The sequence below is a fragment of the Lynx rufus genome, unplaced genomic scaffold (genome assembly GCF_022079265.1).
Source record: "Lynx rufus isolate CCGP_SWC_20201006 ecotype Redwood Valley unplaced genomic scaffold, mLynRuf1.p SCAF_2, whole genome shotgun sequence".
NCBI lineage: Eukaryota > Metazoa > Chordata > Mammalia > Carnivora > Felidae > Lynx > Lynx rufus.
Genome location: NW_025814834.1, coordinates 26,675,148 through 26,926,611, shown reverse-complemented (window position 1 = coordinate 26,926,611; position 251,464 = coordinate 26,675,148). Strand labels below are relative to the sequence as shown.

The window sequence follows — 251,464 nt, the reverse complement described above, 5'->3', positions numbered from 1 at the left end:
ATTGACCCTTTGGCTATTTAGTAGCATGTCGTTTAGTTTCCACATATTTGTGGTTTTTCTAGTTTTTGTGATTGATTTCTAGTTTCACACTGTTGTGGTTGGAAAAGATACATGATATCATTTGTCTTCTTAAATTTATTAAGACTCGTTTGTGGCCTAACATCATTATTCTGGAGGATGTTCCATGTGCACTTGAAAAGGGTTTGTATCTTGTTATTTTGGGATGGAATGTTTTATAAAAATATATGTTAAGTACATCCTATGTAATATGTCATTCAAAGACACTGTTTGATTTCTAAATTTTTTTAAATGTTCATTCATTTTTGAGAGACAGAGAAAGAGTGCAAGCGGGGGAGAGGCAGAGAGAGAGAGGGAGACACAGAATCCGAAGCAGGCTCCAGGCTCTAGGCTCTGAGCTGTCAGCACAGAGCCTGAAGCAGGGCTCCAACCCACAGACCACGAGATCATGACCTGAGCTGAGGTCGGCTGCTTAACTGACTGAGCCATCCAGGCACCCCTCCTTATTGATTTCTTATCTGGATGACCTACCTATTGATGTAAGTGGGGTGTTTAAGTCCCCTATTACTATTGTATTACTACCAATTCCTCCCTTTATGTCTATTAATATTTGCATTAAAAGTGCTCCAATGTTGGGTTCATAGATATTTACAATTGCTACATCCTACTGTTGGATTGATCCCCTTATCATTATGGAATGCCCTTTTTGTCTCTTGTTACAGTCTTTGTTTTAAAGTCTATTTTGTCTAAGTATTGCCACCCTGGCTTTTTTCTTTTCTCTTCTTTTCTTTTTTGTTCCTTCTATTTGCATGGTGTATCTTTTTCCATCCTTGCACTTTCAGTCTATATGTGTCTTTGGGTCTGAAGTCAGTCTCTTACAGACAGCAGATAGATGGGTCTTGCCTTTTATCTACTTTGCCCTATGTCTTTTGATTGGAGCATTTAGAACATTTACATTTAGCTAATTATTGATAGGTATGTATTGATAGGCAATAATTATTGACATTTTCTTCATTGTTTTCTGGTTGCTTTTATAGTTCTTCTCTGTTCCTTTTTCTTCTCTTGCTCTCTTTTCTTATTTTCTTTATAAATAAAAATTATCCAGTGACAATCAACTAAACAGGAAATCTTTGAAACTACATTATGCCATTCTCTATGTCAAGTCATGGTTCATACAAAGGCATCATGTAGCAAGTGACATCTAATGTCAAGCAAAGGTCAACCAATAGTTTCTAAAAATCAATAGTGTGTTTGGAAATTATTAAGTAAATTGGATGAACGATTTGTACTGCAACACACATCACTTGACAAAGCCATTTTGTAATTTGTATTTTTTTAGAGAATAAAAGCAGTTTTTCTAATGTATGTATTAACTTACCAGATCATCCTTGCTTCCAGCACTGTGCAGCTTTCTTAAAGGCTGTTTTTCTTTCTCTGTTATGACACCAATACCTGAATTAAATTTATTGCTTTTATTACAACCATAGCATGTCACTTAAATTTTCCTTATGAAACAAGGATCTGCAATCCATAGCACAAACTAGGAGAATTCCTGATCAGGCCTTGGAAATAGAATGCACACTTCAGATTGTCATCTTTGATATGTAATATTAGTTAACAGAAATATGTTGATTTTCATTGGCATCAGAAAATTAAGACCCAGATAGATACCAAGAGGACTTCTCAGCCCTTTTTCTGCTTCAACTGTAGAAAAATCAGAAGCACTCATTATATGGGCACCAACGTACCGATATTTTGTCTTTTCCTGTGTAACCATTGTGTTGAACAAGCATGACTCCCATGAATTGTGATCAAAACGTGAGTTTATTTTTGTCTCTCACAGTTTCTTTCAACATTATGCAGTGGAAGAAATCTCCCTGCCTCAAGCTGAAGACTTGGGCAGACGTGTGACTTGTTAGTCACTCTCAGATAATAAAATTCTTCTGGTTATAAAAGGAATCTCAATTCTAAAAAAGGGTCTCAATTCTGAGATTAAAATGTCCAGCTTACGGAACAGTCAAAACTCTGAAGCTGATGGTGTAAGATCTATACTCTTCCCCAGTATGGATTTACCTTGGGCTACAAGCATGCATTGAGAGTAGGGGATAGTCCTACACAGATGCTGTTTCTGCTTCCTCTTGGTATAAAACAGAGAGTAGGAGAAGTAAGGGAATGTGCTTTAAGCCATGTTCCTCCCTTTCAGTCAGCATCCTGTGGTATACTTCCAACTTCTTTCTGTTGAGGCTTGTCTCCTATTCAGGCAATCTTCTAGGATGGGACATAAGCTGACTTAGCTGACTTTCTCCAGCTGCCTCCCTTCTATGGCCCTCATCTGGCCCTTTTGTATTCCCTCCCCTGCTGCTGTAGGAACAGAGGTGGTTTCCAACTCAGCCGCACCAGAACCATGAGCTCTCCTCTAGACACTAGATCTCTCCAGCATATAGAACTCCAATGTCTCCCAACATCAGGGGACACATTTCAATCTCTCCAAGTATTTGAACACTCTTTTTATTAAAGCCTCGGTTAGAAGGCAGCACCTCCCCATGGCTGTCCTAAAAGGAAATGTGACTCACAGACAGCATGGCATCTCTGTCCAAAGAAATGCCCTCATGAATCTCCTCTCACCAAATCCCTCCCTGTGTCCCCTTTTTTTGCGTTCTTAGTCTGACAGGAACACAGTTCTGGAGATCATTTCCTTTATAAATCTGTACATAAGAAAGGGCAGTTTTTCACTCACTTTTGAGTCCCGATGTCAATCAGGCTAGCCCCTTGGTAGTCTCTCAAGCCAAAGGAATCTAATTCTAACATTGTGTTTTCTTTTCTACACTTTTTGCTAGAGTAATCTCATAATATCTTACCTTTTTAAATAGAAAATGAATAAATGGTACAAACACTTAGTGTACATATTCATCTGGTCCAGTGCCCTCAAGGAATCAGAGAGTCAAGTGATGGGGGCAGATCATGAACAATGAACCACAGTCCAGGATAAACAGTGAATAGTGGTCGTAATGCAAGTTCACAAAGAACCTATGGGAGAAGGCGGGGGGAGAGAGTGCATTAAGAATAGAGAATGGAACCAGATTTCAAAAGCAGACACATAAAGGCATGCGTGAAGGATACATTCTGATACTATGAAATCACTTGGTGTATCTGGAGGATAGGTGAGTCAGAAAAAATGAACTCCTCTCCCCCCCCAACAAAACGACAAAAAAACTTGGAGACAGATTTGGGATCTTCCACTCAGAAGTTTGGATTCTATTGTGAAAGCTATAAGCAACCGTTACAGGGTTTTGAAGGGATGAGAAATGACACGATCACGTCTGAATTTTAGAAGAGTAATTTTGACCACAGTGAAGAAGCTGGACTGTAGAGAAGAGACTAGAGCTGGGGAAACCACAGAGAGGTGACAGAGTCTGAGTCAGGAGAGTGGTAGTGAAGATTGGGAGGAGGGAAGATATTTACAGCACTTTTGAAATAAATGGCACAGAACTTGGAGACCATGGGACATGAGTTAGTTAACAGAGAAGGAGAAATACATTTGAGTTTTAAAACTTAGGTATTAAAGAAGGTATACAGGTAGAGAAAATGAGGTAGTGAAGTATACAGGTAGAGAAAATGAGATGTCAGTGGGATGTCCAAGAGGCAATCTCAGAAAATTGTTAATTCATGTCTGGATCTTAGAAGTAGAATCATGACCAAAGATGGATACGAGTATTTCCTCAGATTCTAGATGAGCTCAAGCCTGGGAGGATGAGGGGAATAAATAAGGGGTGTGGCTTGCCCCAGTCATCTCCAACCCAACAATATAAACCAATAATAAACAGTGCTCTTGCCATTCATCCCAGAATATGGGTCTCTCTGATTTCAGACATTATCCCTTAGAGTTGATCTAGTCACCAATGCATGTAATGTTAGTAACCACACCAGGCCCATGACTTGCCTGTTACAGATCTCTGAAGATGTTGTTGGTTTTAGGGGAAGTTAAAGGAGCTGAGTTTTAAAACATCATCTGAATCAGGAGAACGCAGGCCACAGAAATCCTTCCTTACCTTGGTGTAGTTATTTTGTATCAACTCTTCCTATGTCTTCATCAGTGCTGATTCTTAAATGATTTATCGCCTTTCTGTTTCGTCATATGTGAGGAAGGGTCCTTTATTTCTGATTTTTATGTTCTTGACATGTATACAGTAGAAGTCTTGACTCCATTTCTTCTGGTTAGGGAAAAAACATCAAGTCCTCTAGGAATAACATTCTTAAAATCAGTCAGCAAGGGTCAGGACCAAGTTATTAATTTTGCCGTGTTATAATAATATTTGACATTTGTTCTTTCCTCATTTTCCAAGGATACTAATCTGAAACAGAGCTTTGAAAAATTCCTAACATGTAAATGAAGTCATTAGTCCTAGAGAATGGATGCATTCATGCAGACTAGGCTCACAAAAGGGAGTTTAAAAAGCCCAAAATTACACTTGTGTAATTCCTATATTTAAGGGGCAAACAGAGAAAAAAAGTGATCATAAAAACTGAAGACCAGCCATTTGAGGGATGGTACTAAGAGAAAATGTCACAGAAGCCCCAGGAGTGGATGTTTCATAGTGTTAAAATTTGCAAAGAGTCTGCCAAATGTGAGAAATGAGAAGCCATTGAATTTTAAAATAGATCATTTGGTGACTTTGCAAAACAATGGTAGATGCTGAAGATAGAACAGGCTTCTTGGGCTGTACTTCTTCATTTCACTTATATATGACCTGGGGCAAATTACATAACTGAGCCATTGGCAAAAAAGGGCAATCTAAAATGAATTTTCCCATGCATAGCTTGCAGAACTTCAAATATAAATGTTTTCCTCTTGAAATGCCTTTCATCCAGGGTACACAACGTTTGTCAACATTATCAATGGTGGAAAGGCTTTTCTCTGTACTGAATCAATGGCTATTCTTGAAAGCCACTTTCTATTTCCATTATTTCCCAAGCACCTACATTTGCTATTTTGCTGGCACATAGCTGCTAAATCTGACGTTGACTTCTAAATGAATATCAGCAGATTTATTTGCTTGTATAATAAAAAGAACGAATAAAATTTTTCAAAAGAATGAACAGGCTTTGGTTATGTATGTGAAGCAACTCAAAGAATATCAGGGGTTAAAAGAAAGTGATTGATACCTGTTTCATTACTGATTCATTTGTTGGTCTTAAATCTTTTAACCAACCCTTCTAGCCACGAGAATGAAAATAATAGTTCTTACTTATGTCCTTGTGTTTTAGCCAATGAGATTTGCAGAGTAATTTCTGAATCTCAGGTGAAAATTATTAAGTTTTCTCATTTACACATTATGAGAGTAATGGATAATGAGTTCATGAATTTAAAACCCTCTGCCTTCAGGGCCAGTCTGGAAAACCACAGATTAATTTTGGTTACATAATTTATTGTGATTTCTTCTCTAGATAGACTTGAATGCATTATACAATCATGCAATCACTTGTACATATTTGCCTTTGAGTTCTATTTTGATCTGATTCCAGTTTTTACACACATATGCATGTGGGCACACTTAATATTCTACATTTTATGATGTGCCTATTCTAAAATTAAGTTAGTTTTTAATTTCCTGGTAAATGAGAAGTGTTTCTGACAATTCCAGAATGAAAGGGGAACTAAATTTGCAGGTTAATTCTGACAGCAGGCTTGTTTTTCCCAGCTATATTGCCTGGGTTTTCGTTCCTGATGCCAGAGGAACAATGGCGCTTGATTAGAGAAGCATATTCAGAGCAACGTAACTTATTGCAAAGCAAAAAAATCCCCAAGAGGAAATGGGGCATTTACTTATGCCTTAGAAGGAAATTTTTCACCAATAAAAAAAATGAAATCCTATTAAACATTAAAGCATAAATAGGAGACTTCAATTCTTTTTTAGAACATGGATTAAATATAAGAGAGCAAGAAGAATACTTTTTTCTGAACCTCAAATCCACACCCAGTGTCATGCCCTTTTTATTTTTTTTAATGTTTATTTACAAGTGCGGGAGGGGCAGAGAGAGAGAGAGAGAGAGAGAGAATCCCAAGGAGGCTCCACACAGCACAGGGTGGAGGTGGGGGGGTGTGCAGATAGAAGGGAAGGGAGGGGAGGGGAGTCTCAACCCACAAACTGAGATCAACCTGAGCAGAAATCGAGTCAGACACTGAACTGATTAAGGTACCCAGGCACCCCAGTCACTCCCTTTTTATAGCAAAATTCTCACCAATCTTCTCTAGAGACATTAAAGTTTCATAGAATCAATTTCATACATTTGAGAGAAAGACCTTAGGCTGTAACATCCGTGAAAGATGTAAATACTGAAAGAAGTCTGTTTGGCTTGTTTCCGATGAAAATATGCTAGAAAAATAGAGATTAAAATTACCAAGTGTGGCATAGCACAAATCACGGAGCAAGATGAAACACCTTTGGTGTCTCAAAAATGTTTCAATCACAGGATGCCATTATTCTCTGTACAAGATACTTGACCAAGGCTGTTTTCTGGTGTTTGAACCAATGGCTGGCTCAGCTATTTCTGGTACCCCAGCCATGACACTTACAAGAGGAACCCATAGCAACCATTCCTCTATTGGTGGAATTTTTTTTTTAACTTGCTAGGCTGTAGTGCTAACACTACCGGAAAGGAAATTTCCAGCATCATTCTTTATGAAGAATTGAATCTTTTTCTTGCAAACATATTTTCTTCAGCAAATATCATTAGGCAGGCTGGGTAATGCCTCTAGATGTAAAGGGTGCTTGTTTATAAATGGAAGGACTATACAGTTTATAGCAAGGCTCAGAGAATGATTGCTATGTGTGTGAGAAGTCAGTCTTTGTCTTTAGTATGGTTTCCTTGAAAAAGACAAACTAGTGATCTCTAAATTAGTAGTTACCAACTGTTGACAACCGGTGTTAAGAAGCAGAATTAAGGGACACCTGAGTGGCTCAGTTGGTTAAGCATCCAACTTCAGTTCACATGATGATCTCATAGTTCGTGGGTTTGAGCCCTGCATTGGGATCTATGCTGACAGCTGGAGCTTGGAGCCTGCTTCAGATTCTGTGTCTCTGCCCCACTCCTGCTCATGCTGTCTCCTTCTCTCTCTCTCAAAAATAAACATTTTAAAAAAAATTTTAAAAGAATTAAATTACGTAGTCATTGCTTAGTATTATCAGCCATCAGTACCAATTGTGGTACTCGTTTCTTATTACGTATTTAAGGGAATCAAAGTAGATTGCTTTTCCAATATGTCTTATGTGCTTGGATACATGGTTTCTTTTAATCTTTATAATAACTTTTTTTTTAAGTAGGCCTGATGCCCAGTGCGGAACCCAATGTGGGGCTCAACCTCACAACCCTGAGATCAAGCCCTGAGCTAGTATCAAGAGCCAGATGCTTAACTGACTGAGCCATCCAGACATCTCTCTTCATAATAATTCTTAGATAAACAACATTTTGTCCATTTTATTTTAAGGAAATGGAGACTCATAGGGCTAACTAACTTGTTTCACATGTCAATCAATGGTTGAGCAATGGATTCCATGGATCTATCTGATTGGAAAACCTATAGTTTTCCCACTAAATTATGCTGTATCCCAGGAAAGACATCAGTTATTTACATTTAAAAAAAACATGTTAGGGGCGCCTGGGTGGTTCAGTTGGTTAAACATCTGACTTTAGCTCAGGTCATGATCTCACAGTCTGTGGGTTCAAGCCCCGTGTCAGGCTCTGTGCTGACAGCTCAGAGCCTGAAGCCTACTTAGGATTCTGTGTCTCCCTTTCTCTCTGCTCCTCCCCTGCTCACACTCTATCTCTTGCTCAAAAAATAAACATTAAAAAAAATAATAAAAATATATTAAAGTTTACTTATGATTTTTATTAAAATAAAACCTCCAACCCAAGGCTGAAAGGAAGGTGTGTCATAGAATACAAGGAACATGAGCTTTCTAATCCTGCCCTTAGTGCTTTCTGGATATGTAACTTTGAGAAATTTACTTAATTTTTCTCTGCCTGAGAATACTTATAAAACAGACACATTTGTAGGCTCATTAAAATGTGATTAAATTAAAATTAGTGAATAGCTCATAGAGTTGTTGGGATTTTTAAATGAGATAAATGTGTAAGGTTGTCAGAGTACTTGATACTCAGTAAATGCTAAATTTTCAGTTCTATTTTTCGTATCTTTAAGAATGTTTAATGAAATATCCCAGCATAATTTTACCAAAAGAACATAGTGTTCTTGTGTACCATGCCATTCTCCCCTAAACATGTAATTTGAACATTTTTTTAATAAATGTAGGTGTGGATTATCTTTTTAAATGACTTTGTTACATTCCTTTTGGTGGATATACTGTACCTTACCAAAGCAATTAGACACTTGGTCTGTTTGCAGATTTTCATCATTATATATGATTCTGCTTGCCCACATCTTTGCACACACCTCTAATTATTTCCTTCCCAAAATTTCTATCAGTGGAATTGAGCTAAATATATAAGGGCTTTTTATACATGTAACCACACTGCCTCCCAAAACTGAAGGCTACTTTTTATTGCCACCATAGAGGAGTATTTCACCACTTCAATTTTTTATCCTTGCTAATGAGTTATGCACACATTTAGTTCTTTAATTTAAATGCTTTGATAATAAAGAAAATAGTGTCTGATCAATTAATTTCTTTTTTTTAATTTTTTATGTTTATTTCTGAGACACACAGAGAGAGAGAGAGAGAGAGAGAGCCCGCGCGCGAGCATGAGTGGGGGAGGGGCAGAGAGAGAGGGAGACACAGAATCAGAAGCAGGCTCCAGGCTCTGAGCTGTCAGCACAGAGCCCGACGCGGGGCTTGAACTCACGAGCTGTGAGATCATGACCTGAGCTGAAGTTGGACACTCAACCGACTGAGCCACCCAGGCACCCCATGATCAATTAATTTCAAGAAAACACGTTAAAAGCAATCAGTAGTTTAGATCAGGGATTTGTGAACTTGTTCGGTAACAATCTCAGGTTTAGTGTAACTATTTTAGGTTTTACAAGCCTTACCTTCCCTGTTGACTCAACTCCACTTAGAATGTGAGAGCAACCACTGACAACATGTACACAAATGAGTGTGGCTTGTTCCAATAAAACTTTGTTCATGGACACTGAAATGTGAATTTCATATAATACTTGCATGTCTCATATTTTTATTCGTTTTATTTTTTATTTAAAATATAAAAACTGTTATTAGCCTACACAGACAAAGGAGCTGATTTGGCCTAGGCTAGTTTGTCAACTGCAATTTGGGTAGACGTAATGTGTTTTCACGTGAGTCAGGCTTCCTAATTTTCATCTAACAAAGGCACAGGGGGAGATGGCAGCTAGAGGGGCCAGTCATTGGAGAAACCGGGGCCCTTTTTAGTCTTAAGTAAAGACTTGTATCCTTTCACAATACTAGATGGCTTCAAATCATGCTTTAGAATTTACTACTAGTATGGACTTAAACAATTTATTCTCTCTGAATCTCAGCTTTCCCTTGCCTATAACAAAATTGGAATCATCCATATGATGCCCTTCATTCATGTGAAAGCAGTTAAGTAACAGCCAACATTCTTCAGTTCTGGAAAATTCACAGGTGAGGTAGGGTATCAATGTATTGGATACATGAGTTAAAAAGGACAATCAAGCTGATATTTATTCATAAGCAGTGACCTTGCATTGCCCACCTCACAGTAATTAACCTGACATTCTGGTACACTGAAATATTCTTTTGCATTTGGTGTTTTTAGATTTACAGAGCATTTTCGACCTTTATTTAATCTTTAAAATAATCCTGTGGGGTATATAGTCTTGCTACATTTTATAGGGAGAAAACTAATATGAAGTAATTTTCCAAGTTAAAGAGTTATAAGTTGAACACAGAAAAGTCTTTTTTTTTTTTCATGTTTGTTTATTTTGAGAGGGAGAGTGAGCTGAGGAGGGGCATGGAGAGAGAGAAAGCAAGAATCCAAGTAGGGGAGGGAAGGAGGGAGGGAGAGAGAGAGAGAGAGAGAATGAGAATGTGCTGTCAGCACAGAGCCCTACAAGGGGGCTTGATCTCACTAATACTGCGATCATGATCTAAGCTGAAACCAAGAGTCAGACACTTAACTGACTGAACCACCCAGACACCCCCACGGACAAGACTTCTAACTGCAAAACCAGGCTTTTTCACCTCCACCCAGATGGAGCCTCTTATATTTGAAAAGACTAGGTGGCTGCCTTTTCTGCTGTCCCCTTATCCTGGACTTATCACTTAACTGCCTCACTCTCCAATTCAAAGTGAGTCTGAGCTCCACCCCCCAGAATCCCTGCTGTCATAGTTCCGGTTAGAACATGTCTTTTCTCCTCTTGACTCTATCACCATTTACTGAGCCAGTAGGCACACTATGACTCAAAGGCAGCTAAACCCTAGGCCAAGTGACAGAGAGGAGCAGGTGCACAGAGCGTAGCCGAGACACTAACACAGGAGCTCCAGCCTGATCTCCTGCTGTGGATCCTCTTCATACCCTTGCACACCCTACTTTCATGTCAGCGAGACTGAAGCACAACTTCTATGTTTGTGAGATTTCCCTCCTGATAGTATCCTCCTTTCTTTAAGCTCGTCTGAATAGGTCTGTTTCTTCTGACCAAATAAGCCCAAAACAAGGCATACTGCTGGATCCACGAAACACTTTTTCTTGCCTTCCTACAGTATGTAAAGACCTATGTAGACCTATAGGATTTGGGGGAGAAACATAAAAATAATATATTCATATATATGATTGTGAAAATAATAAAGGAAACTAGCATGTAATAGTCAAGATGACATGAGAAGCTACATATTGATGTAATATTGAGCACATTTTAAAAATATAATTAAAGTAGGCAAACCACTTTGAATTATTTCTCATGGGAAGTAAAGAACGTTAATTACTACTAACCCTGACATTTGTTTTGGATGAGGACTATTCTATGATCAGATGTTGATAAAAGGCTTGCAGGTAGAATATAGTAGATTGTGTTTCCTTTTATGGCATTTGTTTCTGCTTTTGCTGGTGAGAAAACTGTATTTTCTTGATTAATCCTACTTATGTGACAGTTGGAGTTGTTTACTTCTGTTTTTCAATCTTTTGTGTAGTCTCTCTCTATACTCAAAAAAGTGCTGTCATCTTGTGCCTTTAACGTATTCAGTTGTCCCCATTGGCTTGAGCTACTTACCTGCTTTTTCTACTGTACACATATCTATTTTGTGCACTATAGTCACCTGCAGACCTTCACAAAAAATATTCATAAGCTTCCTATTCCCCAAAGATTCTGATTTAAGTGATCAAAGATGGGAACTAGATATTAATGTCTTTTTGGGTTTCTCTGATAAGTTTTTTTCTTTTTCCTTTTAGAGAGAGAAAGAGGGTGCATGACCTAGGGAGGAGGAGCAGAGTGACAGAGAAAAAGTGAATCTTAAGTAGGCTCCATACTCAGTGTGAAGCCTGACCTGGGCTTGATCCCATGACCCTGGAATCATGACCTGAACAGAAATCAAAAGTTGGATGTTCAACCAACTAAGCCACCCAGTCGCCCCAAGATTTTTCTTTTTAAAGATTTTATTTTTATGTAATCTCCACACCCAAAGTGGGACTCGAACTCATAATCCCAAGATCAAGAGTCACATGCTCTACCAACTGAACCAGCCAGGTGCCCCTCTTTGGTAAGATTCTAATCACCAGGATTGAGAACCATTAGTTTCAGGAAACCTAGCAACCTCTTTTAGAATCCAATTAGTCAACAGTAGGGTTGATAAATGTGTGCTTTATTTCTTAATCAGATAAAAAGATATTGATCCTGATGCACAACACTTTTGGATAAGGAAACAGGAGAAGAGATGATTCTTGATATAACTCAGAAGAACAGCATGAGATGGACTTGGGAAGCCTTGCATGAGCTTGGTTCTATCAACAGAAGTGATTGTGCTGAAAATAAAGAAAAATTAAAGTATTCTATCAATGGTTAGTGCTTGCCTTTTTAAAGGAGAAAACCATGAGCTGTCAGAGTTTGCTGGCATTTTCAATTAAGTTGCAAATGTTTCTGCAGACCAAATCCCCTCCTCTGGAGAGGAAGTGCAGCCCATGGTCATGGTCACGCTGTGAGGTTCCCTGGAAGCAGACTCTCAGATGCAGTTTGGGGCACAAGCAATGAGTGTTACATTCACTATAGAACAGAGGAAGCTCTCTCTGCTGAAGGCAGGTCAGGGTCTGGTTTCTGGTACTGTCACATGACTGACTCACAGATAGAAGCTGCTGCCTTGGGAGAGGACACACACACTGAGGAACAGGAGTGAGGGGTCAAAGCGACACAGCAGGAGGGATGGAGAGCTGCAGCCAAACTATTTCTCCCTGGCTATTTCCTAAGGAGCCCAGCAAGCCATGTCTCCTCTCACACCAGTGCTCATTACTCCCTATTGCAGAGCACACTAATTAAGGTATTTTTGAAATTTCAGCCCATCACACACAAGTCTTTCGTTAGTAAGAAAAAGTCAACAGAATACTCAAGTGCAGATACTGCTTTTCCACATTTTAAAAGGATACACCTTCTGAAAAGAAATCATTTTATTTTTTCTAAATTGGCCCCTGTGCAGAAGTGGTTTGGACTCCTGGAAAACACGCTTCTCACCATTCCTTTAACAAGTGATAGTATAAAAGACGTTTAAAAAAAATTTTTTTTTTGCTACATATCAGGAGGAAAATTAAATTGAAGAGCAGTTTTCTAAGGGACTGCTCAGCATTTCCACCTTAATAAAATAAAGCTCCCTCCATTACAGTATACTATAAAGTGGAAACTTACACATCTTTATCACCTTCATCATATGACAAACAGGGTGCATAATAAGCCGGAGAAGTGAAAATATTTCAAGCCATACCAATGTTAAGTGAAAATGAATACTCGGTGACTCAGCAAATATGGCTTCCAGCACTGTGAGGCTTTCACACTCTTTAAACAGAAAACGTGATTGTTTATAAAGCTAGAAACAAATGACAATAGACTTTAAGATATTGAAGTCTACCGAAGTACAATATGCATCCTTTTTTCATCTTAAACTTGTAGCAGAAAACAGCTTTCATACTCCTAAAACAGAGATGTCAGACAATTGACCAGAATCAGAGGGCTGAGCTGGCACGAATTTCTTTGGTAAAACCATTGAAATTAAAGTTAAAACCGAGATCTGACCTATTAAGGGAATGTGTGAGGATTTCAAATAAATGAATCCCAAAGTGATGTCCAGAGCTGTGTCCATCCCTATTGTCTGCAAGCATCAGTGAGCCACTCCGTATAACTTTACCCTGTGCTTCAGGGACATGCTGAAGCTCTAAGAAGATGCCAAGTGGAAAAGAAAAGTGTAAATGTAAACGTTGTAGCCATCTTCTCCACATAACTGCAAGGTTTATAGAACATCGACTAAGAATAACCAGAAGCATTGTTTGTCCATCTTCCTCAGGGTCACTCCATGAAGGAGCACCATGGATTTGCACCAGCAAGACAAAATGAAAAAGAAGACTAAGCTTCACAAGAGTTTGTGTGAAAGACTAAAAGGCTATGTTATCATGTCAAAAGAGTAAGACTCGTGATCACGTAGAATAGGCCCTGTGCCAAGAGCTTTACCTATATTGTAGTTATTCTAAAATAGGTCCACAAGTTCTTTGACACTTCTCCCATTAAGAGGTGGGATCTATGTCACTTCCTTTCAGTAATCAAGGAAACGTTGTGACTTAATAAACCACAAAAGTGTTGCTACACGAGGCCAGATCAGAAAAAGCTATGCAGCTTCCACTGGTCCTCTTGGGATGTTCTCTCTGGGTGAACTGAGCTGTAAAAAGTCCAGCCATCTTGAGACTATCACTCAGAAGAGGTCAGTGGATAGCCCAAGCTGAGCAACCAGATGTCAGCCAGCCTCAACTGTCAACCATGTAGGCAAGTCACCTTGGACACACCGAGCATTCAAGTCCTCACATAATTACAGTCCCAACCCACAACTAACTGTAACTGCATGAGAGACTCTAAAGGAGAATTACCCAGCAGAGACCTCCCAATTCCCCGACTCACAAATCATGAGCACAATAAATGGTTGTTTCATGCCACTGAGATTTGGACTATTCATTTGTTATGTAACAGTTATGACCAGAAAATAAATGGACTTACTGGATCCTCACAACCTTACAAAATAGCTACTCTTATTTTCTTCATTTTTATAAACAATGAAGATATTGACTCTCAGAGACATTAAGTGGCATTTTCAATGTTACATGACTTGTGAGCAGCAGTACTGGTACTTGAGCCCAGGTAGTCAAAAAAAGGTAGACCCTTTCTCTAAAGGGTCTTGAAGTGGGGTGTCATCACATCTGAACTTCTCGTGTGCCATTTCAAATCCTCTTAGCCTCATCTGTTTCTGGAACCAGTGACCACTTGCTCTTGCTTCAGTCTCTCCTGTAGAGCGACCTTACCAAGTTCACCTTGCCTAATACTCCTGCTACATATACTACTAGTGACCCAGGAATCACTGTTGGTACTAAGGCACAAGATAATGTAGGACCATCACTGAGCCCATACATATGTGTCAGGAAAGTGCAGACAAACTGACACTCCACAGAGCCAACGCAACCTCCAGATAAACTCTTCTCCCTTCCCTGTGTAGACATACTTTCCTGAGAAGCAGTTATTCTGAGAAGCAGGTTCTCAGAGGACCACCTCCAAATCAAGCAATCTATTGCATTTGATACAAAGTAGTAGTCAGCTTGGTAATATGCCATCCTATTAGCTCTGTCTCCTCCACCTTATGTATTTTTAGTTCACTTCTACCCACTTGGACTGCACTCCCTAGTAGGAAGAAACACATAAGCCATGGTTTCAAGCCCAGCTTCCTGTGAAGCTCAGGTCAAGACAATAACCGAAAATATTTTCACTAAATGATTAAGCCTAGGTATGCATAAAATATATAGCACTGTTTTGCATATTTTAAACACTTAAATGGTATTATATCATGAGATCATTCTGCAAATTGTTTTGTTCACTCAACATTATATTTTGGAAATTTTCCCATGTTGATACATAAAGCTATAAATCATACATGTTAAATGCTGTATTTTATTTCCTTGTATGCATGTATCTTAGATAATTTATGCATTCTCTCGTATATGGACGTGCATAGGATGCTTAGAATTCACTGCTAAAATGTTGGTGTTATGAGTAATGTTTTTATCTTTTTATGCACATATGGGATAAATCCTCCAGGGTCTACTTAGGGGATTGTTGGATTGAAGTGTGCACATATTTCAGTTTTTTTTACTAGATATTGCCAAAGTTGTCTTCAAAATTATAGAAGTCTTACATATTCTTGACAGAACTTGGTATTATCAGACTTTTTTTAAAGACAATTTTTTAGAAAAGTTTTGTGTTCACAGCAAAATTGAGAGGAAGGCACAGAGGTTTCTCCTATATCTCCTGCCCTCACACACACATGCCCTCACACTGCCCCACAGTGACACCTCCATCAGACTGGTACATTTGTTACAATCAGTGAACCTACACTGACCTATCATAATCACCTAAAATCTATATTTTACCTAGGGTCCCCTCTTGGTGTTGTGCATTATATAGATTGAACAAATGTGTGATAACATATATTGATTTATAGTATATTACAGAGTATTTTCACTGCCCTAAAAACCCTCTGTTCTCACCTATCATCTCTCGCCCCTCGTCAATACCAGGTAGCCACTGATCTTACTGTCCCCATAGTTTTGCCATTTCCAGAATGTTATATAGTTAGTCGGAATTATAGAGTACATAGCCTTTTCAGACTGGCTTCTTTCACTCTGAAATATGCATGTAAATTCTCTCCATGTATTTTCATGGCTTGATAGCTTGTTTCTTTTTATTGCTGAATAATATTCCATTGTCTAGATGTACCACAGTTTAATTATTCATTCAGCTATTGAAAATGTCTTGGTTGCTTCCAGGCTTTGGAAATTAAGAACAAAGCTGCTGTTACTATACACATAAACATAAATTTTCAATTCATTTGGGCACATGCCAGAAAGTACGATTGCTGAATCATATTGTAAGAGTATGTTACCATACTCTAAGAGTAGTTTTGTAAGAAACTGCCAATTTATCTTTCAAAGTAGTTGTACTATTTTTCATTCCCACCAGCAAAGAATGAGAGTTCCTCTAGCTCCACACCCTCATCAACATTTTGTGTTGTCGATGTTCCAAATTTTGGCCATTCTGATAGGTATATAGTGATATTTCACTGTTATTTTAATTTGCATTTTCATGATGCCAAAGTAGAGCATCTTTTTTATTAAGTTTTTAAGTTTAATTCCAGTGTAGTTAACATAGAGTGTATTATTAGTTTCAGGTGTACAATATAGTGATTCAACAATTCTATACATTACTCAGTGCTCATCATGATAAGTGTATTTTTTCAAGTTTATTTATTTATTTTGAGAGAGAGAGAGAGAGAGAGACTGCAAGCAGTGGGGGAGGGGGGGGTGTGTGGAGAGAGATAATCCCAAGTAGGCTCCATGCTATCAGCGCAGATCCTGATGTGGGGCTCCATCCCACAAACCATGGGATTATGACCTGAGCCAAAATTGAGTCGAATACTTAACCAGCTAAGCCACCAGGCACCCCATTAAGTGTACTCTTTAATCCCTGTCACCTGTTTTACCCATCCTCCCCCTTCCTTCTGATAACCATTAGTTTGTTCTCCATAGTTAAGAGTCTGTTTCTTGGTTTGTCTCTCTTTTTTCCTTTGCTCATTTGTTTCTTAAATTCCACATGTGATTGCAATCATATGGTATTTTTTCTCTGACTTATTTCACTTAGCATTATACTCTCTAGCTCCATCCATGTCATAGCAAATAGCAAGATTTCCTTCTTTTCTGTGGTTCACTATACTCTATTATATGTCTATACCACGTCTTCTTTATCCCTTCATCTGTTGATGGACACTCGGGCTGCTTCCATAATTTAGCTATTTTAAATAATGCTGCAATAACCATAGGGGTGCATGTATCCCTTTGAATTAGTATCTCTTGTTTTGGGGGTAAATATCCAGTCATGCAATTACTGGATCATAAGGTAGTTCTATTGTTAACTTTTTGAGGAAATTCCATACTGTTTTTAAAGTGGAGCATCTTTTAATATGTTTATTTGCCATCTGTCTATCTTCTTTGGTGAGGTGTCTCTGAAGTTCTTTGGCCTGTTTTTTTTATTAATTGAGTTTATGTTTTCTTTTTTTTGAGTTTCAAGAGTTCTTTGTAATGCTTTGGATAGTCCTTTATCAAATACGTCTTTTGCGAATATATTTTCCCAGTCTGTGGCTCATCCTCTCATTCTCTGGCCATTGTCATTTACAGAGCAATTTTTAATTTTATTGAAGTCTAGGTTTTCCCTATTATCTTCTAAGAGTTTTATGCTTTTGCATTTTACATTCAGGTCTATGATCCATTTTGAGTTAATTTTTTCTTAGTTTTTTAAATGTGTATTCATATTTTGAGAGAGAATGTGCACAACTGGGGGAGGAACAGATAGAGAAGAAGACAAAGAATCTGAAGCAGGCTCTAGGCTCTGAGGTGTCAGCACAGAGCCCAATGCGGGGCTCAAACCCATGAACTGTGGGATCATGATCTGAGCCAAAGTCAGATGCTTAACCAACAGAGCCACCCAGGCATCCCTGAGTTAATTTTTGTGAATGGAATGAGGTCAGGGCTAGATTTGTATGTGTGTGTGTGTGTGTGTGTGTGTGTGTGTGTGTGTGAGTGCGCATATCTAATTGCGCTAGCACCATTTGTTGAAAAGACAATCTAGGGGTGCCTGGGTGGCTCAGTCGGTTAAGTGTCTGACTTCAGCTCAGGTCATGATCTCGTAGTTCATGACTTCAAGCCCTGTGTCAGGCTCTGTGCTGACAGCTCAGAGCCTGGATCCCACTTCAGATTCTGTGTCTCCCTCTCCCTCTGCCGTTCCTATGCTCATGCTCATGCTCTGTCTCTCAATAATAATAAAGGTTAAAAAAATTTTTTAAAAACACAATCTTTGCTCCATCTTATTGCCTTTGTCCTTTTGACAAAGATCAGTGACTAAAAATCTGTGGGTCTATTTCTAGGCTGTCTATTCTTTCCATTAATCTATTTGTCTATTTTCTCACCACTACCACATTGTCCTATATCATATTTCTAAATTAAGTTGTAAATTGGATAGTGTCAATCCTCTAATTTTGTTCTTCTTCAGTATTGTATTGGCTATTCTGGGTCATTTGCCTCTCCATACAAACTTTAGAATATGTTTGGTAACATCCATAAAATAACTTGCTGAGATTTCGATTGGGTTGGCATTGACTCCATAAATCAAGTTGGGAAAAACTGTCATCTTGATAGTATTGAGTCTTTCTATTCATGAACATATAGTATCTCCCTATTTATTTAGTTCTTTGATTTCATCCATCAGAATTTTATAGTTTTCTTCATACAGATGTTGTGCATGTATATTTCTTAGATTCATACCTAAATATTTCATTTTAGGGGGTGCTAATATAATTTGTGTTGTGTTTTTCATTTTGAATTCCTCTTGTCTGTTGCTGGTATATAGGAAAGCAATTGACTTTTGTGTATTAATCTTGCATCCTGAAACTTGCAATAATCACTTATTAGTTTCAGCGGGACTTATTTTGTAGTTTTTGAATTTTTCTCCACAGATGATCAGATCATCTGTGAGCAAAGCTTTATTACTTTCTTCTCAGCCTATATACCTTTTATTTCCTTTTATTCCTTATTGCATTAAATTTATCAGAATTTTAAAGCTTTTTTTAAAGTTTATAGTTTGGAGAAGTATTAAATTTTTTATTTACATTTTCCCATATTATTGATGAGATTTAAGCATAATCTCATTTTTCAAATTTTTTTGTCTTGGTTTATTGATTTTTAAGTAAACTTAATAATATATTCTGGATTCTAATTTTTTGTTTATAGAGTGCATTCCAAATATCTTTTCCCATTCTAGGATGTATATTCTTATTTTTATAGACCTTTCATTGCAGAAACTATTTAATATATTTGAGTTATCTATATTTCCTTATTAATTTTAACTTTTTAAGTCTTTCTCAAGTAAGACTCAAAGTGTTTATAAAACATCAGGAGATAAAAACTATTTCTTTTTCAAAAAATTAAATTTTGCTTTTTACATTTTAGATTTAGGTCTTTAACTCATCTTGAATAATTTATTTGTTGGTAGGGTTCAGGTAAGAATCTCAATTTACCTTTCTCCAAATAGAAACAACACATTCTTCTGTGTCACATGTTATATATTCACATTTCATTTTTTGGACTTTTTATTTTGTTCTACTAGTTAATTTTTCCATCTCTATGTTATTATAGATCACGCTGCCTTAATTACTATATAGTCTTATAATTCCTCAACCATTTCCTTCTTGGCTATCTTTGACTCATTATTCTTCCATATAGACTTTAGGAACAGTTTTTTAAGATTATGAAAAATCCTAAAAAAACATTGGATTTAAAGAATAGCAATATTTCTTTATGAAAATGAGTCTTCCTACCTAAGAACATGGTATTTTTATAAGGTTTTATGCCTCTAAACAATTTAGTGTATTTTTTTCCACAAAAACATTAAATATTTTTGTTACATTTATTCCTGGATATCTTATAGATTCTTTTTGCTATTCTGTAGGCTGAGCAGACAAACCTTAAAGTAAGTAAACATGATATTCAGAAAATGATAGGTTTTATGAAGTAAAAAATAGAATTATAGTAGAACATTTCTGAAACAGTATAGGGAGGATTACTTTAGGCAGGTTAATAAACAGTCTTATCAGAGGAGGTTATATTTGAACTGAGGCCTGAATAGTGAAAAGGTGCCAGCCTTGTCCAGATGTGGAAGAAAACCAAAAGTTCAAGGTACTTGAAAGGCCAGTCTGTCCAGAGCAAAGTGGAGAAGGAAGAGTTTTGAAACACAGTCAGATCATGAAGACCCTTGCAAACCTGAGCACGAAGCCTAAATGAGCATGGACTGTGAGATTTGGAGCTTTGTTCTACTCACTGAGAGACCGGTAAGCCTTGCCCTCCTTAGAGAGATCAGCTATTTGGGCTAAGGATGCCCAAGACACATTGAGTATACCCATTCCTGCATAATGGGAGTGACCTTAAAGTAAGCGTGGCCTTTCTCCTAAAACTGCAAAACTACTGCATCAATGTATTTGCCATATGCTTCTTACTGACAGACAGAAGATAACAGCAACCATTGTTCACATTTAAATTCTAATGGGTTGCCATAGATTAATGGTGGACTCTTGTCAAAAACTGTTTTTATAATTACTATGAGTGCTTTTATTATTACTAGCTCTCATGTACTTACATAGCCTTCTAGATTCTGCTTACTGAAGCAGTCTTTTCCAAGACCCAGAGTTCTCTGTTCAACCTATCTGCCAAGAATGTTTATTTATATATTTATCTGGCAATTCAACATCTGGCCACTATCAAAATTCACTCTTCCATTTAAAAGACAATAACCTTCAAAACTACATCTGTCTGTATCTTTTTGCAATTTCCTTTCACGTGCTTTGTAAGTCCAACAGCCAGTCTCTCTCCTGCCCAAGGCCATTCCATCATTGGCACCATCTTTGGGAAAGCTCCATTCCAATTCATTCTTGCACAGTGAGATTATAATATAATGCAGTGATTACCATGGACCTGGTTTATTAACTGTGATGGTGTAATTGACTGGATTACCCAGTTCTTAGCTTCCCTCCAACAGTGTTCATCTGAATTGAGAAAGAAATGCATGGCAGAAGGCAATGTAGATGAAAGCATTTAAGGAGGACAGGTTTTTTCCCAAAAACCAAAAATTATTTGGAGGTTTTCGATAGGCATACGAGAAGTAAACCATCATGGTAATTTTTATGTGATTCTGAAAACTGCTCTTGAAAGTACTTATTATAGATTTCTTCCACCCCTAGATGACTCAATGCCTTAAGGGCATTTGGGATTGGAAAGGACCGTTAGCTCTTCTTCATCTTCTGTCATCAACAGGGTAATTCTTGCATATGTCCTTGAGCAGTTCTCACCAACATGACTCATAGCATTTTTCCCAAACTCTCACAACTATACAACACTCAGTATTATGCTAAAAAGTTAAGGCAGAACTTTGAAGCTGACTTCACTGTTTCTTTCATTACTTACTGTGTAACTTCAGGCAGGTTATATAACCTTTCTGTGTCTCAGGTTTCTCTTCTTAAAATGTTTATAGTGAGTTTGTGTGTGTGTGTGTGTGCGTGTGTGTGTGTGTGCGTTTGCAACAATTGATTGATACATTTAAAATAGACCTTGACATATTGCAAGTATTCAATGTATGTTATCTGCTATTAATATCTTTCTGAAAAATGTCATTATTCCTCCTCCATCAAATATCACTCTTAAAAAGTGACCATACTGATTACTTCACAGTTTACATAGGCCATCAAGGCTGAACTCTGTCCTATGCTTATCCTTCTTTTTCTGCTGAGTTAGCCTTTACCATTCTTCCTTTTTATCTCCCATCTTAGGAATTATTCCTCCACCAAAGAGTGATTAATCCTTCTGTGTGTCAGATATAACATCCTCCAGAACCTTGTTAACTTTTATCCCCTCTCTCAAATAGCCTCAACATTTTCTTCTTCCATGACTTTTCATTCTGGCCCATAAATATGTTCAAGTATCTTATTTTTAACAAACTCTGTAGTATAGCCCTTTTGGAAGATAGTTTGGCAGTTCTTACAAAGCTAATCATAGTCTTAAAATACAATCCAGCAACTGCATTCCTAGGTATTCAACCAGACGAGTTTAAAACTTACATCCACACCAAAAAGTGCACATGAAATATTTGTAGCATATTTATTCATAATGGACCAAAATTGAAAGCAACTTAGATGTCCTTCAGTATATGAATGAATAAACCAACTATGGTACATCTATACAATGAAATATTGATCAGCAATAAAAAGAAATGAGTTATCAAGTCACAAAAAGACATGGAGGAGACTTAAACACATATTACCAAGTGAAGAAGCCAACCTAAAAAGGCTATGTACTATATGATTTCAACTATATGACATTCTGGAAAAGGCAGAACTATGGAGACAATAAAAATATTAGTGGCTTCCAGGGATTAAGGAGGGAATAATGGGTAAAGCACAGAGGATTTTTAGGACATGAAACTATTCTTATAACACATAACGATGGATACATGACATTATTTGGCAAAATATGTACAACTGTACAACAGATATAGTGAGCTTTAAACTATAGATTTAGTTAATAATAACATATCAATACTGGATCATCAGTAATAATAAATGTACCACACAAATGCAAGCTGTTAATAATAGAAGAAACTGGACTGGAAGAGAGGATACATGAGAACTGTCTGTATTTTTGGTGTAATTTTTTCTGTAAACTTAAAACTGCTTTAAGAAATAAAGTTTATTAATAATTTTTAAAACTTTAGGCTTTCTGTAAATCTTTTCACAGCAACACCTAGATTAGTTTTTGATCGAGTAACTGGGAGAGGGTACATATATACACCAAAGGGTGGGAATCTTGGGGACCCTCTTAGAACTCTGCCTATCCTAGTATCCTATCCTATGCTGTCAACTTGTGGCAATACACTAAAGTTCATGTTCCCTAGACTTGTAAATTGGGCTCCTTTTCTCTTTTTTCTCTTTCCATATATTTCCCTGACTTACTTTAACTACTTCTGTGGTTTCGACTACTTTTTATACAGTGTAAACCACAAAAAATTGATCTGTCCTACCTAGTTAACTCTTCTGAACCCCATACTCATACTTCTAGCTGCCTCTTCATGATAGCGATTGGAATTTCCAATAGAGACTTAAGGAAAACTCATTAATGCTCCTATACACATACCTAAAATAAGAACATAATTCTCCCTGTCAACTTTTTCTTTGAATGAGATCATCATTTACTCAGTTGCTCAAAACAGAAAATTTAGATTTGCTAGATATTTATTGAAGGCTTAGTACAGATTAGGGAATCTCTTAAATTCTTTACAAGTATTAACATTTAATCCTCACAACATCTCTATGGGAAGGGTACTATTATTTGGAAACCTTGGCCAAGAACCTTTCCCAGGGTATTATATCTAGGACAAGCTAGTACTAGAGAGAAAACTGTCTGGCTCGTGATCTAAGCTCTTAACTACTGTTCTATTTTTTTCCCCCAATTCCTGCTTGGTTATTGAATCTGACTAATTATACCTTTGCAGTATCATTCAAAAGTATCTCCTTATTTCTAGCTCTGCTATCATGGCCTTGGTTCAGCATCCCATGAAGTACTTCTCTAATCTCCAGACTGGGGTTCCCATCTGCACCTCCCATTTATTTTAAATGACCTCTACATTCCAGGCATATCGATCACACTTAAATGGAAGCAAAATTTTTACTGCCCTACTTAAAGTCTTTCTTATCTAAACTTTGTAGCTTGCCATACAAAACCTTTCTCCATCCGATTTCTGCTCATATTTTCTGCCTTGTCCCTTTGTTTATAAGTGAATCTGTGTCATGTCTCCCAGGGTACCCTCTTCTTTATATGTCTATATTCCTTTCAATGCTGTGAGGGCCTTATGAGCAGGAATCCACATAGCATGATACTTGGCATATAAAATAAATTCAATAAATATACACTGAACAAGCTGTATTTAGAATCTATCTTTCCTTGTTTCAAAATTCCTATTAAAAGATTACTTCAAGATATTAAATGTATACTTTAATTTTGTGACTGAAAATACCAATATATACCATATAATTCTCTCTATATGGAATAAAGGCTCATGTAGTTAATTACATTGGAAATATTTCTAACTATTGAGATCAGGTCCTGGGGTCTAAGTCTCTATTTCATGCATTACACCAATATTTTGTTCAAAGATGTGTGCAACCATATTTGTTTGTTTGCAGGTAGCTGGGCCCACAGCAATGATTTTCTACTCCAACTGCTTCATTTCACCCCACCCCCATTTGTTTTGCTGCTAGATAAAACATCTGACAGTAATCCATCTATTAACTATATAGACATCTGACTATAACAACTGAAGGAAAATGGCAGCTATCAACGGGATGAACAGGATCACCCAAGTACACTAATGGACTGTAATAAACAGCATTTCCCAATAGCATGATTCAAATGTTCTTTCTCAAGTTACAATTAACTGATACAACTGCCTAGTTTGGGGATATTCCTGCTTTAGCAAAATGAGCAAGGTTAATTTCCTGTGGTTACCATTTTAAAATAATTTCTCACATCAGAAAACTTTCAAGCTTTCCCGGTCTTGCCAAGCTTAATCCCTTCCTTGTTTACACTCCTAATAATTTTCATGTGCTCTTTCTGCTAAAACCCAAGGGTGGACTCCTGACCTCCTTGCTTGAGGTGCGAATGATGCCAGTGTTAGTGACTGTTCTGCGGTTTCCGAAAGCTCCTCCTCCCCAGACCGTGACAATTCTTTGGATGCTGAGGTTGGGAAGCAGGACAGGGGACACTCCTGGGGTGCAGCTCGGAGGGAAGGAAGCCGAATCCTGGGGCTTGAAGAGGCGCGAGGGGATCAGCGTGCAATGCGGAGCGTGGATCTTTTGGACCATCCCGCTGCCGTTCAACCTGTCCCCTGCTCTGCTCTCCCGCCGGGCTGTCCGGCGCGGGCCGCTGTCCACAGTGGGTGGTACTGAAAGCAAGGAGCGGGCGCGGGGGCGGCGAGGCGGACAGCTCCTCCGAGCGCCCCCCTCCTCGCTCCGCGGCTCCTCCAGCCCTCCCCTCCTCCCGCAGCCATGTTCCACGCGCGGGGAGGGGTGGGGGAAGGAGAGAGGGACGGGGGATCAGGGCGGAGAGAGCCGGCTCTGCCTCGGGGAAGGAGGGGATGAGAGTTGGGGAGAGCAGCGGGAGGAGGAGGAGGAGGAGGCGGCGGCTAGCGAGGAGCCAGCGCTGGGTCCTGCAGTAGGACTCCCAGGAGCCACCATCATGGTGAAGAGGAAGAGCTCCGAAGGCCAGGAGCAGGACAGCGGCCGCGGCATCCCCCTGCCCATCCAGACCTTCCTGTGGCGGCAAACCAGGTGAGGGGCGCAGAGGGCGCGCCGCGGGCCGCCCTGGGCTGGGGGCGCTCCTGGGGCCGCCTGGGTCACCGCCACTGCCACTGCTGCCACTGCTGCTGAGGCCGCGCCACAGCCTGCAGCTCCCTCTCTGGGGCTGGAAAGCAAGCCCTCAGCACCTGCTTAAAAACACGCATTTTAAAAATATTTCCGTGAAGTTTGGCGGCAAGCAGATTGGCAGTTGAATAAATATATACATTATTTAGAGGGTGGGAGGGCAGAAAGCCTAGGAAGAGGGGGCGGGGAACTAGGGAAGATAATTATGACTGGTTGTGCTCTTGCGTCCAATTGCCCCTCCATCTCCTGCTGTAATTCCAGGCCGGTGACCTGTTGTTTTTCCAGCTCCTGTTTGGCGAATATCTGCTGTGCCCACTTGTTAACCATTTTTGCTCGGATTCAGCCAATGTAGTCTTCCTGGTTCAAGACCCTGAGAAGGAGGATATTTTATAATTTTATTTTTTCCTGGAAAGACCTGAAACCTAGTCCAATAAACAGGAAACAAGATTTCCATTATTATTGTTAGTAGTAGTAGTATTATTATTATCAGTATTATTATTTTGGAAATGTACCAGATAACAAATTAGATTCTGGAAATCATAGCCCACAAACTGTGTTCATTTTTAGTTTTTAATATAATTATATACATGAGTAATACACCACTCCTGACCATTGGCAATTTAGAATCTGGTTAGGTAGAAGTCTTCAGAATAAGAGTGGATACAGAAAATGTGGAGAGCCACATCTCTTTCATATATGTAATTACACATGTAAAAGCAAATGTCGTCAGCTGTTCAACACCTGCTCATTAACAGGCTATAGGGAGGCATGAGATTTGAGTTTCATAGAACCATGTTTTATTCGTTGAAAAAAAATGTCATAAAGATGCTAATCATTTTTACTTATAACAAATATCTCTATTAATTTTTCAGTGCATTTTTGAGGCCTAAACTGGGGAAACAATATGAAGCCTCATGTGTGGTATGTGATATTCACCATTTAATGATTATTTCCATATTCTGTGTGGCAATTTCAACCCAAAGAAAGGCATTAAATTGTACTGACTATATAGATTCACTCACTATATTAATTCACTCAGTAAATATTATTGAGGACCTACTATGTGCTAGGCATAGTTCCACATGATGGGACAGAACAATAATCAAAACACAGAGTTTGCATTCTGGTGGGAGGAAGTCAAGCCACTGACAAATAAGTAAAATACATAATAAGCCCAGATAGTGATAAGCACTATGAGGAAAAATTAAGTAAGAAAGCAGACTGGAGGCAATGGCAGCAGGGGGAGGAGGTGGATTCCATGTTTAGAGCAGTGGATAGGTAAGGTCACCTGCTAATGTGACTCTTAGACAAAGATGTGAAAAAAGGGGGGGGAGGAATGAGTAAGGAGAGAACAGAGGGGAACAGTACATCTAAAGGACCTTAGCCCAGAGTGGGTAGGGGTAGAGGAGGAGAAGAAAATGTGGAGAGATTACAGAAAACCAGGTGGCGAAGGGCCTTGCAGGGCAAGTATAAGAAGTCCAATCCTTAACAAAATAGAGACTGTTCTAGTGGAAGCTAATGAGATGAGTACCTAGGAACTACTCAAACAAAGTAATGTGCAATTCTGAAACTTTATGTCTTGTATGTTTGGTGTAAGTCTGAAAATAGATAATGTAAAATAATTATGAAAGTAATGCTACCAGTATTTATACTCTATAGAGTGCACTTGTCCTGAGATTCTAAGGGAATCCCGTATCTCTGAAATTTCCCACTTCACAAATTGAAAACAAAAGCCATGAAATCATGAAGCAAAAATCAAGTGAACTTTTCACGGGTTTCATTAAAATCTGGAGCTCAAATAAAGGTCTTCACATTTCATATATTAAAACCTAAAAGTGGAAACCTACCCATTTGGACATTGCCCTGAATATTTGCCAATGACTACATAGATGACTACATAGTAAGGAGTTCTGAAATGTGTTAGGGATTTTAAAATGATGAAATCCAGGGTGCTGAGTGGCTCTGTTGGTTAAGCATTCGGCTCTTGATTTCGACTCAGGTCACGATCTCACAGTTCATGAGATCAAGCCCCGCATCAGGCTCTGTGCTGATGGTGTGGAGCCTGCTTGGGGTTCTCTCTCTCCCCCTCTCTCTCTGCCCCTCCCTTACTCCCACTCTCTATCTCTCTCAAAAATAAATAAAAAAACATTTTTTTAAAATGATGAAAGTCAACTAGAGAGTTAAAAATACAGGTACACACACTCAAGTAGGAATTTGTTTTGTTGTATCACCTGCCCTTCAAAGTTGCCACAAGGATATTTTTAAAATATAAATTTCTAATAAGGACCTTTTAATGAAATTTGTTGTTGTACTTAGCTCAAGGTAGAGTAATTTGACACTTAAAAAACCTCTGGGCCTTCCATAGATCACGTTTACAATTATACTAGCTTAAAATAATCCTAACTTTTCCCTGTTCTTGGCAAAGATATGTCTGACATTTTTAATATAGTCATGATATAAAATAACTAAGTCACGTAAATAAATAAAAGTATAAAAAACGATGTTCAGGGTTGAAAAAATAATAAAAAACTCATATTAGTAACATTTAAGAAGAAAGTAACATTAAGTACCCAGAGTGCTCTGCTATTATAAAATACAACTCCTGCTATTATAAAATACAACTCATCCTCTAAAATGTTTTCAACAAGACTGCGTAAATTCTTTATAATCTTTTGATTCCCAACATACTCACCCTTTACTTAATGAATACTTAGATACCTCAGGGCTGAAGAATTTAAAAGCATTTGGATCTGTCTTTATTTAGTTGTTTTTTTTTTTTAAGAAAAGACAGTATCTCTCCTTTTACTCCTTATTTTCCTTTTTTGAGTCAAAAAGTAATTAGGTTTCTTTGAAGAATCTCTCCATTAAGCTGTGTCTTTTTCTCTGGCATCCTAATAATATCAATAATACAGCTTGAATACTTGGAACTTGTATTATGATCACTCTAGAGCACACCTCCACAATTTTCTTGATCACTTGTGGCATGAAGCAGCAATCACGTTCAGTTCATACAAGTCGAATATTTATTAAATTTATTTTAATATTTGGTAGCTCTACTTTCCTTAACGTCTTATAGTGATGTCCTCCTCATCCAAACAACAAGCACAACAGAAACTGAGTAGGTCACATTTATTCTGGGATGCTTCACTTTCCGGAAGTATCCCTGGACAAGACAGAAGATTTAATAAATGAGCAAAACTTATGGCATGTTTCCCTTCTTTTTCTTCTCTCCCTCCCTTTCTTTGTTTATTCAACAGATATATTAAGTATTTTTACGATGACAGGCATTAGGTTAGGAATGTCTTGTGCCAGGTTGTCGCTAGGGACATGGAATAATTCAGGGGCCCCAAAATCAGATTTCTTGAAAGAACTGTAACTTTGTTAGCGCTTGTTGAAAATTGACATAAATTCTGCCCTCAAAACACTTTCAGAAAAGACATTTTACTTTGTTCTGCAGTTGTCACAGACCCTTTGGATGCCTCAGCAGCATTTTATAAAATATTACTTCTAAGAATTTCATGAGTTAAATGTGTTGTTGCGCTTTTTTTTTAAGAGGAAGCTTATTTTGGTGGAAAGAAAAATCATTTAATAATTCAAGTCATGTATTTTAAATCAAAAACCTAAAATGGGTAAAAAGAAATTCTCACGGAACCATTATATGTCAACATATACTATGAAATGCTGTGTGAGTGCACCCTCAAATATCTCATCCACTGATTTGCATCTTGTAGTACCTTGGTGTCCATTTTCTCACCAATCAGGATCTCCAATTCCTTATTTTACATGTTTTTTTCTTCTTGTTTGGTATCTACAGTCCTTCGAACGAGTGTTGGTAGAGAATAAACTGCATGGCCTTTCTCCAGCCCTCTCTGAAGCCATCCAGAGCATTTCCAGATGGGAGCTGGTACAAGCTGCTTTGCCTCACGTCCTCCACTGCACTGCAACCCTGCTTTCGAACAGGAACAAGTTAGGTTGGTTCTTCTGCATTGCTTCTTCATGGCCTCTGACGATCTACACTCATGGTAACAACATTTACTGGGCACCTACTATTTTCCCAGGCCCTGTACACACGTGATCTCATTAAATCCTCACAAAAGCCCCCTCCCATTGATACCACCGTGATCTCCATCTTACCAACAAAGAAACTGTCACCCTTGTCTTAAAATTTTTAATTATTTTCCAATATATGTGAATATATTTTCCTTTTAAACATTAGAAGATTATAGGGAAGCTAAAGACTATCACCCATCCAAGACGAGTTCCAATCAGATTTGTCTCCTTTACCCTCTCAACTCCCAAAGTGACCCCTTGCACTTTGCAGTACTGAGTGTATGTGCATGCGTGTGCGTAAAATTTCTTCCTCTTTTTTAGATTATTTTACAGATTGCTTTTCTAACATGGTAATATGTCCTAACATCCACCCCATGTTTGCATACATTCTCTACATGCTCTTTTCCATCCAGTTCTTTGCCCTAATTTGGGTTTCTGCTCAAATGTTACCTTTATAGAGGCATTTCTTGATCACACTGTCTAAAGTAGAGTAATCGTTATCTTCAGACCCTTCAGACCTGATGTTCTTAACCACTATGCTGCCTATTTGGGAAGATTTTATATATATATATATATATATATATATATATATATATATATATATATATATAAAACTGAAGACGTGTGATATTCCTATGACAGTATATTATTCTGTAGGGATTTTAACCAGTTAGGAAGCCCCAAAACAAGAATAAACCCTTCCAGCAGTGGTTGTAAGAGGTACAGAGAAATGCCAGTGTCTCCCAGGAAATCAAGCCACAGAGCAAAGCAAGGATGTTCTTCCCAGACCCAAAGTGGATATCAATTGTTCTGGTGGCAGAGTTGGTCTTAACTCGGCTCTGTGGTTGTCCCCGTGCAGGCCACCAGGATAAACTCGGTGTTGCTGAAACAAAGCTCCTTCACACCCTGCACTGGATGCTCCTGGAGGCCCCCCAGGACTGCAACAGTGAGCGGTTTGGGGGCACAGACCATGGCTCCAGCTGGGGTGGCAGCAGCAGTGCTTTCATCCACCAGGTAGAAAACCAGGGTTCCCCCGGGCAGCCTTGCCAAAGCAGCTCCAATGATGAAGAAGAGAACAACCGAAGGAAGATCTTCCAGAACTCCATGGCTACTGTGGAGCTCTTTGTGTTTCTGTTTGCTCCTCTGGTACACAGGATCAAGGTAAGCAGGGGCTAGTATGAGGCTGAGGGTGGATAGATGTGAGGTGGGCTTCAGATGATGCTTCCATATTTCCATATTTGGTTGACCAGATCCTGATATGATCTCCTAGCAAGCCAAGACATGGAGAGCTTTATTTTTATATCAAACCACTGGACATTATTTCAAAAACACAATTCTTTGCATATCATTTATCTACTTAAAAATCTTCAGTGGTTCTCCTTCTGTCCCAAGATAATGTCCAAATATTAAACATGGCATATCAAGTCAAGCATGATCCACAGCTTCAGTTTCTTTTTTAATTTGTCGTTTGCTAGTCCCTACTGGTATCATCATGACCCAGCTCTGGGAGCCATTCCCTGAATATGCCCTTGCTGTTCACTCTGCTCTCTTTCCTTCCTCTGTTCTTCTCATGATTCCTCAAAGCTTAACTTCAGTGTTATCATTTCCATGAAGTTGTTCCTCTGAAACTCCCCATGTAGACTTAGTCACTATCTCCTTTGTATTTCTCTACAGCACCTTATAGCTATCTCTATTATAATGCAGATCTAGAGCAGAAGTTTTAAGTGTTTTATATACCGTGGATTTTTTGACAGTGTGATACAAGGTGAGAATTGCTTTTCAAAATATTTCTTAAAGCATAAAATACAAAACATAGGATTACATGGAAACCAATTGTATTAAAATACAATTATATACAAGTATCCCTTGGATCTGAAAAAGATTATCATTTGAAATTACTGTGCCACCACTCTCTAGCTGTGTGATCTTGGTGATATTACTTAACGTCTCAGATCCTCCATTGCACACAGTTGTGGATATCTCTAACACAAGGTGAATATATGTGAAGACACAGTACGTTTCCAACACATGGAGAGAAATCAAGATCTATTTGTTATTTCTGTGGATGAATAAATTCCATCTGAGGGCTATGTTAAGAGTTAGGAAGAAAATAACATACTCAAATGTTCTTTAATAGAATATTAGGATCCTGATGAATGGGTGTTCCAAGTTGTGTGTGTGTGTGTGTGTGTGTGTGTGTGTGTGTGTGTGTATGTGTGTATGTGTATGTATATGTAGGTGATTGTGAGACCACTAACAATCACTATAAGGAGAATGAACTAGTGAGTCTTCACTCATTTTAGTTTTAGTTAAAATTCACTTTCACTTGACTCTGTCCAATTGCTGCTAGGAATAGAACTGAAATTACCTGTAACTTCCCAAACTGCTTTACGTGCACTGGCCACATTTCCCATGAAACATACTAAAAATTTTAAATGTTGTAAAATCAAATTGCTGCTTTAAAAACTTTGGCTTTCCATTTTAAAAAGTCTTTTATGATGGATACATTTACTAAAAAGCATTACTGTAATTGAGACCATCCCCTGGCCTATGGGGCCTGCAGGTCTAGGCCCCTGCCCACCTTCTCAGCCTCATCTCCCTCCATATCAATAGCCTTTTTCTCATTCACTAACCTCTGAGCTCACTTGAGGCTCACCCTCAAACTCATTCTTGCTTTCAAGTCCGGCACTGGTTTTTCCTTCTGTTGGAAACATTTACCCTCCCCCTCATCCCCTAAATTTTCATATGGCCGTGACCTTCTTATCAATTCACTCACAACTCACATGTCATCACTTCAAAACGAATTTTCCTGGCTACCTTAGTGTCATTAGCACATGACTGTACTTTTTTTTCCCTCTTAGTACTTATCAGTACCTGAAATCATTTTCTGTGGTTGTTTTCATGTTTCTTGCCCATCACCCTCCTAGAACAGAGTTCTTGAGCAAAGGGACACTGCCCATCCAGGTCACACTGTATTTCCAGTGTCTAAAAATGAGGTACCCAATAAATATTTAACAACTGACTCACTGAGTAGACCCAACTTATTATCAGAATGTGCAAGTGTAGAAGTGACAGGAGTGGCTGTGATGTTATCTGAAGACAAGGCTGAGAGTCCAAGTCCAAGCCTGCACTTGAATCCAGTGCTTGTTGCTTCCTACTGTACGACTTTGAGCAATCGGCTTCTTGAAGACTCCGTTTTCCCGAGTAAGAATAGTTTTATGGGGCCTCGTGATTAAACCTACGACAGTGCTCCACATTACACACGAAAAGGCATTAACACATGGTTAGTTGCTTTTAGTGCTCAGCGTTTTCTTGCCATTAGTATTTTGTATTATTAGTAGGAAGGGAGCCAGATCCTCTTTCAGGGGAGACTTCCGGATAGTTTCTGACTCAAAACCCTCAAGTTTTACTTATGGCCTGGGTATTTATAAGAAAGTAATTGGAGCATTTATAAGGGAATAAGATGAGGCATATAAAACACTGTACAGCGATTAAATCGTAATAAACAATTATTATGAGCTGTCATTACTAGCATATTATTATTTCATCATTTTATTATTGCTATGAAGGTAATATTATTCCAGATGCTATAGGGAATAAAAAATATTAATAAGTCAATAAATTCTCCATAAGGCCTTTTCCTTCTGAGTGAGGTGTTTGCTTTTTAAAACATATTTAGGAAATCTACAGGCCCTGGATCAGGGTTTCCCAGCCTTGGCATTGTTAGCATTTGGTTCCAGGTAATTCTTTCTTGTAAGACATCATCCTGTGCAGTGTAGGATATCAGTAGCATTTCTGGCCCCTAGTCACCAGATGCCAGTAGCACCTCCTCCCTCTGAGTTGCGGCAGCCACAAATGACTCCTTACATTGCCAAATGTCCCCAGTGGGTGCGCAGGGGGTGAGAATTGCCCCTGATTGAAAATCACTACGTTAGGTCTTTCATTTCCCTGCTGGTTATCAGACCCTGTCTGTCCCTACTTTCCTAGCCATTGTGCACCCATGTGAACTGCTCCTCACCAGCACCATTAATGTCCCTTTTCCCTATCCTTCCTTTGCATTTGCCCTTCAAAATTCCAACCCCAGGTCATGACTAAAATCCACTTTTTCTATCCCTGCCCCCAGATACCTGCATGCTCCTCTGGGGGAAAACCACACAACCATCCAGACTGGTGTTTCTACAAAGTTGTAGTCCCCAACCCCTGTGTACTGCCCCACGTGTCAGTCCTTTTCTTGACTTTACTCCCTCAAGTAGCCAGTCAGCACTTATACAGAAAGTGTTGTAGGTTAAGGCTGTTATAGGACATGGTGCTGCAGGAAGTGGAGGAGGCTGAAATCCAATTGAGGTCACTTTCTAACTGGATTCACAGTTTTCTGGCTTGTCTCATAAAATCCAACTTCAACACTAAAGCAATCTATGTAGATCTGACCAAGTCACTGACATGCTTAAAATAATTTGTTAATTTCTTATCCTACAGCCAGTGAAACTCTAGCTCTTTAGTCTGGTAACTGGGCCCTCCATGACCTGCCTCTATACTTCTGTCTATGAGCTCCAACTGTTTGGAGTCTCCCCAAGAACATAACATGCTTTTTTTCCAGGCCTATTCTCATCCTGGTCCTACACCCTAGAATGTTCTCATGCCCTTCTCTTCTGCCTAGAAAACTCCTACATATCCTTCACAATTTCGGGGGCACCTGGGTGGCGCAGTCGGTTAAGCGCCCGACTTCAGCCAGGTCACGATCTCGCGGTCCGTGAGTTCGAGCCCCGCGTCAGGCTCTGGGCTGATGGCTCGGAGCCTGGAGCCTGTTTCCGATTCTGTGTCTCCCTCTCTCTCTGCCCCTCCCCCGTTCATGCTCTGTCTCTCTCTGTCCCAAAAATAAATAAAAAATGTTAAAAAATAAAATAAAAAAAAGAAATACAACTTTCTTTAAAAAAAAAAAAGATCCATCCCTCTCTTCCTCTATCATTATAATATGCTACACAGATTTTTATTGTTATTTTTAATTTATTATCACTATTTCTTTATGTGTCAATCTCTCCCATTAGAATCTCAACGGTTTGAGGGTGGAGAGTTATCACTGTACTCTGAATAGCTAACATAGTATCGCAATTTTGTAAGTATCTAATCAACATTTATTGAGTGCATTAATTCATTAATTAGCAAATAAATCTAATATAAATGACTCATCCTTTTGTAAGACAGTGTATAATCAACTCAATGCACATTTTTCTATTATTGTAATTAAGTTTTTATTTAATTCCAGTATGGTTACCATACACTGTTACATAGGTTTCGGGTATACAATATAGTGATTCAACAATTCCATACATCACTCAATACTCATCACAACAAGTGCACTCCTTAATCCCCATCACCTATTTCACCTCTTCCCCCACCCACATTCCCTCTGGTAACCATCAGTTTGTTCTCTACAGTTAAGAGTCGGTTTCTTGGTTTATCTCTCTCTCTCTCTTTTTTTTTCCTTTGCTCATTTGTTTTGTTTCTTAAATTCCACATATGTGTGAAATCATAGGGAATTTGTCTTTCTCTTACTTATTTCACTTAGCGTTATATTCTCTGGCTCCATCCATGTCATAGCACATGGTAAGATTTTATCCTTTTTTATGGCTGAATAATATTCCACTGTATATATCACATCTTCTTTATCCCTTCATCTATTGATGGACACTTGGGCTGCTTCCATAACCTGGCTATTGTAAATTTGTAAATAATTCTGCAAAAATATAGGGGTGCATGTGTCCCTTTGAATTAGTATTTTGTATTTTTGGGGTAAATACCCAGTAGTACAATTACTGGGTCATAGGGTAGTTCTATTTTTAACTTTTTAAGCAACCTCCATGCGTTTTCCACAGCAGCTGCACCAGTTTGCATATTTACCAATAGTGTAAGAAGGTTCCTTTTCATCCACATCCTCTCCAACACTTATTTCTTGTGCTTTTTATTTTAACCATTCTGGCAAGTGTGAAGTGACATCTCACTGTAGGTTTGATTTGCATTTCCCTGATGATTAGTGATGTTGAGCATCTTTTCATGTGTCTCTTGACCATCTGGATGTCTTTGGAGAAATGTCTGTTTATGTCTTCTGCCTACTTTTTAATTAGATTGCTTATTTTATGGGTGTTGAGTTTAATAAGTTCTTTATATATTTTGGATACTAACCCTTTATTGGATATGTTATTTGCAAATATCTTCTCCCATTCAGTAGGTGGCCTTTTAGTTTGTTGGTTGTTTCCTTCACTGTGTAGAAGCTTTTTATTCTGATGTAGTCCCAATAGTTTGTTTTTGCTTTTATTTCTCTTGCCTCAGGAGACATATCTAGAAAAATGTTGCTATGCCTGATGTCAGAGAAATTGCTGCTTGTGCTCTCTTCTAGGACTTTTAATGTTTCAGATCCTTAATCCGTTTTGGTCATTAATCCATTTTGGGTTTATTTTTGTGTATATGTAAGAAAGTGGTCCAGTTTCATTCCTTTGCGTGTAGCTCTCTAGTTTTCCCAATGCCATTTGTTGAAGAGACTGTCTTATTCTCATTGCATATTCTTTCCTCCTTTGTCAAAGATTAATTGACCATATAATTGTGGGTTTCTTTCTGGGTTTTCTATACTGTTCCATTGATCTGTCTCTATTTTTGTGCCAGTTTGAATGCTATAGCTTTGTAGTATAACTTGAAGCCTGGAATTGCGATGCCTCCAGTTTTGTTTTTTCTTTTTCTTTTTCAATCTTTTCAAGGTTGCTTTGGCTATTCAGTGTCTTCTGTGGTCCCATACAAATTTTAGGACCAATTTTGTTTGTTCCAGTTCTGTGAAAAATGCTATTGATATTTTGCAGAGATTGCATTAAATGTGTAGATTGCTTTGGGTAATATAGGCATTTTAACAATATTTATTCTTCCAATCTGTAAGCATGGAATGTCTTTCCATTTTTTGGTATCATCCTCATTTTATTTCATCAGTGTTTTATAGTTTTCAGGGTACAAGATTTTCACTTCTTTGCTTAAGTTTATTCCTAGATACTTTATTATTTTGGGGGCAATTGTAAATGAGATTATTATCTTAACTTATGTTTCTGTTGCTTCGTTACCAGTATATAGAAATGCAACAGATTTCTGTACATTGATTCTGTGATTTTAATTTATAACTGCCTCAAATATATTACATGAAACCAATAACCTAAAAATTCTGTCAAACATATTATTTTCAGCTAGATTTAATTTTATTAGTGAAAAATGCTGAGTATTTATTACAACTAAGGAATTTAAATGGGACGTCATGATCTGATCATATTCAATTATGCCTCCAATAAATATTTGTTGAGTGCCTACTCTATGATAGGCACTCTTAAGAGTGCTTTATTCAGCAGTGGATAAAACAAAATCCAAGCCCTCAAGGAGGTTTTTATAAAATCTGTATGTGTGAAGTAAACAACTTTAAAATGAAATTTAAGATAAGAATAATTTTTCAATTCGATTTCTCTAAACTACTAGTAAGCATATTTAGAATAGTTTCATGCTATCATGGAACAGGCTTTCAGTGAAAGTAAGAAATGCATCTGAAATGTGGGGATATTGACTCTGCCAGTGTCTATGTCTTCTGGTTTTTCTAAGGACCTTACTAGACTACATGCCCACAGCTGTTTGAATGATACTGTCGTTTCCAGCTATCAACTTTCTGGCCATATGTGCATTCATAGCATTAGATGACCCACTAATGGGGACTCCAGAAGAAAAATTAGAGTCCCAGAATTTATGCATTCAGCCAATTTAAAAGGACTTACAAAGGAACATAGCAACATAAGAGGAGGCCATACATTTTGCAAGTGTTCAAGTCTGAAGACTGATTAGATTTAATTGGTGCTATTTTTGGAATGTAAACTATGCTCCATTAATCAACAAGTATGTATTGACGCTCAAGGAGAAATGTACAGAAGGAAATCTCAATGTGTCTCCATAAATATGCAATCTAGTTGGAAATATATCAGATAAAATAATGACAGTAACTATCAGTGAGTGAATCAATTGAGACAATGTTAAAGACCAGTGTTTCAGTATAAGAGGACTTACCTTCTGCTGTAGTGTCCGCTAGAGTTTTATTTGTGCCAAGATTACTTATGAGGAACATGGAAAAGGATGGAGTTCCAAAGGTATAAAAACCAGGTCAATTGAGATTTAACTTCCTGCATTTCTGGAGACAAATCAGATAAGCTTTGCTCACGTTTAATCCCCTGGTTGCTGGATCTAACACCACACATAATACTGGGTTCCCTTAACTTCAGACCCGCCTGTCAAGCTGCTTATTCAGTATCTCTAGTTGAATGTCTAACAGGTATCTCAAATTTAACATGTCTGAAACTAGGCTCCTGATATCCCCCAACCTGCTATTTCTTCATCTTGCCTATCTTTGTCAAAGCCAAAAATCTTTGACACCTCTTTCTCTCACCTTCCACTTCCAGTCTGTTCTGTAGACTGTATTTTCAAAATGTATCCAGAATCTACCATTCTCATTTTGCCCTCTACCAACACCCTCCTCTAATCATCTTCTACCCTTCCTAAACAGACTCTCTTTCCACCCTTACCCTTTCTCAAACTATTCTTAATAGCCTCAGTAATCGTATCAAACGTACATCCAGTAATGTCATACCACTACTGAGAACCCTCCAGTGGTTCCCCATCTTAGTGACTGCTGAAGCTCTTAGTATGACCTATCAGGCCCTGTATTATTTGGAACTCAATGACTTCTTTGACCTTATTTTCTTTTTCTTCTACTCTTCTGCCATTTACCTGACTCTAGACACAGAGTCTCCTGGCTGTTTCTCAACACACGAGGCATATTTAGGACCTTTGTACTTACTGATTCCTTCTCATGGAATGTTTTTTTCTGAAATTATCTACTTGGCAGTTCCTTCATTCCATTCAGATCCTTTTACTTAAAGCCGCTTTCACAATAAGGGCTTTCCTGGCCATGCTGTCTAAAATATCAACACCTTGCCTGACGCATCCCTTTGCCTGCTTTTCTTCTCTTTTGCACCAGGAGAGCAGGAATTTTTGTATGCATTGTTCACTGTTCTAGCCCAGAACTTAGAATAGTAGCAGGTATGCAGTAGGTGGTCTACAAATATTTGTAGAATGAATGTTGACTGAATTTGGCCAAGTGCTTTACATGCTTTTCCTAATACCTCTATAGGGAGTTCTAGATGCTTTCCCATTGTGGGCACTGCTGTAGTGCCAGAATCCTAGTCTATAGCTCACAGAAGAGGCCTTTCTGTATCAATGTGTGGATTTCATCAACCTTTCTAGCTGAAGTTTCCTTTGACACTGAGCCACGGTGATTCACCATTTCCAGGATCACTTTCCTTTTATTTTATTATTTATGTATTTATTTATTTATTTATTTATTTATTTATTTATTTATTACAATTTCTTCCTACATCTTATCCTTCTAGATCATTGGTCTTCAACCATGGCTACACATGAAAGTCAGCCGAGAACTGAGTGATTCTAATTTAATTGGTCTGGGCAGGGGAGGAAGTGACACCTGGGCCTCCAAAGCTGCCTAGGTGATTATAATATGCAAGCTAGGGTTGCAAATCACTGCCCTAAGTGAATCTCTAGGTCTTGGTTGTGTTCATTAATCTGTGATAACATTCTCTGATTCCATCTCTATGTTTTTTTGAGAGACTGGGTTGTTAATTTATTTTTTTTAAGTTTTTATTTTAATTCCAGTCAGTGGCTGAGTTGTTTAAAATGTAATCTCAGAATGTAATATATTTTTATTTACGTAATATGAGATTGCATTTTAAATGATGTAACAATGAAGCAGAAAATGTGCTCCCTGGAAGAGAGCTTAAGTTGTAGATAGACTGAATGAGTATGAGTTGTAAGGTCTGTGCAACTCAGCAAGTACTTACTGAGCTCCTGTTGTTCACCTAGTTTCTAATACTGTATTAAGCACTGTGATGATGCCGGGTGCTATGGAAGAGGGAGGATATCTGATAGATCCCTGCCCTCAAGGGATTAAAGATTGTTGAGAAACAACATAACAAAACAATATACTAGAAGGGTCTAAATATATGTTCCTGGTTATATGAAATGCAAAAACAAGAGATGGATTGGAGAATTAACAAGTCAAAATAGCCAATATCTGAGAATATTGATTTAAGAGGGAAAGAGAAGGACAATTAAATACTTAAGAGGAATAACAACGATAACCACAAGAGATCTGCCGAGACTCTTAAAATAAACAGGCCTTGATCACTGCTAACACAAAACAGTAATTGTGTTTCATGCTTTGCCCAAAGCTGCATTTTAATTATTAATTTTGCCAAAAGCACACCACTGTGGTTTCCATAGTAATTGTGATGATAACAGGGCTATTGGTTTACCCTAGAAACACTCATCTGAGTGATGAAAGGTCTAGAAGATCAACCCAACGTACCTTGACAATAATCTTGTGAATGATATTAATCATTGCAATGACTGGTCCTTTCAACCAGGTCTTACAAGCCAGTTATTGGACATAGATCTTCTCTTTCCCCAGGAATCGGACCTTACGTTCCGACTGGCCAGTGGGCTTGTTATATGGCAGCCCATGTGGGAGCACAGACAGCCCGAAGTCTCTGGCTTCACAGCACTGGTGAAACCCATCAGGAACATCATTACAGGTTCGTAACTTGGATGCCCAGTGGGATGGTCTTAGCAGACTCCCTCATATGCAGGAGTAAGGGTGATGAAATGATTTGCCCTTAAGGAACCAAGAGGAATGAGGTACCTGAATGGCTCAGTCCGTTAAGCAACTGACTCTAGATTTTGGCTGAGGCAATGATCTCACTGTTCATGAGTTTGAGCCCTGCATCAGGCTCTGGGCTGACAGCATGGAGCCTGCTTAGGATTCCCTCTTTCACTCTCTGTCTGCCCTTCCCCACTTCTCTCCCTCTCTCTCAAAATAAATAAATAAACATAAAACAAAACAAAAGAGCCCAAATGTCTATCAACTGATGAACGGATAAAGAAGATGTAGTGTGTGTGTGTGTGTGTGTGTGGGTGTGTGTGTGTGTAATGGAATATTATTTGGCGATCAAAAAGAATGAAATCTTGCCATTTGCAGCAATGTAGATGGAACTAGAGTGTATTATACTAAGTGAAATAAGTCAGTCAGAGAAAGTCAAATATCATAGGATTTCACTCATATCTGGAATTTAAGATACAAAACAGATGAACATAAGGGAAGGAAAGCAAAACTAATATAAAAACAGAGAAGGAGATAAACCATAAGAAACTCTTAAATACAGAGAACAAACTGAGGGTTGATGATGGGGTGTTGGGTGGGGGGATGGGGTAAAGGAGTGAAGGGCATTAAGGGGGACACTTGTTGGGATGAGCACTGGGTAGTATATGTAAGTGATGAGTCACTTCATTCTATTCCTGAAATTATTATTACACTATATGTTAACCAACTTGGATTTAAATTCTAAGAAAGGGAAAGAAGAAAGAAAGAAAGAAAGAAAGAAAGAAAGAAAGAAAGAAAGAAAGAAAGAAAAGAAAGAAAAGAAAGAAAGAAAAAAGAAAAAAAGAAAGAAAAAAAGAAAGGACAAAAGGAAGGAAGGAAGAAAGAAAGAAAGGAAGGAAGAAAACCAAGAGGAAGAAAATTTCTCTAGAAAGTTATTATGTAAATGCCCTGGGCACAGGGCTCATTTACATATGATGAGAAACTCTAAACCAGGGGCACATGCTACTGAGTTGTGTGGCTTTGGATAAGTCATTTAAACTTCTTATACTTCAGTTTCCTCATGTGTAAAACAAGAGTTAAAATATAATGTTGCTAGAACAGTCAGGGTTGTTATGAAGAATAAGTGAACTAATAATATATAAAATTGCTTAGAAGAATGCCAGGCACATAGTAAGTAAATAAGCTATTATTATTATTATTATATCTTCATAATCATTATAGTAGACAGAGTCATAGATCCTTAACAATCTTACCTTAGTGCTTATTTGCTATCAAAGCATTTCACTACAGGAATTGTCTAATGAAATAATTTTATTGGTGAATTGTAGAAAGAGTAATAAATGATAGCTTGAAAAGTGCCTGGAAAGCTCAGGCTTCACTCCAGATGTACCACTTACTATGTATGTAACCTAACCTCTCTGAGTGTTTCCAGTTCTTTAAAATGGAGATAATAATACCACCTTATATGGCCTCATAGTGTGGAGTAAATAAGAATCCACATAAAGTACCCATTTTATAGTGAGTGCTTTATAAATTCAATCCTTCTATTCCCAACCAAAATTTTGGCATCAATAATAACATTTACAAAGAGATAAATTGTGTGGTAAATATATAGAGGCATGATATATATACGTCATTTGCTTACTTCCAAGGTTTTTCTACAGACAATGGAATATGACACATGTAAAAAAGCTTTGTAAGGGGAAGGAAGCCATAAACAAGTTTTTACATACTTTCCCCCTATCAAGTAACATACCTTTGCAAGGTACATAGTATGTTAAAGGATTTTCTGAACAAAAGATGGTAACATGCTTATAGTGACAAATCATGTTTGCTTATAGTAATTCACACAAAAGATACAATTTTTCATATAGTGAAAGTAGACTAATTCCAGAATTAATATGTGAACAATACATTAACTAGTGAAATAAATTATAAATTCGAGAGTAACAGTCTGTCATAACATTCAAATAGCAAGGACCTAAAGATGTCATAGCCAGAAGTGATCTACTTAGATTCCCTGGATAGAATGAGGTTAATTTCACAAAATTAAAACAATCTGAGAGTGAAGACAGATGTACAATATTAAAAAACTGAAAACAATAGAAATAAGACAAAGGAAAATAAAATACGGTACAGTAAAACAAAACTATTACTGAAAAAGCCATATCATTATGCTGATTAAGGATTTTTTTCGTATTTGTTAAGTCCTATCACTTTCCTTATGAATTAAGAGGTCACTTTACATTTAGGTCACTCTCTCTCTCTCATTAATACATAAACTATCATTTAACAGATGTATTAAAAACTGTTAGGAAATAGTGTCCCTCATGAATCACTGGGGCTGTTCACTCCAACATCCTTTTGCCTTGGGATGTTATTCAAAGTGGGTTCTTTTCCCCTCTGCCTGATGCCCGTGGATGTGAAATGGTGCCCAGCCTCTGAGGTGAGATTAAACCCAGCTCAGACACGTGGCCAGAAGAAAAAGCAACGGCACGTGGGTGGATGACACTCCCTAGGTCTCTTGTTTTGTGACCTTGGTAAATCACTTTCTCGGCATCTGTTTTATTCACAATTCCAATACAGCATGGCCATCGTCACTTCCTACTGTTCCCAATCCTCAGGAAAAATGTAACTGATTTGACTTTTGCCATAAGGGAAGCTTAAGGTGTTCATAAAAGCACAACCTGGAGCCAGACAGCCTAGGCTGGAAACTTCATGTAAAGGCCAGATGATCTTGGGCAAGTTAAACTTCTTGTGCCTTAGTGTCTTTATCTGTAAAATGAATCTAATAATTTACCATATGTTATTATTGGGTTATTGTAAAGGTTAAATGAGTTGAGACAGTAGTTCCCCCCTTATCTGTGGTTTTACTTTCTGCAGTCTCAATTACCCATGGTCCAAAAACAGATGATTCGCTCCTCCTGACAAACCGTCAGAAGGTCAGTAGTAGCCTAACACTATGTCACAATGGCTACATCATTCACCTCACTTCATCTCCTCACGTAGGCATTTTACATCATCATAAGAAGGGTGAATATGGTACAATAAAGTACTTTAAAAGAGAAAGAGACTACATTTACATAACTTTTATGACAGTATATTGTTAGAATTGTTCTATTTTATTGTTAGTGATTGTTGTTAATCTCTTACTCTGTGTAATTTATAAATTAAACTTCATCATAGGTATGCATGTATAGGAAAAAACAGTATATGTAGGGTTCAGTAGTATCTACAGTTTCAGGCATCCACTTGGAAAAGACCCCCTGCAGATAAGAGAGGAGCGCTGTATATGTAAAGTTCTTTAGTTTTTAAAAAATAAAAGAGAAAGAGAGCAGGGAGGGGCAGAGAGAGAGGGAGAGAGAGAATCCCAAGCAGGTTCTGCACCATCAGCACAGAGTCCAGTGCGGGGCTCAACCTCACAAACTATGAGGTTATGATCTGAGCCGAAATCAAGAGTTGGATGCTTAACTGACTGATCCCCCCAGTCACCCTTGTAAAGTGACTTAAAAAGAATGTGGCAGATATTTGGTACCATATAGATGTTAACCATTATTAAATTTAGTATTGCCAACTTTTTAGCACCAATAGCCTTCTGAGTCAGAGTGAATAGATGAAGAAATCTACATTGTTATGATAACCTAGCAATGCTAAGATTTTTTAATTGGTTATTTGATTTCTTTTATAATATGTGCTACTAAATATCTTCTTTCAGAATGACAATGATATGTAAAAATTATTTTTTGAGAAATTATTGAATAAAATGAGCGTATTGTAATCTTATAAAATTTGTGATGATATTTCTTCCATCTTTGCAGCTAAGAGAAGCTCTCCTATCAACAGTCAAAGTCAAACCTGTGAATCACCAAATCAAGACACAAGCCATCAAGAGGTGAGTTTATTGTGATCCTAGGAAGAAATGAGGTGGTCATTCCCTGGATGTGGTGTAGTGTGAAAGATAAGACATGAGTTCTAGAATAATACTACTTGGTTTCAGATCAAGCTCCTACTCCTGAATATAAAACTTTAAGAAGTCTCAACTTTACTATCTGTCAAGTATGGAAAACAATTTTATGCACTTTCCCAGTGTGGGAAGGCTGAAACAAGACAATGCATGACTGGTACTTTATCTTTGTGGCAAGTGTAATCAGCAGTGCTTTATCTCCATGCCTAGTGAATAATCAGTGGTGTTCTATCTCAATGGTTAAAGTGTAATTAGTAGTGCTTTGTCTCAATGGCTAGCATGTGACATTCAATAAATGTTAGTTATCATTATTCATCCCACATAAAGTATCAAAATCTTCTAATATTTTTTAGGCAATCGTAATATAGGTAAGATAATGCTGCAGCAGGTGGGGAGGAGGGGGAAAGTAGAAAGGAGGCATAATGTATAGTCCTATCCCTTAAGTAATATAAAGTTTCATGAAAAATCAAGACGAATCCACATAAAAACAGAATATATGTAATAAAAAAAGACTATAATTCAGTGAACAATTTTCAAGCATTCTTTGGTTTGGAAAAGAAAGAAATGAAGGCCAGGGTGGTTTGAAGCCACATAGCTATGACTACTGCCATTAGCTTAGTGTGGTTTTAGATGACCTGTCTTAATTTCCGGTCCAACATGTGCAAGATACAATTTGCTGCTTTCCATGAACATTGGATCCTCTTTCTAACTGATGCATTACTGTCAGCAGTGTCATCATCCTTTTTAGCCTCAAAACTGGAAATTTTAGAGTCCTATTATAGCTAATGTTTACTGAACTATTGCTAAATATAGACACTGTGATTTATATGCTCTATTTTATCTATTCTAATATATATATATTTATATATATATTATATATATTATATATATATATTACTTTTAACATACTTGAAATCAGATGTGTTTGATGATTGTTGACTTCTTAAAATCTCCCTGCCTGGTGATGGTACTAATATGGTTGTCATTCTTGTACAGCATGAATTTGTCATTTCTGGCATTTAAATTTGTAGAATTGGGATTAGTGGCTTAGAAAAATATGTCAGAGGGAATAGTGGAGCACTCGTTTAAGAAATAACATTTTTGACACAGAGGAAGTTACTCTATAGAAAGACATATATCAAAAACTCTGAGTGGAATTTTTTACAATTTTTAATTAAAAAAATTTTTTAATATAATCTATTGTCAAGTTAGATAACAAAAAAGAGTGTACAGTGTGCTTTTGGTTTTGGGGGTAGATTCCCGTGGTTCATTGTTTACATACGACACCCACTGCTCATCCCAGCAAGTGCCCTCTGCAATGCCCATCACGCATTTTCCCCTCTCCCCCTTGAGTTGAAACTTAGAAATTTCAAGAATACCTACATCAATTTATTTCACTTATATCTTCCTTTTTACATATACACAGAATGGATGTATAATCAAAAGCTACACCTAAATAAGTCTAAGATAGTGCTTGTAATAAGTATATTAGAAAAAGTCCTCACTGGAAAGTGTCCTAGTTTAGCTAACGGAGTTTTTTTTTTTCCTTCTTAATTGCACATAAAAAAATGGTGTATCTTATAACTGCTGACATCTTAGATACAACAAAATATATCTCCTGTTTTGTACTCCTTAGTCCTCTCAATTTGATTTCTTGCTGAGTCACGTCGTTTTATCTTGTAATGTGGCTCAGATGTGCTCTTTATTCTCTACGCCCGCCACTGCCCTCTAAATCCAGGTCCTCAAAACTAGATTGCAGCTGGAACCACCTAATTGGATTTTTCTACCTTTAGCCTCTCCTGCTTCACATAAATACCACTTAATAATGCCTGACTAATCTTCCTAATGCATCATTTATTTATTAACTTATTCCACAGAGGCTTATTATATGCAAGGTGCCATTCTTTCTTTCTTTATATCCTTGTTCCCTAGAAACCTCTAGTGGATTTTTTTTTTTCCGTCACCTCAAGACCAAACTCCTCTCCCTGCTTCTCTGTGCCTTCTACCACCTGGCAGCATTTTTCTTAAGTGACTTTGTTTACACCTTCAGTTATTTAAGCCCTGCTTCCAATATACAGAGCATGCTTCTTTAGCCTCTGGGTCTTTGCTCAGATTGTTTCCTCTAAGTGGAATGTTATCTTTCCTCCTCATTGCCTGTCTACATTTTATCTTTCTTTTAAGGACCAATTAAGGGGCGCCTGGGTGGCGCAGTCGGTTAAGCGTCCGACTTCAGCCAGGTCACGATCTCGCACTCCGTGAGTTCGAGCCCCGCGTCAGGCTCTGGGCTGATGGCTCAGAGCCTGGAGCCTGTTTCCGATTCTGTGTCTCCCTCTCTCTCTGCCCCTCCCCCGTTCATGCTCTGTCTCTCTCTGTCCCAAAAATAAATAAACGTTGAAAAAAAAAATTTTTAAGGACCAATTAAGATTTCAGCTCCCCCATGAACTCCCGTCTAATTATTCTAAATCTGCACTGCCAATATGGTAGCCACTAGGCCCATGTGGCTACTGAATACTTGAAATAAGGCTAGTCTGGGGGCACCTGGGTGGCTCAGTCGGTTAAGAGTCAGACTTCATCTCAGGTCATGATCTCACAGTTGCTGGGTTCGAGCCCCGGATTCGACTCTGTGCTGACAGCTCAGAGCCTGGAGCCTGCTTCAGATTCTGAGTCTCCCTCTCTCTCTGCCCCTCCCCACTCATGCACTCGTGCTCTCTCTCTCTCTCAGAAATAAATAAACATTAAAAAAAGAAATAAGGCTGGTCTGAACTGAGATGTATTGTAAGTATCAAATGTACAACTGAACTTTGACAACTTAGGAGGGAAAAAATGTAAACATCTTGATGATAATTTTTATAGCAATTACATGTTGAAGTGATAATTTGGGGTTACACAGAATATATTGTTAAAATTAATCTCACCTATTTCATTTTCTAATATTTCTAATCTTAGGTGTGTGTCTCATGTTTTGTAGCTTGTATTACATTTCTGTTGGACATGCTACTCTAATCTGTATTCATTTGTCTTAAAATTTAACCATAAGTTCTTGATTTCAAGGCTGAGGTTTATGCAATACTTTTTATCTCTCAAATTGCCTAACATGAGGCACACATAGCATACTCATGCTAAGGGAGTTTTCGATCTAGTTCGGAAGACTTATTTTATGAAATTTTTAGCCGTATTGGTCCCTCTATGCATCATTACTGGACAGTGCTTTCTTATTGTACATATGAAGATGGAAATTATAAGGACTAAAGTACCATGATAAGCTGAGGGTCTTTACACTTGAGTGAAGAATTTCATCTGTAATACCTATGGAAAGATAATGTCATATTTCCTGAGCAGAGTTACATTTATTAGCTAAATGTAATTAAAACAAACTACTCTGTAAGAAAATGACTGAACTTGTGCATAACAAATCAGAAAAAAGATCATCGTATCCAATTGGAAAAATGTATCACATCTTCCTTTAATGAGTGACGGTACTATTCAGTTCATCTCAGTATTGGCATATCTTTGATGAGTTTTTGGTTTATAACTCTTCCCCGGCAGCTACTGGATATAAAAGTTAAAAAGAAAAGAATCAAGGGCAAAATGAAATAACATATATGAAAGTACTCACCTGAATGCTTAAAATGGTATACATTGCTCTCTAGAAGTGTTTCCATTCCCTCTTAAATGAAGGCAAAATCCCTTGGTCTATGACATTGTAGTTAGCTGTGTTACAAAGAAAAATTTTCTATTTTAAAAAACAATGTATGTCATATGATAGCTAATTCTAAAGGATATACCTAAAGAAAAAATAAAAAGAAGAACTAATCTGCTATCTCCCCCTCCCGAAGGGATTCCAGGTGGTCTGTGAAACATTCCAGTCAGATCCCATCTCTCCCAAGGCCACCATTTCAGGCTGCCACCGTGGAAACTCCTTTGATGGAAGCCTGTCCTCCCAAACTTCCCAGGAAAGAGGCCCATCACATTCCAGGTACATGATTGCAATGTTCGGGACAAAAATATTTCCCTGGTCACTCAAAGTTAGATATACATATTTAGCTACTTGCATGGTCTCTGTTCCTTAGAAAGTGTCAGTGCATGATATGTGTATTCTTGGTCATAGTATAATTAGATTAATAATTCCAGAAATGTGCTATGAATGATTCTCATTTAAACAAACTTGGGTGGAAGTGGGCAGACATCTGATAATGAGATGTCTGAATTAGATTATATTTTAAATATTTAAATGCAGAACCTCAAATTATGCTATCAAATACCATGCTGCAGGGATGTGACAAGATCCGCTAATTTAATGTGTAAAAATACTTTATCTGATCCTTGCATTAAAATGGATGCTTTTAAAGTATGCATAGAGAATTGAAAAGGCTGTTCTTTGTAAAGGCTACAACACCACCCTCCTTAGCTTGTGTGTGTGGTAAATTTGCTTAAAAATGCCTTCCCTTGAGACAAACATTAAGCCACTTCTTCCTGTTCCCCATTGAAATGGTGGAAGACTGAATTTATGAGGTTTGCTTTGAACCCAACTAGAAACCACACTTAACTGCCAGGAGTCCCTGAGACTGTGTATCTCTACACTCGAACTTGACGTGTAATTTACTTGCCATAAAATTCACTTATTTGAAGTATACAATTAAATGACTTTTAGCAGATTTATAGAGCTGTGCAGCTACTCCCAGAATTCAATTTCAGAACATTTTTATCACCCAAAAATATCCCTTATACCCATTTCAGTCTCTCCCAGATGATCGCCCTGCTCCAGATAATCACTTAATGTATCTTTTGTCTATATAGTTGAATTTAATGGAATTTTCAAATACATTGAGTTATACCATATATGATCTTCTACATCTGGCTTCTCTCACTTAGCATAATACTGTAGAGGCTTATCTACATTACAGCATGCACAAGTTGTTCCCTCCTTTTTACTGCTAAATAGTATTCTATTGTATGGATATATCACATTTGAGTTATATACCAGTAGATGAATACTTGGGTTGTTTTGACTTTTTGTTTATTATGAATAATGTTGCTATGAACAGTTACATACAAATTTTTGGGCAGGCATATGTTTTCAGTTCTGGTATCCTAAGTAGATACCTATGTGTAAAATGGCTGGGTGGTATGGCAAATTTATGTTTAATTTTTTAAGAAACTGCCAAACTCTTTTCCAAAATGGCTGCACCATTTTATGTTCCCATCCGAAACGCATGAGGGATCATTGTTTCTCTATATCCTTGGCAGCACTGTCTCTTTTACTGTAGCCATCCTAGTGGGTGTAAAGTGAGATCTGATTGTGATTTTAGTTCATATTTTCCCTAATGACTAATTATGTGAAGGTGCTTATTAGCTATTTGAATATCTTTTGTGGTGAAATGTCTGTTCAACCCTCTTGCCCACATGTTAACTGGGTTGTTCATCTCCTTATGATTGAATTGTAGGAGTTTTTTAATATATTCTGGATGAAAGTCCTTTCATCCATGGACTTATCCACAGATATTTCCTTTCAGTTTTATCTTACCTTTTCATTTGGTAATTTTTAAATGATCTACCTCCTTCTGGCACCAGAACCAGGCTACATGGGTATAGCATTTTTTAAAGATTTCTTAGAATTGTTGAAAGCATGAAGTTATATGAATAGAATTGCTTTTTAACCCAAATACTACTATATTGTGCTTTTAAAAAATAATATGCAATGAGTTTATCTTTGTGTCTTTATTTTGGACTTTAAAATAGGCACTTTAAAAGTGTCCTAGTTGAATGATCTTTTGCTGGTTGAGAATATGAATGTGACAGTAACATTAGTTGTGTAAGCAGAGACTGTATTTTTTCATAGGATTTACTGTACTAGGTCATTAGTGATAATGGGTACTTAAAATCATATAATTTTTTTCTTTACTTATTTATTTTTTCTTTTTTTATCAATATATGAAATTTATTGTCAAATTGGTTTCCATACAACACCCAGTGCTCATCCCAAAAGGTGCCCTCCTCAATACCCATCACCCACCCTCCCCTCCCTCCCACCCCCCATCAACCCTCAGTTTGTTCTCAGTTTTTAACAGTCTCTTATGCTTTGGCTCTCTCCCACTCTAACCTCTTTTTTTTTTCCTTCCCCTCCCCCATGGGTTTCTGTTAAGTTTCTCAAGATCCACATAAGAGTGAAAACATATGGTATCTGTCTTTCTCTGTATGGCTTATTTCACTTAGTATCACACTCTCCAGTTCCATCCACGTTGCTACAAAGGGCCATATTTCGTTCTTTCTCATTGCCATATAGTACTCCATTGTGTATATAATACTTATTTATTTTGAGAGAGAGAGTGGGGAGGGACAGAGAGAGAGAGAGAGAGAGAGAGAGAGAGAGAATCCCAAGCAGGGGTTGGGCTCAAACCCATAAACAGTGAGATCATGACCTGAGCAGAAATCATCAGTTGGACACTTAACTGACTGAGCCACCCAGGTGCCCCTAAAATCATACCATTTTTTCTGTGGAAGAGCCCTGTGAAGATAACCAACTCCATCCTGACAACATTTTCACCACCTAAACACTTTCAGCAATGAGGAATTTTGTACTCTTGAATGAAGTTCATTTCATTTTTAGATAGCTCTATTTAGTGTCATGTCCTTCTTATATTTGACCAAAGTTTGCTTTTCTGTAATTTCTGACTATGGTTCTTATATTAGTTTTCTACTGCTGTGTGACAAATTACAACAATTTACTGGCTTAAAACAACTTACATTTATTATTTCACTATTTCTGTATGTCAGAAATATAAACACAATTAAGCTGGGTTCTCTGCTCTCGGGTCTGACCAGGTTAAAACCCAGATGTCAGGATTGAATGTGGTGTCATCACAGGCTCAACCAGGGAAAGATCATATACAAGCTGCCTCAGGTTCTTGGCCAAAGGTTGAGCTTCCTGTTTTCCTGTTGACAATTGTCTGGGGCCTACTCTCAACTTCTAGATGCTGCCCACAGTTCACTGCCATGTGGCCCTCTCCATAGTTACCTTACAACAGGGCAGAGAAATTCTAATTACAGCCTACGACTACAGAAACTTTATAATATAACGTAATCACAGGCGTGACATCTCATCACCTTTCTGATATTCTGTTGGTTATAAGAAAGGCACAGATCTACCTACACTCAGGAGAAGAGGATTATAGAGGGTGTGACAACCATCAGATGGGAATCAGGAGCGGCGCTCCTAAGTGTGTTTACCACAGTCCTTTTAAAGATGTAGAGACCCTTCCCGTATTAATTTTCCACTTATTCAAAAGTCGCTATTATGAATCTCACACACACACACACACACACACACACACACACACACACACACACCCCAAGGCTTCCATTTTATTTGATAACAACAATAACTCACTAACAAAGTTGTCAAGGGCATAATTAAATCAGATTTAGGGAAAAGGTAGTTGCTTTGGTTACAGACTTCATTTTAAGTATACAATATAATGATTCAACAATTCTATACATTTCTCAATGCTCAAGATAAATGTACTCTTAATCCCCTTCACCTATTTCATCCCTCCCCTACCCACCTCCCCTCTGGCAACTACCAGTTATCTGTATTTAAGAGTTGAGGTTTTTTGGTCTTTTTTTTCTTTGTTCATTTGTTTTGTTTCTTAAATTCCAAATATGTGTGAAATGTGAAATCCTATATGGTATTTGTCTTTCTCTGACTTATTTCACTTAGCATTATACCTTCTAGGTCCATTCATGTTGTTCCAAGTGGCAAGATTTCATTATTCTTCATAGCTAATATTCCATTGTATATATATGCCACATCTTCTTTATTCATTCATCCATCTATGGAGGGACACTTGGGCTGCTTCCATATCTTGGCTATTGTAAATAATGCTGCAATAGACATAGGGATGCACGTATCTTTTCAAATTAGTGTTTTCATTTTCTTTGGGTTAAATACCCGATATGGAATTACTGGATCCCTGTAATTCTATTTTTAATTTTTTGAGGAACCTTCATACTGTTTTCCACAATGGCTGTACCAATCTGCATTCCCACCAACAGAGCACAAGGGCTCATTTTTCCCCCACATCCTTGTCAACACTTGTTATTTCTTGTCTTTTTCACTTTAGCCATTCAGACAAATGTAAAGTGATTTCTCATTGTGGTTTTAATTTCCATTTCCCTTATGGTGAGTGATGTTGGGCATCTTTTCATGTGTTTATTAGCTATCTGTATGTCTTCTTTGGAAAATGTGTCTATATAGATACTTTGCTCATTTTTAATCAGATTAGGTTTTGGGGGGTATTGAGTTGTATACATTCTTTATACATTTTGGATATTAACGCTTTATTGTCTATATCATTTGCATATGTCTTCTTCCATTCAGTAGGTTGCCTTTTTGTTTTGCTAATGGTTTCCTTCTCTGTATAAAACCCTTTTACATTGGTGAAGTCCCAACAGTTAAATTTTGCTTTTGCTTTCATTGCCTCAGGAGACATCTTCACAAATGTTGTGATGGCCAGTGTCAGAGAAATTACTGCCTATGTTTTCTTCTAGGAATTTCATGACTTCAGGTCTCACGTTTAGGTTCCTAATCCATTTTGAGATTTTTTTTGTGTATGGTGTAAGGAAGTGGTCCAGTTTCATTCTTTTGCATGTAGATATCAGTTTTCCCTGCAGCATTTTTTAAAGAGACTGTCTTTTCCCCATTGTATATTCTTGCCTTTCATCATAGACTAATTAACCATGTAAGCATGGGTTTATTTCTGAGCTATTTTGTTCTGTTGATCTATTTATTTATTTTTGTGCCACTACCATATTGTTTGTATTACTATAGCTTGGAAGGATATCTTGAAATCTGGGATTGTGATACCCCAGCTTTGTTCTTTTTCATGACTGCTTTGCTAGTTAGGGTCTTTTGTTTTTCCATACAAATTTTAGGATTATTTTTTCTAGTTCTGTGAAAAATGGTGTTAGCATTTTGGTAGATATTGCATTACATTTGTAGATTTGTTTGGGTGATACACGTATTTCAACAGTATTTGTTCTTCCAATCCATATCTTGTAAGTATATGTTAGACATAGGTTGTAGCAGCATCAAAGTTTTGTCCTTAAAGAGCTGACTTCTTTAAAAGTAGACAGATAATGAGGCACCTGGGTGGCTGTCGGTTGAAGTTCTGACTTCGGCTCAGGTCATGATCTCGTGGTCTGTGAGTTCGAGCCCCGTGTCGGGCTCTGTGCTAACAGCGCAGAGCCTGGAGCCTGCTTCGGATTCTGTGTCTCCTTCTCTCTCTGACCCTCCCCCATTCATGCTCTGTCTCTGTCTGTCTCAAAAATAAAGAAACGTAAAAAAAATAAAACTAAAAAAAAATAAAGGTAGACAGATAAAAGAGTAATTGAGTAAAATTACTTGTAGACTTCTTTAAGACTATGAAACAAAAGCAAAGTAAAAGGATGAGAGGTGGGTTCTTTTTCATTGAGACTTGAATGATATAAAAGAGACAATCTCAGGAAGATCTGAGAAGAGCAATGTAGGCAGAAGGAACACATCCAAAGGTTCTGAAATGGTAATAAACTCAGCATGTTTTGGGAACATCAATAAGGTAGTGTGAACAGGCAGTAGCACTGAGCAAGAGGGTACAACGCAGGTCAGAGAGGTTGTGAGGGGTCTGATCACATGGGAGCCAAAAGGCCATGTTAGGAAGTTTGGTTCTGTTCCAGGCGTGATGAAAAAAACACTGGAGTTGTTGGAACAGTGGAGTGACATTAACCAAATTGCATGTTTTAAAGATCATTTCAGAGAGTTAGACTTGGGAGGCAAAAGTGGACCCAGAGACTAGTTAGGGGACTGTTGCAATGGCCCAGGTGAGATAGTATATGCCTTGGTCAAGGTGGTAGTAGTATAGGTGGAAAGGCTGAGATGAGACTGAAACTGGGATTCAGTTACAGGGTAAAGCTGACATGACTGGATTTGGGGAGTGAGAAAAAGAAAGGAGTCAAGCATAACTGAAGATTTTGGCTTGAGCAGTTGCATGAATGGTGATTAAATTTGTGAGATAAGGAAAGCGGATAAAAAGTTTATATAAAAATACTTGAATCTTCTTACTTCCGTGTATCTCCAAGGCCACCACCATCATTCAAGCCACTCATTTCCCTGTGCCTGGAGTACTTCATTAGCCTACTGATTCACCTCCTGTGATTCAATCTTGCCACCATCCAATATAGAACATACAGAGTAAAAATAAAAAAACAAACCATGACACTTCTACTCTTGAATTCTTTTAATGCTACCCATTGCTATCAAGATAAAATTCAAAATCCTTGAGGTACCCCTCAAGCCCTGCGCATCATTTGGCTGCTGTCCAGTTCTCTAGTGTGACATTATACTGCTACCCACACCTCAGTGACTAAACTTCAACCTTTTTTTAGACTTTCAAACTTCCCCTTAGCTCTGAGATTTGGAGTATGTTATTCCATCTGTCTGCATCGTTCTTCCATCTATCTTCACTTAACCAATTCCTCTTCCTTTAAGACTCAATCTAAATATGATTTCTTTACTCCCTAGAGAGGCTTTGGCAGATGTTTAACACTTTCACAGAACTCCATGTTTTCTATTACAGCATGAGTAGCAAACATGATATAAATAGTTGTGTGACAATTTGTCTAATAGTTATCTCCTCCACTAGACTGTAAAATTCACACACAAGAGAAAAGACCAAGTCTCTTCCACTCCTTCCTCTCTTTAGTACCTGGTACACGACCTTCAGTGAAGTGTACTGAATAAGTGAAAGAGCTTAATTTTTATAACATCCATGAAAAGACCTTATTCCTCTTTTAAAGATGAGGAACTGAAGCAAAAAAAGATTAAATGGTTCCCCCAAGGACATACACAGGAATTGGAAAAGCTAAATTTGGGCCCATTCTAACCAACTCCATGGTCCACAATCTTCTCTCTTACCTCATAAAGAGGTAGGTCTAAACCTTTCCATATATTTTCTTTGGCTTCTCTTCCATGACCTTCTAATTTGTCCTTTATTTCTACTAACTCAGAAATTAGTAAATATAGGACCAGATATGTGATTTTCATATGTCTGCATCTTTTATAGACTTACCAAGAAACCCCATTGGAGTTAAACCAGTGTATCAGTTATCTGTTGTTGCACAACAAATTACTCTGAGGTTGAGTGACTTAAAACAGCAAACATATATTATCTCACAGTTTCTGAGGGTTATATATTCAGACCACCAGTTTTGCTGCAGTCTTTTTTGGCTCAGAGTCTCTTATGAGGTTACATTTAAGATGTTGTCTGGGACTGCAGTCATCTGAAGGCATGATTGAATTGGAGGATATGCTTCTAAGATCACTCTGGTGGCTTTTGCCCAGATGCCTCAGATTCAGATGCCCCTCCATAAGGCTGTTCACAATATGGCAGATGACTTGGCACAAAATTAATGGTGTGTGTGTGTGTGTGAGAGAGAGAGAGAGAGAGAGAGAGAGAGAGAGAGAGAGAGCTGGGGGCGGGGGGTGGAGAAAGGTCTTTTATAACTAATTTCAGGAGTAATATACCACTATTTCTGTCATATTCACACAGACCAACAGAACATATTTTAGAAAAAAATTGTACAAAGCATGATCAATGGAGAGATCTTAGAATCTGCTACCATAGTTTGCCTCTGGTCCCTAGTGATTTCCACCTCTTCCACATGCAAAAAAATTTGCTCTCACCAAGATTGCCAAAATCTCATCCAATTACAAGATCAAGTCAAAGTCCAGATCTCATCATCAAAATCAGATCTAGTTGCAAATAAGGTACCTCATGTGTATGATTTAAGCCAATTCCTTAATTATAGTTCTTTTCAATCCATGCATCTGTGAACTAAAGAGATAAGTTATCTGTACCTAAAACACCCAAATACAATGGTGGAATAGGCACATGATAACTGTTGTGAACATGCCTATTCAAAAGGAGAACATAGGAGGCACTGGTCCATAGCAAGTCTGTAATCAAGCTGGACAAATATTGGAAAATTCTTGATTAGATCTCAGTCCTATTCTTGCCCATGGCTCTTAGCTCCACCCTCTGGGCTATTGATTCCATGCTCTAGGTCAACTTTCACTTTTTTAAGAAAGATAGATGTGTTTATAGCTGAGTAGTTTTCTCAGCTTGGTTCCTGCCAGTAAAATTTGGGGGGTATAAAGCCTCTTTTAATTCTATACTGCTTTGGCAGTGTTTTTGTTACATAAAATTCTTTAAAAACTTTGGCAGTCCAAAGTGAATCTTATTGGGCCCCAGTAGAATAGACAAGTCTCTTTAAGGTAATCCTTTCTCTAACTTGGAAAAGGTTGAAAAACAACACCCTTAAGTTTCTTTGAACCCCCCCCCTACTTTTTTACATGTGAATCACACTTTCAAAACCTTGAGTTGGCCTTTTGTCTCATGGAATAATATTCGGAGGCAAGACCTTAGATCATTCTGAAGGCCTAAAAAGATTTTACAGCTTCGCCCTTGACTTTATCTTTAGACCATGTTTTTCCAGAAATGCCCTAGATTAGATGTTTGCTCAGAAGTCATTTCTTAATTTTAGCATTACTTCCCATCTGGAGAGGCTGAACGTTTTCAGAATCATCAAGTCCTCGGTCTTTAGTCTTTAACAGTTCTTCAGTTAGGTCATATCTTTCAATCTTCTATAAGCAGCAAGAAGACATCAGAAGACACCTTCAACACTTTATTTGGAAGTTTTAATTAGATCATCTATGCTCTTAAGCCTGTTTCTTTAACTTTCCACAACACAGCAGGCAGCTTTTGCCACTATATAACAAGGATCCTTCTTCTTCCTCTTTTCAATGTCATGTTCCTTACTTCCCTTTAAGCCCTTAAAGGGCTCCAACAGACTCCTTAAAGTTCAGGATTTCCAGTAGTAATTTGTGCAAGGCAATTTATGCTTTTATTTTTTAACACACTCTTCAAAGCCTTTACAGTCTCTGCTACTGCCTGATCCCAAAACCATTTCCAAAATTTAGGATGTTATCTTGGTATTCAAGTCTGTATTCTCTATCAATTGCTTTATAACAAATTACCCCAATTTCTCAATAGCTTAAAACAAAAAACATTTATCATCTGACATAGTTTCTGAGGGTCATGAATCCAGAAAGAGCTTAGCTAAGGGGTTGCAGCTCAGGGTCTGTCAAGATTTTGCCTAGGGCTGCTGTCATCCAGAAGTTCGACTGGGTTTGAGAGTCTGCTTTCAAGATCACTCAGATGGCTGTTGACTAGAAGCTTCAGTTCTGCAGCATCTGGACCTCTCCATAGGGCTGCTCATGACATGCTAGCTAGCTTCCCTGAAAACAAATTATCGCATAAAGAGAGGGAACAACCAAGATCGGTGCTTCGGTGTCTTTCAACCTAATCTCTAAAGTGACATGCCGTCATTTCTATATGCTGTGGATCATGCCAACACTGGTATAGAGAAGGGACCACAGGAGGGTGTGAATACCAAGAAGGAGGAATCATCGGAGCCTATTTTGGAGGCTGGCTACAACAATGATGATGATAATGTTACCATAATTTTATAGGTAATTATTACAACTATATCTGTACATTTTCTTCATTATTGAGTATTCTCATATTCCTCCTTCACTAATTCTGTTCTACACAATTTCCAAAAAGGTTAAGTGTAAGTAATTTCTTACCTCAAATACTTTGGCCTGACTTTTAAAAATTGTTAAAAACAATATCAGGGTGAAATCTTGAGGTCTTAAAATATCTAGGAGCTTACATTTCTTACATATTTTTTTCAGCCATGGTATGCATTTAGAAATTTGCAAATATAAATAGCATGTGATATTTCTTTGACAAACTGCAAAGTTCAAGGTTTCCTGTTTGTGGAAGAATGTTGTTTTTTCCATGCTCTGAGATTACCACACTCAAGCATCTATATGCATATGCATTTCTTGACGCATACACACAGTCACCCACAGCACACCCACACTCACATATGTGAATTAGACATGAATCAGTGGCACTTTAAAAGAATGAATTAGGTCTTCTCTCTGCCTAACTGCAGTGGCTGGTTACCATGGAAATGATGCATAAGGTAGACCTTTCAGAAAATGCTAATGTTAATATGTCTTTGTTGGAAGAGTTCATGTATTAATCAGAAATGAAGAGAACTTTAATAATAAAGCAATGCAAATAGCTTAGAAACAAAAGCTGTCTGCTCGGATCAAACAAATACAATTCATCATCTCTTTTGCCCTGACCTTGACAGAACAGAACATCACTCTTCCCTGAACTCTGCAATCAGTGAGCAGGTAGCTAGTTTTTTTTTTTTTAAATCAATGTGAGATTTCATCTTCAATTACCATAGGCACAGACTTAATTTCTGCTTTGTTAAATACTGTATACAGTCAAAACTGATTTCTACAATTCTCTGCCTCCACAGATTATTATTTCCAGAGTGTTTTTCTGCCTTGGATGTTCTCTACTAGCATCCCCCAACTCTAATTAATAATAACTTGATTTCCTGAAGCCATAGTTACACGGAATATATATAAAAGAAATTCTTAGCTTTTTGACAGCCTTTTTTGATCATAGTGTATTATTTATTTTATGCATATAAAAGAATTATATGCTAATTATAGAAAAAATTTAAAGGTATAAAAAAAATTTTAAGTAAATATCATCGATGAGCTCATAGCAATATTTAAACACCATTAATTTTTTGTATGTATAATTCTCTTTGTTATTTTTATAGCATTCTCTTTGTTTATTATATAGCATTTAGAATAAAAGTTGTTTTCATACTTTTATAAAATCTTCATTTTTTTCTACAAAATAACTTACAGAACAATAGAATATTAGTTAGTAAGAACATTTCCACCATATCACACAATGATAGCCCCCAAACCATCTTTTTCCAGTTATGTAAGTTTTTCTCTCATGTATTAATTAGATTGCTAATTAAAATGACTTTTACTGGTTGTTTAGTGACAAGACGATTGTCTGATAATGCTGTCATAAGTGAAATTAAACATTTATTGATGATTCTTGCTTTTTATTGACTACTCACTCCAGTATAGCTCACACTTTAAGACAAATAAACTCGTGCTTGAATAACACCTCAAATGAAGGTACTTTGGATTTTAAATATTTGCTACAGAATGTTCCTCATTGTTGTTTCAAATGGAGTCTCTTTAAATGTTAAGCAATTGAGATGTGAATTTACTTAACAAATTTTTATTGCCTTAAAGACTCATTTTCAGTCTCAGATCACAGTCTTGTTGGTGGACTCTTGCTGTCATGCAGTCCATCCTTAGCTGAACTGACATGATTTGTCAGGAAGTAGTTAATGACCATGGGACTCCACGGTATAGTTAATAATTACTTTCATCAAATAAATATTGTAGGTAGAGAAAGACATAAATTTAGTCATCTGGCACCCTTAGGGACAAAACTGTCAACATATCATTCCAGTTAGTGTTTCCATATAGGAATTGTTTTGGATGTTGGCCTATCAGTACAAAAGTCATGCATTGCATGTTTCTCTAGGGCAATTGTCCTCTAAGCTTGTTAAGAGTGTTTAAGAATTGCCTGGAGGGGGGCGCCTGGGTGGCGCAGTCGGTTAAGCGTCCGACTTCAGCCAGGTCACGATCTCGCACTCCGTGAGTTCGAGCCCCGCGTCGGGCTCTGGGCTGATGGCTCGGAGCCTGGAGCCTGCTTCCGATTCTGTGTCTCCCTCTCTCTCTGCCCCTCCCCCGTTCATGCTCTGTCTCTCTCTGTCCCAAAAATAAATAAACGTTGAAAAAAAAAAAAAATTTAAAAAAAAAAAAAAAAAAAGAATTGCCTGGAGATATTATCTAAAATGAAGATTCCTGAGCTCAATCTCCAGCAATTCTGGATTAGTAAATCTGGGGTAGGACCTGGGAATGTGCATTTCTAACAACCTTTCTTCTCCCTATCCACTTGGGATTCTCAGAGAAGTTGTCCACTGACACTTCAGTATATGGAACACTGCTCCAGGAATTTGAAATAATTTTTGGAGCTGCCTAATCTCATTTACAGAGTAGAAACATTTGGGGACAGTGAGGTATGGGGCAAGAAGTAAAGGGTAAAGATAGCTAGTCCAATGGGGGAAAATAATTCTGTTGAACTAGTAATATCTCCCTTAATCACAGCAACCTAGCCAAGGAAACAATAGTTTTCACATGCTTTTATAATAAGCCCAATCATTGTCACAAATGCTTGATGACCTAGAATTACCCAGTTGGTTGCCAGCCAGCCTCATACTTTGTCTTTTCCTTATAAATCCAAGACTATAGCATTGGGGAGAAACTTCTATTCTTCTAGGTATAAAGGACAGGCTGAGAGGAGTGGGCTAATCCATGCTTTTTTAAGAAAGAGAAGTGGAGGTGAGGAGTGGCAGGAAAAACATTGAAAGCCTCTTAAGAAAATGGTAGAAATGAGAATCAAGGTTGTTTCTTTCCCTCAAACTGAGCTTGAGGACGTAATCAGTCCTCCTGTAATCTCATTAAGAAACAAGTGGCACACTGGTTAATTTGAGAAAAGATTACAGCACGAGTTATCTACAAAGGTTGGACAGGATGTAGGGAGGCCACAAGTCCATGCCCATACTCCAGAAAGACAATCGGCTCTGGTCCCAGAGGGGCAACAGAGGGAGCAGTTGTGGAGGGAGTGAGTAACAAGAGCTGTGACCACCAATAGCCTAGGTCAGCCCAACGTCACAGAGCCAGCCCTAGGCTAACCTCTGGGAGGAAGGGGTCTTGGGGAAGATGCCCCCTTGTCAAATTCAGTCAGGAGCCAGAGGTTGGGGACCTGTTGGTAGAGTGTGTACAGATCAAACTTCCAGGACAGGGAGGTAGAGAAGGATGGACAGTGAATGGGGTTGGAAGTAGGGGCTGAAAGCAAATAAAAGTAAAAGATTTCCTGACAGAGATGGGAACCTTGATTTTGAATCTAGCCCACAGGCTTCTTGTGAAAACTTGGCAACTCATAAAATTCTGAGACTCAGTCTTTTTATTAAAATGATTATATAATGAAAAGTTAGATGACAAAAAACTTTGAAAGGACAGACATAACACATCATCTGGGAGATAATGAGACTAATTTATGCAAAAAACATATATACCTATATGTACATATACACATATATACATATTTAACATATATAAGTACAAATATACTTGTACTTATATTTGTTATGTATAAATGTATGATGTTATACATAAGTATATGTGTATATAATATATAATTTATATAAAATGTATTATATATGGTGTATATTTAGATCTACTTATATATAGAGATATGAATAGTGGATTTTTATTTCACGTTGATAAAATCCAAGATCTTAGCTAATGTTCTCTAAAGAAACATGGAGAAAGGAACACAACACCTAAGTGTTCTGTTTTATGTCTTTTCACAAGTGAATACAGTAATTACCATGCAGATAAAATAGAACATTATAAGCACCCTAGCCTGTCACATCATATAACATTTAAATAGTATTTGGTAAATACATGTCAGCATTTATTTGCCCTTCTCCCTTGGCTGACTTTCAGGATGTTCTCTAGTGTTTTACTATAACAGAATTGCTGCCATAAACAGTTGTGTACTGTCTCCTTGTGTACATGGGCAAGAGATTCCCTACGATAAAGTTTCCCTCAGGAATGGAATATCTGGATCTTAGGATAATGACAATTAAAATTTACTAGATATCAACTAATTGCACTCTGTGTTAGCCAGCAGTGATAGTGTTTCTTAGTCACACCCCCCACCAATACTTCCCATCTTCAGGCTTCTGTATTCTCACAAATCTGATGGATTCTGATTGTCACTAAGCCTGTTTCCTTGATTATTAATGAATGGAGTACCTCTCTGTGTTTAGTCTCTCTTTAGGTTTCCTTTTTGGTGAAATTTCCTTCCATACCCTTTGCACATTTGACCTGTGTGTCTTTCTTCCTGATTTGTGAGCATTCTTTATCAGTGAGAATAGTAATTCTTTCCAGACTAGTATGTTGTAATCATCTTTTATACTTTGTAAACTTTCACTTTATTTTTTAATAGAAATTTTAAATGTGAATATAGTCAAACATCAATATTCTTTTAAAGTAGCTTGGGCTGTCATCTTCTTTAGAAATCCTTTCATAGCTTAGGTCATAAATATTTTTTTCTCTTTCTTTTGTTTTGCTTTGTGTCTCAGTCCATGTCAAGTTGGCTTTTTTGTTTGTTTTTACTATGGTGGTATGAAATATGGGTATGTTTTTTTCCACATAAATAATTTTTCCCTCACCATTTCTTAAATAATACTTTTCCTGCAGATTTGTAACTTAATCTCTGTTGAACATCAGATTTGCACATGTGTGAGGGTATGGTTTTGGGCTCTTAATTCTGTTGTATCATTCTGCCTGATTCAGTAACAAAATCTTATTAGTATAGCTCTTTTTATTATTATAGTTTTTTTTATAATTTTTATTATTGACTTTAAGAAACTGATCATAAATTTTATAGGTTTTTCTGCATCCATTGAGAAAATCATATGGATGTGTTCTTCTGTAATCTTTTTAGGTGGTGACTTACTTTACTAGATTTTCTGATAATACACGATCCTTAAATTCCCAGGAAAAAACCAATGTGTACAATGCTGGGTATAGTTTGTTAACATTTTATGTATTTTTTACATCAGTGCTCATAAATGAGCACAGCTTATGATTTTCCTTGCCTATGCTGTACTTGTTTTGTTTCCCAGTACCAAGGTTATCTTGGCCTCATGAGAAGAATGTTTCCTTCTTTTCTGTCTTTGGAACACTTTGTATGAAAGTGGAGATACCTGTTTCCCTAATGATTAATGGAATTTGGCTGAAAACCTTCTGGGCTTGGTGAATTTTTAAAATAAATTTTGTTTCCCACAATTCAGCTTTTAAAGGTTGTGGGTCTATTGAGGTTTTTATTTCTTCTCAAATCAGTTTGGCTGGATAAATGTGTCTATCTAGGTATTCAAATTTTTAATCATAATGTTTATAATGTCTTCCCTTTTTCTAAAATCATCACTATATCTAGGTATGTCTGCATTTTCAGTGATAGTATTTTGATCACACCTTTTACTATATTTCTTGTTTAATTTTTATTAGTTTTGTCAAGGAAATAACATTTGGTTTAGTTAATCCTATCTACCTTTGTTGTATATTTTATTAATACATGCTTCTATCTTATGTTCTTTTTTCCCCCTACTATTCAGGTTTTTATTATTTTTTAATCAGTTTAAACTTTTTAAAATATTTTTTAATGTAGATGCTTGTCTCATTATTTTTATATCCTTTGTCCTGGTAGAAGCATTTAAAGCTCTAAATATTCCTCTAATTCTGCATTAGCTATATCTCACAAGTTTTCATGTATAGAATCATTATTCCATGTAATATATTAAAAATTCTCATAATAACTTTTTATTTGACTCGGGTTATTTCAAAGTGTGTTTTTATTTTTATTTTTAAAAAATTTTTAAATGTTTATTATTTGAGAAAGAGACAGAGAGCAAGCAGGGAAGGGACAGAGAGAGAGGGAGACACAGAATCGTGGAACTCATGAACAGCGAGATCATGACCTGAAGTTGGATGCTTAGCCAACTGAACCCCTATTTTTACATTTAAGTCTTATTCTATCTTGATTTTATTTGGTGAATAAAATATGCCAATTTAAGACATGCTAAGTTATCGTTTTCTGAGTAAGTCAATTATGCCAATATTATTTTTTGACTAATGTATGCTTTGTACTAATGTAATGCATGACCTTTCTGATAGACTAGATTCTTATAAATATTTGAATCTTTTGTAACTCCATATTCTATACCACTGAACTCCTGTCTGTTCCTAAATCAGCACTACTTGGCTAAATATTATTGTTGTAAAACATACATTAGTATCTGACAACTTACACTCTTTATACTTCCTTTTAAATCTTTCTTGATTACACTCAACTTTGTAATCATTCAACCAGTTAAATTTCAGAACAGCTTTATTGATTTATAAAAGATGAATTCCTTTGGAATTTGGTTCAGAATTTATGACACTATGAGTTCTTATATAAGAAATACATATTTGGCCTTAGTCCCTGTTTCTGTCACTGAGCTCCTAAAACCCTTAGAATTTCCTGAATGATAAGAGCAACACAGGTAATATTTGTTGTTAATGAGGTGACAGTTGGACTGCACCTAAGACTGGGGCTGGTTGCCACGAGAACCAACCATGCGATTAGAGGGTTGAAACTTTCAGTTCTGCTCCTGACCTCCACGAAGGGGAGGAGTTTGAATCAGTTGCCAATGGCTAATGATTTAGTCAATTATGTCTTATGTAATGAAGCCTCCAAAAAATGCCCAAAAAGGACAGGGCTCACAGAGTTTCTGGACTGGTGAACACAGAGAGGTGCAGTGCACCCAGAGAGAACATGGATGTCCATGCCCCTTCCCCATACCTTGCCCTAAGCATCTCTTCTGTCTGGCTGTTCCTGAGTTGTATCCTTTTATAATAAATTGATAATCTAGTGAGTAAATGGGTTTCCTGAGTTCTGTGAGCCACTGTAGAAAATTAATTGAATCCAAATAGGGGATCATGGGAACTTCTGATTTAGAACCTGTCAATAAGAGGTATAGGTAACAATCTAGACTTGCAACTGGAATCTGAAGTTCAGGAGTGGGAGATGGGGGAGGGGGGCAGGTCATAGGATCCTCCAGTCTGTGGCCATTTGGTTACAAGCACAGGTGACACCGGGGCTTGTGACTGGTGTTGGAAGTGGAAGAGAGAGCAGTCGTGCAGGACTGAATTCTTAACCTGTGGAATCTGATACTATCTCTAGGTAAATAGGTGTCAGAATTCAGTTGACAGAGAATGGACCCAGTTGGTGTACAGAAAATTGTTTATGGGGTGGAAGCTCCTCCCCACCCCCCCCCATACACATTGAAATTGGGCTTAGAACACAAAAGAGAATTACATTAAACTAATAGATTGTTAGGGGCAGGGATGCAAATCTTTAAAATATTGAGAATTTATCCTAATAAGAACAGTTTGTCTCTGTTTACTAAGGCTTAAAAAAACAAAAAACCCCAGCTGTTCTACAGTATTGTTTGTGGTGGTCTCCAAGTGCCCTCATTTCCTTTATTATCATTGGGTTTTAGTAAGGGGGTGATATTTCAGGCTAAAATGTGATAGAGCTCGTGCAATCTTTCCTAGTTTACCCTGGTAGTGGTCGTTTTTTCAAGTCATATAGAATGATGATCAAATTTATATTGAAAGCTAGATATTTCCTACCTACTACTGATACCAGTTGGTATTAAATTGACATTTCTGTCCACTATATTTTGGAATAGATGTTTATTTTCAGCTTGTTGGGTCAAATTTTCTTTACATTTGAACATACTAAGTTATATTGTCAGTTTTATTCCTCATCATTTTCTCCTCAACCCTTGGCATTTACCTATTTGCTGTGATTTTGGATGGGTTTCTTTTTTTTCTTTCCATTTTCAAAATGTGTTTTGCTTGTATGTACAAAATCCTTTGATTTCTCCATCTCTGTCTTGAGCCCACTTCTAAAATTTATTAATTCATTCAAATAAATGGAGAGAGGCACTAATGAAGTAAACAGTATAATTTCAAGTTATGCTACATACTATGAAGCAAATTAGAACAAGGTAAAGAGGTGAATGGTGGCATAGGGAGGCCACTCTACATAGTGGTTGAAGAAGACCTCTCTGAGGGTATGACATTAGAACCGAGCCCAGGTAAAGCCTAGGCATTGAGGGTAGACATTTCCACATGGAAAAAAACTTTGAAGCCAGCACAAGCTTGATGAATTCAAGAGTAGTAAGAAGGCCAATGTGGCTGAAGCACAGCTACCAGATGTATCAGGATTGGTCCAATCAGAAGAGAGAAACCAAACAGTAATTTGAACAGGGCAAGTTTAATATAGGGAATTATTAAGTATATCAGGATTAGAGTATTGGAGTAGTGAGGGACTGGCTAATAAATAAGGAGAACTCTAAAGAATATAGGAATAGCATATATAATGGAGCAATCACCAGCTTTAGGCATCAGGCTAACACCAAGCAGAGACCTTTTTCTCCTCAGGATTGAGATTCTGACCCTCTTATGGAGGACAAAGTTATGCCTTACTGGATGGCAGAGAAATCACTATGGTACTGCACCAGGGGAACTTGTTGGAAATCTGCCCCCTGGAACTTGTCAGAAATCCAACTTTCTGGGTTTCTAGGGAATGCTGTTCATGGGAAGGTGTGTTAGTAGAGGCATTCTGCTACAGAACTTCTAAAGGGAAGGGCCGTGGTTGCTGTTGGCCGCTGGGTGCTACTGGCTATTGGACACTATAGGAGCCGAGCAAAGGAAAAGGTATGAGTGCTATAGAAGCTTGGTGCTAGAAAAAAATACCCATGCTGCAGGAGTCATGTGCCACTGCAGGAGCTTAGCACTAGACAACCCACAAACATTACAGGAGACTGGTACTGGATAAGCTGTACACACATTGCAGGAATGTGCTGAGAAAGTACACCAGGGCTAGAAAGCAAAATTCTTTCTTCCTGCAGCTGCTTTTCCATTTCCTCTACTGGCAAAGCCAAAGGTCATGCCAGAAATCAATGGGAAAATATTTAAAGGGCCAGATCCATTTTCACAGAGCAAGAAAAAAAGATGAATTTGGAGCAAAGAGGAAGCAAATAAATAATTGGTACAGCAGGGCAATCATGATAATGAGGTTGGATTCATACACACAGACAGATTATGCATGCCATGTTGACTACTATAAGAAATTTGCATTTTATTTTAAGGATGATTTGAAAATCTATTGGAAGGGTTTGAGGAGAGGAGAGGAGGAACTAGAGAAGAAGCAATGAGACTAGTAGGAAGTAATTACAATAAGCCTAATGTAAGATGTTGGTGTCTGTGGAGCTGATGAGAAGTGGTTGGAAGGAGAATCTATGACGCTTTCTGATGGATTGAAAGCTGACATGCAGTTGATGCTCAAAGAGCATTCTAGCTCCCTAGAAAAAGGATGAACTTTAACATAACATATATGGGAACTTAGCTGATTGTAGAAAGCTTCTCTTTATATGACTGCCAACTCAGTTAAATAATTAGTATTGTAGTACCTTATTGTGGTTGAGTTTTAACTCATATTTAGTTTGCTACTTATTAATCAAAATACTGAAGATTAGACTACAAGACACCATTGACATTCAAAACCACTGTGTATGTAGGCAGTTGTCCCGCAACACACCAGACAATGCTACTAATGAAAGTAAAAATAGCCAAGAGCGATGTGTCCTTTCGGGAAGTGCAAAGACTATGAAACTGTCCCCCAGGGCACCAGACCTTGTCTGGGTTTGTATATTTGCACTTTTTAACTGCAATTCATGGTAAGAAATCCATTTTATGTCAAGACTAATGACAATGTGTGAAGTGAAACAAGTTTCGCTAAACATACAAATCCTTATTCTATTTGTTGCATTCTAATAGTTTTTATTCTAGTTAACATTTCAAGAGTAGTCATATACTTTTGAATTAATTTCTTGAACCAATAATGAGCCATAACCTTTAGTTCAAAAATATAGGTCTGGGAAGTTTAGGAAAATTTCTCCTCACTTCTCAGTGGCTACATTTTTTGCTGAAGCTCTTCATGTGTGAGTAGTGCTACACTACACACCCGTGCTAGTTTGTAGCAGGGTACAAAAATTTCCCTTTTGCATCACCTAACTCAGGAAGAAACTGTGCTTGGGGGTTAAGTTTACATTTTAGTTTTAAGGTTCCATTTTGGATTCCAGAATTTCTAAGTTTATAATTTATCATTTATTGTCTACCATTCACTGGACCATCTGTTCCTCAAGACTAAGAAGTTAAACTTACTTATCTTCACATCCCCTAAGATACCTAAGATGATGTATTCTACTGAGTAATTAAATAAACTTACCTTGTAGCGTAACTAAATTGAACACTAAATCATGACTATCGCATGTGTTTAAATTGAATAACAGAATTTCAGAACCTTGAGATTTTTAAAAATTAGTTTTGCTATTTATATGAACATATAGCTTTATAACTTTCAAAATGATTTCAAAATTTTGAAAATTTTGAAAATTTTCTTCATAACATAACTTTTGCTTGTTTAGTACTTTGCAGTTTTCTTGTTTTTTTTTTACATACTATTATCACAATTGATATTAAAATAGCCCAATAAAGTACACAAATATTCCCATTTCTATAAGGGAAAAAAACCCCTGGTAGCATAGTATAATCCTCAATCTGAATCTCATCTCTTTCTATAGACTCTCCTCATTGCCCATCACCCAAATAACTCACCAACTATACCAATTACTTATTCTCCTCCACCTACCCAAAACTCATGATTTTTTTTAGCTCCATACTTTTGTAGGCATTGTCCCCCCTGACTGAAATGCTGATCTACCCTCCTGCCTCATCCTCAACTTTGCCTAGCTAATTCCAACCTATCTTTCAAAACTCTTTCTAACCTCTCTACTTCCAGAAGTATCTAGCAAAAGTGAAATTAGTAAGACTAGTTGGGAGGATATTAGAGCAAACCAGACAAAAGTTAAGTGAATAAATAAGGAAACAAATGAGAAAAGAAGACCTATAAGCCATGTTGTGTCACCCCTTGGAATGTTTGGCTTCCAATATAATCGTCTTCTTTCTGTCCTTGGAAACAGAGCCTCTCTCGTGATACCTCCATGCCAAAGGTCCCGCTATGCCACCTACTTTGACGTTGCTGTTCTTCGCTGCCTACTCCAGCCTCATTGGTCTGAGGAAGGTACTCAGTGGTCTCTGATGTACTATCTACAAAGGCTGCGGCACATGTTGGAAGAGAAGCCAGAAAAGCCCCCAGAACCAGATATTCCTCTCCTGCCCAGACCCAGGAGCAGCTCGATGGTAGCAGCAGCTCCCTCACTAGTGAACACCCACAAAACCCAAGTAAGAGAAACTCAGTCCATTGTCTTTTGAATCACCAATTTTGGCCATAACAGATTCTCTTTTTCTTCCATTCATCCATCTCTTATTTATTCCAGTGCTGACTATTTTGTTGGTGGCTTACTCTAATGAAATTGCCCTTTCCCTTCTTTCACTAGACCCTTTTGCTTCTTTTTAGTATCGAATTTACTGTTCAAAAAAAATGGTATCTAAATGCCTCTTGTACACACTAATCTAGAGTTAAGACTCTGATGATCCAGAATAATGGGAAATTGGGCCTTCCAGCTACCTGAAGTACTAGTTAATAGATAGCTCTCACATATAACTGTTGATTACTGGTATCATGAAATGTGACATTCACGTTATGTGGAACATGGTTTAACTTTTTGCATAGCTCAGAATTTTTCAGCACCTCAATATCATAATTAGAAATATTGCTTTTCAATATATAGTCTTGCTCTTCATTATAGATGTTTGAAAAAAATAAACTGTATGCCGATTTGATGACATCGCCCTGAAAATCACTTTTTGGTAAATAAATGTGTTAATAGCAACTTGAACACTTTTTCTTTCCCTCTTTCTCGCTGATACCATGTATGTTGAATATGTAGAGAAAAAAGGTGTAATTTGCAGTGTGTTCCAGTTGTTTGGTTTACTTAAATATGAATTGGCTATGTCTGAAAAAGTCTACATATTCTGAAAATAAATATGAACAATCTAAGAGTATAAAGGGGGAGATACTCCATTTTAGTAGTAGATGACTCTGCTCAAAGTAAAAATCTCCTTTGGTGAATCATTAAACAGAAAAACTTTTTTTAATAAATAAAAATGAGATACCTGTCTCCTCCCTATTTTCTTAGCTTTCCTGAATCTGGATCCTCATGTCTCACCGTTGAAAACTCCAAACAGAAGTTACAAAATATATGATGTTTCTCCTCAGTAGCAGGATATGGATTCTAAAAGTCTGGACGCACAAGTTAAATACTTCATAGATATCAAAACAGAAGGCTTACCCCTCATAAAAATAAGACATAGAAAATGTCAATTTTCTTGTCAATAAGAAAAGTCTTTAAAGCCCTAAACCCTGATCATGAAGTCTACCTTTATTTTCTGTTAAGGATCTCACCATGAAGTGTAATGAAGAGGAAAAATCTCTTAGCCCTGAGGCATTTTCTAAGGTTTCGTTGACTAATTTACGTAGATCTGCAGTTCCAGATCTTTCTTCAGACCTTGGCATGAACATTTTTAAGAAGGTGAGTCAAATCACTTATGCTCTTTGATATTTCGGTGATTGAAATACAAATCAGCATGACATGAGGTACTTCTGATCATGCTGCAGAATAAGGTGGGCTGGGAACGGAACCTTGAGAAGAGAGGTCAGCCGCCAGTTATAACATGGCTTACAGCATGACCTTGTGTAAGTCCCTCTGTGTTTAGGAATGTGTGCCATTCTAAATGCTACCAAGCTTAATCCTGATGACATGTATAGAGGGCTTTTAGTAGTGTGGTGGTGGAGGTAGTCGTGGTAGCCATGATGGCAACTTAGGTTTCTATGATTCATCTCATTTCATCAAGCATTTTATATAACTGGTTCTCACTTAATCCAATGAGATCCTCATTTATCACATTTTGCACCTAAGAAACTGAGTCTTACTGAAGTTCTTAGAGTGATTTAATCATCCTGCAACATTTATTCTTGAAGTCATCTCCATTTTAAAGACAACAAACAAACCAAACTCTTAATAAAGTAGCAAATCCTTATAGCAGATCACTAGATTTTCTACCTTCACAACTTGTTGTAAGTCATAGCATAGGTTTCCATTCAATAAGCATTTTTTAACCATCCACTAGAATTCTAAAGATGAGAAATTAAAGGACAAGTGTGCACTTGGGAGTTAGCTAATGAGAGTTCAAATTCTCTCTCTGCCACTGTCAACCTGTGTGATACTGTGTATCAGTTTCTTCATTTGAAATTTGGGTATATAATATACTTACCTCAAAAGGTTATGAGGATTAAGTAAGATAATTCACATTAAGGTCCTTACTGTGCCTGACACTTTGTAAGTATTCGATAAATGTTGACTATTCTCAAAAAAGAAAGGAAGGAACCGAGCCTTAGAAATTTTGGTAGTCCATGAAAGCTTGAGTCCAAACTCAAAACTAGGTCTTCAAGCTAAATAGTTCATGCTCTTATGAATCCATCCTTCCACCTCTCTTTTTGTAAGTATATGGAGCTAATGAGATAGAAAATAATATGTATAGAATAATGTATGTGCAGTAGCTTTATTTTCCAATTTTCAAAATAATCAGTTCAATTGTGTTCATGGAAGACAGAACATTTATTATTAACTTATCTATAAGCTCAGAGTGTTGCTAAGCAAGCAGTCATGTCTACTTCATTGCTAATACAATAATAGGCAATGGCTATAGTTTTTCTAAAAAACATTTATCATCAGGGGAATAAGTTTTCAGTACTGACTGCACATGAGAATCTCTGGGGAGCCATTAAAAATTCATGTGCCCAGGCCTGAACTCAAACCAATTAGGTCATAATTGCTGAAGGTTAGACCCAGACATTGGTATATTTTAAATGCTTTCCAAGAATTCTGAGCTCTTATTTATACTGGGTTTTAAAATTGTTTGGTAGGAATAATGGGTTTATACCAATTCATGCTGTGTGTCTTTTTTAACTCTCCTTATGAACAGTGGCACACATTTGAAGTTGTCTGGCCAGAACCGTTGATCTCAATCCTGAAAAATGGAACAGAAAATACTGGCTGATCTAAGTGGTGACTTAGGGATCCTATACTCTACGTCAGTGGTCCTCAAATTTTAGCATGTATCATAATTACCTACAAGGCTTATCAAAACCCACATCACTAGGTCTTATCTTCTATGTTTCTGATGTAGTATGAACCTGAGACCAGTTGATCCTGATGCTGCTGGTCCAGGGAGAAGCCAACCAAGCAGAAAGACCCAAGGGATATGTTGTCTTTTGCCTTGTTTCTTTCACTCTTTCAATGCATTGTGGAAATGTCACCCATCTCTATCAGATGATACTCAGTGACTTTCTGAGTCTCTTCTTCCTGGAACATTCCTGTAATTTACTGTAGATTGTAGAGCCCTTTGGGAAGCAAACTATCACTTTTCCTTTGCCCTGTGCCTAACCCTTAACCTCTCATCCTCATAGTTCAAGAGCCGCAAAGAAGACCGAGAGAGGAAAGGCTCCATCCCATTCCACCACACAGGAAAGAGGAGGCCTCGAAGAATGGGAGTGCCATTCCTGCTTCATGAAGACCACTTGGATGTGTTCCCCACCCGAAGCACATTCTCCTTCGGAAGTTTCCCTGGGCTTGGAGAAGACAGGCGAGGCATTGAAAAAGGAGGCTGGCAAACCACCATTTTAGGTGACCACAAGGACTTTCCAAAGTAGGGCAGAGCTTGAGTGACCTGTTTAGAAATCTGGATCTAGGGCTCCCGGGCAAATCTGCATCTTTCTTGAACAGTTTAGTCAAGAAATGTGGGCCCAGATGCTAGCTTCCTAGTACCAAAGGAATGCAGGTAATTTAATTAAATATGGAAAAACCCTGTATAATTAGGTAATGGCCCTATTTCTTACATACTCTAGATGTGGAAATATGGCCTTAAAGGGTCTTGTGCATTAACTTCATTGTGAATCCAAAGGCAGACTTTAATTTGGATATTAGAAAAGGGAAATGTAAAGAAAAGAAAAAGATTCTTTTTTCTTTCTGAATGGCATATTCAGAAAGCCGGCTCAAAATCAGGAGCCAGAAGCTAGCTGGAACTCCACATATGGTTTCTGACATTTGGCTTAGATTGGGGCTGGTCTTATGACAGGCAGCTTCATGAATCATCTTGACCCTGACTATCCCCAGGACTAGTCTCATTCCTACTATCTGACTGTGCCTCATACACTTCCCAATGTCCCTTTACTCTCACTGCCATCCTTTGGTAAAACAACATCTTGGCAGAGGATCTTCCATTTTCAAACCCTCTTGTGGTGCTCTTGTCCATCTCAGGGAAATTTACCCGGCGGGGCAGTTCGGATGCAGCCACGGAGATGGAGAGCCTGAGTGCCAGGCACTCACACTCCCATCACACCCTGGTGAGTGACCAGCCAGATCACTCCAACAGCCATGGAGAAAACACTGTCAAGGAAGGTGGGTCGGAAGGCGCACCTGCAGGCGGGAGTTCAGGTTCCTTTTCCTGTTTCCTGTTTTTACTCCATGTTTCATTTTCATTGTAATCTGGTTCCTTACACTTTTTGAAAATTTGCATTCATGTATTACATTGCTTGGTAATTTACTAGTGAGCCGTTGTTAGGATTTCCTTAGTAACAAAGCTACTCGATGGCATACTGCAAGCACCATGCGTCTCAGAGGGAAAGCAAGCCATGCATATTTGTTTTCAAAAGGTCATAGACCCACAGGGCTAGAAGAGACTTGGAAGACAATTATATGCATTACTTGGACACCCTGTATGATGTCCCTCTAAAGGACTTGTCCACTTTCAATGTGAAGAAAGTCACTGCCTTTCAGGGCCATCGATTCCTTCCTCAGACAGCTACGATTTTAAATAAGTGCCTTATGTGCTTTGTGTGGAGAAAACATGTGTGTCTGGGTGGAATCTAAAATGGGTTCTTAATCTGTACTCTTAACCTATGAGCATAATTTGAGCTCTCTTTTCCCAGGAGTATATTTCAAGTATTTGATGATACCAGTTAGTTACCACCACAAATATATGTTCTATTACTTTTAAGCAAAAAAAAAAAAAAAAAAAAAGAATCCTTCTTATTTGTTGCTTAAATATGCTAGATAAAACCAAACATTTTACCAGCCACAAACTTGGGTAGAAATACCTCAACTAAACTAGTTTAACTTTATCAGTAGGATCTGCCATTTAATAGTGGGCAAAATCCACCTGTTAAACAAAAGTTAAATTCTAGCCTGAGTCTTAAGGAAGCCAGTTGGAAGTCATATTTTCTATAACCTTCATTCAGATATTACATGGCCTTAACACTTGAGGCAATTCCATGAGAATTGAGAATAGCTTTGAGACTATAAGTCAAATATCTACAAAAGCTTCAGCTGTGATTGTTGTCATGATAATAAAACTGTCTGACATGATAGTGTGGCAAGTTAATATGGGGAAAACTAAGACATTGCTTTCTTTTTATTAGTGCAATCCCAGATCTCCACTATTACAGTTGCAACCTTCAATACCACATTGGCATCATTCAACGTAGGCTATGCAGACTTTTTCAGTGAGCATATGAGGAAGCTCTGCAACCAGGTGCCTATCCCAGAGATGCCACATGAACCCTTGGCATGTGCAAACCTGCCTCGAAGCCTCACAGACTCCTGCATAAACTACAGCTACTTAGAGGACACGGAACATATCGATGGGACCAATAACTTTGTCCACAAGAATGGCATGCTTGATCTTTCTGTAAGAAGAAAGAATTTTTCTTACCAAAGCTTGGAAGATAATGGCTCTTTGATCCAGTTTTTATAAGGCTGGGTAAAATGGGTATATAGATTCTTAGAAATGTTGAATCTTAAAATGAAAAAGCCACCCATATACAAAATTTCACAAATATGTCAACCATCATAGATGTATCTTTCCCCCTTTTTTCCAAGAATTACATTAGGTGTGATCTGATCTCAGAATATTTTTATAATCCAAAAGAATTAGTGAATCCTGAATATGTATATATAAATATACATAAATGTGTGTGTGCTAAGTCCTTTATAAAAAGTTCTCAGTTTATTTTCTTTTATTATATAAGCAACATGATTCCAAACCTCCCACATAGCAAGGGAAAATGAATAGAAGTCCATTAAAAGATTTAAACTTGCATTCTCAGGAATGCCTGTCTTGATTATAGTTATTACCAAATGAAAGGGTTGTTATATTTTACAATTATATTTCACAAAATGTTTTATTTCACATTAGGGAACTGGATCAGCAAATAATTTAAAATATTAAAATCAATGAAAGGACATAATTTAAACATGCAAATATTTTGCATTTAAAATTGAAGTGTAAATAATGATACAATTGTGAATACATAAATGTTCCTCTATTATGGAGATATGGAAATTATTGTTCTTTATCCACTATTGACATAAAGTGAAAGGCAGAGGATTAAAGCACTTTGGTGTAAAAAATCAGTTGAGCAAGTTTCCATTTGGACAAAAAATGTCTGCCCCATTAATCACTGTTTTTCAGTACCCCTATTAACTGTCTATATGATGGCAAGTTTTGGAATACTTAATGTGAGATAATACAGACATTTTTTTCACACAGACATTTTTAATTCTTTGGGTGACTTATACGTTACGTTAAACACGTACACAAGGTCCCAATACAATGTAGATAGGAACATCTGAGAATTAACTGAATTATTTATGCTTAAGTGCTTAGAACAGCCTAAAGGAAATGATTAAACAGAATAAGCAAATCTGTGTACGAAGGTGTAGGTAGCTCATGTAAATTAATCATCCTCTGTTTATCTTTGTCTTCCCCCCAGGTTGTTCTGAAGGCTGTTTATCTTGTCCTTAACCATGACATCAGTTCTCGTATCTGTGATGTGGCACTAAACATTGTGGAATGCTTGCTTCAGCTTGGTGTGGTGCCTTGTGTAGAAAAGAACAGAAAGAAGAGTGAAAACAAGGAAAATGAGGCTATGGAAAAAAGAGCAAGTGAGGGAACTTTCCAGTTCAAAGGAGTATCTGGAAGTTCACCCTGTGGATTCGGGGGCCCTTCGGTTAGTGGAGCTGGAGATGGTGGAGGAGAAGAAGGAGGAGGTGGAGGCGGAAGAGGTGATGGAGGTGATGGAGGTGATGGAGGAGGAGGTGGAGGAGGTGGAGGTGGACCTTATGAGAAGAATGAGAAGAACCAAGAGAAGGTATGTGTTCTGTGTTCTCATGAAATGTTGCCCCTAATTTCTTTCCAGTGCCTGCTTGCCAGCAATTAGTTGACTCAATCACAATTAGTCACTAAAACAAGAAAGTCACTAAAACTAGAAATCTCTTCATTGAGTTTTCACCAGGCATTAGTAGAAACAGTTACACGAAACTGTATTCTAAGTTCAAAAACTGTATTGTCAATTCAAAGACCAATTCAAGCAGTGTTAGAGCTAATTCCCTGGTCATGTCATTTCTGCAAGAGAGTATCTACATTACCATAATTCTCAGTCTGCCACCAACGATTGTCTCTTTCTAGTTTTTCAGGGTCTGACCTAATTGAGCAATGTTTTCTTCTCAGACTACCATAGCAAAATATCACAGATTGGGCAGATTAAACAAAAGAAGTTTACTTCTCATACTTCTGGAGGCTAGGAACTCCAAGATGAAGGTGCTAACAAGGTTTCTGAAGTTTTTTTTCTTGGATTGTAAGTGGTTGCTGTCTTGTTATGTGCTCACATAGCCCCCTTTTACTGTATTCTCTCTCTCTTACACACACACACACACACACACCCCACCCACAGACAGAGAGCGAGAGTGACTCCTCTGTTGTCTCTTTTTATAGGGCACTGATCTTGGGGTGCCTAGATGGTTCAGGCAGTTGAGTGGGCAACTTCATTTCAGCTCAGGTCATGATTCCAGGGTTGTAGGATTGAGCCTTATGTCAGACTCTGTGCTGAGCATGGAGCCTGCTTGGGATTCTCTCTCTCTCTCTCTCTCTCTCTCTCTCTCTCTCTCTCTCTCTCTCTCCCCCGGCCCCTCTCCCCTGCTCAAGTGCTCTCTCTCTCTCTATCAAAAGTTTTTTTTAAATAAAAAAAAATAAGGGCACTTATCAGACCAGGGCCCCACTCTCATGATGTCCACATCTAATCCTAATTACCTCCCGAAGGCCATAATCAAATACCATCCCATTGGGAGACAGGGTTTCAACACATGAATTTGGGGGAAACATAAGCAGTATCATCTTTCCTCATAATGGTGTTTCTTCTCCTGATCTAAGGAACACATTTTGGGGCAGCCAGTTTCCATCATGGTTGAGAAAGAAAGGGAAGAATTTTGTTCAGTTAATTGGTTGGTTTGTTGCTGTTGGTTTGAAAGACTAGCCTTGGTACTCTCATGTTTTACATCTTATGTTTTTAGCTTTCTTATTATTGATTATCCCTGAATTTAATTCCCTTTGCTCTGGCAACACCTCCTTTATGATCTCTGCACTTAATGCCAAGAATTGGTTTTCTCCTTTAATTTGGGTTTTAAATAAGAATTACCATAGCTTAAAATCACATAACTTACACCGATTCCAGTATGAGGTTTTTGTTGGAAAATGCTGTTAACAAATTGAAATCAACAAGACATTTGAATCTCTAACAGGTCACGATGTACATAGCAGGTTGTGTTTACAGGTGTAAGATGACATTGTTCGGAGTTCTACCATCTACACATTATCTAAACTATGAATTGTCCGTTTTTTTTCTTACAGTGTGCCAGGTTTTTATGTCTGAAAAGATGTTGCTGTGCTCCTTCCTCTTTTACAGTTTCTTCTCCATCTCTTTCTAATCCTACTTGGTACATTTTTAATGTGTATTTATCATGTGTGTTTCTGCATCTCATTATCTACTCCTATATTCCCAATATTCTGGGTCTCTGATCCAAATATTCTTTCCCAATATTTGGGTTCCTGAATCATTTCTTTAAGATTTTCTTCTTCTACCCTAATCGTAAATATGTGTTTTCCAATTCTAATAGCATCTTCCAGTACTTAAGGTTCTCAGTTTCTTACCTACTCATACATCACTGAGGACAATCCAAAGATCCTCATATCTTACTTTTACTAAACTTCTATGTTTTACCTATCAATCTAAGCTGGTACTCAAAGAGATAACAGATGGTGTTATGTTCATTACAATATTCAAGGGAAAATAGAAAACAATAAAAGGGAGTTGTGAAATTTTGATAGACTTTTATTAGTAAAGCTTAGATAGTCCAACTAAATTGAAGAAGGCTTTGTTATGTATCCTAAGAATTTCTGAATTTCATTATTAGTATTATATTTTTGTTTTTACTTCTAAAATTATATCCAATTAGTATCTTCATCTGATTTCTTATTATAGACCTGAAATTCTCTTGCCAATTTAAATCTAGTTATTATACTAGATACTAAATAATATAAATATTATTTCGACTTAAGTTATCACTCTTGATTAGATGGGATTTTTTGAAGTTAGATTATGTGGGCTCAAACAGCCACCAAAATATCAATGTTTTGTGGTTATGCAAAATAATATTCTTTATAGTAGAAAGAATTTATAAAATAAAACTTAATTATAGGTCAAGTGCATATATTTGTGATTCACAGAGGTCTGTTCTTCCCCAAATCCCTGTTATTTTTGGTGAAATCAGAATTTATCTAGTCTTGTACCCTAGTAATACCAGAAACATGGGGAATTGATTAATTCAGAAAGGAAGATCTAATTTCTATTTCTATATTTGCTACTAATACTGAGAGCCTGAAATGTATCTGTCCTGATTTCTGCCTATAGCTTGAAACATCTTTCTGAATGTCTGCTATAAGAGGAATCTAAATCCTAAGGACATCTGAAGGTCCAAAGAAAATCAAACCTGAATAGATACTTAAAAAGAGCTTTTGGAGCTAGAGATTTTTTTTAAGGAACATATAGTAATCTAAAAATGTATGTAAACCAATCTTCCAAATCAGGCCCTACCCAGGGTGAACTTTTCTGAGGCCAAGAGGGACTGAAATCCAGTGTAAGCTCTGCTCACTGAGCTCTTCACTCAAGGGCTGTATCTACTAAAAGGGCTCATCTTTTTCTGATTCACTTACCCAGAGGAATGCCTTTTCTAATTTGCACAAAGTTGTCTCAGAGGAAAGCAGTATCCCACACCTACAAATGATAAACATTTCTGTGCTATTATTGTGTGTCTTACATATTTTGACTCATGTTAGCCTCACAGCTGTATGATATAGGTATTATTATGATTCCCATTTTGTAGGGCTCAGAGTGGTTAAGTAGCTGGCCCAAGGTTATGGAGCTAAGATTTGAAGCGAAACTAAAACATTTCTGAATGTCATATATATATATATATATATATATATATATATATATATATATATACATATACATATATATATATATATACATACATATGTATAATATATATATTATGTAAATAAATGTTTACTGATAAGTCCAAGTCTTCCATTTGCAACCACCTGATCTATAGAATTCCCAGGAAACACACTAAGATATAGAGATGTGTGTACGGGAAGTTTCCTGGGATGTCTTCACAGGATCAACATCTATGAAGTGTGAAATAAGCAGGATGAGGTAGAGGGAAAAGCTGAACTGTAATATAGTTGTAACAGAGAACTCAGCCCATCACACAGGAAACTCTCACCAAGGACGGCTCTCCAAAGCTATCTCCAGATGGAGTAAGGGAGCCCACCTTTATACACCCCCATCCACCCACCCACCTTCATTATGCCTTTGACCAGCCATTAGAAGCAGGCTGCTACCAGGAAGAGTTTAAGTGAGGCAACTCTCTTTAGCTAAGAGCAATGTCTGGAGAAGAGCTCAGTGGAGAGCTGTCAGCCATTAACAGGCTCAAAGAATAAATATTCATTCCTGCAGAGGGCATCTCAGTACCACATCCACTACCTGAGCCTGTAGATTGAAAAAGAAGACCAACTGCATAACTTTAGGGAAGGAGAGTCTACCCTACCCAAATTATGGAATATGATGTCTGGATAACTCCACCTCTTTCACATCCTACCCACATTTGAGTACTTTCAACGTGTGACCCCAGCGTTTACATACCAGTCTGATCCACAATCAGAAAAGCCCTTCATAATTTACAGAGCAATGCTTATCCATTATCCATTATTTCCTTTGTTCTGCACAGTAAATTGATGAAATAGAAAGGAAAACTATTAGAAACCTTAGGGCTCTTTGGAAATAATCCACAGAAGTCCATTTTTTCTAGAAGCTATGTGCTCCACTAACAACAGGAATTAAATGGGCAAAAGAGAGGATGATGACAGTTATTATTCACCTCAGGAGGGCTTCCTATTTACCTTTGAAGGAAGAAACAAGCTGAATGTTGACAAATTTTGTATTCTCACTTTGCTTAGGCATGAGTATTACAATATAGTGAACATATTATTTTAGAAAATCCCTTAAAAATGCCAGAAGTTGCCATGTGATCTCAAAGCTCCAGACTTTGATCAGTTCCAGAAATTTAACAAGAATTCTTGCCTGGTGGTACTATCAGAAGCCTACTGAAGAGGGTAGCTTCTGGGAAAATCTTTTTGTCTTTATCACTGATAGTCCCCTTTGTCTCTCTCTAGGTGGTTCTGATAGTCTGCCAAGGATACAGAAAGCATGTTTTCTAATCAAGAGGTCTACATTCATATCCTTTAGCACTAGAGGGTGATCAAAATGCACAGACATTTTCCTTTCTCTTAAATCATATTCTGAATTTTACAAAGATTAACTTGCTTGGTGAGCTCTTGACAATTCTGTCTTTCAAGTTGCACATGCTCACCATAAAACATATAAAATTTGGTTTAATCACAAAATGGAATCTCAGTACCAAAAGGGCTTAGTGAGTAGGTGAACAGACGTCTTTTTTCTTGTTTGTGGGTGCTAGGATGAAAGTACACCTGTAAGCAACCATAGGCTTGCTCTGACCATGCTCATCAAAATAGTGAAGTCTTTGGGATGTGCCTATGGTTGCGGAGAAGGACATCGAGGGCTCTCTGGAGATCGTCTGAGACACCAGGTATTCCGGGAGAATGTAAGAGAATTAAAGTAGATTCCATTTCCTCTCCCTCTTCCCTCTCTCCAATTTAGGAATGAGTCCTTTGACAATGAGGGTCAGTGTTCCCTGAAAAATATTATATTTCACAGGGGTGATTAATGCTGATTTGGATTGGGAAGATTCCCACAACATATCTCAAGACCTCTAAAACCCAGGCCTGGTAAAGCTTAATTGGGAAAACACTTCTGCCTTCTGCCTAGGGCAGGCCAACTCCCAGTTGGTGAAAGGGTGTATCACTGGAAAGTATGAATTAGAGTCTGAAAGACCTGTGCAAAGATAAATACATTCAGCAAGTCTCTGATGGTCTGTGACAAATGACTTTTTAATCATCTGCCTGGGTACTATAGAAACATATTTTATATTAAAGAAAGGGGTCAAAGTTTAGGATTTAGTTTGTTATTCCTATATAGATAGGGAAAATGGCCCTTATTGGGACAAAACAGGACTATAAAAGTAGCCAGTCATGTTCTGGCTGCTTTGTTTCAGAATGAACCTTGACTCCTAAGTATTTAAGATCATGTCCCTTTGAACTGTGTGAAACTTGAAACTCTGCGCTTGGGCTTGCAAAGCATAATGCTGTCATGGAACATGGTCTTATTCCAGCTCATTTTCATTTGCTTCAGCTGATTGCGACTTTTCCCTTGACTCTTGAGCAATAACCCACCTCCATAGCAAGTCCAACATGGGACATTTGCCTCATGCATATGTTTGAATTGAAACCATAAGAAAATACCAGAAGAAAATAAGACTTTTATGTAAATTTGAGTCCAGGAAACCCTTTGGCATATTTTGGCAGAGTTTTAAGATCATGTCAAAATCTAATGCCAGCCCATTTTTTCTTGGTATTAGTTTTTGTCATGAAATGTTCACACAGTATTAGCATGCTGGGTATCTTTCTTAACATGTCATCCACCTATCTATCCATTCATCCATCCTTGTCTGTTTCTTTTATGTTCTATTACGTTGTTTTATGTTAACTTATTATATTATATTCACGGTAATTAACTTCTAAATTATGAAACTTGGCAACTTTGACCAAGATCTAGATTTTGAGGTCCAAAATTTAAAAATCAAAATAATAATTAGTAAGGCAATAGAAAGCTGACATTGCCCCCATCTTTGCACATGCATAAGTGATTTTTAATGTGTGGTTTTTAGTTCTATCGCAGTATGAATAAGTGCCTTCAAGGCTAAAACATTAACACTCCTCATACAGAAGACCAGTTCCATGAAACGAAACACTAAAAAATAGTAAGTGTCATGCTTGACTTGGAGGTATTAAACTGGCTCTGATGCCACAACCTGTCTTTCTAGACTTGAAGAAAATAGGAATAGTTGGATCAGAAGCCGCTTGAGAGACCATTGTTGCTGCTCAGTCTACCATGCTTCCCTCACCGAGACTCCTGAACATTTCCTGTCAGGATGTCTAGACAGTTTTTTACCTGCCTTCTCAGCTTTGCTGACTTACATGGCAAATCTTCCATTATCTTGTAGCCCAGCTTAATACTCATTATAGGGATTATATTTGCCTAATTTTGCTCAGCAAACACATTGTCCAAGATATACAAATCTGAGAAATTATCCCTGGGAAAGTCTAATTAATTCAAGAATCTAGGTCTTTACAAATTTCTAAGGCATTGAATTTTCAGAGGTTGCTTAACTTTTAAGATGTTAAGAATATTTCTTACTTCTACCAGATCAGGGCCTCTATACTTAAAAAAAATTTTTTTTAATATTTATTTATTTCTGAGAGAGAGAGAGACAGAGACAGAGCATGAGCAGGGGAGGGGCAGAGAGAGAGGGAGACACAAAATCCAAAGCAGTCTCCAGGCTCTGAGCTGTCAGACACGGGACTGACACGGGACTCGAACTCATGAACCGTGAGATCATGACCTGAGCGAAAGTCGGACGCTCAACTGACCGAGACACCCAGGTGCCCAAGGGCCTCTATACTTCTTAGAAAGAAAGAGAGAAAGAGAGAGAAAAAGAGAGAAAGAAAGAGAAAAAAAGAAAGAAAGAGAAAATTACTATAATGATATTCATCAAAATGCCTAATAATTCCAGCATGTGTCTTTTAGATTAACCATTCATTGGTTGTCCCAAAATATTGAAAGGGAATTCACTCTGACAGTTTTATATCTCTTGGAGAAGAGATTCTTGAATATTCATTCAAAATCAAAATACTTAAGGTTTTGATTCCTGATTCTTGCTTAAACTTCTCATTGAACTCATTTAGACATTCTAATGGCCTCTAAACAGTACATCTGAAACTATGCTGTCATTGGAGTATTTTGTAGAGAAGACAGGATAATTTGTGCTTCGGGGCTTTCCAACCCAGGATTTTAAAGTGCTTCATATGTGTTGCAATCAAGATCTTCACATATTTTTTATGGGGTAAAAATTAAATACTACTTCATAAGGGAAATATTTTATGTAAATGCTTTGAAAACATAATTTTTCAGCAAGCAGCAGTTATTTTATAAGAAGAAAAAATGAATTTGCCTGAGAACCAGCAAACAGCAATATCTCTGGAATAAAAACACCTAATTTCTCAATATTCTAGGACCTAATAAAGGCAAAATGAAAACAATTACCAGTCCACCTGACTTTGTGATATAGCCAGAGAGATTACCACAAGGTCATACCAAGTTTATTGCTAATTCAGCCTTTTATACTCTTTCTTTCCCTCTCAAATTTTTCCAGAAGCTTTCTCTGGGCCTTGTTTTGTTAAAATAGTGATGTAACTTAAATTTTCTTCTGGGAATCCATTAAGGGCCCATCTTATGTGTTTAAATTCTTAGGGACTGCTTTCTCTAATCTTACTTCCATGATTGTGCCTGGTTGTCCAAAGTTCTCCGTCCTCAATTAAGGTGGTTAACTTGGACAAAGTCCTTGACTTCTGTGAGCCTCAATTTCCTCCACTGTAATATGGGGATACTCATCAAATCACAGAGGTGTGAAAGTCAAATGTTATACAGTTATAAGCAAGAAACATGTTTTAAACAGCAAAGCACCACCCAAATGTGATTTTTCTCTCCATGATAGGACAAGGCTGGGAGGCTTCTAATGACCCTCGATACTATCAGGGCATTCTGTCTGTGGCCTTCTACAGCCAATGGCTGTGACGTTACTTGCTCTAATGGAGAGATTATTCCCGTTCTCTTTGTCAGATGGCAGAATCATTTACTGTATTGTCTGAAATATAGTTGTGAATAGCAGGGTCTAGCCAGTGGTCACTTGGTTGTCATGTCTATAAAGCCAATTTCTGTTTAAATATCAAACTTTCACATTGAAATACAGACACATAAACAAACTAGATGTGCCTTTATTTTATGCCTCCTTCATGCTTGAAGGGTCCTCCCTTCCTGGCCATATATGAGAACACTGGATACCCACTTCATATATCCCTCTCACCCACTCCATTAAATCTACTTAAGTCCAAAATAGCTTAACATGGGAGTGGCACCCTTCCTCCCACTGCACAAAGCTTTGAGGTTTTCTAAACCTGGATAACCAATTCTATAAGCTGCCTAATTTTTATACTTGGAGCATTTTTCATTGAGATCTTAAAATCGTGATCTTGGCAAAAAGACTGAATTCCTCTGGCACCAGCATTAGACGTTAGCCTTGGGTTTTACTTGGAGCAGCCCTTCTAAAAGTAAAGTCCCTCATACTGCTCAGCTTAGTCTCTGCCCCTTCCTTGCTCAGACAAGGGGGGCTTGCAGGGTTGGCTGGCACCAGCCAGCAGGGATGGACAGAAGCCTTTGCCTTCCGCAGGCTTCTGTCTCAGACTAATGGTATCCCCAGCTTAAGCTGGTACCTGTGACTTCTTCACTTTTCTTCCTTCATTACAGGCCCAGAACTGCCTCACTAAGCTATACAAGCTAGATAAGATGCAATTCCGACAAACCATGAGGGACTATGTGAACAAGGACTCTCTCAATAATGTAGTGGACTTCTTGCATGCTTTGCTAGGATTTTGTATGGAGCCAGTCACTGACAGTAAGTAAAGCTGTGCCATGTTCCAGGAGAGATCACTATGAGGTGAAGCAGGTAGTGTTTCTGAGGTACCCTGAATATGTGGGGATAGACTTTAGAGGAAAAGGTGTGTGTGTGTGTGTGTGTGTGTGTGTGTGTGTGTGTGTGTGTGTGTGTGAGAGAGAGAGAGAGAGAGAGAGAGAGAGAGAGTAATAGAGTATAAGCAAGAGAAGCTTGCACATTATCTTTGGTGACACATTTTGGGGGGTTTCTAAGGAGAACTTAACTCAGCAAAGGGCATTTTGTAAAGCTGTGGCGTCCCCACCATTAGCCCCTCAATCCATACACTATCACTCATGGCACTCCTCTCTTTCTCATACAATTTTCTGTTGTATGACCACTGAGGCAAAATCAGGGATCAAGGGAGTATATTCATTAGTTCAACAAATATGAAATGACTACCTAATATGTGCCAGGAAGAGTGCTTGAAAAATTTTTTTTCACAAGATAAAACAGGAAAGAAAAGATATATAGAAACATAGTAGTAACATAATTTTGATATACTCATATACACATATATACTAAAATATTTTAAATAGGCAAATAGATATATAGATAATCCCACATACCATTTTAGAACTTGGTGTTTTGAGAAAACTCCACTGTAGAAACCTGTGGTATAGGGGGACCAGTGAACATCAATTGCACTCATAATAGACCTAACACCTTCAACATCACTTGGGTGTAAACACAGTAATGAAATGAAAGTGATGTATGAAGACTGAGGTGAGTAAAATACACATTTTAATTAGAGCCTGGGAAGAAATAACTTCTTCATGTGGATGTTTATGGTTTATATAATACATGTGTGATAGTTGATTAATTTATAATGAAGATCTATTTGATGAATTTGGAAGCAGTTTCCCTATCTTTATTGCTTGGCGATCACATTTAAAACAATATTGTTCCTCTATAGAGCCCCTAAAACAATGTACATTATCAGAGTTGTTTTAAGCTGAGCACATTACAAATTTTAGAAAATAATTAAATGAGAAGAGAGATTCCTGAGTACAAACTATTTTCTCTTTTTTAAGCCATTTGAGATAGAAACTACAAGCAAGGACTAAGAGATTTCTTTCTATAATGTAAAGTCTAGGGCTAATCCCCGGCCAGTTGGCACAGACAGTGAGAGGTTATAATAAAGTGACAAATCCCCCGTGGGACTCTTGAGAGACAGAAGTAGCTCCCAGTGAATCAGCCAGCCAAACACACAGGTCCCTATCTGATCAGTGTCAGGGCTACATAAATCCTGACCGTACAGTCCACAGATGGTTCACAGTCATTAAGAATCTTCTGGCAAGTCTCCAGAATAGCTAATGTGTCCCCTAAGAAATGTTTCCTGGATATGTTAAAAAGTGGCATAAAGTGCCATGGGAGGGTGATGGCCTCAGTTCACTGGCATTTCACATTTCAGTGAGTTATAAGGAAGTGGCTCTAAGAGAGGTGGTAGGTTTTCCCTCTTGGTATGGCAAGTCTGTGGAGGCAAGAAGCTGCTAGAAGTTCTATGCAGCTCGTGGCAGCACTCAGTGTCCTTGTTATTGCCAGTGCTAGTGTGAATCCCCCTCAGGGCCCTTTCCCACCTTTTCTTCCCCCTGGCCAGCTCATGGGGTTGGCCCCACCTCACTCCACTTCTGAAAGACTGAACAATTTCCACTGGGAAGCCAGCATTCCTCACCACCAAAAAAGCTGAATCAAATAAATTCTCTCTTCAATGAGGGATTCTTATTTTTTAAGTGATCACCTATTTAAAAACTAGGTCTAAACATCTTTCTTAGGGTCAACAGTTGATTCTCCCTTTTTGCTAAGACTTATCAATATAAACATTCCACAACAGGATGGACTATATCATGGTAAAGACTCTGAGGAAGACTGTGAGTTGTTTATCTCCAAGTCTCCAAGGTGTATCTTTAGTCCGTTTCTGAATTTTGTGTAGCCCTTCACTAATTCCTGGGTGCCAAATACTTCGTTACTTCTTTAACCTGTGTAGCTTAATGAAAACATTGCCTTGAATTAGTGCCTTTGCATTCCAGACAAGGCTGGGTTTGGAAATAACTTCACCACGGTGGACAACAAATCCACAGCCCAAAACGTGGAAGGCATCATCGTCAGCGCCATGTTTAAATCTCTTATCACCCGTTGCGCTTCAACTACACATGAATTGCACAGCCCTGAGAATCTGGTGAGAAGTTCACCTCTTCCTCCCACAGGAGTTCTTGGTCTCTGCTCTAAGAAATGTTCTCAGTCATGGCCATGAGATAGACAAGTTAAAGTCTAAAAGTCTTCACCTTAAAGTTAAAAATCTCTATTTTCCCAAAGTGACCAGTAGCTCATGGTGGAGCCTCGATGACACATTTCTCCTCGTTGTTATTCATTATTCTACTTGAAAATTGACGTATCTTCCTCTTCTACCTCATCAGTTCTGTGGTGATTGCTGAGATAGTTGCAAGGTACTTTGAACCCGTAAAAAGAAAGAGGGGCTGGAGCACAGCTTATTAACTCATGAAATATTAAATAATACTACACCAAGCATTTTCTTGAAACCACACTTACTTTAAAAATTAAATATGCTGCTGGAACTAGTTTTGTTTTCTTTTATTGAATTTTTTAGGTACTCCTCATAAATGACTGTGTTAATTAAACCACTGAAGCCGCAAGTACTATGGAGAGAGAAGCAGGTTATAACAAGTTAGTGCTTAATTGTGGTTTGGGGTACAAGAAGTAGATTAAGGCTGATGAATCTGACATGACTAGATGAATTCATTTCTCTCTGGGGAGTAAAGGAACATTTCTCTATCTTACCAATCTGTTACATATTGTGACTTCTATGTAGAAATCAGCCCATTTATACATATTGACACTATCTGCTAATCTACCTAAATCAAGGAAATCATTTTAAGCTATTGAAACTATTCACATCACTTTGGGTAAACAAACTAAAATCCCAAACCTAAGGCAATTTAATTTTGCTGACTGTCAAAGCCACCTCAGCAAAGTTTTTGGAGCTTGAGAAAAACATGGGCCCCATCCATGCATTTAATTTGGTCATGGCAAGAAGTAATTTGACAAGTTGATTATAATATGTGTGAGTACTTGTTATACATTTTAGTTTGCAAAATCATGTATAGAAGAAATAACTGTATTTCTTAACTTTCTTTAAATCATCTTAGTTTTGACTTTGAACTCTCATTTCAGAATGACTGAAAGTTGAACCCCAGTCATTCTTGGGTTTCCTTGCTTCATAGAGTGGTGCAAAGATCCCAAGTCTTTGATAGGACCTAGGACCTGGGGAGCTCCATGGGTCTCAATCATCAATTCATACCTGTTATTTCACATACTGCTCTCTGCTGCATGCTTAGGGCTGGGCATTCTAGTTAATTTAGAACCCTGGTTTTGGGGGTCTTGTCCCTTTTATGGAAGAGCTACCAAAGTATACAGTGAAGGCACAGGGTCTTTCTGACCCTAGAACCAAAAAAACACCCTTTCCATCTTTTCCCCAGTAACTGCTCCTTCTGATGTTTTAAGGGTCATGGGCATGATTGTCCCATTGGGCCTTAGGTTTTTAAACCAAAGCTATCAAGTAAGGGTTTAAGTGATTTTGTTTAGGCTTCTGTGTTCTGCTTTGCCATGAACCTTTCCTAAGGCAAAGAATACAGTAACTACCTTCTTGAAGAGAAAGGAGGAAATGCTGAGTGAAAAGCTTAATATCTCAAGAAAAAGGTCCTGTATATATTTTTCAATATGGATTCATCAATGTACTGGTTTTAATAGCCCTACATCACCTGTAGTTCATAGTCAGGTTCATGTACAAATGAACTTCAACATACACATTTTTTAAATATGTCAAGCAAAATAAATTGTCCTTGAATATCAGGCTCTGTTAGAAGTGTCTAGATGACTTAGCATACTTTATCACAGTGATGTAGAAAAATTGGAGAAGCTGAATAAGGACTGAAATCTCTAGTCTAAACAAATTTCTGATTGCCTTTTTTTTGCAGGCATCTCTTCAGAAGTCCCAATTAAGAGAGAAAATTAAAGCTTGGGAATCCAGTGGTTTAAAGTATAAATTGATGTCTTTCTAATGATACAACCAACTTTCTGAATATGAAACATGGTAACCATCCTTTATCGTACTAAGGATGACAGGCAAAGTTCTTGATAATGTTGCTGTAGGAACAATGGAGAGATAGTGTACCATCGGTTTCATTGTCGTAAATTGTCTTCCTTTTATGATTCCAATGCTGACCTAAGTCTAAGGAATTAGCTTCTCCCACTCTTCCTGTGAAAACCACTTAATCACACGACTTTCCCCAAACCTTCCTTCTTGCATCCAAACAGGGGCTGTATTGTGATATCCGTCAGCTGGTCCAGTTTATCAAAGAGGCTCATGGGAATGTCTTCAGGAGAGTGGCCCTCAGCGCTTTGCTTGACAGTGCTGAGAAGTTGGCACCAGGGAAAAAGCTGGAGGAGAATGAATCTGAATCTAAGACTGCAGGCAGTAAAAGGTTGGAAGCTTGAGCTATATATAAACATTAGTTTTTGCCTTCTGTCACTGGAATGTAATCTTCTGTTGTACTGCCCATGTGGTTCATAGCGTGGTGTATAACTAGTGCAGGCATGGTGGAACTATCTTGAATAAATGGCATCACTGGTGATAGTCCAGCTGCTGCTTTGAAAAGGGAGGTGTTTACTGTCAAATAAACCCTACTTCTATATAAATCAAAGCTCAGTTGATTTCAGGCTTGCATACTCTTGATCTTTAATTCACAGCTCTCACTAATATGGTGAAATGCTATCTGTGTGTTAGTCTTTTCCAAGGAAAATTTACATTTTTGTCCAGAGAGGAAAAGCAATTATTGATACTGTATCCTTCTGTTCAGTAAGTAATATTTTAAACATGGCAGAATAGGAATTGCTGAGCAGCCCTCTGTTGTTTTTCCTTCTAGTATGTATGTTTATTGTATGCCTATTCTATAAAATACGCCACTTACCAAGATTAAAAGAAACTCCTAAATTTACAATCTTGTTTGTAGTTAATGACTCTGTTCACGATGATGGTGGTATACTTAGGCAATAAGGCTCTAGGTCATGAATGAAATGGTAGGATATAAGTTTCATACAATATAGTCTCACGATGACAGGGTTTGAAAGCAATACACATTGCCTATAAGGGAGTGTTCTGCTTTGTGAAGTATATGAGGTATTGAGGAGTGGTGTCCTGCTCTGTTGTGATTGGTGGAATGCACCATTTGCATAGGTCAGAGGCTGGGAGCATTGTGGAGAAAGGCCAGGTGTCCTCTGCCCCTGAGGAATGTCGCAGCTTCATGTCTGGTCGCCCCTCACAGACTCCAGAGCAGTAAGTAGCGTTGATTTTTGTCTCCAGTGCAGTTGGCTGAGCACTTCCTGCTGCAAGAAATCATCTTCTTTGAACTTTGCCTTGCTTCTGACCTTTACTTTTCATTCCCAAAGCCACTAATCTCTACAGACCCAAATCACAAATAACCAGCCTCAGGCCTACAGGAAGCTTCCTTAACTGCATTTCCCTTTCCCAGTCTCTACCCCACTTCTGCTTTTCTTGCACACTCCTGCAGATAAATCATGAAAAATACTGTGCCTGTCAGGTGGGGTGGGGATGTCATCTACTTTCTTGCTTAAAATCACTTATAACTTTTTTAATGTTTATTTATATATTTTTGAGAGAGAGAGAGCATGTGAGAGCAGTGGAGGGGTAGAATGAGAGGGAGAAAGAATCCCAAGTAGGCTCTGTACTGTCAGCACAGAGCCCTACATAGTGCTTGAACCCACAAACCTTGATGTCATGCCTCAGCCGATATCAAGAGTCAGACATTTAACCAAATGCCCGCTTATAACTTTTTTCATTTAAATGTATTAATGACTGTCAATGTGCTCGATGAAGCCTTTCCAAAAATAAGTAAGATAAACTTCTCTTGCGCCCAGATTTAGCTGAAACAAAGACTGTACTTCATTTCACCCTGGTCTTCTCCCAAGACCCATTCCAAAGTTGTCTGAAATCAATCAGTTTATCTCCACTTTTTATAATGGCAAAGTCAAAAGCATCTTAAAATTAGTGCCCCCAGGAAATGTGAGAATTACTGTAGACAGTAATACAACCTAGTTCTATGCAAGACCCATTTGTATTTATTCTTTTGAGAACTATTTACTCACAAATGGTATGATCAATATTTAAAACACAAACATCACTTAAGGTATGCCATTTTACTTCCACAAACTCTGGTTTACTGTGAAATTATTATCCTTCCAAAAATTCTACAGGGTATTCTAGATTTTATGGTATACCTTCTCTATAATCAAGGAAATCACCATCATCAAATAGAACCTTGGTAATTCACAACAAGCAAAGAAAACCTTCAAAGAACAAAAGCCTGCATAGCTCTTGCAGCCCTTCAAAATCTTAGACACTGCCCCTAAATGGCTGGAGGAAAGTAAAGAGAAGTAAGTAAACTCCCTGAGTCTAGGGACCATATGAGTTTTTGCTTACCATTATAACTTCAATGCTTAGACAGGGCTTGGCCCCCCTAGTGAACACTTCATATCTATTTCATAAATAAATGAATGAATGACAGTCAATCAATGAAATGATAGAATTGTCAAATTATCATTAAGCTTTTGTTTCCTTTAACTTCCTTTCTTAAATGTGAGGTTTAAGGAAGTCTTTAAGGACATAGTAAAAATTCAAACATAAGCCCTAAGGGGAAAAATAAAGTAAAAGGCAAAATTCTGTAGCTGAATAGCCATAAGACTAGTTAAAAGTCTTTACATACAGGGTATGAGAAAAAACATCAATAAATAAAAGGAGAAAGAGGGGCACCTGGGTGACTAGCTTAAGCATTGATTTCTGCTCAGGTCATGATCTCATGGTTTGTGAGTTCGAGCCCCATGTCAGGCTCTCTGCTCTCAGCACAAGGCCTGCTTCAGATCCTCTCTCATTCTCTCTCTACACCTCCCCCACTCATGCTTCTCTCTCTCTCTCTCTCTCTCTCTCTCTCCCTCTCTCTCTCTGACTCTTTCTCTCAAAAATAAATAAACATTAAAAAAAAAAAAAAGAAAGGGCTTTTTTCCCTCAAAGTAGCACTAGCAACTATTAAGCTAATATGTTCAATGAGATGATTTAATAAGTAAATTGGATTTTAAAAATAAAACCATCTATCTTCATAGGTGATTTTGTTTTCTAGATTGCAAAATATTCTCTTTCTTCAGTGTTCTGTAAACACTGCCTAATATCTCAGCATTTAGCATGGGTCTGTTCTTTCCTCTTGAATGAAGACACATGTTTTAATATCCTTCCACATAAAAATTTCCATTTGGAGGGATGACATAGAATGTTAAATATAGAGCTTTTCCCTATTCTGAGCGGGCCCAGGAAATGAGCATGCCGAATATCCTCTGTTTAGCACCGGAGCAAAGTAGGTGGGTAATCCCAGCTCCTCCTTTATTCTCTCTCTCTCTCTCTCTCTCTCTCTCTCTCTCTCTCTCTCTCTCTCTCTCTCTCTGTCTCTCTCACCCTTCCCTCCCCTTCCCACCCTTCTCTTCTCCTTCCTCCTTAAAGGTCACACTAACAGAGCATATCACTGCCAATACAATAGCCACCATTGCTTTCTTTCTCCCCTCTTAATCTCTACCAACTTAATGAGTGAAAATAGGGATCTCATTTCAACTGACCCTCCCCTCCCACCCCAATTCCTAGTGAGATTAACCTCTGCATATTATTGGCCACTTGTCTTCTTCCTCTTGTGGAATGCCCTAGTCAAAAATCCCTTTGGAGGTGTCCCCATTTGACTTACTGAGTCAGGCTAATTTTTTTTTTTACTTTTAAACCTCTCTTAGGGGCACCTGGGTGGCTCAGACGGTTAAGCCTCCAACTGCGGCTCAGGTCACCATCTCATAATGGGTTCCAACCCTGCGCCTGGAGCCTGCTTCAAGTTCTGTGTCTCCCTCTCTCTCAGCCCCTCCCCCACTCGCACTCTGTGCCTCTCTCTCAAAAATAAAATAAAACACTGAAAAAAAAAATAAACCTTACTTAAGTTTCCTTGACTTAAGAAAACTTAATAATCGCATGATGGAAATAATTTAGTAAACAGATGTGGGATGATGCACCCCCTGGCTGTGGTTGCACTTCACTTATTCATTTATTGAAATATCTTTGGTTTGTTTAGTGCCAAGAATTTTGCTATACTGGCGTGAGGGTGGTGAATGAGATACAGTACTGTACAAGACTCCGGGAACTTCAAGACAAAGTAAAATATTTAGACATCATAAGTGCTTCTATTATGACTCACACCCGCAGAGGAACACCTGCAATAATATTTGGTCTTCTTATTAAGGTTGAAAAAAATGATTACCTCTATTTGACAGCTGAGACATGACTGTTTTCAAGAAGTGCTCAGAGTCAACTGTGGTCTCACTTTTTCCACTCCCACTCTGACTCATCCTAAATCCCAGCCCACCAAAGATCATGCTGCATGATTTGCCTAAATGTCATTGGCAGGAAGTTGAAAGAAATTTAAGGGAATTTCACATGTGTTGTCAGATGTTTAACTCTATCCTCCGCTTGCTTTCAGCGATGAACAAATGCAAGGGGGCAACCTGGGGCGGAAAGATTTCTGGCGCAAGATGTTCAAATCCCAGAGTGCAGCTAGTGACACCAGCAGCCAATCTGAGCAGGATACTTCAGAATGCACCACTGCCCATTCCGGGACCACCTCTGACCGTCGTGCCCGCTCACGGTCCCGCAGAATTTCCCTCCGGAAGAAGCTTAAACTCCCCATAGGTAAAAGTATGTCTGTATTTATTTATGGATTCTCTTACTCCCTGCCATGTCCTCAAATCAACTCATAATCAAAACAAAGCAATGCATGGTAGGGTAGAGAAAGGGAAAGGCTTCAAGTCACAAGGTTGAGGCTGGCTCATTTATTCATTCGTTCATTCATTTTTTTTTCGGCAGGTATTTCTCAGACCCCTACTATATGCATTTATGATGTACAACCACTATGCTAGGCATCAAGGATTAAATGGTGAACAAAATTAACACAGTGCCCAACTTTGCTGAACTTAAAATCTATTAGGGGTGACAGTCACTAAAGCAGATACAACTAAGTAGTTGCAAACTGTGAATTTTATGAAGGAAATATACATTGTGCTATGAAAGCATGCAACGAGATCTGACCTAAATTGGGAGGAGGAGGCAGAGATCAGAGAAAGCTTCCTGGAGGAAGAGAGATTAAGATCTTCAGAGTACTGGGGGAAGGAAGAAGGAGAGCACTCTAAATGGTAGCAATAGCATTTGTAAAATATTAGGAGGGAGGGAACTAGAAGAACTGAGATGAGAAGAGTGGCTGTATAACTATGACAGAGCAAGAGGGACTAGGGCATGCGGACCCTACGGGTCAGGTTGGCTCTTCATCCTATAGCCCTACCAAGCCTAGGCGGGATGATGAACAAGGGAATACCACAAGCAGGCTAGCTTTTTCTAAAGGATCACTGCTTGGACAACATATTGGCGGGAGCCCAAGTGGTTAAGGGAGAGCAGATAGAAACCTACCTAGTAGTCCAGGTAGAGGTAATGGAAGTTTGGTCACATGGTGACCATGTACAGAGGAGTGGACAGATTTGAGAAACACTTAAGAGGTAAAATCAAGCGTGCCTGGGTGGCTCAGTCGGTTAAGCATCCAACTTCGGTTTAGGTCATGATCTGGGAGTCAAGCCCTGCGTCAGGCCCTGTGCTGACAGCTTACAGCCTGGAGCCTGCTTTGGATTCTGTGTCTCCCTCTCTCTCTCTGCCCCTCCCCCACTCATGCGCTCTCTCTCTCTCTCTCTCTCTCTCTCTCTCTCTCTCTTTCAAAAATAAACATTTTTTTATAAAAAGAGGTAAAATCAATAGGACTTAATAGAGGATGTGAAAGTTGTCAAAGGGAACTGGATGGAATATAGTTTTATTCACCAAAGAGGCCCAACTTCTTTTTGTCCTGGTCTTAGTCATGTAATTTTATGGTCCAACACTGAATATTCAAAGCATGTACAATTTTGAAAACAATTTGTCTTCACTTCAATTTATACCACGCCATGTAACTTTCATTGCTTGCTGAGCACATGCTGACATTTCTTTTTATCTACTTGGGAGAACATGCTATAATGGTCTAACTTTTCAAAAATTATTAAATAGGAAACTGGCTGAAACGGTCCTCCCTCTCAGGCCTGGCAGATGGCGTGGAGGACCTTCTGGACATCAGCTCTGTGGACCGCCTGTCTTTCATCAGGCAAAGCTCCAAGGTAAACAGGACATCACTTATGTAAGAGAGTGTTGGAGTTGTTGATAGAAAAATGTCAGGACTGAGAAATGCTAAACACCTGGACTGGCCAAATAAGAAAGAGTCGAAGACACTGTCTTCAAGCTGAACCAAGTTTGGAAACTTAAATGAGCAATGAAAACTAAGATATCTAAGTAGTAGGCTATTATTGAAAGGAAGAAAAGAGTAACAAAAAATTTACATAAAATTATAATGCAGATCTAAAGGTGTACATGGGTATTATTTCCTGGCTATTTTTTTTATTCAGTTTTAACTTTATTTTTTTAATTTTTATTATTAAATTCCAGTGTAATTACCAGACAGTGCTATATTACTTTCAAGTGTACAATATAGTGATTCAACAATTCTATACATCACTCAGTGCTCATCATGATAAGTGTACTCTTAATCCCCATCACCTATTTCACCCACCCCACCACCCACCACCCCTCTGGTAACCATCAGTTCTCTGTATTTAAGACTCTGTTTTTTTGTTTTTTTCTTGTTCTTTGTTTTGATTTATAAATTCCACATATGAGTGAAGTCATTTGAAATTTGTCTTTCTCTGACTTATGTCACTTAGCATTATACCCTCTAGATCCATCTGTGTTGTTGCAAATGGATTTCTACTCTCTACTTTTATTCAACATAGTACTAGAAATCCTAGCCACAGCAATCAGACAAGAAAAGTCAATGAAAGGCATCCAAATTAGTATTTCTCAAATAGTTTTAACTTCTAACACACATGTGAAATTCCTGACATCTGAAGCTCCCACCCAACCCAACTATCTGGTATTTTTCTAATGTTTCCTTTTATGCATTAAAACCCACATTGATCCTCTTTCTACTACTTTTGCAACCACCTGAACCATTCTTCCTATTGAAAAGGATAAAGAAATTCAGGATCATTTTTTTCCCATTAAGTGCTTCTTCATAATACTATTAAGCATTGTAACAGCATACTATTTGCAAAAGGTAATGAATTATACTCAGTGAAATCCATTGCCTACAAGAGTCTTCCCTGTGCATGATCCACACTATAATTTTTAGTGTATGGTAAGAGTTACATTTCTTTATATATAAATCATTTCCTTATATTATTTCTGCTTTGAATCTCACTAAAGCCAGTTTTCTTCTATAGGTTTTAATAGTAATATTTTGAAATTATAAAAAGAACATATCGACATTGTAAGACATTTAGAAAATATATTTTCTCCTTCACATTTTTTTTGGCTAAAATATTGGCCAAATATTGAGAGTATGTGAAGCCCATAGATTCCTTGCTTGCTGAAAATGTTAAATACTCTTAACCTAAGGGCAAGATCAAGAACACATTTTAACTCCTGAGGAGAAAACAAACAAACAGACATCTTATTTCACTTTAATTATAGGGTACTTTATGAATTAATTTATACTGTTTTATTTTCATAAAAATTTGAAATCTTCTATTTGGCTGTCTTCCAGTTTTGTCTCATTATCAATTGTGGTGTGGTTTTTAAAGGATGAATATACCTTGTTGTTCATAAATTTGAGCTTGGATTTTATCAGAACGAAGCTGTAAGGACATCTCACTTACTCACTGAATTAATTCATAGTGCCTGACTATTTACTTTCAATCTATGACCGGATCCTTCTTCTAATTACAATTATAAGTGATGTCTTCTGTGGTACACATACTTACTGACTAACCAGATGTGGAAGTCTGAAGAACTGAAGTAATCTTCATATTCTAAACAACTTATTTTTCAAGGCAAGAGTTAGTATAAACACAAAGAATTGCCTTTGAGTTTAGCTATCTTACTACTCTCCTTTTTGTCTCAGGTCAAATTTACCAGTGCAGTGAAGCTTTCTGAAGGTGGGCCAGGGAGTGGAATGGAAAATGGAAGAGATGAAGAGGAGAATTTCTTCAAACGTCTTGGTAAATGTCATGCAACCTAAGAATGACATCCAATTTTCATCACACAGAACAAAAATTTGTTTAGATAAAATGGTCCATTTTCTATTTCCACTGATTTCTTTCTTATATGTGTGTTGTACTACTATAGCTTCTCACTTTCTTATCAATTTTGTTCAACAGACATTTATGGAAGACATTAGGTTTACAAAGAACCTCTCCTTCTGCTATCTGTCCTTTGTTAAAATCTAAGAGCTTTAAAGAACCTTCAGATATCCATCCACCTATCTACTTAGAAACTCTGCACATTATATCCCTAACAAGTGGCCAGCCACCCTCGGAACACCTCCACTGAGGGGGAGTCTGTTACTTTACAAAGCAACTTGTTCCAGAACTAGACAGTTTTAATTGTTAGAAAGTCTTTCCTTACATTCTGAAAATATTCCCATCCATAAATTTGATTCATTAGTTCCAGTTATGATATCTGTGGCCAAACACACAAATATACACATGTAATGCTAACTTAGCCTATTATCTATTTCACATTCTCTCTTTTCATCTCACTTCTGCTGGTCAAACATTTTTGAGTCCTTTTTTTTTTTACATGGAAGTGTCTCTAGATCCATCACCATCCTAATTCCATTTTACTGTGCATTCTAATTAAATGATACACTTTACAAGATATGGAGCTTCAGACGGAATGCAATACATCATATTTGACTTTAATCGGTGTAATAAATAGTGCAACTATTAAGCTCCAGGAACATAGCAAGTGTATGAGCACAATTTAAGGTTGCATTATCAACTTTTATATCACATAGTTGGCTTATATTGAATTTTGGATTAACTTTTGATAGCCCTCTTCCACATGAATGAATATCATGCTATATTTTGATATAGCCATTATTAATTCTTCATCTCAAAATAAATAAAATTTATTGTTTCATTAATTTGGTAGGTGGTTAAGTCATATGCTCAGAACAGAAATTAAGAGACAGAACCAAAACTAAGTTCTGGTTTCTTTTTTTCTTTACAATTTCTTCTTTACAATTGTGCTATAAGGATTCATCTGCAGAGACATACACATTTCCCTGTTTCCATCCAAATTGTTGCTATTATTACTGACTGGGACAAATATAAAGATATAACCTCTACAACACTTCTAATTAACTTTTATTAATTAACAATTTGTGGGTACAGTTTTTTAGCCAACCATATACTTAATTTACTAGAATTAGTAAACATTTTCCCATTTCTTGATAAAAATATCATCAGATTTTAAAAAAATCTCACATCTTTATAACTCTATCTAAAGGAAATCTGCAGCTTAGTTCAATACAATGTATTCTTCATGAAGCTACAATGATTTCTATGATTACTTCTGTTTAAAAAAAAATGTTCCTGTTTAATTATCTCTGACAGAATTTGGCTAGGGCATACATCAAAGTTATTAGTCTGTGGTTTCAAGAATCTTCCTAACTACCAGAACTTTTGTCATTTTCAGTTCCCATAGATTCTTTTCACTCCTCATGATATCTCAGAGTTTTACATATTCTTTTATATATTGTTTATATTTCATTCACAAATAGAAAAGGATGATAGAAAAATTATAGAGAAATATAATATGGAATATTCATAAATTCTGACTTTGGGATCAATTTGTGTCAGCAGTACCTTAAATAAGACTATCTGTTTCTGTGTATACAGAAGACAAAAACCATAAAATCTAAAATTGATATCTGGAATTTTATGTGCTTTTGACTGGCAAGAGAAGATAGCTTACACATCACCATTATTCCTTGCCCACGTTCTCTGGCTAATTAAAGATTATAGGGGTGCCTGGGTGGCTCAGTTGGTTAAGCATTCAATTCTTAATTTTGGGTCAGGTCATGATCTCACAGTGCATGGGTTCAAGCCCCGTACAAGGCTCTGAGCTGGCAGTACAGAGCCTGCTTGGAATTCTGTCTCTGCCCCTCCCTCACTCTTGTGTGTGTGCTTGCTCTCTCTCTCTCTTTTTCTCTCTCTCAAAAATAAATAAATAAACTTTAAAAAAATTAAAAAGAGATTATAAAAGGTATTCTGTGGGATAATTCCTTCTGGATCTCTTGCAGAAGCCAGGTATCCCCAGCTCTTCTAAAAAATTTAAAAAAACATTATCTATTAATCTTACTACATTGCAGTTTGCAACAATTAACTGCCCTTGGCCAGGTGAACATCTCTCTCTCTCTCTGAATCTGCTTTTGCCTGTCTTTCTTCCTTCCTTCCTTCCTTCCTTCCTTCCTTCCTTCCTTCCTTCCTTTCCAATCCATATGCACAAATGATTCCTATGCACCCATTATGGATGTATTGTCCTTTTCTTTCTCAATTATTTTGATTTAATTATATTGTCTCTGGTTCTTTAAAGTTATTAAAGAAAACAAACATCAAGCATTCTTACCTTCAATTTAAATGTAGTACTCAAAATTCACTGAGTTAAGATCAAATGCAATAGTTAATAGGATTTCTTTAAAATGTAAAAACATTATTCAATAAATTAAAAATATATCTGAACATTTAACAACACTGAAATTGCATTTATAATAAGCTTTTTCTTCTATGTTTTCATATTCACTAAGAATATTTCATTTTAGAAATCATGTTGTCTTTATTTGAGGGAAGATATTTTATTAAAGCAATTTTTTTTTCAACTGATTAATAAAATTTACTGAAAATCTTCTATGTGCTCAGCTCTGCCATAAATTCCATGGAAGTGCTGCTTAAAGAAATACTATATTTGAAGTATCCCTTTTTAAGTTTAACACATTATAAAAACTGTATTCTATATAAATTTATAACTTATACCTCAGTAAATTTAATGTAAAAGATAGTAAATAAATGCAACTAGAATGTACTGAGACAAAAAAATCATTATGTCCAAGGAAGCCAAGAGGCATCCTTACATCCTAGTAAGTTTATATAAAAGATTGACAGGAGATGTATTCTATAGCCAAATTACTTTTAACATTTCTTTTAGTATTACAATATGGAATGCCAACTGGGAACAATTTTACAATCAGTTTGTAACATGTACAATGTTGATTTATTTCTTACTGTAAGTTTTCCTGACATAATCTCTACCTTCAGCAATATAGAAAACTCTAACCTCCTTCAACATGAACAGTTGTGTATTTTGAGGATGCTCTATGACATAATGTTAAGAGCGTAGGCTTGTGGTCATTAGGTCTGGATTTGAATCCTGACTTGATAACTTTCTCTTGCATGAACTTAGACTGGGCTACTTAACCTATCCCTTCTTTGTGTATCTCTCTGTCTATGTTCTTACTGCTCTCTTGTTTCTCATTCTCTTTCTTTCTCTTTTTTTTTTAAATCATCTTTAAAGATTTATCTTAAAGGACTATTACAAAAAATAAAATAAATTATAAAATATTTCATACACTATTTGGCATGTACTAAATGCTAAACTATGGTAGCAAATATATGGTTATCCATTAATGCTATATAGATACAATGGAAATTTTCCATTATAAGTAGCTTTTTCTTACAAGCGTGATTCTTATGTCCTGAGCTCATAGGATTCTACTGATCTTCATACCTGAATAAATATCCATCATTCTGTGAAGCAAAGAATATATGTTCTTCCTGACAAAGATTGTTTTGATCACTTCTCTCTTCATTATTTTACTTAGACTCTTTAACCATATTGTTTATGAAGTTCTTTTGATCAAAATGGTACTTCCTTTGGTAATATTAAATAGCTTTCATTTAGAATTCATTATCTTGTCAAATAAATATTGAGAAAAATGATGAAAAGCTTATTATTGTTAAGCCTCCTTTAATAAGATGATGACAACTGTCCTTAATAAATCGGTTAAATAAGAATAAGTTTACTGATCATACATCCTGTCTTATATATTCGTTCTATTACAAATTTGAGGCAGTTATCACCTAATGTATTGTAAATCTTACTTATAGTAACAAATCATAAAACAACTGGATTCATTAAAAATATATTATTTTATAAAAGTTAAAGGCACTGCTAAGGTTATTCTTTTAACAGATGAGATTTCTGCTGATATGTGCAACTTAAAAGACTGTATATCAATGACTAATAAAGTGACATACAGATAGGAGAAATAACAGGAAGTTACTGGTTCTGGTAGTTTTGATAATGCCCAGTGAACAAATAGAGTAGCACTTTGAAAGGCAGCTGTCCAGGAAGTGTTTGTTCCTTATCTGTAGCTTTTAGCTCTACCTCCTTTGTGTCATTTGAGATTCTATCTTCCAAATTGTTTGCACCATCAGATTCTTTGTGTTCTATTTCATTTTACAATTGATAAAAAATATGTCACACTAATTGGAAAAAAAAGTGCTGAAGATGTTTAATATGGAATTTTGAATATGGAACATTTGCATCTGAAAAGGAAGTAAGTATGCTCATAAGGACTGAAATATGGGAAATTTTGATAATGATCTTTTAATTATATCATGAGGCATTTTTTTGTGCTTATGAAAATTTTCAAACATAGACAAAAAGTAAAAAGGATGGTCTAACGGCTCCCAAATATTCATCACCCATGATCAAACAAAAATTTGATCAAATTTTTCCATATCTGTTTCATCTATCTTTCATGCTTTTTAAAGGTGTTTTTTCAATAAATCCCAGACGTACATACATGTGCCTTTGTGCTGAGGCAGCAGGTAGGAAAAGTAGGGCAGTAGGTAGAAGGGATCAGGGTATTCTTAACAGAAGAGGTGGGAAAGTCATTTCTGGAGATCCGATCTGTGACTTCTCAATGACAACCTGGAGTTGGTAACCACAAATGAGTGGTGTGAACAGAAATTAAGGGAAGCTCTAAATCAGTGATTCTCATCCTTGGGGTTTATTCTCAGGTATCACAGGTACATTTCAGAATCCTGAGAAGGGGCTTGGACTGGGTTTTAAAAACAATATTCAGCATAATACCCTTATAAAAGGAAATTTTTTAGATATATATTAGAAACTAGTAAAGTCAGGAGATATTTAGGTTTTTCAAATGTGCCTATGGATAAAACTAATGAAAAACAATACTTTGTATCACTTTTTTCTTAATGTGTGATCCTTAGACTTTCTGTGGTCAATAAATCATGTGGAGTGTTTGTTAAAATATGCATATCCCCCCCCAGACATGGCATCAAAATCTCTAGTGATGAGACCTGATATTCTGTATTGAATAAGCTCTAGACTGATTCCTATTCATAGGCAGCTTAATTATGGAAAAATAAGTGTGGGGAGGGATCGGTGGTTCCCAAATCTCTGGTCACAGTGGTGGGTCAGACTGGCTGCCTCATTATGTTCTGAGAGGCTTACAAAGCACAAATTCCTACACTCCACTTCTAAAAATTCTGATTCTGAAAGTCTGGTTGAGATTCAGGATCTTACTAGGTAATTTTGATATACAGCCAGGTTTAGAAATCCTGGAATTAAATGACCAACATCTAAGATTCTTTACAACTCCAAAAGTCAGTGATTCTTTGTATTATTACCGAGATATCAAGATTCTGTCCTTGATAATAGATTTAAAATTGCACAGTACTTGCATCGTCCATAAAATAGAAGTTAGCTGTCGATTACAAGAAGAATCATTTTATATATACTAAGGTCTCTTGCTAGTATTAGAGAAGAGAGCTGGTAGCAAAATGATCAGATCCTATATTCATGTAAACCTCTGCACATGCATATGCTATGTGTCACCAGATTCCCAAAAGCCATGGTACATCTAAATCAGGCATTAGGATGGAAAGGAAGGAGGTGGAGTCAGGGAGAAAGTTTTCAGGCCAACTCTACAGAAAACATAGTGTTATAACTTTGAAGCTCTTTTTCAATCTATGACCCATTATACTCTCTCTCCTTCATTCCTCCACCATGGGAAAACCTCTACAGGTTGCCACAGCTTTGATGACCATCTGTCTTCCAACCAAGATGGTGGAAAAAGCAAAAACGTGGTGAATCTTGGAGCAATCCGACAAGGCATGAAGCGCTTTCAATTTCTGTTAAACTGCTGTGAGCCAGGGACAATTCCTGATGCATCCATCCTGGCAGCTGCTTTGGATCTTGTAAGTTGTTAGAAGAATTTGCCCACTCTATCTCCCATTACAATTAATAATGCTAATGGAGGAAAGCCTGAGTCCCTAATCTTAACCCTATCTGCGGAGTTATTTTTTTTTTTTTAATTAAGGCTTTATTATAGTTTTCAGAGGACAGGTCTTTCAAAACCTCCTTGCTTAAGCTTATTTATAGGTATTTTATTATTTTGCATACAATTATAAATGGGATTGTTTTCTTAGTTTCCCTTTCTGCTACTTCATTATTAGTGCATAGAAGCGCAACAGATTTCCATATATTAAATTTGTATCCTGTGACTTTACTGAATTTATTTATCAGTTCTAGTAGATTTTTGGTGGAGTCTTTAGGGTTTTCTATATATAGCATTATGTCATCTGCAAATAGTAAAAAGTTTACTTCTTTCTCCAATTTGGATGCTTTCTATTTCTTTTTCTTGTCTGATTGCTATGGCTAGGACTTTCAATACTATGTTGAATGAAAATGACAGTGGACATTCTCGTCTTGTTCCTAATCTTAGAGGAAAAGCTCAGTTTTTCACCATTGAGTATGATGTCAGCTGTGAGTGTTTTGTGTATGGCCTTTATGATGTTGACGAATGTTCCCACTAAACCAACTTTGTTGAGAGTTATTTTCAAGAATGAATGTTGTACTTTGTCAAATGCTTTTTCTACATTTATTGAGACGATCGTATAGTTTTTGTGGGTTTATTTTTTTGTTTGCTTTTCTCAGCACTAATGGCAAAAGGAGGAAGAAAGGTGGTGAGATGAAAAAAGAAAAGGACAAATTTTAATAAATATGCACTGGGAAGTAGACTGTATAGCATTATGATTAAAAGGATATGAGGGCTTTAGAATCTGACTACCTGGATCAAAATCACTCTAACATTTACCAGACGAACTTCTGTAAAATGAAAGAGTAATAATAACATACCTACCTCCTCAGGCTAGTGTGAGGATTAAATGAGGCATTAAATAGAAAGCCTTTATCACAGTGCCTGGTAACATAACTGTTCAATAAAGTAGGTCATTATTATTATTTTGTTATTATTAGTTTTAGGTTTGTCATGTATTAGTACTTAAACATCTCTGAGTCTTTGTTTAATTGTCTATCAATTGGAGGAAAGATATGAAGGATCAATTTAAATTAATTGTGCAGAAGTGCTTTGAACTTCATGGTATTATATACACAGGTAAGGGTTTAAGGAATATAAAGTGAATCTTCTTTAGAAAGGGCTTCTGTCAGGTAAACTAGGCCCAGATATGACTTTTGAACTCAGTCTCTCAATTTCCTTTATTTATCTCTGGTTTAATAAATTCTTCATACACTGCGCAAATTCTGGGTACTCAATACCAGATAAGCATCAACAATAAAAGTCTTTTATGTTCTCTTTTAAAAAATACAAACTAAAATAGACTGTTTTTAAAACAAAAAGCTTTAAGCCTGCCTAGTAATGATCTGTTTTCCATATTTTGTAGCACAGGAATAACTGATCATTGGCCACCTATATTTTACCTTTGAAAATAATCCAAATCTAATCATGTGATTTATGACATTTTTTTGGTGACATTTGCAGCTTTTGCTCTCGGGATAGTGACTAGCAAGAGAGGTGGTTTCATTTAAGCCTGAAACACAAATACCACTGTAATCACCCAAAATGATAACTTGTTGTATAAGATTTTTCAGTCAGTTCCCCATTCCTAGATATTGGCCATTGTGAATATTTATATATTCCAAAATGTTCAATGTGTATTGATGTCTGCTTTGGTGACTATTAAATGTGAAGAATCATGAGCCTCCAGGAGAGCTGAGGCTGGTGACAATTAATCAAAAACAAGGTGCCTGTCTAAAGCAAGAGTTTGACAAGGCAAGGAGCCAATCCCTTGTTTTTTAAGTGGGAGAATGGTAACTAGCCTGCCACCCCTTTGAGTTGTGCAATGATGTTTTTTAATCACTATTGACCTATTCCAAAAGGAGCAGATTAAAATAAACAAATGTAACAAATTCATAAGAAAAGGACAAACAATGGAACATTCACATAAGGAGTAAGTATATGAACAGCCAGTTCATCAAAAATATTAACACCCAATTAAGTATGTTCCATCTTATTTGCACTTAAGAAATGCTCATTAGCGTGTCCATAAATTCCTATATTCTAACTATCAAATGATTAGAAAGTGTTGACAGGGAATAAAATGTCAGACACCACTACATGATGTTGGTTAGTGGTGGAAGCAGCAGGATTTGATTAAGAATAGAAGGAAGTCAGAATAACAGGGTAATAATGAGATGGTGGTAATGGGGAGTGGAGCACTCCTTGGCCCCTCCCTGCATAGTAAATAATTTTAAAGTGGATATTGTCACAGAGGAGGGGCAGTTCTCTGCATATTAATTATATCAAGTGGCATGAGTGGTGGAATTAAAAAGTGGCTTAAAAGATATGGCCCAATGTGGCTTAAAAGATACTCATCATATAATTAATTAATTCTATCAATATCTATTGAGAGCTTCCCATGTACCAAGCATGGTGCTAGCTGTTAATAATGATGCAACAAAACAACTTCTTTTGAACCCTTCTTACTGAAGATTGTATTTGCCTAGTGATCTGTATTCCAGCCTTCTTAATGTACAGCATTCTAGGGTAGATAAACTAATGATTAACATTTATTGTGTGCCTACTGTTTCCAAATGAAAAAAAGACTGAAACTCAGAAAGACCAACTAACAGTCCAGGGCTACACAGCTAGCAAAGGATAGAGCCAGATTAGACCTCTGTGTGTCTTTAAAGACTGTATCTTGGTTGTCTCATTAAAAAATTATGTGAGATAACTATAGGAACTTATTTTAAAACATGCAAAAGTAATACATTCTGTATTTTATACATGATAAATGTAAGTAAGAAAGTAAAGATGACAGAAGTTAGTTGAACTCACAGTAACAATTATGCATTAGCACTTTACAGGTAGGTGGTTTAAGCTGTAATGTTCCAAAGGTACCGTCATATCTATTTTCGTGTCACTCTTAAAGTCATAGCTACTTTGGGAGATTTTTAGACAAGATGGGGCATCAAATTTCTCAAGCAACTGCCTAATGAGATTATGGAAAATGATAATAACAAACCATATTATTTCAAATTTTTGAAAAATTGGTAGAAAGATGATATAGACATAGCTGTCCATACAACTTGGAAAATGATGGCATGATAACATTTAAACAGCTATTATGAATTTTAATGGTCCAAAAGCATTTGAATCCTTTAAAAAGTTTCCTTTACACACGAATACATGATGAACTCATAATCAGAAAATATAGGAGTTTTTCTTTAAAGATTCACACCACATATTCACTCTCTAAACCAGTATTTATTTTTTTAAAATGTTTATTCATTTTTGAGAGAGAAGAAGACAGAGCATGAGTGGGAAAGAGGCAGAGAGAGAGGGACACACAGAATCTGAAACAGGCTCCAGGCTCTGAGCTGTCAGCACAAAGCCCGACACAGGACCTGAACTCACAAACCATGAGATCATGACCTGAGCCAAAGTTGTAACGGACTGAGCCACCCAGGGGCTCCACTAAACCAGTGATTCTTAATATTTTGGAGACATAGACTCTTTTAGAATTGGATTAAAGCTCTGGAAATTTTCCCAAGAGAAGTGCACTTGTAGACAAAATTTAACAAATAATATTAGAAGGTTTATGGACTCCCCGCAAAACCCATCCATGAAAACAAAACTATTAAGAATTAAATCTCAATTAATGCATTATTACCGGCAAATGAAACATTTTAGTCAAGTAATTGGACTGATTACTTTTATTAACAATTATTGGTGTTATGAAAACAGAATAATTGCTTCCTATATGTAATACTTAGGAATTGTATAAGATATGTAGGCATGGGAGAAATATGAGGGTTGTCCCAAAGAGAGCATTTAAAGACTTGAAAAATAATCCCAATAGAACAAATGAATACTGGTTTCTGAACGTAGATTATTTTAAGAGGAATACTGATCAATACTTTGATAATCAAGTCTCTTTGCTGTTGACATTTCATCCCCTCCTACCAAAATGGTTTCATACCTATTTGATTTCCAACTGCTATAATGCTTTGTTTTCAAGGAGATGAGGTTACAGGGGTTTCCAGATACAAGTACACTCTTTTCCTGCCTGTAGCTTGACTCCTACCCCTAAGTTGGGCTGAATCCCACTGGAAACTTAAAATTTATTTTACTTCCCCAAAATATGGCTATTGCCAGATAGTTACCAGACCACTAGATTCTCTTTTCTTCCTTTCCTTTGGAACCTACTCTGGCCCTGCTTGACCTTCTCAATCTTATAAATCTCATGGTAAGAAATAAAATAAAGGGGATTGATGTTTATAAGCAGTGTCTTTGAGCCTCAAAGAAAAGAAGCATTTTCTGATCATTGTAGATGTCCAGTGATGGGGTAGCTCCACTGAGAAGTGATCAGTTCTTTGTCACTAGACTGGATTCAATGGGGGCCACTGTACAGAGGGGCCACAAGAAGTGGGTGGTTTGTATGATTCCCTTTCATACCTGAGTCTGTGATTCTAGGTCAAGGCCAAGGAGTATACAGAGGTCAGAGGTCACAATTCCAGATATCAGAATCAGTAAAGGTTTAAAGGAGTGTGGTAGTCTCCATTATCAGACAAAGAATCTAGGTAGAGCTCACTGAATAAAAGGGAGAGGTAATGATGGTGGCAGTAGTGGATAACCATAGTAACATTTTCATTATACTTGATAGTTTATAAAGCACTTTCACATTTATTACCTTGTTCACATGAGAGAAAAGGAACCAGCTCAGGGAACAGTCCCCAACTAAGGACACAACTTAAATCCAGTTTCTCAAGTACGGAAAAGTGAAGGAACGGATCACTGATGAATTGTGACAAGCATCCTGAGGAAGGGGAACAGAGCTGTGTGTCCTGTGTGCTTGACTCAAGGTAGCCTTCGGTGTTTACTGTCATTTGCCCAGGTATGACAACTGCATACCTGTTCATCTGGGTTAAGAGTTTCTTGGAATTACTCTAACTTTCACAAACGCCCTCCACTAGATGTATTTTTAGCTTTGTTTCCTCTGTATTTGGCTTCACTTAATACCTGATTTCATCTTCCTCCTGGCTTTCAGAAATGTCTCACTGTTAAAATATGTCTTACATGTTTTACAATGCATTTGTGGTTTTTGTCATATAGGTATAATTGTGTGAATATGGATAGAAATTTCTATCAAGTAGAAAGATGAATATAGAAACATCTGTATTTCTACCATATAGAAATATGAATATAGAAACATAGAGAGAGGTAGGTATAAATATAGATGACATAGATGGATAGATTGCTGATTGATACACAGATGAGATACAGATACAGATATGGATATAGGCATACTTCTTGATTCTGCCATTTCATCAGATAGGATTTGGGAGAGGAGGGAAAGACAAATGTGTTCATTTCATCATCACAATCCATTCCAACACTTTCTCCCTTCTCTCCTTTATTGTTTGCTTCTGTTGGATGTTGCATTTATTTTTAAGTGCAGCTTAAATACACTTTTTGCATTATGATGTAATTTTTATTTCAGAAGTTTTCACTGTTTTATTGCCTTAATCATAGATTGTAAATGTGACTTTTTCAAATTTGCAATTTTCTTCAGAATTAAAGTATCATTAAATGAAAGAAATGTTAGAGATGTCAACATTCCAAGTCTTTCTGCAAGTTTGGTTTTAAACAATTCTCTTGTCATTGTTGCTCTGACTACTCAACTTGGGGATAATTGGTTTAATTTTAAGTCCAGCACAGCTCTGCCTCACGCTCTTTCTTTTTAGTACAAATTTAATAGACACAACTGTAAAGCATTTTAGAAAAGACATGTTTTAGAAAAACCCCATTTGTCTCCAGGTTTATGTAATCTGCAAGCACAAAAATAGAAAAATTAAACAGTTCTAACGAAAGGCACTTCTGTCTGTTTTCTGTATAGTTCAGATGAAATATTGTGTCCTTTTTTAGTCAGTTAAATATATAACATGAACAGACATAGTGATCTCTAATTTATTAGCATGAATAACACTAGTAATAATGTCTTTTGCATTAGGAGAAATTCCAAGAAGGCAAGAAAGTCAGTGATATTATAGAATTCTCTCTGGTCTGGGATGGAGAAAACGTAATTCTTGGTAAATTACATAGCCTTATAAATAGATAGCTTTAGGAACGATTGTATAATTTTTTCTCCAACTGAGGCACTTTGGAGAGTGAAAGGGGATGCTATCAAGAATTATACCAGTTACGCAGAATAAACTGGAAGTCTTTGGGAGAAAACGAAACACTGGTTCCCATAGATATAGTCACACTTTCAGGTTCACTGCATCGAATTTGATCCACACAGGGCTTTCCATCATAAGACTGCTTGGTGATCAATGCAGATTAGCTTCTTTCAGGGAAGTAGGAATATACATGCCTACGAGGAACTATCAAAGTGAAATCATACTGTGTTCTCTTTTGAATCATAAGAAAGGTTGAAATAATTCAGTAATAACCAAAACTAAATCATGAAATTATTCACTTGATTCTAGTGCTATTTCTATATTATTGAATTTTTAAAAAGATCCTAAGTATGAAATGTAGCATAAAAGTAATGTATATCATAAACATGAAGAGTTGAAGGGGAAAAAAAGTTTTAATGTCACATATCCACCACTACCTTAAAATAGGACATTTCCAGTTTTTTAAAGTTGCTTGGATTCCCTTCCCTAATCATATACCCCCTATCTCCCAGAAGACCCTGCTCTCTTGAACTTTATTTTATCTTTCCTGTGCTTTCTTTATTTTACCACATGCACTTGTATCTCTAGGAAATACATTGTTCCTTTTTGTTTTGTTTGCCTAGTTCTAAAATTCATTTAAGTTAAATTATACCATCCTCTTTTTGTTCCATGTTTCATTTGAGTTCACCTTTGTTGATGCTTTAGCATCAATACGATCATTTTCACTAGTGAATGATGTTTGTTTGAATATGTCAGTTTACATATCCATTCAATGTTAGATGGACATTTTTATTTTTTCAAAATTTTGACTATTTTGAACAATGCCTTCATGAGTGTTACTGCATATGGGCCTTGATTTACAGTTTTCAAAATACATGCGTGGGTGGCATTACTGAATCATAATTTTACTATAGGATACCAAAGTGTATTTCAAAGTAGTTGCAACAATTACTGGCACCAACATTGTAATAAAAGCTGCTGTTGCTCTGTGCTCTTGTCTTGTATTGTCCAACATCTTTATCTTTACCAGTCTGATGAATTAAAGTAACAACACTTTATATTTCAACCTAAAATCTGAAATGTCTTCTTATACCATTTACCATTCACGTTTCACTTTGGCAAAAGATCCCATGTGTTTATTTTCTCTTTTTTGGAGGATTATTTAAATTTTGTTGAGGATTTTAAAAGGATGTAGATATTGTCAATAAGAATCCATTTTCTGTTCCCTACTTTGTGGCTTATTTTCATTTTATTCCTTATACTAAATTTTAATAAAGAGAAAATTTTAATTTGATTCATTAAAATTTTCTTTATGGCTAGCAGTTTTTTTTAACAGATTTTTAAAGAGATTCCAAGGCAATAAATATATTCTTATTTTTTCTTATAAAAGTTTTAAAGTTTGCATTACACACCGAAGTCCTTAGCCAGAACTTACCATGTGATTGGTATAAGATAGGAAATTGTTTTCTTAATCCTTTTTTATCCACATGGAAAATAATTATCCTAGCATAATATATTACTAGTTCCTACTTTATTCTCTGATGTGCAGAGAATTCATTTCATTTATTGCTTTGAATTCATAGTATTATCTTAATTATGTGTCAGATTTCCACATATGCATGAGTGTAATTTTGAGGGTTTCTGTTTTTGTTTTTTGTTCTATTCCCCTTGTACCCTAAGTTAAACTACTCTGTTTTAATAGCTAGAACTTTTAATGTCACCTAAGCTATTTATGGCTCTTTGCTCTTCCGTGTGAGTTTTATAATTAGGTTGTCAGGTTTCATAAAAATACTTTGATTTATTCTTGGAATTATATCGAGTCCATAGATAAATATAGAGATAACTGAAATTCAAATTGAAATTCAGTTCTTAATTGGTTAGTCAAAAGTTCTGCTTCCTTCTGAATCAATGTAATTTTAATTTTTTTAGTAATTTGTCAATTTCACCTACATTTTCATGGGTTTTTTGGCATAAAATTTATCATAACATTTTCTTATTAGCTCTTAATCTTTGCAATATCTGTAGTTATTCTATGTTTTTATTTCTAAAATTGTGGGGTTTTTTCTTGTTTAGGCTTGCCAGAGATTTCTCAATTTTATTAGTTTTTTTTTTTTAATGGCCTTGTTGATTCTGTGTTATCTTTGTTCTCAAATTCATTACGTCCTGCTCTTTATTTTCTTCTCTTGTTTCGAATTCATTGTATTTTTTTTTAGCTTATTGGCTGATTGCTGAGCTAATAATTTCACTTTTTCTTTTCAAAACTGATCATTTAGCTATTAATTTCCCTCAAAGACTACTTTAACTACACACCATAAATTTTGATAAGCTGTATTTTTGCTACAACTTATTTTTAAGTAATTTTTAATTTCTTTAATCTTTTTTTTTTGACCCATGGGCTATTTAGATGTGTATGTGTGTGTTTCAGTTTATAAATACCAAGGTTTTATTAGGCATCCATTTGCTATTGATTTGTAAGTTTGTTTTTACATACTGATTCTTTGGAATTAATGGAGACTTGTTTTATGAACTAGAACATTATCGATTTTCATAAATGTCCCATTTGTGGTTGAAAAGCATGTGCAGTCTCCAATTCTTAGGTGTAGTATTTTATATTCAAATCTCCATTCTTATTGACTTCTTACTGTTTGATATGTTGATTACTAAGTTGTGGGTTTTTTTTAATTTAAATTTTATGTTTTATTTTTAAAAATTTACATCCAAATTAGTTAGCATATAGTGCAACAATGATTTCAGGAGTAGATTCCTTAATGCCCCTCACCCATTTAGCCCATCCCCCCTCCCACAACCCCTCCAGTAACCCTCAGTTTGTTCTCCATATTTATGAGTCTCTTCTGTTTTGTCCCCCTCCCTGTTTTGATATTATTTTTGTTTCCTTTCCCTTATGTTCATCTGTTTTGTCTCTTAAAGTCCTCATATGAGGGAAGTCATATGATTTTTGTCTTTCTCTGACTAATTTCACTTAGCATAATACCCTCTAGTTCCATCCACGTAGTTGCAAATGGCAAGATTTCATTCTTATTGATTGCCGAGTAATATTCCATTGTATATATATACCACATCTTCTTTATCCATTCATCCATGGATGGACATTTGGGCTCTTTCCATACTTTGGCTATTGTTGATAGTGCTGCTATAAACATGGAGGTGCATGTGTCCCTTCGAAACAGCACACCTGTATCCCTTGGATAAATGCCTAGTAGTGCAATTGCTGGGTCATAGGGTAGTTCTATTTTTAGTTTTTTGAGGAACCTCCATACTGTTTTCCAGAGTGGCTGCACCAGCTTGCACTGCCACCAGCAATGCAAAAGAGATCCTCTTTCTCCGCATCCTCGCCAACATCTGTTGTTGCCTGAGTTGTTAATGCTAGCCATTCTGACAGGTGTAAGGTGGTATCTCATTGTGGTTTTGATTTGTATTTCCCTGATGATGAGTGATGTTGAGCATTTTTTCATGTGTCGGTTGGCCATCTGGATCTCTTCTTTGGAGAAGTGTCTATTCATGTCTTTTGCCCATGTCTTCACTGGATTATTTGTTTCTTGGGTGTTGAGTTTGATAAGTTCTGTATAGATTTTGGATACTAAGTTGCGTTTAAATCGTCACACTGATGGCAAATTTGATGGCATTTATAGTTGTAGTTCTGACAATCTATATTTATTTAGTAGCAGTTTAGAAGTATGGCAAGTATCTAGTGCTATGAGCCTTTTATCACTAGCTAGTGACCCAGTTTATTTTTAGTAAGATAGATTTCTCTCTGATTCCAATACAGATGAAATCATTTTATTAGGTTAACATTGGCTTGGTATGTCCTTTTACCAATAATTTACTTTCAACTTTTCTATATGTGTTTTAGGTATGATTCTCATAAAAAAATACACTGAATTTTTTATACTACTTTAACAACCTTTTCCCCTGGAAAATTTAGTACCTTTGCACAGATTAATGATTGCTGATATAGATTAACCTCACTTTTTTTGCCTATTTATCACACATTTTCATTATTTCATTGTATATGTGTTCTTATTTCTATTTTATACCCTCTTTTAGATTGTGATGGATTTAGTTTTATTTCTATTGATTTGGTTTGGTTTGGTTTGGTTTAGCTTTGTTTTATTTATTTTCCTTTACTAGATTGGAAATTATTGTATTCTGTTTTTATTTTTTAAAATCACATATTTCAATAAATGAAGTCTATAATTAGTATCCATACTCTTCCCTCAAACAGTAAAATACTGTAGAGGATTTTAACCCCAACTATTGTTCAAGATTTAGTTCCAGCTTGTTTTTGTTTTAACATTGACAAAGCAGACAATATTTTTATTGATTTTCAGGAAAATTATTTTTGAATTTACCCAAAAGCTTAGCATATTCTCTGCTCCCCATTTCTCCTTGAATCTCATACATTCTTCCTAGGATCCATGTTCTTCTGAAGGTGACCTTTCAGAAGTGTCTTTAGTGATGATCAATTGGCAGTAGCTCTCACAACTACAATTTACTTGAAAATGTCTTTATTTTGATCTCATTCTTGAAAGATACCTTTGGGGCGCCTGGGTGGCTCAGTCGGTTGAGCGTCCGACTTCGGCTCAGGTCATGATCTCGCGGTCTGTGGGTTCGAGCCCCACGTCGGGCTCTGTGCTGACCACTCAGAGCCTGGAGCCTGCTTCCGATTCTGTGTCTCCCTCTTTCTCTGACCCTCCCCTGTTCATGCTCTGTCTCTCTCTGTCTCAAAAATAAATAAAGGTTAAAAAAAAAAAAAAAGAAAGATACTTTTGCTGGAATTATAATTACAAGCTAACATTTTCTTTCTGTACCTCAAAGTTCTTATCCCATTCTTTTCTGACTTTATCAACATTCATTTAAGTAATATGCATAATCTAATCTGTCTCCCTTAATTGCTTTTAACACTTTCTTTTCATTGTTGATATTTCGCAGTTTCACTAAGATGTTTCTAGCTCATTTTTCTTACTTTAGGTTCATAAAGCCCCTGAATCATGTACTTGGCATATTATATATGTTCTGCAAATTGTTCAATTATTATCTCTTCAAAACTTCTATCTTTCACATTTTATCTAATCTTTAGTTCTATGAATTAAAAAGGTATATGATAGATCTTATTGTTTTATCCTCTGTTTTTGACAATTTCTCTTTCATATTTTTCATTTCTTTGTTTCTTTCAATCTATATCCTGAGTACATTGCTGAGATATGTCTTCCATTTCACATTTTCTCTTTTCAACTTTGTCTAATCCCATGGTTCTAAGCCGCAAGAAATTTTACCCAACAAGGGACACTTGACAATGTCTGGAAGAATTTTTTATTGTCACAACCTGGTGGTTGCTACTCGAATCTCGTGGGTAGATAACAAAAATGCTGACAAACATCTCCTAATACATAGTGCACCCTCCGTAAAGAAAGAATTATCTGGCCCAAATGGTGATAGTGCTAAAGTTGAGAACATTTGATCTAATCTGTCTTTTAATCTATACATTGAGTTTGAAATTTCGAGTACTACTTTTTATTTGTAGAAGTTTTATTTGATCCTTGTTTTAAAACTACCGGGTCAACTTTGATAACCTATTTCTTCATCATACATTTCAATATCCACATTAATCTTTAGATGTATCTGATACCGTACAATTCCAATAACTCCTGTCTTTGTGAGTTTGATTCTATACTTTGTTGTTTCTGCTCTTACGGTAGATTTTTAAATGTATTTGTTATGTGAACTTAACTTCTTGAGATTTTATCTGTGAGAATTCTTTAAGACCTGTATTAAAAGCAGTGTTATTTAGCAGATCAGCAATATCAGCATCATCTGTGCACATGTTTGAAATGCAAATTTTCGGGCCCTCAATATATCTCCTGAATCAGAATCTTTGGGATGGGACCAAAAAAGTCTATTTTTGTCTATATTCCCCAGTGACTCTTATTCACACTTAAGTCTGAAGATTTGAGAAGTACTGATGTAAAATATTCCTCCAGAGAGGATTTCCATTTCCTTTCTCAGGCATGGAAGCAGCACTAACCTAAGATTATTTTTAAATGATCTTTTAAGTGGTCAAGGAGCATGGAAGTCATACCCATTCTAGTCCAAACTTATACAAAAACATGGGATTTTGATTAGGAGTTCTCATAAAAGAATCTTTTTTGTTTTGTTTTTTGTTTGTCTGTTTATTTCTGTTTTACCCAGAGCCAGAGCCAAGTCTTTTCAGGCAAACCTACTTCTGCAGGGTAGATCTTTTTCTTAGTCATTCACTGAACATAAGTCACACCTGGGATCTTGGCTTTATGTAGGAATTAATGAACTGACCTCCCACTCTGCTTGGGCCCAGACATTTAACTCATGGCCCATTGAAAACCCAGGGTCTGGCCTCTCCACAGTCAGTAGGAACCCTCAGGGTAATTATTCCTATGCTTGCTCTCACCCCTTTCTTTCCCCCACCCAAAATAATACTTTCTTGTAATTTCTTCTCTCCAGCAGTCTATCATCTCATGTTAGAAACAAAAGAAAGACAAAATGAAAACTTTGGGGGATATTTTATCCAGTATTTCTAGAAGTCTAAACCAAAGGAAGTTTGTTTCTACACGTAATCCATCAGATTGTCAGAAACAGAAGACTTTATTTAGTTTTTATAATACCCAAAATTTTAGTGTGATATGAGTAACTGTTAAAATGACTAGCCATCTAGACCATGTACTAAAATATAATGCCTGCCTCTAGCCTGATAACCAAATGATTTCAGTTGCCCACAGCTACTGTGGAAATGAGCAAGGGCAGAGACAGCCTGTCAGTTACTTACTGATCTCAGTCAGGCAGAGAATTCAATATAGGCTAAGTAATAAATACTGACTCACAAGCACATATCCTCTAGCAAACGAGGTTCCAATGCACATTAGGACCCACAATAACTGCTTATTCCCATTGGTTTTAAATAAATAGGTACCCTATGCCAGCAAGAGCTTTATATTTTATTGTAAGGCAATAAAAATATTATGTAATTCCCCAGGGGCCAACATAAAATATTCAGTCTTTTAAAACAGTTAGTTCCTGTCCAGTGTTTTTTATATGAGTTTTCAGAATCAGTTAGGTTTCTTCTCACATAATAAGTTTAGATATAGTCCTTCAGGGAAAGAAATGTATTGCAATTATAACCTTCAATTAACCATCGTATCTTGGTAACAATATTTTCTAAGTCCCCAGGCAAAATAAAGCACAGCTGCTTGAATTAGTGTTCCAATTCTCTCCTTCACTTTCATAAAGGAAACATTCAATATACATAATGATCTTATAAAATGCAGGAAAAGTGACAAAGGAAGTCAAGGAGAAGCAGCCAACCCTTGAAGTTTTCTAGTCATAGAATGTTAGAGAAATCCGTGCTGCATAATGACATTCTTATGACATTTTGTAGCTCTAACTAAATAGCTTTGTAGTCATTGCAGAGAACACCTTATATAAGAGTGAACCACGTGAAATTGTTAGTATTCAACTATTTTTGACCTTCAAACTTATAAATTCCATAAGATTTCACTGAATATTTTAGGTTAATCTAATCTTCCCAGTTAAAATTGGTTCCTGCCTTGTCTAGGACTATAAGGTTATGCAACAATTGAATTGAAGCTACTCTTTGGCATTACAAAACACAAAAAGGTAATCTAGCAGACATGCTAATAAGACAGAAATTTAAATACGCCTACTTTTCTTTCAGGACCACCAGTAAAAATTCTCTGTGGTATACCAATGGTATCAAATTTTGTTTAGATGTTCACTTTTGACTATGCTCTGATACTCTGTGGTTTTCATCCATGCAGCGTTCTTCTGATTCATTTTTCTCCATTTGTGCTGTTGTTCTGTGTGACGTGAGTCCATCCCTATCCATTCTGTCATGTCTCCATTTTTTGCTGCTTCTTCAGATTGCGCTGAACTGTAAGAGGTAAGCTCCATCAAAAAGAGGAAAAATTGACTCTTCTCTATGTCCAGGAAGAATTCTTTTTGTCCAAGGTATTCTAGAACTCTGCCCCTAAAATCAATACTTTCTAAACTATACTCTGAAAGGAATTTATAAGGAAAATAATTCCCTATAGCCACACCCCACCTAAAATGCCTTGAAAGCTCTTTCATACACGTTGTAAAGTCAGTACTTAATGCTAAGTATCTTCTACCAGGATGCACAGTAGAGTCCTTAGCTTTGTAGAGTCCTCAACAACTTCCTCAATTGTCTGTATAGTAAGATATATACTACAATACCCCCAGAAAGTGGTATTATTCAGTGTCATCTTGACTATACTATTTCAAGTCTGCTTTCATCCACCAGGTTGATGAGGATTATAATAAAAAGGCAATGTTTGAGTTACTCTATGTCCTCATCCCTTAATGCAGATAGTGACATTTCCAAAAGTTACCTACTTTTACAGTTAACATGGATCAAATTCATCAGATAATAATCAACCCTCCTTTTCATGTTGTGCTATATAGTAAATGGGAATTATTTTCATAATGATCTCGATTCCATTTCCAAACTTTAGATTAGGATTTCCTAGGGCTGATAACTGGTAATATCTGAGTTTTATTATAACTAGTTTTTGTGAACAGAAAATCAAAATTGCTTTTCATTCCAAATGCCCTGAGCTTTCTAAGCCTTCTTCTGAAGGAGGCAAGCCAATGTACATAGGAAAAACCACAAAGCACAATTTGGATTTTTCATTCATCTATTATTAATCTTTTCAGTGTCATCTAATAGTTAAGGGCAATAAAAAGATCCTCTGCCCCATACATTTGAGTTAGGCTAATTTTTGACCTTGGTAATTCTGTAGGAGCCAGGGTTTACAACATAATGCCACCCTAACAGTGGTTCTGTCTTCCTGTCATTAAGCAATGAATCCCATTGCTTTATATTGGGAATGTGTCAAAATTTGATGGGTTGACAACAAATTCACACGACTCACCTTGCCTTCCAGACTGCCATCCATTTTTACAGACAGATGTTCAAGCCTTTTCCAGACACAGATTAGCATATCTGAGATATGTAGTAAAATAAATATTTAATACAAGAAAAGAGCATAGACGTTTAATATGTATGTTATGGTACCCCAATACTGATAGGTTTAACGCAGAAAATCATTTGACCCTCTCAATCTCGTCTTTCTATTCCTGTGACCTACTACCAAATCTTGGCACCAATGCAGTGGATGATAGATTTTCATCATTAGTGTCCACTTTTTTTTTTAATGATAGGTTCTCACCATTAATGTTCATCTGGTACTCTACCTTTCCGCATAGGTTAACTTTGCATGTAGTATCGATGCATCATATGCTTTGTGATATTAAGTTCCTACATAAATATATTTCTTATCAGAACTCTTGATGGCTTCCTTTAAGTTGTGGACAATGAGAAAATGCTTAAAGGGCTAACTTACTAGAATCATTCAGTGTGTTTGAGATACTGTGGTATTCAAAGAATGAAGTAACCAACTCTGCCTAAGTGGAGAAACATTAAGGAAGGCTTCTTAGAGGAAGTAACTAAACTTATTAGTAAAAGTGGGAATTTACAAGATGGGAAAAAGGCTTAACAGCTCCACAAATCATGGAAACAACATGTGAAAAGGTGTAAGATGTCATATTTAAGGGACTGTAACCTGTTCGATATAGTTAGACCGTAGAGTACTTGATACAGAGATAGAAAGGGAGATGAACCAGATAACAAAGGTTGAGTATCTTTATTCGTGTTATGATTGAGATGGATGGAGCCTATAATAAATTTTCAATAGGAAAATGATATGATCATATATTTGTGTTTTAGAGAGTAACGTTACATGACTTTAATGCCCCATTTAAAAAAAAATGACTTTCTACACACATTCTAGAAATCATCTTTGTCAAGATTTATCTGTGTATATATTAAGACAATGCAGGTACCAAAGAGGAACTAGCAACAATTTGTACATTAGAAAGGCCTGGTATTGAATCCTGTGTTCACCTCTTCCCAGCTGTATGATCGTAGAAAAATTATGCCTCATTTTTAAAAACATTGAAATGAGGATATTATTTCTAGTCTAGAGGTTTGTTATTATTATTCAGAATGACGACTCATAAAAGCTAATCAACATGTAATTGATACTCTCTATATATTAGCCCCTATTTTAATATTGTGGATTAATGAATCATTAAGAATATTATTGTTTGAAATGTTGAAAAGCATTGGTTACTAATCAGCTTATGGCTATTAGGTAACTCTGAGTTGATGGCCAGTATTGTGATGTATTTTTTTAAACTGGCTCAAGTTAAATATACACATTGTTGATGTATGTACTTTTTGTTACCTGTTGACCTTCTATGGGAATGTTCCTTTATTTATTTATTTATTTATTTATTTATTTATTTATTTATTTAATTTATTTATTTTAGCTTGTGAAGATTTCAGTAGGTAGATGATCCTTACTAGTTTCTTGGTATTAACTGAAAGTTGTTTCTTCTTTTCTTTTTTTTTAAGCACATCTTGACATGACAAGATGGAACCATATTTCTCTTTTTTTGAATAAATGCTCTTTTTTCATTTATCAAGTGAATAATTTCCTCTTTGTCAAACATTTTCAATTGAAACCATGCCCATTTAAGCAGAATTTTATCTGTTATTCATCACAAAGTAAGGGGGACAAAAGACTAACTCAACAAAATCTAATCAACTCCCCTCATCTTACCCATTCTACACACTGCCAAAATTCTTACTAGCCAAAATGCGCAGGAACAGTTGTACTTCTTTGGAGTGTGTGGATGGTCATAGATAACATTATCGTTGGAACAAGATCACTATTGACTCCCTTGATTAACATAAGACTAGTTCTAGAAATTGAATATTTGTTTGCCTTGGGTTAAAATTTTAGGTTTAACAAAAGCTTCATATTAAAAAACTCCTTTGAACATTATCTCACTCTCCTATGCAAATCCCAGCTGCCTCTTAAATATGCAATGATAAAGTCATAAAATTACTTGAGATTCTTCAAAAGGGGAAAGCTAAACACAGAAATCTACTTAAAATGTCTAATTCTTCAGTATGCAAATTTGCCTTCAAAGATTCATTTTCCAGAATTCCCACTACTGTTAACCATGCTACTACCAGTCTGCACTCTGGGAAATATGACTAACCTAAATCAAGACATGAAGACTAAAATAAACTAAGAGTACTTAGTAATTCCCTTTAAGGTCGGCCTATTGCTCATTAATCCGACATCATTCTTTCCTCCACAACCGTCCTCAGGAAGCTCCTGTGGTAGCCAGAGCAGCTCTGTTTCTGGAATGTGCCCGTTTTGTTCACCGCTGCAACCGCGGCAACTGGCCAGAGTGGATGAAAGGGCATCATGTGAATATCACGAAGAAAGGCCTTTCCAGGGGACGCTCTCCCATTGTGGGCAACAAACGGAACCAGAAGCTACAGTGGAATGCTGCCAAGCTCTTCTACCAATGGGGAGACGTGAGCTTACGATTTTCTTATATAAAAATTCAGGTGCTTGGGTGAAGTGAAGAAGTTCTATGTTTTTGTTTGTTTGTTTGTTTGTTTGTTTGTGAGACAATTTATTGAGTATCTGTTATGTACCATGCACTGAAAAAAAAACATTTTAGGGGAAGATAAACTTAATTCATTTAATGTTCTCAATAAATCTATGAAGTTAGACATTATTTCCTGTCTCCTTCCTTGGTCCCCTGCCTCCTTCCCCCCTATAAATATAGACATTCCCAGAATTTATTGTAGTTTTTTCCTGCATAACCTCCCCCAGGAGTACATTTATTCCTGTATTTTTAACTGTAACCTATATGCCAGTAGCATAGACTTCTCTATCCATAGCACTGTTCAGATCCCAGGCCAGCATTACCAACTGTACTCTGGAAGCATTCACTCAATACCCTGAAACACAATCTGACCAAAATAAAACTCTTCTTCCAATATAAATACACCCTCATCTGCAACCTTTCCTGAACTTTCTATTCTTATAAATGGTAACACCATTTATCTAAGATGACAGCCTTTGAACATATTCCATCCTTCCTTCCCTTATTGATTCCACCTCTTCCATGTCACTGATGTCCTTTTAGGTCACATCTTTGTTCTTTTTCATCTGGATGGCTAAAATATTTTCTGATTTGGTCTTCTTCCCACAATCTCCCCTCATCTGACCCATTCTACACACTGCCAACAAAATGATCTCCAAATGGCAGAGCCCATCTGAAAGCAGAACATTCATACTTATCTCCCGGCTTCCAGATTTACCCTCTCTAATTCATTCTCCAAACTGCTCTCACAGTGATTAGGCTAAAATGCAAATCAGATTGTGTTTCTTACCAACTTACAATGCTTCAGTGGCCTTCCTTTTCCCTTGGGATAAAACCCAAATTGCTTAGCCTGACATCACTGCTCTCTCCACAGCCTTTATTCAAACTACAGCAAGATTATGGATGATGAAGTCAAATGACCTAATGTATCTAAAAGAACATTTATCTCAATCCTTTGTGTCTAACAGGTGTTCAGTAATAATAAGTTATTACATTAATTTCTGAAAGCAGGATACACGGTTTGTGCATTTCTAGGCAGTTAACACAGAGTCTCTCAAAAGAGTAAGGGTTCTCCCCCATTCACACATTGCCTTTCATCATTCTTCAGAATACAAAATGAGGTTCAGCTTCAAGAACTATAGATCTAGGCCCAATCTACCCTCCCAGCCTTCCTGCACATGTTTCTCTCTCACAAAATTGTGCTTCAGCCAAGTGGCTTACTTGTCAGTCTCTGAACAGATCTGTGCACTTCCTTGACAGATCTTTTGGAACTCCCTACCTGGAGTATCCACTCCTCTTCTTCTCCATTAGCCCAAACACCAATTCTTCAACATCTACAGCAATCTACAGAAAAGAGACACTGTATGAGTCTCTGAACTGAATCTAATCTGTCCATCCCCTGAACTAATAAAATACTTTTTGTCTCTTTCATCAGTTAATGTGTTATTTTGATGTGTTGTTGCCTCCCCCAGGAGACTGTAAGCTCCTTGAGGGGAAGAGCAAAAGACAGATACCCTATGTTTGGATCTCAGACCATGGCTTGCTGAACAACCTTCAGCAAGTCTTTCAACCTCCCTCACCTTCCCAGTTGCCAAACAGTGACCCTTCTAGATGAAGGCTTGTAATCTACTAGGGCACATTCAGCAAAGATACTGGCATACTGTAACAATTTATTCAACTCTATGTTTTATTTACTACCTAACAAATTACCTCACTTAACAAATATTTGATGAAAAAAAAGGAACAAACCTATCCCTAAGGCATTTTTCTAGCCTTGGAAGAGACAAAGAGCTCTAAATTATTATTTAGACATTTAGTGTTATCCAAGGCAAGTTCATTTTCTGAGCAACTCTTTAAGCTTTCTGAATTGTGGATTTAACTTAAATTGTTTAGTGTCAACATCCTGGAAAGATCCATGTAGATTTTTTCCCCCTTTGAATTTCACCATTAAGTTTGTTGGCTCCATTCCAGACTCATAATTGCATGTCTCCTTCTTTAGAGAGGATCTCCAAATAGTGGCATCAGGACAAGGCTTTTTGTTGAGGTAGTGGTTTTTATTTTTAATGTTTTTCTTTGTTTGCTTAAAACTTCTCAGGTTAGTGACTAAACTTTTAGGATGCCATGACACCTTTTTACAATGCTTTCCTTCTCATTGATATAGTTTTTGTTACTTGTCACTTAATTCCAGAGTTTAAGGAGAGCTTTTTCTTTCCAGATAGTCAAGACATTCAAACGACTTGTGTTTTTATTTAAAGAGTTTTGGACGTATCCTCATCAATTTGTAGTACTTTGTCTAATTTCTTGCATGCCCAGAATTTAGCAACCTTTCTGAATATTTGAAAGAAGTAATACCAGAAGGAAGAAGAAAATTAGTTGGAATTTATACCTGTGAATGCATAGACTGTCAAACCCCAAGTTCAGTGCTCATTTTAGCTTTTGACTCTCCTTCCTAAGCAAGTGTCTTTTATTGTACACAGTATGTAATTGGAACATAAAAAGAATTAGATAGAGGTGGTGTATTTTGTCTCTTCTTGTGGAAAATTCCTTTTGGCAAATCAGACAATAGTGCATGATGATTCAGAAGAACAGATAGCAGGTATTGGTTCCATGTTGATGTTGGATACTCTACCAAAGGAATAGTTAGTGTCTCTTACTCATTCATAGACTATCATGGAGTGGGAGAACAAAGTCTATAAAAAAGACATTACTTTGTACATAATGCTAGATATAAATAAAATTGCTGTACTAGAATTCTTGCCAACCTCCAAACTCATTAGCATGGCAGTGACATTCTCATAAAATAGCATAATCAGAAGCACTCTGAGGAACTGAGAGTTCTTATTTTTTTACTACAACAAAATCCTCCATTAAAAACAACTTTGCACTCCCTTATATGAGACCTATGAAATAAATGTCCTTCAAGTAAGTGGAAATATATTCAGAAAAAAAAATTTGTATGAGAACACAAAGGTTTTGTTCCAGTTCCTACAAGTCTTCAGACTAAATGACCTTGGAGATAGTGTCAATGCCATCCACCCCTGGGTTTCTACATAAAGAAACATGGTGAGTACAGCACATTGGCATATAGAGGAGGCTTATGTATCAGTGTCAATCTCTTTGTTTAATATGCCCTACTAGATGATATATACCTTCCCATTAACAGTTGCTTATGGCCTCTGTAATGTGAAAGCCTATTTTTCAGTCTGACATGCTTTGTGCTGTTTCACTCTTTTTCTCCCATGCTAGGCAATTGGCATCCGGTTGAATGAGCTGTGCCATGGGGAAAGTGAAAGCCCCGCCAACCTTCTGGGTCTCATTTATGATGAGGAAACCAAGAGGAGACTGAGAAAGGAGGATGAGGAGGAAGACTTTTTAGATGACAGTAAGGAGACTCCCTTTACTACAAGAACCCCTGCTTGTAAGAATCTTTGCTTTAGGAGCACTTAATATTTCTCTTTCCTCTTTCATATTCTTACCACCTTCCCATCTCTCCCCACTGCTCCTTTTCCCTGATTCCCTGTGCATGGATGTAACGCATGTGCATAAAGCCACACAAAGAGAGGGCAAGAACCAAAAAGAGAAGACCATAGACAGACACAAGGAGTTGCAGCCAATACAGAACATCCAATGCTTTGTAGTCTGTGACTCTTACTATTATACAAGGGTTAGTATTAGGCCTCTCTGAGAAAATATAGTTGTGGAAAATTACTGACCCAGAAGAGGTTCACTCAGGTTTTGCATTTTGTTATTGCTCTTGGAGATTAAAAAAAAATGGACCAAATAAAATTGAACATGAAATGCTTCCCAAATCATTAAAATAGTGAATTATTTGATTATAGTTTTTAAGATGAATTTGAAATATTAAACAATTCAGATTTTTAGAAGTGTGAATGTCTGCTGTACTGTACTTCTTTGTTAAAATTAGAAGTGAGTCCCACCATAGACAAAGAGATTCCTGTACACTCCTCTTCAACACCATTTTGTGCATACGTGTGTTGTATACCATACAAGCTTGTTGTGTATGTGTACTACTACCTAAATAAAATTCCTAAATAGTTATGGAATTGGTGACATTATCTGATGAAGACAATAATACCTCTTCCTCTTGCCTTTCCCCAGTGGTTTGAAATTCAGACTCCCTGATTATATGTTAAAGACTGTTGTCAGTTAAGCAACGCCAAGATGACTTCATCTTTCTAGTCTTAAAGTGTAAAAGGATGGCTGGGTGTAATATTGAGCATAATTAAATAATAATCAAAGAAAATTTATTGTCTTCTTTTCCACTTTCATACCAATGATTTTTTTTTGCAATTTTTTTCATCATTTTGCACTTTCTCATCCTTTACCACATCAGAGCAAATTTTCTTGACTTAGCTGCTAACAAAATACCAAATTCTGATATCAGTATTTCAGCCTACCAAGTGAACATTGGCCCCCAAAGATTCCCTCAAGTTCACAGGAGTCTAGACTATCCTTGAATGCCTTTGGATAATTGAATGGAGAATAGAATTGGGTCTGGCCTTAAGAGCACTTGAGGACTACCCAGCAATCACAGAACCTAGTGAAGACCCACCAGAAGACATCTCCAAACTGCCCTGGATCTCCTAAGCATCCTTCAGGACACAGATGAGCTAAAGCACCATTAGATGGATATATCCTCACAGCCCAAAATGAGCTTTAATCTCCATGAGACCACATAAGTGTCGTTTACCAATATGTTATGCCTGGTACTTGGGTTTTTGATGAGAGCATGTAGGACTCAATCATTGTTCATTTTAACAAAACATTTCAGATGATAGTTGCAAGAGGGCCTGGACTAAGACCAAGTTCACTGTTTACAGGATTGACAAGAAGAATATGGATGATAAATCTCAGGACAAGATCCAGAAGTTTATACTGAATATGTAGTGTTCGATCATTTTTTAAAAACTATTGCGCATCCAAACAATTTAGTCTAGGCTTATGTAGCCTCCATTGAAGAGAAGATTGAAATGTCTGGTTTAGTTCTGCTTTCTTGTCAGTACATAGCTCATCTTGCACTTAAAAGGTAATTATGGCTCGAGTACCTGGGTGGCTCAGTCGTTAAGTGTCTGACTCTTGACCTTGTCTCAGGTCATGAGCTCATGGTTTGTGAGATCAAGCCCCGTGTCAGACTCTGTGCGGATAGCATGAGCCTGCTTGGGATTCTCTTTCTCCCTCTCTCTCTGCCCCTCTTCTACTAGCCCACATGCACTCTCCCTCTCTCACAAAATAAATAAATAAACTTAAAAAAATTAGTAAGTAAAATAAAAGATAATTATGGCTCCAGAAAATATCCATCTAGAAATTCCAGAGGACTTTGTCTCTTCCGTTCTTAACAAGAGGCAGTGTTTCCAGCCACATACTATCTCTGGAGAAAAAGTAATGGTTTTCATGAGGAAATCACATATCTTCAGAAGAACATCATTTCCACCCTCTCTCAGCTAAGCCATAATATATACATGCTATTCAATTAAGAAAGCCTAATACACAGGAAATCTTTTAGAAAGATATTTAGGAATATTGATCTGTAGTTGTGATTGCTTGATGCCTTGATTCAAACAGATAACTATTTTCTTTCTTTTATGAGAGGGAGAACTTGACATTACTTTGGTCTTCTTTTCTGAATGTTGATAAATAATCAGTATATTTCTGTAGGATTAGTGACGACATGTATCTGAGAACCAATCCTAAGAATTTTAAAAATCTCTATGGTGTCACCTTGGCCATTATCTGCCTCTATAGTAAAATCCATTGTTAGATCTATGATGGAGGCAACATTTTACTCATCCAAAGACTGATATTCTTCAGAATAAAAGAGAATATTTTTATACTTCTAGTGTAGCTATGCTTTAATATGATAGGCCAATTTGTATAAAGTATATGATACAAGTGACCAAGTATGTCTTGTCTATGCTGCAGAAACACATCTGGGCTAAATTGGAAGCAACATCACTGCCCTCAAGATAGATGTCTCTCACAAAATAAGGTGGTGAGATTTGTGTAGTCCCAAAAGTAGTTCACTACCCTGTACACAGTCTAAATCTGACTAAATTAGCAATGTGAAAATCTTGCAAGACTGTTTTCCATTTCTGTTTTTGTTAAAAGGCTTTCTAGTTTAGTGGACTGTGTTATGTTATGCTATGAGTCTTAAGGAAAATAATTTAGTTCATATTGATTGATATCTTAATACTAAACAATACTAATTATAGAATTACAAAATGGAGGAAGAGAGAGGTATATGGTAATGCATAGATCATGCTAAAAGGAATAGGTAAATTGAACATGTATAGGTAACATTCTCATATGCAATTTCATTTTGGACATGTATAGGTGACATTCTCATTTGCAATTTGATTTTACACATGTGTAGCTTTGTCCATCAAACCGTGCCTCTGTGTATGTTTTATTGATTTGTTTATTTAGGAAGGAACTCTTTCATTCCATAGGTACTGTGAACCCCTCTAAATGTGGCTGCCCCTTTGCCTTGAAGATGGCGGCGTGCCAGCTTCTCCTGGAGATTACCACCTTCCTTCGAGAAACCTTTTCTTGCCTGCCCAGACCACGCACTGAGCCTCTGGTGGTAAGTCAAGCATGTGTGTTAATAATCAGGTTACTTGGAGAGGCCAGACATGTGGCTAGGTTTTGAGTAACCACAATTTCCTCAAATGCTCAATGGCCAAATGTATCATATAACTTAAAAATTCAACCAAGGGATTTTTCATATATAAAAAGAAAAAAATCTTTTTTTCTATTACAAAAAATAAGGGTAATAACTCTGAAATTGACCTTGAAATCACTGAAGATAACACCACTGGGTCCAACATTGTACTGATCGCTGTCAGTTATGCTGGGAATGTCTAATACAAGAAGAGGCTATAAAGCAACAAAAGCATTCCTTTGAGGCTGTAGAGACTGCATCTGGAAGACACAGGGTCTACGGAAATGGAATGTGTTTTCCAAACTGGAATCGTGAGTGGGCTTATAAAGGCAAAAACCACAAGGTTACAAAACTTGTTTTAAAAGACGTAATGATTGGTGCTGGCCGAGTTGAAGCTATCTACTACAGGATTGGCTATTTAGCTAACAGGTGTTACATTATCTCTATTTTAATCCAAAGGAGAAGGGTGTGTACCAGGAGGTGGTGGAGTTGCAGTTGACAAATGGCAATTGACAAAAGTAAAAACTTCATGGTGTTGTGGAGACTAAAACAGAACACATACACAGGCCTTACTTCCTCAATATCCTCTGTCCTCTATTTTGAGTGACTGTCTTAGCAATGCTGACTTCATTTTGAATCTTCTTTCACAAGACTTTAAGTTCCTTTACTCTGCAAACTATGAGGAGTTTTATGACCAGCATTCTCCAGAAATCACTGGCAGAATCTTTCTGTCATAAAAATCTAACTGCTCATAAATCCTTGTGGAAATGTGCTTCCAATGAGTTTTCTCATTTAAGTTATGGGGAAAAAATTTTATTTAAGTATTTAGCACGTAGACATCTCTAAACATACACTTTTATTACTACAGTACTTCTTATGGATCTGGATGGGCAGAAGAAGACTGTACACACACACACACACACACACACACACACACACACACACATGCACGCGTGCACACACATACCCACATGCACACACATGCACACACATCATACTCCTGTACCGCTGGGGCCTGATTTGTTTAGCAGAGTATACCAACACTCTGCAAGGACCAGGAGTCTTCACAGAGTATGTGAGATGGGCACACGTCAGAGCCGATTTTCCTTGGCTCTTAATCCTCTAATAGGCACCAAGTTTCCAGTGGTTCTTTTATTACAGGCACCGCCCAGCCAGAGCTGAGAAACCAGACAAATTCTCTTATTTATTTATTTTTTTTACACAAGACTTAGACTACTCTACCAGAAAAATTGTTACACGATCCATGTGCTTCTACGTTAGCCAATTTTACACTCCACCAGCAGTCCTGCTTTTTTGACCAGACTCGGCATGAACAAGACCATACCCCAATCCCTGGGAGAAAACAAAAGAATCCATGCTATTATCCCTGAGCGCTGCCTCTACCTCTGGTTCTCCAATGTCTGGAAGACCTGTTTCCTCACACTTGGAAACATAAAATGGATATTTTTACATTGGAAACATTTATGGGTAAAAGGTATGTTTTCAACAGAAACATACCAGCATTGGACTGCAAAACTACATTATCTGAATGTCAGAAAGGGACGTTTACTGCCCTGATTTCATTTCCTATTAACCTGGGCCTTTAATTTTCTGAATGTCACCTCGACTATTATATTGAGACTACCCTGTAAAATCAAATCAAGGCCAGCACATGTGCTTGAAGCCAAGTGGGATGAAATATGTGATCTGTAAGGCCTCTACTGGTGTTATTTTTTCAACATTCTAATTATACTGAAGCCTTCATAAAAGCATGGTGGTACATCTACTTTTCATTTTTCAAATTTTTTTTGGTCCCCATTTAGATCCATTGTGATTTTTGAAAATAAGAATCTTAAAGTCTGACTCAGTTATTTTTGTTCTCCCTTTCAACTCCACAAAGCTATAGTTTAATGTCCCTTGTCATTATAACAAGTTTCATTTTTAAAAAGTCAACCAGATCTGTTAAAAATTACTGTATAACCAACTGGCAGACTAGTAGAAAATGGCAAGAAATTAAGCTAAATGATCCTTTGGTCATTCAGTCAATGAGAGGAAGGTTTTCACTGCTATATCACCCTGAACAAGGTCTCAGGGATCTTTTATTCAATACGCTAGGACTTTCATTGTCAAAGGTAGATTTATGTATTATGTTGAGATGTGACCTTTATAAAATAAATGGGAAGAAGATTTTTCTCCTGTTTAATCTAACAATAGTTGATGGTAAACAAAAAGAAAAAACACCCTTCAAGTTACCTTCCAACCTACTATAAGGAAACCAGTATGATAAAACTGTTTTACCAACACAGAAGCTGTTAAAAATTAAATTATTAATTAAAATTAAATTATTAAATAAAATTAAAATATTATTTTAGCAAAATGCCTCTGGCAAGAGTATTTATGGATCTTCAGAATTTTTTTAATTCAGTAACATTTTTAATAATAGTAAAAAAAACAACCACCCTAATATGTGAAATAACAAAAGTATAAGGTAGTAAAATAATCACATGAGATACTATGGATATTCTAGAATCTGAGGCTTGAGAATGGGAGAAAATCAGGGACATAAACTTTCTATCAAGAAAAAAAGTTTTTTCTGGGAACACAAGCTGGTGCAGCCACTCTGGAAAACAGTATGGAGGTTCCTCAAAAAACTAAAAATAGAACTACCCTACAACCCAGCAATTGCACTACTAGGCATTTATCCATGGGATACAGGTGTGTTGTTTCAAAGGGACACATGCACCCCCATGTTTATAGCAGCACTATCAACAATAGCCAAAGTATGGAAAGAGCCCAAATGTCTATCAATGGATGAATGGATAAAGAAGATGTGGTATATATATACAATGGAATATTACCCGGCAATCAAAAAGAATGAAATCTTGCCATTTGCAACTATGTGGATGGGACTGAAGGGTATTATGCTAAGTGAAATTAGTCAGTCAGGGAAAGACAAAAATCATATGACTTCACTCATATGAAAACTTTAAGAGACAAAACAGATGAACATAAGGGAGGGGAAACAAAAATAATATCAAAACAGGGAGGGGGACAAAACAGAAGAGACTCGTAAATATGGAGAACAAACTGAGGGGTTGTGGGAGGGGGGATGGGCTAAATGGGTAAGGGACACTAAGGAATCTACTCCTGAAATCATTGTTGCATTATCTGCTAACTAATTTGGATGTAAAATTTAAAAACATTAAAAATAAAGCAAGTTAAAAGAAAAAAAAAGAAAAAGAAATAAAGAAAAAAGAAAAAAAAGTCTTTTTGTCAGAAATTTCCATAAGACCCTTTCTTTTTTTTTTTTTAATTTTTTTAAACGTTTATTTATTTTTGAGACAGAGAGAGACAGAGCATGAACGGGGGAGGGTCAGAGAGAGAGAGGGAGACACAGAATCAGAAACAGCCTCCAGGCTCTGAGCTGTCAGCACAGAGCCCCACGCGGGGCTTGAACTCATGAACCACGAGATCATGACCTGAGCCGAAGTCGGACGCTTAACAGACTGAGCCACCCAGGCGCCCCATAAGACCCTTTCTAAGATGGATGGGATTTTCGTGCAAAATATCTGTTTGAAGAAGTCCTAGTTATACCCAAATTGTTGGGAGAGTAATCAAAAGAATCTGAAGTACAAATAATTAAAATAAAAGTTAATTAGTTTATCCACAGTTGTTTCTTGGAGAGGGTCAGGAAATCCCAGGAGGCCACTCACTGGATTGGTGGGGGCATAGAGGTGAAAGAAAAGGCAAAATGACATCAAAAGCTTTTAAAAATTATTAAAATACGTTTTTACCAACTTAATTTTTTCTCAGATCCCTAGATACAACTTAAATAATGGGTTTTTTTTTGTTTTTTTTAAGAGCTTCTGGTAGCATTTTTATTCATTGTTTCATAAGCCATACTAACAAATAATGTTTTTAAAAAAGAAAAAGAAAAAATAGCTTTGTTACAAGATTTATAATCAAAATAGCATAATCATCAAATTTTTTCTGAATGTTAATTTTCAAACAATATTGAGAACAATAAAGAAATCATTTTTGAATAGAGAATTTTGTTTGTAAAACTGCTGGTCTATTCAAATGTTTACCAACTGAATTAGTGAAACCAATAACCACTGGCCAAGCAACATGAATTAAAACAAGCAATTCTCCTCCAACGGATAGATGAGTCCACCATAATAAAGTAAAAAGCAGTAAGGAAGTCTCTTGTCTACACTCATTCATTAGAGAAAGCAACATATTGGATGCTTTTATGCAAGATTTTGCTAGAGGCTATGCCAAATGTGCTGATGGAATTTAACAAATTGGGTTATGAAAAATATACTGCTGGATTCCAAATGTTCCTAAAGTTAAAAAATCAGAAGCAAAACACAATTCACATATACCAAGGCTAACTGATGGATGTTTATTGAGAATAAGACTATGAACAAGGTGGTGTGATAGTTACAGGAAAGGGAATAGGGGGGGTTACAGAGATAATTATATTGAACAGGAGAACCAACATATAAAAAATTATTTCCCGGCCACAAAGAGTGGCCATGAAAAGGGGGCAGAAGGGCCATGGTTGGCCATAGAAGGGGCTGGAAAGACCTGAAGAACATTTCTATAAGAGGTCACATTTGAATGTAGCTTTGAAAGATAGATGGGATTTTGACAAATGGATAAAAGAAGAAATTGGAACTGCTTTTGAGAATCAGAGTTTTTACATTACTTTTTGTCCCAAGTAAGAAATTTATCTAATTAAGTTTGGCTAACAAAATTGAAAATATATTAGGTTTTCTACTTGTTTTCTAAAAGGGATTAATTTCAGGGAAGCAATTATATTCCTAGAATATTTTTTGACAATGGTAAATAGATTCTATGTATTTCCTTTATTTTTCTAGATGTGATGTAATTTGCTAGGTACCGAAATGTAACTTCTGTTCTTAATCAAAAGGAAAAGAAGAAACAACATGTAGAGTCTAAAGTTTCATTTATTAATAACAATTAAAAGCATTAGATTTTAATTTTGGTGCAAACTAGTTTTTTTTTTATTTTTTTGTTTTCCATATCTAGTTGAATCTGAGAACTTACATCATATTTGGGGGAAAAATGCTCTATAGAAATAAAATCAGCATTTTATATAGTTTTCCTTTATTAACTCCTCCAAGAGTGTTTTACAGCTAGCAATTAAATATGATCTTCTGGTTGAATAAGTCTCCATTCACAGAACGGTCAAATTTTCAATTGGGGGCCTCATTGACCAAGCTCCTACAAAATATTTTCCCTCCCCAAGGCTTACTTTAGGTTACCGGCTCACTCTGTTCACAAGCAGATAGTCATGGAACCCCTCTAATCCTGAGGTCCTTCTAGAAGAGAGTGAGAAATATCTCTAATGCCTGATAGTATTTTGAGACGCTGGCCCTCACATATGAGATTTCTTAAGCCTGAAATGCCTTTTTCCCTTTGTTTGCTGAGCCAACTTTAAGTCCTCAGGACGAAACTCCAACATCACCTCTTTATACATTTTCTATTTCTGTAGAAATTTAGCTACTTAAAAAAGTGTAAACATTGTATCTTACATTCCTAGAAATCAGAAGACTCACACAGGTCTTACTGGGCTAGAGTCAAGGTGTTAAGAAAGCTGCACTCTTTTCTGGGACTCTAGAGAAGACTCTTTCCTTGCCTTTTTTCCACCTCCTTGGGCAACTCACATTGCTTGGCTCATGGTCCTTTTTTCCATCTTCAAAGCCAGTAATTTGGCATCTCTCTCACTCTTCTTCCATAGTTATATTCTCCTTTGACCACAGTCTGGAAAAGCTTTCTGCTTTTAAGGATTTGTGTGATTAGGCCAAGCCCACTTAGCTAATTCAGAATAATTCCCCATCTCAAGATCTCTAACCTAAATCAGCATGCACAAAGTTCCTATTGCAATGTAAGGTAACATATTTACCTCTTCCAAGGATTAAGGCATAGACATATGTGGGGGTCCATTATTCTGCCTCCAAATCTGATTTCTAAGTTCCTACTCACTCTCTCAGTCTAGGAATTTATCTTTTGTTTCCCTTCTGAGTCTCTGTCTCAGGATTTTGAGTTCGTTTAGGGCAAGAACCATTTCTTATTTATCCCCCAGTACATAATACATTCATATTCAGTACACTCAGCGTATAATCATTTAATAAACACATGAATGCCAAAGATGTAGGCTAAACTGTGGACAAAGTGTTAGAAGGGGAGCAAGCTAATTCTAGATTTGGAACAAGGTCTGTGCTTTTTGAAGATAAAGTATGAAGAAAAGGGAAAAACTATGAGTTAGAGAAGTTTTTTTTTTTTTTAATTCAAGAAATATGTCTATTGGCCACAACCTGAAATTGGCATTAGATAAAGAAGAATTTGGCTCTGTGCAAATTCAGCTGTGTGCAATTCAAAATGGAGGGAGGTTTACCACAAGACCAATGCAGTGCTGAGGAGATGCCAGCATTCATGTACTCCTCACTAACATTGCAGGACTTAGAGAGCTGCAGACTTCGTTTGGATCCTGAGTTGGACCGGCACAGATATGAGAGGAAGATCAGCTTTGCTGGGGTCCTGGATGAAAATGAAGACTCAAAAGATTCCCTCCACAGTAGTAGCCACACCCTCAAATCAGATGCAGGTGCCGAGGAGAAGAAAGGTATGGAAAGCAAGAATTTTTTTCCTGTTTCAGTGTTTCTCATAGGATATTTGGCCTGGGGTCTAAACCACAGAATTGTGCACCCAAAGTCCAAAACTGTTGGCTTCATACAGTACTGTGTCCACTTAATGAGGTAGGAAACCACGCTAGTTAGCAGCTGGACTCGACAGTCGGAGAAGTTCAGATTGTAATTCCAGCTCAGCAACTCTCCATATCCCTACCGATGCCACCAGGTAGTCATCAGATGAACCATTATTTCATGTACCAATAAGGAAGAAACAATACTTCCAATTCAGCCCTTATGCAATACTTTCTTACCATTTAGTTCTTAAAGAAAGAGGACTTTCAGACTTAATTAGATGTCAAATTTTATTATTAATATATATCATTCTTGTGCAGCCAAAGAAAACGGAAAGTATAAATAGAATAAATGGTTTAAAGTCTTTCTAAACAATCTTCAATTCCAGGTTCAAATTTCTTAATCACTTTGCAACTCAGAATTGTCAGTGTCCATGTTTTCTCTATATGATAATGTCCTCTGTGTCATTAGAATATTAATAATACACCATTAAATGGATCTGTAAAGGAAGTAAAGCTGTTGGTGCTAGGTACTTGAGCCAACATGCATTTGTACGAAACTAGCCTACCCTCATACTCAATAAATACCTCCTTCAAGAATGTTGCCAAGCACATCTGACTTACCACCACATGCACTCCGTCACCCAACTACCATTTGACTCCCTGGTGTTAAAAGACACTCTGGCACCCATTCTGTACATCTTGTTGCTGGTGCTTTAGATGCTCACATGGACATAAGCAATAGCAAACGTGTCACGACAGCTACCTGGCACTAGTGATCTTAAGATGGCCTCAACTGTAACACAAATATCAATTTCAGATATATGAAAATGTGAAAATATGCACTTCAAATGGTAAAATATAGCAACCAGCTGTATGACGTTGTCCAAGTTACTGACCCTCTAAGCCACGGTTTTCTGCTCTGTAAAATTAGGTTATTAACACCTACCACATTGTAATATTGAAAGCTTTAAATGAGACAATACGAGCAAAGCATAAACGTAGTACCTGGTACCTAGATTTGGTATAGGATAAATAATTGTTGTCACTGTGGTAGGTTTTATTAATATAATGAGTGTACAGACTAGAACCGCAGAAAATTCTAAATATAAGCTAAAGATTACCAAGTTTTAAGTTGCTTTCAAGGGATCCTTAAACTGTTAACTTCTCTGATTTTGCTACTTCTTTTTTTTTTTTTTTGGCTATTTCTTAAACTCTACCACCCTTCGTTGTGTTTTTCTAATTAATTTCAATTAAAAGAATATCAGTACATTTGTTAAGAGTCAAACACAATTTTATGCATTTATGTATTTTCTGGTATCCTAAAGACAATGACTCAATAAATGTTGGATAACTGAAGGAATGAAGGAATCTAGGAAGGAACAGCCCTGGATAGAGAAAACAGAAAATCTTTAAAATTTTCTAAGAAATGGCTATACACTGGAAAAAAATTTTAATATTTTAAGATCAGATTGTTGTCATGACACTTTTCAAATGCAAATAATAACTATATTGTATTGAATTTATGGTCAACCAAGAATTTACTAGCCAAGTCTTAGCAATTTTTGAGCATGAAGGAGTATCAACTCAATATATTTTTCTACTATTACTTTTTCAGATAATGTTAACTGCATATGATGAAAAACTTACATTTTTAAAGATATCCCAAGGGGATTTTATTTTGCCTATTCAAAGTTATTATGCTAATTATTACTTAAAGTAGCTGAAATAAATATTCCTAATATGGACATGGTTAAACTTGAACAGAGTAAATTCTACACCATTTTAAAAAATAAAATATCAGATTAATTTTTAAGAACACTTTAATTTCATGTTTATCATTTATGTAAATTTCCTTTGATGTTCAAAACCACAAATGCTTCGTGTTTTTTCTCCTCGTGGAATGACTACATTAATATATGAATGTTGTTTAAGAAGTGAGCAGAAAACTGAAACTATAAATAAAATGAGAACATATTCATAAAACGTCCTTTACTGGTTGGCAAAATCTTGAAGATTCCTAAGTATTCCTTAATCCTTTGACAAGTTGATAGCAGATGCTAAAGTCGTAAGTACTCTGCTAAATGATATTATTAAAAGTTTATTTAAAATTTTATGCCATCTGTTTTTATAAAAGCTAAAAATGTTGTTCTTGAAGTAAACAACTTGAGGACAATTCAGATTCTACCAGGGAAAACAAATGTGAAACAATCCTTAAACTAAAATGTCTGCCTAAAATCCCCAAGCAAGGTCTGTCCCATCGTTTTACCCACATTCCAAATACAAACGAAGACTGGTATTCCAAAATACAGACACCACGATGTGTCTAATTACTCAACAATCATCTACTGAACACCTGGTATATGCCAGGCACTATTCCAGGGTCCCAGAATACGGCAACCAACAGGAAAAATGTCCCACATGTATTTCAGTTTATATTAGCAAACAGCTAAATAACAGGGAATAACATAAGATACTAGACTTTCAAGTAATGATAAATGGTATCAAGGAAAACAAATGAAGGTCAGAGAATTGGTAGTGACCTGGAGTGGGAAGGAGTGTAGTCAGAGAAGGACCCCGAAAGTGGCATTGAGCAGAGACCTGTGTGATATGAAGGAGCCAGTCATGCAAAGCGCTGAGGCAGGAGTCTTCTGAGCAGACAAAACAGTGAGAGCCAGGCTCTGATGCAGGAATGAACGTGGAACATTTGAAGAAGGACAAAAAGACCAACATGGTTGCAACAGAAAGAGTTGAAGTAGAAGACTATAGAAAGAGTAGAAGAGTGGCAGGAAATGGGGTTAGGCAAAGGGCATATAAATTGGATATGTAGATATGGTTAGAAATTTAATTTTGTATAAGTGTGTCTGAGTGTTGTCGGCAGGTTTTGACTAGGAAAGTGATATAATATGTGTATTTACGATTTATGAATTTAAAAGATGAGTCAAGCTGTGGGAGGGGATGTAAGCCAGAACAGTGAGGCAGTTACAATAGTCCAGGGAATAGATAATGGGGCTTTCGAAATCCTAGGAAATTTTAAGTGTGAAGCTAGCAGGACTTGCTCGTGGATTTAATGTGAGATGAGAGACAAGGGGAAAAGATGTTTTATCCAATTTAGATGTATTTGTTCCACTTTCCCACTAGTTCATGTTCTCATGGAAGTAAAGGCTAAGACTCAATGCTGTACAAGCTCTACTAAAGGTTTTCAGGTACCAAAATCAAATCTGAATTCTAACTACTGTGTCCTTTGTAAATAATCCATGCCATAATTCTGAGTGCTAATTTTTTTCTGCTACAGGATATATCCAATTATCTTTGGTAGTATAGAATAGGTTCTCAAAATTGAATTTCGTTCAGGTCACATTAATTTGGGGTTACTTTCCCAAATTTGTACAGTTAAAGTTATTATGAAATCATAGAACGCAAGACAGTGTCTCTATAAAAAAAAAAAAGAAGAAGAAGAAAGAAAAATCTCTCTAAGTCTGTTTTCTCCTTCCTAATCTACCTTGGTATGAAATTGTATTAGTAGTCATTAAAAGTGATAATAATATTCTATTTCAGATGTATTTCAGGTAGGTCATTAAAGCCTCAATTAAGCCTAAAAATAATATTAAAAAATGCAGTGGATGAATTTTGTGCTATAATTAAAAAGCAGCCTTCTAGTCCAACTGCACAGCAAGAGTTTCTATCCAGATGTAAGATTCTATCCAGATGTGTTCAGGGCACTCCACGAGGCCTTTGCCAGCTCAGTGGTGATGGTTTTAGTCTTTCTCAAACGCAAGATTAAGTCAGAGATTAAACACTGCACATTATTCAACAGAAATTCTTATAGGCTCCTTTTTTGGCACTGAAAGTATACATTTAATTACCATTTTGTAGAGCTGTACAAGCTCGATCATGGTCACATACTCTCCTGCGAGTTAGAACCCAAGACTAAAATGCAACCTTCCTGATTGGAACTTTTAAGAAATAATACCTATGCCTTAAATAATTCATAGGAAATCTTCTTACAAAAATAATGGCCCCTTCCTGATAATGACTAAGCTTTGAAAACTTTTTTTATCCTGCCCTTTTAAAATCAATGTGTGACAACACCAGAACTCCGAAAGGAAAGGAAGTAGGACTGTATATGAGTATGGGAAATAAGGATGCTTTTGTTAGAAAAAAAAAAAAAGAAAAAAAAGTAGGTTTCAAGTTTAAACGTGTTTCTTTTACCCTTTTATTTTCCTCACCGATGACTGTTTTTTCCAGAACACTAAAGATGAATAATGCATGTTCTTCTTGGTACATATAGACTGTAAGGTTGGCTCAGGGTGTTGCATCATTTGGACTCACATCCCACCCAGCCTTTTGACTGAAGGAAGGATGCTATGACATCACTAGGTGCATTGAAAATGGAACTATTTCACACTCATGTTCACCCAAAGCACACCAGTGAAAACAGATCCTTTAGTGCCTTTGCTGAGGAGCTGAGCGGAACCCGCTGCTGACTGTTGGAGAGAGAAGCGCCTCTTGTTTTTATTTCTTAATGAGGTATTCCAAAATGAAGGGGTTTACATGAAGGGGTTTGCATAACTCACATAACTCTGCAAGTCCCATTTCAAAAGAAAAACAAAAACCAATGGTTTGCGGTTCTATCGAATCAAGGAATGATGTTCTGTAAATGTGCTAACAGTCCTAGATAATGCTGCTACAAGGGCGCACTCATGCTTGTGAACCCTGGGCCAGAAAGACAGCAGGTTGTTCCCAGCACTGATGAGCTATGTGCCCAAGAAAGAAGCTGCACCAGCCCTTCCTGGTGGACCCAGCCTCCTGGCTGCCTAACAAAGCTGCCTGACCTGGCTGGGGCTTGGGAGGAGCTCCTGGTGCAGACATGCTGCTCATCCCGGCCGAAAGAGAGGACGCTGTTCAGGGACAAGTTGGGGAGAGCTTGGATCTAACACTGGCTGGGGAAAACTAAGGGGGAAAAAGCCCTATTTTATTCTTTTAATACAGTTCCCAGCAGGAAGATCAGGATAGGAGGTTCCCGCCTGCTCCAGATTAAAGGAACCCGCAGTTTCCAGGTGAAGAAGGGGGGTTCCTTGTCCAGCATTCGCCGAGTCGGCAGCTTAAAGAGCAGCAAGTTATCACGGCAGGACTCAGAGTCCGAGGCTCAGGAGCTGCAGCTGTCCCAGAGCAGGGACACTGTCACTGACCTAGGTAACATAGAGGAGTGGGGTGCGCAGGGACGTGGGGGGTAGGAAGACAGGGCCCAAATCCTGAAATAGTTGTAGCCCGTTTTCTTACACATCAGGAGCTGAAGAGCAGAGCCTTCATTCAGGCTAGACCACTCATTCAGTCTGAAAACCATGCCACCCTTTAGAGCAGGGCTGCTCGAACCTTAACGTGCACACGGGTCACCTGCAAGGCTTGTTAAAATGCAGATTCTAATTCAGCAGGTCTCGGGTAGGAACCGTTGACAAGTTTTCTGGTGAAGCTAATGCTGCTGGTTCAGGAACCACAGTTTGAGCAGTGAGGATATACAGTATACGTTAGGGGAAGAAAACACTTTAATGGCAGGACAGATTTTTGAAATCCAGATGTTTGCACTTCTGTTCTGATCAGGACCTTGAAAGCAAAATGTAGAAAATCCTTTGGGGGCAGCTAGCTAAGGTTCTTCTGTATGTTAAAGCGTCTGTTTCACAGAAAAAAAAATATATAGATAGATAGATAGATAGATAGATAGATATCTCAGATTATATATCAGAGGGGAAAGACTGTCTAGACCTGACAGTGAGTGACCTTCAGCAAGTTAGTTAGCATCTCAGGGATTTGTTTTCTCCAACTGTGCAGTGGGAATAATTCTATGCCCCCCTCGCCTACTCTGAGGGGACATTTTAAAGATAAACTAAGGGATGATTGTAAAGTATGAGCATGAGCTCTGAATACAATCAAAGGACTAGAGATGAAGTTTGTCACTGTAGGATCCAAAGAGACTTTTGAACTCCAAAATGTGCGAGTCCAATGAGCCTGATGATCATCTTACTAACAAGAAAAGAGTGAGCAAATATGCAGATAAGACTCACCAGCTGCCTGGAATTTAGCTATCAGGTAAAAGTTAAAGCACATTTTCTTTGCCATTCAGTCCCGTGAGAAGCAAAACAGAAAGTTCCCCTTTCTAGGCAAGTTGTTTCAGAAGTCAGTCAGGATATGTGGATGAATTGTCGATCAAGTCTACTGAAATAGAAGCTGAGTGTATCTAATTAAAGAGAGTCTAAATAGGAATTGTTTCTATACCTATCCACCCTCACCTTTGAAGATAGCTAATTTATGCATTAGTTAAGATTTGGCTTATTTTTTTAAGGAGACAATAGAAAAAAAAACAAACCTGTGACTTCTTTTGTTACGGGTCTGAGGTTGTAAGAATGTCACCAATTAGTTTTGGGGGAAAAATATTTCAATTAATTACTTGAATTCATTGACTTAGCCTGACCAGCTGGATCAAAATAGGCAGGCTAGAGGCATGGTTTCATCATAGAAATGACCCAGAAAAGCTTTTAGATTTGAGGGCGAAGCTTTCTTGTGTGGTCTACTATGTAGTGAATTCCTGAGAAATGTCTCCATATTTTTCCACAGAGAAGAGTTTGGACAAAAGGATTACCCATGATTGGCCACAATGGCTTACAAATTCCCTTAGTTTTTTTGAGGCACCGTCCATTTTTGAAGTAGCTGTAACAGCAAAGCCAGGTGGTACCAAGAGCAGTGGCACTAGACGTAGTCACAGCAGCAGAGGAGACAGTAGCACGCTATATGGCCACTGCAGGTTGCTTGGTGTCCCTCTGTAACTACACCTGCAAGGTCTGGGCAGTCTGGAATGGATTTGGGCACACTCAACCAATAGCTTGCTCATCTCAGCAATTCAAGGACTTGACTCTGTTTCTTCCCTGCTCCCATGTCTCAAAATGGAAGCCATCACAACAGAGATCATAAATGTCTTTGCAATTGCCTGTTCAGCTGGTGGTGAAGGGAACAGCTCCTATTAACATTCCTCCACTAAAGTCAAGGCTATGCCCTGTTAACCCACTGGGCCACGGTAGTCTGCCCTAGGATTCAAAAGCATGGACAACTCTACCATACCAACATGCTCTCCATAGAGACTGAACAATATAAACTTTCTTGGCATTTTTCTTTTGAAGAAGGGAGTCCTTGGAGTGCAAGTGAGCCCAGCATCGAGCCAGAGGGAATGAGTACTGCTGGCACAGAGGAAAATTACCACAGGAGCATGTCATGGCTTCACGTAAGTAGGAATCTCAGAGACAGACCTGAGATCAATTTCCTTTGGTATTGAGAAAGATCTATGGAGTGAGGACAAAAGAGTACACTAAAGCTGTCAATCTAATTTAACTTCCAAAAAAACCATAGGAACCTCTGAATTCTCACTAGGGTTGGTATTCTGTTGGACTGTGTTCCATTTTAAGTTTAACAAAAACCAAAGGTTCTTTGTTATGGCTGGCTTGTAGGTCAACGTAAGTCAGGGAAAATCCTGAGGGACCAGACCAGGCTGGTGACCAAGACAGCCTGGGTACCGCAGGCAAGTCATCACCATCAGTTTGATACAGGTTACCACAAATGCTGAGAGCAAGGTTATGGTGTCAGTCTTGTGTCTGTATAGATCTAACTGTAAACCAGGACGTGAAGATTCTAAGATGATAAAGGTCACACCTCAAAGGTTTCTTCAGAGGTCATAGGCGGGGGTGGGGGTGGGGATTTCAAGAAAGCTTTGGGCATGGATTAGAGAGTTCAAGGTTTGAGCTGGCCATGAGAAAGAATGAGAAAGGTAAGGAAGCATAACATCAGATCCACACCTGGTGGGATACTTCCTGCACTGTCAGTGATCTTATATGGACTGTACCTTCTGTGATTTTAATCTGACTTCCTGGTAGAGTCAGATAAGAGCTGGCTGGTACATGACGCTCCTCAGTTTACAGTGCTGTGCCATCACAACTGGCTGAGCCCCAGAAATGTTTGCAAGTGATCCCCAGAACCTAATTTTCAAGACTCTCTGAGGCAGCTGTTTTTAAAGTAAACTCTTTAGTGAAGTCCAATGTACATGTTGAAAGGCATAGAAAACCTATGTGTGCAGCTCAATAAATTTTCACAAAGTGACTATCTGTGTAACCACCTGCAGGTCAAGAACATGGTCCCACTCTAGAAGCTCTAAACATGCCCTCTACCAGTCACTCCCCTCCCCTAATAGTAACCACCAGCCTAATTTCTGTCACCATAGATTAGTTCTGTCTGGTTTTGAAATGCATGTAATTGGCTTTATATGTCACATACCCTGTCATTTTATGGTTTGGTTGGTTCATATAAGGGTAAATCTTGCACCTTTGTTCTTCCTCGAGATGGCTTGTTCTATTCTTGGCTATAGTCATTTCCAGTTAAAATCACCTATTAATTTCTATTAAAAAGCTTTCAAAACAGCCTTATATTGAATATAAAAATCATTTAAAATTGAGGAATTGAAATATTTACTCAGTGAATCTTCTATATAAAGTGGTCTATCTCTCAATTTATGTCCTACCTCTTAAATTTCCTTCAGTAATGCTTTTAGTTTTCTGTGAAGTATTTGTGTTAGACCAGTGTTATTTCTTCTTTAAGTAGAAACTTAGATCTAAACATTTTTTTGTGGGAAGGTTTTTAATATCAAATTCAACTTATATAATATGATTTTTTATTTCTTCTGGGAGCAGTTTGGGCACTTTTTTTTTCCCTAGGAATTTGTTAATTTAATCCAAATATTTACATTTATTAGCAAGTTTTTATAATATTTTCTTAAAGTCCTTTTAAATTCTATAGGATCTACAATGATGTAACTTTATTGTTTCTAATGTTGGTAGGTTATACCTTTTCTTTCTTTCTCTCTCTCTCTCTCTCTCTCTTCAGTCTTGCCAGAAGTATGTCAGTTTTATTAACCAGAAAATCAGCTTTTGGTTTTGTCATTTGGGGAATGTCTGAGTTGTGTTTCACTAATTCCTCCAATTTACTATTTCCTTCTACTTTCTTTCAGGTTAACGTGTTTTGATTCCTTAGCTTCTTGATATAGATACTTAGATAACTGATCTCCAACCACTTCACTAAATAGTCATTTAAAACAATAAATGTTCCTTAGGAACAGCTTTAGCTCTATCATGCAAGATTCAATATATCACATGTTCATTGTCATTCAGTTAAAATATTTTTAATTTTTATTTGCATCATGCACACTTGAAGTCCATGACTGATAACTCCAATATATGAATCTACTGTCTTCTCTTGGTCTGTTCCTTAATATGCCTAGTGATTTCATTGACTGCCAGTTTGCCAGTTATGGTGGGTGAAAAATTATAGAAGCACAGTGATAGATACATGCCATTATAGATCTGTCAAAACCCACAGAATGTACAACACCAAGAGTGAATCTTAATGTAAACTAAGCACTTTGGATGATAGTGATGTGTCAGTGTAGATTCATTGATTATAATAAACATTCAGCCTGGTGGGAGATGATGATCATGAAGTCCACTCTGCATGTGTAGAGGCAGCAGGTGTTTGGGAACTCTCTGTACATTCTGCTAAATTTATTGCTGTGAACCTAAAACTGCTTTAAAATAAAGTTTATTAATTTTAAAAAACTATAGAATTATAGAGGTTCCAGATGATACTATCTCCCTCCAGAGAGGATTCACCCTATACTTTGACAGACAGCAAAGATCACCTGAGTGCAATCAAGGACTAAGTGGACTTGACTTGTACTGGTGCTCTCCCCCTTGCCCCACTCTCCAACACATACCTCCTAGTATCAAGTATTCCACTGCTAAAATCTCCATATTGCTTGTCAGCTGGTTCCTGCTTGGCTTCTTAGCTTTCAATCAACAAATGCCTAGAAGGAAAATAGTCACCCAGCACCAAGTCTACCTTCTCTACGGATCTTGTCCACTCAATTCTTCTTCCTTTTGGCAATGCTGAACTCCAGTTTTTATCTCCCAGCTCTTGTGAAATTGCCTAAAGCTTTGCCTGGCTTCTTGGCCACTTATGCCTGAAGGAAAATGTGGCATGTGCCCATATTGTGCTCACCTCGGTAAATGCCCTTTCCACATCTTGCCTTTCAGGTCCTGACTGCCTCACTGTATTAAATGCAATCTCAGGCATTCAAATATATATATTCAAATATATGTATTAATATGCGTGTGTGTGTGTGTGTGTGTGTGTGTGTGTGTGTGTTAAACAACACACAGTTATTAGCTTATAGTTTCTATGGGCCAGGAATCCTGGCACAGTTTAGCTGGATCCTCTGCTTCATGCTCTCTCACAAGATTGCAATCGAAGTATTGGCCAAGAGCGGGGTCTTATCTGAAGGCTTCACTGGGAAAGAGTTTGTTTCCAAGCCCACACGATTGTTGGTAGAATTTCAGCTACTAAAGGACTGTTTGATTGAAGGCCTCAGTTCCCACCTGGCTGTTGGCCAAAGACCACCCTCATTCCTTGCCATATGAACCTTTCCAACATGGCAACTTGCTTTGTCAAAGCCAGTAAAGGAGAGTCTGGTAACAAGAGACAAGTCACTATTTTACACAATCTAATTACAGAAGTAACATCTGATCCTCTTTGCTACATTCTGTTGGTTAGAAGCAAGTCACTAGGCCAGCCCATACTCCACAGGAGGAGGTTTCACAAAGGCACTAATACCAGAAGGTGGGATCCTTGGGGACTACCTTAGAAATATATCTATCAAAAAGACATCCCTGAGCATAATTTTCAAACTACAGATTTCTAGGTCACCTCCTAGAAATTCTATACTGAATCAGAATCTCCTAAGCAAAAGTCCATTTGTGTGTTTGTTTATTTGGTTTTTGTTGTTGTTGCTTGAATTTCTTGGTATTTCTCTTTAACAGCCAGATTTGAGAATAACAAGGGAAACCTTACAATTCTTATATGTGCCCTGCTTTGTACCAGTATAAACAGGAATATCAGGAATGTTAAGTGAATCTCAAGAGAAATCTGGATATTCTGTTCAGGCAACACCTATTTTTTTTTTTTTAACTTTGAGGAATGTGAGATATTGTTATCTGAGTTTGAGTAAGCAGGGCCGCTCATTCCTGAGGAAATGTGTGGCAGCCCTACCTGGTAGGTTTGATTGGCCTTGTCCATATGGACTTACTTAATGTTCTCCAACCCATATGGCACATGGTCTCTCACAGGTTAGGTGTTGGGGCGGGAACCGGTTTTATGAAGGATAGAAGCATTCGGAAGATTACTCTATGCATATTTGACTAGCCTTGTGCACGTAGGAATGCTATTGCCTTTTTAGAAAGGCAACTTAAGAAGTTACAAACTCAGAGACTTTTGTTCCTTATCTTAAAATAACCATATCCTTTAAAACAACTGAGTTCTTTTCTGGAACCCTACTTGGGAAGTCCAGGTGATGTGAGGATTTAAGCCAGATCAAGGCACAAGAGCTAGAATAGCCCAAAAGCGAAAGAAAAATTAATTTATAGGGAGAAGAAATGAAGCTCTATAGTCAGGTTCAGGCTCAGTTGAAGGTTATAGGCCAAGGTAGAAGATGCAGAAGTGTTTTCAATTCCACATTGGCAGGCTGGGGTTAAAGACATCCCACAGCTGTCAAAGGCCAGCCAAATCCTTTGGCACAAAATTTCTCACAAGTTTATACTCTTTAATCTGGCTCCGTCCACAACATAAGAGCTGAAAAACTAGTGTGTTTCAAGTTTAGAATCTTCATGTGAAAATAGTTGGAAATCATATACTCCACAATAATTGGTTTTTCAATGTCACTTAACCTTTTATTGTTTCGAAAAGATCTTTCTATCAAGTGTGAATGGAGAAATCAAAGAAGCCAAGTGCATAAAGGCTTGTAACTCTTTGCTTTCTGGTGGGAATTGGTAAATTACTGTGGTTTCAACCCCGATTTCCTGGTTGAGTCTGAGTGATGTCTGTGTTCCAGGTCATGATCTTGCTGTGCAATCAGCAAAGCTTCATCTGCACCCATGTTGACTACTGCCACCCTCACTGCTACCTGCACCACAGCCGCTCCTGTGCCCGGCTGGTCAGGGCCATCAAGCTGCTCTATGGAGACACTGTGGACTCCCTCCGGGAGAGTAACAACATCAGCAATGTGGCTCTCCGGGGCAAGAGACAGAAAGAGGTGAGTGAATGGTCACCTGAGAATATGCCTATCGTAGGGAAAATGATGTCCTGCAATCTTTTCTCTGGAAATACAAATGTCAGACCACGGCAGTTGTATAAACCAGGTTACAGACCTGTGTGATTTTCAGCAAAGACAGAAGATGAGCAAGAAAAGACAAGTGCTTAGTGTTCATGTCTATGAGCCAACATGGAATCTTTTCCCAGGTTTTGTTTTACTTCTGTGAACAAATATGAACTTGTATGAGTGGTGGTGATGGGTACATTATGGTTGATAGAATAATGACCCTCAAGGATGCCTGCATTCTAGTTTCTAGAACCTATGAATAAGTTACCTTATGTGGCAAAACAATTTTGCCAATGTGAATAAATTAGGAATCTTTTAATGGGGAAAATTGTCCTGAATACCCAGGTGGGTTCATTGTCATCATAAGGGTCTTTATAAGTGAAAAAAAGGAGATAAGAGAGTCAGAGTCAGAAAAGGAGGTGTGACAACAGAAGCAGAGGTCAGAGTGATGCAGGGCCATGAGCCACAGAATGGGGCACCCTCTAGAAGCCAGAAAAGACAAAGAAATGGATGATTCCCTAGAGCCTCCAGAAAGAACACAGCCCTGCCAATCCATTTTAGATCTGACCTCGAGAACCGTAAGATAATAAATACTTATTGTTTTATGCCATGAAGTTTGTAGTGATTTGTTGCAGCAGTTAACAGGAAACTGATACAGTTATGTATTAAGAAATAAGTAACAAATGGTCCAACTATTTACAGATAAATAATTGAGTAATCTAGGTCAAATCAGACTACAGGAAATTCCTTTAAGAAACTATTACGTTTTCTAAACATTGAGCTGCACTTTCCTGATGAGTACACTGAGCAGCTGAGCTGGCAGAAGATGAAGACAGTGACCAGGGCTGCCGTGCCCCTGCCAGGGAGGCCCCGAGTCACCCACCTGCCCCTGAACAGGCGTGATGGCCAAGATGCCTGACTGAGTGCCTCTGGCTGCCCCAGCAGCTGCTCCTCACAAGCGGTTTTACAAAGAGGTTTTGGTATAATACCTATTCATTTCAGTGAGCATTCATTGTGCACCTGCTGTTGGCACAATATGAGACCAGATATTCTGGAAGAAATAAAAAATAAATAAGTAGGAGCACAGGATCTTTCTACTAAGGAGTTTGCAAACCAGGTTTGGTGGAGTGGGGGATGGTAATAAAATATAAATCAAACAACTAGAGAATATGAGCAATAACAAAAAATTCACAGTTGGGTCATGCATGTAGCACTTTGTAATGCAAAGGAATTTTTGCAAAGGAATTTTTTAAATTATTTTACACTTCACTGAAGAAATTTGGGGTAATACAAAAGATCCTAGAGAAAAAAAATCTGTATTTCATACATCTTATAAGTGTGCTATTTGCCTTCTGGGATGTGATATTCCAGTATTTTTTTTTCCAAAACATATATGTGAGGCTATAATGCAGGTATATATCATGGATAGAGTGCTTTTTGATTCTTACAAACCTTGTGCAGGAGAAGCTGTTCTCCCTATTTTACAGATGAAAAAGTTGAGGCTCAGAAGGATGGGATTGTCTCAGCTCACATCTATAACATATTCAGCTACACTTTAATTTAGAAATATGGAATATCAAATCCAGAGCTTTTTTTACTAGACTCTATTGTATTTCATGGTATTCAAACTACACATACTCTGAGGGAAGATCATGGGGGGACTAGATCAATGTGGGTAACTACACAAACTGTTAGTGATGTTATAAAAAGAAAAATATACACCTATACATATATTTGTATCTGTATGTATGTACATAGTTATGTATATGTATTTTTATTTAGGTTAAGTTCTCCTTCATATAAAAACTCCCTTAGTTTTAGGAGAAAACCATGTATGTTGGACTTGCAAAAATATACTAACGTAAATCAATGTTCACTGTTCATCATACACACTTTGAGATTTCTTACTGCTCCAACTATACCTTCACCTGTAATACATATGTGGCCAAACTCAAACATCCTTCAAGATCCAATTCAAATTCCACCTCCTCCTTGAAATCATTTATGATCTTCCTAGAGTTAACCACAGGGCATACGATGGTGGATAATTAATGTTATTTTCATTCCCTCCTTTCTCTAAGTTACAATGGCATTTTACTTGTGCTTTTCTCATTTTTCATTCAATTATTCATTCATTAATTCATCCATCCATCCATCCATCCATCCATCCATCCATGTGTACCTTCAAATTTTTAAAGAACCTATGGACATGCTGGGTCCATTTTATGTGCTGCGTGTAATAATGGGCAAAAGCAATATGGCCCCTGTCTTCATATGATACACTCAGTCTAGTTGGAAAGACAAACATTAATCAAATAAACATCTCAAATTGCTATAAAACTGCAACAGCAGTAAGTGCAAGGAAAAAGAAACACACTGTGCTGAGACAGCTTATGAACAAGACTTTGAACTTGTTAAGGGAAATAAGAATAACGAGTGAGCTTTGACTGAAGGATGCATGAATATTAACTGAATATGGAATTTTCCAACCTGAGAGAAGAGGAGTACAAAGGACCGTGGCTGGAACACAGGGGACTTCCGTGCATGCAGCACAGGCAGATCAGACAACATGGGGCCACCCAGGCTCTGGGAAGGACTTTAGTCTTTATCCCATGCGTAGCATCAGACTCTGAGAATTTTAAGATCACTCTTCCTGGGGCACCTGGGTGGCTCTGTCAGTTAGGCGTCTGACTCTTGGTTTTGGCTCAGGTCATGATCTCATGGTTCATGGGTTCAAGCCCTGTGTTGGGCTCAGCACTGACAGTGTGGAGCCTGCTTGGGATCCTCTCCCTCCCTCTCTCTCTGCCCACCCCCTCACTCTGTCTCTCTCAAAATAAATTTTAAAAAATTAAAAAAACAAAAAGATCACTCTGCCTACAAAATGGGGCTCTTTATATCCCCATTTCTCCTCTGCCACTTAATTAGAAAGTTCTGGAAAATTGGCAGTCTTATACACTTTGTATCCCATGTGGTATGTACTAGAGTTCTCCTACAGCACAGAGACAACAAATACTGAATGGCTGAGTGGGCTCTCTAGTTCATGAGTGCCCTTTACCTCAGACCTGACAAGGATGCTGGCCTGAAGCAGAAGAGTCTTACCAACCTTAGATGATGCTCACATTTTGGGAAAGAGGAAGAGAATGTAAAGCAGGAGTTAGGCGTCCTCTAATCTTAACATATTTAAATTAGTAATGCAGGTGAAGAGCTGAAAAAAAATATATTGAGTCTGCTGTGATAAACATTTTATTTTCAAAATGCCAGCCTCCTGTGCAAGCTCTTTTTTGTTCCCTCCTGATGTTTCCATTTCCTGTGCTGAATCTGTCACGTTATCGAACAATGCCCACATTTCTAGGGTCAAAATGAAAACAGAGTAGGCAGTAAATCAAGAATAAAAGCAGTGATTCTGATTAAAATTGAACCTTATGAGCAATTGATATTTCATTCCTGTTTCCTTTTAAATTGGTTTTTATCGCAGAATATATTTGTGGCAGCTAGTACATTTTGTAACGCATGTAACTCTGATCAATCTGCTAATCTACATTTCAATGCTCAGAGAGTCACTGTACATCCTGCTAGTCTATTTTAGTGCACTTCCAAGCTTAGGAGGTTTTTATAAACTATATATATATATATATATATATATATATATATATATATATATATATATGTATGTATGTATTACCTTCACCAAAGAATTCTTTGACTTTCCTACACATTTGTATCTTGTCCAATGCTATGTTTTGGACAGAGTAAATGTTGAATTAGTGCTTGCCGATGAAAAAAAGGAGTAGATAAAACAAAAATTTTCTTTTCCTTTCAGCCAGAAAGGAAAGGGCTGTAAAAAGTGATACATGCCCAAAAAAGAAAGGGCGCAGCATCAGTAAATTCTGCAAAGCCAATGAAAGTGGCAAGAGGCCAACTGGTTTCCTGCAGGACTAATGTTTTTCCAAAGCTGTGGAAGAGACTATTGTTGAGACCAAGAGCAGACCCTGGGCCTTGACTTCATCTGCCAGAATGTCTTCCCATTCATACTCATGTGTCAAAGATGTGTGAGGCACAAAGGTCTTGGTTATCTTTAGGGAAATAATTGGACTTCTCTCGTCATGAAACATGTTTCTGGGAAGATCTCTTTCCCAGAGATCTTGGTAGACTGGCTCCAATTTTCTTTGGTTTTAAATACCCCATTATTTCCATAGCAAATCATCATTCGGGGCATTTGTGCTTATATGATTTTTCATTTGTTTCCTTGCTTGCTATCTGTCCCTCCGAGTGAGATATACTCTCCGTGAAGGCAAGCACCAAGGGAGTTTTGCTCCTCAGCATATGCCCAAAAGTTAGCTCAGTTCCTGGCATATGGCTAATTCTTAATAAGCAGTCTTGAATTATTAAATGAGTAAGTACATTTTTTACTTAAAGTAATTAAGTATTATGCCTCTCTGGTCAATAATCTTTTATTGGAAGAATCTCCCTGAAACTTGTTCAAATAATTAGAGTTTCTCCAAGGGGCACAGCAGAATCTCATGAAACCAGGGACAGACCAGGAAATAGCTGAGCCTCAAAGGAATGAGAAAGCTGTGGTCCCTATCAGAATGGATATAGTGTCTCATCTCTGCTTTTTTCTGTATCTCCACCTGCTCACCCATCTCTGTCCCCTGACCTGCTCCTCATGTTTATTCATCTTGTGTATAACCTGAAAATCTCCAGGTTGCATTATCATTTCTCAGCCCCAGCAACCGTCACCACATGAATCAGACTCTGTGCCCCTTAATTCCCTAGGACAGGAATTTGGTGGGCTCAACTCCTCCTCTTTGTGATCCAAACATCCCAAGGGATAAACCTCTGGCCAGTCAAATAATTGGTTTTGCATTGCAACTTTAACCAATAATGGTCAGAATGAGGAGAGAAGTCCCAGAGCCAAATATGGTGAATATATATCCCAAGACACACAGAGAGAAGAAAGTGGCAGTGGTCCAAGATCTATGCCATGCCACAGCAAGCATGCCCCAGGATCCCTGACATCTCATGGGGCTGTCTAGCTGCCTCCCATTGACCATATCTCCCTTGGGTAGATTGAGTCAACAATGAGTGCTATCCTCTATTAGTGGTACATTCTGTCCTTTGGTCTTGGATTACAGTCTCGGGTTTCTTTACAGGTCCCAGTTGGATGTGTAATTCCAACGAGCATATGCAACTCACAGTCCAGTGAAATTTCTTACTCTTCCATGAAACACCAACAACCAATAGATGCCTTCAGAACTAGTCTCCTGCTCCATCTAGCTCCTAGCTCTCTTCTAACCAAGTTTTACATCAAGTTACTAAATCTAAAAAGCCACTGATGATAGCCTTGTCGGTCTGAGTTAGGGGTCACATCAGTAGAGAGAGTTGGGTACATACCAAGTGCTTATCACACAAGTACCCATCTTCGATACCTACATTTCAAACCTCAACAAGTCATGTGGGAAGAATGCCTAGCCCATCACCTTAGTCTGAAAGCCCTTCTAATTACCTTCCCTTTCCTCTAAAACAAGCATCCTAACTATGATGAGGCACCAGAATACACCATACTTCCTAGGGAAGCATGCCAGAATATTAAATGTTTGAGATCTGAGAAGCTTGACATATACCTTCTGTCCCTAGTTAATAGGATTAAACAGAATCCTACATTTACCAGAGTGTCAGAGGCAAACATGAATGTTCACCCTTTTTATTCTAAGCTGGTATCTGCCTGATTAAAAAACATATAATTTAATCAAGAAGTAAATTCAAAAGTAACCCTGAAAAAGGCAAAATGTCCGGCCAGAGGAGAAAGGGGTGAACTATTAATAAACTTTGAAAATCATATTTTAAAATAATTGTAATGACCTAGGGAAATATTCATTATAAGATCCTGATAAAATGAAGTGTTTAAACTTGTATGTCACATACATAACATGCTCACCACTGTGTTAAGAGGCACAGAGTAGAAAAAAGCTGAAAGGAACAAAATAATGGGCATCACTGGATTAGGGATCATAGACATATTCTTTTCTTCTTCCAAGTTTTTCTGTGTTTTCCAGATGTTCTACAATATACATGTATAGTTTTGTAAATAGAAAGAATAAAAGAGAGATGTCACTTTTAAAATACCTTGAATTTTTAAAACAGGAAGTCAAATAAACCTCTATATTTATATGGTAAGTTACTGCCATATGATTTTAGAACAGTTTCTAAATTATAAAACAAGCATGTATATTACTGTATATTGTTTTTACATTTACAGGAAAAAAACGCAATCCCGGATTTATCTCCTCAAATGAGATGTGTTCCCAAGTATGTGCCCCCGTGTTTTTATATTTAGAAAACAGAGCAAGAGCTCTGGTTCATTTGTTTCGAAGTAGATTCATTCTAAAAGTTCATTCCTTACTAGTCACACACCAGATGCATTGTCTAAGGTGTTTTTTCAGCTTTGAAAGACTTTCTTGGAATATGCAGGTACTTTTAGATATGTCTTTTCTTTCAAATATCTCCATCTCTAACACTGTGCAGTTCTGCTCAAAAATTCTTGAGGAGCTCAGTTTTTTCCCCCAGCATGGAGGGAGAAAGTGTTTCATTGACATGGCTGTGGAAAAACAAATGAGCGTTTGTTCCGTGTAGAAGGATGGATTCCCTCTTTGCACAGCCCAGGGTGCAAAATGAGGAGTGATCAAGACTCAGTATAAATAAGCAAGAGCCTGTCACCATTAGGAACGATCATTCTCCCAGCTGCTCTGTCCACCCCATCCCTCGGCATTCAGAGAGTCAGAGAACTGCCTCCTCCGTGTTTATGCAGATGAGTCCATTTTATTTGGTACCCTGGTTGAGGAGACAATTTGAAAGAAGAGTTGCTGCCTCCCATAGGCGTGTGTGGTTTTTGCTTTTGTTTTTCAAATGAGTTTGGATTTTTAAAGAAATCATTTTACCTTACAGTTCAGGCCTAGATAATAAATGCTGTGGACTTATACTTCCTTGATGAGTCTATTTCTTACTTCCCAACACTCCTTTATGAAATACGTTCTTTCTTCCATGACCAAATGGCCACCTTGTAACATCCAACCCCGTAAAAGAGCTATTAAGTTTTAACTGATTTTTTTTTTTAAGATTTGTGGTTTTAAACAGCTTTCTGGGATACAATGGGTCCTGAGATGGAAGTCAACAGATCCTTGTCTTGTTTTAATTCCGCTAATGGCCAGCTTTGTAACTTGGTCAAGTTATTCCGCTTCTCTGGGCCTCTGTGGCAAAAGAGGAGCTTGTAGCTAACTATCTCTGAGCTCTCTTTCATACCAAAATGAGCTGTTTTCATCAGTTTCAGAAAGTGTGGGCCTCCAAAAAGGCCTAAACTGCCCCCCCCCGCTAGAAGAAGATAGTCGTGGGGTGCGTGGGTGGCTCAGTTGGTTGAGCGTCTGACTTTGGCTCAGGTCATGATCTCACAGGTTGTGAGTTCAAGCCCCACATCAGGCTCACTGCTGTCAGCCTGTCAGTGCAGAGCCTGCTTCAGATCCTCTGTCCCTCTCTCTCTGCCCCTCCCCCGCTTATGCTCTGCTCTCTCAAAAAATAAATAAAAGCATTTTAAAAATATAAGCAAGAAAAAAAGAAGAAGATGGTTGTTTGGAGACTGGGGGAAAACAGCACTGTTGGCCTTGAGAGGATGTGACACTCTTTGTCACTGATCTCCTGTTCTTTGCAGTGCTCAGAGAAGTCATGCCTGAGGACACCTTCTCTGAAGAAGAGAGTTTCTGATGCCAACCTGGAAGGGAAAAAGGACTCTGGAATGCTGAAATACATCAGACTGCAGGTATTGACATCTGGATCAGAAACATTCATGGAGCAGTCATGGGGGAGGAGGGCGCCAAATATCCTTTTTACTAATGCTTGAGACCGACGGGGCCAGTTGGCATAGTGTTAGCATAGAGACCCCTTTAATTGGTGGGTCTCTATTGCAGGAAATTGCAGGGAAAAAAAAATCCCTTCTCGTTAGCCAGCAAGCTTCCACAGAGCCCGGCTTGGGGAATGTGGCTGGAACATGTCTCCTCTCACTCACCCCACTCCATGGAGCTAATCCCCCACCAGCGTGTGGTAGCCATGCTCACCGCTCTGAGGATGTGATTTTCTGGGTTCAAATCCCGCATCTGCCGCTCTGGCTCTGGGACCTTGGGCAAGTTGTTCAATGTCTCTTGGTCTTATTTGCCTCATCCATAATAGGGGGATTATTGCCTGGATTAAAAGAGGTAGTACACTTAACTACTTATCCAGTGCTTGACACATTGTTATATTGTTATTACAGCCTAAACCCTAAACTCTAAATCATTACGTGTATTCCCGAGTCAGGCAGCAGGGTGGGGGGGGGGGGGGGGCGGGTGGCAGGGAGGGAAGAAAAACAACTTGTGTTTCTGGAAAGTATTTAAAACGGTTAAAGACCTAGACTGTCCAGAACCTACATTTATCACCTAAAGTATCTGAAATAATGGATTCAATATGGTTTTTGTGGCCTAATCTGGGGCATTAACTACAGTACACAATGTTTTAAAGGGAACATGTCATCCACATTTACTGGCTTAGAAAACTGACGTTCTGAATGGAACTCCTTTGTAAATTAGAGGCTGCTCACTGTCTTCAGTGGACCTCAAGTCCTAAGAGAAAGGAAAATAGGACGCTTTGAAAGCCCATCAGGACTTTTAACACAAAGATGTACTGGCTTTTCTCATAGAGCTCATCCTACAGCTTATTTCTTAGGTGGCTGCAGAATAGTTTTTGCGGTGAAAGCATTTTAAAAGTAGCGTGTCGTTTTGTAATTGTAATCAACTAATGAGGTATAAAGCTTATTATACACCATGCCAATAAATATGCTCCCATTTTAGGAAGCATTTTACAGTCATTTAAGGAAAGCAGAGAAGGGATGCGGCACGTAGGTTCCAAGAGGAGTGCAGCAATCAGTGTCTTCGAAGATTTTAAGACGTGACTTCCATCTCTTCCCAGGTGATGAGCCTGTCTCCTGCCCCTTTATCTCTGCTAATCAAGGCAGCACCGATTCTGACAGAGGAGATGTACGGAGACATCCAGCCAGCTGCCTGGGAGCTTCTGCTCAGCATGGATGAGCACATGGCAGGGGCGGCAGGTAAAGACAGAGCACCCGGGACCCTGCTTGCCACTCATCCTGGGTGTTTAACTGAGACGCACATCCACTCCCTTTCATTCCAAGGTCAGACCCAGAGCAATTGCTAGAACTCGAGACAGAGCTGTGCACTACAGGGAGGGAGGCTGAGGTGCCACCCACCCTTTACGTTTACCCCGTAGACTGCACAAGAGCAGTGTGGCTCTCTGTGGCCTTACCAAATTACAAAGAGTGATTATCCCCAGAACCTGCATTTCCGCCGTGCTTCACAAAAAGAGAACTTTTTTGTGTGTGTTGTGATCTCCCATTTACCGTGAGCCGTCATCATTAACTTCACTAAATCGATACAAGTAATATTTTATGTCCAAATGAGAATATCGAAACAGATTTGTTGAAATGTGGGTGACATAGCCAAAGACACACAGCTAGTAAAAAGGACATGCAAAATGTGGGGTTTTCATGTTTTTTCCACTTTTTGTACATATTCTTTTAGTTTTATATAGTTGTTTTAATTCCATAATGTACATGGTAAAATCTCAAATAATACGTAAGTGTATGAAGCTAAAAGTATCTCTTCCTCATGACTCTCAGTCTCTTCCCCAGAAGTGACAATTTTTAAGTTTTTCAGGAGTCCTGCTAGGGTACACTATATATATACATATATATACATATATGTATATATAGATCTATATATATGTATATATAGATCTATATAGATCTATATAGATATAGATATAGATATATACCTAAGTACCAATGTATATGTTGTGTTTTCTCTTTCACACAAATAAGACATATCATAAAGACTTTTGAACTTTCCATTTTTTCTTTTATATCTAGATTTTTTTTAAGAATTTATTTGAAGAAAAATCTATTCAAATCAGGCAGCACCAAACTGGGAGTGCTTTACCAACAGGAGCTCAGGGAGGGTCTTTTATAGAAAAAGGTGGGCCACCTGGCTGGCTCGATCTGTTGAGCATCCAACTTCAGCTCAGGTCATGATCTCGCAGTTCACAGGTTCAAGCCCCATATCGAGCTATGTGCTGACAGCTCAGAGCCTAGAGCCTGCTTCAGAATCTTTGTCTCCTAATCTGTCTGCCCCTCCCCTGCTCACACTCTGTCCTCTCTCTCTCTCTCTCTCAAAAATAAACATTAAAAAAATTTTTTAAGGAAAAATGACAGAAGCAAAGTAAGGCAATTATTGACTGGCTATAGCTAAAAGCCTAGTTGGCTTTTATGGCTTTTAGCTTTATGATTTGTAACCTTAAGGCACTTACAGGCTTAGATTCTTGCTGGCTTACATAGGTCACTGCAGGATTAATGCCACATCATTCTAATGGCCTCCTTGTTTAATGAACAAATTTCCCCTTGTGGTCATCCTCTCATATATGAGAGATCCAAAAATTTGGTATTAGTGCTACCCTCAGTCAGATCAGAGTTAAGTTGCTCTTATTTCATTGTGAAACTCATAGGTTATGATGTCAGATCCATAAAACAATCGTTTTTACTATTTCCCTCTTTGTTCATCTTCTTTCTGCTCTTCTGAGCAAGTGAGACCATGTAATATATGGTTGATGCTGTGACCGTGCATTTAAGAACACTGAGAGAACATGGCACACCGGGGAGACTATAATGGTAACTATTAGGAATATAATGCCAAGAGACTGAAGGGTGCTCCTCAGCCAGGGTCTCCATGACCCAAACTAGTTGGTATCAGTTAATGTGCCTGTTTTTAGCCAAGTGGCTTATTTGTTAATTTCTTGTATTTGCTACAATGCCAGATGTTTTGAGCCAGGTGCAGCAAGGGCTATTTTATCATGCACAGAAGTTTCTGTGTTTAGACGATAAGTAATCTGAAGCAATTTTATTATCTGAAACCACCTTACCAGGAAAATACAGAGATTTTGTTGTACAGCTATGGCCTTAGCAGTAGATGTAGCCATAGTTGTCAGAGCTGACAAGCACTGTCTTTCCTGTTCATTAACAGAAAAAAGCAAGTAGCAAAAAGGCAAAAGGAGTAACAGTTTAATATTGGAGATGATGATCTTGATCTGCGATCTTGAGAAAGCTGTCCCCAAAATGCAATCTCTATCCGAGGAGGAAGCTCCCTAGTCAATTTTAAGGTTAGATCTCCAGCTGGTATGCAGTTCCAAGAGTTTAGAGAAACTCTCTCATGAAGGATGTAGACCGACCATTCAAGTCCCTGAAGTTTGGCCGCCATCTGGGTAGTAAAGAGGAACTGGTATGGTCCCTTCCAAGGACATTCAAGGACAGTTTTTGTTCTTAGTGATTCCAAATCAGAAAGTGGGGAACATTAGTTTGGGAGTGGTGGCCAGACATTTAAGGAAAATAGGAGATTCAAGATCTAGTTGGGTGTACAGATAAATAACGTCAATGACAATGAACAGGACTGGAATCTGATATTCACAAGTGTTACAATTTTTTACTACAACATAATTTTTCCTTTACAATCACGTTCATTTCTATCAAAGATAATCACTGTAAGACTAATTAATTTGTTTGCAAAATAAATCTAGTTTCATTAAACGTGACCTTATTATTTACCTAAGTACAGCAGGAATAGTGATTGAACATATAGGCTTATTTCAAATCTGTTTTGCTGGAACTTTTTATAAGACTCATAGATTGGATTTTAAAAAACTCTCCAAGGGTGCCTGGGTGGCTCAGTAGGTTAAGTGTCCAACTTCAGCTCAGGTCATGATCTCATGGTTTGTGGGTCCAAGCCCCATGTCAAGCTCTTGCTGACAGCTCAGAGCCTGGAGCCTGCTTCAGATTCTGTGCCTGCCTCTCTCTCTTCCCCTCCCCAACTCATGCTCTGTCTCTCTCTGTCTCAAAAATAAAAAAAACATTAAAAAAATCAGGAAAAAACAAAAATAAAAACCTCTCCAGACTGAGAAGCCAAGAGAAGAACTCAATATGAGACTTCACCTGGAATACCTATAGATTTGGCTGAATTTCAATCTTCTTGAGGTCCCCAGGATATCTTGAGTTTCCTGGGCCTTCCCAGAAATGACCTTTCTTACTCACCTGGTAAGGTTGCAGGGAATCCTGTAAGCAAGGTACCAGGCCAGTTTTTCCAATGAGCTGTTATTGGCTCCATAAAGTCAACCTTACTTCTTTAAAATTGTCTGGTCAAATCTGATTTTATGCATATTCTCAAATACAATATTCCAGTCAAAGTCTCAGTGATAAAACAAATGTTTCCAGTTGTGCCCTCTTATATGAAAAACAGGTTCTTATTGAACTTATGCAAATAATTACATTGTCATGAAAGTAAGAATACTCAATGAGTTTCTGAATTCTGGAGGAATCAGGTGAGGAGAAAAGTGAATGTTTTATTTCAATATGGTTTATAAAATTACCGTTAAGTCATAGATAGCTTAAGAGAAAAGAGAAAAAAGTATCTTTAAATCTGGAAAAATAAAACATTAAGGAACCAGTAATGTTTCAAAGAAAAAGTTATTTAAAATTTTAATCATCCTCATCAGTACATTCAATCTCATATCATTAATTCTTGTTCTACTTGAATTGTTTTTCCATTAGTTCTGGAAATGCTTAACCAGTTCAGTTTTATGATCTTACCATGAATCTTTCTGAAGATGCTTTTTGTCAAAGCATCAGAATAAAACAAGAACTGTCTACAAATGACAAAAAGACTTTTAAAAAGTGGCCATGATTAAAGATCTGATGGGAGTTCATTTGGTAAAGAAAATGAGTTATTTCTATGGTATGCAATAATTTAGGATAATAATTGGACCATGAGAGTATTAACAACTTCCTAGAAACTTTGAACAGTTTCTGGAATACCTGTATTGGTAATATATATCCATACATATATAACTTAAGAATGTTTATTAACACTTCTTACTTGACAATGCTTCCACATAATTTAACATGCCAAATAAACCTAATTAGTTTAACATCTCTCTTCAGAGATGAGAGACATTCTTTGAGATTTTCTAGAGACCCTCTGGGAAAACCCAAAGTTACTTTGAAATCAAAAAGACTTCATTTAGAATTTGATTTGGGGAAGTTGCCAAAATGTCAAAAAGTTTGAACATTTGACTAAGTAGGATCTCAGATCATTATGAAATAATATTAATTATCTATTTAAGCCACAATGGATTTTAAAGGTAAATACAGGAAGTTACATAGTTGTGAACCAAATTTAGCTCTTTTAATAATAAAAGGATTGAGTTTTTTTGAGTTATTAAAGAGCTGATAAAGACAACATGAAGCACAGTAAATTATTTTGGCAAGGCATAAAACCTTCATTTTCCAGGTAGATTATCCAAAAGGTAAAAAACAAAAAAAAAAAACACTTTTCACAATCTTTTATGAAAAGCTGACTAATAGTCCACGAAAAGTTTGGTTTTTTTTTGTTTTGTTTTGTTTTGTTTTGTTTTGGTGAGACAAAACCAAATTCTAATTTTTTTACCAGTGTGTTTTTAAATTTTTTTTTTCAACGTTTATTTATTTTTGGGACAGAGAGAGACAGAGCATGAACGGGGGAGGGGCAGAGAGAGAGGGAGACACAGACTCGGAAGCAGGCTCCAGGCTCCGAGCCATCAGCCCAGAGCCCGACGCGGGGCTCGAACTCACCGACCGCGAGATCGTGACCTGGCTGAAGTCGGACGCTTAACCGACTGCGCCACCCAGGCGCCCCAACCAGTGTGTTTTTAATATTAAAACTCATTATTTAGGGACGCCTGGGTGACTCAGTCAGTTAAGCGTCCGACTTCAACTCAGGTCATCATCTCACAGTTTGTGAGTTTGTGAGTTCGAGTTCTGCGTCTGGCTCTGTGCTGGCAGCTCAGATCCTGGAGCCTGCTTCAGATTCTGTGTCTCCCTCTCTCTCTGCCCCACCCCCGCTCATACTCTGTTTCTGTCTCTCTCAAAAATAAATAAACATTTTAAAAAATCTCATTATTTAAAAATTTAAATACGTCTATTCCAGCCACATGTAAAATTTCTTTTCAAAGATTCCTTTCTATAAGCCTTCAAACAATTCTTTTCACACCATTCAGATTTTGTTCTGTTTTTTGTTTGTTTTTGAACTTGAAAAACATTTCATTTAGTTTCTATATTTCTGAGAGTATATTTGATTTATATAAGTGCTTATTTATCTTTAATCCAATAAATAGAGTTCTTTACAAATTAATTTTGGCAATATCATCTGGAGTAGGAATATATCACACATCTGCAACATACATGCATAGACATACATAAATATATAGACAGACACAGAGATCTTGTAGCATTTGCTTTAAAATTTTTGTCATGAGACAGGTGTGATAATGCAAAACTGACTAGTTTATGAAAAAAACATTTGGATCTAAAGTGTGTTTCTGGCAGATAGAATAAGTTAAGATTACTTGCTCAGATGGCTAATTCTTTTACCGATATTTGTGGAAAAGACTAAAGATTTTCATTCACCTAATTTCTCAAGTAGTTTCCTTTTTTTTTTTTTTTCTGATAAAAATCACCTCCCTGAAGTTTGCATTTCGACTTGGCTCTAGGTTTCTAGGGAAGACCAGATAGAACATTTACATCTCAAAGGCACACAGAAAGGATGTAAATTTCTTCAAGAAGGGCTTTTGTTCCCTAAATCCACATTTCTTATAATATCTGAAAGCCTTTTGAGATGAATAGGGGTTTAGAGATTGGTAGAGAAGATAGGTATGTTTTGTTTCTAGGGCTGCATTTCTGTTTTTGTTTGATAAGTAGAAGATAATTTATTAATTCCTCAAAGAACTATGTTGTAATTTGAACATCAAGATGCTTACCCAGCCATCCAACTACATTATCCTCAAATTGCTTCTTTATATCTGGGAAATCAACTAAGATGGAAATCAAGATTCCTATGTTCTAGATTTATGGCTGTGTTTCTTTGGAATGTTTTAGTAAATCCTTCCACAGTGGCTTCAGAATGTTTCTATCCCTCCAGGCTCTTAGTTTCATTTTGACTTAGGAGAGAAGCCCTAAAAGAAAAAGTTTCTATGGAGCTCTGAATATCAATTTCCAATTTGGCCAACTTCTGACCATAGAGCTACTTGAATGAATGAATGAATGAATGAATAAATCCTTTTGAATAATTTCTCAGGTTTCATCTGAGACAAATAGTAAATATTTCTGGCAGTACTGAACAACCCCATGGACACAAGAGGGGACAAAGATGATGCAAAACATACTACCCTCCCCAAATCCAGAGCCATCCCAAATAACAATTATAGTGAGTGCCTGGCTGAGACCCTTTTTTCTTTAGGGCCTTTCATAAATGAATGAGCTTATCTGAGATGATTAAGTTATCCACTGTGGCTTCGTGATTCAAGACTATCTTTGGTAAGGTTAACCTTACTTGTTCAGCCTTAAAACAAAATTTTATCCACCTGAGGCCTCATATTAGACCAGTCCAGTTTACTTCTGACCCCAGACCCAGTCCCGTTTCTAAATCTGAATCAGTCCTTGCAACTCAGTCTGACCCAGGCTAACTCAGGCCAGTTTCCAGACCCAATACAGAAAAAGAAATGCTCAAATAAAGTCTATAAGCCCATAATGCAGAAGCTACAGAGCTAGGATCTAGGACCAGGAAGAGACTTACCCATAACCTCTGAAGGTAGGTAGCAAGAAAGCAGCAAGTTCAGGGGCTCCATAGGTACCTATACCTGGTTGCTCATTGCTCCTGGGGGCCATCAGGGTCCCCTTTGGTTGCCTCTTGTGACACTAGAACTGTTAAAAGATAAACTGGGGTATACTAAAAATTTGAAGAGTTTATTTGCACAAAAAACAATTCAAATTGGGCAGCACCCAATGAGAAGTTGTTAGAAGCACTCCCTAGGAAACCATTTTTAACATCTGCTTATAGATTCACCTCATTCTTTTTAATGGCTACCAAATATTTCATTGAATGAATGGACATAATAATTTATTTAACCTGGACCTACTAATGGAAATTTAGGTTTCTTCTGGATTTTTATACTACACTGCAACAAATGTCTTGTAAAATATTTTTGTTCACATTAAAGCTTAGATTTTTGCTTCTCTACCACATGTTTCTCAGGGAGAGCTGTAGGGAAAGGCACACTTCCCAGATATGAGACAGCCATGGAAACTTTCATGGAAGATATGAACAGGTAGACCGGGCTTTAATAAAAGCTAGAAGAAGATGGTGTATGCAAAGCCACATGGGCTGTGGAAATGCATGGGTCTTATTTGGAAAGCATGAAGAGGAACTGAGACTGGGGTGGCTTTTGTAGAGGAGTCCCCAGTCCATTATTAGATAAATGAGTGGGAATCAGATTGTAACAGACCTTGAAAGACACACTTGGACGTATGGACTTTCCATTGAACTGTGGGAAACCACTCATGGGTTCTGAGCCAATGAGTAATGTCATATATAGAGGATGTGTTGTTACCAAGTCGAATGTGGCAGCAATGAGTGAAGTAGTAAGGCGACATATAGCCAGTGATGTGACATTAAAGCTAATAGGAAAAGGTCAAAGGTAGAGATAAACTGGGGGGGGGGAGGAATCTGATCTATGTGGTCTCTGAAGCAGTAAGAGTGGATGAGATTTCCAAGGGAAGAATCTATAGAGAGGAAAGAGCAGAAGGATGAGCACTAAGCCATTGACCTTCTCTACCTTCAGAGACAGGAAGAGGAGCAGCCAGCAGAATACCCTGGAAAATGACCAGAAAAGTAGGAGAAAAACTCAACCTCAAACCATGGAAGCCAAAGAGGAGAGCTCATCAGAGAGATATTTATGAAGGTGTTAAAAACTGAAAGGAAACAAATGCTGTAAAACAAACAAACAAACAAACAAAACCACTGGGTCTACTGATTAGTGATCATTACCAGAAAATTGCTTCAGGACAGAGATTGAGGTAGAGCTTCAATTGCAATAATGTAAAGAGCAACCATGGTGTTTAAAAGTTGAGACAGAGTAGAGCACACTTGGAAGAAAAGTAACGGAAGGAGACAGAGTGGAGATTTAAGGAACTAGTAGGATAAAGAAAAGTATAATCAAAAGCTAATGGTCACAGTAGCTAACATTTCTTATAGAACTAACTATAGCACACCAGTTGTCTTACTGGATCCTTGAAACCACTATTTTATAGATGAGCAAACTGCAACTAAGAGGGTTCAAAGGGCTTATCCAAGTGCACACAGTTCAGAATCAGCAGGGCTGGGAAACCAAACCCAGGTCTTCTGACTGCACACACATAGATGTCCCTCCCATATGCCACATTGTCTCTAAAAAATGAAACCTGCTTTAGAAGTGTGTAGACTTCTCGTGTCACAGAGCACTTTCTCATACATTATTTTATCTTATTTTGACAACAAATTTGGAGGCAGCTATCATCATCATCATCATCATCATCATTGACCTTCTGACCCTAAAGAAACAGAGGCTGAGAGAAGTTGAGAGGTTCTCCTAAGGACACATAGCAGAGAGGTTTCAGACCCGGCACTCAATCCTAGCTACCCTAACACAATTGTCTGAGTATTTTTTTGATGATCCAGGAAAAAGTACAAGAGAGATTTTTAAATTATGTTTTTATGATTGACACTGGCTCATTCATCCATGCTACAGAGTGTCTTTTTCTGCCCCATTATTCATTAACTTTGTAACTTATCAGGGCACTTGACCTTTCTCATATTGATATTTGGCTTTCCCCAAAATTAAAAACAACAATGGTATCATGATTCATGAAATCTCTTTGGGCTTCTCAATCTTTTCTATCTCTCAGAAGGGTAGATGTTTCTAATACAGTCTACAATGTGGATTTTATTTTTAATATAATGTAACTGGGACAGTTTTTAATGGACATTTTTACATACTGTCCCTGGATTACTATGAAGGTGGATTAATGGCCACCTTCATTTTCTAAAAAGGATATTTCGGTATATAATTGCCTTTTTTTCATTTGCTTCCTCACACATTCACTTTGCACTGTGAGCCAAAGGAAGCTTTGCTTGGAATGAGGTATTCTACTGAAATACCACACTGTCACTGCCCTCACCAGATATAGGAAGATTGTGGATGGCACAAAGTATTATGTTTGGTTTCCAGCAGCTGAAATAAGATGTGCTTTTGCCAATGCCGGTGGCCTGGCTGCATTAGCTCAGGAGTCATTTTCAAGACACAAGAATAGCTCCCCACTTGTCCCCATCCCCAAGAACCAACCAAATTTAAAAGATGTGTAGCTGACAAATTGTTGGCCGTCTCTAGCTGCCATGTTCCTGCTGTGTGCGGTGAAAGTCCCTGAGGCTGTGTCTGACATGTTGATGTCAGAGTTCCACCACCCAGAGACTGTACAGAGGCTGAATGCTGTTCTCAAGTTCCACACACTCTGGAGGTTTCGCTACCAGGTCTGGCCCCGGATGGAGGAAGGAGCACAGCAGATTTTTAAGGTGAGGGATACTTCCCCCATAGGAATTAGATTAGCACACTAACCCAAGACTTGTTTAAATCCTTGAACCTCAAATCCATGGTGTGTGGCCCAAGAGATGCTTCTTTTTTCTCTCTGATTATGTAAGTAAACCTAACTCATATATGCATGAATTCTTGTTTTAATAATTGAAATAGAGAAGAGTGGTAAAGTAAGAAAATCAATGTTCTATAAACCTCAAGATCCCACTACCATCCCAAGAGGTAAACATAAAAATTTGGGGTATAAACTTTCAGACGCTTTGCTGTATCTATACATATAGATGTTTTTTTGGAGGATGGAGTAATTAACACAAATAAAGAACATAGAGTTAAAACCTTTCATTTTTTAATGAATAAGCTGAGACCCAGAGATGTTCATCCTGTACTCTATAACATCATGTACTCTATAATATTATTTCATAATTATACTTCAGACCCATTCTAGTTTATTTTTCACCTGACTTCATTTTTCTGATGTCAACTAACAGATCCCACCTCCCAGTATAAACTTCACCCTGCCCTCGCCAGTGCTTGGAATGCCATCCGTCCCAATGTTTGACCCCCCATGGGTCCCTCAGTGCAGCGGGAGTGTCCAGGACCCCATTAATGAAGACCAGTCTGTGAGTAACAGGCATTTTCTCGTATCTTCAGGCTCCTTGGTGTACATGTAAGAGAGAAGGACAATGAGTATGTGAGACAGTTTGTTAATTCTTGTCATAAGAATGGAATAACAACACAGAAAATCAGCCATGAAAATCATAAAAGGTCATTGTTCTTATGAATAGAATCATAGTCTCAATAGCAGCCACCTTATACAGCTGTTAAAAACATTGGGCATTGATTTCTTGGCCAAGGGTAGCACTTTTGTCCCTAGTTATTATAACACAAACACATTCGTTTAACTGGTAATTCACAAGCTACCCAAAAGTTAATGAGAGTGACCCTGGATAAGAAAAGGAACTGAATTGGCAGTTCTTTTTTTCTTTGTTTGGATGTTGGTCTGTTCTTCATTTTGTTGATCATTAGTATCATCATCACAAATATCGCTCTGAGACCTCAGGTCTTAATGTACTTTAACGTGACACTCTATATGTAATATAATTCATAAACAGCTAAGTTTAGAACATGGCATACTCATAGAACCAAGAATATATGCCTTTTGAAAAAAATGAGTCTTCAAAGTATGCTTTTTTCACCTGTTGAATAGCATTTTTCTAAATTACAAGAGTAATGTAGAAAATATGGAAAATAAAGCAAAAAAGGAGAAAAAGAACATACGTCTTTGCACAAATCTATGATTATTTTCTTGCACAAATTCCCATGGAATTAGGGCAATTGGTATATAAATATTAAAGATTTTAAATACACCTCGCAAAATAACCCCAGGAAGATTTTATCATTTTACCCACGTAAAATAGAATAGGAAAGTGTTTTGTCTTTATTCAAATTAGCTAGTATTATTTTTTAATGCCACTTTGATTGACAAAAAACGAAGTCATTGGTTTTTTTTGTTCACAATTCTTTAAAAAGTTTGTTGGATATATGAAGTTAGCTTGAACGTTTTTGCACATCACATATTTTCTTGACATTGTAGTTCTCTTTGGAGAACTGTTTGTTTGAGCTCTTAACCCATCAAAATATTTTAATTCTTCTGCATATAGTACTTTTGTATCTGATGGTGTTAATGCCAAAGAGAAAGGCACACCTGGTTTTTTCTCCATATATACAATAAATCCAGCATCTGAACCCCTGGCATAAGGATCTTTGATTTGTCTCCTGCATAGACAACGGATTCATTTGAGCCAAACACACTCTCTATCCCAAGTTCACAACGAATTTGAAGCCAAGACCCCTGATTCGATAGAGTTCTCTTTCTCTCATTACATAATTCTTACCTTACCTTAATATAATAAATCAGTTTAACCCCTAGCTCTGCAAATAAATTGCCATGTGGCCTATCTAATGCCCTTAATTGCTATTGTGCCATTCTGCATAGGAAACCTTTAGTCTTATGTTAAGACCCTGCATTCAACCTTAGTAACACTATCAATTTTCATTATTTCTATTCACTAACTTTGTTTCTACAAATACTGTTAAGTATTTACAGTGTCCCACTGTATTTACCTACAATAATTAAATATTTACAGTGTGGTAGTTAGGATACAAAAATAAAATAAATCATATAACCAATTGTTTTATGTAAGCGATAGCTCTCTTTCCTCCTCCTTTCCATGGTTCTTTCTCTTTTATTAACCTTTATGAAATAAATGTCCTTCATTTAAAATCATTTCAAAAAATTATGGAAAGGAATAAATATTAAACTTCTTTATTTCATTTTAATGTTTAAAGAGTGGATCATTGATATCACCCCAAATTCTAAAGGTGAAATCCCAAAACTTATAGATATTCTTGAAGAATTATTCTCATTGAATGAAAATGAATAGCTTAGTTACATACAACCTGGAAATCTGATAGAAAAACAAATAGCCATGAAACTAGACCATGGGTGCCCTACCATTTCCTGAGAACAAAGTACCATATTTTGTAATTCTATTGAAACACTCTTTATGTCTATGACCTTGCAAAACAGTTTCTATAAGATCAACTGGTCTTCATGTCTCCACAGAAATCCTTTTCAGCCCGTGCTGTGTCCCGCTCCCATCAGAGAGCAGAACACATCTTAAAGAACTTGCAACAGGAGGAAGAGAAGAAACGTCTTGGTAGAGAAGCCAGCCTCATCACCGCCATCCCCATCACCCAGGAGGCTTGCTATGAACCCACCTGCACACCCAACTCAGAACCAGAAGAAGAAGGTGCCCTCTATACATGGGACTTCTTGGGGGGCTCAGTCTCAGGGAATGAAAAGGACTTGCTTTGAAATAAACATTTCTGTGATATAAGGTGATATGCACCCTCTTTCTCACCTCCTGACACTATCCAAAGAAAGAGGAGGGAAGTTGTTCTTTTCTTAATTGCTAGAGTTGGCTTGTTTACAGAGGAGGAAGTTAGTCACATTGAATGAACCAATATGATAATGAACCAAGACGTGATTATGATTCAGAGAACAGCTAAATCCAGAGTGTATATTGAAGTGAATGCAATCAATCCTTCATCATTAAAAATGGGGTTAGTCCATTTTAACTATCAACCTTGACAAATGCAGCCAATTTGTTGGTTGGTATCAGAAAATAATTTATGAACCATTCTAATTAAGTGATTCTCTGCCCAGCTTTTGTAGAATCTATGGGACAAAGTTTCTGCCTTTCTTTCTAAAATATTTTTTTCCATTCATAAGTACACTCTAATTTACTTAAGCCTTATGCTCTGAGAGCAGTATACACCTGTGATGTAAGTACAGCTATAGTTGTGACGATGATGACTTTTTTGTTACAAAACCAAAGGTTACATTCCTCATTTTCTTTGCCAGTAGAAGAAGTCACCAATCTGGCATCCCGTCGACTGTCTGTGAGTCCATCCTGTACCTCCAGCACTTCCCATAGGAATTATTCCTTCCGCCGAGGGTCAGTCTGGTCTGTGCGTTCAGCTGTCAGTGCCGAAGGTGTGTCCTCTTAGAAATTTGTTATTTATTGCTTATGACTTGTGTGTGTTTTGAAACATTTTCCAGTTAATATTATTATTATACTTCACCACACTGTCTTCATTAAATAACTTGTTTTATGACTCAAAGTTCAAAAAATAAATATTAGATTAAGTGGTACTCTTTTTTTTTTTTTTTTTTTTTACCCAGCAATTTACCCTTTATGAATTGGCTCTATTTTTTTTAATTTTTTTTTTAACGTTTATTTATTTTTTGGGACAGAGAGAGACAGAGCATGAGCGGGGGAGGCGCAGAGAGAGAGGGAGACACAGAATCGGAAACAGGCTCCAGGCTCTGAGCCATTAGCCCAGAGCCTGACGCGGGGCTCGAACTCACGGACCGCGAGATCGTGACCTGGCTGAAGTCGGACGCTTAGCCGACTGCGCCACCCAGGTGCCCCTGAATTGGCTCTATTTTAACTACATTATAAGTAATCATATTGCTGATGGGTTTCATCCCTGGCTACACATTACAATCAACTGATGAGCTTTAAAAAAATACCCAGGCCACACCCAAGATCAAATCAGAATTTCTAAGAATGGGACCCACACATCAGTATTTTTAAAATCTACTCGGGTGGAGATTCCAATGAGTGGCCAAGATCCACTAGAATGCTATAGGATGCTCTTCTGGAATAATTGAAAAATCAAAGGAAGACCACAGCTCCTGTTACTTCTGTAATGAAATCTGATTCCAGGGGGGAAATGTGATATCCTTCAATTCCAAGAATTTAAAAAGTATGTTTTCTCTACTCATGAATAACTGTCTGGGACTCACTGCCTCATGATAACATAAATTTCATTACTGATTTATAAAGTTATTAGAAAGTTGTACAGAAACCAGTGGTTCTCAACCCTCAGCTGCACAACCCTCAGGAACTTCAAAAATGACCGATGTGGATTAATCACAACAAATAGGGATTGGGCCAAAGGCTCATTTATATTTTTTATCACAGATATAATTTTCTTGAGATATGATTCATGTACCAAAAATATTCACCCTTTTGAAGTATACAATGCAATGGTTTTTAGTATATTTATAGAGTGTGAATAGAATGATGATTATCACCTCTCATTTTAGAATATTATCACATCCAAAAAGAGACGCTATACCCATTAGCAGTTGTTCCTCATCCACACTTTCTCTAACCAGTGGCAATAAATACTCTGTCTCCCATTTTTATGGATTTGCTTTTCCATACATTTCATATAAATGGAGTCATATAATATATGGCCTGTTGAGACTGGATTCTTTCACTCAGCACATTTTCAAGGTTCATCCATGTTGTCTCATATATCAGTTCTTTGTCCCTGGACAATGTTCCATTATATAGATATACCACATTATTTATAAATTCGCCAGTTAGTGGACATTTATTTCCACTTTCTGACTATTATAAATTATACTACTACGAACAGTGATGTACAAGTGTGGGGTACACTGCCAAGCTATTTTCAAGATCAGCTGTGTCATTTTACATTCCTTCCAAAAAGTATGAGGGTTCTGATTACTCCACATACTTGAATAATCAAAACCATCTTGGAAATGAAGAACAAAACTGGAAGACTCACATTTCCCAATTTCAATACTTACTGTAAAGCTGTAGTCATCAATACTGTGTGGTATTGACTAAAGATTGACAGTAAATCAATGGACTAGAATTGAATGACTAGAAGTAAACTATTACATTTATACCGCTGTCATGTTTAAAAGGGCACCACGAATCCTCAATAAGGAAAGAAGAGTCTCTTCAACAAAGGGTGCTGAGGCACCTAGATATCTATAACCAAAAGGATGTTAAATAAGCAAGCTTTGAACTGAGAAATGTTGCACTGGGATTACAATACTGAGAAAAGCCCTCCAATGATGTCTCTCTCTTCAGATGAGGAGCACACTACTGAACACACACCAAACCACCATGTGCCTCAGCCCCCCCAAGCAGTGTTCCCAGCATGCATCTGTGCAGCCGTGCTGCCCATTGTTCATCTAATGGAGGATGGTGAGGTGCGGGAAGATGGCGTAGCAGGTATAGCTTTGACTAGTAAACCCATCAATAACTCTCACAAAACACTGAAGCTGTTATCTGATGGAGGACAGTAGGATGCTTTCGAAGACATTAACTACTGGTCACATGTTGATTTGTTTTATGTACAAACTACAATTACAGATTTGTAGTATACTATACTAACATGATCACTGTCTTCATCTCCTTGTCCCACTAACTTTATGACCAAGAAGTTGCATTTGAAATACATACTTGGGTCTAGGAGTATTATTTACGACTAGAAAACTGAATAACACTTATTTGACCCCGTGGACATCAGATGGCAATTCCGGCCACCTTGGAAATCTTAGCTATTAGCTTGACACCACCGATGCCATCTGTCCCACTTGATTACCTTTCCAGAGGTACTAATCTAAAGATAATAATTGCAAAATGAAATGATAAACTATGGGTAAAGATGAGTAACATTTGTGACAGATAACAGGTTGATATTTCTAATGTTGTTATTAAAAAACCCATAGAACTCAATAATGATGTTTTTAAAGCCCAACAGAAAAACGGACAAAGGATATAAATACATGGCCCAATGGCCAATAACATCTGTAAGCAACATTGTTGTTTAAGACAACAATAGAAACTTTATATTTCAGCCAAAAAATTGCAAAGCTTTTTTTTAATTTTATTATGTTTTTATTTGAGTATAGTTGACATACGATGTTATATTACTTCCAGGTACACAACATAGTGATTCAACTTTTCTGTATGTTATGCTATGCTCAAGTACAGCTACCGTGAAAAAATTATTCTAAATGAAAATACCCATAGTTGGTAAAGATTCAGGGAAAAAAGAAACCTCACACCTTGCTGATGGGAATATAGAATTCAATACAAGCATTCTGGGAACAAAGTTTCACAATAGGTGTCAAAAACCTTAAAAGTGTGAAAGCTCTTTGATACAGATTTTGACTTCTAGCAATTTCCTAGGGCAACAAGGGCTGTATAAGGGTCTTTATAGGTTTCTGCTTATTGTACATTATTTAAAATAACAAATATTTGAGAAGAGTTTAAATTTCCAGCAAAGCAATTAGTTAGACATGGTACCTCCATATGCACATTAGAAATAACATTCTAGTAGAATATTAACATTAAGTTTTTAATATATTGCTAAGTAAAAAACTGAGTGCCAAGGAATATTTTCTACATATTATTTAAAACTACATGTAAATAAAAATTTCACGTGTATGAGAGGACATATTGCAAAATGTTTATAAGTTGTTTCTATGATTTGTAGTCTCACTGTCAGCTGTCTTTTTCTGTATTTTTCATGTTTTTAAGTGTTAAATTGCCCTACTTCAGCAATTAGAATAAAGATAATATGCTAAGATAGTTTTGCAACCAATTTTGACCTAAGAAAAACCTACACCTATTTTAATTATTTATAAAGACACACAGAAACTAAAGCTTATATTTACATATCTCTTGTTCATATTATTTATTTATATAGCCCATACTTTTAATTGGAAGGTTAGTTTCTGATGCAAAAAGATGGTATCTTTTATTCAAAATATAGACCGAACAACACATTCATGCTGAATTCCATATTTATAGTTTAGAACACTAAACTAAGTAAACCATTTAGACTAAAGATCATCTAGTGCTTATCTACCACTCACTTCTACCCACCTGCTTTCCTAGCTTGGGCACTTCCAGGCAGTCTTGGCCTGATTGTTTTCCCCAAAGTAGTAGAAGCACTTTCTTCACATCAGGAATAATTATTTATTCCTAAGACATCCTCATAGAAGTGGGAACCTAATTACCACTGGCTTAACTACTTCATCTCACTAAAGGAGATACTATTTAAAGCACTCACATGAACAGTAAAAGATCATCTCTAATTCATATGCATTATAAACCAAAACACATTTTCTAAGAACCAAATAATTACTTTAGAAATTTCTCCATGCAACCAATATTAAAATATGACTTTAATTTGACAAATATTTATCACTCCTAAAATTAGGGTAATTTCCAAAACAAAGATTCACTAATGTAGTCTTTCTTTTTATTTTATTCATTTTTTCAAATGTTTATTTATTAATATATTTTTGAGAGAGGGAGGGAGAGAGAGAGAGAGCAAGGAAGGGCAGAGAGAGAGAGGGAGAAACAGAGAATCTCAAGCAGGCTCCATGCTGTCAGTACAGAGCCTGAGACCAGGCTTGATCTTGCAAACTGAGATCATGACCTGAGCCGAAATCAGGAGCCGGGTGCTTAAACAACGGAGCCACCCAGGCATCCCTCTTTCTTTTTAAATTGAGATATAATTGTCATATAGCATTGTATTAGTTTTAGGTGTACAATATAATACTTTGATATATGTGTATGTTATGAAGTGTTACCACAATAAGTTTAGGTAATACCCATTACCACACGTAGTAGCAATTTTTATCTTATAATGAGAACTTTTAAAATATACTCTCTTAGCAACCTCCAAATAAGCAATACAGTATTGTTGACTCTAGTCACCATGCTGTATATTACATCCTCAGGATTTATTTATCTTATAATCAGAAGTTTTTACCTTTTGACCACCTTCAAACATTTACCCTACCCCCTCTTTTGGGAATCACCAATCTGGTCTCTGTATCTATGAGTTTGGTTTATTTTAGATTCCACATATAAGTGAGATCATACAGTATTTGTCTTTTTCTGTCTGAATTATTTCATTGAACATAATGCCCTCAAAGTCCATCTTCATTATCACAAATGGCAAGATTTCTCTCTTTTAAGGCTGAATGATATATCACTGTAAATCACAAATGTATTCTTTACAAAAGCAATTCTAAAATCTAAAGACCACCCTATACTTTTTCGTTACCTTTTCTTTATAGGTGAAAATGTTCAGAAACAAGTAACAATGAGAACAAATACCTACCTTTCAACAGAAAAAGTGTTTACAGAACATTGTTAAGGCAAAAAAAAAGATACTAATTAAAATCTTAGTAAATTGTTTGAATAGTTTATCTAATACTTTATTTAAGACAAATGCTCAATGTCTTCTCTCTTCTGAAGTGAGTGCTGTGGCCCAACAAGTCTTATGGAATTGTCTAATTGAAGATCCATCGACAGTTCTTCGACATTTTCTGGAAAAACTGACCATCAGCAATAGACAAGTAAATTCTTCTTTCTTTGTAGTATAGCTGTGTAGCACTGTGGGTGAACACTGTTAAAAGCAAACAATGGATTTCATAGTGCTATGCATAGAACATCAATTTCTGATACACAGCAAATAAGTTCTTTAGGAAATGGTAATGATGAGCAGTACTAAACCTTGCTGTTTTCTTTCAAATTTGTCCATCGACTGATGTCTCCATTTGTGTTTGGTGCACTGGTAGTGATGAACCTAAGTTACTGAAAGATTTTCAGTCTTTTAAGCAAAGACTAAATTCAGTATAGTGTTCTTAGTAATGAATATATTTATTAAATTCTGATCGCTTAGTAGTCTGTGATACAGGTGGGATTATTAGAATATGTTGAAACTATCCATTAATCAAGACAATCTAATTCAGCAGGCCACCTGTGTAAAAAGATTATGACAAATAAAGTAGTTTTCTGAGCAATGGCAAAACACACTGATTAAAAGTATTTGTTCATTTCTGTGTTATGGTCTTGTTCTATAGAAGATCAAGTTTAGTTTCTGAAAGGTAAGGTGACTTATAGACATCTCTATTTATTCCCTCTTGACCTAACTTTATCTCTTTGACTCAAAACCCGGGAAGTAGACCTGTGAAGTCCATGAAACCATGTATATTTAATGGTATCTCAAGATAGGTCTGCCTGACATTTGCATCACACCTGGAAGTCATAGCAAATAGAATTGGCTAAATATATACCTTTCCTGTGATTTGCCTGTGACCTATAGACACGGTCTAACTTTTTATTAAAAAAAAAAAAAAGAAAGAAAAGAAACTTGTCTAACTACTGCTCAGTTATTTCAGATTGGCTCCTAAGCAAAGGTGTTACTGTTGGTTTAAATACTGTTTAATAAGTATCATATATACTATATTAAAATGCTGAACATAATGGAAATCAACATGAGGGAAAAGCAGGAACCTCCCCCACTTTTTAAGAAGTTAAATTTATGTCCTACAGCATGGTAGCTGAACGAGATGTAGACATTCTGTTCTTCTTTCAGGATGAGTTAATGTACATGCTGCGCAAACTTCTCTTAAATATTGGAGACTTTCCTGCCCAGACATCTCACATCCTATTCAACTACTTGGTGAGTTTCAGCCTCCAGTAAGTTGTAAATGTTCATTTCCAGTTAGGAAGCAGCAACATGAGGAAAAATTCATAGGAAACTTTTTCAATAAACCCCCCCATTAATTATGTGACTGGAGGTAAACCATGGTCAGCTAAATTCACCCCTGTTTGTATAGGGAAGCCCCTCCTGACACTCTGCTTGGCATGTAGTAGGCACTCAATAAACATCCATTTCATCTCTGCCTTCCTTTGGCACTATACAACTTCCCTATGTTGCTTCTTAGTTTGGGTTTTCTGTTGTGAAAACTTATATGTCATTTTAGTCACTTTTCCCTTTTTCTATCTTGCTTTTTAAAACACACACACACACACACACACACACACACACACACACACAGAGGCAAATAGTTGCCCTAGATGGAAAGTATCTGTGAGTGTATTTTTCCATAGTGCCTATCTTTGCTTTAAACCATCCTGACAGCTCCTTCCTGAACCCTCCAGAATTTACCAGTTTCTTTAGGATGTTACACCCTAAATGAATATGCAGTTTTGGGGTGGTTAGCCTGATGCCTGTTCTTTGAAACTACACCTTAATCCAGACAGACAGATAGCCAAGTGAATGTCTGCATTGGGGGAACTTCGTTCTCCCTCACTATTGTCAGTCTTCTAGCAGGTAGGGAAATAGAAGCGGAATCCAAATGCATCTGCAGTGAAATGATAAATTTAACATTACAGCTCCTCTGTGCAGAGAAAATTTGTAATCCCTTTCTCTTGTCTGTGACTGATTTGGTTTCCCTCATGAGTGCCCACCAGCCGGGTGACAAGGGAAAGAATATAAATAAGTGTCCAAATCCACTTTTAAGTTCAGACTGATAAAAATGTATAAATAGTAACTTTGGATAGCATTCGGTCTTTCCTGGCTAAAAAAAACCCCTAGGAATCCTATTTTTTTTCCAACTTCTTTCGTCTGTAAACACTATGTGGAGTTGGAAAGAAAAAAGACCTTTGTTGTTGGAAGGTGGAGGAGGGACAGTATCCTCCAGACTGAGGCCCTTTGATATGGAAAAATGAAGCAAGCCACTCCATTTTGTTCACACAGAATTTATTCGGGGTAACTTACTGACGGCGGTGGGGGGGTGGGGGGGGGAGATGGAACAGACGCCAATCCAAGTGCTATGCAGCTATTTTCCATGAAGTCCACACCATCATCTAGAGCTTTTATATAGAGCAAGGGCAACGAGGTGAAGTGAACAGGTAGTTATCTAAAGTGGTACCATCTGTGCACCAGAAGGAAGCTCAGAACAAGCTTTCCTGCATTCTGGTCAGGGCATACATTAACCTCCAAGGGACCTGGAACATGTAGCCCCAAGGAAAATTACTGCATGAACACAAACAAGATGGAAGGGCAAAATCGGAGTGAGTATTCTCAGCACTCCTACATTCGTTCAGCATTCTATCTATTATTCAACATTTGCTCCGGCTCCTCCCTTTGTGAGACAGCGTTCTTTATCTGGCTGGTTGCTAGATGCCTGGCTAGTGGAAACCAATGCCCATGGTTGCTATGACTTGGGTACTGTGGGCTCCACGTGGTGCCTGCTGAGAGACAACCTCACCTCGGCTCCTGCTGGTGCTATACACACCTCTAAGTTCTAGTTGCGTGTCCCAGATGGCTCCAGCTTAGGAAAGCCGCTGACTGGTGCAGTATGCTCGGTGACATCAGTCTGTGGCAATTCTATCCAGAAAGCTTTCCAGCCAAACTTTATGCTACTTCTTGGTCCTGGCTACACCACGCAAAAACCAAAGGTAGGTTATTAAAGTCAAATGTCAGGGCCTTCCTCAGTTTAAGTATGTGACCTATCACGTGGCATCCCAGTGCTATTGAAAGGCCCTGAATTGAACCTTTGCTAGAGACCCAAAGACTGGAAGCAAAAGCCCCTTCAGGTGTCTGCCCATTCCCTTGGGTCACTGGGTAGGGGGGATACTTACCAGGACCATTGCTCTCCATTGTCTTTTAGCGCTGGGATAAGAAGATGGACATTCATTTCCGTTTTTGCCATACTCTCTTCTGTCAACTGAAAGTAAACCTTATTGGCCCACATAGGTGCTCCCAGCTAGGTAACTGACTAGGTCAGTTAATAAAGAATAGGCCTGGCAACACTTTGGCTTTGCTATATAATCCTATTGTACTTGAATATAAATTCTTGTTTTTGCATTTCTCTCTAAACCCTAATCTTTCCCCAAATCCCAAGCACATGGATGCCTTGAGTGGACTATAGAATAGGTCTTATACTTAGAACAGCAAAACAGTGAAGGGCAGAGTCATTTTTAAACCATTACCCTTATTATATATCTTTTTTCTCTAATGACTATTAAGGATGTGTATAGTGGGGATGTTGGGACCACTGACCCATCTCTTCCAGACTTTGTTAGAGACATTTCACTGCTTAACTTTGACCCATTGATCTTCACCCTGGGGTTTGAGCACATTTGGGAGCAGGGGATGTGAAAACTTTCAAAGGGATTTGGTGCCCAGATAGTTTTAAGGGAATAAATCTCCAAATCTTCTATTTACAAATATGCACTAACACTTCTTCAGTATGTCTGCCCTCTCAACCACTGTTCCTCTGCAGGCTCACCCTGACCATCCCCAATACCACCAGACTGCATTGACAGATACATAAGAGAAAGAATCGAATGTGCTTCATGAGTTTTAGAGAAGCCTCATTTCTGATGGATCAAGGCACTTTAAACCCATAGGACTTCCTGTCTTTTTCCTGTCTTTGGTAGATTTCTACTAGAGATGAGGTTTGGCCCTCATTAGGGTATTTAGCCTACAGAACCATCAAAGCAATTTTAGGTTAGTGACACCATAGGCTGATTCTTTCAAAATAACTAGAAAGTTTTCTAAGATTAAGAAATTTTTCAAGAAACAATAGAAAAAGCTGCAGTGGGGAAACAATTTTACATAATTTCTTTATGATTTTTTTGTGCACTGTTAAATAGGGTTGTTAAAACTTCTTTCATCAAATTTGTGGAAATACATATTCCAATATAGTCAATCCTCCCTTTATTTCAATGTATAGAGTGTTTAACATATTCTACTCCTATTAACAACAAAAAAATTACCTTATGATGAAACATTTTAATTGTAAATTTAAACATGTACCAAAGGACACAGAGCTTTTCGAGATTTTAGGTGACAAGAACAAAAAACTCTTAAGTTCACCATTTAGCCAAGCAGAGTGTTCATTGTTTCAGACTGTTAGATATAATCCAAGCTGCAAATACTGTTTGGGCAAACATCATGTAGAGATTAATTTGGGGTGGCCTCAGTACTTGAGCTACCAAGGGACTTGAAGCCTGGAAAAACAATCTTCTGCTTTCCTCTTGAGAAATCACCATCTTAGTGATACACAAAAATATATGGCAACCTGTTCTGGTTGGTTTTCCAGTTATACCCTCTCTTGCTTATGCCCATTGAAAGTATTAGAGGACCTGTTGAGCAGAGAATATGAAGGCACAAAAGAACATTTAATTAAGGAAAGAAAAGCCAAGGGAATGAGAATGTTTGCTCAGGATTACTGTGGCTTTGTGACCTCTTCCTGTTCTCTTAGGTGGGATTAATCATGTACTTTGTGCGGACCCCCTGCGAGTGGGGGATGGATGCCATTTCAGCCACTCTGACTTTCCTGTGGGAGGTGGTGGGCTACGTGGAGGGCCTCTTCTTCAAGGATCTGAAGCAGACCATGAAGAAGGAACAGTGTGAGGTAAAGCTCCTGGTGACTGCTTCCATGCCAGGTAATCTGCTACTGCTTTGGGTGATACAACTTTTTTTTTAAGAGTATAAATAACCCTTTTAAAGACCAACCGTCTCTCTCATTCATGAGAAAATTTTCAGAGTCCTGACCCCGGTGTTGAGTGCATCAAAGAATTTTTGTTTAATACGATCTGAAGAAATACAATAGACCCTTTAAAAGTCTGCAATTGCCAGATGAAAGGGGAGACATCAGAACTAAGATCCACGTGAATCAGCCCTTGAAGGGCTGCCAAGGTTGAAGATTTATTTAAGTCTATCACAGAGGGCCAGTTGCACAGAGAGCCTTTTTGAATGAATGTTTGGCACTGCAAGGGGAATAATATTGTTTGCATGGCATGGACCCCAGATCTTTGTAAACTGTATGAGAGGTGGCTTTATGAAAAATTGGAAAAGGGACAAGCAGGAAGAAGGAGAAGAACAAAAGAACATGAAGTGTGATGTAAACTCTAGCTGCGGTTCCTTTTCACTTTGGATAGCTGTTTTTTGTTCAAGATACGAATTCTGCCAAGTCTTTATCCTGGTGCAGTGACTAAGGAAATATGAGATGATACGTGTATTAAAATTAAGAGAAAGACAAAATTATATCGAGATAAGAACACAGGGTATGGCAGGCCATGAAAGTCATGTTGCTGCCATTTATTATTTGTACAATTAATATTAGCTAGGAAAAAGTGCATCACCTTTTCAGGCTGTCTTTACTCGTGTGTAAAATAAGGATGTGATTCATCATTCACAGTCACGAGTAATCAATGAGTCTAGGTAGGTAAAGCACGTGCTGTCGTAACTGACTCACAGCAAGCATTCCATAATGCTTGTTATCCAACAAAGTGATCAGTTTTTATTATAGCAAAGAAACTCATATTGTCATTTATATACTTAAAAACAGCTCATTAAAAATCAAGGTATTGGGGCGCCTGGATGGCTCAGTAGGTAAAGCATGTAGCTCTTAATCTCAGTGGTCATGAGCTTGAGCCCCACGTCAGGTGTAGAGATTGCTTAAATAAATAAACTTATAAAATAAATAAATAAATGCCAACATTCATTAAGAAAATAAAAATAAAAGTCAAGGTATATCATAATGTTTGCAAAGACTTATAATGAATGAATGAAGTAGAATAAGCATTAACTCAGAGCCAAGTAGAATTGAGAAAATGTAAATTTAAACTACATGTTGGAAACTTGTCATGGTTTTGCTCATATCTCTTGTTTATATTTTTTCAACCATTATTGCAAGATCATCTCATTTAAAATAAGGGATATATTGTTGCAATGCTTAAGGTTTGAATGCTAACTCTTCTACTAAATAAATGTGTCTTTGTTACTTATACGTTCCTACTTGTAAGAATCTGTTTTCTTTGTTTTCTTATTTGTAGAATGAAAATAATAATACCCATACCATAGGGTTGCTGTGAGATTTAAATATAATTTTGCATATAAAATACATGTAAAGTTATCAGGAATTCCATAAATGGTAGCTATTGTTATTTAATAAGTAAATATTGTTTAAATTTTTTTCATGCTTATTTATTTTGAGAGAGAGAGAGACAGAGCACAAGCAGGGTGGGGCAGAGAAAGAGGGAGAGAGAGAATCCCAAGCAGGCTGTGTGCTTCAAGGGCAGAGCCCCATGTGGGGCTCGATCCCACAAAACGTGAGATTATGACCTGAGCTGAAATCAAGAATTGGACACGTAACTGACTGAGCCACCCAGGTGCCCCTGGTAAATAAATATATTTAAAACATATATTTAACTATAAATAAAGGAGTGATATTTGTTCAGTGGATAATTTGCCTTAAGCACTCACTAATAGTAACAATCATAACGAGAAAAACATCAGCCTATTGATAATATTTTAATATTTTATGCCTTAAATATAAACTTTCTTATAGCAGAGTTCAGTTTATTATTGTGTTTGCCTTCTATAGGTACCAAAACCTTGGTAGTTCATGGACAGAATGAGTGTGATATCCCAACCCAGTTACCAGTCCATGAGGACACTCAGTTTGAAGCCCTGCTAAAGGTAGGGATGGCTTTGGACAGAAATGATTTTTTTCTAATATTGTTTTTTTTTTTTTTTTTATTTTTGAGAAAGAGACAGAGTGTGAGCAGGGGTAGGGTGGGGGGCAGGGCAGGCGGGGAAAGGCAGAGAGAGAGGGAGACACAGAATCCCAAGCAGGCTCCAGGGTCTGAGCTGTCAACACAGAGTCCAACGTGGGGTTGGAACCCATGAACTGCGAGACCATGACCTGTCGAAGTTGGATGCTCAACCAACTGAGCCACCCAGGCACCCCAACAGAAGTGATTTTTTTAATGCACAATGTCTACAACTATGGCTACTGACCACCCAGTTTAGAATTAAGTGGCATTTTTCTGTCTTCAAATGAATATATGCATTTATTTATCTCTGGTAGAATCTGTTCCACTATTGTGTACTTCCCCTATTTTCTTGCATAATTTTCCCCCACACTGACATTTTTGCTCTGCACTGAGGTGCAAATGCATGCAGGTTCTCTCTCAGCTAAAGCAGCAGCCCAAAGCTCTAGTGTGTCCTCCTGACTCCCCTCGGAATGCTGTCTCTTCCTGCTTAGAAGCTTCCTGGCATCACTTGGGGTAGTGCTGGAGGTGCCCTGGGTTTGCCAGCTCTCAGGCTGATGATCCTGCCACAGAAAGGGTCTCTAGTTGCATGGGTCCAGTCTGACTTGCACTGACAGAAATTAGTGGAGAAGCAGAAAACACATATCTGAGAATAAATCAGGTGGGTCAAGAAAGTAGTTTTAATGATTATGGAGATTGTGCTCCTCCAAAAAAAGGCAACCCATGGTTACACATGCCTGTAAAGTTTTTAAGATAAGGTAATAAATAAACTACTACAGCCATTCCCAACTTACCTGGATTCCAAACTTTTGGTAATCTGATTTCCTGGAACACAGCTCCAGACCCAGACATAAGCAGGAAAGGCCTCTGAAAAATTCAGTTGTACCTAACCTGTATGTCTTATTTCAGTACAAAGGGTCATTAAACCTCCTCAGGCCTCACCCAGACATCTCCAGAGAATTTCTAAGGCCTAATGGAGCAAACTTCAGCAACCACTCCGTTTTCCAACTCACACTGAATGACAGAGTAGCATGAGGGCAGAGTAAGTCCAAAGCCTGATTCCACCAGAACCAACAGGTCCTACATCAAACAGGACCTCTCTGGGCTCGGATTCTTTTTCACCAGTACTGGCACACTAGTGAAGTCATACAAGTTGTCTACATGGAAAGCATTGAACTTAGAATACACTATATAATAATTGCTCAATGAATTGTAGTTTCTATTATGTTTAATGGTGTCACTAAACATGCTTTCTTCCTGACATTGAGACCAGTAGATGCCAGTATGCCTCCACAGTTCACTACTCCATCTGAATTTTTAATTGTATATCTTTTAGCGCATGGAGGGCAGATGGTTTATATTACATGACTAGTCTTTATTGTATCATTCTTCGGAACTGTATATCCAAATCCAATGTGTATCCATATATATACATGTAAAAAGTATATTAGATATAATAATCCTTGTAAGCCGTTACCTTGTTTTTAGGATATTTGTATCTTTCAGCTTACTACCTGGCACATAATATGTTCCGGGTTAACATTTATTTATATTTGTTGTTATTGTTCTAGGAGTGTCTGGAGTTTTTTAATATCCCAGAATCTCAGTCAACACATTATTTTCTCATGGATAAACGGTGGAATCTTATCCACTACAATAAGGTGAGACCATGCAGTAATGGCACTCATGTTGAGTTATGTCAGGAACTTGTCATGCCTTTCCTGAATGTGCCTCTCACTCAGGGAGGTATCGTTGTTTAGAGGTTAGGAATATGGTCACTTAGGTGACACCACCTTACTGTCAGCATAGCTTTGGACTAGTCATGGTACCTTGTTACCTTTCATTTTCCTTGTCTGTAAAATGAAGATGATGATGATATTATCTACTATAGGTTGCAATAATTAAAGGATATAAGGCAAGTAGAGCACTATGTTACTCATTACTATCACCTCTTGATGAAAAATTAAGTTGCCCATATAATAACTATGGTCTATTTGGAATGCTAAAGTCATTGTTGTTCCTCTTTCTATTATGTTAAGCATGATTGTGATAACCTGACCTAATGACCAAAAAGGCTCCTCAAGAAGATCATTGACATCACTTTACAGTGACCATCCTCCAGAATGTCATTTATTAAATTGCCTTTGGCTCCTCTGCTCCTGATGCAGCACACCCTTGTGTTTGGAAAGGGTGCTAAGCCTAAATGGTTTGACACGTTCCTGAGGAGGGGGGTTTATCTTCCCTGGGATTTTATAGAATTGGGAAGCATAAAGTGATTAAACCATTATCAAATACATAGCTTTCTTTGACCTTTGGGTAAAGAGGAAATGACAGTAAAGTTTTAATCATTTGAACTCTTGTTTTCTCTTTGTGTAATCCTGCCACAGACCTATGTTCGGGATATTTATCCTTTTCGGAGGTCAGTATCTCCACAGCTGAATCTTGTACATATGCATCCAGAGAAAGGACAGGAGCTCATTCAGAAACAGGTGCCTGACCATCTCTGTTTAATTATATGGTTTTGTCAAGTCATTGGGATAGATGATCAGTAAATGTGTTTGTTGCCAACCCTGAGATTCTATGATTCCGATGCAATCCTCTCTAGAGAGAGTTGATAGATAGGCCCTTGATCAATAATTCCCCAAAATACTGTGTTAGTTTTCATAAATGGGATTATAATGGAGAGGTATTAAGGAACACTCAGTTGGATTAATACTATAACAAATTGTTGGGTATAAACATTACAAATCTTCTTCTTTTATTTTTTTTAAGGTTTATTTATTTTTGAGAGAGAGACAGACAGACAGAACATGAGCAGAGGAGGGGCAGAGAGAGAGAGGGAGACACAGAATCTGAAGCAGGCTCCAGGCTCTGAGCTGTCAGCATAGAGCCCGATGTGGAGCTCAAACTCATGAACCGCAAAATAATGACCTAAGCCACAGTCAGATGCTTAACGGCTAAGCCACCCAGGTGCCCTACCACTAGAAATCTAATTTATTTACCTACTAGTTTCCAAGTTTTCTTTTCACAGTTTTGTAAAACAGGATTGGAAGCACACATAATGTAGCTATTAGAAGTTTGCCCGAGATGTTTACACTAGCTGGGAAAAAATAAAATAAAAGGGACAAATGTATTATGCTTGAGAAAAGCACTGAACTAAGGTATACAGATTTGGACACAGTCATAGCTCTGCCACTGACCAGTCATCTGACCTTAGGCATGTTACTAACTTCCCTTAAAACAGAAGGAAATGTAATCAAGCAGTTGTACTTATATTTAAGATTGAAGACCAGAATAAGGAAATTCACTAGTTTGCATGCAAAATATTGCTACAGTCCACAATTCTAATAATGATACAATTTTAATACAGTCTATATGTTACATTCACTTATTTGTAATAAAATGTCTAAACCAGAATTTCAGGATAATTTATCATTTCAGGTTTTTTGCACATATCAAGATCAATTTGGCATCGGATTGTTCAAAAATACCTTCATGAAATGAATGAGAATGGTACAGAGTTAGACCAATTAAATAATTAAAAATACAGTTAGCATTGGGGCATCTGGCTGGCTTACTGGAGCATGCAACTCTTGATCTCGGGGGTTGTGAGATCAAGCCCCACATCACATGTAGAGATTACTTAAAAATAAAAAATAAATAAAAAATAAAAAAATATACATACACACACACACACACACACACACATATATGAGTTAGTATTAACTACCTGAATTGTGAATGTGTTACAAAATGTGAGGTTTTGGGTAAAACTGCAAGATCTTTTTTTTTTTATTTTAATATGAAATTTACTGTCAAATTGGTTTCCATACAACACCCAGTGTTCATCCCAAAAGGTGCCCTCCTCAATACCCATCACCCACCCTCCTCCCTCCCACCCCCATCAACCCTCAGTTTGTTCTCAGTTTTTAAGAGTCTCTTATGCTTTGGCTCTCTCCCACTCTAACCTCTTTTTTTTTTCCTTCCCCTCCCCCATGGGTTTCTGTTAAGTTTCTCAGGATCCACATAAGAGTGAAACCATATGGTATCTGTCTTTCTCTGTATGGCTTATTTCACTTAGCATCACACTCTCCAGTTCCATCCATGTTGCTACAAAGGGCCATATTTTATTCTTTCTCATTGCCACGTAGTACTCCATTGTGTATATAAACCACAATTTCTTTATCCATTCATCAGTTGATAGACATTTAGGCTCTTTCCAGAATTTGGGTATTGTTGAGAGTGCTGCTGTAAACATTGGGGTAAAAGTGCCCCTATGCATCAGCACTCCTGTATCCCTTGGGTAAATTCCTAGCAGTGCTATTTCTGGGTCATAGGGTAGGTCTATTGTTAATTTTTTGAGGAACCTCCACACTGTTTTCCAGAGCAGCTGGACCAGTTTGCATTCCCACCAACAGTGCAAGAGGGTTCCCTTTTCTCCACATCCTCTCCAGCATCTATAGTATCCTGATTTGTTCATTTTAGCCACTCTGACTGGCATGAGGTGGTATCTCAGGGTGGTTTTGATTTGTATTTCCCTGATGAGGAGCGACGTTGAGCATCTTTTCATGTGCCTGTTGGCCATCCGGGTGTCTTCTTTAGAGAAGTGTCTATTCATGTTTTCTGCCCATTTCTTCACTGGGTTATTTGTTTTGTGAGTGTGGAGTTTGGTGAGCTCTTTATAGATTTTGGATACTAGTCCTTTGTCTGATATGTCATTTGCAAATATCTTTTCCCATTCCATTGGTTGTCTTTTAGTTTTGTTGATTGTTTCCTTTGCAGTGCAGAAGCTTTTTATCTTGATGAGGTCCCAAGTTCATTTTTGCTTTTAATTCCCTTGCCTTTGGGGATGTGTCAAGTAAGTGCTGCGGCTGATATCAGAGAGGTTTTTTCCTGCTTTCTCCTCTAGGGTTTTGATGGTTTCCTGTCTCACATTCAGGTCCTTTATGCATTTTGAGTTTATTTTTGTGAATGGTGTAAGAAAGTGGTCTAGTTTCATCCTTCTGCATGTTGCTGTCCAGTTCTCCCAGCACCATTTGTTAAAGAGACAGACTGTCTTTTTTCCATTGGATGTTCTTTCCTGCTTTGTCAAAGATTAGTTGGCCATAATTTTGTGGGTCTAGTTCTGGGGTTTCTATTCTATGCCATTGGTCTATGTGTCTGTTTTTGTGCCAATACCATGCTGTCTTGATGATTACAGCTTTGTAGTAGAGGCTAAAGTCTGGGATTGTGATGCTTCCTGCTTTGGTCTTCTTCAAAATTACTTTGGCTATTTGGGGCCTTTTGTGGTTCCATACAAATTTTACGATTGCTTGTTCTAGCTTCTAGAAGAATGCTGGTGCAATTTTGATTGGGATTGCATTGAATGTGTAGATAGCTTTGGGTAGTGTTGACACTTTGACAATATTTATTCTTCCAATCCATGAGCACAGAATGTTTTTCCATTTCTTTATATCTTCTTCAATTTCCTTCATAATCTTTCTATAGTCGTCAGCATACAGATCTTTTACATCTTTGGTTAGGTTTATTCCTAGGTATTTTATGCTTCTTGGTGCAATTGTGAATGCAATCAGTTTCTTTGTCTTTCTGTTGCTTCATTATTAGAAGCATTCTTATTCTTATTCTTATTCTTATAAGAATGCAACTGATTTCTGTACATTGATTTTGTATGCTGCGACTTTGCTGAATTCGTGTATCAGTTCTAGCAGACTTTTGGTGGAGTCTATCAGATTTTCCATGTATAATATTATGTCATCTGCAAAAAGTGAAAGCTTAACTTCATCTTTGCCAATTTTGATGCCTTTGATTTCCTTTTGTTGTCTGACTGCTGATGCTAGAACTTCCAACACTATATTAAACAACAGCGGTGAGAGTGGACATCCCTGTCGTGTTCCTGATCTCAGGGAGAAACCTCTCAGTTTTTCCCCATTGAGGATGATATTAGTTGTGGGCTTTTCATAAATGGCTTTTATGATGTTTAAGTATGTTCCTTCTGTCCCGACTTTCTCGAGGGTTTTTATTAAGAAAGGATGCTGAATTTTGTCAAATGCTTTTTCTGCATCAATTTACAGGATCATATGGTTCTTAACTTTTCTTTTATTAATGTGATGTATCACATTGATTGATTTGCGAATATTGAAGCAGCCCTGCAGCCCAGGAATGAATCCCACTTGATCATGGTGAATAATTCTTTTTATATTTTGTTGAATTCGATTTGCTAGTATCTTGTTGAGCATTTTTACATCCATATTCATCAGGGATATTGGCCTGTAGTTCTCTTTTTTGCTGGGTCTCTGTCTGGTTTAGGAATCAAAGTAATGCTGGCTTCATAGAATGAGTCTGGAAGTTTTCCTTCCCTTTCTATTTTTTGGAACAGCTTGAGAAGGATAGGTATTATCTCTGCTTTAAATGTCTGGTAGAATTCCCCAGGGAAGCCATCTGGTCCTGGACTCTTATTTGTTGGGAGATTTTTGAGAACTGATTCAATCTCTTCACTGGTTATGGGTTTGTTCAAGTTTTCTATTTCTTCCTGTTTGAGTTTTGGAAGTGTGTGGGTGCTTAGGAATTTGTCCATTTCTTCCAGGTTGTCCAGTTTGTTGGCATATAATTTTTCATAGTATTCCCTGATAATTGCTTGTATTTCTGAGCGATTGATTGTAATAATTCCATTTTCATTCATGAATTTATCTCTTTGGGTCATCTCCCTTTTCTTTTTGAGAAGCCTGGCTAGAGGTTTATCAATTTTGTTTATATTTTCAAAAAACCAACTCTTGGTTTCATTGATCTGCTCTACAGTTTTTTTAGATTCTATATTGTTTATTTCTGCTCTGATCTTTATTATTTCTTTTCTTCTGCAGGGTTTGGGGTGTCTTTGCTGTTCTGCTTCTATTTCCTTTAGGTGTGCTATTAGATTTGTAAAACAAGATTTTTCTTGTTTCTTGAGATAGGCCTGGATTGCAATGTATTTTCCTCTCAGGACTGCCTTCGCTGCATCCCAAAGCCTTTGGATTGGTGTATTTTCATTTTCATTTGTTTCCATATATTTCTTAATTTCTTCTCTAATTGCCTGGTTGACCCATTCATTCTTTAGTAGGGGGTTCTTTAACCTCCATGCTTTTGGAAGTTTTCCAGACTTTTTCCTGTGGTTGATTTCAAGCTGCATAGCATTGTGGTCCGAAAGTATGCATGGTATGATCTCAATTCTTGTATACTTATGAAGGGCTGTTTTGTGACCCAGTATGTGATCTATCTTGGAGAATGTTCCATGTGAACTCGAGAAGAAAATATATTCTATTGCTTTGGGATGCAGAGTTCTAACTATATCTGTCAAGTCCATCTGATCCAATGTATCATTCAGGGCCCTTGTTTCTTTATTGATCCTGTGTCTAGATGATTTATCCATTGTTGTAAGTGGAGTATTAAAGTCCCCTGAAATTGCCTTATTCTTATCAATAAGGTTGCTTATGTTTTGATTGTTTTATGACAGTTATTTATAATTAATTATTGGGGGCTTCCGTATTCAGCACATAGACATTTATAATTGTTAGCTCTTCCTGATGGATAGACCCTGTAGTTATTATATAATGCCCTTCTTCATTTCTTGTTACAGCCTTTAATTTAAAGTCTAGTTTGTCTGACATATGTATGGCTACTCCAGCTTTCTTTTGACTTCCAGTAGCATGATAGATAGTTCTCCATCCCCTCACTCTTAATCTGAAGGTGTCCTCAGGTCTAAAATGAGTCTCTTGTAGACAGAAAATAGATGGGTCTTGTTTTTTTATCCATTCTGATACCCTGTGTCTTTTGGTTGGAGCATTTACTCCATTTACATTCAGTGTTATTATAGAAAGATATGTGTTTAGAGTCATTGTGATGTCTGTAGTTTTCCTGCTTGTAGTGATGTCTCTGGTACTTTGTGGTCCTTGCAACATTTCACTCACAGAATCCCCCTTAGGATCTCTTGTAGGGAAGGTTTAGTGGTGATGAATTCCTTCAGTGTTTGTTTGTTTCAGAAGACCTTGATCTCTCCTTCTATTCTAAATGACAGACTTGCTGGATAAAGGATTCTCAGCTGCATATTTTTTCTGTTCCTCACATTGAAGATTTCCTGCCATTCCTTTCTGGCCTGCCAAGTTTCAGTAGAGAGATCCGTCACTGGTCTTATCATTCTCCCTTTATATGTTAGAGCATGTTTATACCTAGCTGCTTTCAGAATTTTCTCTTTAACCTTGTATTTTGCCAGCTTCACTATGATATGTCATGCAGAAGATCGATTCAAGTTACATCGGAAGGGAGTTCTCTGTGCCTCTTGGATTTCAATGCCTTTTTCCTTCCCCAGATCAGGAAAGTTCTCAGCTATGATTTCTTCAAGTACACCTTTCCTCTCTCTTCCTCCTCTGGAATACCAATTATGCTTATATTTTTGTGTTTAATTGTGTCACTTAGTTCTCTAATTCTCCCCTCATACTCCTGGATTTTTTTGTCTCTCTTTTTCTCAGCTTCCTCTTTTTCCATAATTTTATCTTCTAATTCACCTATTCTCTCCTCTGCCTCTTCAATCTGAGCTGTGGTCGCCTCCATTTTATTTTGCACCTCATTTATAGCATTTTTTAGCTCCTCATGACTGTTTCTTAGTCCCTTGATCTCTGTAGCAATAGATTCTCTGCTGTCCTCTATACTTTTTTCAAGCCCGGCGATTAATTTTATGACTATTATTTTAAATTCATTTTCTGTTACATTGCTTAAATCGTTTTTGTTTAGTTCATTAGCTGTCACTACTTCCTGGAGTTTCTTTTGAGGAGAATTCTTCCATTTCGTCATTTTGGATAGTCCCTGGAGTGGCGCGGAACTGCAGGGCTCTTCCTCTGTGCTGTCTATAGTAACTTGCGTTGGTGGGCGGGGCCACAGTCAGACCTAATGTCTGCCCCCAGCCCACTGCTGGGGCCACAGTCAGACTGGTGTGTACCTTATCTTCCCCTCTCCCAGAGGCAGGACTCACTGTGGAGTGGTGTGGCCCCTGTCTGAGCTACTTGCACACCGCCAGGCTCGTGGTGCTGCTTCGATGGGATCTGGCGTATTAGCCAGGGTGGATCCGCAAGGTGCACAGGGGCGGGAGGGGCAGACTCAGCTCACTTTGCCTTCGGTGGTCCACTTCGGGAGGGGCCCTGTGGCACCGGGAGGGAGGCAGACCCGTTGGAGGAATGGATCCACAGAAGCACAGCATTGGGTGTTTGTGTGGTGCAAGCAAGTTCCGTGATGGGAACTGGTCCCTTTGGGATTTTGCCTGGGGGATGGGAGAGGGAGATGGCACTGGCCAGCGCCTTTGTTCCCCGCCGAGCTGAGCTCTGTCTTCCGGGGCTCAACACCTCTCCCTCCCATTGTCCTCTAGCCCTCCCACTCTCGGAGCAGAGCTGTTGACTTATAACATTCCAGATGTTAAGTCCTGCTGGCTATCAGAACACACTCCGCCTGGCCCCTCCACTTTTGCAAGCCAGACTTGGGGGCTCTGCCTTGTAGGGCAGGCTGGCTGGCCCTCTGCTGCCCCGGCTCCCTCCCACCAGTCCGTGTAGCATGCAATGCCTCTCCACCCTTCCTACCCTCTTCCGTGGGCCTCTCGTCTACGCTTGGCTCTGGAGAGTCCATTCTGCTAGTCTTCTGGCAGTTTTCTGGGTTATTTAGGCAGGTGTGAGTGGAATCTAAGTGGTCAGCAGGATGCACTGAGCCCAACGTCCTCCTACGCCGCCATCTTCCTTCCGAAAAAATGCAAGGTTATTTTTTTCTCTGCTGGGACTGTTAGAGCTCTATCCTCAGTCATCCTGTTCTTGATTTTATTCCAGGGACAAATGCAAGATCATAGTGGGCTGTCTGACACTGGCCTGTTGAGCTCCCCTGAGCTTGCCGCTTTCTCGCAGGCTCTGGAGGCCGTAAGTCCCTCCTGGAGTCTAGCTTTATAGCTGCTCTGTCAGGTGCTTTCAGACAGCAGGCACTTCCTTTCCTGGGCTGTGTCTGGGGTCAGACTGGGTGCACCTCCGAAACCGAGGGAGTGCGAGGTCAGATGGCAGCTCCAAAACTGCAAGATCTTAAGTATATATCATTTCTAGAATGACTTTCCCCAAATTATCCCAGCCCTTGATTTTAGCCGCAAAAGAATTAAAATCATAATCAATAATAGCACTTTGCTAGTGTATCCCTCTTTATGTATAAGAACATGTTTTTAAAAATAGCACAAAATGAGGTTCTTGTTCTACGTACACTCTAAGTTGGAATCTTAAGATTTCTTCCTGAGTTCTGCAGGGAGAGAGTGATATGCAGGCTTATGATTCTGGCATGGGAATTTCCTTAGCAGCCTCCGACCGCTTATGGACCACACCCTCTGCTCACCGATCATCAATAGATAAGGAACAAAGAGAAGGATCCAAGAGAATTATGTCCATGCCATCTAGTCCCATCAGCTTTGTCCCAAGATAGGTTTCTCCTGGATCCCATTTAAGTCTTTTTTTTAAGAGAAAAACCCAGAACTGACAAGAAACAGCTTAAGGCATCAGTGGAAATGGTAGAGGCACTTGGAACTGACTGGCTCCTGTTGTAAAAGATCTTCCATATTATGCCATCCAAACAAATGGGCTCTATTTAATATCGAACTATTCCTGACAATGCTTGCATTGTGCTCCCCCAGCCTGCAAACCCCATAAGAAACACTTCCTTCTGTGGAGCAGACGGAGACAGGAAGTGAGAGTCAATCAAGCATTGTTTGCTCTTTCTATGTGGTAAAGAAAAAAAAAAACATTTCTCTCTCAATTCACCACTCCCCTTAATTTTTTATCAGCCCCGTTTGCTATTAAATATTTTATTTCAATTTCTTCACTCCTTTTAATTTCAGAGTTGCTAATTCTACTTTTCCTCTACTCCTGCCTTTGTTTGCTGCCAGGTGTTCACTCGGAAGCTGGAGGAAGTTGGGCGGGTTTTGTTTCTCATCTCCCTGACCCAGAAGATCCCCACAGCCCACAAGCAGTCTCACGTCTCCATGCTCCAGGAAGACCTCCTCCGACTACCCTCATTCCCCCGAAGTGCTATTGACGCTGAATTTTCACTCTTCAGTGATCCACAAGGTATCAGGAGGAAAGCATTTCCTCCCTTGGGCTTCCCAAGCCCTGGATTTGTCCTCAGCTGGAAAGCCTCTTAACCAGCAGACAGTTTTCTAAGCCGTTGTTTCTCAGCCTTGAGTGCATCAGGATCACCTGGAGGACTTCACAAAACACAGATTGCTGGGCTCCACCCTCCCACGCTTCTGATTTGGTAGTTCTGGAATGGAGCCCGGGAACTTGAATTTTAACAAGTTCCCAGGTGATGTTGATGCTGTTATTCCAGGGATCAAACTTTGAGACCCATCCTCTAAGCTAATCATAAGCAGTTGAAGGAAATAGTATGGTATTGTTAAGGAAGTACTTGACTAAGTGAAGAATGGGTGTTCATAGGCCGTTCAGAAAGGGGCAAAACTAATTACAGAAATCAGGACAGTGGCTGCTTCTGGGATGGGGATAGGGGAGATGGATTTTCTGGAAAGGGGCCTGAGGGAACTTTCTGAGGTGATGAAAATGGTCTATGTATTGACTGGTATGTTGGTCACATGGGTGTGTATTTTTGCCAAAACTCACTAAGCTCTACATTTGAGATCTGTGCACGTTTTACTCTATCTAAATTACACCTGAATGGAGAGGGAGCCCGAGACAGACAAAAAGAAACTTGTTTTGAAACCTTACTATGTTACTCCTTTGAGACACTTCAATTAGCATCCCAGTGTTCAGTGTCTTCACCCAGAAGCTCCAGAACAAATAGTAGAAAGAGCTCTAGTCTGTCCAGGAGTTAAAAGATCTAGACGCAGTCCCAACCCTGCCATTTTCTCTCTGAAACAACCTATTTTTTTTTTCCTCAAAGCCACTGCTTATTCAGTAGCAACACGCTGCAAATGCCAGCCCTGTGTTGCCTACAGAGTTGAATCAAAGAGGTGATGATGGAAGTCCTTTGAGAACTAGGGAGTGTGATACCAGCGCCAGCCATGTGTGCTGGGAAGCGTTTCAGCAGTGCATCTTATCTTCACGTCCCGGAGCTGGAGCAAATGGGAAACAGCAGCGTCCTCCGGTTTGATTGCCCTCCCACGCTGACAGGATTGGTGTGGGGCTAATTCTGTCTCTGCTGTTTCATGTTCTCACAGCTGGGAAGGAGCTGTTTGGCCTCGACACTCTTCAGAAAAGCTTGTGGATCCAGCTCCTGGAGGAGATGTTCCTGGGCATGCCAAGCGAGTTTCCCTGGGGAGATGAAATCATGCTCTTCCTCAACGTTTTCAATGGGGCTCTGATCCTCCACCCAGAAGACAGTGCCCTGCTCAGGCAGTACGCTGCCACCGTCATCAACAGCGCTGTGCACTTCAATCACCTTTTCTCTCTCAGTGGCTACCAGTGGATTCTGCCCACCATGCTGCAGGTGCCATGGCTCTACTCTTCTAACACATAATTAACTGCCCAGATAGCAGGTCAACAAGATCTGTGCTAAACCTTTTTCATGATAGAATTATCTTCTTTTGTGGCAGCAGAAGGCACCAAATGAAATCTCCCCAGAAATTCCAAAAGGTCACAATATCCTAAGATATCCATTCTATCCTCAGATCTCCCAGACCTGGGATTTGCTTTCCCATTTCTCCTAGCCACTCTGTGAGTGCTTCTCAAAGTGTGGTCTCTAGACCAGCAGCAACAACATCACCTGGGAATGTGTTAGACGAATTCTTGGGTCCCACCCTCTATTTAATCAGAAACGGCGGAGTCAGGACCCATTAACCTGGGTTTTTACAAGACCTCCAGGTGGTTCTAGTGCCCTAGAAATTTGGGAATCACCGCTCTTTTTATTCAAATGTACAGCAAGTATTCAGCTGATGTTTCTCCTGAGAGATTCTCTGATCTCTATCTGAAAAGAGATTTCTGTTGCTATTAAACTTACTATGCTGAGATTGGAGGTGAATTCAGCAGAAATTGTTCCATGTACTCCTGTCTAGTGTGTATCTGGCTAGGTTTAGGAGTACTGGATGAAGTTCAAACAAACCCTAGGGGCTCACCCAAATTCTCTACTATGGAAATTTCAATAAAAATTATAAAAGTAATACATGCTTGTGCAAAGTAGAATTTGTTCAACCTATAGGGGCAAGAAGTTTTCTTTTAGTATCAGGCCTCTCCTATTTTTAAATAGTTGGAATTTTCTCTATTTCTATAACTTTTCTTACTGATTACCAAAAGCAAATGCTCATTATAACATTCAGAAAATAAAGTTTAAAGAAGAAAATAAAGATCACTTATAATCCTCCTTCCTAGATAACCATTGTTTATACTTCTTGAAAATCTTGGCACTCTATCCTACTTTTTTTTTTTTTTAAAACATATGGATCATACCGTATATTCAAGTTTGTTACCTACTTTTCTCACATAACACTAAAAATATCATGGACATTTTTTCACATAGCTACATTTCGTGCTATAGCATCTTTCTAAATAACTGCATAATATTCTGTTACATGTATATACTATAATCTATTTAATCTATCCCAATTTATGAATAATTTAAGCAGTTTCCAATTTTCCACTATTATATGCAAATTTGCAACAGGAATTCTTGTATATCCATCTTTGTGCGTTTTCCCAGTTCCTTTCTTGAAATAAATTCCTGGTCACAAACTCCCTGGGACAAAGTGTATTCATGTGTATTACCAAATTTCTCTGAAGAGAGATTATACTGTTTTACTCCCATCAACCAGTTTATTAAATTTAGCCATTTTCCTCCACGCATCCCGTGGCTATGAGTTTTAAAAGTAAACACAACTCTGATATGCTGTTAAGGCATTTTCTGAATATATGCCATTTTTCCCACAGGTATATTCTGACTATGAAAGCAATCCCCAGCTGCGTCAAGCCATCGAATTTGCCTGCCACCAGTTCTACATTCTACACCGGAAGCCATTTGTGCTCCAGCTGTTTGCTAGTGTAGCCCCTCTCCTGGAGTTTCCGGTAAGTGGCTCTCTGGAAATAAATGTAGACCAAATGAAAAAAAGCAAAGGCTCTTTATTCAGAATTTGCTACGGCAATGGAGTTAGCCACTGTGACTTGTGTCTTGGCAAAGACTCAAAGGCAGACAGAGGAGTAAGAGATTTTATGGTGGAGAAAAGGGAAGACTTCAGATATGCCCTGACTGGAGGCCATGGGTGTGGGGGAGCTGTAAGCAGGCTAACTAGAAGGCAGGGGGTGGAGGGCACATCCTATGCAATTGGTTAGGGGTACATATTTGGCTTTCTCTGACTGGTCTAGTTGGAAGAAGGGACAAGGATTAGGGAAGCTGTCAATTTTAATCAAGTCCTGGCCTTTTGGGGAGCCAATGGTTAAAGGGGTTATTGTTTGGTTTCCACTAGAGCTAGTAGGCTGACTTCCTAGTAACCTGACTTGTAGCAGGCTAGCTTCCCTGGCTAGTTACTGTGGACAGTGGGTTGGTTTCCTGAGTAGGTTACTACAGGTTCTTGATCAGTGTTCTATTTTTATATATGGGCTACTCATTTATATTGTCCATTTGTATAATCAGTGTCTCAGCTCTCGTTCTTCAACCAATGTGATAGGAATATCACATATTATTTCTCTTCATTTTTCTTCAACACTCGTCTCAGCCTGTAAGATATAAATAGACCAACTCTCCAGTTTTATACTTAATTAATAAAAAGATAGAAAATAGAATGTGGCAAAAGGAAGAGTTCCTGATTCTCATTCCTATCACTGTCTAGTACTTACCCTGCTTTATTTTTCTTTTTCTTCAGAACACTCATGCTGTATTGCATATCATACACGTATTTGTTTCACTACTACATTTCTTTACCATACCCCAAAATAGAATTTAAGCTCCGCTAAAGCAAGACCTTCACCTGTTTTTCTGTTTGCTTTTGGTTTGTTTTAGTTGTTTTGCTTGTAGGTCTTTTTTGGTTTTGTTTTGTTATAACCTTGGTATACAGAATTGTGCATGGCACATAGTAATAATTTAATAGGGATTTGTTGTTTTAATGGATGAATCAAAACCATTTTAAATAGATTTGAGATGGCAGATATCTCCATTTTGTAATTATATTATCAAACAAGACCTGTAAAATGCCCAGAGTTGTGAAAATTAGCATCTGTTTCCCCAAACGTATTTGAAGTGTTCAACTAATATGTTATGGAAAGTTCCTTTGGGAATGCAGAGTCCTTCCAACACAGACCAGAGGAAACATTTGCATGAGTGATTCTGGAAGTTTACATACTGCTCTATTTTTAGGAGTTTCCACAAATATCTCTTTTGTACCAGATTAACATTTAATAGAATCCTTGAAAGTCAGGGATTCTACTCCAAAATCATATGGTAGCATTTTTGGATGCAGGATTGTGTGAGCTAAATACAAGATCAATGTAATTGCTATCAGTGATAATGTTATTGAAATTTGAATTCCTGATCACACCATGTTAGTGCTGAGGTGGGAATCAATAAATTAAAATTGCCTTTCTTTATTCAGGATGTGGCCAATAATGGGCCCAGCAAAGGTGTGTCAGCTCAGTGCCTGTTCGACCTGCTGCAGTCCCTGGAGGGCGAGACCACTGACATATTAGACATCTTAGAGCTGGTCAAAGCTGAGAAGCCTCTTAAGTCGTTAGGTAAAAACAGAATTTACCCTGATCTTCTTTGTCTCTTTGTAATTTTTTTTAATAATTCCATACTGAATATTTTAACCTAAATCAAAACAGCAAAAATAAATGGAAAAGTGGTATAAATTGAATGAGTACATTTCCTTTCTCCTTTTTTTCCTAAATTTCTTGAAAATCCTAAAGAGTCAGGAATTCTCTACCATGAAAATTGTATTAAACTGATACCTCATACTGCCCTTCTGTAGTTCTGCTGTTTTCAGGAAATTAGGTTTTCCGAGCAATTCTAGGTGAGCAACTCTCTAAAATGGTCTTTATTATCAAGGAATGTATAGAACTAGAGGTAAATCAAAGAGAAAGGCTCCTGTCTTACCTTACACATCTACATGCCCTTGATAGCTTCTAATAGGGAAGATTGTTTTTTTAAAAAACTGCCCCCCAAAAGGCACTTTTATTTATCATCTGATTCTTCAAAAGTAGGAAACAGAGTTTTCAGTCCATTTAGATGTAGAAATTAATAATGTTCACGGTTTAGGATTAAAGTCTGGCGAAGAAATGGTTACAAAATATAACTGGAATGTTGAGAGTGGGAATCTCTTCTTTATCCCTGGCAAAATGCACTTTGATTTTGTGCCTTAACCTTCTGTCCCCTCAGATTTCTGCTATGGAAATGAAGACCTGACCTTCTCTATAAGTGAGGCCATTAAGCTGTGTGTTACTGTGGTGGCATATGCTCCTGAGTCATTCAGAAGGTAATTGCAGCCCTTTGTTCTGTGCCTTGGGATAAGTAAACATGGCAAAGGAAATAAAATTGAATGAATACAAAAGTTATGCTTGTTCATATCATCCTCTAATATTCTGTAATGTATGTTTTCAAAAACTAAATTTAGGAAACTTGTCATTGCACAGGCTTTGGAAAATATAGTAAGTCCTCATTAATTTAAAATTGCCTAAAATTTGGAATTTGTGCAGCAGCTAAAATGTTTAGTCTCATTTAGAAAATTTTGCCCCGATACGTGATATATGTTAATAGCAAACAAAATTCCAGAGCAGACATTTAAACTATTAAAGAAGATGCTTTTCAAGGAGCGGTAAGAACTCCTGTCATACAACGAACAAGAATATAAATCTTGCCTGTCATTTTGCCAAGTGTAAGGAATCCAAAGGATTCACATGGAAAATGTCATCCCAATTCCTGGATGTTGGCTCTGGTCTGGTTTATGTACTAATATGCAAAATGAAAGCCAGTCCCATCTTGCTATTAAAATAGGTGTTTTAAAGGCAGAGACAGGAATTCAAATGAATCATGGATAGCCCCGTTATGTAGTATAGATATTTAAAAATAATAGAGTTACATTCCTTTAAATATTCCTTGATGCTGGCTTAATCAAACCTCTGGCCCTCCTCCCCAGTGATATTGATATTAGGTAATCTGTCCCTCAACTTCTCAAGCTACTTTGATCTTTTCTTGTAATACCTAACTCATAAACAAAGTCCCACGTTATTTGCTATCTTATTTTGGGTATAAGGATTAAGCTTGACACAGGACCACCCTAAAAACTCACAGTATAGAGGAAAGAAGTCCTACTATGTTGGCAACTCTTCAAGAAAGAAGGAAAGAACTGGGTTGATTTTGGCAGTGTATCTTTATCAATTTACCCCTTAGATTGGTCTTTCCCTGTGCCCTAGAACAGGATGGGTAAAGGGGCAAAAAGGAAACAGGATTCATACTAATTGAACTCTTTCTACATGAAGAATGAATAAGAAACATCCCCCTCCTAAGATTCCCAGCTTTTTTTGTGTTAATCAATGCGGATTAAACATTATGCCTGTGGTCAACTAGAAGTGTGGCTGTAGCCCTCAAAAGAGCAAATCTGCAGTCAATAATGATGGTCCTGCTCCCAGTTTCCTTGGGCTTCTCCTATAATATCACAGCTCCATGAAAGCCTTGAGAAAGGATTGAAACCCTACATTAACTCCAAGTCCACTGTATTCCTGGGTGTAAAAATACTCCCTATTTCTATTTTCCATTCCAAGTGTGTCCGAGTACTTTGTTAACAGGGTGTATCAGAGGCTCTGCAGTGAGATGAAGTGATAACATCAAGACACTGCAATAATAAAATGCATAAATATTCTCTAATATTAAAAGGCCACGGGCGCCTGGGTGGCTCAATCAGTTGAACATCTTATGCTCACTATCCTATACCACAAATCATCTTTGCCTATTTCTGAACCCTATTCCAATGAAATATGATAAGTACTTTTTAATGCCCGACTTTTGTTATTCACTACTGTTTCATGAGATTTACCAATATAATTGTGTATAACCATAGTTTGTTCTTCATTCGTCAGTAATATTTCATTTAGTGTCTACGCCCCAATTGATTTCTTATTGACCGACATTTGTGTGATATCTGATTTGAAGCTATTACAAATAGTGCTGCAGTGAACATTTTTGCGTGTGTCTTTGGGAGTACACATATCTGTATTTCTGTAGGTAGAAATGCTATGCTAGGTCATAGAATATGTGTATGTTTTGCTTTAGGAGATACTACCAGTTTTCCAAAGTGGTTGTATCAATTTCCATTCCCACCAGTGGTGTATAAACGTTCTAGTACTCTCGTGCCTCATTAGCACTTGATACTCAGTCTTCATTTTAGCCATTTTGTTGGGTTGTAGTGAGATCTCATTGTGGTTTTAATTTCTATTTCCCTCTTGCAAACTGAAAGGTTTGGAAGTTTTCCAGATGTTTATTGGAATTTGGATATCTACTTTTGCAAAGTACCTCTTGAAGTCTTCTACCCATTTTTAAATGAGACTATCAGTATTTTTTAATTTGATATGTAGAATTTGTCTAAAGAGTCTGATGTGAGTACTTTTTAGCTTATATGGACTGATGTGCTGGTAAACATTTAACAACCAGTTCCCTGGGAGAAGAGAGTCCCTGACACATAGCATTGCTAGTTTGCCAACATGTAGCAATTGCTGAGTACAAGATGGCAGCATGACATTGACCTTGGGGTTGGAAACAGAAGCATATGTAGGCTTCCTTGACCTGGTACATGCCTACTCCAGCATACCACTGGTTATGTGTATTTCAAATCACATCTCCTACTCTTTGACTTATAGTTTTACTTACCTAACATCATCTTTCAATGAACAGAGTTCTTCATTTTAATGTTGTCCAACGTACCACTCTTTTCCTTATTGCTTAGGGCTTTCTGTATCCTCTGAAGAAATCTTGGCTAACTCAAGATTATGAATATGTCCCTTTATATCATCTGCCAGATGCCTTATTTGTTTTATCTTCATATTCAGATTGATAATCCATCTGAAATTAATGTGGGGTATGGTGTAAAGTAAGGGTCAAGATTTCTGTTTTCCATATAAATACTAATAGACAATAGATCAAGCTCCATTTATGGAAAAGACTAGCATTTCCATTGCATTGCAATGTCATCCTTGTTATAAATCAAGTATTTGTGGATTTGTTTCAGACGCATTATTCTGGTCCATATGTCTATTTGTCTTTCCTGTGTTGTGGGGCCATGGAGCACAATGGCCAACAAAAAAAAATTTTTTTTTGTTTTATTCCAAGAAAGAATTCTTGAGACATTGTATGGTGCAAATTAGTGGGTTTATTTAAGTAGCACAGGGGCAGGACCTGTGGGCAGAAAGCTGTGCTTTTTGCTGTATGCAGGTGGTTGTTATAGGCTTAGTGCTCAGGGGGGAAGGGACATGCAGGGAGTATTAGATCATAAATTTCTTCTTCGAACTTCTCATAAAACTACTTTTGCAAGATTTCTCTGGTGCTTACCATTTAGTTCAGCAGTAACTGTTGATGAAGCACACAGGCAGTCATGAAACCCTTTAAGACTGTAGCGACCACCGTGTATTTGATCCTTAACGGAACTATGCAGGCTACAGGTGAGCCTTCCGGACTAAAGGTGAACATTTTTTGCTTCCATCCCTCATCACTCATACCAATATTACACCGTCTTAGCTATTACAGCTTTATAATAAGTTTGATTGGTGTTTGTTCTTACTTTTACCTTCAATGTTTCTATGTACTTATGTTTAACATGGGTTTCTTATTAGCAAAATACATTTGAGATTTTTTATTATTCACTCTAGTAAGCAGCTATTTTCAGACCTGCATCACAGTGGCTATTTCCACAGACTCTTTCTCGAAAACTGCTTAAGCTTTAAGAAGCCAGCCTCCCAGGGAAGGGCTTTATCTTGGGTAAAATTTGTTTCAGGTAAAAAAATCACTCTCAGCAAATCCCTGGGTGGAAGCTTTATTGATCATTGTGATGCCTGTTTCTCTAAATAGGGTGCATAGCTCCACCAATTATTCTATTGTTCTTTCAACGAGTTGTTTATATGCTGTTTTTCCCCTCCCCACTAGGTCATATTCTCCCTAAAGGCAAGCAGACTTTCATCACCTTTTACTAGATGCTTAATTAATTAATTAATTAATGTTGATCAAACTTCCAGCTGCTCTACTTACTCTTGACTTGGGTGGGGTGGGAAGGGCGCCTAAAATCAGTCATCACTCTTGAGGCTTTTCATTCCTTCATGTTCCTAAATATGACACAGCCAATGACAGTAGAATATAACATGTGACTTGGTTGCCTTTCTGTTGATTAAAGTCTCCAGATGCTGATGGTCTTGGAAGCTCTGGTCCCCTGTTACCTACAAAAGCTAAAGAGGCAGACGTCACAAGTGGAGACGGTGCCTGCTGCCCGAGAAGAGATCGCGGCCACGGCTGCTCTCGCGACATCCCTGCAGGCCCTCTTGTACAGTGTAGAGGTCCTCACCAGGTAACCCGTCGCAGAGATGTCCATGACCTTACAATGTGTATATCTACCAAAAAGATGAAGAAAAAAATGCGGTGGCTAAAAATCTCTAATAACCCTATCTTTATTGATCGACACTTGCCCAAATTCAGCCTTATGTGGCTTAAAACTGCAAACATTCCCTAAATTGTTTGGATAAATAGTGCTACTCTGAATAATTAATAATAATAATACTAGGGGCGCCTGGGTGGCTCAGTCAGTTAAGCGTCTGACTCCGACTCAGGTCATGATCTCACGGTTCGTGCGTGGGTTTGAGCCCCACGTCAGGCTCTGTGCTCCAGAGCCTGGATCCTGCTTTAGATTCTGTGTCTCCCTCTCTCTCTGCCTCTCCCCTGCTCACGCTCTGTCTCTGTCTCTCTCTCTCTCAAAAATAAATAAACATTAAAAAAATAAAAAAATAATAACAATAATAATAGTAATAGTAATAATACCATGAACATATTTGCATGGAGCTTGCTGAACTTCTGTGGCAGTTTTGACCCAGTAGTGAACAGATCTTTTTGTAAAAGGGCCAATATAGTGAAGATGAAAATGTGATATGTATTTTTATTAGCTTTTATATTATTTTATGAGACATGAAATGTCTGCAAGTCCAACGAAGCCTTCTTTTATTATTTTACTGTTTGTAAAGAGCTGTGGTTTTTGTACTGTCGTTTCAGACACCATAAAACAAACATAAACGACAGAATTTTATTCTCCTCCTAGAAATAACAGGTTCTCTGTGAGGCAAGGCTCAGTGGTGCTGGGATAACAGGCTGAGGGATTTGGGAATGGAAAGGTACATTGCCCCCAGAGTTCAGCCCTAAATAAAGGATGAAGAAGTGAGTCCTGTCGCATGAGTCTTGGGTGCAGAAGCAGATGGCATTGAGAAGCTGGGTAGGGATGGAAGGGATGGGGGCGGACGGAGTGAGAAGAACTGGAAGAGGTGGAGATAGGAAGTTGTGCAGATGAATGGCTTTCTTTGTCTGTTCCCACATACAATTAGCCAGAAAGAGATATTGTTCCCTAGAGTGGAGGTGGGGAAGCCTTCCTACGTCGGTGTCTTTGCCCCTCCATCATTTGGCCACATCCTTAGCCTAAATTCTGTCTGTGATTTACTCCCACCAAGAGGCACCAACTTCCTCAGCCCCATCTTGCCCTGTTGATGAAAAGCCTAGCTGAAATCCTTCAGTCCAGGAAGGACTTTTCTAACATGCACGAGCAAGTGAGAGAGGGAGGGAGATTGTGATTCATTAAGTCAATATATGTTTAGCTTCTAATCACGAGCTGCATTGCCAACCTAGGCAAGCAGAGTGTAGCCCAAAAGCCTTTGGCAGACTGCCGGTGCTGAAGAGCCCATGTGCACCTGGCAGACAAGATGGGAAGCAGTGGAACGGGGCTCCGTGCCAAACTGCCTCTTCCAATGGGACGCAGTCCCAGTGCTTTGATGATCGTTTCATGAAAGTCCTAGGAGGAAGAACATCCTAAGGAGAACTATCAGACTTACATTCTTCCTTCTGCACCTATCTGGTTACATCACGAGCCCCTTCCTGCAATTAGAGGAGAGAAGAGCAATCCGTTTTTTCAAATGCCGCTTTTATTTCTCCTCATATTGTGCAATATTGGTGCTTCCCTCCTTTCTGTAGGAGAGAAGTTAATAGGTCAATTAACTTATCCAAAATTGACTTACCCAAAATTCCATGAAGAGTTATGGATGGAGCATTGGCATTTAAAATTCTGTGGCTCCAGGGGCCCTGGGGTGGTTCCGTCATTTGAGCAGCTGACTCTTGGTTTCAGCTCAGGTCATGATCTTATAGTAGTTGGATTGAGCTCCATGTCAGGCCCTGCACTGTCAGCAGAGCATGCTTGGGATCCTCTCTCTCTCTCCCTCTCTCTTTCTCTCTCTCTCTCCCTCTGCTCCTCCCCCACTCATGCTATCTCTTTCTCTCTCTGTCTCTCTAAGATAAATAATTAAACTTTAAAAAATAAAAAAGTAATAAAATAAAATTCTGTGGTTCGAAATATTCCAGCGTATTTAATATTCTTTTGGTGGAGAGGAGAACTAGCCTCCTCGGTCAGCTGCGATTATTCACAATAAAATCAGCTTTGCTGTTTATACAAAAAGCAGATAAGAAGAACCCCATTTCATTTCCACGCTCCTAATTTCCTTACTCATGAAAAATAATTAATAGTTATAAAGGGAGTAACACACAAGTAAGTATATTATGGTATTAATGTTAATTTTCTAGTGTTATCTAATATGTTACCACAAATTTAGGGGCATAAAACAAAACATTCATTATCTCATATTTCCATAGGCCAGAAGTCTGGGCAGGTTTAGCTGGTTTCTCTGCTCAGGGTCTCACAAAGCCAAAATCAAGATGGCAATCATGCTGGACTCTTATCGGAAAGTTCTGGGGGAAAATCCTTATCTAAGCTTGTTTAGGTTTCGGGCAGAATCCAACACCATGCAGTTTTAGGTCTGAGGTCCTCTTTCCTTTTTGTCAGCCAGGGGCCACTCAGAAGGTACCTGCCTTCCTTCTCACATGGCTCCTTCCATCTTCCAGTCAGCAATGGTGCCCTGAGCTCTTCTCATGCTTCAAGTCTATCTGTTCCTAGCAAGGGAAAACTCTGCTTTTTAAGGGCTGGTGCCATAAGATTAGGCCTACCCAGATAATTTCCCTTTTGCAAGATAACATATTGTAATCACTGAGGTAACACCAGGAGGAGTATAGGTCTCGGGGCTATCTTTAAATTCTGCCTACCACAACAATGGCACAGGAAGACAAAGTCTAGTGTGGCTGTTAAAAGCTTACTTTCCAGCCACACCCAGCATACAGAAAATGAGCATTATGAAAGCAAGCCTTAAAGAGTTCGTGCAAGCTTTGAAAAGCTGCATCATCCTTTCCATGTCTCAGATGCTGATACAGAGGCAAAGATTACCTAGTATTTAAAGGCAACCCTGCAGGTATAAAATGAGATGATTCAAATCTACTTCTGAGTGTCTAAATTACCTACTTACAACAGATACTAATTTACTCACTTCTTTGGGTAGTCTTAGGTATAATTTTGACTAGAAGGATTCTTTCATTCCTTGATTGTTTTTCAGAAAAAAATAAGGTGGTTATATTGATTACAACATGGGTAGCCAAAATGGTGTATACGCCTTTACCATTTACGTATTGTCTAAAATCATTAACTTCCTGGTACCTGTCAAATTGAAAAATGAGCTCTTAACTCTCACTGAATCCTACAGACTTAGAAGTCTGAGTTCATAAATGTCTGGTTTGAAGTGTCATAGTTTATTACTCAAAACCAAGAAATAGAAGAACTTAAATCATGGTATGTTAATACACCCCTGGGAACCAATGTTCCCTTTAAAGTGACTCTCAGAACAGAGGCAGCAAGAGTGTGACAGAAAAGCCCAACTAGACAGTCTCTTTTGAAGACTCTGCAAGTGATTTAAAACTTAAGTGAGTTTCCATAACTTGAGGACTTTGTAAATGTTTCTACTTCTCTTGCTGTTGTTTTGTTGTGGCCATTACTGTCCCTGTTGCAGGCCCATGACAGCCCCACAGATGAGCAGGTGTGACCAAGGTCATAAAGGAACCACCACAGCCAATCACACCATGTCGTCCGGGGTGAACACCAGGTAATTCACTCGCCTTATTCATCTATGGCCCCTCCGTTTCATACAACCTGAGTCTCAGCTGTTGGGAATGAAAGGAATCTTGAAAATAGTCAATAATGAGTGTGAAACTCTCCAAGGAAAAGAAAAGAAGGTGAGAGTTTAGAGTTATAAGGCTTCTTTTGAAAGCATCGAAGAGAAATCCAAGCCACCTTCATCAACTGGCATTTGTGGCGTTTTGTTTGCATGAACGTGAAAGATGTTCTGTGCCTCTTGGGTGGTCTTTGAACTATTCCAGTGTTGTTTCATTTGCCTCCAAGAAAAAGCCAAATGAAACAATAATAATCAGGGGGTGGTTTCTCATTCCCGGGGCAGTTATACAGGGTCAACTTTCTTTCATCTGGACAGATTTTCCATGTACATTTCATCCAAATTTTGCATTAGGTCCTTAAATGATGCTTTCATGGTCATTGACTTAATCTCCCTCCCTGTTTTGGTGTAACTCAGACACTGGCTAGACTAGTTAATACTTAAGCTGTTCATTCTGTCTCTGTTAACCTCTAAACACTCTAACACACATACACACACGCACAGGTTTAATTAGCTTCTTCCCCCAAGGAAAATTTAAGATAGGGAAAGCCCCAAATCAGTTAGAGAAAAAGTTCTCATCTCCCAGTATGGAGTAGCTAGTTAGTAGGGAGATCTTAAGGAGAAGCTAAGTAATTTTCCCTCTGAAACACAGTTTTAAGTATGTATTATTCCTTATGTAAAGTTAATTCCCTGTTCATCAGGGAATAATTAAATAAATAAATCAACAAATAGATAAAATAAAATAAAATAAAATAAAATAAAATAAAATAAAATAAAATAAAATAAAAATAAAAATGAAGCAGGGGCGCCCAGGTGATATAGTCAGTTAAGCATCCAGCTTCGGCTTAGGTCATCATCTCATGGTTTGTGGGTTTGAGCCCTGAGTTGGACTCTGCTGACAGCTCAGAGCCTGGAGCCTGCTTCAGATTCTGTATCTCCCTTTCTCTCTCTCCCTTCCCTGCTCATGTTCTGTCTCTCTCTGTCTCTCAAAAATAAATGTTTAAAAAAATTTTTTAAATAATAAAAAATTAATAAATACCAAACCCAACTGTAAATTACTCGAGTGATGGTTAACTCATGCCTCAATTTCCTATAGTAAGAAAATTTAAATAGGGGCACCTGGGTGGCTCAGTCAGCTGAGCATCCAACTTCAGCTCAGGTCATGATCTCATGGCTCATGAGTTCGAGCCCCGTGTCGGGCTCTGTGCTGACAGCTCAGAGCCTGGAGCCTGCTTCAGATTGTGTGTGTGTGTCTCTCTCTCTGCCCCTCCCCCACTTGTGCCATGTCTCTTCTCTCAAAAATAAATAAACGTTAAAAAATTAAAAGAAAAAGAAAAGAAAAAATAAATATATTGTTAAGTGACATTCAGGAGCTAGGTTTAACTACCAGATGAAGGGTACATGGGAAAAGAGAGCTTCTAAAGTCCTATTATTAATCAATCATAAAGCAATAAGTCTCCAGAACTAAAAAGAAGTCAGCCATATTTCTTCTTCTGATCACTTGAAACAAAACACATCATGTTAAACTGTAACTTAGATTCACGTTACTTTCAAAAATTTTCAAAAGTCCCCTCATTTGGCTGTATTCCGTGACTTTGTATATGTTTATCTTTCTACAAATTATATACCAATGGGACAGCTTTCATAGCAGCTATAATTGCATGTGTGGTAGCCAAATGAAAGATAAAGCTTTTGTAGTTCAGGATTAGTATATGTGCATTTGTGAACTTATCAAAATGTGTAGCTTTGTGGTGCCTGAGTTGGTTAAGCATCCAACTCATTTTTTTTTGGTTTTATTTTCTTTTCTACAATTTTTTAAATATAATTTATTGTCAAATTGGCTAAAATACAGTGCGTAAAGTGTGCTCTTGGTTTTTGGGGTAGATTCTCGTAGTTCATCGCTTACAAACAACACCCAGTGTTCATCCCAACAAGTGCACTCCTCGATGCCCATCACCCATTTCCCCTCTCCCCCACCCTCCCGTCCACCCTCAGTTTGTTCTCTGTATTTAAGATCCTCTTGTGGTTTGCCTCCTTCCCTCTCAGTTTGTAGCTATTTTTTTCCCTTCCCTTCCCTCATGGATCTTCTCAAGATCCACATATGAGTAAAATCATATGTTATCTGTCTTTCTCTGACTAACTTATTTCTCTCAGCATAATACCTTCTAGTTCCATCCACGTTGCTGCAAATGGTAGGATTTCATTCTTTCTCATTGCCCAGTAGTATTCCATTGTATGTATAAACCACATTGATTCCAGCTGAAGTCATGATCTCATGTGTTTGTGAGATTGAACCCTGCATGGGGCTCTCTGCTGACAGCTCAGCGCCTGCTTGGGATTCTCTCTCTCCCTCCCTCTGCCCCTCCCCCACTTTCTCTCTTTCTCAAAATAAATACATTTTTTAAGATGTGTAGCTTCAGGGGCTTTTCATGAGAAATAGTCCTTAAGAAGCCCCACCATAACCCTGTTCTTGCCCATAGTAAAGCAGACTGTTTTTCTGATCTCCAGGTACCAGGAACAAGGAGCCAAACTGCACTTTATCAGGTACAGAAAGACAAGCCCTGATTTCATACTAATTCTGACATCTTGTGATGATTGCTTTTTGAGCTGGGTTATGGTTCCATTAGATTTCATTTAATTAATGCATGACATACTATCTCTGGGTAAATCCTCACAAAGTGACTCAGGTAAAGCTACTGCATTCGGAGATGGCAATCTCTTCCAGGTTGATAAACATTCTTTACCCTTCAGATGAGGTTCTCCTAGGCCCTGGCCTACTGCTTCATTAATGTGTATGAACATAATATAAGGAATCTTAGATTTTGCTTCAGTGTGATACCCTTCTCTCAGTGTTGCCACACATATACCTTTTCAGACCCCCAGGTAACTTTTTATAATTCCCCAGGGAAAACCTTCACTTACTTGAGGAAGGGCAAGGCCTTCCCAGGGAGGAACTGGATGAACGAATTGCTCGGGAGGAGTTTAGAAGACCTCGGGAGTCCCTGCTGAATATTTGTACTGAATTTTACAAGCACTGTGGGCCAAGACTGAAGATCTTGCAAAACCTGGCTGGGGAGCCACGGGTTACTGCCCTGGAGTTGCTGGATGTGAAGTCACACATGAGGTATTGTCCTTGCTTTCCCTGGCCCTGAGTGTGGACACCACTTGGGATGTGTGTTTGGGGATCTGGGTGCCGGGGGAGGGAGTCCCTTGGGATAAGAACTTGGGGTCCTCAAAATGATTTGTTTCCTGTGGCTTGGACGCATATAGTACAGCGCCAGCCAGGAAAATGTATATTAAGTCTATCAAAAAGGATCTCAGGATAGACGGGGAGAATGCTCTTGAAGACAGAAAAACGTTATCCATATATTTGCTCCTCAATAAAAGAGAGTAAAAGGGAAATTTCATCACCTAAATTATTATAGAAAAGTATCTTTTGTCCAAGTGCCATTTACTGCCCAGATTCTAATTTTTCACCAGAATCCAGAGTCTATCATTTTGCATGGAAAAAAAAAAATGCACTCCACTGCTTCTGCCCAAGGACTTGCTCTGTTCCTATACTAGCTGGAGACTCAATAATTGGCCCTGCAGGGAAGTGAGCAGGTTTAATTCTGAACCACACTTTGCTTAGATCCCTTTTACACAAATTGTGCTTGATGGCCTTCCAATGTTTCAAAAAGTGTCCTGGTGGAAATTCCAGTCTGGACGAGGCCAGTCATCATTTAAAAATTTTTAGTGATGGGACTTTCAAATATGGCTTTTATGATCTTGAGGTATAATCCTTCTATCCCTACTTTCTTAAGGGTTTTTATCAAGAAAGGATGCTGTATTTTGTCAAATGCCTTCTCTGTATCTATTGAGAGGATCATATGGTTCTTGTCCTTTCTTTTATTGATGTGTTGAATCACATTGATTGTTTTGTGGGTATTGAACCAGTCCTGCATCCCAGGTATAAATCCCACTTGATCGTGGTGAACAATTTTTTAAATGTATTGTTGGATCCGGCTGGCTGATACCTTGTTGATGATTTTCACATCCATGTTCATCAGGGAAATTGGTCTATAGTTCTCGTTTTTAGTTGGGTCTTTGTCTGGTTTTGGAATCAGGGTAATGCTGGCTTCATAGAAAGACTTTGGAAGTTTTCCTTCCATTTCTATTTTTTGGAACAGTTTCAAGAGAATAGGTGTTAACTCTTCCTTAAATGTTTCGTAGAATTCTCCTTGAAAGGGATCTAGCCCTGGACTCTTGTTTTTGGGGAGATTTTTTTTTAAATGTTTTTGTTTATTTTTGAGACAGAGACAGAGCATGAGCAGGGGAGGGGGAGAGAGAGAGGGAGACATAGAATCCAAAGCAGGCTCCAGGTATGCTGTCATCACAGAGCCTGACATGGGGCTCAAACTCACGGAGTGTGAGATCATGACCTGAGCTGAAGTCGGATGCTTAACCCAGGCACCCCTATTTTGGGGGAGATTTTTTATTATGAATTTGATTTCTTTACTGGTTTTGAGTCTGTTAGAAATTTCTATTCTTCCTGTTTCAGTTTTGATAGTTTATATGTGTCTAGGAATGTGTCCATTTCTTCCAGATTGCCTATTTTAGTGGCATATAATTGCTCATAATATTCCCTCATTATTGTTTTTATTTCTACTTTGTTCATTGTGATCTCTCCTCTTTCATTCTTGGTTTTATTTATTTGGGTCCTTTCCTTTTTCTTTTTGATCAAACTGGCTAGTGGTTTATCAATTTTGTTAATTCTTTCAAAGAACAAGCTTCTGGTTTCATTGATATGTTCTACTGTTTTTTTGGTTTTGATACCATTGATTTCTGCTCTAATCTTTATTATTTCCTGTATTCTGTTGGTTTGTGGTTTTATTTGCTTTCTTTTTCCAGCTCTTTAAGGTGTAAGGTTAGGTTGTGGATCTGAGACCTTTCTTCATCCTTAATGGGGAAAAACTGATAGCTTTCCCCCTAAGATCTGGAACAAGACAGGTATGTCCACTCTCACCACTGTTATTCAACATAGTATTGGAAGTCTTAGCCTCAACAATCAGACAACACAAAGAAATAAAAGGCATCCAAATCATCCAGGAGGACATCAAACTTTCACTCTTTGCAGATGACATGATACTCTATATGGAAAACCCAAAAGATTGCTCCAAAAAACTGCTAGAACTGATCCATGAATTCAGCAAAGTGGCAGAATATAAAATAAATGCACAGAAATTGGTTGCATTCCTATACACCAACAATGAAGCAACAAAAAGAGAAATCAAGGAATCGATCCCATTTACAATTGCACCAAAACCCATAAAATACCTAGGAATAAATCTAACCAAAGAGGTGAAAAATCTATACACTGAAAACTATAGAAAGCTTATGAAACAAATTGAAGAAGACACAAAAAAGTGGAAAAATATTCCATGCTTCTGGATAGAAAGAACAAATATTGTTAAAATGTCGATACTACCCAAAGCAATCTACATATTCAATGCAATCCCTATCAAAATAACACAGCATTCTTCACAGAGCTAGAAAAAATCCTAAAATTTGTATGGAACATTACAAGATCCCAAATAACCAAAGCAATCTTGAAAAAGAAAACCAAAGCATGAGGCATCACAATCCTGGACTTCAAGCTGTATTACAAAGCTGTAATCATCAAGACAATATGGTACTGGGACAAGAACAGACACTCAGATCAATGGAACAGAATAGAGAACCGCAGAAATGGATCCACAAACGTATGGCCAACTAATCTTTGACAAAGTAGGAAAGAATATTCAATGGAATGAAGACAGTCTCTTCAGCAAGTGGTGCTGGGAAAACTGGACAGCCACATGCAGAAACATGAACCTGGACCACTTTCTTACACCATACACAAAAATAAACTCAAAATGGATGAAAGACCCCAATGTAAGATAGGAAGCCATCAAAATCCTAGAGGAGGAAGCAGGCAAAAACCTCTTTGACCTTGGCCGCAGCAACTTCTTACTCAACACGTCTCCATAAGAATGGGAAACAGAAGCAAAAATGAACTATTAGGACCTCATCAAAATGAAAAGCTTCTGCACAGTGAAGGAAACAATCAGCAACACTAAAAGGCAACCGACAGAATGGGAGAAGATACTTGCAAATGACATATCAGATAAAGGGTTAGTATCTAAAATCTATAAAGAACTTATCAAACTCAACACTAAATAATCCAGTGAAGAAATGGGCAAAAGACATGAATAGACACTTCTCTATGGCCAACCAACACATGAAAAAATGCTCAACATCACTCATCATCTGGAAAATACAAATCAAAACCACAATGAGATATGACCTCACACCTGTTAGAATGGCTAATATTAACAACTCAGGCAATGACAGATGTTGGTGAGGATGTGGAGAAAGAGGATCTCTTTTGCACTGCTGGTGGGAATGCAAACTGGTGCAGCTACTTTGGAAAACAGAATGGAGTTTCCTCAAAAAATTAAAAATAGAACTACCTTACGACCCAAAAATTACACTACTAGGTATTTATCCAAGGGATACAGGTGTGCTGTTTTGAAGGGGCACATGCAACCCAATGTTTATAGCAGCAGTATCAACAATAGCTAAAGTATGGAAAGAGCCCAAATGTCCATCGACGGATGAATGGATAAAGCAGTTGTGGTATATGTATATGTATACACACACACACACACACACACACACACACGCACGCACAATGGAGTATTACTTGGCAATCAAAAAGAACGAAATCTTGCCATTTGCAACTACGTGGATGGAACTAGAGGGTATTATGCTAAGTGAAATTACTCAGAGAATGACAGATATCATATGACTTCACTCATATGAGGACTTTAAGATACAAAACAGATGAACATAAGGGAAGGAAAGCAAAAATAATATAAAAAGAAGGAGGGGGACAAAAACATAAGAGACTCTTAATTATGGAGAACAAACAGAGGGCTACTGGAGGGGTTGTAGGAGGGAAGATGGGCTAAATGGGTAAGGGGAATTAAGGAATCTACTCCTGAAATCATTGTTGCACTATATGATAACTAACTTGGATGTAAATTTAAAAAACAAATTAAATAAAAATTTTAAAAAATGTTACTGCTGTTGTGCCAGGCAGAGGACCTAGAATTGCATCTCTGTGCACTCATAGTTCATTCCTTCTATGGTGATGTCACCTCACTTGTGTAAATCCTGAAGTCTGTGCCTATATTTTCAGATTCTTAAAAGAAACATGATTCCAAAAGATCTTCTATTCAGATTTGTCACGGTTTATAAAAGGTCATAAAAATTCCTTCAATGGAAAATTCCATGGGTGACAAACTATGCACTTAAAAAGTTTAGTATATGTATAGAGTAGAGTTAGGTTCTAGCCATTCAGAAATAATACTGCTGTTTGGCAAAACACGCCAACTTCCTGATTTTTGTCGACTTTTTTTTCTAAAATTATCCCTTGAAAAATTTAGAAAGTACTACGTGAGGGAAAGTGAGAGCCCATAAATGTAGAGAAAACACAGCCTCTTCTCCTCCAAGCTAATTTCACATTCTCTGAGTTGTTGGCACACACTCAGGCCTCGAGAGCTTCCTATGTGTTCATGCTCCCACTGAACAGCAATGGAGAAGAGCTAATTTCACACTAAGAACTTCTGTACCTGCACTGGGAAAGGGGAGGAAAGTTTGTAGTATTAAGAGCCTGTTGCAACAGCAAGCCAGTGCTCCATTCAGTCCATCTCTCCTTCTTTCCCAATGATCACGGCTACCTGAACCAAGTAATTCTGTGAACAGAACAACATCACATTCCTAGAATCAGAGAATCACTACTATCAACCGCCATTTTGTGGGAGTAAAGGGACAAGATTCCTCAAAGATGGATGAGAGAGAGAGAGAACAATCCTGATCATGAGTTAGTAACTGTCCTATAAATCATTTATATCTACACTTCTTAAGGCATTTGGAGGAAGGGGAGAGTGTTAGAGAGGTCTGGAGCTCTCTCTAAGGGCCAAACCCTATTAAAGGTTAAATAAGGTGTGCCTGGGTGGCTTAGTCTGTTAAGCATCCGGCTTCAGCTCAGGTCATGATCTCAGTTCACGAGTTCGAGCATGTGTCAGGTTCTGTGCTTACAGCTTAGAGCCTGGAACCTGCCTCAGATTCTGTGTCTCCCTCTCTCTCTTCCCCTCCCCTGCTCACACTCTGTCTCTCTCTTTCTCAAAAATAAATAAACATTAAAAATTTTGAAAAAAGAAAACTACTATAATGCATTGTTGCAAGTACTATATATCATATGTGTGTTTCTGTGTTTACTATTTTGCAAAATACTTGAGACAACTTAGAAAATTAAACAAGGGGATAGAATATACAAATTAGAGAGTCAGAACAAAGTAGAAAATTAGCAGGGAAATAATTATGTTTATGATAACATTAACATAGGAAATCTATATGATTTGATCAGATTAGATGCTATTCATGACCATAAACTTGATTTTGAGCTTCTGAGTTATCAAAGCAATGAGGAGGAAATGACCAATTACAAAATCATAGTGTCAATAAGATAAAAACAATTAGTTGTTTGATAAAACATTGCTTTTTTTAAATACAAAGAATAAGAAATATCTCCTGGTTGGTGTTTGCTAAAAGGAAAGAGTGATGAACAAAACCTCCATAATAGATAAAATGCCAGTTTGATGTGGCTAGAGGCCTGTTGGTACTGAAAGTTGGCTAACATCATAATGTACTTCAGCAAGAGCAACCTATCTGAAGCCAAGATAATGTCATTGAAAAGCACAAGATAATGTCATTGAAAAGCACAGTTATTTCATTGCCTATTGGAGGATAGGCAACATTTTTACTGCCAGGACCTCTGCTAAATGACCTCTATTCATGCAATTTCTCACAACAAGCTTTTGACAAAAACGGACCTGCCATTATCTCTGGCCAAACAGAAATATTGTATGCTGTTAAGTAGGGATAGACCCGTGTACTTTGGCCCTGCACCAATCAAAAGATATGTTAGGTTTTCTATTACAAACTAAATATACATTTGGATATATGTAGAAGCCAGAACTGTGAGCACCTAGGTGGTGTTTTATGTCATAAGAATGGATAGTATGACTCAAGGAGAGAGGTTTGGTAAAACAGGAATGCCATGATATAAAAGATAGGGAGCTATTTACATGAAATATTTAATTCAAGGCAAAGAACCAAGAGACAGTACAAGAGGCAATCTTCACTCCTGCATTATAGGGTTGACTGCAAGCATCTCCAGATTCTTGGTTAGATAGAGTTACTGCCCTAAGGGAATCCAGTGTTTCATTTGCCTAACCCAGCAGTATATATAGCAGGATAATAAGTTCTGCAAATTCTTTCCTTCTCTCCTCCCTCCCCATGTCTCTATGTCCCTCTCTCTCCCCCATCTCTGCCCTCAGCTCTCTGCCTACATCTCTTCAACTCTCTTTCTCAATGGGAAAATCTCTTGTGTTGTCACTGGGAAAGGACCATAGGAATTTTTTTTTGACCAAGAGATTATCATCTGCTAATGCAGCAAAGACTATATTAAAGGAACTGTTTGTTTTATGCTCAGTGCAAATTCATTTTTTAACACCAGCAGGGATTAGAGAAATTCAGATAGTAATGCATAAATGACTCAAGTTCAGTTCTAAATATTGGTTTTATACTTAAAATAGACAGTTTGATCCTTTCCCAAGCATTTCTTAATGTTATCTATAAAATAATAAGAGGAAAGAAATATGTGCAGGTAGATACGCTCTTATCTGTCATACAAACAACCTGGAAAGTAAAGAATTTTCTGCATGGCACATTTGTGAGAAAGAGATAAACGGAAGAAGGCACGGGCTGTTTAAAATGATTTCTTTAAGACATGCGCGTTCACACACAATTTCCTCAAGTACGATGTTCAGTCTGGAGAGAAGACAATAACCGTTTCTTGATAATGAAGGGTTGACATGGAGAAGATGGATTGAATTCAGGCTTCCAGATTAAGCCAAAAGGAAGAAACTGAGGGAATTTGGGGACCTAATATGAGGAGAGCTTCTCAGAGTTTAGACCTCCAAAGGTGGAGGGAGCTGTCTTATGTAGTAGTGAATTCCCCAACCATGGTGCTAATCAGACGAAGTCATTGTAGAGCGACCCAGGTGTTAGAGAGACAGTGGCTTGGCTGTGATTCCTAAACCAGAGTGCCTGTCAGAATCACTAGGAGCTCTTAAAATATAAGTCCTGACAATCATTTGCCTTGTCTCTTTTGGAGTAATCAAAGAGAAATTTCTCCTTATTAGAATGTTATTGTCAATGCATGAGAAAAAGAGTGACACAACATTGTTATTGCACTACTTCTAATGAATTAGTGGATCTATGCAGTGATGCCTAGTGATGCCTAGGATCTATGCAGCTGACATCATAGAGACTGACTAGCAGGAATCATGTGTCTCCTGATGAAAATGCCCATCACCTGTGAAATATGCTTTCCAGAAAATCAAAAGCTAATCTAGTCTAACCCCTAGTCTAACCACAAATGGAATTAAATTTGGAAGCAGTGGGATAGATTAAATGATAGCATGGAGAGTCTATCAGCAAAATCTAGAGTGTGGAAAACACTACAGGACAAGCAGCTGATTTCCTCAAGAAATAAATTACAAGAGAATCAAACAAGAGCAGAAGACGAAAAACCTACAAATTAAAGGAAACTCAAGAGAAATACCAACCCATTGAATGTATGGGTCTTATTTTATTCTTATTTGTTTTTTTAAGAAGTTTATTTAAGAATCATGAAATAGGGGCACCTGGGTGGCTCAGTCGGTTAAGCGTCCAACTTCAGCTCAGGTCATGATCTCGCAGTTTGTGAGCTTAAGCCCCACGTCAGGCTCTGTGCTGACAGCTCAGAGCCTGGAGCCTGCTTCAGATTCTACGTCTTCCTCTCTCTTTGTCCCTCCCCCACTCACTCACTGTCTCCTCCAAGATAAAAATAAATGTTAAAAAAAAAAAAAAAGAATCATGAAATAATGTGGGAATTTTGAAAACTGACAGGATAGCTTTCTTTTCATAGTAATTATTTTTAACTTGGTAGCTGTCATAATTGTATTGTGGTTTTTGTTTTTTTTTTGAGTCCTTAACCTTAGAGACACACACTGAAATATCTGTACTGATAAAATGATTTGATGCTTGGGATTCACTTCAAAGTAGTTTGGAGTAGGGGGAAGGGGAGTGATTGGGGGTATAAATTAAACAGGAGTGATTGTGAATTGAACACTGTTAAATCTGGGTGATGGGAACATGAGGGGCTCATTATATACTTGCCTCTCTACCTTTGTATATGTTGAAAATTTTCAAAATTAAAGTAAAAAAATAGACAGATTTCTGGGCCCAATCCTTGGATATTCTTATTCATTAAATCTAGAGTGGGGCCTGAGAAATGAAATCTTTTATTTCTACTTTAGGCTGTATTTATCAAAGAGGATCCAGTCAGGGGTCCAACTTATGGACCTCACTGCCCAAGAGCTATTAAGAGATCTTTCAGAAAAAAAAAAAGAAAGAAAAGAAAAGATCTCTTTTAACCATGAGATTGAGGATTATATCTTCAGGGCTTTTCCAAGGTAAATTTGCTTCAAAAAAAAAATAGAAAAGAAAAAAAAAGGGAGAAGAAAAACTTGGGGTGCCTGGTTGGCTCAGTTGGTAGAATGTGCAACTCTTGATCTCAGGGTTGTGAGTTTTAGCCCCACATTGGGTGTAGAGATTGTTTACAAATAAAGTCTTAATTTGGCTCAGGTCATGATCTTATGGTTCGTGAGTTCAAGCCCCGCATCAGGTTCTGTGCTGGCAGCTGGGAGCCTGGAGCCTGCTTCGGATTCTGTGCCTCCTTCTCTCTCTGCCCCTCCCCTACTTGCACTCTGTCTCTCTTTCTCTCTCAAAAATAATTAAACATTAAAAAGAAAGAAAAAAATATAAAAGCTGATTTCTGATGTCCCTTTACTTGGAATCTCCTCTTCTCCTTTAGTAATAGTTCTGAAAACCCTTAGCACATGCATGCGTCCTGATGGTACCATGTATACATGCACTCTTAGACAACATGAGGCCTCTCTATTCCCCTTTTCCATCAGAATCCCCCTGTCCTGAATTCTGCTTCCACAGCATACTTTGGATGTCTGGCTAGACATATGCTGATTGAAACAAAAGATTCAAATAATTGGTAAGAGTGGCTTAATTACCCTTTACTTAAAGAAACTTGTTTTCAAAGGAACTTCTAGTACCTTAAAGAATATGGACATTTCAGTCACTGTGATAGGAGTCCTGGATATATACTTTAAAATATAAGTTTTTTTTTCCCCTGGAAAAAAAGTGAGGTTCAAATCCTATAACGTAGATGCAAGATATTACCATGAATGAGTATGCTTTGCCTCTTAATATCATCTTCTACACATTCTGCATCTACTCAATGTATTTGATAGCGAAGCACTGTAAAAGTTTAAAGTGCTGTCTCATTTTTTTTAAGATTTCAAACAATTTCTATATCCAACGAGGGGCTCAAACCTTCAACCCTGAGATCAGGAGTCGCATGTTCCACAACTGAGCCAGCCAGGCACCCCTAAAATGCTTTCTTTATAAAAGAACCCCCATGCACTGTTGGTGGGAATGCAAACTGGTGAAGCCACTGTGGAAAACAGTGTGAAGTTTCCTCAAAACATTAAAAATAGAATTACCATATGATCCAGTAACTCCACTACTGGGTATTTACCCAAAGAAAATGAAAATACTAATTCAAAAAGGTAAATGCACCCTGTTTGTTGCAGCATTATTTACAATAGCCAGGATATGGAAGCAACTCAAGAATCCAATCCATCCATAGATGAATGAATGGACAAAGAAAATGTGGAATATATATATATATATATATATATATATATATATATATAGGAATGGAATGGAATATTACCCAGTCACAGAAAAGAATGAAATCTTGCCATTTGCAACAGCATGGATGGAGCTAAAGGGTATACTGCTAAGTGGAATAAGGGAAAGACTGATTCCATGACATCTCACTCATGTGTGGAATTTAAGAAACAGAACAAAGGAACAAAGAAAAAAGAGGCAAACAAGAAACAGACTCTTCACTATAGAGAACAAACTAGAGGTTGCCAGAGGGGAGGTAGGTGGGGGGAATGGGTGAAACAGGTGAAGGGGATTAAGAGTACACTAACAATGAGCACTGGGTAGTGTATAGAATCATTGAATCACTCTATTGTACACCTGAAACTAGCATAACACTGTTATCTATACTGTAATAAAAAAACTAAAGTTAAATAAAATGAAACATTTGACTAAAAATAAATAAAATGCTTTCTTCTTCATATAAAATTAAATTCAGGGGCACGTGGGTGGCTCAGTTGGTTAAGTATTTGACTCTCAATTTCAGCTCAGGTTATAGTTTCAGGGTTCATGTGATCTAGCCCCATGTTGGGCTCTGCACTGACAGTGCAGAGCCTGCTTGGGATTCTCTCTCTGGTCCTCCCCTCCCCTCTCTCTCTTTCTCTCTCTCTCAAAATAAATAAATAAACTTAAATAAATTCAATTGGCTTTTTAAATGCCATGTATACCATTATATTTGTATTATTTACAAGTTGGAAACCCATGTTTATTTTTGAAATTTATTTAGTTAAACACACTTGCCCAATCAGTCCTGTTGGTCAGCTCACCTTCAGAAATTCTGTACTTAGGACATAGAGCATGGACCTGTGTCTGGTGACAGACCCTGGGCTACACTTGGAGGAAGTACATTCCCTTGGTGTGCTTGGGTGGCTCAGTTGGTCAAGTTTCTGACTCTTGATTTCACCTCAGGTCATGATCTCACAGTTTGTGAGATCGGGCCCCATTTTGGGCTCTGCTCTGGCAGCATGGAGCCTGCTGGGGATTCTCTCTCTCCCTCTCTCCTCTGTTCCTCCCGAGGTTGCTCGCTCTCTCTCTCTGTCAAAATAAATAAATAAAACATTAAATATATATATATATATATATATATATATATATATGCCTTTGACCTTAACTATGGGCAGCAAAGGAGCTATGGAGCCATGAAGTTTATTTGAGCCCTTGATATTAGTGATTTTATTGTACATTTAAAGTTTAAGTTTTGTTTTTTACCCATATTTGTGTATATACGTACCTTTCACATATATGCATGTAGGTATGTATTTGTGTATGTGTGTATCCTCACATACATATACATGCATACATATTCTCTAGATATGTTTGGCCTGTCCTTAATCTCTCTGGGTTTTAATTTACTCATCAGATGCTATTCACATTTACCCTCTGGAATATTCTATGATTCTTTGCTAATATATATGTGCAGGTATCAATGTATTGGTCATGCAAGAAGACCTAAGGGATAGAAGGTAGAGGGAAGAATGTTTTTAGTTCAGGGGGTTGGTATGCTGAAAGAAGGCTGATTAACATGGTGCTATACGGGGAAATCCCCATTGTGGCATTCTACGCTTATTCTTTTAAAAAAAAATGCAGGTTGGCAGAAATTGCACACTCCCTTCTGAAGCTGGCACCATACGACACCCAGACAATGGAGAGCCGTGGGCTTCGGCGCTACATCATGGAGATGCTACCCATTACCGATTGGACAGCCGAGGCAGTGAGGCCAGCCCTTATCCTCATTTTAAAGAGACTGGATAGAATGTTCAACAAAATTCATAAGATGCCTACTTTGAGGTGAGAAGGCCTCCTGGTCAACCGTTGATATTGCGGATTCAAAGTTGGGGGTTACCGTCTTTTAAGATGGCAGCACAATCTGGAGTTATATGAATGACTTGAAAGTTTTCTGTTGGCATACGTGCATAGCTAACCAGGTATATGGATGCATGACTAGCAGGGTCTACATTTTGAAGAAATCACATATTCTTTAAAATTATATGTGTTCATCTTGAAAGTTCTGTTCATTTCTTAGCTATCATGTTCCTCATCTGACAAACATAAGAAATTCAGTGAGTATCCTTCAATTTCTTTTGAAATAAAGCAGAGTATGCCTTATAAATAAAACCACTGAGGAGAAAAGAAAAATTAATTTGATGTTCAAAAAATACTGTCTTTAGCATAGTAGTTTAGTTACCAGTTTAGAGAAAGGCAAATCTTAATAATAAGCAGCCACATAGGAGCTGGAAAGAATCCCAGGATTAATAACAAATACCTAAGTTTCACCTTTTCATATAATTCAGGGTGATACTAAATTAACACAATTACCCCTTGATCTCTGTTCAGTAACCTGCATTATTCACTGATAACCTTTCTATGCAAGGAACCAGACTACCTGGAGATCTGAGTCCAGTTTGGAAACCTGTAGACAGACAGTTCAATTGATTAAATGTTGATAAACCTACTAACTCAGAAATTTCAAGTTTGATTTCATGAGAGCATTTTCGGTCCCTTTAATATTAACCACAAATCAATGCAACTCTTGTCCAAGAATTTGTAGCACTTAGCATTCAATTTGTCAGAACTTTTCCAGGTTTTAGCCTGTGCTCTTTTATTCATTTGTGTAGCCATCAGGAGCTGTTGGATTTATAAAAAAGAAATTGAAAGATTTCATTCCAGCAGTTGATATTTTGTTCCTATATTTCTTTATAACATGATGACGAATGCCTATATGTTATTTCAAGGTTATTTATTTCAGTGGCATGGAAATGTCTGTGTCCTTACAGCACACCTATGTTTTTAGTGGTCCCAGTGGAACATTTGTGCCCTTTGGTAAATGGCCACAGTCTTATAATTCTTACAAGCGTGTGTCAAAATAAGTTCTTTTTCTTAAAAAACTTTGTATGTTAAGATATTAAACATCTCCATAGCTGACTCATTTGTCATATAATCAAGCCCATTATAGAGAACATCATGCTTCTTAAAAGTAGATTTCTGAATTAATGCATAGATTGGCCAATTATAGGCAATTTATTTGGGGTACAGCCTCAGAATTTGAGGTTGCCTTGGATTTAATTTTTTTAGGTGATCTCAGTTCAACAAGGGAAATGTTGATTGAACCTGACCTTGTAGGTTACTTGAGAATCAGGCATATCAATATATCCTCACTTATGAACATTTTCATTTCATCATTATAGATATTCTACGTTGGTTGGAAATATAAACTTAGAAATTGTTTGCAGGACGATATTTGGAAATAGTGTTGAGATCAGTAAAACCCAACCTGTTTATTTGGGGGCCACAGAGATGGCTTTTTTTGGCACGAAGACAATTACAGACTGGATTGACTTTATTACAGAAAATCCCATGTCCATTTAATTGTGTTTAGATTTATACCACTTATAGGACCATAGAAAGTAGCCAAAAAATATCATTCCTTAGGAGGCCAAGAAAGAATGCTTTTTTAAATGGACGATTATCTTCTAATGTCATGTTTTTGGCAGGAGTTAACCCATATAAATCTAATTAGTTGTATCCTGGTGTAAAAGCTGATGAGATCAATTGTAGTCTGATAAATAGATTTCAGAAATGCAGCCTGTGGTCAGATTAGTTCTGTTGGATGTAATGGCCCCTATGCTGGGTTTCCTAAAATTGTAGTCTTATGCCCTCTCTCAAAGCTAAAACCAGGGAACTTAAAATGCAACCCATTCATCATCTCTGTTTTTTCTTCAATAGATTTTGTCTCATTAGTCGAGTGGGGCAGGAGTGCCTCTGCTACGTTTTCAGTATCTTCTTCCCTTCCCAGTGTGCTCTGTGCTTTTGGAACAACATGGGTAAACTTCATCCCGTGTGAAGCACTTTGTTGTCTCAGACACCTGTCCTGTCTTAGATGGTGTCAGAATCACTGTCTCATTCACTTGTTTCAGACTGACTCCAGAAGGGAGCCACGCTGCTAATGGCTCCTATATTGTATTCCAGGCGACAGGTTGAGTGGGAGCCTGCCAGCAATTTGATTGAAGGGGTTTGTTTGACACTTCAGAGGCAGCCAATCATATCCTTCCTGCCTCACCTTAGGTCACTGATCAATGTCTGTGTCAATCTGGTGAGTAGCCAAGTGGCAATCTTATGAAACTTTGCAAAATTTAACTAACTCTGCTATTGACTTCTCTGAATTGAAGATTTACAGGTCAACCACTTTGTGCCCCTACCTACCCATGAAAACAGACGGCTCAGGTGACATTGAAAACAGTGAGGTACATCTCAAGGTGGTGCGTGGGGAGATTAGGGGCCCATCCCTACACAGGTGGGATTTTGGTGTGCTGCTTCCCACGCACTACTTTGACAATTTGCCTCTTTAAGTTGCGCTGAGAGTTGAGGGCTGCCAGTTGGAGAGTGGGGTGGTGGAGACCGCACAATTGGCTAGACGTTGAGGTAGTCTGGGGTGGGGGAGTTTAAAATGCAAAGAGATTTTTTTTTTCTTTTTTAGTGCAAAATGATGCTATGAGTTGACCAGTCTAGGATTTATGGGAAGAAAAAAAATTTTTTTTACCATGGATGTAATATCTAGAGTCTGGTCCTCACAAGGTTTTGTACAATGTGGAAACCATGTTAGAGCATTTCATTGAGTAGGATCTGCTGCTTAACTAGTTGAGCAATAAGTCTATAGCTGGAATGCCTAGTGCAAATAGAGCTATGCCATCATCATTGTTGTCAATATCTGCTCCATCAAAGAATGCGGACTGCATTCCTTTGAATTCACCAGTAAGTATGTCCAATCTCCTGATTAGAATAGTTTTTGGTTCATCTCTCATTATTTACATAGTTAGCTACCAACAACATTCTGCAAAACCTTGGCTGAATCCAGTGTCACGTTCGATCTGACTCTAGACATTACATGCCTTCGGAAGAAGGCAGCAAGAACAGATTGAAAGTAACATGCCCAACCTTCAAATTATTATTATCATCATTATTATTATTATTTTATTATTACTGAATGAGACTCCCTTACTACGGTTGCATGAAATTGCAATAGTCAAGGCTGGTCATGTGCTCTGTTTGTATTTCAGGTGATGGGAGTGGTAGGACCTTCCAGTGTTGCTGATGGATTACCCCTTCTTCATCTCAGCCCTTATCTCTCACCACCTCTGCCCTTCAGCACAGCTGTTGTCCGGCTTGTAGCATTGCAGATACAGGTGTGACTGCCTTACCTGTTTGTCACGCTCATTAAGTTGCTGGTTGAGGCACCAGATCATGGTGTTCTCTCTATTTTTTCTGCAAAGGCTGGGCAAAATCTGTGAAACAAAAGTGTAAACATCTCCAAACTTTTATGCGTTTGGAGCTTCAGTCCTGAGCTTGGCCCTAAGTTGTGCTTCTGTAATTCTTCTCGAGATCTCAAAAATAGCAGAGTCATTCAGTGCTGCCACAATCTCAAGAACCACTTAAGTCATTTCCAATGTGTGCAAAACCTTAGGAAAATAATAGTTCACAGATAATCAGCCCACAATTGTTAATTAAAAGACACAGTAATATTCAAAGTCTGGTTTTAAATTATTCACAGAAAGAATTGCAATATAAAATTCTTTCAAATGTTATTACTAGACTTTGAATATCTTAATTTACTTTAATGATTGTGGGTTGAATACTGTGGGTTTCTTTTTTTTTTTTTTTACTCTCCCAGTTATTTTATTTCTTAAAATAATATTCCCAAGGCAAAAAGTGCAGAATGCCAATTCCCCTGCCTCTTTCTGTGTGTCACCTGATTTTAGAGAATGGTAGATCATCAGTAAGCTCTGTGACTGATGGGAAATACACACTTGATGTAAATGGATAATGACCCATCCATTGTCTGACAACTATACTTGATGGTCCATCATCCAGAGAATGGGTGATGGTACAAAAGAAATTAAGCAAGAGGTTTGGCTACCATGCAGAAGGGAAACAATGATCCCTAAAGTGATACATCTTTATAACCTGTGTACAGAGATCATATATTTCTTTCTATATTGCCTATTCCTTTCTGTTTTGGAGAAAGCCTTATGCAGAGGTCAGAGGACTTCTAAATAACTTCTAGGTGAACAGGTGGCAAGCTATCATTTATTCCTTCTCTTCTATCTCTAAAATATTTATTGGTGGACACATGGAGAAAATGAATGGGGATGTGCAGTTGTTTTTTGTGCCAGACCATAAGTATTACAATTTTGCATTTAATATTCAAGATGTTACTGTTTTTTAGGTATATAACTCTCAGTTATGTCAAGCAAATGGTAAAGTATCAGCTTTGAGTAAATCTTGTACACTGTGCAATTGAACTCATAGTTTCCAGGAGCAGCCAACAGGGAATCACCGTCTTCACCGTGCTGTATAAAAACAAACATACCAAATGGGTGTGGGGTCAATTAATCTTTTTTTCTATTATTGCTGCACAGGCTTTAAAAGAAGATTTTCCTTTAAGCCATGTGATCTCCCCATTCACCAATCAAGAGCGAAGGGAGGGGATGCTTTTAAATCTACTCATCCCATTTGTGCTCACAGTAGGATCTGGAAGCAAAGGTCTGATTAATTTAACTAAAGGAAATTTATCACTGTTGTACTTTCTTTAGTGGCAGACTGTTATTTCTTACTCTTTTTCCCATGAAGGCCATCACTGAAGTCCATCTGAATGATTTAAACAGGGTTGCCTTAGGAAATAGAGTTTTCCTTTCTTTTCAGTTTAGCTACCCTGGGTCAAGAGTTTCTCTGCTCCACTTCATGGAAGATGTGTCCTGTTTAAAATCACTTGAGTACAGCAAAAATCGGGAGAACATTGTTTCCATTAAGAAGATGGTATTAATTGAAATGCAGTGTGGTGTGAATTGACAAGTGAATGGACTTTATAATCTCCTGCCATTAGGGTTAGCGTAAACCCCGCCATTGCCATTAAATCCAATATACTTTCATTATTCTTCCTTCTTGGGGTGTTTTTCTTTTAGGGAAAGTTTATCTCAAATGTAAAGACAATACGTTATGAGTATTTGAGCAGAAAGAAAGAAAGCAGATCGCAATGGTAAGCGGGAGATTTGGCTAAGAACACAAGCCCTTGGGTGCTGACTATGGAGAAAACACCCAGTATCAGGGATGCTGTTTTTGTCCAGAGGAGAAGCTGTACTTGGTGGGGAAACACCCGAGTTTCTAGGGTATTCTAGTCTGGCATTGGAAAGAGAGCTGAATTTTACTGTGTCTAATGTGGGAAGTCTACCTTGTGATTTGCTTTTCTTTCCACTTCCCTGTTTCGAACTCTGTCCCTTAGATAGCCCGTGGCTGGAACAGCCCGAGGTACAGCTGCTCCTGCAGACAGTCATTAATGTGCTCCTGCCACCACGGATCATCAGCACGTCCAGGAGCAAGAACTTCATGTTGGAGAGCTCCCCTGCCCACTGCTCCACCCCTGGGGATGCCAGCAAAGACTTGCGCAGGGAAGGGCTGGCAGAGTCCACAAGCCAAGCAGCATACTTGGGTAGGTCCTATCCCTATGCCCGCCCCCCCCCCCCATATACACACACACTTGTATATATACACATACACACAAGAATATATATATATGTTTGTGTGTGTATATATATATGTATATATGTATGTTTGTGTATATACATGTGTAATGTAAATACTTACTGAGTTATGTTACACCCTGACTCAAAAAGTATTTTAAAAGACCTCAGTCCAGAGGTATTTAAAGAAGCCACTTCAGCAAGCAGGAAGCATCACCCTTGCAAAAGAGTCTGTAAACATACGCCAGAAAACAAAGTAGTTTCCTATCTGTGGTGCCTAAATTACTTGGTTGTTTTTCTAACAGCATCTGGACATGTAAGGAAAGCATCTGTAGTAAGAATTTCTCCTTGCTGGTTAAGTGTGAGATCACTAATGAGGTTACCTATGGTAGCTGCTATCAGATGTAGGCTACGTCTAATACACAGAGACACTGAGTCGCATGGCTCATGGGACTCACTAGTGTGTCGTCTATGTGAACGGAGCCCCTAGATTGGGGCAGTCCACATCCTGCGCAGTAAGACATGGTGGCCTTACAGGACATTATGCTCCCTACTAGCTAGTTTTCTTCCCTTACTATAATAGCATCTCTAAATCTCTATCTTAATTTTCATTCTGGTGAGGCCAGTCAACTGGTTCTCCCCCATAGGCTTGCCAGTTTCCTTCTGGCTTCCACTGCTACTTTTCTGTCACCCCATCCCTGCCTTTAACTTGGTCCTGCCTCATGGAACACTGGAGCCCCCCTCCTTGGCCCTGAATGCACTAAGCTGGGGAAAAGCCCCACTCCTGCCATAGCACTGAGAATAAGGAGCACTGGCAGCAGAACATCTCAAAAGGAGCAAGTTGAGAAAATCATGCCTAACATTTTTCAATTTATCAAAGTAGAGCTTCATGTGGGGGGTATAAGATGAACCATACACACCGGTAAAAACAGGTCCTTGGAGTTTGGAATGTGTGAGGAGTTTGGACTATATCATAAGGGGAGATCTTGGGGTGCCTGGCTGGCTCAGTCAGTAGAGCATGTGACTCTTGATCTCAGGTTGTGAGTTTGAGCCCCACATTGGGCATAGAGATTCCTTAAAAAAAAAATAAACAAATAAGTATTTGAAAATTATGTGATTGACAATGAGAATGAAAAGGAAAAAAGGAAACAAGCATGCATGTGCACAGGACCTACCCATATGGGGCTTGGTTGCCAAAGCCGTGAGAATGTGGGGTTCAGATAAAATCTAGACTCTGGAACAAAGCCGTGCATAAGGTTTGGGATTGCACAGAGGAGGAGGGAGACGGTGGGCTTTAACACACAAGGCAAGGATAGGAGAAAACACTTGATGGGTAATTATTTTCAATTCACTCTGCCTTCTGCCTTTTTATTTTTATTTTTTTTTCAACGTTTATTTATTTTTGGGACAGAGAGAGACAGAGCATGAACGGGCAAGGGGCAGAGAGAGAGAGGGAGACACAGAATCGGAAACAGGCTCCAGGCTCTGAGCCATCAGCCCAGAGCCCGACGCGGGGCTCGAACTCACGGACCGCGAGATCGTGACCTGGCTGAAGTCAGACGCTTAACCGACTGCGCCACCCAGGCGCCCCTGCCTTCTGCCTTTTTAATGAAGGTGGATTCTTTGGTTACTTGGCCAGGCCACTGGGCCTCTGTTTCAAATCGATTTTTGCATTTATTTTGGGCACTTACTCTGCACTAAGCAGTATTTTCTATACTTTGAATCCTCACAACAACTCTAAGAAGTATAAATGTTCTTCTCATTTTAGGAGTGAAGAGGCAAGGGCCCAGAAAGGTTGAGTAACTTACCTAAAGTCACACAGTTAATAAGCAGCAGAGCCAAATTTCAAATCCAAGCCTCCTGGCACCAGAGTCCCTGCTCCTGAGCCCTTTGCTATCCTGCTTATGTACTGGGCTGAAAGAGGTGAAGGTGGGAAGCGGAATGGCAGAAACACAAAGAAGGCTAATAGGCACATAGCAGTAGAAATGTCACCAAGCTCAGGGTAGGGAAAGAGGAGTGTTGCTTTTTGTTCATTTGTTCGTTTGTTTAGTTAAGGGAAAGGAATGGGGGTGAATGATTGCTGTGAAGGTGAGATTTTGAGGAGGGTGGGTAAAGAAGACTCTTACAACATCCCTCTCTGTGTTACATGGCATGGTTTTCCCCTGGAAATGTCCTAACTATGTGATAAAGGTGTTTGCGCCTTTTAGTTGCTGGGATGGGCCTTATGACACGATCAGGAAGGCCAAGCCTCCCTTGACTGCCCCACGCCAGACCCTGTGCAGAGAGCTGAGATGTCAGAGGACGCTCCTGCCATAATGTTTGACGTCTCTACAATATTCTGTTTGGTCCTGACACACTGTTTGGGAAATCTTCTTCCTGAAAAATAAAATAAAATTAAATTAAATTAAATTAAAATAACATAAAATAACATAACATAACATAACATAACATAACATAACATAACATAACATAAAATAAAAGTAGGTTGTGACGGGGCTGCCAGAATCTAGGAAGAAAGAGATATTGCAAAAGAAATCCAACAGGCTTAAATAATAAACATGATGTGCAATATGAGAGGGGGGAAGGAGGGAGGGAGAATGGAGCTTTTTCACCTGAAAGGATATACTCAAATGCATTTCCTGGTTCTCTCTGGGGAGGAGATGGGGCTGGCAAGGGAGCTGGGAAGGGGAAGGACTTTTTCTCTTTGAACTCCGTGTATTTCTGTGTGGTTTGATTTTACTTTAAACAACAAGAATATATTATGTCTATGCTTAAAAGAAAAAAGTCTTTTAAAATACCCGTGTTTTAGCTTAGGGTATGAGTAATATGCTGGTATTACCATAAGGCCACTAGCACAAAACTTTCAGAAAGCAAAATATTAGCCACGCGTTCTGTTTACAACACATTTCCCTTCCAATCCTGTGAACCGCTGCGCTCTGTATTTTCCACAATGGTAGCGAAATGCGCTTAAGAAAGATGTCTGCGTTCTCCTGATCAGAATCAAAACATGTTGACCATCCAGATTTTTATCTTGATGTCAGAATACTCTCGCCCAGGAGTACATGTACGTTTCTGGAAACTTGAGAGGATTTAGAAATTCAGAACATTTTCTGACACATAAAGGGCTGTGGCTGTGAGCAGCGTTCCTCTAAAAGCACAAGTATGCGGACTTACTCTTCTCTTTTCCTCGTGTAAAGCGCTGAAGGTGATTCTCGTCTGCTTTGAGAGGCAGCTGGGAAGCCAGTGGTACTGGCTGAGCCTCCAGGTGAAGGAGATGGCCCTGCGGAAGGTGGGAGGCCTGGCCCTGTGGGACTTCCTCGACTTCATCGTGCGGACCCGAATACCCATCTTCGTGCTCTTACGACCTTTCATCCAGTGCAAGGTGCGGTGTGTGCTTTTCCTAGAAATGACAAGCCCCAGGAATGTGCTCTTCTCCCAGTTAAGGCAGGATTGCTGCAGCCGTGCTCGTGGGACACGGGATAGCTAGTCAGTAGGACCCTGTTAATACCATGCTTGATGAGAAAACAGCTCAAAACAGGATGCCAGAGGACAAAACTTCGTGTTAGAAGTACCTTCGCTGTGAGACCTTTATTCTAGTCTGTAAAACTCTGCCCTCTGTCTCTACTCACCACTGCCCCCTAGGGGAAAAGGGAAAAAAAGATTGACCCAATGGTCAAGAAAGAATGTTCTTTCTTCAGTGACATGACAGAGATCTGATTTTAAACAATCATGAGGGGCGCCTGGGTGGCGCAGTCGGTTAAGCGTCCGACTTCAGCCAGGTCACGATCTCGCGGTCCGTGAGTTCGAGCCCCGCGTCAGGCTCTGGGCTGATGGCTCAGAGCCTGGAGCCTGTTTCCGATTCTGTGTCTCCCTCTCTCTCTGCGCCTCCCCCGTTCATGCTCTGTCTCTCTCTGTCCCAAAAATAAATAAACGTTGAAAAAAAAATTTTTTTTTAAACAATCATGAAAAAGAACAGTTAAGGCCTGTTTCTCCCCTCCCTCAGTATTCATCTACTGTGTTATTCTTTTCCTGCCCGGATTTCCTGAGACAGTGATTCAAAATAATGTATTGATTAAGAGCTTCCTGTATAAGGCACTGTTCTAAAAGCTTCACACATGGGGCACCTCGGTGGCTCAGTCGGTTAAGTGTCCGATCTTGGTTCAGGTCATGCTCTCACAGTTTCTGAGTATGAGTGGTGCATGTGGGGCACTCTGCTGTCAGCACAGACCCCACTTTGTATCCGCTGTCTCCCTCTCTGTCTGCCCCTCCCCCGCTCAAGCATGCCCTCTCTCTCTCTCTCTCTCTCTCAAAAGTAAGTAAACATTTAAAGAAAAATAACAAATAAAAGCTCATATGTATTACCTTACTTAATCCTCACAATCCACTATAAAATAGGTACAATAATTAGCCCATTCTACAGATGGGAAGATTGAGGACCTGAGAATCTCTCCCCTCCTTTCAGCTTCTGGCCCAACCAGCAGAGAATCATGAAGAGCTTTCTGCCCGGCAACATATTGCTGACCAGCTGGAGCGGCGCTTCATCCCACGCCCTCTGTGTAAAAGTTCCCTTATTGCTGAATTCAACAGTGAACTAAAAATTCTAAAAGAGGCAGTTCACAGTGGCTCAGGTGAGTAAGTGTGGGGTATTTGGAATTTGTTTGACTCCTGGAACTCACAACCTACAAAGAATGCCGCTGTCCAGGTCACCACTCTTTTTGGAACCATGGATGAAGTTAGCCATGCAGTCCACTGGTAGATTTGACCATGTGATCATTACCAACAACAAGGCAGGGGAATCTTTTCTAAACTTTTTTTTTTCCAGTCTTCATTTCAGCAGTTAAGCTCTGACTTGACTACTTAACAAGAAAAATAGTATTGGAATTCTTGCCTTCATTTCCTTTTTGGAAAGGAGAAGCAGGATTCGCATTCTTTGAACATCTATTACATGGTAGATAATTTCATGGATGTTGTTTCATTTAATCCACACAAATGCCTACAAGGTGCATAAGTGAGAGTCCACTTAAAGAATGAGGAAATGGAGACTCAATAGAGGGTAAATAATCTACCCCACCACAGTGAGGGGACTTCCAACTAGTATGATTGCTTACAGCCTTTAACTTTCACAAATTGGGGGAGGAAGTGTTGAATTAGAGTTGGCAGGCTAGGGGTCCTTGCTTTACATTATTCAAAAGGTTTTCTTTGGGGAGTGTACTGTTTACTTTTTACAATTATTAACAGCATTACCAGGAGGGAAAACAAATCATTATCTGCCATTAGAGGGCAGTCATTACCCATAAGTAGTCTCCCATATGTGTGGCTTCTTTTTCTTTCTAGAATTTATTATTACTTGCAATGTATTAAAGACAGATTTTGATGAGTACAGTCTTAGTAAAATCTGCACAGTGCCATTCAAATATTCTGCTTTATGATAAAATAATTTGACATATTCAAGGGGATATTTTTTAAGTTATAATTTCCAGAAAAGGAGAATGGAAACACAGCTTTGATTTCTGATTTTGATTGAGAAGTTCCTATCAGACAATATATTTATTACTCCCGCATGCTTGTGTGAGCTAAGGTATATTTCTCAGTAAAATCTGCCAAGTTGGAAGCTTCCATTCATGTCAAAATTATTTTGCATTCTTCCAGGCTTAGCATATGATATCTAAAGCTATGAGAAAAGAAGCCATATCAAAGCATTTTACGTTATTAGAGATGTTATATTCCCGTGAAGAAACTATTCAATTATAAGTAAATCAAATGCCAATTCCCCTTCTCCTCCTCCTCCTTTTCCCTCTTCTTCCTCCTCCTCCTCTTCTCCTCCCCCTCCTCCTCCTCTCCCTCCTCCCCTCCCTCCTCCTCCTCCTCCTGCTGCTTCTGCTGCTGCTTCTTCTTCTTCTTCTTCTTCTTCTTCTTCTTCTTCTTTTTTTTCTATCTTCACTTCCACTCACTGTTTTATCCTAAAGGCTATTTATCTAGGACACACTATTTCACTGACCTTTCCTAAAAAAATACAAGTAGCCAATACAAGGGAGGAGTTTGAAGCAAGCATTTGTTTTCCTTCAAGATGCTCACTATGGATTTCCTTTGGTCTCTCAACCTCCCAGCTTACCAAGGGAAGACGTCCATCAGTACTGTGGGCACCTCCACCTCCGCTTACCGCCTGAGCCTGGCCACCATGTCCCGCTCCAACACGGGCACAGGCACTGTCTGGGAGCAGGACAGTGAACCCTCCCAGCAGGCTTCGCAGGACACCCTGAGTAGGACTGATGAGGAAGATGAGGAAAGTAGGTCACCCCACAGTATGGGGTTGATGGGGGGGGTGGCATGTGTGACCCAGCTTGGCATGCAAATGAGAGCTTGCAAAGGATTTCTGCCATTCTGACCCTTTCCAGTTCTGATCCCTTGGTCATTTTTTACAAAAAGGATTTAAAATGGAATTGTGACCATGATCCCTACTGCCTACTCTTCTATAAATTCTTTGATAGTCTTGGTCATTTGGAAGGAATTCAGACAAAAAAGTAAATCTTTAGTGACCCCCACATTTTTTTTGAGCTTGTATATTCAAACTTTTCCACTTATTCTCATTTAAGTGGTACTTAGGTAACTAAGGGAAGTGTTTATTCCCCTTTCTCCTGGCTATCTTGCTTAGAGCGCTCATCAGCACTTACATGACCCTATTGGGCAAGGAAAAGTAAGCAATGCATGTACTCAGGACTCAGAAAAAACCAGTCAGCTACACTCTCTAGAACATAAATCAGTAGGCTCTCATGGGGGAATACAACCCAAGAGGGAATACAACCTAAATTTGAATTAAGAGTATCCCTAATGACTGAGGCAGTCCAGGAGCTTCTAATTCATATGCCTAAGATTTGGTGTCATGAAATGTGGGAAAATCTAGTTGAGAATATACTTCATATGTATGCTTAACAGGAGTAGGTTTTAAAAGTAAAAAGTAAAGATCCAATGAAATACCATGGTAATTTACTTATTTTTATTGTCTTGATTATTTTCCAGTTGTGTTTCAAAGACCCTCTGATATAACATTTATAGCAAAGCATGCTGTCAATGTCTTAAAAATGAAGAAGACAAAATGTAGATCTTCACTCAGAGCCTCTCCATGTCAAACAACAACAAAAAGCCTCAATCAAAACTAGAAAAAATAAGAGTTGAGGTTAGAATTTTAATTAACATGAATGAAAGTATTTTAGTACCCTATTATACTTGGATGTGTAGGAGAGAGAAAGAAAGAAATGCAGCAACATTTCCAGATTTTGTTTCAGGGTTAATTAGGTAACAAAGTGATAATCATATTGTCCTTCACTTGACCTACAGATATACTTGTTTCAAAATCACCCTGGTCATTGTGCATGGAAATACTCTTCAAATTGTAGTTTGGGCAATCTTGGAAAATCTTGACCAAGGAAACAAAATGAGAGAGATAAGGATCAACAGTTTTTATATTCATTAAGTCCTTATAATCGTTCCGAACTTCAAGTAGTATCTGTTTTTCTTTAATGCTTGAAGTAGTCTCTCCCAGCAATCTTTTTAATTATGGGAAATTATACCACCAATCTTTAGTAGAGCTAAATATTTTTTGTAGGTAACCTTAGGAATAAGTAGATGTCCTAGCCAGCAGGAAGGAAATAGAGAAGAAAAGTAGAGAGGACATAAACAGAACGACCACTAGCTAGGGGCCAGCACTTACACACTGATGAATATGTAATTTTTTGTCACTATCTCTGCTCTTAGACATCACAATCATCCCAATGGAAACTGAGTTGCTAACAAATGTGTTGTTGTTATGTGGGTGTGTATTAATTTATATAGGGTGGATATGAAAGCCAGATGGTTGACTCTTTTGAATTAAACTATTTTCCCACTCTATCATCAAACCTGTCTTAAGACCTAACAGGTACAAGATGAGGAACAAGAATGAGAAAAAACAAATTCTCTGAGATCTTAGATCTAGCCCTGCAGAGGAGATGACAAACATTTTTGGTAACATTTAACAAAAGGGTGAATGGAAGGCAACACATAATTAATCATCAAACAAATACTGACAAACTTTTAAGTGATATATGAGTTTAAACAGGGGGAAAAATCAGTGAGATCTGATTTTTGTAGAAATAGCTCTATCTACCTTACCATGTTTTTCATATTTTTAAGGCACATTTATTTACTCTCTTCTCTGTGAACACACCTAAAAAAGAAATACCACTCTATAACAAGAATCAACTTCAAGTCAGTCACTAATATTTCTGACACTTCATATACACCTTTGGGTTTGAAAGAAGTTTTATTAGAAATAGGACTATTTGGGGTATTTTAAATGCACGATGTCAGATGATCTTATATGGTAGCATAAGTTCACCACAACACTATGTTAATCAAAATATGTTTACTGTTCAGCAACAAACAACATTAACTCACTTGAATGAGATTACCTGTCACAAATACTGTGTTAAAGCTAACTTTCATGTGGGTTTGAATACATTACCACTTCCATGAAGAAAGTAAGACTACATGCATACAGTTTAAAACTTTAGGTCAAAATAAGTATTTATTTTTTCAACTTTATAAGTTTTAAAATATTTTTCCTAAAACTATCTGAAATAGTCTTTCTCTCAGCTGTCTAAAAATCTTTAGGTGTACTCAATGTAGTTTTTGAATGTCAAAGAAATGTACTTGACTCATTTAATAATATTCCTTTCTGCACTATTCTCAGAATGTTTAGTCCAGCTTTTCTGAAATCTTTATGTTGCCAATGCCTCTTGACTTTCACAAGTTATTTACTTGTGAAATGGCTAAGAAGTTTTTGTTTATTTCATAAGGGCTGTTTGAGGGTGGGAGATGTGTAGATATGAAGAGTTATTTATCCCTTTGTACCCATGAAAAACTAAGACCTTTGGGAGTCTTACTTTATAGTCTATAAAAGGTACAAAGGATAGCTTCAGAGATCGCCCTAAGGTTGTATTCAAGCCAAGGATGGAACCCAAGGACAAATTTGGTTTGGGTTTTCTGATCGACGTCATAGTTTTATAACACTCCATTCCTTTGCCCCCTATCAGATGACTCTGTAAGCATGCCCAGTGTGGTAAGTGAACAAGAAGCTTACCTCTTGAGTGCTATCGGAAGGAGGCGGTTCTCCAGCCACGTCTCTAGCATGTCTGCACCTCAGGCCGAGGTGGGCATGTTACCCAGCCAAAGGTAAAGAGCCATGGATATCTTACATTCTGCATTTGGGGGCAAAGCTAGCAATGCTGAAAATTTACTTTTATTATTCTTAAAAGGCCAAAAGAGAAGCAGACAATCATGTTTTTATGTAGATCATTCAACAAAGGACGTTTTAACCAAAGTCATGCAGGCAACAGTTTGCAGGGTTTTCTAAGCCAGACCAGTAGAATGCTGGGACGCATGCATTGTTTCAACTTAAAAATTCTCTAGAAATAGATACATGATCTTTTTTTCTGGTCATCAAGTGACATTTTCGTATTTCACATATATCATTAGCTAAGCTAATGAGTACCTGGCAAGCATATAAGACTAGCTTGATACATGTGATACAATTTAGACCTTGGTAGGTCATTAGTATTTAGTTGGAGGTAGTGATGCTTAACCAAACAGAACAGGACCTATGCCAACATGTGTAACCTTGGGCAGGTCATTTAACAAGGGTCAACAATGCTCTTGTCTGTGAAATAAAGAAGTTGGCTAAAGTAGTCTCCACGGTACCTTCTCTATCTATAGTTTTATGATTCCATGACTAACCACTTTAAGACATTTTCTTTATGTGTTCTCTGCCCTCTAAGAATATACATGAAACATTCCAAGATACATATATCAAGTACAGAAAATTATGTGATGTAAAAGTCAAAACATTATCTATTTCAGAACCAGTGATATTTTCACTTCAGGAACTGAATTCTTTCAAAGCATTGGCCTTATGTGTTTTTGGCTAGTTTGTTGTTTATTTTTAATACTACAGGTTCATTGTTATAACTCATACATGGAAAATAATACAAACCAGAGCACATTCTAATGTTTAGATAAAATCAGTTTTTATGCAGGAATAATTATCCTGTACCCAAATCCTTTAGCAAATAGTTCATGAACTTTACAGATGGAAAAAAAAAAGTTGTGAAATGAAGCCTAACTTGGGAGAATATAAAAAAATAGGGGAAAATGATGAAAGATGATTAATAAGGAAATTGCATACTTGTCAAGAAAGCAATGTTTTATATACTGGTTGGTTATTACAAAAATTAATAATATATAAGGGTTAGTATCATTATAAAAATTATATACCTTCCTTTTGGTAATTTACCTTTAAAAAGGAAGTCTTACAAGTAAAATGTGTGAACAAAATTAGATCTAAACTATAAAATGTCCAAAAAAGGGGGTGCCTGGATGGCTCAGTCGGTTAAATGTTCAACTCTTCATCTCAGTTCAGGTCTTGATCTCAGGGTTTTGAGTTCAAGCCCACATTGGGCTCTGTGCTGGGCATGAAACCTACTTTATAAATAAATAAATAAATAAATAAATAAATAAATAAATAAATACATACATAAAATGTCCAAAAAGAAAAGATAATATTGGTAACTACCAATTCACTTTTAATTGCTATCAATGTGCAAGGTTCTATCAAGGACAAGAGAAAACTATCCAGTAATTTATTTAAAAGTTTTATTTACATTAGGGAATTATAGGAATTTAACATAGAGAGTTTCTTGGTTATTTATCTAAACTAACAAGACCATCCATTCCCTTTGTACATATTCACTAAGAGGGTAATTTGTTTCAAGGGAGAAAATTTGTTCTCTTGTGGATATATGGGAAATCCGGAAAAATCATACAGTTAAACCCTTTGGCTTGAGTCATATTTTGGAAGGCTAGTGAAGGTAGTAAAGTCTATGTGTATTAAGAAAAAGGAGCCTCTTCCTGGAGACAGAGGCTATTTCTACAGTGTATAATCAGCTTATGGGTGCGTAGCTCAATGGTAGCTAGGTACTAAAGGAGAGAGAGAGAGAGAGAGAGAGAGAGAGAAAGAAAGAAAGAAAGAAAGAAAGAAAGAAGGAAAGAAAGAAAGAAAGAAAGATACAGTTTCTGTTCACAAAACCCACAATCAGCTGCACCCAAATAAATCAATAAACTAATCATTCTCTCACCAACCTGACAAGTTTTTTTCCTTTGGCATTTAGAATTCAGTCACTAGAGGAGGACTAAGGCGGTAAATGAGAGTTCCATGTGAATATTCCAGGGTTATCTTCCTTCCATTTGTTTACTTGCATTTTCATTGCAAAATTAGCAAGGGAAGTTGAGTTCTTTCTTTGCTTTTCTTAATGGCATCAGTTCCAAGAGTTTGGTTGTGGCAGTCATGGTAAGTGGTTTTTGTGTGATAATGTCACAACACACAAGAAAGAAGCAGGTTCCTGATCAGTGAAGAATCATGTACATAGTAAGACAGGTTAAAAGTAATACCCATCCAACCAAATGGTTACCAAAGGAATTATAATCTCATCTTCTACAGATTCATTCTGCAATGCATTTCAGAGCTCATGTGTCCCTTTGGAGCTCATTTTAAGTCCCAACACTTAACCAATAAACAGATCACTCCTCTGAGAGTCGCAACCACCCAAAGTCCCTCCTCCCCCATTGCCTCGAGTCCTGTCTTGACAAACCCAGCACAAGGTGAAATGGTTACCTGTCTCCTTTTCCTTCCTTGTTCTGTTAAATTTATTTATTTATTTTTGGCTCTTGGAAGCAGAAAATTGCATGCCTTTTTTTCTTTTTCTTTTATTTGTTTGCATTTTCTTTCCCTAAATGCTTCATCTCCCTACCCCTCCTGCAGTGAACCTAATGTCCTCGATGACTCCCAGGGCCTGGCCGCCGAGGGCAGCCTCTCTAGGTACAGTGTCAATGCTACCTGTCTATTGGTGTCTGTGCTGGGAAACTAAGCTGTTCCCTGTCTCCTCTGTCTCTCTGTCTCTCTGTCTCCTCTCGCCCCCGTCTTGATATCTATTTCCATTTCTTACCCTTTGTTGCTCATGAACACACGAGCCTGGAAGTCAAAGGTGTAGCCTCCTTCATTTTCAGCTTCAGAGCTTAATCACAAATGGCCTAAAAAGCTTACTTAAAAAAAAAAAAATCTCTGGAGTTCTTTCAGGGGCTTGTCCCATGGACGTCTAAAGTTTGATATGCTAAATGTTAATTTTATCCCATCGAATCATTCCCTCCCACACTGATATCCCTTGAGAACTGTTTTTCACAAGCCTTTTAATACAACTCCCCATCATCAAGCAGCCCCTTATTAAATGTAGCCAGGTCTTTTAGCTAATAGCATGGATGGTAAGAAGACAAACAATGCTGCTATGATAAACGTAGCAATGTCAATACAATTTCTATAATTCCCTCTCCTCGATGCATGCTATGTGGCAAGCTATTATAGTAGCTTGTTCAAACAGCACGTAAAAAGAATGTCCCAGCACAAAGATGACTCCCAAACTTGCCATGAAATATCAGACACAAACATTTCTTGGTAAGTAAGAAAAGTCTTTTGATGCAAACAACAAAATGCCTCGGCTATTGGTTTAAAGCATCAGAAAGGGGGACTGCACCTTTAACACTCAGATAAACCACGTCACACATCCCTAATCTTGTGCTGTTGATTCACACCTCTCAACTAATCCTCATTAGGGGTAATGCTTCTTGTTCATTCTAAGAGTTCCTTAGTTCCATCTCAAGAGAAAACATTCCCTTCCAGGTCTGCATTATATAGTGAGTACAATACAACGTGTTTATTGCTTTATCACAAAGATGAGGAAATGTTGAGAGGCCGTTCCTGTGAAAGGGTGTTCTTTGTTTTCTTTGCATCTTGTTCAGATTTCACATTTTCTTTAGCAACTGAAAATGGGAAATTTAGTCCATCATCGGGTGTATCATTTTTTTTTACTAGACCCATAATTCATGACATTCATTTGTGTTTGCGAGCCCTTGCCTTGACAGATCAGTCTCTTATTGGTGGTAAATGTGGAAGTGCTGCAGCGTGTGCAGACTTAATTCCATTATCAAGAGCTTTGGGGATGAGGAAGAACAAGACGGTCTCAAGACGGTTTCCTTTCATTGTTCACCATGTTTGAAAAGATCTGAACCAAGTCTAGCATCATGACCACTACTTTCAAAGAAAGCATTTGTTTGATGCTTAAAATCAGACTTGAGACAACAGATCCTTGATTAGGAGATAAGTTCGGTGGCCCACTGAGAATGGAAAGGATTAAATCAGACTTCCATTCTGCCAGGGCTTTTCTAATTAGGCCAAATTCTACTCTTGCCGAGTCAATACTAGCTCAGGTTTGGTGAGAGAAGGCAGGGATTTGAGTTGATTTTTACAAACTCTCCAAAGGATTTAATCGTCTCTAGCAGGTTCAGGGTTCAAATTGCTGACTTTGGGGTTATCAGAACCAATCTGGCTTGGGTCCAGTACCAATGGGAATAAAACCCAAAGTTTTTGCTACGTGAGACTGAATCAGAGCCAAAGCTATAGCTTTTAATCTACATCTGAATTAGTTAGTCATGTGAGGACTTTGGGGATGGTTTTAGACCAACTGTTGTTGATCTGTGGTTCCTGTAACTGGCATGTTTTTGTTCTGGGTGTTAGCCACCCAGCCTCAGTGGTGGTCATTAAGAACAGAGAAGATGAGGCATTCACTTTGGATTCTAAATAACTCTATTAATGCAGAGGTATTCCACCAGCCAGTAGCACATCCACCTTTGCCATATACACTGCAAATTGTATTTTTTAAACTCCATCACGTCACCAAGTTCTCTTTGGAGGAGAGGAACTTTTGGCATTTACTAACAGGTGGGTTTATAAAATAGAATAGACACTTATTATATTTGGTTTCCAGGCTTTCTTATTTTTGACATGAAACTTCTTTAGGTTTCAGACTCTTAAGATCCTAAAGAAGCAGTAAGGCATTAACAACGGCAATTATATTTAGCACACACCTGAGCACTCAGGCCCTAAAATACACCCAAAGTAGTCCTAAGGAAAATCTGGCTCCAAAGCTTAAAGGATGCCAGGAAGCATGCCCAAGGGAAAGTAATACAAGCTGCTTCTCCCCCACCCCCCAACATTTTGGTACTTTCTGGAGATTTGCTTTTGAAAGAGCAATTGTTTTAGGTCAGTGGCACACGTTGGCCTAATGGAAAACTGAGGAAGAGACCAAAAAAAAAAAAAAAAAAAAAAGGAAGAGACCAGATAACTAAGGTGATCTGATGAATAGGTAGAAAAGAATAAAAACTCTGCAGACCTTTTGAAAATTTCTTCCAGGACTTTTTTTCTAACCTGTGCTATCTGCTTTCTTTTAAATACTCATCACGGGAAATATCAGCCTGTTAGAAGTACTACACTATGGAGCAAAGATTCTTTCTCTTGGAAATTAATAAACGGGATAAAATAATATCCCATGAGTGATTCTCTTCTTTTGAGAGTGTTGCTCTTAGAGGCATAGAAACTCACTGTAGATGTTCTCTCTCTGTATCTGCCCCTAAATACACACACTGTGAATCATGTTTTCTCTCCAGAAGAATTAAACATACAGAAGTTATTCAAGCACTTTAGCCTGGATGTGTGTACTGGAAAATTAGATTTTGTTTGGACACATTAGAATACTTTTAAAGGCACAGATTAACAGTCAATTATAAATTTTAGAAAAATATTATAATGCTGTTTGATTCTGTAAGGGTAACTTCAATCGCAATGAAAAATAAGAACGTGGCTCAAGTTTGAATAAGCCTGGGTGAGACAAAATGAAGATAACCTACTTAGTAGAACCCATGTCTTGATCATCCACATTTTCAAAGTATGAAAACTAGGCAAGTACTCTCCAAGTACTTAGAAAAATATAGAAACCTTTTCATGTAGCTGAGGATGAACAGCTAAGAAAATGTGTGTTGTGATACACAGATACGCCCTTTGCCAATGCTATCTCAGTTCTTACTGGCTATCTAAAATCCAGACTATTCTCCCGTTTTACTCTTGATTCTAGCCACTAATCTCTAAATTCTGTGGCATTTAAAATACATTTTCTGGATGTTGTTGAGGGGGTTCTGGACAGACCCCCTCCAGAATGTGCCAGTGGATTATTTTGAGCTGAGGGCACTTGAGACCCCATGGCATCAAGGGAAACTTTTGTCCTTCTTGAACCACACTGCAGAATCTAAACTGGGGGTCTTTCCCAGAATAAGTGTTATTAATAGAGATAAATTGTATCTGAGCAACCCATCTGTATGGCAGAACAAACATCTAATTACCAAATACCTGCTCTTCTTATTGCCCTGTGAAGTACATACTTTCCTCTGGAATCCCAGACCCCAAACCCCTTCTACTTAGTTCAGAATAACACCTATACCTCATTTTGCCTATCTTTGGAATTCCCATGTCTATGTGGATACCCCATATGTGCACTATTAAATTTGATTTTCTCCTGTTAATCTGTCTCATGTCAATTTGATTCTTAGTCCAGCCAGAAGGACTTTTAAGTGGACAGAAATTCTTGCTCCCGACACTGTGGAGGCTAAGTAAATTTTAAACAATGCTCTTTTATTGGGAAAGGGAGAAGTAGAATTTTGTCTCCTGTTTGTATCCCTGTTCTCTACAAATGCTTTATAGCTCCTTTGGTGCAGGCTTTATGCATTCCTATCACAAGGCAATCACTCCAGGTAAATGGCTATGCTTTGTGTCTCGTATTCCGCCTCTAGATTTCTCTAACATATTAAAATTGAAACTAAAAGCATAGGTCAAGGCAATGAAAATACTAATTCATTTTCCTTGTGCTAGTCTCACCTACAGCTTCCACTTATGAAATATATTAATGTCTCAATCTATACTTTCTTTGTAATTTAGGATAAATGATATGAATTGTTATCACATTTTTGCATACTATATTTTCATTACATTACTGAATATCCCCTTATTCACCTCTCCTTTCTTTTAAGAAGCACCATTTTGGTATATGTCCCACTCAGGAGATGCATACATATTTCTACACTATAATCCAGGCCATCAGGCTGAAACAGGGGAAAAGAGGCCATTTGTGCCAGAATTGTTCTCCTAACATTGTCTAAACTTCGCTAGCTTATAAATTACTTCCTTGCATTTTGAGTAAGGTGTTTTTGTTTTTCATAGACAGTTGAGTCAAAATTCTGCTAAGCCCCAAGTGCATGTACTTCTCTACAATCCAGATCATTGTATGGTTTGCCATGGTGATGTTTTTCAGTGACTCAAAATACAAAGGATAATTTTAGCTTCAATTTAGAAAGTTTTATTTCCTTTTATCTCTATTGTCTTAACCTATTATTAGTTAACCTATTCTATAAGTTAACCTATTCTACTGTCAAACAGTAGAAAATCAGCCATTTCTCATTCCCAAGATTAAAATTTACAAGAAACCAGTTTTCTTTAGAGAGGTGCATAGGGTAGACACCTTGGTCTGCTCCAGGTTGGTTTTAGTATTGTACATTCTTATGGTCACAAATCATAAATGCTACATTCTACTAATACAGTACATGACTCAGAGAGAAGCTAAATTGAAACTCCTTTTTCTATGCAACTCCAATTTGATATAGACCTGAGAGAAAGAAATATGTTCTGCATAAATTACTTCCATTATTAACTTCTCTGGCTGTTTATTATTAATGTGGCCTAACTGTACACATTTAAGCCAGACTTGGATGTCCCCAGTGCCAACATGTTAGTACCACATGTTTAGGGAGAATATAATTTATTAGCTAGGATATACTATTTCCAAGGACATGTTCTGTAATTTCATCTTTGATGTGTACATTCCACTGATGAAATGCTAGATCATTTACATAGAACAGCTAATTGCTAAAGCTATAAACTTGATTCATTTCTTAGATATAAGCCTCTCTATCCATAGAGAAAATTTTTATGCTTATGATCCTCTCTTGGAATAATCATCATGAAATTACCATTATGCTTTGACATTTAACACTCCCTGAGTAACGTGTATTTTTTTTTCTTGTACCATTTTTTTTCTCACAATCTCAGATTACTGAATAAAAATGAGACAAGTGGACTGCCTCAATTTCATTTTCTCAGCCCAATTGTTTTCAAGACATTTTATAACCTACTTCCTTTTAGCGTTCTAGAAGCAATAAACTCATTACAAATATCAAGTGTAAAACAAAGAAGCATGTTCTGTACATCCCTTTTCATGTTCAAACCATTTTACATCAACTAACTTCTTTTCTCTACCTTAATGGGAGGTAGGTGGTAAGTATTAACCTCCCTTTTTGGCCAAGGGAACTGAGGTAACATTTAGATGTCAATGAAGAAACCATGCCAAAGAGAGCTTTGCTTGGTATTTGAGAGAAACTTGTTTCTACTTTTGTGCATATGTAATTGAATTCTCTTTCCAATTTAAGACACATGTTAAAATGTATAATTAATAAGGAGATGTCACTTCAAACAGCAACAGAGTCTGGATTGCTTATCAGAATTTATTGCATTGTTCATTTGGATAATTTTCATAGAAAGGTCATATACGATACAAGGTCATATATGTATAAAAGTAATGTATATTGATCTTTTGAACTTGACATTAAAGAGACAAGAATGTTTAAAAAGCATCTGTTTTGGGGACTCTGGAACTTTGTATTGTGTATCCCAAATGGCCAATTATACTTACATCCTTATTTCATAAAAACTTTGATAAACTCCATTTGGGAATCATTAATTTTCTTCTAGTGGAAATATGAGTAAGACATTTAAAAAATGACAGATATGACTATCAACCATACGATGGTTAACTAGTTGTTAACAGGGGAAACATCTGATTGTCCATCTTGCCATCAATTTCTCTCCCTGTAACTACAGCTAGATACTTTAGATAGTTCATTTAAAAAAAATGGAAATGAATGAATATAGTCTTTCTTTTTCCTGGGCAGTTGTTGACTAAGGATTCCTCTGAATGTTTTACTCTAAAGTCTATTTGTAGATGACTCTCCTTTTGCAAAGGCAAAGCAGTAATTAACCAAATAAGCACATTGGCATCATCTGTAGGATTACAATGTTCTCTGGGGCACAATACATTTCCTTTTTTCACCCCCCGTTTTCCAGTATAAATACCTATTATACATGCATGCAGAATGAAAATGGATCATGGGCCCATGACAATATTTTCCACCTCACCCAATACTGAAATAGCGACCACTGTCAATAGTCATTTTTGCATATAAAATGCACACATACACAGCAAATTTGGGGGGAGCAGGTGGTTGTTTTATAAACTGTACAATATGTTTGAGTGCAGCTACTCAATATTACTTAATTAAGCTTCTGAGTTCTACTGATAGCTTAATTATTTCGCCGGCCTTTTAAATCTAAAATCTTTTTTTAAAAAACATTTGAATTGTCTACCCATGTGACTATCCATTTACTCAGTAGTCACAGAGACTTCAGGCTGCAAACATGTGTTGAATGTGCCCCTTCACCCAAATGGATTCTGTGTCTGATGTGTTTGATATCTGTCCATCTTATTTTCATTTGAATTGAAATTTTAAAGAAGGTGTTCCCATCCATGTGATAGAGTTGTTTGTGTTTGTTTGTCACCACCTTGTCCCTTCCCCTTGGAAAAAAAAAAATTGAGATTAGAATATGACATCTTTAACTTTATGGTGGCTTCCAAACCAGGGGTGTGATCGAACCAATGTTTTGCTCAATGATAGATATGGCATCAGTGACTGAAAACAAAAATCTCAATTTTGGCAGCGTGGGGCTGTAAGGCCTCGTTCTCCCTCCCAAACCCTTGAAATCTCCCATCCCAGGGATCCTTTCCCGACCTTCCTTCAAAGATAATGGTATCTTTGAAGTGACTGTTTCATATAAGTGATTTTGGCTACCACCCACCAGAGGATGGTCTTCTGTAGTCTCCGCAGGGTCCACACTAACACTGTTGATGCTCGACAGGGTGGCAAGTGTCCAGAGTGAGCCTGGCCAACAGAACCTCCTCATTCAGCAGCCACTGGGGAGGAAGAGGGGCCTGAGGCAGGTAAGCAGACCCTGAAAGGGCAGGAGAGTGATTCTACGAAATGAAAGCTCTATTTAATTTTTAATGCCCACCTGTATTCAGATCATATATTGCCTTCCCACCTGAAATAAGCTGTACAGAGCAACTTTAAAATGTGGTAAGTACTTGGGCAAGCTGAGAGTTTTAGTTCTATGTTGGCTTTGAATCTTATTAGCAAAGCTGATGACTTAGTAAAGTAAGTAGGCCTATACGTCTGTCTGCTCCCTATTCAGAAACCTTCTTTCCCAACCAACCTGACTGAGCAAGGAGGGCTGGTAATAAAGTTGATTTAAGGCCTGTTTCTGTATACAGGCATACACGTACTCATTTCCAGAGTAATGATTCAGGTTAAAATCGAAATTAAAGTAAAGATCATCTTTACAAATTTCCTTAGGTGGGGTTCCTTTACTTTTTAAATACAAACTTAAATGAGCCTTTGCACTGTTGCTTTGATTGGAGCTTCTCAACGTTGATTTGGATACCAGATGCTTTCTCAGCATCTGAAGTTTTTTCATGAACCTCCCCTTGAGCGTTATGAGCATGTGTTTAACTATGACTTTTAGGTGAGTAGAGGCCCGTGGATAAGCAGTAATTCTGAAATTCCCACATGACTGCTTGAAATTATGTTAATCTACGTCCTTAGGATACATAAAGAACTAATAACTGGGAGATAGAATTGGTTAAAGGGGATGCCAGATTCAAATATGCAATAGTTACATATGCAGAAAGAAGTTTAATTTATCAGCTACAAATATAAGCATCCACAGAAACCCGTAAAGAATACACCATAGTCAGAATCCTCTGAGCACAGAGTTTCCTCCCAGGCAGTCAGACCCTTCTTGCCAGCTTTATTCTGCCTGTTCTCTTTAGCTAAGACGTCCTCTACTATCACGTCAGAAGACCCAGACTGAACCCAAAAACCGCCATGGGGCTCGGCTGTCAACCACCCGCAGGAGCATTCAACCTAAAACGAAGCCATCTGGTGAGGCCTCCTGTGTCCCTTCTGACTGTACCATTGACACATTGATGTCATGCAACCCAGTCGGGAAGGTCTGTAGACCCTGAGCGCATGCAGATGAGCATACCTATGGGAACATGCTAGGATAAGGGAAGAAGTCACCCAGAACACTTTAGTGCTTTTTCTTCTTTTCACTTTTCCTACCTATGCCTACCCTATGAACCTAGGGAAATGGAAAAGTTCAAGGCAAACGATGAATGCTATGAGATTTGACTCTAGAAAGTAGAGGAACTGAGTTTGTGTCTTACTAAAGACAATGAAATGATGAATACTAGGGACTTTGAAGTCTTGTTGGTAGTTGTTATGAGTGATAACCAAGTTCCCCTAACCCTCTATGGAAATCTTGTATTAAGCCTTTTATGTAAAAATGATTTTTTTCTACCCAAGTCCTACTCTTTATAGGAAAGAAGGTGAAATCAAAACATGTACCTGATAGTCAAATATGTTCTCATTTATTAATAAGCCAGCAGTGTCTTCATAAAGAAAAGCCAGGAAACAGTGGTCAAAGCTAATTTTTAAGCACTGACAACATATTTTTTTTCCGTATATCCTGCTCTAATTCTGACCTACAGCGGATCAGAAACGTTCTGTGACCTTCATTGAGGCTCAGCCAGAGCCAGCAGCTTCCCCAACAGAAACACTTCCTGCTATAGGCCAGCCACAAGGCTGCAGCCCAGCTCCATCTAGGAAACCAGAAGGAATGGACAAACCAGTCCTCACGTCTTCCCCTGCCATTGTGGTTGCTGATCTTCACAGCCTGTCTCCCAAGCAGGTGAGGGCTCTACGGAAACTGGCAAGGCTTGCTCCCTGCCCACTTATGTCTATGAGCAACATGGATATGCAAATTTATTACATTTAATTTAAGTCTGAGTCTGTAACATTTTGTTACCCAGACAGACAACGGTCCTCTCATCATGAACAAGAAAATCCATATAAAGTATATGGTCAGGAATACAGCTGCTTAAGAAGGAATAAGAGAAACCTTGGTATTCTTTGTTATGAAAAACTTAAGAGAAAATATTTCCCAGCTAAAATAACCATTGAAAACCAATGTATAATACCTGGTTGAAAGGTGGTTCAATTTAAAAGGAAAATAAAGTTACCAGTTTAGAAGCCGTAAAAAAGAGAGCCTTCTGTATCCTATGAGATGAGAGGAACTTCCTATTCTGACCTTTTTCCTCATTGTTTTGATATTTTTCTTGTGGTTTTAATTTTTTTTTCTTCTTCCAATGTTTCATAAGTGAATTCCCATAGGTCCCCATGTTCTTCCCAGTGGTATTTAAAGAAGGGGCAATGTCACTACATACATTGTATAGTCGTTAACAATTAAAAAGCATTGTAACACCATCCCATCCTACTACCTCACAGTCTACAAACAAGGTAAGAGGGCAAAACAAAACAAAACAAAAAAACCCACTCATGCTACAGATTAGAAAACAGAGGCTTACAAAGTTGAAAGGGCCCACAGAGGAGCTCACATATGGCAAATGCTACAACTGGGGACTGGCCGTGTGATTTCTTATCCGGTTTCAGGTAGACAACAATATTTTTGATGCTCTTCCCTGGCACCTATCCTACCTTTCCATGATGTTATGATCTTTTTGGTCACAGAGTGAGACCCTCCCTGCTGAAGAAGGAGAAAAGAAGGAGGACACAGAAGTGCAAGGTGCTACAGCACACAGCCCCCTCTCTACGCAACTCTCAGACCCTGATGAATTCACAGGCCTTGAGACATCCATCCTCCTACAGCACGGAGACACCGTCCTTCACATCAGTGAGGAAAATGGCATGGAGAACCCCCTGCTGTCCAGCCAGTTCACTTTTACGCCCACTGAGCTGGGGGAGACTGATGTAGACCTAGATGAGTCTCATGTTTAATTCTGGATCTTGTAAGAGTGGCAGGTGTAGACGAGATGTAGGAGGGATCGCTTTGCTCAAAGGTGACTACTTTTGCTCGGAAAAGATGAAGACACAGCACTTTACATCCAACGGGTGACACAAATCTCAGTAGATTTTGCTGCTAATGCGCACATTGTTTCATAAACACCTTTAAAAAATCAATGGCTAAGAGAATTTGGTTGTGTGAAGACCATAAAAACCAGGGAAGAATAAGAGGAAAGAGCCATTTCACTGCACATTGTTTATGATTCAAAAAGCCTTGAGCAGTTAAAAATATATACTATTATGGAGCTGCTTACCTAGGAATATTAACAAATAATATGTTCTAAAAAGAGAATGCAATTTTTGAGATTACTCACATTATACATCTCATGCAAATGTTTATTTTTATAGTTTCAAAAATATTAAATCAGGTGGCTGTATGCATAGCAATTTACATAAAAATAATAAGTAAGGAAAATATTAGTTTGAGGAGACTAAATAATAAATAAGGCTGCAGCCACTTTTGCTTTGACCAACAATACAGCCATTTACAAAAAGAAAATACTATTTTTAAAGCTGTGGATTTTTCAATATTTATTTTTCAACCGTCATTTACCTTGCATGTTGTAAATCAAAATGCTAATGCCCTAAGATCGTTCCATTTCATAATCATGTTAGAGAGAAAATATTCTAAAAATAACCACACAATTTTGAATTAAGAACCTAAACAGCCTATACTATAATGAAAACTAAATGTAAATATTCTAGCTAGAAACGTATGGTATTCCTACTTCTAGCCATTACCACATCAATGCCAAGATGAGGAGATATTGGGAAATGTGATTCCAGTATCCTGTGCCTGCCCTCGAGGGTATATTTTTAGATATTGAGGTTATTGTTGTTAGAATTGGTTTGGTAAAATAACTTTTTCTCAGTGTTAACAATATTCTTATCCTTTAGACATCTATGTTTATGAGGAGAAATGATAAAGTGAGCAATCTCTTCATAGGCACAGTCGGTTTGTGTACTTTAACCTGAAGTTCAGTTACTTCAAGAAGAGCATAAAACTTAGAAAACTTGTGAGGCCATATCCAGTGTGTTACTGATCCTGTAGTAGGGCTTGGCATCATATAGTTCAAAACTGAATTTCAAAATTTTAACAGTTTACATTAGAAAACTGTTACATAACTACTAAGCATATAAAAACTCATATATGTACGTAAATTGGTGCGTGTATGCACACACGTGTGTGTGTGCATCTTCTAGTCCTCCAACTGAAGTTATAGATTTTGATTATATGGCAGTGAATCGAAAGTACATTCTGTATGCTTAAACTTTTAACTACGTTGGCTATGAAAAGTATGTTTATAGAGAGACCTGCTAAACTCACCCAAATCACAAAGGAAGATTATTTTTTTTTGTTAAAATTGCTTATTAAATAGGCATTGCTTATGTTGTGATTTATACTTTCAAATATTATTTGGGGTTTTGTGTCCCATTTCCTAAGAGAATGAAAGACACCTGTGAGTTAAAGATAATGGATAAAATGAAAACTTTCACATCTAAAACTTGAGAAAACAGAGGTGGTAAACGGCCTCTTCAAAATTTTACAAAATTTTCAGAACATTTACTTGATGCTGAATTAATTCTCGAGTGCAGAAATATATGTATAAGGTGGCTTTATGATTCTTTCTAAGCTGATATATTTTGCCTGTTAAAAATTATGCTGCTCAATTAGTGTTAGAGGCCTTACGTTTGGTAATTACAAGTGTCTGGGCTGTATGAGTCTCTATATGTGTGCACTTTGTTCCAGCTTTTTGGTTCTCGATTCAAATTCTCTATGTATAATCGTATCAAATATTTAAAAAGTAAAGGAGTCAAAAAAAAACTTGAATATATGACAAGAATTCTAAATACCTTTATATATATTTAAAAAGTATTGGGCTGTTTTGAACACGATTATACTGGCATGTCTGCGTTTCAGCCCGACTCCTTCATTCTAGTGTTACGGAAGTCTGTTGGAAACTTTTTAATAAGCTAAGTATTGTTGTACCTTGCAAAAAAGCCTCCACTCTGAGAAACCGGGCCTTACAGAGTGGGAATGTTTTCAGACTGGGACTGCTGAGGTTTTGCAGATGTGTGCATCTGTTCCATTTAAGGTGCCCTTAAATGTGTTGAATGTAATGTGTTGAATGTGTCTGTGTAATTGATAAAGTATTTATATGTATGTGCATAAGATTGTCACAAGATGTATTCTCAGGAGTGCTGTTACCTGGAGTTTGAAAGAATAACTATTTAAAAAAAAAAACAGTTGGGGAAGATCAGAAAAAAGTTTAAGATAATTAACACGTTTTTGTAATGTTCCAAACATTATTGAGTATATGACTAAAAATTATTATATATGGTAAATACAGATTGGTAATACTAGATTATTCCTTAAGCTATGATGCTTAATGATATTTATCTTGTTTAAAGGAAAATCAAAACAGGCACCTACTTCCCATGTGTAAAACACTGGACTAAGCCAAGAGGTTGCTTCTTCTGAAATTAACTTTGGAAAGACCTTGGAATAAAAATGTATCATCCATGACAGTGGGTGTAGATTTATACCACTCAGATTCAATTAAAGCAGTTCAAATCCTGGATACAGCATTTTCTATAGCAAAACATTTTACTTTCATTTTTCAGTATTTGCTGCTTTTTATAATTCTATTAGATAAGTTATTTGATTTTTCCAAAAAGGAAACTGAGTTACTGAGTGCATTGGGACAAGTCGCTGAGAACCATAGTGGCAAAAGGCATAAATGGGCAGGACAATGGTGGAGAAAAAAATGATGTGGTGTTTGGGGAGAGGGGGTCTGGTTAGGGCTTGTTGGCTAGGCTGGGAGCAACTGGCTTGCTATTTCAAGCCTGCAAGAGAACATTAGGCAGGGTGACATCTCCCTTCTTTAGTACCTGTCCCTTTAGTCAATGAAGAACATTCTTCACTCTGCAGCCTAGCTGTAAGATGATATAAGATGAGAATAGGGTGTATATAGGGACCAAGAGGGAAAAAAGGGTCATAAGTGGAGTTACAGTCCAAAATGCAAACTAAATACCCTTCCTCAAGTTATACAGGATACTTTATTAAGCCTCTGGAATTTGCTGCTATCACACTGAGTCATGCTGTTGCCCTGTGACCTCACACTTCAATTCCATGGCCTTGTCTTGGCAGTGAGTAGAAAGTCCCACTTCCTTGCTTACTTTAGTGGGTCTCAACTGCAGCATTTCAGAAACAAAGTTTGGTTTGACACTCAGGACAATAAAAACAAGGGCAGAATGTATTTGGAAAAGCTTAAGATAAATTTACTTCTATTATTTCAGGATCATTTAGCATTACAGATCAATGTACCTCCATAATATTTTTCAACAGTCACTGTGACTACAGGATGAAAATCCTTTATTAGCCATTTTATAGGTAAAAACAAAAGATTGATTACACAGCCAACTTCCCTTAGATGACTATGAAGTCTGTGATGAATACTGAATGACCAAAGAGCATGGAAAAAAATGCATATGAATACTGAAACGTTTATGAAAGATATTTATGAAAGATATTAAGACCTCTGTGTTTGAATATGCACATATAATAAAATAAAGCTAAAAACATTTAAGATGCCTGATCAAGTTTCATTTTCTCATTCTCAACATAGGGAATAGGTTAACTCATTCAGAAGTTTTCATTTTGGAACCCTTGG

The 251,464-nt window shown here is 37.9% G+C and overlaps 1 protein-coding gene across 3 annotated transcripts; it reads left to right on the top strand.

The window, feature by feature from the left end:
- Positions 1 to 25,092: 25,092 nt before the first annotated feature.
- Positions 25,093 to 247,724, top strand: UNC80 (unc-80 homolog, NALCN channel complex subunit). Of its 3 annotated transcripts, XM_047085055.1 has the most exons (65): positions 25,093 to 25,184; positions 26,150 to 26,198; positions 29,092 to 29,248; positions 30,187 to 30,488; positions 39,880 to 40,003; positions 43,887 to 43,960; positions 47,869 to 48,008; positions 68,759 to 69,020; positions 70,136 to 70,270; positions 72,208 to 72,424; positions 73,058 to 73,198; positions 74,218 to 74,486; positions 75,571 to 75,948; positions 80,672 to 80,818; positions 84,697 to 84,844; positions 86,911 to 87,059; positions 89,216 to 89,382; positions 90,135 to 90,233; positions 93,478 to 93,686; positions 95,079 to 95,185; positions 97,024 to 97,120; positions 103,017 to 103,189; positions 120,742 to 120,954; positions 124,278 to 124,413; positions 127,499 to 127,632; positions 134,197 to 134,362; positions 139,433 to 139,636; positions 141,613 to 141,713; positions 146,418 to 146,618; positions 154,387 to 154,494; positions 155,676 to 155,814; positions 165,063 to 165,244; positions 165,752 to 165,883; positions 167,890 to 168,076; positions 168,691 to 168,822; positions 170,744 to 170,887; positions 173,936 to 174,036; positions 175,059 to 175,145; positions 178,741 to 178,924; positions 180,868 to 180,962; positions 182,608 to 182,697; positions 183,424 to 183,525; positions 191,964 to 192,144; positions 193,248 to 193,516; positions 194,950 to 195,084; positions 196,605 to 196,743; positions 197,387 to 197,483; positions 201,384 to 201,554; positions 205,129 to 205,221; positions 207,796 to 207,831; positions 208,193 to 208,411; positions 219,811 to 220,011; positions 222,190 to 222,313; positions 223,278 to 223,403; positions 224,637 to 224,760; positions 225,497 to 225,703; positions 228,932 to 229,116; positions 230,197 to 230,362; positions 231,842 to 232,021; positions 234,806 to 234,944; positions 237,586 to 237,642; positions 244,729 to 244,810; positions 245,699 to 245,810; positions 246,419 to 246,618; positions 247,458 to 247,724. In XM_047085055.1, exons 1-65 carry the CDS (start codon positions 25,093 to 25,095, stop codon positions 247,722 to 247,724), a joined length of 9,984 nt encoding a protein of 3,327 aa, XP_046941011.1. The 3 variants fall into 3 exon arrangements, with proteins under 3 accessions (XP_046941011.1, XP_046941012.1, XP_046941013.1); XM_047085056.1 differs by lacking the exon at positions 139,433 to 139,636 and having other exon boundaries at positions 93,478 to 93,692; XM_047085057.1 differs by lacking the exons at positions 139,433 to 139,636; positions 237,586 to 237,642 and having other exon boundaries at positions 80,672 to 80,803; positions 93,478 to 93,692.
- The last annotated feature ends 3,740 nt before the right edge of the window (positions 247,725 to 251,464 follow it).

Bases quoted from the DNA above. Each gene is read 5' to 3' on its own strand.
- UNC80 (XM_047085055.1), top strand. From the start codon at position 25,093: ATGGTGAAGAGGAAGAGCTCCGAAGGCCAGGAGCAGGACAGCGGCCGC. The intron at 95,186-97,023 runs GTAAACAGGACA...TTTTTGTCTCAG, and splicing joins TCATCAGGCAAAGCTCCAAG to GTCAAATTTACCAGTGCAGT. The intron at 178,925-180,867 runs GTAATCTGCTAC...TGCCTTCTATAG, and splicing joins GGTGACTGCTTCCATGCCAG to GTACCAAAACCTTGGTAGTT.